General features: G+C 42.0%; 1 protein-coding gene across 1 annotated transcript; it reads left to right on the top strand.

Annotated features, from left to right (window-relative positions):
* Positions 1-123,471: 123,471 nt before the first annotated feature.
* Positions 123,472-269,688, top strand: LOC119660870. The gene is made up of 4 exons (XM_038069824.1): positions 123,472-123,784; positions 267,888-268,029; positions 268,123-268,273; positions 269,227-269,688. The coding sequence occupies exons 1-4, from the start codon at positions 123,472-123,474 to the stop codon at positions 269,686-269,688; spliced, it is 1,068 nt and encodes a 355-aa protein (XP_037925752.1).
* Positions 269,689-288,358: the final 18,670 nt, after the last annotated feature.

The following is a 288,358-nucleotide window of genomic DNA, read 5'->3' as shown; positions in this document are numbered from 1 at the left end:
TCGATGCAGAAGGTGTGGGGAGAAAGACCATATTGCCAGTGAATGCAATAGGGACCCCAAATGCCTATTGTGCAAAAGCAAAAGAAGGACAGGATAACCGCCACATTGCCGGAAGTGGTAAATGTCCGGAATTTAGGAAGGCGCTCACTGCAATGAGAAAATGACGTTTATTCAAATAAACCTCAATCATTGCAGGTTCGCTCAGGATTTACTTGAGCAGACCACGTTCGAATCTAAGATGGAAGTTGCCATCATAAGTGAACCGTACAGAAACCGTCACGGTGGCGTATGGGTCACAGATTCGAGTGGTGGAGCGGCGATATGGGCTTGTGGTCGACAGACCATACAATGTACTGCAAGTCAGGTAGCCAGTGGCTTTGTGTGGGCGAAAATAAGTGGTGTATATGTATACAGCTGCTACGCCCCACCAAATTTGACACTGTCCTGAATTCGAGCAAATGCTTGATAATCTTGTTCTTGACGCAAGGGGACGAAGTCCAAAGGTGATTGCTGGCGATTTCAATGCTTGGGAATTAGAGTGGAGTAGCAGAGAATCAAATGCTAAAGGGCGCAGTTTATTAGAAGCTTTTGCGTAGATGGACATGGCTAACGAAACTAAAACACCTTTCAGAAAGGGGGGTCAGGCTCGGTTGTCGACCTGACATTTATTAGCCCTGCGCTGGCGGTGGTATGTCCTGGTGCGTCAGTGAACGCTACATCCACAGCGATTACCAGGCAATCTTCTTTGAGACATGTGTCGAGCCACAGGGCAAAGAGCTATCATGCCCGAAGCCGAAAAAGATTTCAGGCTGGTCTGCAAAATCTTTGGATGAGCAGACCTTCGTTGGGGTGCGTTAGATCAACCTGATAAAGCAGGCGCCTCTACGGAAAGGGTCGTACATCTGGCTCAATGCATCGCCAAAGCATGTGACGCGTCTATGCCTAGGAGGTGCTCATTCCCCGGTAGAAGACCAAACTACTGGTGGAATGATGAACTGACCGGTCTTCGATCAGCCTGCCACCGAGCCAGAAGAGCGGCTCAGAGGTCGGTAGGTAGAGTTGATCAGGGGCAGAAAGAGTGCGCCTATTACGCAGCCCGCAAAACCCTCAAGCTCGCCATCCAGCGAAGCAAGACGAAATGCTTTAAGGAGCTCTGCTCAGAAGCGGACATAAACCCGGGGGGGAGTGCTTATAGAATAGTGATGGAACGATTCAGAGGCCGCTCCTCTCCGCAGACCACGTGTCCCAACCGCTTGCTGAAAATCATGCAGGGGTTATTCCCACAGCAAGAGGAGTGCACCAACACATTCCAACCACCTCTGGACGTGATGACAATCCCGCCAGTCACCAGAGACGAGCTGCTGGAGATCTGCGGTAGAATAGGAGACAATAAAGCCCCGGGCCTGGACGGAGTACCAAATAAGGCCCTTAAGCTTACCGCGAATTCCAGGTCGGATATCTTCGCTAAGTTGTTCGAAGCGTGCATGTCCGAGGAATATTTCCGGCGGCTTAGAAGCGACAGAAGTTGGTACTTCTGCCTAAGCCTGGTAAACCTCCAGGTGAACCATCGTCATACCGACCCATATGTCTTTTGGATACGGTGGGGAAAATGTTAGAGCGGGTAATCTATAATAGATTACTCCCGGTTGTTGAGAGCCAGGAAGATCTCTCAGATCGACAGTATGGGTTCCGAAAAGCCAGATCAACCATTGATGCCATCAAATTGGTTACTGGCTTGGCCGAAGATGCAATTCACGGAAAGGGTAGCAAATATTGTGTGGTAGTAACCCTGGATGTGAAAAATCCATTCAATTCGGCCAATTGGAATCTAATACGGAAATCCATAGCGAAGGTTGGTATTCCCGCCTATCTCGCTGCCTATCGTCAATAGTTACTTAACTGAAAGGAGGTTCTGGTATGACACTGATGACGGACCGCAGGAGTACGTTGTTCCCGCGGGTGTCCCACAGGGCTCCGTATTGGGCCTACTACTGTGGAACATCATGTACAACGATGTACTTAATCTTCCCCTTCTGGAGGAAGCCACAGTGGTGGGTTACGCTGACGACATAGCACTGGTTGTTGTCGCAAAGCATCTTGAAGATGCTGAGTTATACTCAAGCCAGGCAATCAGTGCTGTCAAATGCCGGTTGGAGAGCTCTGGTTTGACGCTTGCGGAGGAAAAAACAGAAGTGGTCCTCATCACGAAGCGCCGGAAAGAAAATTACGCCTGTGTTAGAATCGGGAATCATATCATCACTTCCAAGCCGACCATCAAATACTTCGGGGTGGTGATAGACAGGAAGCTCAGCTATAAGCAACACGTACAGTATGTTTGTGATAAATCATCCACTGCCAGTATGGCCTTGGCGAGTATGATGCCGAACGTGGGAGGGCCACGGCATACTTCTAGGTTCCTTATAGCCAGAGTGGTGACCTCAATCATACTCTATGCGACCCCAGTTTGGAGCGAGGCGTTGCGGATGCCAGTTAACAGTAGCAAACTGAATGCAGTCTACAGGAGGATAGCTCCGAGGGTATGCTCTGCCTTCAGGACTGTCTCAGATGATGCAGCATTCGTCATTTCTGGAATGATGCCGAATGACATCTTTGCAGATGAGCTGGCGAATATATACCATGCAAAGCCAATCGCAGACGAAGAACGCTGAGAGGGAGCGATCCATAAATAGATGGCAAGAGCGGTGGGAACGCTCCGGAAAGGGTCGGTGCACTCACAGGCTCATTTCTGCCATTAAGGAGTGGTTGGAGAGACGACACCGTGAGATTAATTATAGTCTCACCCAGTTTCTCACGGGACATGGAGGATATCTCCAATATCTGCACAGGTTTAAATTGGAGACCTCACCCGACTGTCCAAATTGTGAGGGAGTCCCAAAGGAAAGGAGAAAAGCGTGGTCATGTGCGCCGCGTATAGAAGAAATGGGATTAAGCTAGAGAGAGCTGGCTCCGCCCCGTGATGTAATACCTTAAGGTGGTTCCGCGGGGCAGGGGTGGTTTGAGTGAGTAAAAATTCCACACGCTGGTGTGTCCAGACCACTGTCTTTTGAAGATTTCCACATCCTCAAAAAAAAAAAAAAGACGGACAGACGGGCAGAGGGACAGACGGAGGGACGGAGGGACGGAGAGATGGAGAGACGGAGAGACGGAGAGACGGAGAGACGGAGAGACGGAGAGACGGACAGACGGACAGACGGACAGACGGACAGACGGACAGATGGACAGACGGACAGACAGACAGACGGACAGACGGACAGACGGACAGACGGACAGACGGACAGACGGACATACGGACAGACGGACAGACGGACAGACGGACAGACGGACAGACTCCTTACGGAGTATGGATTCCGTAAAGCCAGATCAGCCATTGATGCCATCAAATTGGTTACTGGCTTGGCCGAAGATGCAATCCACGGAAAGGGTAGTACCAGCAAATATTGCGTGGTAATAACCCTGGACGTGAAAAATGCATTCAATTCGGCCAATTGGAATCTAATCCGGAAATCCCTAGCGAAGGTTGGTATTCCCGCCTACCTCGCCGCCATTGTCGATAGTTATTTAACTGAAAGGAGGCTCTGGTACGACACTGATGACGGACCGCAGGAGTATGTCGTTTCCGCGAGTGTCCCGCAGGGCTCCGTATTGGGCCCACTACTGTGGAACATCATGTACAACGATGTACTTAATCTTCCCCTTCCGGAGGAAGCCACAGTGGTGGGTTACGCTGACGACATTGCACTGGTTGTTGTCGCAAAGCATCTCGAAGATGCTGAGTTATACTCAAGCGAGGCAATCAGTGCTGTCAAATGCTGGTTGGAGAGCTCTGGTCTGACGCTTGCGGAGGAAAAAAACGGAAGCGGTCCTCATCACGAAGCGCCGGAAGAGAAATTACGCCTGTGTTAGAGTCGGGAATCATATCATCACTTCCAAGCCGGCCATCAAATACTTGGGGGTGGTGATAGACAGGAAGCTCAGCTATAAGCAACACGTGCAGTATATTTGTGATAAATCATCCACTGCCAGTATGGCCCTGGCCAGGATGATGCCGAACGTGGGAGGGCCACGGCATACCTCTAGGTTGCTTATAGCCAGGGTGGTGACCTCAATCATGCTCTATGCGACCCCAGTTTGGAGCGAGGCGTTGCGGATGTCAGTTAACACTAGCAAACTGAATGCAGTCTACAGGAGGACAGCTCTGAGGGTATGCTCTGCCTTCAGGACTGTCTCAGATGATGCAGCATTCGTCATCTCTGGAATGATGCCGATTGACATCTTGGCAGATGAGATGGCGAATATATACCATGCGAAGCCAATCTCTCCCTTATTCGCAGACGAAGAACAGGCTGAGAGGGAGAGATCCATAAATAGATGGCAAGAGCGGTGGGAACGCTCGGGAAAGGGTCGGTGGACTCACAGGCTCATTCCTGTCATCAAGGAGTGGTTGGAGAGACGACACCGGTGAAGTTAAGTATAATCTCACCCAGTTTCTCACGGGACATGGAGGATATCTCCAATACCTTCACAGGTTTAAATTGGAGACCTCAGCCCGACTGTCCAAATTGCGATGGAGTCCCAGAGGACCCAGAGCATGTATTCTTCCACTGTCCGAGATTTGTGGAAGAAAGGAGGCAACCTAGAGGAGACTCTAGGAGAGGTGCTGGTACCAGAAAAGCTGGTGCCGAAAATGCTAGCACATCAAGAGAATTGGAATGCGGTCAACTCCATGATTGCATCGATTCAAGATAAATTGCGAAAGGCAGAGGAAAGGAGAAAAACGCGGGTCACTGTGCGCCGCGTAGTAGAAGAAAGGTGATTAAGCTAGAGTGAGCTGACTCCGCCCCGTGATGTAATACCTTATGGTGGTTCCGCGGGGCAGGGAGTCCAGACCAGTGTCTTTTGAAGATTTCCACCTCCTCAAAAAAAAAAAAAAAAAAAAAAAAAAGACGGACAGACGGACAGACGGACAGACGGACAGACGGACAGACGGACAGACGGACAGACGGACAGACGGACAGACGGATAGACGGACAGACGGACAGACGGACAGACGGACAGACGGACAGACGGAGAGACGGACAGACGGACAGACGGACAGACGGACAGACGGGCAGACGGACAGACGGACCTGTGCGGAGTTTGCCAAATCTCCCATCAGGCGCGTCCCTTCGGGGGGATAAGGGAATGCTCGGGGGCTGCGTAGGAATATGCACATATACGCATTTGAAGGTGTGCGTGTATTGCCATGCTTATGCGCAGGGGGTAGGTGGGAAGTATATGCCCGCCCCTGGATAAAAATTGGCTATGAGAAGGATACCCAAAAATAAAACCAAGCATGGAGGAACAGAAGGAGAATAAAGTTACGGTGCAGGGCTTCGGAAACCCAGTACCGGCGGCTTTTGGGAGTGAGCAAGCAAGCTCCCGGCCGGTATCCTTCGACTGCAGTGCCTCGGTGGTGGATTACTTGGCCACCGTTGCGTCGAATACTACAAGTAGCCCGGAGAAAGAGGCATTTAAAAGGAGTACATCACTCCCGAGAACGCCTGTTCAAAACACAAGAAAAGATGCCCCAAAAACTGGACAAAAACTGGTTTATTAGCCCATAGTAGGGTAACTACACCTGGGCTGGTAACTACACCTGCCGCAGGACTTAATGTTTGATCCATTTAAAAGAAGCTCCACGATCGTGCGATCTCCTCCGAAATCAACCTTGATGAAGGAAGGAAATCAGGGAAGCTCCCGGAAGGCTAATAAATACGTAAGCGCCTAATGGGAAAACCAAGCGGGGGAGCTATATCAGAGTCCGGACGAGTCATTGTTTGCCATACTCGGAGGCAAAATAGTAGAGTTGTCTGAATTTATTAAGGACAAACACAACGTGCACTAGGCCATCAAAAACATGGTCCGTACCATTCGAGTACTATACAATGGTGCTAAGGAAGAAAAAAACGCCTCGAAAAAATCAAGCGTCACCCAGGGAACACAAGTGACACCCTCTCAAATCGAAAGGGCGGTAAGCTTGAAAAGAGGAGTAGAGAGGGCGCGAACGATTCTTTCGGATCCTCACAGGACCCGAAAATGCAAAAAGGCCTCTCACCAGCAATAGGGAAGTCAAACAAAGTTACCAAAATCGTGGAAACTGTGGCGCCGGCTCCAATTGACCCAAGGGCGGCAAAGCCTCAAAAAGGAAACAAGCATGGACCAAGGTTGGCAGAAGGAAAAATACGACGCAGAAAAGAAGATTACGGCCCGAATTAATCATCATCTCTAAAAAAGGGGATATGACTTACGCCGATATCCTTAGGAAGGTCAAATCCGATCCTGAGCTGATGGACCTTGGAGAAAACGTCAGCCGAATCAGACGCTCCCAAAAATGAGATTTGATGCTGGAGTTGAAAATGTCTCCGGGCAAAACGGTGGAAAATTTCCTCGGCAAGGTGGAGGAGGAGAAGAAGTTCAAGTACGGGCCAGAAAGCAGGAGCTTGTCATAGAATGTAAGGACATTGACGAAATCACGACCAAGGAGGATATCCGTAACGCCTTAGAAAAGCAGTTCGGACCACTTGGCTTGCAAGATTCCGCAATCAGGGGACTGAGGAAGGCATACGGAGGCACGCAAACGGCAACCATAAGCTTACCAACTGAAGCAGCGTTCAAACTGCTGGCGACTGGGAAAGTAAAACTAGGTTGGGTCGTTTGCCGACTCAGGGAGCAGGTATCCCTTAAGCGCTGTTTTAGATGCCTGGAATTCGGCCACATAGCGGCGAAATGCACCGGTGACTGTGACAAGTCAAAATGTTGCAGAAAATGTGGGGGAGAAGGCTATATGTTCAGGGAGTGCAAGGCTGAGCCTGAATGCATGCTCTGCAAGGAAAAAAAGGGCGTCGACTGTCGGCACGTTGCAGGCAGCAGCAGATGCCCAGTGTTTAGGCGAGCCTTGAATGCAGTAAAAAAATGAGCCACTGCGAGGCAGCGGAAGACCTTCTCTCGCAGACCATCTATGAGAAGGGAATCGAAGCTGCCATAATCAGCGAGCCTTATCGCAACAATAAGAGCGGTGCCTGGACTGCAAATGAAACTGGCAAGGCGGCAAGATGGGCGTGTGGAAATCAAGCCATTTAAGAAGTGATGGAGTTTCCAGAAGTTGTATTCGTCAGGGCAAAAATAGCTGGTATCTATATATATAGTTGCTATGCTCCACCAAGCGCGACGATAACATAATTCGAAGGAATGCTAGGAATGCTAGTCTCGGATGCAAAAGTCGAAACCCCAAGATCATAGCTGGTGATTTCAACGCGTGGGCCGTGGATTGGGGCAGTCGCACTACGAACATCAGGGGCCATATCCTGCTCGAGGCTTTCGCTGAGCTAGATTTGGTGCTTGCCAACACGGAAAACATTTCCACTTTTCGTGGGACAGGGTCGGGCTCAATAGTCGATCTGACATATGTGAGTACCACATTGGCGAGGAGAATGACATGGCTTGTCAGTAAGCATTATACTCACAGCGACCATGCTATTATGCTATTGGGAGGCCAAAGTCCCGGTGGTGCGGCCACGGAAAAGGTAGAGCAAATGATGGGATGCATAACGAGAACATGCGACGCTGCTATGCCAAGGCGACGAGTTCTCGCAAAAAGGCGCGCAAACTATTGGTGGAATGAAGAGATCGGGGTGTTACGGGATGCATGTTTTCGTGCTAAAAGGATCTGCCAACGATCTAGAGCAAGACTAGACTTCGACGAGAAACGGCTAGCATATGTACCTTCGAGGTAAGCTTAAGCAGGCTATACGGACCAGCAAGCGAGAATGCTTCAAGGAACTTTGCACAGAGGCAGACCAAAGCCCCAGGGGAACAGCGACTATCCTGTACGCTGTTCCCCAGGGGCTATGAAGAAGATGAGAGGCCGAACACCACAATTGACCTGCCCGCACCTCGCAGGCTGCTGTTAAGACCAGACCCGACTGGTTTATCAGCGTGTTTGCAACATGCGTGATAGAATCTGTTTTCCCCGACCGGTGGAAGAGGCAAAAACTAGTTTTGCTCCCGAAGCCGAATAAGCACCCAGGACACCCATCATCATACCGACCGATTTACCTCATCGACACGGCAGGAAAGATACTCGAAAGGGTCATCTACAACAGACTGCTCCCTATCATCGAATGTAAGGATGGACTATCGGAGCGACAATTTGGATTTCGTCAAGCCCACTCAACGATCGACGCCGTAGACGTTGTTTTGAATCTGGCTCGAGACGCGATGTCTAAAAAATGCTGTGCCGTAGCGACGTTGGACATCAAAAATGCGTTCAATTCCGCAAGCTGGGAGTGGATAAAAAGTTCACTGGCTAAAACGGGTGTCCCTAGTTATTTGACTAAGCTCCTCAATAGTTACCTTTCGGAGAGGACTCTTTGGTACGACACGGATGAGGGATTCAAGCAGTACACCGTCACCGCAGGAGAACCACAGGGGTCAGTGTTGGGTCCTCTCCTGTGGAACGTCATGTACAATGGGGTCCTTGTCCTTCCCGTGCCAAAGGAGGCCACGATAATCGGTTTCGTAAATGATCTAGCTGCGGTTGTCGTCGCGAAAGAACTTGAAGACGTTGAAATGTACGCTAACGAAACCATTAGTGCCATAAAAGCGTGGCTGGAGATGGTTCAGCTTGACCTTGCGGAATAAAAGACGGAGGCGGTCTTGTTTGCTAATCGTAGGCAGAGGAATACGGTTAATATTCGTGTTGGTGGTCATGTCATCACTTCGAAACCAGTTATCAAATACCTAGGGGTGGTGATTGACGCTAAAATCAATTTCAAGGGACATCTGGACTATGTCTATGAGATAGCGGCAAATACCAGCGTATCATTAGCGCGGACTGATGCTTAACATTGGAGGTCCAAGGTACAGTCGCAGATTACTTGTGGCCGGAGTGGTTCGCTCCACACTATTATACCCGGCACAAGTTTGGGAGGAAGCACTAGCGTGTGAGAGTAATCGGAGGAGGGTGAATATGACTTACCGTTTAGTGGCGCTAAGGGTGTGCAGCGCCTTCAGAACAATATCAGGCGAGGCAGCAAATGATGTGTTATTGCGGGAATGATCTCGATAGACATTCTGGCAAGTGAGACACGCTGCCTGTACGAGACAAGGAAAATGAACCCTCTTTAAAAGGATGTAGAATACCGAAAGGCGGCAAGGCGAGAGTCGCTGGAGAAGTGGCAGAAACGGTGGGGCGACTCGCAGAGGGGTTGCTGGACCCTACACTTTGATTCTCCGTATTGAGGAGTGGATCCAGCGACGACACGGTGAGATTAACTACCATTTGACGCAACTTCCTGTCAGGACATGGTGGTTACAGGAAGTACCTGCACTCAATTCAGGCTGGATGATTCTCCCTTTTGTCCTGAATGTGGTTGCACACCTGAGGACCCGGAGCATGTCATGTTCCTACTGTCCACGATTTCTTTCAGAAAAGAGGAGTCCGGAAGACTCCCAGAAAGCTATCCCTAAGCCGGCAGAATATCGTCGGGGAAATGTTGAAATCGGAGGGAAACTGGTGTGCGGTGAACTCCGCAATCTAAAGAATGCAAGAGGAACTTGGAAGAGCGGAGCGCGAGTTATGGAACTTGTTCCATAGACATAAAAAAAAATAAATGATTTTATTTTTAGACGTTTATTCACATCAATGCGAATGCAATACAATACAATAACTGAACTTACGTTAATTGAGTGCATCATTTATAATATTACAATAATGCTTACTCAGGTGCATGTGCGTGGAGTGCGTTAACATATTATATTTAGAAAAAAGTAGAGTGCATGGCATGTGTGGCAATCTGATGAGTTGGCATGGCATGTGTTGGTATCGAAGTTCGCATTGGGGTCGTTGGCGTGGATCATGTATTGGCATCGGGAGGTTATGATGGGGTCGTTGACTTAACTCCTCCCCCCTTGGAGTAGAGCGTCGGGGACAGGAACTGTGCTTTAGTGGTTGCTGTTGCTGGAGCGGATTGTTGGATGTTGAAGATGGATCCCCGGGACTTGTAGATAATGTATATTATGACTACACAGATGATGAATGCCTGGGAGCCTAAGAGCACGAAGGTGAGTATATGCTTCTTGTTTGTCGCACTTTGTAGGAGTTCGATGGTTGTCAAATTTGGGAATTTGTATATTAGCAATGATTTGATTGTGAAGTTGTGTCCAACTGATGTAGGTTTCGTTTTACCGAAGGATGTTATATGCACAGTTATATCATCCCAGAACCTCTTTGGTTGACCTTCGTAGGTGACTCCATTTACTCGGATGTTGCAGCCTTCGAAGTGTATAAATATGGTACCTGACGCATTTTTCGGGGCGAATGGACATGAGGATTCGATTGGGATTCCAGGGCTATTGGTGATAAGAATGTAGTCATCTTCAGGTTGAAAAATCTCCGTTCCTCCATTTCCTTCGATGAATTCACAGTTTGAGGGTTTGTTTTGGATTAGGTCACTGATGCATTGAGAAGTTTCCTTATTTCCTTGGTACGGAGGTTTTAGGCGGTAGAAGGTGTTTCCAATTTTGGGACATCTCTCGTCGAAAAGTTGGGTATCGTTAGGGTGTAGGATTACATAGGCCTTTGTTATAATTTTTAGGTGGTTTGGTGTAGGAACAGGTATAACGTGAAACAAGTCGGAATACCGGAAGCTCGCGCTTCGGGTATAAAGGTTTTGTGTTCATCTTATGTGAGAAACTTCAACGCACATTTTTCTGTCCGTATATAGCTACAAATCCAACATAATCCTTCATATTTTTCCAAACTACGAGACATACGTACATATTACAGCCATAGATATCACGCTCACCCTAAACAAACAAACTGCCTATTACCGAATACTGTACACATATATGCACGTATATAAATTGATCGTACCCATATTTCCGATTTACTTCTTATATCTATTTGAATTAGGCACTACCCGCAAACTCCATTAGCACGCATCTATTATATACCTACATACACACATGTCTGGCTGACAAATAACTAAAAAACTAAAACAAAATAATTCTCTGCGACCCCATTCATAAGAACTCATTTCGTTGTGGTATTGACGAATTGATATGTGATGATGACGTCATGCAGTTTGTAGAGTGCACGAAATTCACAAAAAATTGTAAAGTTTCACCCCCTATAACTTTGTTAATAATGGTTGGATTTTCTTAAAACTTGACCAAACTGTGCATTATGTTCTTCATTACGCGCATGCCAAATTTTGTACTTCTGGGATGAACATAAGGGGGGGTACCGGGTAAATTTCTAAAATGTGGGAATATACTATTATTAACTTTATTTGTGCAGATATCGGAACCGGATATATTTTGAGGCCTAGATTTCGTAGAGATGCACCACTGTGATTTTTTTCAGATTTTTCGGTTGGATAGGTTCTGAGAACGAGACCTGTTACACTTTTTGTGGGTCATATTTTGAACCCTCACTCCCCTATGTTTCATCTAATATCAAATATTGAACCAGATTCGAAAAGTACTAATTGAGACCTTTCATTTGATACCCCACATGGCTACATTCTGTGAAAAAAAAATTTGCACCCTCCATTCACATGTATGGGGAGCCCCCCCTTAAACTTAACACAAGATGGCGCCACTTACTGCATGTAAAGGGATCACCAGATTACATACTCTCACCAATTTTCGTGACAATCGGTCCAGTCGTGTCCGAATAAATCGGGTGTGACAGACAGACAGACAGACAGACAGACAGACAGACAGACAGACAGACAGACAGACAGACGGACAGACGGACAGACGGACAGACAGACACCGTCTCGATTCTAATAAGGTTTTGTTTCACACAAAACCTTAAAAAGGAATAATTTTTACTCCGAAAGGTGGGTATTTGTACATTGAATATGATGTTAGTGCCATTTATGTAAGCTTGGAGATCCAAAATTCATATAAAGATTCTACTGATTCTATTGGGATTTTTTGTTTTAATAAAATATCATGAATTTCGGAAAGTTCCTCAGAAGTAAGGATTTGATTTGAAATTATGTTCAATTTTGCAAGTATAATCGCTTCCGCGATAAGTGGTCGTGTAAAATATCGATGTGATAATTTAGTTGGTTTAAAAATTGTATGTTTTGAAGGAGTTCGTGTTCTCTTCTTATTTGGTTATTAATTGTGTTCTCGTTGAGTTTCAAATAGTTCGATATTATTTTCTGTTGAATTTATATGATTGGTTATGTTTTCTTGATGATACAAAGTTTGACGATCAATTGCATTTTTGGATTTCGACTGTGTGGCGATCACATTTTCAATCTGTTCGTTTAACTTAATAGCATCGTTAGCATCCATGTTACCAGTAAGGAATTTTATAGCTGTCCCTAGTCCGTTTATAAGTCCTCGTTTATTCCTTCTTTTCGGTAAGAGGGAGTTCAGTTTTAATTGTAGTTGATTGAGTTTAAGATTTGTCGTAGCTAAAGTATTATCAAGTTCATGTATGCTGCCAAGTTCATTAAGTGAATGTCGTATTTCTTCTACGGTGATTGTGTAAGATTGAAGGTTTATGATGTGTATAAAATTGTTATTTCTCGCGTTCCCCAGTTGTAGTGGTAGAAGTCTCTGGCTGTTCTGTAGGTCGTGAATTTGTAGTTTCTGTCCCAGCGTCATTGTCAGCCTGAAATTTGCGTTTTTCTTCAATTTAGATTTGTGTATTTTCTTATTTTATGGGTGATAATTGTTACTCTATAATTTTTTTTTTGCTATTTGTTTACTGAATCGGGGAGTTAATTTGTTTCTTCTGTTTTCTTTACGGAAAACAATTTCGTATTCATCGAAAGGTGTCGGGGGTTCTCGTTTTTGATTTAGTTTGTCTATATTTTTCTCTACGGCTTGTTGAAGTTTATCCTTGATAGTTGGGTAAATTAGTTGACGGAATTCATTGAGTAGTCATTGTAAGAATTCGTGCTCGTTATTGAATTTGACAGTTTCGAGAAATTTGTGTGTTTGTCCCGTGAATAATTCGTAAGGAGTGTGGTCGGTTGCCGAATGAATGGCGTTATTGTAGGCTGTGGTACCTCATTCAGGATGTCGTCATGGTCTTTGTTTGTTACTTTATTGTAGATAATTCGGTATATTTCCGTGAGGGTTGAATGTGATCTTTCCACAGGGGCATTACTAGTGCTCTGGGCGAATGACGTGAGATGCAGTTGAATATCATATTGGGAACAATCCTTGAAAAGATTAGCTGTAAATTCAACTCCTTGATCTGCTACTAGCGTTTTTGGAATGCCGTGAAGAATTATAAAGTGTCTTATGGACTTGATTATCGTGAGGCTGTTTTGGGCAACTAGTGCGTAGGCTGCGATGAATTTTGAGAATTTGTCAGTTATGGTGAGAATGTTTTTATGGTTTATAGCATAAACGTCGATATGAACTATATCAAAGGGTTTACAAGGTGTCGGGGGTTTTTCAAATCTGATTTTTGGAGGGTTTCTGTCGTATTTTAATATTTGACACACCTGGCAGTTGTTTATTGTTTGGGTTATTTTTGATTTCATGAATGAAAAGTAATAGGTTCTTTCGAGGTGAGCTGTTGTTTCGTTGATTCCCCTATGGTTGTTTTTATTGTGATATTCGTTAATTACTCTGTCTTGTTGGTCGTTTTCTTTACGTCAGTCAGTATTGTCGTACATCGGAGTAGCTTGAAAATCTTGCTTCTCGAAAAGAATTTGGAGTATGCTTCTTGCAGGGTTTTAAATGTTTCGTTATCTGTGAATATGGCATTGATTTTATTGGGTGTTAAGAATTTTTTAAATAATTCTGTTATGTTTTCTAATGTGAAACAATTCATCTTGATGGTGCGTCGTTGTTTATTTTTGAACAAGATTTCGATGGAATTAGAAGGGGGTCCACTGTGGGTTTCCAGGATTAATTGAATATTAAATTCATTCAATGGACGTTCTGAAATGTATATGTGGTCGTCGAGGTTTTCTGGAGCTGAATGAATGGTTGCGCATGTGGAGCTTGCCTCTCCACTATCGGGATTTGCTAGGGTATGGAGGTTAACTTTAGTGCTGGGAGTGGTGTCTTTTGCCAGTTTTATTCGGCTAAGAGCGTCGGCATTGGCGTTTAGCTTCCCTTTTTTATGTATCACTTGGTAGTCGAATTCTTCTAGCTTAAGTCGCCAACGTATAAACTTCGAGTTAGGATCTTTTAGACTCATGAGCCATAGAAGTGGTTGATGATCTGTTACGATTTGAAACTTACGACCAAATATGGGGAATATTTGTTGCCCAAACTATTGCTAGAAGCTCTTTTTCCGACGTAGAATAATTTATTTCTGTATCGGTTGGGGTTCTACTTGCGTAGCATACTGGTCTGTCTGTACCAATAGGTCCCTGTGACAGCACAGCCCCAATAGCAAAATTACTTGCGTCAGTGGTCAATACAAATGGCCTGGAAAATTCGGGGTACTGTAATATAGGTTCGTTGGTGAGAAGCTGTTTGCAAAACTCGAATGTTCTGACATAGTTTTCGTTTAAGTCAATGGTTCTATCCTTTTTCAATCATTCAGTGAGAGGTTTTGTTAATTTAGCGAAATCCTTTATGAACTTTCGAGGTTTTCTGAGGTTTTCAATATGTTCCTGTAACGACGTGGAAAAGACGATAATATCGTCGAGGTAGACAAGACATGAGGTTCCCTGGATATCTTTTAATATATTATCCATGACCCTTTGGAAGGTAGCGGGTAGCCAAGGCATGCGGATGAATTCATAGTATCCACCTTCTACAGTAAACGCGGTTTTAGCTATGTCTCGAGGGTCCATCTGAATCTGGTGGAATCCACTTGCCAGATCGATCGTTGAGAAATGTAGACATATCCCGAGTTTGTCCAGGGTTTCTTAATGTTGGGAATTTGGTATTTATCACTGATGGTCTTTTCATTTAGCTTACGGTAGTCTATTACTAGACGCCATTTTTGCTTGCCACTAGGGTCTTTCTTTTTTGGAACAATCCAAATTGGAGAGCTCCAAGATGAGAAGCTGGACCGTATTATTTTTTGTTCCAACATGTCTTGAATTTGGGATTGGACCTCAGTTTTATGTACGTATGGATATCTGTACGACTTAGTATGTATCCGTACGTCGTCCGTTGTACTAATACGATGTTTGATGGAATTTGTAAAGCTAAGGTGTTCTCCAGGTTTAAAGAAGATGTCTTGGTAATCTCTGCAGATTTTGATAATTTGGTCTTTTTCTTCTTCATTCAGGTGAGACGTTCGGATACAATCAATTATGATACAAGGGTTGATTTGGTTCGAAGGCTTCACATAAATGTTGAAGTTAAATTTTCTTTGACATATTCTTTGGCCTTAAGAGGTTGGTCCAAGTACAAAATTTCATCGAGATCCGATGTGTTGGTTACTTCGACAATGCTAAATCAATTTTGTGTAAGATAAATCCCTTCGGAAATAGTTAGATTTTCGGAGATTTCTGTTTTAGGTAAGTACACTTCTCCTTCCTTTACGTCTACGGGCAATTTGGCTAGAATTTTTGAATTTCCTGGTACTGTATATTTAGCGGATGCAAAGTTGGGTTTATAAAGAATAGGTATGATTGCGTTTTTTGTTATGGGTGTCTTGTTCTCAAGGTCAACTTTGGCTCCGAGTTTAGAAAGTATGTCCAGTCCTAACAGTCCATCGAAATATTTGTGGAATTTAAAAATGAGGAAACTACACTCACCATATTGGTTAAATTCCAAGAAGTTGGGTAGTGTAATTCGTTTGCTTAGTTTATGTTGATTGAAAATTGTCGTTATTGTTACTGGATTGACATCCTCCAAATCTTCTGACCGAACAAATTCTGGATTTAGGAAAGAAGCTGATGCTCCTGTATCGATTAAAAATCTTAAAGGACGACCGAATGGAGATGCTATACTTATATATGGAACGACTGATCCATGTTTATTGACGTCTAAGTAGCCGATTGGCTCGTTGAGGCTATTTGCCAAAAATTTTGATCGTCAATTTCGTAACAAGGATTTTGCTCAGGTGATTGGTTAAAATCTTGTGAAGGGTCCCAGTCTTGGTTTTCGTTTACGAAAAGTTGATCGACTTCTTCGTCGCGATAGTGTGTTGGTTCCTGAACGTTAGAGCTCATATTTGGATTTGAGTTTTCTAAGGAAGAAACATTGAATAGTTCCTTAGAAACGAAATTTGCTGGTCCTGTTGGGTGGAAAAAATTGTTCCGTAGGTATTCATTTTGCCTGGAGTTTTGAGATCGAGTTTGACGTGTATTAGCAGATCCAATTTCCATTGGTTCTGCTTTGGGTAGTTGTGAAATGTTTGTCCTATGAAATTGATAGTTGGGGTTTTGGGGCAGCGATTGTATATTATTATGTTGCGGAAATTTCATTGCCTGGGGTAACTTGTTGGGGTTCGAAATCATTGGTATCCTGTAGTTTAGATTGCTAGCTATCTGTCCAAAGGTTGGATTCAATGCGTTGTTTTGGGCTAAATGTGTTCTATTATTAGGTCTGACGTATTGCGGTATGCGGAGTACAGAATTATCGTACCTTGCGTAAGATATGTTCTGCTCCTTAATGCGATAGGCAAAAGCTGTTGCCAGGTTATCAGGTTTCATTGCTCGTACCGTTGCACCAAGAGGTTCTTTTAGACCTGATAGAAATGCGTTTAGGCACATTTCGGTGTATAAGCTCTGTTTTGCTTTCACTACCTTATTGTCTTGTTCGTGAATTTGAACATAGTTTGTCAAGGTCGCAGATATTTCTATAATTTCGTTATAGAATTTTTCAACAGGTTTGTTACCTTATTTGATACCGTGAAGGTCTCTAATTAACGAAGTTTCATTACGTTTGTCGGCGTAATGATGAATGAGATTTTGTTTAATGGTTGCCCTAGTCGAGTGGGGTTCCATACATATTTAAAATTTCGTTAGCCGATCCCTCAATTTTATTTCTGATAGATCGTAATAGTAGGTTCCCATATGGAGTGCCTTCTGTACACGAAATGAGTGAGCGAATTTCGTCAACATTATTGAGGAATTCAAAAAGTGACTTCGGATTACCACTGAACTGTGGCAGATCTTTGATGGCATCCGGGACGCGTAAAGCCTCACAAATGTCCTTTGCAGTGATAACATGGTTGCTACCGTTATCGTTTGTTGCCATTCTGACTAAACGAATTGAGTATAACAATGTCTAATAAGATGGTTCAAAGATTTCGTTTTAGAGATCTAATTATTAATTCACTTGTCGAGATCACTCAGTGGCGATTGTACTTGCTGAATTGAATTTCACTTAATTATTATTTCCGATTTCACAATTTATATATGTTTTCACACAAAACTATAATGGCATTAAATCTAGGAGAGAGAAGAATGGGTTAGATAAGGAGATATCCACTTACATCAACATCAGCGAGAGAGCTATCATATTCCTTGATAACCGATGACTGCAACTGGTCCTTAATCTTTCTATACGCAACACACACACTGATTCTAAAATTAATTGAGATGTTGTAGGTTGACCGGTTCTCCGGGGACGATATTCTCTCGTTCCACTACGCGAATTGCCGAATAAATTACCGATAATCCTTCGATACTTAGATTGGAAGGATTCGCAAAAAGAAAACCGAACCGTCGACTGCGCCAGTTATGGAACTTGTCCCATAGACATAAAAAAAAAATAAATGATTTTATTTTTAGACGTTTATTCACATCAATGCGAATGCAATACAATACAATAACTGAACTTACGTTAATTGAGTGCATCATTTATAATATTACAATAATGCTTACTCAGGTGCATGTGCGTGGAGTGCGTTAACATATTATATTTAGAAAAAAGTAGAGTGCATGGCATGTGTGGCAATCTGATGAGTTGGCATGGTATGTGTTGGTATCGAAGTTCGCATTGGGGTCGTTGGCGTGGATCATGTATTGGCATCGGGTGGTTATGATGGGGTCGTTGGCGTTACTCGCGCAAAGTGGACGCGAAGAACGGAAGGCGTGGTCGCTTTAAGCGCAGTCCACCCAGCGAAGTAATGCTTTGCGGCGGTCCCGCGGGGATGGAAAAAGGAGAAAGTGGGGGTGGTTTTAGTGTGTGAGAATCCCCCCCCCTCCATCCATAAGTACAAAAAATAAAAAAAAGACGGACAGACGGACAGACCGCCAGACGGACGGATGGACAGACGGACAGACGAACAGACAGACACCGGATCCATTCTAATCTGGTTTTGTGTCCAACACAACCTTAGAAAAGAAATTCCAATTCATATTTTAAGTAGAGTTGCCACAAATGGGGCGCGAAAAAATTGTTTTTCGTTTGGAAGGGAATTTATGATATAGTTTAAAAAATTATAATCAAACTATACAACAAGTAGTTGATATCACAGAGTGCCCCAGAAGTAAGGTATACAACGCTCTTCATAAGATTTCTAAGCTAATATAAAGTAGAGCGGGAAACGATTATAAGATCTGACATATTGATGGGACATGTATTCCAGGAAAATCTTTAGCACTTATGAATTTATTATTGAAAGAATTATCGAAGAAATCAAAGTGTTATTTGAAACAATTTATTATCGTTTTACGTTAGAGACTGGAAATTTCCTATTTTTGTTTGTTGTACGCTACAAGAAAGCGAACACGTTGTCTCTGGCGAAGGTCTTAGGACACAGTGAATTTTCACAGTCCGGTTGCTTTAAATAAACGGATTTTTTTCCCGTTGGTTTTCCTCCCTTGTAGAGAGTTCGAATACGCCACGGAAAGCGCCGGTGGTGGAATCTGTCCGTCGCATTAACAACATTCGAAATAAATTTTGAATGATGTTAACCCTGCTGCTCCACAAGCCTATCTGAAACATCATTTGATTTGAAAGCAGACCCCGGCGTTGAAGTTACCCGTTGTATCATTCCATAACGGCTGCAGAAAGTAGGATTAGTTTGGAAGAGCTGCAAGAAAGCTACCCATTTTAACCAAAGAGAGCCTAAAACAAAGGCTTAAATTCTCCCATAAGCACATTCTCCCATAAAATTGGAAATACGTGCTTGGATTAAACGAAACCAAAATAAATTCGGCATTCTGAAGGTAGTGGGAAGTGATCCAGTCCGTTACCAAGTGGGTGCGGACTCAGGACTTATGGCGGATTTCACTTGAATATAATTCACACCCATTACGTGTTTGCGATTATATTTAAGTGGAGCGATTTCCATGTGTCGTTACTTTCGGTGACGCTGCTCCCAGGGCAGAGGTGCGGCAGCGTCTGATGAGTTGCCTGGGTGAAACCGTCAATCAGCTGTTTCATTCTATTCTGAAGGTAATATTTTTGACCGAGAATGCACCATTAAGATTGTCAGGTACATAGGCGGAGTTGCTGCCTTGAGAACGTAAATCGTACCCTTTCTTGAAGAGGAAATACCAATAGAGTGAGAGTTCATGCATGACTAGGATCTAGAATATTGTGGAAAAAAAGTGAAAACTTAACTAGAGCCTGTAAATGTTTCAACTATGAAAGGCGCCCCCCCCCCAGTTTCTAGACTTTCATCAAATAGAATACTTGCAGAGTCCTTTGGAAAAGCCTGAGGGGACTCATAGGTTCTGGCAAAAATTCGTTTAAGGGGAAAAGTACATATAGTCGGTTGATTGTCAATTCTCGTCAATTGTTGATTCTCATTATTGAAACTTTAAGTGATTAGGGCACTGTAGCGGGATAGTAAATAATATTTTGGGATCTTTGGGAGCCTACTTCAGCTTACAAAGACTGTTCCGCTCGAAACGTCTCACCATAGGGTCAAAGCTCTTACTGTACAAGACTATGATCTTGCCAGTCCTCATGTATTCCTCGGAAACTTGGGTTCTTAGCAAGAAAAATTGCGAACTCTTGGCCGCGTTCGAGAGAAGAATCCTCCGAAGAATTTTTGGCCCCCTACATGAGGATGGACGATTCCGTAGCCTACACAATGACGAAATCTATGATCGATACTATGACCGTCCGGTTGTGGATAAAATCCGGCTCAATAGGTTACGGTGGGCGGGTCATTTAATCCGTATGGATGAAGATGATCCCACCCGGAAAGTCTATAAGGGCAATATCTATGGTAGGAAAAGAAGACGAGGCAGACCCTGCCTAAGATGGAGCGATGGCGTGGGCCAGGACGCCAGACAGCTTTTAGGGATATCGAATTTGTGGACCTCGGCGCAAAACCGGAATGTCTGGAGTTCCTTATTAAGGCAGGCCTAGACCGGATACCGGTTGTTGCGCCGTTGATGATGATGATGATCTTCTTCAGCCGGCCAATGAACTAAATCAAAATTCCGATAAACGTCCCTAATTATGCATATGATAAATGATATGAGATTATCGTTTTTGAAAGAAATGCAAAGGAAAACGGTGACTACACAGCGCAAACCTACCGCAAAGCTTGCTTTTTGAAGGTCAAACATACATCTTAGTGGAGTGAAAATGAGATCCTGAGGACAACATTGCATTTGATGTTGGTCGCGTGACTCGGAAAGGAACTTGGATAGTGCCCGGATAGACATAATTACCGATGCTGTAAAAGATTAGCGTGGAAAGGTGCAAACTGCAAAAGCGTCTGTTTCACTGAGAGAACGCATAATTGTACTTTGTGTGTTCACTAAGGAGACGCGAAATATCTACCAAAATATCAGGGCTCTTATAGGTAGCATTAAGTCGTCCTATATTAGGGCGGTAGAGGAGAAAAACGCCCAAGCGTCATGTGTTAAAATCGCCCGGGGTAACACAGGTGAAGCCTCAATATAAGGTGGATGAGAACGAGGGCAAATGGAGTAGGGTCAGCATAAGTGAACCCCTTGGTGCCCAGCAAGCGGCCAAGAAGAAAAAGCCTCTTCGCCGAAGAAAGCTCCGCCTGCTGAAGTTTCGGGTAGTTTTTCGACTACGGTGCCAACTATGATGAAAGGGGAGAAGAGAGGGAGTGTACAGCTCGTAAACCCGAACAATGGACAGAAGTGGGCGCCAAAAAGCGGCAGAAGGAAAAGAAGCAAAATTCGTCCAGAAACAATCATAATTTCCAAGAAAGAAGGTATGTCTAACACCAATATCCTTTGGAAAATCAAAGTCGATCCGAAAGTAACAAACCTGGGTGGCAGTGTGGGTCGTATCAGGCGTACACAGAAGGGCGATCTGACGAGAGAGCTAAACAAATCAAGCAAGAAGAAAGCGGATAATTTTCGCGGGCCGGTGGAGAAGGTGCTAGCTGAGAAAGCTGAAGTAAAAGCTGGAAAGCAAACTAGGGGAATAGAAGAAAGTACAATGAACAGAATGATGAAGGGATATGGAGGTACACAGGCCGCTATCATTAGGTTGCCTGTTGAATCAAAAAGCAAGTGAACGACCAGCACGGTACTGGTGGTGGCAGGTGCCCGGCGTACAGGAGAGGGCTGAATCGTGGGGCTAAATGAGGTTTATACAAATCAATCTCAACCACTACGCTACGCAAACCATTCGATAGTCGAATGTAAATCTGGCGGTAATCTGTGAACCTTACTTAAATTACGTTAGTGAAAGATGGGTGAAAGACACATCTCGGAACGCGGCGATATGTGCATGCAGACAGCAAGCCATTCAAGAAACTATGGCATTCCCGGATACCGGCTTCATAAGAGCACAAGTTACTGGCGTCCATATCTACAGTTATTATGCTCCCCCTAGTGCGATATTAGCGCAATATGAGGGGATGCTAGATGGCTTGGTTTTCGACGCTACAGACCAAACATATATGTATATATTCCAATAAGCATATTAACCCTCTTCCCGCCCACCCGCACCAAGGGGTGAACAACCTAAGAAAAGGCTGAAGGCAACATTAAAAGGCTTACATCATAGCGTTGATTCGTTTCAACGCAAAGCGTGTGCGAGCATGCGAAAATGTGTCGCTACGTCCCCGATTGTCGCAAACTCTTCAAGCAGTGATGCGACGCTTCTAAACTACAGAGACGTACATGCTAAATGGAAGACAATACGAATCAAAACTGAAGCCCATCAGGCCAGACTGCTACCGGACAGGACTCTTCGGACTATAGCGCAGATTGAAAAGATGACCGCTTTTCGGATCCCTATATATAGTCTGTCCGGATAGCTGAGTGGTTAGAGCGCAAGGCTGTCGTACGGAAGGTCGCGGTTCAAATCTCACTGGTGGCAGTGGAATTTGCATCATGATTTGACGTCGGATACCAGTCGACTCAGCTGTGAATGAGTACCTGAATCAAATCAGGGTAATAATCTCGGGCGAGCGCAATGCTGACCACATTGCCTCCTAGTGTACCGTTACGGTCTTGAATGAAGTGCTCTTAACACTTCAAGGCCCTGATCCAACATGGATTGTTGCGCCAACGATTATTATTATTATTTATAGTCTAGCCCTATGTAGATTTTGAAGGACTTATCCTGTCACTGAAATCAAGACTGGGACTATTTCGATCTTTTGTAGTCTCCAGGTCTGCTTCATATTGTCCGGCGAGGGGCCGTAGTTCCGGATTTCGGACAGCCCGATTGCGAAGTCATTAGAGCAAGTGTGAATATTGGCTTGTTTTTAATAAAGCAAAGTGAAAATTGTGATTTAAATATATCTAATTGAGACCATATTATTATATTTGAACCACTAAGTTTCTCTATGAAAAAAAAAAATCCTGAATTTTTCCCTCATTCGCTTGAAGTGTGCAGTGTGACTACAGCTAGAGTGTGCAGCACCGCTATCTGGAACTCTTCAAACTCCGTTAAGAATTTTTTTTTTGAAAAAATACTTCAACGAAGTTCGCGTCCGGAATGAACAGTATTAGATGAAGATATGATTTAGATTCTAGGATTCTCGGATTTGTATTGAAATTGAACTTAGGGGCGTGAAAGTTCAGATGAATAAGAAAGCAAAAAATGCTCCTTCAACTAATAGAGGACAACAACCATCAATATGTCATACGCTTGAATATCCTTCCTAGGGATCACTGGAAAAAGTTTAATGTTATTTAATGTTATTAATATTGTCTTTGCTCTATAAATAGTAATGAGCTTGGATTTTGTAGAATAGATTATTCCATGGAGATATCCTCGACTGTCGGGAAAATTCCATAAATTTCAGCACAACGGCAGAGACGAGTAAATCTGTACATATCACAATTATGTTTGTGTGCCATCTATAAAACTTTTCAGTACTGATGTCCCATGGCAAAATAACAAGACGGATAAGTTTCACGAATTCTTTGAAACACGCGCTATTATTGCAACTGGGAAATGGAATGTCTATAAGTTTCACACCGATAACTTCTATTATTTAAAGATGGATTCAACTGAAGACAACTTTAGAAGTATTTGCAGCTCCCTGGAGTAGAATTAATAAAACATATATAGAAATGAACCAAACAAGATATTAGAAATGGGTCTATCAGTGATTTATGAAAATTACTCAAATTACATTAATAAACTAAGCAACTACTTTATGTGTGGTCCTATGGATATGCTACGCCATTAGAGATCTATCGCTTTAAGCCCAAGTTTCTTCCTTCGCCTGATATTATATATATTCATAAATAACCTATTAACAAACAGGCCGAGCATTACTATGATAAATAAAGCCCCACCATGTAAACAACTCGCCTAGACCTGACCTTGAAACAATTTTCCCAAGATATTCTGCTAGCTATAACGAAATGTTAGTTTAGTTCTTCATTATATTAATGGTGTATTATAATGAAGGAAAGAAACCTCCATAACCTCCTCCATAGTGTTGTTAGCATGCTGCGTTCCCGTTACTAGTTTTCTGTCGTGGTCTTATCAAAAATATAAATAAATGTCATAAATAGATACTGGCAAACCGAAAGCTGGGGCTTCTCTTATGAAAGGTTTTGCGCTTTCTTATAAGGGAACGTTGAGGGCACAACAGTTCTATTTATACATAGTTAAAAATTTGATGTGCACTATTCTCCAAGAAGCATTTACAAAACCAATTTGTTCAAGAAACTACTGTATCGATAATCGTCCATTTGCGTTAGTATCTGCCTTCACAATGAAAAGTGACTAGTGTTATAGTATGCAGAGATTCATGTAAAGCAAATACAAAACAAGTCGGAATACCGGAAGCTCCCGCTTCGGGTATAAAAGTTTTGTGTTCATCTTATCTAAGAAATTTCAACTAACATTTTTCTATCCGTATATAGCTACAAATCCAAGATAATCCTTCATATTTTTCCAAACTACGAGACATACGTACATATTACAGCCGTAGATATTACGCTCATCCTAAACAAACAAATTGCCTATTTCCGAATACTGTACACATATATTGGATTTACTTCTTATATCTATTTGAATTAGGCACTACCCGCAAAGTACATTAGCACGCATATACTATATACCTACATACACACATGTCCCGTTGGAATAATTGATATTCATATATAAATGATTAAAAAACTAAAACAAAATAATTCTTTTCGACCCAATTCATACGAACTTACTTCGTTGTGGTATTGACGAATTGATATGTGATGATGACGTCATGCAGGTTGTAGAGTGCACGAAATTCACAAAAAATTGTAAAGTTTTACCCCCTATAACTTTGTTAATAATAGTTTGATTTTCTTCAAACTTCACCAAATTATGCATTATGTTCTTCTTTATACGCATGCCGAATTTTGTACTTCTGGGATGACCATAAGGGGGGTGCCGGGTAAATTTCTAAAATGTGGAAATATACTATTATTAACTTTATTTGTGCAGATATCGGAACCGGATATATTTTGAGGCCTAGATTTCATAGAAATGCACTACTGGCTACTAGATTTTTCGGCTGGATAGGTTCTGAGAACGAGACCTGTTACACTTTTTGATGGCCATATTTTGAGCCCTCACTCCCCTACGTTTCACCCAATATCAAATATTAAACCAGTTTCGAAAAGTACTAATTGAGATCTTTTATTTGATACCCCACACGGCTACATTCTGTGAAAAAAAATTTTGCACCCTCCTTTCACATGTATGGGGAGCCCCCCTTAAACTTAACACAAAATGGCGTCAGTTGCTGCATGTAAAGGGAACGGCAGATCACATACTCCTACTAATTTTCGTGACGATCGGTCCAGCCGTTTCTGAATAGATCGGCTGTGACAGACAGACAGACAGACAGACGGACAGACAGACAGACAGACAGACAGACAGACAGACAGACGGACAGACAGACATCGAATCGATTCTAATAAGGTTTTGTTTCACACAAAACCTTAAAAAGTCAAAAACCAGAAGATCCGCACCTCACGGCGCACACCGGTTCAAAAGTGCTGTGAAAATCTTAGCTCCAAATGTATAATATATGCTTATATTATATCAGATTTTTCACTTTTGTGGCATTCAAAGTACAGGGTGCGGCAGTATAACTTCCTTTTTTAAAATGCGCGCCACTCAGTTAGTTGATGTCATAGCGGAGCGCTAGTGGTCTCCTTCAAGAGGGGATACTGTAAAGTTTTGTCCCGACATGGTTCAGTCGCCATCATGCGTTGGAATAGTGAGGAGCGTACCTTTGCCGTTGTGGTTTACTTTTCAAGCGGATGTTCGGTTATTGCAACACAGCGTGCATTTCGGAATCGCTTTAATTTAGCCCCGTTGGCTCCTGTCCCATACCGCAAATCAATTGTTACATGGGTCGCTACATTCAGGACAAACTGCAAGTGCGACAAAAGGAAGAACTGGAGTCCCTCGGTCCGTTAGATCACCTGAGAACATTGAAGCAGTGATAGCGTCAATGTTGCGATCACCACGGCGTTCTGCGCGCAAACACGGCATCTGCCCTTGGACTATCCGATCGTTCTGTGAGAAGAATTCTTCGTGATGATCTTCATTTTCATCCCTATAAGATGGCGATAGTGCAGGAACTTTCAGAACAGTGACTTCAATTCTCGGATGAACGCGTGTGAGCTTCTTCTTGATGTCGTTCCCGAGGGTGCTATTATTTTTTTTAGCGAATGAAGCCCATTTTCATTTGTGTGGGTCGGTTAACAAACAAAACATGCGCTACTGGGCTGACACCAACCCTCGAGAATTGCATCAAAAGCCATTGCATTCACCCAAAGTCACAGTGTGGTGTGCAATTTCCTCAGCTGGAATTATTGGTCCCTGGTTTTTTGAGGAAAATGAGGTTACAGTGACAGTGAATTCGGACCGGTATGTAAACATGCTACAGAATTTTTTTTTCCCCACGTCTAGAAAATTTGGATTTGGGGGACACTTGGTTCCAACAAGACGGTGCAACAGCACACACTTCAAGAGCTATCGATGGCTGTTTTGAGGGAACACGTTTCCAGAGCGCCTTATCCCAATTAGAGGCGATTTGGAATGGTCGGTACGCTCTCCCGATCTGTCCCCTTGTGAGTTTTTTTCTATGGGGTTTTTTGAAATCCCGTGTTTATGTTAACCGTCCAAGAAACTTACAAGATCTGAAGACCAACATCCAAGAAGAGAATTGCCAACATAACGCCTGCTATGCTAATAAGATTATGACAAACGCCAGAAATCGGTTTACGCATTGTATGGAGAATGGCGGACGTCACCTAACAGATTTGATCTTCAAAACAATGTAAATAAAAACTTTAGACATGTACCTACATTATAAAAAATAAATAAATATTTTCCGATGCATACAATAGTTTTTATTGAGTTTTGAAAAAAGGAAGTTATGCCTGCCGCACCCTGTATAAGGTTGCAGTAAATTTGCACAAAAGCTGCAGTTTCGACCTACTATTGCAATTAGTAGTAGCAATATAGTGCGTGCCCCAGCAAATCTAGTAGTATTAGGTTCTATTATTGTAACTGTTGTTATACAAGGTGTTATGCAAGGTGTACCCTCGTATTCGTGGCACACATTAAACCTTACAATGAGATTTTTGATGCCACTTCGACAGGTAAGCCCCATGACTAGCTCCTCTTTCGTAGCAGACTACGCAGATAAGCTGGTTTATTAGGGTAGATCTCAGATTTGAGGAAATTTCACATGAAAACGTCGATAGAAGACAAATCATGATTGTAGTAGGGGCCAATTTCTATCACCTCTTCTGGGGGAATTTCCCTTCACGAACTGTGGCGAAGACACATTGGTCGAATGTGATGTTGCTCTATCATGCTGGAACCATTTTCTTTCGCTCCGCTGCAAAGTAGCAACTTTGTGACCTTTCTTTCGACCTTAAGGGGCGAAAGCATATTAGAAAGCTTATTGTCATACATTTTTACGATTTTTTTTAGTCCAAACAATTAATCGGAATTCAAGTAAATTATGGCATCATATCACTGACATCTCGAACAACTTTTGAGATTTCTTTTAGTGAATTTAACCCAGAAGCACCAAAGCTACGCGACATTAGTCCGCTGAAGGTCGTTATTAGAATTCTGCAATTGCGGGATATGTAGCGACTTTGATTTTTATCTGACACCAAAAGTGTTTTTTTTACATTACTAATTTATTTTGTAAGAATATGAACCTGATTATAAGTGAAAACAATGAAAATAAGTTGGAAAAAAATATTTCAATTTTCACCAATTTTAAGGTTTTGGTGAAACCTGTTTGTGTATCTATAACGCCCGCTTTTCTACAAAACGCTTACATGTCTTAACGCAAAATTCAGTAAGAAGGTTGGATATGTAATGGGGTGAATTACAATGCTTTATGTTAAACTTAAAGAAGGGTGCTAAATTTTTTTACCGAATATATCTACGTGGAGTATTTTCCGAAGTAAGTATTAATTTTGAGGTTAGCTGAAAAGGGGAAGAGTGCTTTGGCCCGAAGAAGGTCAATTACTTCAAGGATCTGCTTTCAGAAAGTACTCAACAGAAAAATCTAAAAAAAAATTATCGTGGCCCATTCAATCAGTGCGGGGGATCAAAAAGGATTTTTACTTCTTTTTCTGAAACCGCCAACCTCACACTTCCGTCTTCCGATCAGAGTGCATACGAGTGGCAGGCCTGTGCGCCGACCAAGTTATTTGCTGGAGATAGTACCAGGCGAGCGTACTCCCATAATACGACAAATAGTTGATGAATGTTGAAGCTTTTGGGTAAAAGCGAAGTTCACCTTCCAATTGCTGTTTCAACACGGCAACATAGAAAAATCACTATCACAGAACAGTCTAAACATGATCTTAGTGTTGAAATTACAACATTTCCAGATTTTAGAGAGGACAGTTTGGTTCCATCCTCGGTAGAAACCACGCTTCCTAGATATAGTTTGAACGGCGACATCGATATACTGCCCATTAACGCAGATAGGGAGAATGAGATGACCCGTTAGACTGGGACCTTGCGTTTTGTTCATGTTTATCTTCAATCTAACTCGCATGACCCAGTAAGAAAGCAAGTAGATGTCATCAGCGTAGTCGAGGAAAGATGCCATCATCCATTGAATTCCTCTGGTAACAAGATGCAACCCTGTCAGACTCCGCTTTGGACCACAAAATCCACAAAAGATTTTACCACGGTACAACACGCGACATTTTGCGCCATCATCTTACGCTTCGGTAATACCTTTTAGTTTGCCTGGAAGGCCCCTCGTCCGTAGAGCATACCCCTCTGTTCACGTCATCGAAAGCTTTCTCAAAATCGAGGAAGAGCAGATGCAGCGAAAATCCACGCGCAGGACAATCTTTGATGAGTTACTGGATTATTTTAGCTATTATCTTTGCCGACCTGGGGCCATTCCCTTCTTCCACTCTCTGGAAAACGTTTTATATTCGAAAGATTTCCGTACGAGTGGAAGCAGCAGATCTACAGTAACTGCAAGTGCACCGATAAATAACTCTTGCGGGGAAACGCTCAAGTCCAACAGCTTTACTCCCTTTGAGTGTATTGATAGCCAAAATAATTTCTCTTCCGCTTGGAGGAACAGTCCGGATCTGCATGTCACGTCGATTAGCCATTTCATCCATTAGAGAAGGAACCTCACTATCGTCGAAAAACCGAAATAAAGACGATGTACACAGTGGGTCGCCCCAAAGGGGCTGTTATCGACGAAAACATCAAGAAAGTCCACAAAATAATTTTGGATGACCTCAAGGTGAAGCTGATCGAGATAGCTAAAGCTCTACAAATATCAAAGGAACGTGTTGGACATATCGTGCATGAATGCTTGGGTTTGCGGAGGCTCTATTCAAAATAGGGTGCCTCATGAGCACACAATCGTCTAAAAACAACAAAGAGTTGACGATTATAAGCATTATTTGAAGCTCTTCCTCCATAAACAACTTGAATTTAAGACATTTATGAATTTAGACATGGTTCCATTACTTTACACTCAACTGAGTGAAGCTGCACGTGGTGAACCAACTCCAAAGCGCGCAAAGACGCAACAGTCGGCTGGCAAGGTTCTAGCATGTCTTTTTTTGGGATGGACATGGTATAATATTCATCGACTATCTTGGGAAAGGAAAACCATCAACAACGACTATTACATAGTGTTATTGAAGCGTTTGGAGGATGAAATCGCAGAAAAACAGCCACATTTGAAGAAAAAGTAAGTACGCTTCATTAAGACAATGCAGCGTGTCACAAATCGATAACAAATCGGGAAACCGGAAGCTGGGCGCTTCGGGTATGAAAGGCTTTGTTTACTTCTTCTGTGAGTACATTTGAGTGCAGAACTATCCAGTTTGGACGTAGCCAGTCATGTATATACATTTAGCATGTCAGACTAACCACTTTAGTGGGATATTGATATATAGTTGCAGTAAATGTACATGGTAAAGTCAACTTTGAGTTACTGTAACATTGTCACTAATAGTACGATTTTGATCAAACTATCCCCAAGTTGTAATGGTTCATATTACATTCTATACTATTATAAATTCTTATAACTCTAGGATAAACCTAAGTTGGGTTTTACTCAATTTCCCAAAAAATATATTAATATACTATTATTAACTTAATTTGAGCAGGTATCGATATGGAGAGTATTTCGAGCCCTGGACAACATATAGATGCCGCTTCTTGATTTTTCTCAGATTTTTCGGTTGTGTAGTTTCTGAGAATGGGTCCGTTAAAGAAATCATCACTTTCTACCTCTCCCACTCCCGCCTTTCTAACAAATCTCAAAGTTAAGACCGACTTCGAAAAGTACTAACCGAGGTCTTTTATTTAATACACAACATGACTATATCTGGTGAAAAAAAAAATTTACATCCCCTTTTGAATATATGGGGACCCCCCTTAATCTCAACGTAGGAGGATATCATTCACTATATGTCTGGGCGTTCACAGTTTCCACCTTCTCACTACATTTCATGTCAATCGGTACACCCATTTCAGAGAAAAGTGCGTGTGACAGACGGACAGGGCAGCAGACGAACAAACCGACAGACATTGAACCGATTTTAACAAGGTATTGTTTAGTGTCCGGGTAGCTGAGCGGTCAGAGCAAAAGGCTGTCGTACGGATGGTCGCGCTTCAAATCTCACTGGTGACAGTGGAATTTGTACCGTGATTTGACCCCGGATGCCAGTGGACTCAGCTGTGAATGAGTACCTGAGTCAAATCAAGGGTAATAATCTCGGGCGAGCAGCATTGCTGACCACATTGCCTCCTACAGTATACTACTGTAGTGTACCGGTACGGTCTTGAATGCTCTAACACACTTCAAGCCCCTGATCCAATAATGATTGTTGCGCCAACGATTATTATTATTCTTATTATAATTGTTTTGCTAACAAAACCTTAACAACGATAAAAACGATCGAATTCGAATTGCATGCATTGCATCTACCGTATTCTCCAGATCTGACCCTCAGCAACCTTCTTCTGTTTTCAGACCACAAGGGAATGCTCGCTGAGAGGAAATTTAGCGCCGATGAGAGGTAATCGCCAAAACTGAAGCTTGTTTTGAGGCTAAATACAAATCGCACTATAAAAAGTTTCGAAAAAGTGTATGGCCACTATAATCGTTGTATCCCTCTCGAATAATAAAATGAAATTCTGTCAATAAAATTTTTTCTTCAGGCTATCTGGTATGTACGCTAACAGCTGTATATAAATGGAACCATCGTGAACTCAAATATTCTTACATGACAAATCAACAAAACCTTTCATAGCTGGGGCGAAGAGGTTCCGGTTTGCGACTTGTTTTTTGTTTTTATTTTAGTTGAATTCCCGCAAATGTGAAAAAAGTAATTTAGCTTAAAATGCACTTAACCCTTAACTGATGTCGATATTTGTAGCTACGCAATTGGTGTCGTGGGTACAAAATGACCCCAAATGGAAAAAGGCAAATAAATAATATTTACATAAAAATTGTGGGGAAAATCTTCATATTAAAAAAAAATAACCCCTATTAAATGAAAATCCAATATTTGTTTACTTTATCATAGATCTTTCATCACATACTTACTTATTTACTTACAGTGATCGATTTTGAGCATCTTTTTAAGTGTGTACAGATAGTTGAAAACAAGTCGGCAAGCTGGGCGCTTCAGGTATGAAAGGTTTTGTTTGCTCCTTGTGTGAGTATATTTGAGTGTAGAACTATCCCATTTGTACGTAGCCCATTAGGAATATGCATTTAGCATGTCAGATTTAGTACTTCGGGTTGTAAATTTACACGGTGAAGACAACTTTAAGCTACTGTAACTTTGTTACTAACAGTATGATTTTGATCAAACTTGGAGATAATATGCTTCATATTTATTTTATACTACTACCAACTTTTACAACTATGAGGCAAACTTTAGGGGGGCTTTCGCACAATTTTCCCAAAAATATGGTAATACACTAATATACTAATAATATTAGTATTGATAGGTCACCATATAGAAGAAAACCTCAACGTGGAAGGTTATCACTCACTGCATATCCGGGGGTCTACAGTTCCTTCTCACCAAGTTTCGTGTCAATCGGTATAGAAGTTTCTGAGAAAGTGCCTGTGACAGACGTCTGTCTGTCTGTGTGTCTACACAGACAGACAGGCGGACAGATAGACAGACAGACAGATCACGTGCCCTACGCTCTTGTTGAAAATAATCCAGGGGTTATTTCGCGAACAAGAGCGGGATACTAACACTTTCCAGCGTGCCCTGAATGTGACGCCGATTCCACCAGCCACCAGGGACGAGCTGCTGGAGATCCGCAGTCGAATAGGCGACAGCAAAGCCGGGTCTTGACGGCATACCGAATAAGGCGCTCAAACTTCCCGTCAAATGCAGACCGGATATGTTCCCGCAGTGGTTCGAAACGTACATGTCCGAGGATATCTTTCCAGCACCTTGGAAGCGGCAAAAGCTGGTGTTGCTGCATAAGGCTGGCAAACCGCCAGGGGAACCGTCCTCCTATAGGCCCATATGTCTTCTAGATCCTATTGGGAAAATGTTGGAGCGGGTTATTTATAATAGACTACCTACCTACCAGTCGTCGAGAGACAAGGAGGCCTTTCAAATAGGCAGTATGGGTTCCGTAAAGCCACATCAGCCATTAATGCCATCAAAATGGTTACTGGTTTGGCCGAAAATGCAATTCACGGAAGGGGTTGTACGAGCAAATATTGTGTGGTGGTGACCGTGGATGTGAGGAATGCATTCAACTCGGCCAATTGGAACCTTATACGAAAGTCTCTGGCAACGATTGGTGCTCCCACCGACCTCGTCGCTATAATAGATAGCTATTTGCATGAGTGAACACTCTGGTATAATGCCGATGATGGACCCAAAGAGTACGTTGTCTCCGCGGGTGTCCCACAGGGCTCTGTACTGGGTCCACTATTGTGGAACATCATGTATAATGATGTGCTTAATCTTCCGGTTCCGGAGGAGGTCACGGTGATGGGTTACGCCGATGAAATAGTACTGGTTGTGGTCGCAAAGCATCTCGAGGATGCTGAGTTGTACTCAAGCGAAGCAATCAGTGTTGTTAAGGCTTGGGTGGAGAGTGCTGGACTGGCACTCGCCCCCCTTCCCTTCCATCGGGGGTGACTGGAGAGAAAGCATTGGGAGATCAATTATAATCTTATCCAGTTTCTCATCGTAGAAGAAAGAAGGAACCTAGAGGAAACTCTAGGTGAAGTGGTATCACCGGAAAATTTTGTCCGGAGAATGGCAGCTTGCAGAAAGACTGGGATGCGGTCAATTCTATGATCGCAATAATCCAGGAGAAACTGCGGAAAGCAGAAGAAATGAGGAAGGCGCGTTTGCGAACCCCGCGGGAAGACGGAAGGAGACCTAGCTAAAGTAATCTAACTCCGCCCCGTGATGTAATACCTAAAGGTGGTTCCACGGGGTAGGGGGGAGTGGGGGTGGTTTTAGTGGGTAAAAATCCGACACTCTGGCGTCCTCAGGCTAGAGTCTTTTGAAGATTTCCACCTCCTTGAAAAAAAAAGACAGACAGGACATTGAACCAATTTCATTAAAAAATGAAAAAATAACGAAAAAACGCAAGCAAACATCTTTAATTAGGTCCTGAACTTAAACAAATCAGAATCTCTTTTGAGACCAATGAAATATAAAAACAAGTCGGAATATCAGAAACTGGATGTTTCGGGTATAAAGGTTGACATTTTCCCATCCCCATACACCCCAATTCAAATTGTTCCTTGATGTACATATGAATTTCCAAAATCCAACTCTACCGTTCATATTAGTTTACTTTGTATGATGATGATGTGATGCACGTTTTATAGTACGATAAATTCACGTGAAATACACAATTTTGAGCTTCTATAACTTTGTTAATAATAGTTAGCATTATGTTATTATTTATAACTCCACTATTTTGTAATTCTAGGATGAACTTAAGGGGAATATTCGAGTAAGTTTCTAAAATATGGTAATATACTATTATTAACTTTATTTAAGCCGATATCGGAATAGAATCTAGATTTGTTACACTATTAGGTCACATATCTTCACTCCCCTACGTTTTACCCAGTATCAAAAATATCATCAGTTTCCAAAGGTGATATCGGACTTTCGCATATATGGGAGAGCCCCCTCAAACTCAACGCAAAATGGCCCTATATGTAAAGGGATCCATGGACTCACATTTTCTAACCAAATTTCGTGACAATTGGTTTAGTCATTTGTTAGTAAATCGGGTGCAACAGACAGACAGTACGGACAGACAGACATCGAATTGAACCTTAAAAATCACAAACAAGCCTAACTTCAAAATATTGACGAAGGCAAAGCGAGTTCTTTAAAATATTCTTCCAACTACTTATATTTAACATTTAACAGTCTTTACTAAATGATTTTTACAAATGCATTTGTAACATTTTGAGCATTGTTAAGATTTATTTTGGTCCTTTTCTCAGTCACATAGTAAGTAAGGTATGTAAGTAAGCAAAGGATCTCTTTTGCGTTCAGATTTTTCCATGACGGTCACACTTAGATTTCCACTGCTGTAAAGGTTTCAACATGTTTCGTGTACTCTAAAAAGTTTTCTATTCGTTCTTTGGAATCAGTAAAACATTACCAAGCATTTAAGCAGCTAATCTATGTATATGTTAATATTGATATATTGATTGCATTTCATACATTTTTATAAATTAGAAACTTTTTACAAAACTATCCATTTGCACCGTTTCTTGCCTCACAAATAACTTAAATCGACGCGAAGGCGCGTGCTTTTTCCCTTTTCCCCAGAGCTAATTGTGCTGTAAAATGTATTCACGCATATACTGCGTGGGGATTTAGATTTCCTGACATTTTTGTTTCAAATTAATGAAAAAAAAAATCAAAAACAATATCTGTAAACTGAAATAAAAAGAAATACATAACTGGTGTCGTGGGTCCATTTGGACCCCAAGCCATTTGTATTTCTGCTTCTAGCAAAGACGAACCGCCCTACGTTCGACAACCACCGAAGCATGTGAACATACAGATGAGCGTTCGCGTAAGTTAAAAGATATAAATACTAGCGCAAAAATAGGAGCGGTGCAGTCCATTTGGATCCCACGACTCCAGTCGGGGGTTAAAAAAATGTTGTTGGCAGCTGATTTTCAACATGCAATTTCGAGGAAAACACATTTAAAAACTAAAATGTGATTATTGACAATAATAAGATTAATAATTAAAACTGTGCTGCAGCCGATCTCAAGCCTGGGTGTGAATGGAGGAGGGATGGATAGCTTTAGTGTGAATTTCTGTACGTCACAGCAGCGATTCAGAGGGCATGCGGGAAAATGTAGAATAGTCTTCTTGATTACTCACTGAGGAAGCTATCACAACACCTGGCAGTTAGATATAAAATGCAAATCCATGTAATGAGAAGAAGGAGAAACTTGAGGTCCGATGTCGATAACCGGCGGTAGGTGAAGGTATTGAGTACTTAGTCACACGTTAATGGAGAGGGGGGGAACCCACCTGGTTGTCGCCAAGGCAGAGTTCAGACCTTCGAAGTTCGCCTTACGAAAGTTAAACTTGGTAGGCTTGCTCGCGATAGGGAAGCGGGAGTCAGTATATCTGAGCATCAAACTCGAGAACTGGATGATGAGCATCAGGGGAAATGCAAGAGAGAGCATGAGGGATATTGGAAAAGGCAACGTACAGGAAGCTTAGAGAGGACAAGGTGAAGAGTGCGATCTAAGTGTTTTCTAGAAAGATTAAATTGCAGGGCAGCACAAGTGTACATGAAAGTGGATAAAGGAAGGGAAGGGTGAGTGGAGTTATCAGGGAAGGTGGGAAGAACAGGAATAGTAAGCCAAGAGAGCATACGAAGATTAAAGTCGCCACAGAGGATGAAAGAAAGTGACGAGAAGAAAACGTTAAGACTTCTGATAATCTGTCAAAGAAATCCTCGTACAGAGGGAGGGGGGTCTGAGGCAGGGGAAATATGTATATACATGATATGATAAAGGGACACACGTTTGGTGGAATGACTCGTATGGTGACAGAATCGTAGGTGGAATAGAGAAGAAGAGGAAAAGATGATTTCGGCACAGAGTGGGCATTTAACAGCTATTAGGGCACCTCCGTAGGTTGTCTTGCCAAACTGCAGCGTAGTCTCTGTCACAAACAAAGACAGGGTAACTTTTAAGGAGCTCGGAATCTAAAATCCTGTCATCCAACCCGGTTTCAGAAATGCAGATGACGTGATGTTGGAAGTGCTAAAGCAGCTGTCCCGATAGCTTGGTTCTTAGATCCCTTACATTTTGGTAAAACAGTCTAAAGTTGCCAAAATTATTTAAGTTCAGCGAGGCAGGAAGGCGTGCCAGCAATTTCCCGAACTTCGACCCACTAGATGAAGCCCATAAATGGTGCTACAAAATTACGTAAATACATAAAGCGTGTCTGAACCCCAGGTGGTTCCACGCTCATAAAATTTAAAAGAGAAGAATTTCGCTTTACTATTTCTGCGGCAGGGTCTTCAAAAGAGTGTCGAAAGAAGAAAAACACGAAAGTACGCAAGACTACCTTAGTAATCTTGGTCATATTGTGAACACAAATTATGCTTAGAATTCTTATCAAACATACCAGTTGTAAGATGCTATCCGCTGCAGTTCGTCAGCAACACAGGTTTAATGTCTGATGCATGCTAAGCGCGCTCGCCTAGAAAGTGTTCCGTGGATCTGTTTTTTTTTTCATTGCAGGATGGACATATATCATCATTGAGAATCCCCACTCTGAACATATGAATTATGAGCAGTAAGAATGACCCTTTATGCTAAAGTCTATGTAATCCTAAGGGCAGCTCTCGCTCCAGAACAGTATTCTGTTTTTGAATCATCGCTGTAGAAGAGTTCCGTATAACCCAAGCACGCATTGTTCTGGAAATACTAGTTTCAGCTTAGTTCGCAAATTAAAGAACTATAGCAGGAAAACGAAATCCCCAGGAACGTAACTCAGCTTGGTTCACTCTCAGCGAAGTGCAGCAGCCCTAGTGTAAATTAACCAAAAGGATACCTTACAGATGAAGAAGAATTGGCCAGAGAAACGGACTGGAGCTTGCAAACAATAAGAGCGTCTAAGCAAAGAAGGGCAGACTCGTCACCGTAAATTATTAGACAAAGTCCCGCGAAAAGTGATAAAGCGAAAAATGTAACGAAATCGAAAGTGACTTAGCACCCATAACTTCAAAAATATTAGGACGAAGACGGCTTTACGGTTTCTTTCCAGGGCAGAGGCAAATCGTCAGACGCTACTCCAATAATGAAAACATATTTTTCGGTCACTGGCCTGTTATGCTGCCAGTCAGCGAAAAAGTGATTAGAAAAAACTATCCTCCCAGGCTGACTAATGGAAAAATAAAGTGGGCAGTATTCAAAGGAAGAAAGCTGCAGATTACAATACACCCCTCGATAATGGAAAGCTAGCTGAAGTTATAACGGACCGTAAACCAGAGAAGAAGCCAAGTAGAGTGGAATTGTATCGACCAATATCGTTACTGTTTGAAAGCTTTGCCTGAAAAGACTCAAGCAAATTATTGTGAATCGAAACCCAATACCATTTCAAGTTTCCACGAAAAGCATTGACGCCGAGCAAAACAATCTGCCATAATCTATATACCAAGGATTAAGAAGGGTTACCTCATGCTTGAGCTGAAAAATCCAGCTGAGGAAAAACTGATGACTTTCAAACCCAAATTAGGAACTCAGATGGAGAGAATGTTACAGTACGAGCCCCAAAACATGAGATCTACCTCGATGAAGTGACATCCAAACGAGAAATTTGCACTGCATTGAGGCAACAGTTCAGATAGGAGGAATTTTCCGAGGAGTCCATTGCGAGTTTGAGAAAAGCCTATGACAATATTCAAACGGCCATATTGTGGAGGCAGCGCAGAAGCCATTGGCAGCCGGAAAACTTCGAATCGAATAGGTCAGCTGCAGTCTGAGAGGATAAACAGATTTCTTTAAAGAGGTGCTTCAAGTTCTTCATGTTTGGTAATTTTGCGAACGCATGCATCAGAAACATTGACCGATCCGATCGAGACAGAAGGTGTGTGGAGAAAGGTCATATCGCCAAAGAATGCAGTATGAACCCCCAATGCTTGTTGTACGAAGGAAAGGAGGGACGGGGTAACCGTCATATTGTCGGAAGTGCTAAATGCTCAGAATTTAGGAAGGCGCTGACTTCTATGAGAAAATGAGGTTTATTCAAGTACAACTCAATCACTGCGAGATCGCTCAGGATTTACCCGAGCAGACTATGTACGAAACTAAGGTGCAATTGTCGTTATTCGGAAACCCTATATAAATCGGTGAGCGAGGATATGAACATGCAGCCAGCAAGGCGTATAATGTACTGCAAATCTGATGGTCAGCGGCTTTGTGTAAAGGAAAACTAACGGGGTATATGTGTAAAGCTGTTACGCCCTACTAAGTGTGACTATATCTTAATTTGAAAAATGCTTGCCAATGTTGTTCTCAATGCAAGGGGACGTAGTCCATGGGTAATTGCTGGTGACTTCAATGCTTGGGCCCTTGAGTGGGGTGGTGCTTTTACGTCAGGAAGAACAAAATCCACAACGATCACCAGGCAATCTTTTCTGAGCTGCAGGTGGGGTTGTAGGACCGAGAATCATCACACCCGGAATAAAGAAAGATGTCAGGCTAGTCAGCAAAAACTTTAGATGAGCAGACCTTCATAGACGTGTGGCTAGATCAACCTAATAAAGTAGGAACCTCTACGGAAAGAGCTGTTCAAGTGGCCCAACGCATCGCCAACACATGTGAGGCGTCCATGCCTAGAAAGAGTTCATTTGCCAATAGAAAACTGCTGGTGGAACTCCACTGGCCAACCTTTCAACAACCTGTCATCGAGCCAGAACAAAGGCTCAGAGGGCGTTAGTCAGGATCGTTCAGGTTCGAAAAGAGCATATATTCAAGAGCTCTGCTCTGAGACGGACATAAACCCGTGGGGGCACCTATCGGGTTGTGCCCCGTGTCCTACTCACTAGCTGAAAACCATCCAGGGATTATTCCCCAGCAAGGTAGGGGCGCTGATGCCATTCAGAAAACTCTGGATATGACGACAGTTTCGACATTGACTATAGACGAGCTGTTGGAGATCTGCAGCAGAATAGGTGGCATCCAAGCTCCGGCCCTGGATGGCATACCGAATGGGGCCCTTAAAATTTTCATCAAATCCAAACCGGACATGTTCATTGAGTTGTTCGAAGCGTGCTGCTACAACATGGAAGTGGCAGAAGCTTATACTACCTCCTAAGACTTTTAAACTTGAGGCGAGCCAACCTTATACAGACTTATATGTTTTTGGACACTGTAGGAACAATACTAGAAAGAGTAATCTACAATAGATTACTAATGGTTGTTGAGAGCCAATTAGTCCTCTCAGATCGACAGAACGGGTTCCTTGAAACCAAATCAACCATTGATGCCGTCAAATTGGTTGCTGGCCTGGCTGAAGATGTAATTCACACAAAGGGTAGTACCAGCAAATATTGCGTGATGATGACCTTGGACGCGAGGAATGCATTCAGTTCGGCCAAATGGAACTTAATACGAGAATCTGTGGCGAATATTGCCATTCCCGCCCATCTCACAGCTATTGTTCAACAGTCATTTACAAGGACGGAGGGTCTGGTATGGACACCAAGGGGGCCCAAGGAGTACATCTTCTCCGCGGGTGTCGCACAGGAGGGCACCCTGTTATGAAACATCATGTACTTGCTAAGCGTCTCGAGGGTGCGGAGTTATCCTCATGCCAAGCGATCAGTTCTGTTAAGGGTTGGCTAGATAGTTCTGGTCTGATGCGTCCGGAGGAAAAAAAGGAAGCGGTCCTCATCGCCAGTCGCCGTAAAATAAATTATACCCTTATTCACATTGGTAAGGTTGTCATCACTTCCAAGGCTGCCATAAAATACGTGGGGATGATGATTGACGCGAAGCTCACGCGCAGTATGCTTGTGACAAAACATCCACTGTAAATGCTGGTCCTGGAAAGGATGATGCCGAACATGTTTCAAGGTTTCTTATAGCTAGGATAGCGAGCTCGATCCTGCTCATATTTAAAACTAACATATTGAATGCAGTTTCCAGAGGACCAGCCGTAAAAGTATGCTCTACCTTCAGGAATGTCTCAGATGATCCTGCGTTCATCATCTCGGAAAAGATACCAACTGATAACCTAGCAGATGAGATGACGAACAAATATAACATCAAATCCATTTCTTCTTCTGTCGCAGACGAAGAACGCCGAAAGGGAGAGATCTGCAAATAGATGGCAAGGGCATTCAAAATGCTCAGAAAAAGGGCGGTGATACAAGGGCTCATTCTTGCCACCAAGGAGAAGTTGGAGAGGCGACACGATGAGGATAATTATAATCTTACCCCAGCCAATTGTTAAAAATTATATTAATCTACTATTATAAACTTTATTTAAATAGATATTAATGGAGGGTATTTCAGAGACTAGGCACCTTAGAGTGGCAGCTTTGATTTTTTCGGTTGCCTAATTTCACTATGTATTAAATTTCAGAACTGATTCCAGCAATGGAAAGTACTAATTAAGACCTTTCATTGGATGCTTCATATGACTATATTTGGCGAAAAAAATGCACGTACCCCTTTTGCATGTGAGAGCCCTGTTAAGTTCGACTCCTCAACAAATTTGGTGTTATTCAGTACGAACGTTTCTGAGAAAAGTCCATGCGGGGCAACCAAAACAAGTCGGGAAACCGGAAGCTGGACGCTTTTGTGTATTTCTTAGTACGTAGCATGTAGTATACCCATATATTATGTGAGAGTATCCACTTTCGGATGATATTGACATTCATAGTCTCCAATTTTCAAAGAAGCAACAAATTTGACGTATTATAACTTTGTTAGTAATAGTGCGATTTCCACCAAACTTGATAAGATCATGCTCTATATTATAGCCTATATTACTGCAAAATTTCATGGTACTAGGATGAACTTAAGGGGGGTTTCTAACCAACTACAAAAAATTGTAGTAATATACTATTATTAACTTTATTTAAACAGATATCAGCATGGAAGGTATTTCCAAGCCCAGGCACTATATAGTGGCAGCTTCCTGATTTTTTTTCAGATTTTTCAGTTTAGGTACTTTCTGAGAATGGCCTCCTTAAAGAAGTGATCCACTTTCAACCCCCCGCGCTCCCCACCCTTCTAGCGAATGTCAAAACTAAGATCGGCTTTGAAAAGTACTAATCGAGACCTTTAATTTGATACCCCACATGACTATATTTGATGAAAAAAAATGTTACACCCCCCTTTTGCATGTATGGGGACCCCCCTTAAATTCGACGTAAACCGATGTAATTACTGTATGCGTGAGCGTTCACAGTTCCCACCTTTCTACCAAATTTGGTGTCAATCGCTATAACCGTCTTCGAGAAAAATGCGTGTGACGGACGGACAGACAGACAGACAGACAGATAGTAAACCGATTTTAATAAGGTTTTGTGTTTATACAAAACCTTAAAAGCGAGCAACATCGAATCGCACTGGTCAAACGAAAACAATGAAAATAGGAGACTACAGCTTTGAGACAGTTGATAATTTCTCCTATCTAGGGTCGAAAATCACAACCGATAACAGATATGATGATGAAATCCGCGCTTACAAAAACTGTTCCGCTCGAAACGTTTCACCATAGGGTCAAAGCTCTTATTGTACCGAACTATGGTCTTGCCAGTCCTTATGTATTCCTCGGAGACTTGGGTTCTGAGCAAAAAAAACTGCGAACTTTTGGCGGTGTTCGAAGAGAAGAATCCTCCGAAGAATTTTCGGCCCCCTACATGAGGATAGGACGATTCCGAAGCTTATATAACGACGAAATCTATGAGCCGTCCGGTTGTGGATAAAATCCGGCTCAATAGGTTACGGTGGGCGGTCACTTAATCCGTATGGATGAGGATGATCTCGCCCGGAATAGTCTATAAGGGCAATATCTATGGAAGAAAAAGAAAACGAGGCAGACCCTGCCTAAGATGGAACGACGGCGCATGTCAGAACGCCAGACAGCTTTTAGGGATATCGAATTGGTGGAACTCGGCGCAAAACCGGGATGTCTGGAGTAACTTATTAAGGCAGACCTAGACCGGATACCGGTTTTTGCGCCGTTGATGATGATGTTGGATATATTGTTTTGGGTGTTTTTTGGGGCTATTCCATAGAGACGACAAGTTGATGATTTATTTGTTCAGATTTATCGGTTGAGAAGTTTCTTAAAATTGGTCCTTGAAATTTCTCCGCTTTAGAACTTTTGCAAAAAACTTCGGAAAGCATTGATAGAAACCTGATATTCTATACCTTTGTGGAGAAACTCCTTTGAAGTGTACAATGAGCGAAATAAAGTATTGTCCAGTTAGCCGACAGTGATCGAATGCATTTCGCATTAGTACACATTAAACGAGTTAATGGTAAGTATTTCGCAGCTCATATCTACTTGTGAGTCAGTGTACACGAAGGTTTGCAGTAGACTGGATACGGTGTGCCGCCGTTCTAACGTATAAACAAGGTTATCGCCTAGTGAACATAATTACACCGCCCTCAACTGGAGGATGCGTTCCAAGTTGTGATGGCGAAAAAACGTTGGAAAAATAACGGTAATCCGACTCCTGAGGAAATGGAGTCGACATGATGATGCCTTCAACGACGAAATCGGACACATTTAAGGACATGGATTCTGCGGCAGGCCATGACAAACTAATTATATTATTTCTTAACAAAACAAACGCCGACCCTCCTTAGCCAGCTTGAGGAAGCTCTTGATAAAATCAAGTCTAGAAGGCTTCATCCGCAGTCTCCAGTGTCATTTAAGCCGCAAAAGCAATGACCGCAGGCACCTCGGGGGAAACAGGTGAGTACTAAAATTCCTTTAATTGTTGCTGTTGAACCAGGCGAAGTTGGTCACTTCCACTCTCCTCGCGCAGTAAACCACATCCTTTGTTATTCGTGGCCTAGACCACAATTATTTCGCACAGGAGATCGCTGAGGACCTGAAGGCGCAACGCATATCTTTCTGTTAAACCCTTCGTTACAAAAGCGAAGGTAGAGGGCCATAATGAGCCTATGGCTAGTCACCTAGTAATTTTAGAGATCGATGATCTCACCCCAATTAAGACGATAAACCACACTTTGAGTCGCTTTGAGCGGATCATGAAAAAACAGATTCTACAATGCAAAACCACTCAACGAGTCGGCCATGCGGCGCCGAACTGGCATCTCCAATATCGCTGTTTCAAATGTGTTAGGGCACACGGGCCAGGTGAGTGTCTCAAGACGTCGGACCAAAGTTCCAAGTGCGTGAACTGAGGGGCAAGTGGCCACCCTGGCAACTACCACAATTGCCCTAACTTCGCCAACATTATGGCGAGGAGGAACGCCCAAAATGTCGGCCCCTCGATCCCAGACAAACCCGACCCAACCGAACAAACCTCGCGTTATCTCAACGCCATCTTTCGTTCGGCCGTCCATCTCATTTGCTGATGTGCTACGACGAAGCAACTCAATTCCTCCAACTACACAAACTTCGCCAAGCAAAATTACACCAGATCTCCGTCAGTTCGCCGGAAAAATTTTAACAGTTCACGATGATGTTCCACATAATGGTCAACCTTCTGGCATCTAAACATGGAATGTTAGAATCATTGATTAGATCATCAATTCTAGACACGAGCTGGAACTTTTCCTCGGTGAACACAATCCTTAAATAGTTCTCCTGTGTGAAACCAGGCTGCACTACCGTCATAAACCCACATTTCTCAATTTTAACCCTTTCTGGACGAACAGTCACCATCCTAACCAATCAATCACACATCCTGCCAGAGGTACTGCTATACTAATCTCGAACAAATTCCTAGCCAGGCAACTCTTTCTGCCCCAGAACGCCCTTGAATCCCTCGAAGTAACTATCGCCTTAATAGTATGTTTACATTATATCCCTATAATGTTCCACTCAGCTCTTTGGACCGAACGATCTCTCCATCATCATATCCAATCTCGCTCAACTGGAAAATCGTGGTCCCTGGTTTGGGAGGCAAATTAAACGCCAGATACACTTCCTGGTTTAGTTCCTATATAAACAAAAATGGTCGTCAGTTTCGCCGTTAGCTGACATTAAATTCTGTTGCACGTAGCATCTTCCATTTTGGACCGACACTCTCTACTTACAACGTTAGGAACTGCCACTCATACTTTGGTGGTAAAAAGCAACATCGGCATAAATCCGAACTCGAATATGTTTTCATTTCTGGAAACCGTACCTGCCATCAGTGGCCACGACGCCATTATTCTTGATATTTAACTTTCCGATGGAGTCATGCGTCTTCCGCCTTTAACAGCACCTGAGTTCAGGAACACTAACTGGCGGCTAACTAATCTCTTAGACACAAGCTACCCCAAATCCAACTTCCTCAAAACAACCCAGTCTCAAATGATATCATTGATAGCACTGTTTGTCAGTATCCTGAGGCTATTCAGGAAGAATGCAGCGAGTTTGTGCCAACGCTCTACCTCAAATACCGAAAGCTTATCTCTCTCTTATCTCTTATATATTAAAAGAAAACCCTACGGCGGAGATTATTCGGGGATAGATATTCTCCGCAGTGTTTCTTTCTGAAAAACGTGATCTACGATCTCGATTCTTCTATCTGTGATAGGATTCTTACCCTGTATACCTGCATACCTGTATACCAACCACCTCCATAACCGCCTGTCCAATATTGAACTCAATCCAAATACATACAGGGAACTCCACAAGGTCTCCCCGCGACTTGGTAGGGCTGCTAGTCGCAATGACATCCTGCCGTAAAATATTACTTCCTCAAACCACACCATTTCATAGTCCACTTGCATAACCTAATGCTTAGAAACGGAATTTAATAATCAAATTTCCTCTCTTAAATCCACATCATCATATTCCCAAACAAGCAACCTAATCCGCTCTATTCCAGCATCCAATTTTCAGCACCCAGACTCACTGGTTTCAACTTTGTTCAATCCAAATCGGTTCGCAATGCCCATTCAGCAGAGTAAAAACAAAAAGTCGAGTGGGCTTGATAAAATTTTAACCATTGCCCTTAAAAAATGCTCTGCAATCATCATTTCCTTCCTGGCTTCTTTATTAACCACTGTTTGCTGGATGCTCAACTTTCCCACGAGCTGGAAGGGTGTTCAAATCACTCCTTTCCCAACGAAAAATTAAAATCCTCTCCTTCTTAATAGCTACAGACCTATTTCCATCTTTTCAACCTGCGCCAGGATCTTCAGACAGGCCATCAAATTAATCATCGATAAGCACTGTGATAAGATTAATTAATTCTCAAGACCAATATATTGCTTGGGGTTAACAGCAAAATACCCGTAATAGCCTCCCTCCTGGATATAAAGAAAGCTTTCGACTCCTTATGGCAATACGGACTTAGTCTATAAGCTCAGAAATATTCTTAATTTCCACCCGCCCCTATGCAATCTAATCTTTAGTTTTCTAGATGGTCGGTAATCGATAGTCAAAGTTCAGTAACAATTGTCTTCAGCCTATACCAGTCCTGCTGGAATCCCGTTCCGTTCTTTCCGCAACCCTCTTCTCACTCTTCACAACGGACATTCCCGAGCCCAGCTGCTTACCACAGTCCTCACATCTCGAGATCCTACAATATGTTGATGACCCCATAATTTATACATGCACGAAGGACATAGTTTGCGGGCAAGCTCGTTCGAATTCATATTTGGACGAGCTTTACCAATACTATACCAAGTGGAAAACTAGCTCTCAATCCTTAAAAGTGTCGAACGGTTGTCTTCCACGGGAATAGAATGAGGATGACTCCGAAAATATCTTCTGCAGCCAAGAACCTGTCTCGCAATATCAATTCAATTCCCATTCATACTGTCGTCTATCTAGGCGTCACCATCACCATCACCATTAACTTATCCAATATCCCGCACTTTAACAAGGTACTAAACCGTGTAAACGGCACCTTCAACTCACTATATTCTATCCTTTGATTTAATAAACCCCCTCCACAAAAGGCTAACATTTTGTGCTATAAACAGTTAAGTAGATCTTTGATCGCTTCCACTGCACTGATATCTCCCCTAGACATACGAAGAGGATACGCCTCAACGAAAAGCAAATCTTCGACATTGTACTGGCATACTTAAAAGGGGACGATATTCCCAAGTACATATCAAACCAAATCCTCTATTATTCCGTGGATCATGGTGAAATTCCTAGAATGATGTCAATCACATCCCAATTCCCTAGTTTTCGAGTGTTTACGGGTCGAGATCGATGAGGAATATTTCCTCTATTAGAATCAGTTCCCACAACTTCAATATTTCCTACAACAGTGTCCGGCAGAGAAGGTAGAGTAGTCCTCTACACCGGTCGCTATTCCCATTCTCAATATGTAACGGCTGTTCCTAATCCAGCTCCGTTCCCACTCCCAAACCCTTCCCACCCCTTGGACCCCACCTCCTCAACCCTCCTCCCAAATAAACCACCTTACAACGATTGGAGGTTCTTTGTAGCCTTTCCTCCAAGTGCAGCGTATTAATCACGGTACGAACTATCCAAGCAGCTCTTATTATAATTTAATTCTATAGCTATAACCTTAGATTAAGTTAGTTGCTAATGTTTCTTAGGTTAAGTATTTTTCTAAATTTGTGACGTCCACTATTTATAAATAAAAATGTTATTTTCAAAAAAATTAATTATTGTTAGTGAATGCTGCATGATTTTATGTAGTTTAGGGGGGAGTCCTAATACAAACGAAAAGAGTAGTAAGTTTTTCTTCCCGGATATGACATGTGGGGTGTCAAATGAAAAGTCGTGATTTGTATTTTACATTAGTTTTTATATCGGCAGCGATATAGAGCAAAATGGGGTCAAAAATTATGAAGCTATCATACGAAATAGAATTGATAATAGTATACCCATAGAACCTATTTCAGGTTACAAAAGCTCTTCCGCTCAAAACGTCTCCCTATAAGGTCAAACCTCTTACTGTACAAAACAGTGATCTTTCCAGCCCTCAAATATTCCTCGGAATCCCGGTGACCGGGTTCGAGAGAAAAATCCTCCGCAGAATTTCTGACCCCTTACAAGAGGATGGATGATTCAGTAGCCTCCCATCATTGAGTGATACCATGACCGTCTGGTTGTGGATATAATCCGGCACAATCGGTCGCGATTGGCAACTCACTTAATCCGTAGTGGATGTGGATTATTCAGACCGGAAAATCTATAAGGGAAATATCTAGGGTAGAAATAGAAGACGAGGCGGGCCCTGTCTGAGATGGAGTGAAGGACGTAGTCAAAAATGCGAGAAAGTTTTTAGGAATATCGAATTGATGGACCTAGGACGCTAAACCGGGATGTCCGGAGTTTCTTATTAGGGCAGGTCTTGACCGGATACCGGTTGTTGAGCCGTTAATGAGGATGTATAATATTTGTAAATTTGATCCGAATTCGATCAACAAAGATATATTTCGCACATATGCATTTTTTAGATGTAACTGAGGACCATTGTTATAAAATAGTCGTAAAAATGGAAGAGTGATGTACACAAATCATCTACGCAAAAAGGAACCTACCATTTTTAAGGTTTTGTGTGAAACTACTTACTTACTTTTTGGAAACTGGTTCCATATTTGATATTGGGTGAAACATAGGGGAATGAGGGAAGTGAACCCCAAAAAGTGCAACATGTCTCGTTCTCAGAACCTATCCAACCTAAAAATCTGAAAAAAGTCACAGTGGTGCATCGCTGCTAGATCTAGGCCTCAAAATATCCGGTTCCGATATCTGCACAAATAAAGTTACTAGTAGTATATTTTCACATTTTAGAAATTTACCCGGCAAACCCCCTTACGTTCATCCGAGGAGTTTAAAATTTCGCATAGGTGTAATGAAGAATATAGTGGTCATAATTTGGTCAAGTTTGAAGAAAATCCAACTATTATTAACAAAGTTATAGGGGGTAAAACTTTGCCATTTTTGTGGATTTCGTGCACTCTACAACCTGGATGACGTCATCTTCACATTTCAATTCATCAATACCACATCGAAATGGGTTCTTATGAATGAAGTTTACGGGTAGTGTCTAATTCAGATAGATATATTTCTACATTAAACCAGTCGTATCTAATGTACGTACTATATGTGTACATATGCTATGCTTTTGTACATGAAGTAAATCGGAAATATGGATACGATTCAATTTATACACGTGCATATATATGCACAGTACTCGGAAATCAGCAGTTTGGTTGTTTAGGGTGAGGATAGTATCTATGGCTGTAATATCTTGTAGTCTGTGAATCTTGTAGTTTGGAAGAGAATGAATAAATGAATGAATGATGAAGGAATATGTTGGATTTGTAGCTATATAGGAATAGAAAAATGTGCGTTGAAGTTTCTTGTATAAGACGAAAACACAAAACCTTTATACCCGAAGCGCGAGCTTCCGGTATTTCGACTTGTTCATACCTAAAGTGTTCAACCTCTGATTGAGGTCCTCTCTTTTATGGAATAAAACTTGTTTAATTCCAATTTGATGCCAGGTGGCCACACCCAATTTACTTTGGAACGGCTGAACTTACTGTCGGGATATCTTGTGAGAAGTGTGGTTCATTAGCCCCTTTATATATGGTGAATGAAGTGGTTTGGTGTCGTGTTTGTGGGAAGGGAGCTCTATATACACGGAATTGCCTTTATCGTTATATGGTCATGTAGGACATCAAATGAAAGCACTCATTTAGTACTTTTCTGAACTAGTTGAACTCATCAGAAAAGGTTGAATTCCATTACTGGAGAAGCTGGGGGGTTTATGGAGACGTCCTCTTTTCAAATCGAATGGAAATTTGATTAAAAAGTTCTGGCCCCTCAAATTAGAGTTTTTCATTATGGTCAGCATTGAATTTTCGACCCTGCCCCATTAAGGAGACACGATATGCAGCCACCCTCTGCCCTCCACTTCTTTCCCGCGAGTACAGTGGCCTATTATAAGTTTCTTAATAATTGCAGGATTTCCCTGGAACTTACCATACTTATACCCCGTATAATTGAGTACGTAAAAAGTAGGATGATAATAATCGTTAACGTGACAATCAGATTGGATCAGAACCTTGAAGTGTGTTACAGCACTTCATTTAGGACCGTAACAGGTTACAGTACCTTGTGGGAAGTAATGTGTGAGTCGACTGGAATCCGACGTCATGTCACTATACAAACCGCACTGCCACCAGTGAGATTTGAACCGCGACCTTCCATATGACTGTTGACTGAACTTTTCAGGGATTTGATATAGATGTGTCTTTATAATTATTTTCATATTTCACGGTTGCATAGTTGCTGAGCACTCCTATCCCAAAGTTTAGGTACCATAAAGTGTACCAAAACTTTGGGTTATAACCCCTTACCCTTCCTGCATTGGGAGTCGTCTCAAATTCAACCTAGAATCACCTGTCTCACTAAAAAATTTAACAAGAATAGGTTAAGTCTATTCGAAGTAAATTGTTGTGACAAACAGACAGACATCTAAACGAAATTAGTAAGGTTTTGCTTAATACAAAACTTTGAAAACTAATTTAAAAAAAAAACAACTTTGTCTTGCCTTGCTTTTTGGCAAGTTGTACAAAAATAAAATAAAACTATTGAAATTTTGAGGATACTTTAACGAAACTTTGTATTTTGTTTACGTATGTAGTTCATGGTCTTCACTTTTTCTTTGAATTTGTCGTGTAACTATAACATTGTAAATGTAATCCCCTTTGGTTACGATATTCATTCTTAACTACAACCAGAGAAGCAATACCTGTTTGAATGCCTCATTACACACGCATATACAAATTCAGCCCAAAAGAGTCGAACTCATGAAACCCGCCTCCAACTAAGCTTATCTTTTGACCCATTCTACTTCTTGCTGTCTAAAGCGCGGAGACATTTGTTTCGTATTCATTTGCTCTTTGTTTTCCTCTATTCGGAGAACACAATAAAAGGAGCAAGAAAAATCCAGCCTGGCGGAAACAGATTAATGTTTTTTCATGATAAAGTCCCCATCGCTATCGCATATTTAGAACAATATCTAGTCCAAAGGCAATATTTTATGTTTGTGACGGGTCTGAAACCGTATGACAACAAATTGGGAGTATTACACTAGGAGTGACACTGGTTTAAGAATTCACAATACGTATCGCTCTCGAAATCAGACCCTTTTCTCGAAGGATTCATTTTCACTCTGAATTTATGGGCGCTACATAGCTGTATTAAACGCCATAGGTACTCGCAACAACAACACAGTTTGGAGTAGGGCCTTGAGTTTGGGGGATGACTGAGAGATGCTGCACTGTAACATTGTCACAAGTGCGGATACGAAATCTGATGAAAATTGTTTTATGTATTTGAATCCTCCATGTAACTACTATCTGTCGCTTTCTGGAAAATCCAACAACGTGCGAACGAGGAAGTATTCCAGCATTAATTTGAATGAACTCAATACACGAAAGTGTTCTGGATTTCGCAATTGGCGTGATAATTATAATAAAATAATATTAATGTATCACAGTCTGCAGTAGATGTTCACTTTGGCTTACGCCTTCACTCCATGAAGACGTGCATATTTCAATTGTGTAATTCATCGAAGTAGAAAAAATCACCCTAATTTTCGGGTAATTTATTGATCAATTAAGAATAGTACTATCTCTCATAAATGCGAAAAAAGGATGTTATTGTTCTTTCAACAACATAACCGTGTAGAGACACGATTTGGAAAGCAAGGAACGAGGTGGTTAAAAATTCCGAAAGTCATTATTTTTAGGAATTGCAAGTTAACGATAATATTCATAAGCTTTAAAAGAGGAGAAGTAAGCGCGATCCAAACAAGCCGACCCTACTACGGTACTTGGTAAAGGAAAACAAAAAACCACAAAAGCAATAGTCAAAGACGAGGCAATATCTTCTGTCTGCCTGAAGAAGGGTGATAGGACATTTAGGGAGAATGAAGGAAGACAGGGATACATCTGCTTCTCACAACTCATTTCTAGGAGTCGTACCCCACGGTAGACGGTAACAGTATTCTGCCTGACACCCCAGTAACAGACAGAACACGGGAAAAGATAAAACAGTATGTGCTGGTAAGGCAATTGTTTTTCACTACCATATTGTACACCTATACAAAATCTGGGCTCAAAATACACCACATACCTGCTCAAATAAAATTAATAATAGCATATTAGCACATTTTATAAATTTTCCCGAAAATCACCCTTAAATTTGTTTTGAAGGTACCATTATATTGGATAATATAGTAAATATAATAATATTGGAAAGTTTATGGGAAACGCAACTATTATTATCAAAGTTATAGAAGGTCAAACTTGTTCATTTGTCGTGAACTTGCCGCCATTTCGTGTTGAGTTTTCACAAATTGTGGTCATGTGGGGTATCAAATGAGAAGGCCTAATTAGTACTTTATTAGATTGTTCACCTATTTGACATCAGATGAGACGTAGGAGAGTGAAGGTTCAAAATATGACCCTCAAAAGCTGTTACAGGACTCGCTCTCCGAATCTATTCAAACGAAAACCCTGGAAAAAATCACATTTTTGTATCTGAACGAAATCTAGGCCTGAAAATACATCCCATTTCGATATCTGCCCAAATAAATTTATTAATTATGTTTTGTGTTGGTATATTTTAAAAAATTACTCATAAACCCTTAAGTTGATGCTAGAGGCAGTGTAGAGAAATACCCTAAGGTATAACTCTGTTGTCAATAATTGTTTGAATGAAATCCAACAATTTTTGACAAAGTTATAGAAGGTGAAACTTTTGCATTTTATGTGAAATTCGTGTATTCTAAAACGTGCATGACGCCATCATAACATATCAATTCGCCAATAGTACAACAAAGTGAGCTCATATGAATGGGGGGTCGCAAGGAAACATTTCGTTTTAGTTTTTTATTCATTTATATATCAATATCAATAACTCGAAACAGACATATGAATTTATCTACTTGTACGTATATGCTAATGAAGCTTTGGAAAGTTCAGATAGATATATTAGATAGATATATTTGTTCATTAAACGCTTTTGTCCACGAAGTAAATCAGAAATCTTTATACAATCAATTTATGTACGTGCATGTATACGGCTGATGAAGCTCATTATTATAACAGTTGATTGCAGGCGTACACACTACAAACAGGTCGACTTGATGCCGAGGAAGATGCCTTCTGGTAGAGGGCAACAGATGCCATGGGAACAAGGGTCTGAAGCATTCAATGACGGTGGCAGACGTGTAATAGATTTGGCGACACTCGTCATCTTGTGCTTGTGAATACATGATTCATATAACGGTTGTCTCATCTTGACATATTTTTCAACGCGAACAGTAAAACGGAAATCGACTATATCCTCATAAGATGGTGAAATTCCAACACCATCGTTGACTGCAAAACCGTTCCCCATGAAACCATCGCACCTCAGTATCGACCGTTGACTACTGTCTTGTGGTCAACATTGCGTGAGGGAGGAACGTACTGGTCCGCCGTGTATTAAATGGTGGCGATTTCATGAGAAAAGAGAAGAGATTATCTTACTTACGTGATTACCACCTATTAAGAATGTGGAAGAATCGTGCAACTAAGTTAAAAGCACGATTTACAAAGCGGTGAGCAGTTTATCGAAACATTTACCTTTGGAATGACAATGTCCAAATGAAGGTCCGTAAAAAATCGCCTCTACCATAAGTTTCTCGACGATAAAATACTGGCCAATTGGAAAATTTACAAGAACGCCCACCGGGGAGCCAGGAAAGTGATCACTGTTATCTGAGTGGTCCATTATAAAGATTTTTGAGGTAAATTGGATATTCCAGATGGCATGAGGGATCTATATCAACTTGCCCGCAAGGATGCACACAGGATATTGAATATTCCTGGTGCGGACAAGAACGGTACTTTGCCTACCAAATGACAAACCGCGACGGATGGATGGCCAGAGTATTTCGAACAGATTTCAACTGAAAAATTTGTTCATCCTCCACTTCCATGAGCACTGCCGACATTTGGAGCAATTAGACCTATTAGCCCGACTGAAGGTAAGAAGGCGTTTGACTGTGTGCCACATGAACTCATCTGGTATGCTCCACAGCAACACCTAGTGCCAGGACAACTCGTGTCCTGGGTAAAATTGCTTTACCACGACCCGAAAAATATAATGCGAAGTGTGGAGGGCATATCAAAACCACTTCATGTCTTTGTTGGTATTCATCAAGCGCCCTCCCACCATTCCTTTTTGTTCTTTTATGGACACTGTCCCTCGGGTCAATCAACGTCCAGCCCCTTATACACTGCTTTATGCAGGAAATCTTTTCCTAGTGTTTTATAAATTGGCACTATCACTGTCATTGGTAATGAACTCTGGGCATTTCCAGTGTGAGCCATTTGAACGAAGTTCTTCAGGCATTAGCGTAACGTAGATGACATAGCGTCTCCTAATAATGAACAACATCTTACGGTAATGAACAGTGTCTGGCGGCAATGACGTATTTTCTCTTCAAATTTTTCAGTTCGAGAGATTCGTCGAGCATTTCCCGCAATTCGCGCAAATTACATCCCCAACATACAATACCACTGAACTACGTCTCCAAAGTAAACCGTCACTGTGTAATCACACAGCTAATGCATGATCATATTTTTACTGTTATGCATTTTTCTATTTTTATGAAATAATATTCCATTTACGTAAATTTTGCTTACATATATTAAAATTTCTGTTAAACCTACTTACCTTTCAATTGCAACCCAGAATGAATCATTGTATGAAAATGAAAACATCAGTTCTCTTCAACATGAAGTAAGAGTTATCAAGATTTCGAAATTGTATGCAGTTGCTGTTAGATTCTCTTGAAATAAAGTTGAATTACACGACAAACTTGCAAGGGCTATTATTCGCACGTGACTGTGCAGCGATTCGCAGACCAGTACCGCTTTAGTTACTCGGAGCGACACAATCCCGGACCATCATCAGGGAACGTGTTCGACTTGAGGTCATCCGGGAAAGTAGTGACCAAGAGCTGCATGGTGTATGTAAGGCCATCCATCAAAACCTTGCATACAAACATGGGCTGATCACGGGAACATTTCCGGTTTACCGATATGAAGCGCAAGCAATACTTAATAGTTCTGTTTGACAGCATGGATTGGGAACGGAAAGTTCTAACTGATCGTCACATTCCACATAACAAGCCTGACGTGCTTTTAGTTGACAAGACGGGTTGCTCAGCGTATATTATTGATGTATTAATAGCAACGTTGAACGAAAATACGTGGAGAATGAAGGCTGAAATATGAGCCACTGGCTTGAGAAATCAAAGAGAATTTGGCGTCTCGGGACGGGTGGTTGTAGTTCTCATAATATTGTCAGCTACAAGTATTGTACCTAAATCTCTCACGGCTTCGCTTGATGTAACCAGTACAGGAAATATACCATTCTGCATACGTGCTCGATGTTGCGGGGAGTCCTCGACGGATTCTCCTATTAACCTACCACCCGTCACTCCCACCAGCGCTCCTTTACAATTTAAGTAGGTAGGATCAGTCCGAGCCTAAATACTTGGCACTTAGTGCTAAAATCCGGCATCTGCCGAGATTGTGGACAACTCGAAAATAGAAATAAATGGAAGAAATAACCACTTTCCAGCCGCCACGCTCCGCCTTTTGCATTGAAAGTACTAATCGAGGCCTTTCATTTGATACTCCACATGAATATATTTTGTGGAAAAACGTTTTGCACGCCCCCGTCTGTTCGCTTGTATGGCGACTCCCCCTTAAGTTCCACATAGAACGAGAGACATCAGAAAGACACAAAAGCTTAAAAATTGCGTCTCAATTCCAACTACCTTGATGGATTATTTTTTATGTTTGTTTTTATATTATTGGAAGTTGAGACAGACATCAATTCCCTTTCCATAAATATCAGATCAGATGTATTGAAATCTGCTAGTCGGTCTAACTTCAACCCCTGCAGTATTTTTCTTCAGGTTGTCTTGAAATTGAGTCTCGGAAAAGGATGACGAGTATGGAATCTGGAACTTGCTCTCTGCTGAAGTGATGCAACCATTAAATAAGAGCAGGTTAACAAGATGTGTTGGCGATCTACGAAATGAAATTGAGTCCAATGATAGTTGCTAGGGACTAAATCTAATGAATATGCCCAACCGGAGAATAATTCGAACTGCAACTCCTTGAATTTATCCATTGTAACAATCGGCATATGGTCATTTTTAAGGTTTTGTATGAAACAAAACCTTATTAGAATCGAGTCGGTGTCTGTCTGTCTGTCACAGCCGATTTATTCGGAAACAGCTAGACCGATTGTGACGAAGATTAGTAATAGTGTGCGATCTATTATTTCTTTACATGCAGCAGTGGTGCCATTTTGTGTTAAATTTATTGGGGGGGGGGGGAATGGAGGGTGCAACATTTTTTTCGTAAAATGTGGCCATGTGGGGTAAATGAAAGGTCTCAATTAGTACTTTTCAGAACGGGCTATATATTTGATATTGGGTAAAACATAGGGGAGTGAGGGCTCAAAATATGACCCACAAAAAGTGTAACAGGTTTCCTTCTAAGAACCTACCCAACCAAAAAACTTGAAAAAAGTTCAATGGTGCGCCTCTACGAAATGTAAGCCTCAAAATACATCCGGTTCCGATATCTTCACAAATAAAGTTAATAATAGTATTTTTACATATTTTGGAAATTTACCCGGCAACCCCGTCTTATATTCATCCTAGAAGTACAAAATTTGGCATGGATGTAATGAAGAACATAGTGCACAATTTGGTCAAGTTTGGAAAAAATCTATTGCACTCTAAGGACGTGTACTGACATCATTAGTATATCAAGTGAACTTATATGAACTGCGGGGTCCAGAGGGCATTTTAGTTTTCGTTTTTCAGCTTTTTTTTAGTTATTTGTTACATCAGTGCTAAGTATTGCAGACAGACATGTGTATATATGCTAATTAAGTTTGCGGGTAGTGTTCAATTGGATAGACATGTTTGTACGTTAGTACGAGTGGCATGTACTTGCAAGTATATAAGTACATATGTAATGCATATGTATGTATGCTTTTGCGCTTCGCGCTTGAAGATGCGTTAGATCAATTTGGATGAATACAAAATCTTTGCATCTAAAGCGCTCCGCTTCCGGTATTCCCGACTTGTTAAGGTTTTGTGCAAAACAAAACACTCGATTTACTCGAAAACAGTTCAAGCCGGTTCTCTGTAAATTGAATGTGGGGGTAGAATTGCATTATTTTGCAAACTTTACCGCTCCAAACAATTCTTTTTGAAAGCAGTTAATATACTGCTGTAAATAGTCTCAGGATTCTTGAGCAACTTCAGCAATATGAGTTAGGGGTGGATCTGACGTAATTAACCTTATGAGTGGAACATGTCAGGCATTTGTTGAGATGTTTCGAAAGTCTGGATAGAACTGGAAACTCAAACTCGCGTGTTGTCAAATTATGCATCGCCCTTTTCCTTTGTAGATCCGATCATAGTTTCGGCCTGGGCCTCATTCTTCTCATGTTGCAGAAGCTTTTAAAACAGCAGCCTTGATTCGTTCTATTTCCAGCCGTGAGTTTCGTTTTTCAGAAATTATAGCAGCTCTACTATTAAATAATTTTCAGAATTTAATGTGTCACCAATCAACAGTAATTATTCGTTATGACGACTGATTAAAGGTTGTACGTTGATCCACTGTACTGTCATATAGGGACAATTTACAAAAACGTAAGCAGCACCAAAGTATTTGCAATGAAAAACTACATATGCATAACGACCTTTATGGTGATCACGTGAACGCGGTAGAAGTTGATTTGTCACAGCACCACTTAACTGCGAGCTGCAAGAATGTGGATGGGATCAAAATATTTTCTATGGAAAAATACATAGCTAAATACTAATTTTCATGACGAACGCGTGAACGGTGTAGAAATTTATCCTTTGCATCCATCTAGTAGCGAATTACAGGAACGTATATACCCTATAAACCTCCTACATTCAAAAATGTATACATGTGCCAATTTTCATAGCGATCGGTTGAACGGTTCTGGAGTCTTTTGTGTAAAACAAAACCTTGTTAAAATCGATTCACTGCCTGTCTGTTTGTCACACGCACTTTTCTCCAAACATTACAGTGACTTAAATGTACGTGCAGTTTAAGGGAGGCCTCCACATACATGTAAAGGGCGGATGTAAAATTCATCGAATATAGTCAGACGAGGTCTAGATTAGTACTTTCCAAATCTGATATAAGTTTTGATGTGAATTGTAAAGTGCGCGAGTAACGACTCAAAATGTACACCCTTAAAGTGAGACAAAACTCATTTTCGGAAATTACCCAACCCAAAAATCCAAAAAAAATCAGGAAGGTGCGCTCCGATATTTGTTCAAATAAACTTACCAACTTGATTGACAAATTGATTGAAAACCACCTTCTACTTCATCCTAACCCATACAGATAAGATGCTGACGTCATAATTAATGAGAATAATTAACATTCGAATGAAATATCAAAATTCTATTCATGAAGAATTTAGTTCTCCCCAGCCCTTTATAGCCCTTTTAAGGTTTTGAGTTGTGTTGTGTTTTTTCATAAAATGTAGCCATGTGCAGTATCAAATGAAAGGGCTCAATTAGTACTTTTTGAAACTGGTTCCATATTTGATATCGGGTGAAACGTTGGGGTCGCAAAGAATTATTTTGTTTTAGGTTTTTAGTCATTTGCGTATGTATATCAATTAATGTAGGTATATAGTATATGCGTGTTAGTGAAGTTTGCGGGTAGTGTCTAATTCAGATAGATATATTTGTATATCAAACCAGCCGTATTTATTATACATACTATATATGTACATATGTATGATATTGTGCACGAAGTAAATCGGGTAAATGGGTACGATCAATTTATATATGTAGGCAGTTTGTTTGTTTAGGCTGAGCATAAGATCTATGGTTGTAATATGTACGTATGTCTTGTAGTTTGGAAAAATATGGAGGAATATGTTGGAATTGTAGCTATATAGGAATAGAAAAATGTCCGTTGAAGTTTCTTACATAAGATGAACAAAAAACTTTTACACCCGAAGCGCGAGCTTTTGGTATTCCGACTCGTTTGTATCTGTTGTAGGTTAAGTTCTTCACATTTGCTAATAACATTAAACTCCAAGTGTGAAGTGCATGACGTTGACTATTATCAATATAGTGCTTTTCATCAAATTATTTATTTAAATGACTTTCTAAGCAATAGACGGTAATGGAATTTTTAACTATGTACACGCCGAACTGTCATGGACTCATCGTTCCTCACATATAGAAACACAAAACCTTTTATATCTTGAAGCGTAAAGCTTCCGGTTTCCCGACTTGCTATAGCTAGCCAAGAAAACCATCTTGGCATCATCGACATATCGTACACATCGCCGCAATAGTACAGGGTGCTGCAGCATAACTTCCTTTTTTCAAAACTCAATAAAAACTATTGTATGCATCAGGAAAATATTTATTTATTTTTAGTAATGTAGGTACATGTCTAAAGTTTTTATTTACATTGTTTTGAAGATTCAAATCTGTTAGGTGACGTCCCCCATTCTCCATAAATTCGCGTAAACCAATTTCTGGCGTTTGTCATGACTCTTGTTAGCATAGCAGGTGTTCATGTTGGCAATTTCTTCTTGGATGTTGGTCTTCAAATCTTGTAGGCTTCTTAGACGGTTCACATAAACACGGGATTTCAAAAAACCCCATAGAAAAAAAATCACAAGGGACAGATCGGGAGAGCAGTGCCGGGCCATTCCCAATCGCCTCTAATTGAGATAAGGCGCTCTGGAAAGTGTTCCCTCAAAACAGCCATCGATGCTCTTGAAGTGTGTGCTAGTTGCACAGTCTTGTTGGAACCAAGTGTCCCCTCAAATCCAAATTTTCTAGACGTGGGAAAAAAAAATTCTGTAGCATGTTTACATACCGGTTCGAATTCATTGTCACTGTAACCTCATTTTCCTCAAAAAACCAGGGACCAATAATTCCAGCTGAGGAAATTGCACACCACACTGTGACTTTGGGTGAATGCAAAGGCTTTTGATGCAATTCTCGAGGGTTGGGGTCAGCCCAGTAGCGCATGTTTTGTTTGTTAACCGACCCACACAAATGAAAATGGGCTTCATCGCTAAAAAAACAATAGCACCCTCGGGAACGACATTAAGAAGAAGCTCACACGCGTTCATCCGAGAATTAAGTCACGTTCTGAAAGTTCCTGCACTATCGCCATCTTATAGGGATGAAAATGAAGATCATCACGAAGAATTCTTCTCACAGAACGATCGGATAGTCCAAGGGCAGATGCGTGTTTGCGCGCAGGACGCCGTGGCGATCGCAACATTGACGCTCTCACTGCTTCAATGTTCTCAGGTGATCTAACGGACCGAGGGACTCCAGTTCTTCCTTTCGTCGCACTTGCAGTTTGTCTGAATGTAGTGATCCCATGTAACAATTGATTTGCGGTCTGGGACGGGAGCCAACGGGCTAAATTAAAGCGATTCCGAAATGCACGCTGTGTTGCAATAACCGAACATCCGCTTGAAAAGTAAACCTCAACGTCAAAGGCACGCTTCCTTACTATTCCAACATGCATGATGGCGACTGAATCAGTGTCGGAACAAAACTTTACAGTATGCCCCTCTTGAACGAGACCACTAGCGCTCCGCTATGACATCAACTAACTGAGTGGCGCGCATTTTAAAAAAGGAAGTTATAGCTGCCGCACCCTGTACATTAACCTAGTGGGTCATACGGGCCTGCTGGTTACCTCGTCCCTACCCGAAAGATACACAACGACATTGCGTGTCCCATCACCACTGGATTTGCTCCTCCTGTATACAGTCTTGTTGATTTCGTTATGTATATTAAAACAAATCTGTATACCGGAAGCTCAATGCTTCGGCTATAAGGGTTTTGTGTTCATCTTAACTGAGAAACTTTCGATGCATGCTTTTCCATTAGTACACAGCTACAAATTCAAAACAACCCCCATATATTTCCAAACTGGAAAATAAGCACATGCACATATTAAAGTCATAAATATAGTACATTCTAAACAAACAAACATATTCACCTACCGCATACTGATGCATACATATGCAGATATGAATGAACTCGGGCACAAATTGAGTTGAATACCGCTGGTGGTACACATACATATGTATATCTATTTGATTTGGGCACTGCCCGGAACTCAAGTAACGTATACACACCTGCCTTGATTAATTGATACTGATATACAAATAACTAAAAAAAATTAAACTAAATAACATATTCACATGTTTCCTGCTGTTCAGATGAGCCTACTTTCTATGAAGATTACGTCATACACGTCGAAAAGTGCAATCAATTCATATAAGACGAAACCAAAAAAAATACAAATAAAAATTATATATGGCTGCTATCAAAATTCAATTTGGCCACCATCAAAATACTACAACTCGAAGAAAGTGGTTAAGCCGACCACGCATTTTGCACACCGAGCCAACTCCCATATGGACGATCCATTTCAGCAGTTGGTAATGCAATAGAATGATTTGTGGTGTAGGGTTCTAGTATGAGTGTTTCCAATTGATAACCGAGAATTAGTAATTCTCTCATGAAATATTGTGTGTATCTAGAATAAACTTGCGGAGGGTTTTCAAGTTAATTTCTAAAATATACCATAACTATGCGACTGTTAACTTTCATCATCAACAGCGCAACAACCGGAATATGGTCTAGGCCTGCTTTAATAAAGAACTCCAGACATCCCAGTTTCGCGCCGAGGTCTACCAATTGGATATCAGTAAAAGCTGTCTAGCGTCCTGACCTACACCATCGCTCCATCTCAGGCAGGGTTCGCCCTTATAGACTTTTCGGGCTAGATCATTCTCATCCATACGGATCAGATGACCCGCCTACCGGAATCTGTTGAGCCGGATTTTATCCACCACTAGACGTGGTATCGCTCATAGATTTCGTCGCTATGTAGGCTACGGAATCGTTCATCCTCATGTAGGGAGGCCAAAAATTAATCGGAGGATTCTTCTCCCGAACGCGGCCAAAGAGAACCCAGATCTCCGATGAATACATAAGGATTAGCAAGATCATTGTCTTGTACAGTAAGAGCTTTGACCCTATGGTGAGACGTTTCGAGCAAAACAGTTTTTGTAAGCTGAAATAGGCTCTGTTGGCTGACAACAACCGTGCGTGGATTTCATTGTCGTAGCTATTATCGGTTGTGATTTTGACCCTAGATAGGAGAAATTTTCAACGGTCTCAAAGTTGTATTCTCCTATCTTTATTCTTCTCGTTTGACCAGTGCAGTTTGATGTTACTGCCATTTTGTCTTGTCTTCAGTAATGCGCAGCCCAAGATCTCGCGCCACCTGCTCGATCTGGGTGAAGGCTGTTTGTACATCTCGGGTCGTTCTTCCCATGATGTCGATATCGTCAGCATAGGCCAGTATAGCTTGGGTGGACTTAAAGAGGAATTACCTCAAGACCCACTGATCACTTTTTCAAGGGACGTGGTGAAAGAGGACGCACCGTTGTTGATGTTGAATGGTCTCGAGAGTGATCCTGGTGCTTCTAGCTGGCCTCGCACACTGGTCAGGCTCAGCCTAGTCCACCCTTATCAATTTCATCGGGATACCGGATGGTCTCATGGCGATGTACAATTTTACCCTGGCTATGTTATCATAGGCGGCTTTAAAGTCAATGAGAAGATGGTGCAACTGATGATGTCCATATTCCAACAGTTTTTCCGTTGCTTGCCGCGAAGAGAAAATCTGATCTGTTGCTGATTTACCTGAAGTGAAGCCTCTTTGGTATGTGCCCAATAGCAAGATAGCTGAGAATATCTTATAGGTGGTACTCAGCAACGTGATACTTCTATAATTACTGCGCTGTGTGATATCTCCCTTTTTATGTATGAGACAGATAATGCCTCGTTACCTAATCGTCAGGCATTGATTCGCTGTCGGATACTTTGAGCATCGGTAATTCGGTAATTCTATACTTTGTGGTGGCAGTATTTGTCCATCGTCTTCAGTTGGCGGGACCTCCAACTCACCGATATTCTGGCTGTTAAGCAGTTCATCAAAATACTCAGCCCATCGCTCCAATATACCCATTCTTTCCGCGCCTGGCGTGCTTGCTCCCTGTACTTTTCAAGTTCACAGACCTACTGGTTCTCTCAGGCTTTCTTGTTCCGTCTATGAAGTCGCCTCTCCGCTTGCCCAAGTTCGTGATAAGTATCCGCGCGTGCCCGCGGCCTTTGAGTATGCAACATTAGTCGGTACGCAGCATTCTTCCGTTCCGTTGCTAGCTTACCTTTATCGTCGATCCAGCCGTTTGGACTCTTTTTGCGGCTGGGGCCAAGTAAGTTTGTGGCCGTATTTATGATAACATAATATAATTTTGCTCTTATGGGTGTTGCGGAGGACTGTGTTGTGGATGACTTCAGTCTTAACTCTCACCTGATTGGCAGATGGAATTCTGGGTGGTGTTTTTATTCGAGCTCAGAGCACCATGCCAACGAGATAGTGATTCGAGTTTATATTGACCCTCATATATTTTCTGATATCCATCAAGGCTGAGAGGTGCCGCCCTTCGAACACGACGTGGTCAATTTGATTGAATTTTCCTTGTAGGGTTGTCAGTCCATCCAACCTCCAAACTGGAGGACAGTTGGTACAATTTGACCCGTTTTTAGGTGAAAGAGACTCGTCTTCTTCCTTCTCCGTCTGCAGCTTTTCGTTAAGAAAAAGTTCCCAGCGGTGACCACGTGGAGGTGGAGGTAGGGGTTTGCACTAGAGCTGTTGGCGTTACCCAGGTTCTATGCTTTATCGTGAGAACCAATCCACGTTTTGCCCTGGGACCTATACCACCCTTTGACCACTAACAAAACTATAGTAGGTCGGAATCCCTGCATCAACTCAACTCTAACATGGTGAAGGCCAACTGATTACATAATGTATGCATATATAGTACGAGCTAGGTACAGATAGAAAAAATGTCCATTCAAATATTTTTTATAAGAAATACACAAAACCTTTCATACGCGAAGCCCACAACTTGCGTTTTCCCAACTTGTTTAATAATAATAATAATCGTTGGCACAACAATCCATATTAGATCAGGGCCTTGAAGTGTGTTAGAGCACTTCATTCAAGACCATAACGGTACACTAGGAGGCAATGTGGTCAGCATTGCGCTCGCCCGAGATTATTACCCTGATTTGACTCAGGTACTCATTCACAGCTGAGTCGACTGGCATCCGACGTCAAATCACGATGCAAATTCCACTGCCACCAATGAGATTTGAACCGCGACCTTCCGTATGACAGCCTAGTGCTCTAACCACTGAGCTATCCGGACACCACAACTTGTTTAACCTTCCGGAAAATCACACACACAAAATCTTGCTTCTGCACTTTTTAAGGTTTTGTGTGAAACAAAACCTTATTAGAGTCGATTCGATGTCTGTCTGTCTGTCTGTCTGTCCGTCTGTCTGTCTGTCTGTCCGTCTGTCTGTCAAGGCCGATCGCCACGAAAATTGGTAGAAGTATGTGATCTGCCGTTCCCTTTACATGCAGCAACTGACGCCATTTTGTGTGAAGTTTAAGGGGGGCTCCTCAGAATGTAGCCATGTGCGGTATCAAATGAAAGACCTTAATTAGTACCTTTCGAAACTGGTTTCATATTTGATATTGGGTGAAACATAGGGGAGTGAGGGACTCAAAATACGACCATCAAAAAGTGTAACTGGTCTCGTTCTCAGAACCTATTCAACCGAAAAATCTGAAAAAAATCCCGGTAGTGCATCTCTACGAAATCTAGGCCTCAAAATATATCCGGTTCCGGTATCTGCACAAATAAAGTTAACAATAGTGTATTTCCACATTTTAGAAATTGACCCGGCACCCCCCTTATGTTCATCCTAAAAGTACAAAATTTGGCATGCGTATAAAGAAGAACATAACGCACAATTTGGTGAAGTTTGAAGAAAATCAAACTATTATTAACAACGTTATAGGGGGTAAAACTTACAATTTTTTTGTGAATTTCGTGCACTCTACAACCTGCATGACATCATCATCACATATCTAATTCGTCAATAGCCACAACGAAGTAAGTTCGTATGAATTCGGGTCGAAAAGAATTATTTTGTTTTAGTTTTTTAATCATTTATATATGAATATCAATTATTCCAACGGGACATGTGTGTATGTCACTATATAGTATATGCGTGCTAATGGACTTTGCGGGTAGTGCCTAATTCAGATAGCTATAAGAAGTAAATCGGAAATATGGGTACGATCAATCTATATACGTGCCTATATGTGTACATGTATTCGAAAATAGGCAGTTTGTTTGTTTAGGGTGAACGTAACATCTACGGCTGTAATATGTACGTATGTGTCGTAGTTTTGTAGCTCTATACGGATAGAAAAATGTTAGTTGAAATTTCTTAGATAAGATGAACACAAAACCTTTATACCCGAAGCGGGAGCTTCCGGTATTCCGACTTGTTTATTTGGTGACATGTTGACGGCACTGTGTGATGTGACTTGGATCGTCAGGTTATAGCTTCTGTTTGGGTCTATGACCTACTACAGAGGATCCTAATTGCTGTGCTTCTTCTTGATAAACTCGGACAGCTCAACATTTTTTGCATGAAGCTGCTTGAAAGACAGTTCCTCGCTGTCAGGGCTCAGTTCTTTATGAACCAGGATCGCTGCCTTTTAAACATTCCTTCAGTCTTAGCAGCCTTGTTGGTTGGCTGCTTTCCTGGTCTTAATTTTTCGCCATCTTTGGCAATAGTGTAGATTGTAGAATTGAAGAGCTTCTCCTAAATTCGTTGATCTTCAGATATATTCCGCGGTCGTCCTTCTTGAAAAAATGTAGGTGGGTTTCAAAACCGTCTTGGTGACACAGAGATTTGTTTTCTGCCTATGATATTTCACCTGCGTTATTGGTGTTCTCGGTACGTTTGCAACACATCCTTCTCCAATTCTATATTACCTGTGGTATTAGATGCCACCGTGGCCAAGTTTCCCACCACCGAAGGTACTGCGGTCGAGGGATATCGATGACCGGGAGCGGGCTTGCTTATTCCAAAAAGCCGCCATTGGAAGTTCCAAGTTCCTACACCTCCGATTTACTTCTTCTGTCTTCTTCCATGCCAGTTTTATTTTCTAGGTGTCTTTTACATAGTCATTTTAGCTCACGTACCAGAGATAAACAAAGACGTGTCTATGAGGTCAGAAAAGAAAGTGTATGAACGCATATTTCCACATCAAGAGATATGCCCCTGTTCACCACCTGGGGATGCACCTGATTGGAGATCTGGAAACTTTTCACAACCGATCTGTCCATCTGTCTGTTACATGCACTTTTCTCTGAAACGATTGCACTGATTAGCACGGAATTTTTTGGAGAGATAGGAAATGTGACCGCACAGATGTACTTCGTTCTAGATTGAGTTTAGTGGGATATGTATGCATATATCCAAAAGCAGGGTGTACATTTTTTTTCCACCGAATATAACCATGTGGCGTGTCAGACGAGAGATCACCAGTGGTGCTTTCCGAATTTTGACGTTTATTGGAAAAGCGGGAAGTATGGATGCTAAAAAGTGATCATTTCTCCCGTGGATCCACTACAGAAATACTCCAATCGAAAAATCTGAGAAACTTACGAAGCTGCCTATGTAGCGGTGTCGACGACATCAAAATACCCTTCATGCAGATATTTCCTCAAAAAATGTTAATAGCAGGATGTTGCTATATTTTTAGAAAATTTATTAGATACCCTCTTTAAGTTTATCCTGGAATCATGTGGTAATATATACTATATGTTATAGAGCATTAGATACCCGTGTTGGGTCAAAATCATATTATATATATTTCAAAAACCCCACGGACCCTCTTCCCGCCCAACCGGACCGAGGGGCGACCAACCTAAGGATGGTCTGAAGGCAACATTCAAAGGCCCGCATCACAGCGATGATGCGTTTTAACGCAAAGTGTGTGCGACCATGCGAAAATATATTGCTACATCCCGATTGTCGCAAACACTTCAGCCAATGACGCAGAGGTCCTACACTGCAGAGACATGGTTTTATATTGAAGACAGTGCGGATCAAGACTGAAACCCATTAGGTCAGATTGTTACCGGACAGGACTCTTCGGACTATAGCACAGGTTGCAAGGATAACTGCTTTTTGCATCTCCATGTATAGTCCAGCCCTAAGATCGAGCGTTTTCAGCGCTTTGTGTAAGTTCTGCGGGACTAATCCCGTCGCTGAAATTATTACTGGGACTACTTGCATCTTTTTTTGTAGTCTCCAAGTCTGCTTCATATCATCTGCCAAGGGGCTGTAGTTCCGGATTTTTTCGTGCTGTTTTTCAACAGTGTTCTGGTCCAACGGTACGGCTACATCGATTATAAAGCACGCTCATTCTTCCTTCAGAAGCAGAACTAGATCGGGTCTGTTATGATTAACACTGTGGTCGGTGGCAATAGTGTGGTCCCACAGTAGTTTGACCCGATCATTTTCCAAGATTCTCTGCGGAGTATACTTATAGTAAGGATGGTAGGTTGCCACTAAGTTATACTTCATCGCAAGGTTATGATGGAGAATCTTGCAGACGGAGTTATGACGATTGGTGTACTCGGTACCGCTCAACATCCTGCACGCAGATGTTATGTGCTGGATGGTCTCCTCTTCACAGTTGCATAACCTACAACTGGAGTTGGTGATTGAGGAGTCGTGAAGAATGTACCGTTTATAATTTTTTGTTGGGAGCGAAGCATCCTGAATTGAAGTTAGGAATGCTTCGGTCTCATAGAAAAGTACACCATTTGTCAACCATTTGTTGGAGGCTTCGATGTCAATGCCTGACAACAACAAATTTTTTATATGACCTCCGTGAATGGGTTTCTCTTTCCACATGTCGATCTTCTGTTGGACTGAAGTAACATTCGACATGGGATCCCATTCTCTGCTTCTCAAGTTCAAAGGAGATAATTTATTATCTGCCATGACGGTAGCCTGATGTATTTGGCTAGAGGATTGTTTCTCATAGAAAAACTCACGAAGAGAATGCACTTGATTGTAGTGCATCGTTTTTAAATCAAGTACCCCCCTTCCTCCCTGATGACGTGGGATAGTGATCCTCAATTTTTCGGCATCTCTATTGTGCATGTTGTTGTTTGCAAGAACTACCCTTATCCGTCTATTGACAGATTCTAAATCAGTATTACTCCACTGTATCACACCGAAAGTGTATAGAAGGACGGGAATGGTGATGGTGTTGATTGCCATCATTTTATTTTTCCCGTACAGCTGAGTTTTAAGGACAAGATCCAGACGCCGCTCAAATTCCCCCAGTAACTTAGATTTAATTATTGCCACAGCAGGTGTTGTTGCTTGCAATATGCCGAGGTATTTATAGACGTCGTCCGAATCCATACCCTCAATTCGGATGTTATTTTGGCTGTATCCTTCGTGGTCGGTGTGTTTTCCCCGAACAATTGTTTTTATGCGACATTTCTCCAAACTCAACTGCATGCCGATATCCCTGCTGAACTGGATGGTGATGTCCAGCAAGGAGCGAAGTTGGTTCTCGTCTTTGGCATACAATTTGATGTCGTCAATGTAAATTAAATGGCTTAATGTACATTTCGACAATATGCCATGCTTGACTTGGAACCCGTATTTGCTTTCATGCAAAAGATGGGATAGCGGATTCAAAACCAAACAAAACCACAGTGGGCTTAGAGAGTCGCCTTGGAAAATGCCACGCCTGATTGGTATCTCTCCTGATGTTTGCGAAGATACCGATAGCTTCATGCTCCAATTCTTCATTACTGTTCTCAGTAGAAGAACAACATTCGGGTTGATTTTATACAAGCGTAACACTTGTAGTAACCACGAATGTGATATGGAGTCAAAGGCTGATTTATAATCGATGTAGGCTGTCGAGATGTTTCGTTTTTGGTGGACAGCCTGCTTTACAGCTACCGTATCGATTATAAGCTGGTCTTTGCAGCCTCGGGAGCCTTTTGCGCATCCTTTTTGCTCCTCAGCTATCAATTTATGAACATCAAGATGTTTTGAGATGTTCGCGCAAAGAACTGAAGTGAAGACCTTGTAGATGGTAGGAAGACAAGTAATTGGTCGACATTTCGAAGGGCAAGAGACACCCTGTTCCTTGGGGATGAGGAAAGTTATCCCCTTGATGAAAAATGGTGGAACTAAATCAGGATCGGCAATCATCTGATTAAATTGATTTGCCAATATCCTCTGAGTGCTCTTGAACCGCTTCAGCCAGAAGTTGTGAATCTTGTCAACTCCTGGCACCTTCCAGTTACCTGCCTTGTCAAGGACTGCTTTAACGTCGACTTCAGTTACGTCAGGCATGGTCATTTCGGGGAGGGCCTCGCATGAACGCATAAGGTGTGGGAGCCACGCTGCTTCTAAATTGCAACGACTGGATTCGCTCCAAACACTTCTCCAGAAGTCTTCTGCCTGATCCAGATTGAGGTTACTTTCCCTACCTGAGTTGATGAGATTTTTGTAGAATCCTCGTTGGTTCTGGAAGAACAAGGTGTTGTCTGTCCTTCGCTGAAAGCTTTTCTGATACCTACGGATGTGATTGGAGCATACCACAAGTTTCTGCTTCAGCACCTCGAGGATTTCTTCGATTGGCATATCATTGGACAGATGGTAGTTTCCAGCTTGCGTCACACGACCAATCTCCTTTCTCAACTTTTCGACTCTTTTGTTGAGTCGAAACACCCAGAACGGTAAAGTCCTTCTACGCATACCTCTGTTATTCGCTCTAAGATGTTGGTTATGGAGACGAATAACCGTGGCAGCTGCAACGTAGATCAGGCTGTGAACCTCTGTAGCAGTAATCTCGCTAGCCAAACGATCAGCCAAAATTCTGTCAACGGCAGCAATGATCTTAGTAGTTGCCGAAGTAAACTTCAGTTTTGGGATCCTTGACCTAGCGTCTGGGAGAATCTTAGCATACTCTGTGAATGCGACCTGGAATGCGGTCAAGGCCTCATTATAAATTGGGTCGACATCCCCAGTTACTAAGCTTCTCCTGACTACTGGATTCATGGAGTGCCTTACAGGTGCAGTACTTGTGTTACTCCTTTGACTAGTCCGGTAATTTGATGACTCCAGCCCGAGCTCAAGTGAAACCTCTTGGAAGATTTGTTGCCTAGTTGGTAAGGCAACTCGGTTGTTATTCACGATCACTCGGTACTGGTTGACGACGTTCTGTTCCGGAACATGACTTAGCTCCGGAAATCAGGTTATGAACGCGTCATGTAGTCGATGTCTGTACCCTGATGGATTCCGTTCCAAATCCGTGACACGGTAATAGGCGCGGACGATAAATTCGTTGAGTTGGTTCGTCCAAACCATACGACGCCTAGGTCTCCCGTCCCTGGTGGTTGACGGCATAACCGCCAAAACATCCAAGGGCGAAGAGCCGCTCTGATGTTGTTGAACGACTCTTAACCGTGTTGGGTACTGTCTTCGTGTCCCTGGGGTCCCATTTAAAGAATTTAAACCAAAGTCCCCAATTTTATTCCCACGAGTAATGGGGAACCAGTCAGCCCTGCAACAGAGCCCCAATGTTGCAATGCCCCATGGTTACCTCCAAAGGTAGGGGAGGTATTTGGAGGGGAGCCGCTGAAATACAGGGTAACGTCACTGCAATTCATCCGATAGGCGCGTCGATCCCTTCACCCCGGATTACGGATTTGTTAAGGAGGTTTACTCCCCCTGAACGGGAAGAATCGGTAAGGGAGGACGAACACAAAGGGAAACGTTCTGCTTGTCCGCGGCTACTTATTTACAAGATTAACTTGCGATATTCGTAGCTGACCCGGTGGGTCATGTCATTATCCGCAACCTATGACACGCGCCTGGTCGCATGCAGCTCTGCGTTTGCAACTCAGGTGAGGGTAAACCTGGTACGCCAGGTGGTGACCCCGACGTGATATAATAATATATATAATCAAATCTTATTATATATATATATATATATCACGTCGGGGTCACCACCTGGCGTACCAAGTTTATCCTCACCTGAGTGGCAAACGCAGAGCTGCATGCGACCAGGCGCATGTCAAGGGTTGCGGATAATGAGATGACCCACCGGGTCAGCTACGAATATCGCAAGTTAATCTTGTAAATAAGTAGCCGCGGACAAGCAGAACTTTTCCCTTTGTGTTTGTCTTCCTTTACCGATTCTTCCCGTTCAGGGGGAGTAAACCTCCTTAATAAATCCGTAATCCGGGGTGAAGGGATCGACGCGCCTATCGGATGAATTGCAGTGACGTTACACTGTATTTCAGCGGCTCCCCTCCAAATACCTTCCCTACCTTTGGAGGTAACCACGGGACATTGCAACATTTGGGCTCTGTTGCAGGGTTGACTGCCTCCCCAATACTCGTGGAAACAAAATTGGGGAAAATAATTCAAATTTTTTTTATGGGACCCCAGGGACACGAAAACAGTACCCAACACGGTTAAGAGTCGTTCAACAACATCAGAGCGGCTCTTCGCCCTTGGATGTTTTGGCGGTTATGCCGTCAACCACCAGGGACGGGAGACCCAGGCGTCGTATGGTTTGGACGAACCAACTTAACGAATTTATCGTCCGCGCCTATTACTGTGTCACGGATTTGGAACGGAATCCATCAGGGTATAGACATCGACTCCATGACGCGTTCCGGAGTTTCCGGAGCTAAGTCATGTTCCGGAACAGAACGTCGTCAACCAGTACCGGGTGATAGTGAATAACAACCGAGTTGCCTTACCAACTAGGCAACAAATCTTCCAAGAGGTTTCACTTGAGCTCGGGCTGGAGTCATCAAATTACCGGACTAGTCAAAGGAGTAACACAAGTACTCCACCTGTAAGGCACTCCATGAATCCAGTAGTCAGGAGAAGCTAAGTAACTGGGGATGTCGACCCAATTTATAATGAGGCTTTGACCGCATTCCAGGTCGCATTCACAGAGTATGCTGAGATTCTCCCAGACGCTAGGCCAAAGATCCCAAAACTGATGTTTACTTCGGCAACTACTAACATTGCCGCCGTTGACAGAATTTTGGCTGACCGTTTGGCCAGCGAGATTACTGCTACAGAGGTTCACAGCCCCCATCCTTAAGAAAGACTCCGCCATCCTCCCTAAAGTGAAACTCTACTGCTATAAGCAGCTAATCCGTCCCTTAATTACATATGGATTCGTCGCATGGTGTGACGTCTCCTCAGCTCAAATGGAGCGCCTTCGGGTACGCGAAAGGAGGTTCTTCCGCCTCTCCCTTTCCCAGTCCAATATCCACTCCAACCAAGCTGTCTACGACGAGGTAAAGTGCTCCCGCATAGACCAGATCCTCCTTACCTCACTAACCAAATCCCTCATCAAATGTCAAGCCCATGAAAACAACCTCATCCAGTTTTACTCCCACATACGAAACCATAACACTAACCCCACATACCGCCACCATCCCCTCCCTTCAGACCTCCTAACCCTTTCCTCCCAAAACAGCAGTTATCGCGGCGGGAAGATGATCATATTCAACCGCCCATACGATCGACATCGCCCTGGCCTCGTCTACTCCACCGCCCAATAACACCACCTTCCCCTATATGTATCCTTCCTCCATCCATTCATGCAACACAATTATCCAACGAACAAACAACAACATAAGAGGGGTTTTTCCTGACTTTCCCCTCTATAACATTAGCCATAGGATAAATTAATACCACCGTAAATTAAGTCTAGTATTAAGCAAAATGTTAATTTCTAGGTAAAGTTAAGCTGTTAGAGATAAGTCTAGTATTAATTTTAGTCATAAACTACCTGTAACAAAATCAAACAAAATAAATTGAATGTGTTAAGAAAAAAAAAAAGGTTCACAGCCTGATCTACGTTGCAGCTGCCACGGTTATTCGTCTCCATAATCAACATCTTAAAGTGAATAACAGAGGTATGCGCAGAAGGACTGGATGGACCGTTCTGGATGTTTCGACTCAACAAAAGAGTCGAAAAGTTAAGAAAGGAGATTGGTCGTGTGACGCAAGCACTCCTTGGAAATCCATCACCAAGAGTGCACAGGTGCGTTGCGAACATCATTGGAAACTACCATCTGTCCAACGAATTGCCAATCGAAGAAATCCTCGAGGTGCTGAAGCAGAAATTGCGGTATGCTCCAATCACATTAGTAGGTATCAGAAAAGCTTTCAGCGAAGGACAGACAACACCTTGTTCTTCCAGAACCAACGAGGATTCTACAAAAATCTCACCAACTCAGATAGGGAAAGTAACCTCGATCTGGATCAGGCAGAAGAGTGTTTGGAGCGAATCCAGCCGTTGCAATTTAGAAGCAGCGTGGCCCCCAGACCTTATGCATTCATGCGAGGCCCTCCCCGAAATGACCATGCCTGACGTAACTGAAGTCGACGTATAAACAGCCCTTGACAAGGCAGGTAACTGGAAGGTGCCAGGAGTTGACAAGATTCACAACTTCTGGCTGAAGCGGTTCAAGAACACTCAGAGGATATTGGCAAATCAATTTAATCAGATGATTGCCGATCCTGATTTAGTTCCACCATTTTTCACCAAGGGGATAACTTTTCCCATCCCCAAGGAACAGGGTGTCTTCAAAATGTCGACCAATTACTTGTCTTCCTGCCATCTACAAAGTCTTCACTTCAATTTTGTGCGCGACCATCTCAAAACGTCTTGATGTTCATAAATTGATAGCTGAGGAGCAAAAAGGATGCGCGAAAGGCTCCCGACGCTGCAAAGAACAGCTTATAATCGATACAGTAGCTGTAAAGCAGGGTATCCTCACAAACATCAGGAGAGATACCAATCAGGCGTGGCATTTTCCAAGGCGAATCTCTAAGCCCACTGTGGTTTTGCTTGGTTTTGAATCCGCTATCCCATCTTTTGCATGAAAGCAAATACGGGTTCCAAATCAAGCATGGCATATTGTCGAAATGCACATTAAGCCATTTGATGTACATTGACGACACCAAATTGTATGCCAAAGACGAGAACCAACTTCGCTCCTTCCTGGACATCACTATCCAGTTCAGCAGGGATATCGGCATGCAGTTGGGTTTGGAGAAATGTCGCGTAAAAGCAATTGTTCGGGGAAAACACACCGATAACGAAGGATACCGCCAAAATAACATCCGAATTGAGGGTATGGATTCGGACGACGTCTACAAATACCTCGGCATATTGCAAGCAACAACACCTGCTGTGGCAATAATCAAATCTAATTGAAAAATTTGAACGGCGTCTGGATCTTGTCCTTAAAACTCAGCTGTACGGGAAAAATAAGATCATGGCAATCAACACCATCGCCATTCCCGTCCTTCTATACACTTTCGGTGTGATACAGTGTAGTAATACTGATTTAGAATCTGTCAATAGACGGATAAGGGTAGTTCTTGCAAACAACAACATGCACAATAGAGATGCCGAAAAATTGAGGATCACTATCCCACGTCATCAGGGAGGAGGGAGGGTACTTGATTTAAAAACGTTGCACTACAATCAAGTGCATTCTCTTCGTGAGTTTTTCTATGAGAAACAATCCTCTAGCCAAACACATCAGGCTACCGTCATGGCAGATAATAAATTATCTCCTTTGAACTTGAGAAGCAGAGAATGGGATCCCATGTCGAATGTTACTTCAGTCCAACAGAAGATCGACATGTGGAAAGAGAAACCTTTTCACGGAGGTCATATAAAAAATTTGTTGTTGTCAGGCATTGACATCGAAGCCTCCAACAAATGGTTGACAAATGGTGTACTTTTCTATGAGACCGAAGCATTCCTAACTTCAATTCAGGATGCTTCGCTCCCAACAAAAAATTATAAACGGTACATGCACGACTCCTCAATCACCAACTCCAGTTGTAGGTTATGCAACTGTGAAGAGGAGACCATTCAGCACATAACATCTGCGTGCAGGATGTTGAGCGGTACCGAGTACACCAATCGTCATAACTCCGTCTGCAAGATTCTCCATCATAACCTTGCGTTGAAGTATAACTTAGTGGAAACCTGCCAGCCTTACTATAAGTATACTCCCCAGAGAATCTTGGAAAATGATCGGGTCAAACTACTGTGGGATCACACTATTGCCATTGCCCACAGTGTTAATCATAACAGACCCGATCTAGTTCTGCTTCTGAAGGAAGAACGAGCGTGTTTATAATCGATGTAGCCGTACCGTTGGACCAGAACACTGTTGAAAAACAGCACGAAAAAATCCGGAACTACAGCCCCTTGCGGACGATATAAGCAGACTTGGAGACTACAAAAAATCCAAGTATTCTCAGTGGTAATTTCAGCGACGGGATTAGTCCCGCAGAACTTACATAAAGCGCTGCAAACGCTCGATCTTAGGGCTGGACTATACATGGAGATGCAAAAAGCTTGCACCCTGTGCTATAGTCCGAAGAGTCCTATCCGGTAACAATCTGACCTAATGGGTTTCAGTCTTGATCCGCACTGTCTTCGATATAAGATCCATGTCTCTGTAGTGTAGAACCTCCGCGTCATTGGCTGAAGTGTTTGCGACAATCGGGATGTAGTAATACATTTTCGCATGGTCGCACACACTTTGCGCTAAAACGCATCATCGCTGTGATGCGGGCCTTTGGATGTTGCCTTCAGCCCATCCTTAGGTTGGTCGCCCCTCGGTCCGGTTGGGCGGGAAGAGGGTCCGTGGGCTTTTTTAATCATATAATCATATTATTGGTGACAAGGTTACAATAGCTTATACTTGTCTTTTCTGTCTAAATTCTTTTCAAACTAAAACAATGAATATCAATATAAAACCCAAGTGGCATACTATATGCCATACTAAATTCCGGCTTATGACGTTTCTCTGTTTCCACTTACAAAACCGTGGCCTCTTTTTAAATAAGCTCTCAAAAGTATGCCAACAGAGCAACCTGCCTAAAAGTTGGTATACAAGCTAGTCAAGGGTAGACTTAAAGTACGATTAAAAAATCATCATTTCTTAATCAGCCTGGGAACACTCTCATATATCTGTCAGCTTTCGTTTACATTCAATATTATTTCCCTCTTCGTTAGTCTACTTTCCCGTTTTGTTCTTTTAGTGCTTTAAGGTTTTGTGTGAAACGTCTATCTGTAGGTATGTTTGTCTGTTACACCCGATTTATTCGGAAACTGCTAGACCGATTGCCACGAAAGTTGATTGGATCGTGAATTCTGTTGATCCCTTTACATAGAGTAAGCAGCGCCATTTTGTATTAAGTTTAAGAAGGATGGGGCGCTCTCATGCGAAACGAAGATGCAGAATTTTTTCACAGAATGTGGCCATGTAGGGGGAAAGGACTTAATTAGTACTTTTCGAAATCCGTCCCATATTTGATATCGGGTGAATCGTAGGGGAGTGAGGGCTTAAAATGTGACTCACAAAAAATGATCACGTTCGCAGCACCTATCCAACCGAAAACCTGAAAAAACCACAGTGGTGTATCTAAACGAAATCTAGGCGTCAAAATACATTCCGTTCCGATATCTGCATAAATAAAGTTAATAATAGTATATTTCCATATTTTAGAAATTTATCTGGAAACACCCTTATATGCATGCTTGAAGTACAATTTGGCAGTGATATAAGGAATAACATAAGGCATTAGTCTGGGAAGTTTAAATGGAAGCCTATTATTATTAACAAAGTTATAGAATGTGAAATTTTTACATTTTGCGTGAATTTCATGCTCACTAGAATGTGTATGAGGTAATCATAATATATCAATTCGTCAATACTACAACAAGATGAATTCAAATGAAATGGAGTTCGCAGGGAAACATTCAAATTCAACTTAAAATCGATTCAATGTGTATTTGCTGAAAAAATTACAATTATGTATCTGCATGAAACCTACGCCTTAAAATACAATCTGTTCCAAGATCTGCTCATACAAAATTAATAATAGCATATTACCATATTTTAAAAATTTATCCGAAAAGCCCCCTTAAATTCATTCAATTGGCGTCAGTAAGGGTTGGTAGAGGATATAAATCTGGAAAGTTTGAAGGAAATCCAACTAATATCAACAACCTTATACAGAGTGAAAGTTTTTTACATTTTATGTAATTTTATTGCATTCTAAGGTGTGCTGCCTTCATCCAGATCGAGCGGCGCGAGCTCTTGGGCTGCACATCAATGAAGGCAAGACAAAATATATGGTGGCAACGTCAGCACCGAAGACGAATCAATCAACAACATCAAACCGCACTGGTCAAACGGGAAGAATAAGGATAGGAGAATACAACTTTGAGACCGTTGATAATTTCTCCTATCTAGGGCCGAAAATCACAACCGATAACAGCTACGATGAAGAGATCCGCGCACGGTTGTTGTCAGCCAACAGAGTCTATTTCAGCTTACAAAAACTGTTCCGCTCGAAACGTCTCACCATAGGGTCAAAGCTCTTACTGTACAAGATTATGATATTGCCAGTCCCCATGTATTCCTCGGAAACTTGGGTTCTTAGCAAGAAAAATTGCGAACTCTTGGCCGTGTTCGAGAGAAGGATCCTCCGAAGAATTTTTGACCCCCTACATGAGGATGAACGATTTCGTCCGGTTGTGGATAAAATCCGACTCAATAGGTTACGGTGGGCGGGTCACTTAATCCGTATGGATGAGGGTGATCCCACCCGGAAAGTCTATAAGGGCAATATCTATGGTAGAAAAAAAAGACGAGGCAAACCCTGCCTAAGATGGAGTGATGGCGTAGGTCAGGACGCCAGACAGCTTTTAGGGATATCGAATTGGTGGACCTCGGCGCAAAACCGGGATGTCTGTAGTTTCTTATTAAGGCAGGTCTAGACCGGATACCGGTTGTTGCGCCGTGGATGATGATGATAAGGTGTGTATAACGTCATCATCTTGTATCGATTCATGAATGCTACAACAAAGTAAGCTCATATGCGTGTGGAGTTGAATGGAAATATTTTTTACCGTTTTCAGCTTGTTTCAGTAATTTCCGTATCAGTACACGTCTAGACGATGGTATGTATATAGGCTATAGGTATATAGGTATATAAGCTAATGAAGTTTGCGAGGAGTGCCTAATTAAGATAGATGTGTTTATATTTGTGCATATGTATTCAATGTATCTGCACATATGTATACTTTTGTGAACGAGATAAATCGAAAATATGCGTACGATCAATTTATGTGCGGACGTAAATATGTACAGTACTCCGTAATAGGTATAGTTTGTTCGTTTATGGTGAGCATGTTATTTATGTCTGCATATGAAGGATAATTTAAAATTTTTAGCTATATACGAATGGGAAAACATGCAAAGAAAGTTTCTTACATAAAGTGAAAACAAAACCTTTATACCCAAAGCGTCCAGATTCAGGTATTCTGACTTGTTGCTTATTTGTGGTGAATAATTACTGTACGCATATATCCGAAATTTGATTCAAATATTATAGCAAATTTCTTATGTTTTTTTGATCAGTTGGTGGAAAACAATCTCTTGGACAGAATCAACGCCTGCGATGCACTGCTGAAACGGAACGAATTCGGCCTATTTTTGAAGCGGATGGTGACTAGTTATGAAAAGTGGATCACGTACGACAACCTCAAGCTGGAAAAGGTTCGTGGTCGAAGCGCGGCGAGCCGGCCCAAACCATCGCCAAGTCCGGATTGACGGCCAGGAAAGCTTTTGCTGTGTGTTTGGTGAGATTGGAAGGGAATCATCCGACTATGAGCTGCTCAACTATGGCCAGACCCTCAATTCGGTCCTCTAATGTGAGCGACTCGACCGTTTGAAGCAGATGATTGACGAGAAGCGGCCAGAATTGGTCAATAGGAATGGTGTTCTATTCCACCAGGACAACGCTGGGCCTCACAGATCTTTGATGATCCGCAAAGAGCTACGGTAGCTCGGATGGGATGTCCTATCGGACCCACCATATAGTCCGGACCTGGTACCAAGTACATGCAAAATGCTCGCTGACGGTTGTGTATGAGTCACAGACTCGCCTGGTGGACTGGCATGTACAGCTGCTACCCGCCCACTCTTCCATTGTCCGAATTTGAAGACATGTTAGACCACCTTGTTCTCGATGCAAGGAGACAATGTCCTCAAGTAGGGAAGCAGGGAGAATAGCCTAAGGGGCCGAAGTCTACTACTGGTCTTTGCCCAGTTCGATTTAGTTCTGATTTTCTCAATCATAGACCTGACTTTTGTCAGCCCTATACTGGTGGTACGTCCTAGCACGTTAGCGAGAACTACACCAACAGCAATCACCAGACAATCGCCTTCGAACTAAGAAAGGAACCACAGGCCAGGGGAACAGAATACAGCCTGGTCTGCAAAAGCATTGGACGAACGAAGCTTCTTGGAAGTGTGGCCAGGCCAACATACTAAGGCGGACGGACCCACAGAGAGAGCTCTTCATATCACGCAATGCATTCCCAAACCATGTAGCGCGCCCGTGCCTAGGAGGTGCTCATTCCCCAGTAGAAGACCCTGCTACTGGTGCAATAAAGAATTGGCCAGCCTTCGATCAGCCTGCCACCGAGCCAGACGAACAGCTCAGAGGTCGGTTGGTAAGAGTGTGTGTGACACAACCTCAAGCTTGCCATCCAGCAGAGCAAGAGGGAATGTTTGAAGGAGCTCGTCCTTCCATTCTTATATGGCTAAAAACCCAAAATATATCTTCATATTTTTTTCAAACTACAAGAAATACGTACATATTGCACACGCAGACGCTCATGCTAAACAAACAAACATTGCCCATTACTGAATACTGTATTCTATATCCATGTATATAAATTAATCGTACACCTTTTTTCGATTTTTTTCAATTCTATTACCCTATTTCAGTCTGACAAGCGTGTTGTTCAATTACGTCCATGATATTTCGGCAGTTTCGAAAGGCCGTTAATTTGCAAATAGGAAGTAAAGGGAAGTAAAGGAAGATTCAGGTTGTATAGAAGCTGCTAAATCTGATTTTTAAGTTGTCCAGAGAAAAAAAAATCACTGTAAACAGCAGAAAAATTCCCTCAACGTGAAGAGCGATTTTGGATTTTAATGAAGTCTAGTCGCGTCAAATTGATATGATTTTAAATTAGAAACTGATAATAATATCTACGATGTGTGAACATTAAATTACTTCAAACCGATTCTAAATGTTCGATGAAAGTTATTTATTTCGCAAGGTTACCTCACCCTTTAACCGAAAAAAACATACTTGATTTATTTACCATTCAGCAAAATACGAACGCCATTTAACCTTTTCCCTTGAATCACTCTGATAACTTTCAGCCATCATAAAGCTGCCAAAATCCAAATTTATTTGCAGATATCTATAAATAACAGCTTTGCAAGGACGAACGAGTGGCATTATTTATCTTGATAGGTTGATTCCTCTACTTTCATATAGCTCATAGCCCTTGTGCAAATCCATAATTCGAGATTCTCAATAGACTGGTCTACAAAGGAAACTTCTTTACTCCGTTTTGTTATCGTGCATGATTATGATAGACTACCTTTGAATCAAAATATACCAACGACAAATTTGTATCATATATAATTTCTGCGTAACGACTTTTGATTCAAATTTTCGTATTTAGTACTGATAACAATATTTAGAAAACAAATCGGGAAACCGGAAGCTGGGTGCTTCAGGTATGAAAGGTTTTGTTTGCTTCTTCTGTAAGTATATTTGAGTGTAGAACTATCCCATTTGTACGTAGCCCGTTATGTATATGCATTTAGCATGTTAGAATTAGTACTTCGGGTTGTAAATTTGCACGGTAAAGATAACTTTGAGCTACTATAACTTTGTTACTAATAGTATCATTTTGATTTTGATGGGGATAATATGCTTCATATTACATTTTATACTACTACCACGTTCTATAACTCTGGGATAAACCTAAAGGGGGTTTAACTCAATTTTCCCAAAAATATTGTAATATGCTATTATTAAATTAATTTGAACCGATATCGATATGGAGAGTATTTTGAGGCCTGGACACTATATAGAATGAACTGAGAATGGGTCCGCTAAAGAAATCATCATTTTCCACCCCTCCCACTCCCCCGCTTTTGTAACAAATCTCAAAACTAAGACCGGCTTCAAAAAGTACTAATCGAGACCTTTCATTTGATACTGCACATGACTACATTTGTTGAAAAAATTTCGTGTCAATCGGTATAGCCGTTTCTGAGAAATGTGCTTGTGACAGACAGACAGATATTGAACCGATTTTAACACATTGAAATCATCAGCATCATACATACTAAGGACTTATACGCGGTTAACAGCAACCGCCTCTGCGGTTGACCACTGCGAAGAACTGCCAGACGGGGTTACACAGCGCGGTTAGCCGCGAGTCGTGGTTGAAATGGCTGGCATTTGTCCAACTGTGTAAATAGGGGAGTTAGATTACCGAACAATGCACATCTGATTCACAAATAAAGTGGGCGTCATCATCATATATCGTCGCAATATCAAAAATTCTTACTGTTAAAGAGCAGGTTGTTTACCCTACTATATTTATAAATGACATACACGGCCGCTGTATCTTACGCAACCCAATTGGAATCCAGCATTTTATTAATGTTAATGTAAAAGATTCGTTTAATAATGAAAATACTATCTTCAATTGTGGTAGAAGATAGAATTTCGTATGAGTGTAGAAAGGGTACAAGAACTTATTGTTTTTTAAACCGTTTATTGTACACTGACTCACTCAGGATGATCGTGATGATACTGCCATGGTGAATTTTTTCTAGAAGGATCTTATTTTTTGTTAATTTAGGTGAACAAAAGTAAATTTCTTCGATGAGTTCGCATGTTTTGATTCCAACTTCATCTAAATCGAAAAAAGTTTCGTGATTATTCGTGACCAGGGATCTCCCCGTTTCCCTTTTATGTGGAACTGCTGTAGCATACAGTAGATCGTAGTTACTGTTTTCCACAAGGAAATGAGAATACTGTGCTGTGGTCCAATTCACGCTGATTATCGCCCCAACAATTCTTTCCATATTCAAGAAGTTGAGTATGTTACCCTGTTCGCAGAGGCATGCACTAAATTTTGAATATTTCTCTGCTAATTCGTCGTAATAGTTTACTCCAGGTAAGTAGGTTGCCAACACCTGCACGTCAATAGTTCAGTGATCCTCGTTAGCAAACCATTTCTTTATAGAGTTCATTGAGCTGATGACTTCTGCTTGCTTTTTCCCGAATTTCTATAATTCTGTGTTGGTGTTTGCAATCTCAGCTCTTGATTACGTTGGAGTGGTTCAATGTCCCTGTATGCTATGTCATTGACTCTAAATATTGCTGTCATCAAATTTCCAAGGGCAACTTTCCTGGTTGGTTTTAACATTTTGGGGACGTTTATGAGCTCTTCTATCTGGCGAGAGAGTTCGTTTAATAATACCAGCCGTGAATTGTTTGAAGCAAGTCTTGAGTCATTTGACACATTTCTTTACTTTTATTCAAAGTATTATATATTCTCTCCTGGTCTTGATTAATAATTTTTGTTGGAAGATTCACTTTCATTCGCAGTTGATAATTCTTGTTGTTCGTAGTTTTGCGATATAATATCCTCCTGGCGGTTTCCAAATTTTATAATGCTCTATTGTGATAAACTCGTTCAATAGTGCCTTCGCTCAATTGCATTCTGGGTTTTTTGCTCGTTGGGGGGCTTAATTTTTTGGTTGATTTATAGGTGCCAATTGTGGTTTCGTATTCAATGATGTACTTTAGATTCCAGCGGATGGTTCTTAAGGCTTCTTGTAGCTTTGCTGCGCAAGAAATATCTGGTGTATGGTCTGCGGGGATGTCATCGGGAAGTGGACAAAGGTTGACGATGCTGACTTGCTTTTTTTTATTTCGGTGATACCGTACGGTAGCTACTCGAACTTTCCCAACTTCTCTTGGGTGCGTTTCGATAATCCGAGCTAGAGGCCATTTCGTGAGAGGGATTAGTGCTGTTCCCGGATTAGTGCCATTTGATCTTTCCTTAAGTTTGGTGGCTCTCCGATCCATTTATTTTGTCTTTGAAGATGGTGTAGGTATTTGGAAACTCATTTTTTGCAGACAACCTTGAAGAAGTTGTTTTAGTTGTTCCCAGCGCTCGTGTAATGTTTCTTTTATCCAGTCAATCTCCGGTAGTTCCATTATTGGTTTATTATGCAAAAAGTGAGCCGGAGTTAAGAACTTTGTTGAAAATCTAGTGCAGTAGACAGTGATTCTAATGAGTCTTTCGAAGTTAGAATAACGCGAAAAATAGTCCTCCTCTATAGTGATACCGGAGAAACTTAATACCCCTGTAGGAATTTGCGTTTCTAATAGCCACGACCTTTTCACCATAGATTATGTGTTTTCAACTCTTGTGTTTTGATGTCCCTTGAAACGCAATCGGCAGGATTTTCTTTTGAACGAATATGCTTCCACTTCCGAGAGTCCTTACTTAGAGCACAAATTTTTTTAACGCGGTTAGTTATGTAGTTTTCGAGCTTTGCTTCCTTCTGTAGCCATGCAAGCATAATCGTTCAATCACACCAGCAATGTAATGGGACACCGTCAAGTTGCATGGTAGGTATCGGCAAGTTCATAAATTCTCCTAGTAATAGTGCGCCGTTAAGTTCCAGTTTCGGCAAAGTGATTTTGAATTTTATAAGTGTTTCTCTCGTTTTTGTCCACATTAGCCTGCTAGAAACTGTCCCATTCACGTTACATGTTCTGCTGTATATGACGGCTACTTATGCGGCTTCTGGACTACCGCAGAAGCCACGTAATTTGATGTTATGTCTTTCTGTATAGTTTATCCAACGTGGAATAGAGATTGTCGATAATATTATTACTTCCTCCTCTAGCTGCTTTCATTCCATAAGAATTTGGTTCGAAGGTATATCATCCCAGGTAATTCCAGTCTGCCATATTTTTTGCATTAATATTTTCGCCTTCATTGTAAAGGAGGCTAGCCACTGGGAACGATCGTAGATTCCGGCGACGTTTGATGGCAGCTGTCTTTTGCTGAGTCCCTTTGATTTATTGAATTTTATTGGCTTAATCTTTGGAATGCCTATTTTCGAGGGCCACGGTATGCCTTGTTTATTTACTGTTGTGTCTTCCATAATCTCATAAAGTTTACATTCTCTCAGTCTCTCAGGAATATTTTCCAGCAGCTCCATATCGTTTGTAGCCATTGTCGTAAATTAAATCCATCTGCCTTTAATAAGTCCACCATTTGGTTTTCTAGATTTTGTTGTGGCACTGGTCATAATACATTGATATAACAGTCCTCCTTGATGGCAGGAATCAGCCTGTGAGTTCACCGACCCTTTCCCGAGCGTTCCCACCGCTCTTGCTATCTATTTATGGATCTCTCGCTATCAGCGTTCTTCGTCTGCGATAAGGGAGAGATTGGCTTCGCATGGTATATATTCGCCACCTCATCTGATAAGATGTCAATCGGCATCATTCCAGAGATGACGAATGCTGCATCATCTGAGACAGTCCTGAAGGCAGAGCATACCCTCAGAGCTGTCCTCCTGTAGACTGCATTCAACTGGCTAGTGGGGGGTCGCATAGAGCATGATCGAGGTCATCACTCTGGCTATAAGCAACCTAGAGTTATACCGTGGCCCTGCCAAGTTCGGCATCATCCTCGCCAGGGCCATACTCGCAGTGGATGATATATCACAAACGTACTGTACGTGTTGCTTATAGCTGAGCTTTCTGTCTATCACCACCCTCAAGTATTTGATGGTCGGCTTGGAAGTGCTGTACAGCTGAGCTTTCTGTCTATCACCACCCCCAAGTATTTGATGGCCGGCTTGGAAGTGATGATATGATTCCCGACTCTAATACAGGCGTAATTTCTCTTCCGGCGCTTCGTGATGAGGACCGCTTCCGTTTGTTCCTCCGCAAGCGTCAGACCAGAGCCCTCTAACCAGCATTTGACAGCGCTGATTGCCTCGCTTGAGTATAACTCAGCATCTTCGAGATGCTTTGCGACAACAACCAATGCAATGTCGTCAGCGTAGCCCACCACTGTGGCTTCCTCCGGGAGGGGAAGATTAAGTACATCGTTGTACATGATGTTCCACAGTAGTGGGCCCAATATGGAGCCCTGCGGGACACCCGCGGAAACGACGTACTCCTGCGGTCCGTCATCAGTGTCGTACCAGAGCCTCCTTTCAGTTAAATAACTATCGACAATTGCGGCGAGATAGGCGGGAATACCAACCTTCGCTAGGGATTTCCGGATTAGATTCCAATTGGCCGAATTGAATGCATTTTTCACGTCGAGGGTTACTACCACGCAATATTTGCTGGTCCCTTTCCGTGGATTGCATCTTCGGCCAAGCCAGTAACCAATTTGATGGCATCAATGGTTATCTGGCTTTACGAAACCCATACTGTCGATCTGAGAGATCTTCCTGGCTCTCAACAACCGGGAGTAATCTATTATAGATTACCCGCTCTAACATTTTCCCACCGTATCCAAAAGACATATGGGTCGGTATGAGGATGGTTCACCTGGAGGTTTACCAGGCTTAGGCAGAAGCACCAACTTCTGCCGCTTCCATACCGCTGGAAATATTCCCTCGGACATGCATGCTTCGAACAACTCAGCGAACATGTCCGGCCTAGATTTCACGTCTGTCCGTCTGTCCGTCTGTCCGTCTGTCCGTCTGTCCGTATGTTCGTCTGTCCGTCTGTCTGTCTGTGTGTCCGTCTGTCACATATAATTTACTTCGAAACCGCTGAACCGATTACCAAGAATTTTTGCGAGAATATGTGATCTGTGTTTCCCTTTAGATTCCCTTATGATTATTACCAATACAGTGCTTTCCAGATCAATTTTTTATACAAATGAATCTATAGAAAATAAGGCACTGTTCAATATTTGGCAGTGAATCGCATGATTTTGCATGTACTTTGAGACACGTTGTTTGAGGGATTAGAGCCAGCTTTTTAATCTCGTTGCCCTGGGTTCGAATCCTACCTGTCATGTTAGTTTATATATCACTGTGGTGCGCTAGCGTGCTAGGATTCAAACACCTGTAAATTGTGCAGAGTTTTTACATCTACTTACTCATAAATGACGTGAATTTGAGATCTCTCCCAATGGGTGTAGACATGTAGGGCATGATCGTTAAAAGGGGTAGACCGTTAAGTGGAGGGGCAAACAACTGTCTCCTTATGATTAGAGGGATATTTCCGTGCTTCCTGCTGCCGTGAAGATATTTGCTGAAATCATGCTGGATCGATAGGTTGCTAGTCTGGCTGGTCACCGCACTTCCCTCTTTTCTTGTTTAATAGGCAGAATATCGAAGGCTTTATATACCTTGTTTATCTAAGAAATGTTGTTATTGCTGAAGTGGCAACGAATTTGATGTGGCTAAATTCGGCTTTTGTCCAAAATTTGGGATGTGAACTAATGGGGCATACTGGTCAGTTATCCTCACACGAGTTACGTTATCAGAAACAAATAACAACAAAGTAAGAATAAAATGCCACTGCAAGAGAAGGAATCTAATTTCACTCAGTCAGATTAGCAGTTGTTTCGTATATTTTTGAATCTGTTCCCAAAAAGTACAAACTATTGAATACCATTTTCATTATAACGAGGAGGGAATGCTGTTCCCTGTTGTCATAATTCAATTCAATTCTGTGATGATTAGTTTTAAGACCAACGCCAAGTGCAACGGAGCCGATCTGTATACTATAATTTCGCACCAGCACAGACGACAACAGTTGCACCATTTACTCATCAACATTAAAGACAACAACAACACTGTACACGGCCGTGAGAGAATTCGGTATCCCGACGAAATTTATAAGACTGACTAGGCTGACCCTGACCAATGTGCGAGGCCAGATAAAAGCAGCAGGATCACTCTCAAGACCATTCGACCATCATGCGTCCTCCTTAACCTGGCCCTCGAGAAAGTGATCCGTGATGTTGAGGTAAATGCAAGAGGTACGATTCTCTTTAAGTCCCCCCAACTACTGGCCTATGCTGACGATATCGACATCCAGATCGAGCAGGCGGCTATCAGGGCGGGATCTCGCAGAATACAACTTTGAGACTGTTGATAATCTCTCTTATCTAGGGTCGAAAATCACAACCGTTAACAGGTAAGATGACGAAATCCGCGTACGGTTGTTGTCAACGAACAGAGCATATTTCAGCTTACAAAAACTGTCCCGCTCGAAACGTCTCATCATAGGGTCAAAGCTCTTGCTGTACAAGACAATGATCTTACCAGTCCTTATGTATTCCTCGGAGACTTGGGTTCTTAGCAAGAAGAATTGCGAACTCTTAGCTGCGAATTTTTGGCCCCTTACATGAGGATGGACGATTCCCTAGCCTACATAACGATGAAATCTATAAGCGATACCATGACCGCCCGGTTGTAGATAAAATCCGGCTCAATAGGTTACGGTCTATAAGGGTAACATCTATGGTAGAAAAACAAGACGAGGCAGACCCTGCCTAAGATGGAGTGATGGCGTGGGTCAGGACGCCAGACAGCTTTTAGCGATATCGAATTGGTATACCTAGGCGCAAAACCGGGATGTCTGGAGTTCCTTATTAATGTAGGCCCAGACCGGATACCGCTTGTTGTGCCGTTGATGATGATCATATACGACCATATTTCGCACACTCACGCTATTATAAATTTCATGAAAATCTGGTAGCAGCAGTTCAAACTTAGCAATTATGAAATTTAAGCCTCCGATATCTGCTCAAATAAATTTACTAATAGTATATTACCAACTTTTAAAAATTGACTGAAAACCCCCCTTAAGTTCATCGTAGGAGTACTAAATTTTCACTGACATAGAGGACAGTATCGTGCAAACGCATGAATGCTTCGAACAACTCAGTTAACATGTCCGGTCTAGCATCACGGCAAGCTTAAGGGCCCTATTCGGAACGCCATCCAGACCCGTAGCTTTGTTATATCCTATCCTAGCGTAGATCTCCTGCAGCTCGTCACTGGTGACTGGCGGTATTGCCGTGTCGTTCAGAGGCCGCTGGGAGCTATCTATGACTTCCTCTTGCGGGGGGAATAATCCCTGAATAATTTTCAGCCTATGAATAGCCCCATCACGATTCTATAAGCGCTCCCCCACAGGTTTACATCCGCTTCCGAACAGAGCTCCTTAAAGCTTTTCCCCTTGCTCCGTTGGATGGCGAGCTTGAGGGGTTTGCGGGCTTCCTCGGTGACAGGCTGATCGACGGCTGACCAGTTCAGTATTCCATCAGAAGTTTGGTCTTCTACTGGGGAATGAGTACATCCTAGGCATGGACGCGTCACACGCTATGGCGATGTATTAGGCCACATGGGCAGCTCTTTCCGTAGAGGCGCCTGCTTTATTAGGTTGGTCTAACCACACCTCTATGAAGGTCTGCTCACCCAGAGTTTTAGCAGACCAATCTGACGTAGGACATATTACGTGCCAGTGCAGGGCTGACAAAAGTTTGGTCGACGATTGAGGCAGACCCTCCTTTTTGAAAGGTGTTTATTTGAATAAACCTCATTTTTTCATTGAAGTTAGCGCCTTCCTAAATTCCGAACATGTACTACTTCCGGCAATATATTGGTAATCCTGTCTCTCACTTCCTTCGCACAATAAGCATTTGGGGTCCACATTGCACGTTTTGGCAATACTGTCTTTCTCCCCACACCTTTTGCATCGATCGGACCGATCAATGCGGCTGGTGCACGCCTTCGCGAAATGGCCAAACGCGAGGCACTTGAAGCACCTCTTTAGAGAAATCTGGTCTCTCAGACGGCAAGCAACCCATCCGATTCGAACCTGCCCGGCCGCCAATAACTTCTGCGCTGCGTCCACTGGTAATCACAATGTGGTTGTTTGAGTACTGCCATAGGCTTTCCGCAAACTCACAATGGACTCTTCGGCAAGTTCCTCCAACTTGAACTGTTCCATCCAGGCAGTGCAAATTTCCCCTTTGGATGTCAATTAATCGAGATCCTTGCGCTGTACATACACCTCATGTTTGTGGGTTCGTACTGTGACAGTCTCCCAAGTGAGTTCTTAACCTGAGTTTAGAAGCCATCAGTTTTCCCCGAGCTGGTTTTTTCAGCTCAAACATGAGATCGCCCTTTTGGGTCCTTCAAATCTTGCTGATATTTCCGCCTAGATCTTCTAGATCGGGATCAGCTTTGAGCTTTTCAGTATCTCCGCCTAGGAAAGACTTCAATTGCTTGGAATTATAATCGCTTCTGGCCGAATTCGCACTTTTGCCTTTCTCTTCCCCTTTTTCTTAACTACCTTGGTCCATCCACCTTTTTCATTCCCTTTGGATTTTGTCAGGTCAATTGCCGGAGCTCGCACTTGGGGGACCTGCTTTCTCTCTTCGGCGCTTTTAGTTCCGTTTTTCGGCTGCTGACTTCCCAGAGGATCCACATCTCTTTCCCGCATTCTCTTGTTTGGTGGCAGGTTGATTACAAAACGATTAGGTGTTACTTTGGTCGCCTGTGACACTGTTTGGGCAATTGTCTGTCTATCCGTCTATCTGTCTGTCTGTCTGTCCCTCACACGCATTTTTCTCGGGGACTGCACCAAATTTGGTGGAAAGTGGGAACTGTGAACACTCATGTGTACTGTGAGTTACATCCTTTTACGTCGAATTTTAAGAGGGGGGGGTCCCGTATATGCAAAAGGGAAGTTCAAATGTTTTCTCATCAAATATAGCCATGTGGGGTATTAAATGAAAGGTCTCGTTTAGTACTTTTCAAAGCTGGTTAGTTTTGACATTTGTTGGAAAGACGGGGAGTGGCAGGCGTCGAAAATGATCGTTTATTTAACGGGGCCATTCCGAAGTACCTTCCATATCGATATCCTATCAAATAAAGTTAATAACAGTATATTGCCATAATTTTCAGTAATTGGCTGCGAAACCCCCTTAGGCAATGTGGGCTATAATGTGTAGCTTGATCCTACCAAGCTTGGGAGAAATCGCACTATTACTAACAAAGTTATAATAGGTCAAAGTTGGCACTTCTTTGAAATTCAAAATTTTGAAAGTCAATATCACCCGAAAAGTGAATATTCTCACATAATATATGCATATATTACGTGTTACGTACTAATGGGACAAATTCACACAAATACACAAAACCTTTCATACCTAAAGCGTCCAGCTTTCGGTTTCTCGGCTTGTTTGTATCTCTTGCTGGTTAAGTTCTTCACATTTGCTAATAATATTAAAGTCCAAATTTTAACCGGGTGAGGTCGACTATTATGAATACAATACTTTCTATCAAATGATTTATTTAAATCGTTTTTTTTTAAAAAATAGAGGGCAATGGAATTTTTAACGGACGGACGGACACGGAAGGGTCATGCACTCGACGCATCTCACATCTTCTTCTTTTTCTTTAGCCGTTGTCCTGTTCACAAGCAGGGTCGGCTCGTGATGATCGGTTTCGCCATTTTATTTTATCAAATGCCTGGTCTGGATATAATCACGGGCTTTTAAATCCCCATCCAGCGTATCAACCCACCTTTGTTTTGACCGGCATTTTGGTCAATTACTTCGATGTTCAGAACAATTTTACCTAATGAATTCTCATTAGCGCGAATTACGTGGCCATACCACCGAAGACGCCTCTCTCGCAGTTTTTCTACGATCGGGGCAACCCCATATCGATCGCGGATATCCTCCTTTCGGATGTGATCAAAACGTGTCACGCCACTAGTCCAACACAACATCTTCGTCTCCACTACCGCAAGACGCCGTTCATTGTCCTTTATATTCGGCCGAAACTCAGAACCATAGAGAGCAACAAGACGGACGACATTGTGGTCAATTTTAGATTTGAGACGTTCGTTGATAAGTCCATCACATAGAACACCTGTTGTGGAACACGACTTCATTCAGGTTGCGTTATTGCCTGAAGAAATTTCACTACGCAGTTCTCCATTGGCTGATTACAATGGAAATTTAAATTCCTCAGTTCTGGGCAGGTTACTACCGCTAACAGAACTGAGCGATTTAAATATCTCAAGTCAATGCTATCAGCCAATGAAGAACTGTGTTATGCTCCTCACATAATGGAACACAAAACCTTTTATACTTGAACCGTTTAGCTTGCATTTTCCCGTCTTATTGAAAACTATCCCGAGCATCCAAAACCTCTCTTTTTTCAACACTCAATGGAATTACCGAAGTTTGCAATAAAATTATAACCCCAACACCCGAAGAATTTCATATTTTAGAACATACATACATACAAACACGAATTTTTCATCATAGATTTAATAGCGTGCGCAGTAATTTTTCCACCTTGATCGCATAGTTGGTTATTGAAATATAGGGCAATTTATGCACCCATCTCTAAAAAAGGTGTTTTTCTGCTGCCACGCTAGAGGGCGCTGTGATTAAGTGATAAAGAAAAAAAGTAAACGGAATTTTAACGTACACACTTAACTACAGTCCGAAAACTAGGATTATTAGAAAATATTAAAAGCAAAATTTTTGGTGCCTTGTTCAACTTTTTTTTGTGAATTTTGGTGTTTTTTCACGGCTTCTATAATGAAAAAAAAACTACTGAATAATTCGCAATTATCCTAGTTTGTCGTAGAAATATGTTCTGAATAAAATTTCAAAGAATTTCGTTTGATAGATTTTGGGCTATGGTGGCAGCCGATTTTCAACATGGAGTTTCGAGAAAAACGCATGTAAAAAGTAGAATGCGATTTTTCGCCATAAAACCTTAACTGACCAGTAATCTACTATAACTAGTTCATAAATCTTAGGTTTCTTGAAGAAGCATATGTGCAGCCTTAGCTTCAATTTTTGTCTTTCTAGCGAAGTCATTCGAACGTCACTCGGACCAATAAATACGAGCTTTATTACGGCGATCGACATAAATCTGGCAAGTGGCTTATCACATGTTTATCAAAAAATCACTTTGCTCATATATTTTACACTATGTCTAGATACAATTGATGTAAAAAAAATTCGATTCCGCGAATCTGACACACGGGATGACCACCTTAAAGTTAAAATTAGCCTCGCAAGTGGTTTTATTGAAGTAGACGTAAGCAAAATATAACAAAATATATTACCTTGATGACATACTAATTAAGGTTTTGTGTAAAACAAAGCCTTATTAAAATCGGTTTACTGTTTGTCTATCTATTTGTCCGTCTGTCTGTCCGCCACACTTCAAATTTAATCCGGGGTCCCCATACATACAAAAGGGGGAGGTGTACATTGATATTGACCATTTCTTTAACAAACCCATTCTGAGAAACTACCTAACCGAATATTCTGAAAAACATCAAGAGTCTGCCACTATACGGTGCCTATAGGCTCTGAAATACCCTCCATACCAATATCTGAACAAGCAAAGTTAATAATAGTATATTACTAAATTGTTAGTAATTGGCAGGAAAATCCCCCTTAAGTTCATCCTAGAATCACGAAATTTTGCAGCAATGTAGGCTACAGCATAGAGCATAATCCTACCAATTTAGTGAAAATCGTACTATTACTAACAATGTTATAATAGGTCAAAGCTGTCGCTTCTATGCAAATTCAAGACTTTGAATGTTAATATCACTTGAAAGTAAATATTTTCATATAATATATGCATCTATTGCGTGCTATGAACTAATGGGGCTGTGCATTTGCCCCTCAAATGTATTTATTAAAGGAATACACAAAACCTGAAGCGTCTAGTTTCCGGTTTTCCGACCTGTTTTTAGTACTTCATTAGAAGAACACCTAAATAACATTAAACAGGTATTTAACAGATTGGGGGAATCACAATTAAAGATTCAAATAGACAAGTGTAGTTTTCTTAAGAAAGACACTGAATACTTGGGACATATTTTACCTCCTCATGGAGTAAACCCAAATCAAACTAAAATAAATCATCAGCAATTTTAAACTTTCTTCTACCAGTAAAGAATTTAGACATTTTTTCAGTACAACGGCGCACTAGCGAAAATTTGCATAGCACTATGTCGAGGTGATTCAACCCATAACCAAGTATTTGAAAAATGGAATGAAATCAGAACGACCCTAATTATATATCGGCTATTGAAAAACTTAAAGAAGTTATCACTGACCACCTTTACTTAGATATCCTGACACCCAGTGTCCTATGCTTCCAGAACTCTAAACGATCATAAATAAAAGTACTCGACGATTGAAAAGGAGATCCCACCATTCGTTTGAGATCGAAATAGGAGGAGTTCGCTCTTCCAACAGATCCCCAACCGATCACATGGCCTCATGCTAACTATACAGGGAAAAACATCAATCCACGTTTACAAAAATGGCTTATACACTAAGGGGATATGATATGAAAATAGATAACATCAAAGGGAAGGGAGGAAGGAAATAACTGTTTTCCTGAGCAGAATCAACTCTAAGAACGAAATCAATTTATTACAAACCGAGGACTTGAATTTTGATCCAAACGAAATCTTTGAATTTCACTTTATAATCGAAGCGTAAAATGAAATCAATGCATTCGATGAATGAGCAGAGATGCAGACCATTTACTGCCAAAAGGAAAATTTCAACTGCTGACAGTTGTGAATCGCTTTAAAACCCAAATTATTTTAACTCACTGCAAAGATAGATCGAATATACCTTTAGAAATAGGAGAATATTCATATATCAAAAGGGGTCAGAGAATGGAAAAGTTGACGGCAGTTTGAGAAAGTCGGAATATATTCACACATAGTCGATCACGAACACAATAAACTCCAATAGATAATAATAAATTTATACAGAAGATTTGAAACGTTAAAGTTTGTTAAATGCAGCCACTTTGCAGTAGATGTTGAAGATGAATAGGAATTGAATAAGCAGATATCCATGGTTCATAGTTCATTCTGGAATAATAGGAACGTATGAAAGTGTTAAAAGTAAAATTGACAACCCTAAATTGAAAATTTCAATTCACACAATTATAAATAACCACGATATTTGCACAGGAGCATATGACAGAAATCCTATTAAAAGAAAATTCCATTTGAATGAAATCCCTTCAGCTATTAACGAAATAATCCAGGTAGACGTTTTCACAATTTATAAGCATCCATTTATAAATTTGATTCAATAAACTTTCAAAGCATGTAGCTTGAAGATTTAAAGCAGTCAAACTCTACTTAAGGTGGTCATCCCGTGTGAAGGCCGTTTTTTTGCCTTTTTTGAAAAATTATTTTGGAGGATTGGATAAAGACAGAAACGTGATTTTTTCACCATATGTTTACTAATATCTCCAGTATATGTGATAAATTTTTTAGCTTAATATCGTAGCTAGTTTTCGGAATACGTGTCAATTTATGCACAATTATGCAATTTATGCAATTTATCTCCAAAAAAAGTGTTTTTCTGCTGCCACGCTGGAGGGCGCTGTGTTCATCTGAGGAAAAAAATTAAACGGCATTTTAATGTGGACAATATTTCACGGTCCGCAAACTAGGATAATTAGAAAATATTAAAAGGTAAATTTTTGGTGGGCTTTTAAACTTATTTTTTTGGATTTTGGTGTTTTCTTATGTTGATTGCAATTATCCTAGTTTGCGGACCGTAGAAATATGTATTAAAGAAGCCGTGAAAATTTCAAAGAATTTGGTTGGATAGATTTTGAGCTATGGTGGCAGCCGATTTTCAAGATGCAGTTTCGAGAAAAACGCATTTGAAAATTTTAATGTGATTATCAATAGTAAAATTTTAACTCACCATTAATCTGCTATACCTGGTCTATAGAGAGCACCCTCCGTTTCTTTAAAAAAGTCTTGTAAGGCCGATTGTTGCTCTCTGGTTTTAATTCGGGCTCTTTTAGCGAGGTCAGTTGACCGTCGTTCGGACCGCCAAATTCGCGCTTCATTACGGCGGTCGACATAAACCTCACATATGTGATCAACTTGACATCCGATTGTCACTAGGATTTTGAGAATACCATTGAATCCTTCATTGAATATAATTACAGTCAGAAAAGTGGCTATTTCTACGACCTTGGTCCCAGAATGAAGGTGTTTAAGAGCGAAAGTCCAGATCAATGCATTTGGTGACTCATTGTTATTCGGGGTCTCTGCTCCTAAACATCTGTTCAAGAGATCATCTCGTGAGAAATCTTCGTAGATTGGTTTGATGACTGTTTGAACTTCTTCTGTCAAAAGGTGCCTTCTTGTGGTGGAAACTATCCAGTTCTCCTCTAGCTTCCGCTTTGCGCCATTTGCACGAACTGTCGTCGCCTGCTGAACAGGAGGATTTTCGTCTGTAGAGCATTTATGGAAGAAAGTTTCTTGTTTCATTCCTTCTATCGATTTTGCGTGTCGACGAATAGCTAGCCCATGTAGTGAGGTCGTTAATAACTTTATCAGTAAGTTTTCCAGCCTCTTTTCCACCAATGCCTTTGTGATTCTTCTTTGCATTTCTAAGCCGCGTTCCCATTCTTTTCTCGGCATGTCCTACGCATTCCTTTTTTACTACCACCTATATTTTATTATTTGCAGAAATTTGTAGAAATACCGGAGAAAACTCCAGCAAAATCCAATATACAATTTACAAAACTTGTCGCAATTGGAACATCCATGTTCATGCTTGCTAAAAGTTTCTTTGCTGATGTTGATGCGAAGTCGTTTTTCTTCTCTGATAAGTATCGATTCCCATGAAATACTCGTTTTCTAGTGCGAGCATAACGTTGAACGTTAAAGCGATCTCCCTTCGTACGATCCATTTAAAAAAGTCACTGAACACACAAACAGCACAATACTTACAACAAAATATAAGTGAGTATAGCTCGAAAGCCTTTCAGTGCTCACTCTAGACTGGATTATCCTTTTTATTCCAAACAGCAAATAAGTTTAAACAATAGATTGGTTTTCCATTTTTTTATATTTATACCTGTGTTCAAATTTATAAGGCTCAGGTAAAAAAACTAACAGGTAAAAAACTAACAGGTAAAAAAAGATTCGATGCTCTTTCTCATCCAGTACTCTAGCCGCGGCTGCAAATTCCTTGCCTGTTTAACACTGTAATTTCTGAAGGACTCGGAATATCCCTTTGCCCACATATTCTCCACTATATATAGATACAATTCATGCAAAAAAAAATCGATTTCTCCAACCCGACACACGGGATGACCCCCTTAAGCAAAATTTGATAATTTATTTTTGATAACGAATTCAACAAAATAATTATAAAAGATTTTCTTAAACGGGAACAAATCGAATATCATTTCACAAACCCAGCGGCAATGCCGATGTAGAGAAATCTCAGAATATAGTTACTCAGTTCCAATACGAGCTCAAATACTACAGGAAATAAAGTATTACAATAAAACCTATCATACTACAATAAAATCAACCACGGTACAGGTTGAAGTTCCCAAATTCGAGGTAATTTTGCATATTATCTAGCCTGCCGAAATATTAAAAAAGTTATCGACATTGAAGCAACAAAAAAATCAGCAAATCGTGGATGAGAGCAAAAAATTTTCCATAGAAAAATACCTATGAACACCAATTTTCATGGCGATCAGGTCAACGGTGTTGATCTGTCGCGGCCTCATCTGGTCGCGAGTCTCGGCAAATTATATAGCGTGAAAACCTTCCCCATTACTAAATATTATACATATATGTATATACCTATTTTCATTGCTATCGGTAGCACGCAGCATCGAAAGCATCGATCCATATGTATATCTAGGAAGCGTGGCCTCCGCCGACGGCAGCACTGAACTGAATGTCGCCGAAGAACTAATGGCGCTAGATCCGCTGTCTCTGCCCTGTCTAAAATCTGGAAATGCACTAAGATCAAGTTGAGATTGTTTTATGCTAGTGTCCTTTGTGTGTTGCTATAAGTAAGGAGTAACATATGGATTGTGAATTCCATTGTCATTGCGCCATGTCATCGAAGTGCGCTGGCCTGACACTATCTCAAAGGAAGAACTTGGTCGGCGCATAGGCCGGATCGGAAGACGGAAGTGGAATCGGATAGGCCACACTTTAGCGGGGTACAATAATTGCATTATTGCGGGCTACGCCATGCAGAACCGACTCTCCCAAGATGGCCGACGAGTGGGTCGCCCCAAGACCACTTGGCGCAAAGCAGTATAGGAGGGGGGCAAGCGTCTCGGGAAGTTGTGACGGAAGGGCATTTCAAGTAACCGCAAGCGATAGCGCGTGGGTGAGGTTGACGCGCCATATCCCACCCAGGGATAAATGGCAACCATATATATATATATATATATACAGTTAAAAAGCCCACGGACCCTCTTCCCGCCCAACCGGACCCAACCTCTTCACCACCAACCAAAGGAGGGGCTGAAGGCAACATCCAAAGGCCCGCATCGCAGTAATGATGCGCTCTAACGCAAAGTGTATGCGACCATGCGAAAATGTATTATTACATCCCGATTGTCGCAAACACTTCAGCAATGACGCGGTGGTTCTGTACTACAGAGCCATAAATCTTAAATGGAAGACAGTACGAATTAAAACTGAAACCCACTAGATCAGATTGTTACGGACAGGACTCCTAGGCACATGGTCTATAGCACAGGTTGCAAGGAGGACCGCTTTTTGCATCTCCATGTATAGTACGAGCGCAATGCTGACCACATTGCCCCCTACAGTGTACTCTAGTGTACCGATACGGTCTTGAATGAAGTGCTCTAACACACTTCAAGGCCCTGATCCAATATGGATTGTTGAGCCAACGATTATTATTATTATTATGCATAGTCCAGCCTTTAGATCGAGCGTTTTCAGCGCTTTATGTAATTTTTCCGGGACTAATCCCGTCGCTGAAGTTACCACTGGGACTATTTTGATCTTTTGTAGTCTCCAAGTCTGCTTCATATCGTCTGCCAAGGGGCTGTAGTTCTGGACCTTTTCGTGCTGTTTTTCAACAGTGTTCCAACCCAACGGTACGGCTACATCGATTATGAAGAACGCTCGTTCTTCCTTAAGAAGCAGAACTAAATCAGGTCTATTGTGATTAACACTGTGGTCGGTTTGATGGAGAATCTTGCGGACGGGGTTATGCCGAGTGGTGTACTCGGTACTGCCCAACATCCTGCACGCAGATGTTACATTCTAGATGGTCTATTCTTCATAGCTCCATAATCTACAACTGGAGTTGGTGACTGAGGAGTCACGAAGGATGTACCGTTTATATTTTTTTATTTTGAGTGAAACATTCGGAATTAAATTTAGGAATGCTTCGATTTCATAGCAAAATATTACAAATCAATTACTTATTGCCAAGAATTTGCATCCCCATATGCACTTGAATTCATACTGAAATGCCAATAACAGGGCTCTTCGAGACCAGTAATGGCCAAAAAACGACCACCTTTACTGGTGGTGGTACAAGAATCATGGTGTGCCATTCCTGCACAGTAATGCCAACGATTTGCGAACCCAATAAGCATTCGGTGTAAGGGCGGCATTGAAAATAAGGGTAATTCAAAGAAATATTATTAACCTTTTCTTTTCATTCGTATATAATAAAATTTATTGATTTTTCTTATGGTTGACAAGGGTGATTTTTTTTAACCAAAAATAAAAGTTGATTTTAATTTGCTTTTTAACATTTTTGTGTGAAATAAAACTGAACTGCTATAACTTCGATACTAATAGCTGGATTTCCATGCGCGGTACTGTCGTCTATACTGCTGCGTTCTCCTAGTATGAACGTAAGTGGAGTAATTCGATCAATTTTATATACTTTTAGTGAGTTTATTTGAGCAGATATTCGAATGAGACATATTTTGAGGTCATATAAGGGCATTACCCTCATTTTTCCAAATTTTTGCGTTAGGTAATTTCCGAAAATGAGGCCCCGTTGCAGGAGGGGAACTCCCATTGAAGATAAGCTTCCTAACTCCTCCTCTTTTTTGAGACGAGTCCACTTTGACGGTAAAAGAAATGCAAACAATCATCTAATTAAGTTATTAGCAATTTTATAATTACACCTCTAGTCCCCAATAATACCATAAACAAGTCGGGAAACCGGACGCTTCGGGTATAAAAGGTTTTGTGTTTTCCTATGTCAAGAGCATTACGCAGTTCTCCATTGGCTAATAGCATTGACTCGAGATATTTAAATCACTAAGTTTTGTCAATGGCCGTAATCTATCCAGAACTGAACGATTTAAAAATCTCGTGTTAATGCTATTAGCTAATGGAGAACTGCGTAATGAAACTGCTTAATGCATTAAAGCAACCTGGATGAAGTGGCATTCTACAACTGCTGGTCTTTGTGATCGATGTATCAGCGAACGTCTCAAATTTAAAATTTACCGCAATGTCGTCCGTCTGGCAATCTCTATAGTTCTGAGTGTTGGGCGACTATAAAAGACAATGAACGACTAAAAAAGACAATCAACTACTGTCCCTAATCTTGTCCGTTGCGCACTAAACTTAAGCCATTCAAATACAACATGCTCGACATTCTCGGCCACGTTATTGCATCTCCGGCAGCAGTCCTAGCTTTCTGCCTTTTATTTTCTTTTCCAGAACAACTGCCCAAACTAGAACTGTGTGGAGTAGCGTGGATTTTGCTACTCTTGAAATAAAAAGTCGTCAACTCTGTCTTGGCCCACCGATGTTCGAGATCGTTACTGCGTTACGCTTTAGCTGCTGCATACTCCATGTGTTTTTGAAGCAAAGTCAACCATTACTGCCAAGTATAAAACAAATGGTTGAAAGTAAGTTGTTTGCATGCAACTTTCATTTTCACGTTGTGTCCTTTCTTCTCTTGCTGATGAGAACTACTTCGGTTTTATGTTTGTCAAGTGACCTCTCATATTGCCGATTTGCGTAGATTTCGATCTCACTTATCTGTTTTACAACCATTGTTTTCCCGATATCATTTGGAAAGCGAGTGGATATCAGGCTGCTAGGAAGGTGTGGCTGCTAGGATAAGTCGACCTAGATGCGTTAAGACGTGTAGTATCCATCATTTCTGACTGATTTCACTTTGAAACATCCTGCTTCAAACGTTTCTAAGATACCTAGATTTAATGTGAGTTAACTAAATAGGTCGTTGTAGACGATTGAAAGTTAAAAAAGTTGGTACAAATTTAAAAAGTTTAATTTTCTTTACAGGATATCTAAAAAATATGGCAACTGATTTGCGGATATGCCTAAAAATATCTACGTTTTATCAGCTATCCAAGGAGGTATAACAATCTAGGGTTGTATTTAAACTCATAGAAAAAAACTTAGTTATGCTACATGGGATTTAAAAATAATGGCCCTTATTTAATTTAATTTATTCTTTGATCTTAGATAACTAAATAAAACAACATTTGTTCAAAAAAAATACCTCTAAATTTCATGTCCACCTCTGTTTTGCACACATTTTCGCACTCTTTTGCGAAATCCACACACTACACACTGGTGTAGTAACCAGTTGTGAAAGTCCATCGTATTTCATTCGCCGCATTAATTTTATTTCTTTCAGAACTTCAGCTAATGAAATTGGGTTGGGCTCACAGCAAACGAGGCTCTTCATCTGCCCCCAATCATAAAAATTCATAGGGGTTAGGTCTGGACTTCTGGCTAGCCAGGGTAAAGTTTTTGTTAAAATAAAATATATTTTTTTTTTTAGTATTTGAATTATCCATTATTTATCTGGCGCAGTCGGTAGGATCCTTGCTAAATGGGCAGGCTTCATTGAGAATGAACGTAGTGAGTACGCGAAAAACGGAAAGCGCGAACACGTAATTAATAAATTCAAATACTTCGAGAGGCAAAACTAAGTCTTAATTCCTGCCTCAAATGAAGCCCTGAGACTGGGGTGGAATCTCGGAAATAAAAAAAAAAATATTGTCAAAACAGTGTGAGTGCATTTCTCAGCGAAAGTAAAACATTTTTCTTACTAAAAATCAGTGAATAGTGTTTTCGACCACACCCAAGTAAAACCCATCTGGAAAAGGAGAAAATCTAAAATCAGTAACAGTATTACAAACCAGTGAAAATTTTATTTGCAAAGTGAACAGTGCATTAGTGTAGTGCAATTGTCTACCGAAAAATTTCAAAATTCGGGCCCATTAGCATTCTAGCACCATACCGATCTTTTAATTCTGATTCTTACATTACACTTCCAAACTTCATCGTGGGGATAGAATTCCATTTTATTGGGGAAACCTCATTAGCAACATCGAAATGGAAGCAGCGTTGATGCAACAATTAATTGCAGCCCTACAGAATTTGGCAAACCTACAGGGACAACAACAACCTCAACTGATTCGGGCCAGTCAAGCCGCCAAGGACATATCATATATTCAGGAGTTTAACGGAGAGCGTCAACGATTAACACAATTCATCAACTTCGTCGATAATCACCTAAACTCCACGAATTCAAAATATCGCAGCGAATTATGGACTCATATTTATAATATTAAAATCACCGGAAAAGCAAAAGAACTTCTTCTTGACGACGATCCAATGACCTGGGAAGCAGCAAGAAGCTTGTTAAAACAACATTTTTGACCATCTTGCAGCCATACAGAAATTTAAAGGAGAATTAGTATTCGAAAAGTAAGTTCAATTGCTGATTTAAATGTTAAGATAGAAAAACTCATTCAAGAAATTAATTGTTTTCCCATATACCAAAACGATATTATAAATGGCCATACCTCTGGGGAAATAAATTCAAATTGATAACAGACCGACCAGAATGCCTATTAAATATTTCCACAAAAAATATACTGAATTCAGCCAAAGAAATCAACGCTAGTTGCTTAAGTTGCAAGAGTACCAGTTTGAAGTAGAGTACCTAAAAGGCAAAGAGAATAAAATGGCTGATTTCTTAAGCGGAATCCGGAATGAAAATCATTCCGTACATGTTCTGTCTGACAATGTCACCATACATTCTCAGGAAGAACAACAGTGAGATCATATTCCCATAAAGGAAACAATAATTAACAAATATAAAACGCAATTGGTACTGAGTTACAATATTGATCGTGAAATAGAAACCCAAATGGTTGAAGAATAATTTACGTAGATATGTCGAGAAACAGAGAGTATTGGATAGGTCTCTTTAGGAGATTTATCACACCAGGTGTCATTGGAATTTACACTGAAACTTTCCTATCACCAGTTCAATATAATACAGCAGGTTTTAATAGAACTCTTTGGAAATCAGAAAGAAATAAAATTCATAAAAGCAACCCATCGTGCAAAAGAAAAAGAAACTTTGGAAGAGATCCACAAGCAAATATCGCTCTACCATACTCAAGAAAGCCTTCATAATGGTATAGTCGAAACCTACTATAGCCTGAAAAACAAAGTATATTACCCTAAGTTAGCGAAAGAAATAGCTAAAATAATAAATAATTGCAAAACTTGCCTCGAAACCAAGTACGAGCGCAGACCAATAAAAATTAAATATAAAATTAGTGCAACACCCACAGACACAAATCAAATACTTCTTCTCTAAACAACTATTTCTGACCTTGATAAATAAATTATCGAAAAAGGCATATGTACATCATTTACCCAATCGTAACTGGACAAAAAGGTTGAAGCTCTAGAGGAACACTTTTCCAAATTCGGAAAACCTCAAAAATTGGTCGCTGAAAATGAATTCAAAGCAGAAAACTTTAAAGAATTTCTTAGAGAACAAAATGTTGATCTTCATTTAACTAAACCCAACACACACACCGGTAATAGTGATATAAATAGATTTCATTCCACTATTCAGGAAAAACTTTTAGCTATGAGAAAATTGTATTTGACAATAGTTCAAAAACTACACAGAGCTGTCCAAAACTATAACAATAGGTTCCATTCAACTATAAAAATGACACCAGAAGAGGCAAAGCTAGCCGACCCGGTAAAATTAAGGGAAAGAATACAAACATTTAAGGAAAAGATTATTGCGAAACTTAATGAAAGTAGGGAAGAATAGAAAGAAATTCGAAATACTATTCCTGTAAAAAACTAAAAACGTAATTACTACAAAAATGAACCCGATATAGGCTTAAGGAAATGCAAGGCGAACATCCAAGCAACATTAAACGTCCACGAAAATTTTCAGATGGTGATATCAGTATTTGCCATACTGACCCTGCTATCGTTAACAATGAATCCTGTTTGGAACATTAGACGACAACGACAGAACTGAAATAAGCAATCACATGGAAATAATTAACTAAAATAACGTCAATATAATCAAAAACCTAAATAGTCAAATTAAAATAAACTCTCACTTCAACGAATCCATAACAACCCTTAAAAATACCATAGAAGCAGATAGAAATCAGATAAATCGAGTATTTGAGCAAATGAGTGAAAACGAAAGGGGAATTATCGTACAACACACAAAATTAAATGAAATCTTTAAATTAGAAACCTTGGAGGACAAATTAAATCAAATAATTGATAAAACATGGTCTAATACGCAACTGAAAGAGACTCGACTAGATTTTTATGAGCTCAAATATATTAAACTAGGACTTCTAAGCTACGACAAGGATAACCTGGTTTTAGCCATTAAAGTACCAAATTCTTACCAGTTGATTGATTATAAATTAATTACTGCAATACCTTCCGCAGAGAACCTAGAAATTATCACTGACGATCAATACTTTGTTGAAATATATAAAAGTAAATACCGTTATACTAACGATTCATTCTATAAAAAGGATATACAAGTATTAAGAAACTGTACAGAGGAGAGAAATTGTCACATCCTGAGAAAATGATGTAACCGAAGTCAAAATAATAGATGATACAACACTTATTTGTAAAAATGTAAAAAATCACAAAATTGTAAGTGAATGTAATGACAGAGAAATTAGTCTAAATTGCAATTACTTAATAACCATTATAATTGTAACATACAAATTCTAAACCAAACATTTGGTTTGGTTGTTGTTTATAATTCTTAATAATTGCACCAGACAGGAAAGTAAACATTCCCAAGACCAAAGCACACACAGGGCAACATACATAGTAATAACAACATAAATAATAAACAATTGAAAGTAATAAAAGGGCCATGTAACTAGAAATTAGTTAGTTCTAGTTCTATGTTCTCTAAGTTCTAAGATCGGGCTTGTCAAGTTTCTGTTAAATAAAATATATTTTTTTTAGTATTTGAATTATCCATTATTTATCTCATACAATGCAGGAAGGCTCGTATAGTTCAAATCTTCTAAGAAGAGATTGTTCAATATATTTTGCAAAAATGCGGGACAGATAATGGATGGGGAGCGTAGCTGCCTAATGTCGACCACATCGACCTCTTTAGCCCACACCATGGATCAGAGTCGTTTTAGTTCACATCCGCTTGAAATGCTCGAATTTACTATATTTTTAAGGTTTTGTGTGAAACAAAACCTCACTAGAATCGAGTTTATGTCTGTCTGTCTGTCTGTCACCACTCGATTTATTTGTCACGAAATTTAATGGGAACATGTGGTCTGTGAATCCCTTTACATGCAGCTAGTGGTGTCATTTTGTGTTAAGTTTAAGAGGGCGCTCCGCATACATGTGAAGGGGGGCGGAATTTTTTTTCGCAGAATATGGTCGTCAGGTACAATAGATATGTGTATATACATATTAAAGCAGCAGTAACTTGTATATGTACATATGTTTGCTTTTGTAAACGAAGTAGATCGGAAATATATGTGCAATCAATTTATATGCTTGCACGTATAAGTAGAGTATTCGCAATAGACAATGTTTGTTTGTTTGGAACAAGCATAATATCCTACGTCCGTAATATCTACGTATATCTTGTAGCTTGAAAAAAATATGAAGGAATATTTTGGGTGTTTAGTCATATTCGACTTTAATTAGAGTATTGTTGAGGAAGGTGGGGCCCGCTACCGATTGTAACTCCCCCCTATAAGCTATAAGTACTACCTTCAAGCGCGAGAATGTCTGAAGTATTCGCCTTCTTGCGTTGTTTCTTCTGCTTCACCATCCTTCTGGCCATGCAATGAAGTACCGGATATAACTTTCGGATTGTAGCGGCTTGCATTGAAGGATGTTATCTGTCAGTCGCAGACAGTTTTCTCAGAAACGGTTGTACCTATTGAGACGAAATTCGGTACGGAGGCTGAAACCATGAACGAGCACGTACTGTACTGAGTTATTATTTATTTGCAAAAAGTCTGGTGTACATTTTTTTTCGCCAGTCTTGTTGAGTCTTGGTTGACTATTAGTAGTTCTAATAGTCAAATATTTAGGACTCCAAGTTAACGTGCAAGCAGCATATCCAGGAACAACACAAGAAGATTGCTCTGGTTCTGCAGGACTACGATAAGTAAGACCTGCAGACTTTCACCTAAAGCGGATTAATTGGATGTTTGCATCCATAATAAAACCCATTTTGATGTATGCATGCATCGTCTGGCGCCCGAGACTGGATTTTCCTAACAGCAGGGAGCACATTACAGTACATTATCTCCAACCCAAAACACTGAATGTCAATATCACACTAAATTACGAGTAATTAGAGTGCACTGGATGTAACTTAATTGCCAACTTGGTTGCCCCGTTTTTACTCGGGATGTGGTATCGTTATCGGAAATTACCGGGAACGCCAATTCTGCTTTAGTCAACAGACAAGGCATGAGAAAAATGGTATAATATAATCCCCTCCGTCGCATACTCCTTTTTTCGCTTTGCTATTGCTGTTTACTACAGACGCTACACAGGGTGTCACACTAGAAAGTTTGTCATTCCAAACAAAAACAGCGAAGCCGAATAAGCCGAGCTACCTAATTGCCACTTTGGACTCCACACTTATTAAAAAATCAATCCAATGTCGCAGTCCACGCAATTCAAATATTAGGGACACTTTAGAAATGAAGTTGAATGCAATTTATGTGATTCGCTTGAATATTGTGCAGTTTATATTTGAACTAATCATGGAATCTGACTTGCCAGAGTCCCCTACACTGAGTCGATACAATAAGTTTCGGAATTCTTCTTCTGCATGTGCAAATAATACCATTCACAAATCCCATTTTATTGAAATAAACACGTTTAGTGTATTCAATTGTAGTATATCACATGACATGCGGATGAATGCAGAGAGTCCTACAAATCCCGCACGCCAATAAAATCACAAGCAAAACTATGCGTGCCATGTTCTCGCTACACTCTTAAGTTTCTAAATCCCTAATTCAGAGATGTAGTCAATAGAATAAATAAATGCCTTTAGGCTTGTCCTCTGTCAAAATGGGAATAAAAGAAAAGAAGGGAAAGGCAGAGACCGGCTCACATTTTTCTTCCTAACAAGATTTGCCCATCTATTATCAAAGAAGGAAGGTTTTGATAAAACCGGAAAGAAACAGAGTTCAAAAAAATGGTGCTGAAATAAAAGCGCACCCCAGGGGCGAATAAAAGAATTATTCAGACTGGCCCAAGATTTATGGCTTTTAAAAGGGTATTTGTCTGTCGTCGGGAATTTCAAGGAAATCATTATAGAGGATGTGTAATAGAAAATATAGAATGGCTTGATTTCTTTCTTCAATGCTCGCTGTCACGGGATTCAATTTGAAGCGATGTAAATGAGAGTCCCTGCTGCCTAGTGTATAACGGGGCAATAAGTAGAAAGAAGTGCTGTTTTTTGTGTTGCTAAGATGCCGGAGTCGGTTGTTTTCTCTTTTCCCTCTTGCGCTTCAATACCATTCGAAAAATAAATTACTACATACAATAACTCAAATTTGAAGGTACACGGGTGTTTCCATAGAGAATTCCATTATTCGGAAATCTTATTAACTTATTCAGTCAGTCAATCCAGAATTTCTTCTGAAAGGAACTGTATCAAATACAACCCAGTTCATAATAAATCATATTTTAAAGGTATTATCGAAGTGCAATTGGGAGGCGGAGGTACTCAAACCAAGTTATCAGTAATTAGTTCAAATGTAGATTAACCTAGTGCACACTAAGTAGAATATGTCGTACATGAATCCTTGATCATTGCTTCATTAATAATTCACCAAATTGTAAATTGTCTTTTATCCTCCGCCTTCACTATATGCAGTATTGCTCTTCGAAAATTATGTGAATGCAGCAGGCTGTGATAGCTAGCGGCGTGAATAGCTTAAGCGGAAATTTCCCTTCGTTGAGACGACTAGTTCAAGGCAGTACGTTTTCGCTAACTGTATACAGTAAAATGCTACGCCTCTCAACAGTTTGTGGAAGGTGCTCGACTAACTTGGAGAGTTACTAAAATGACATAGCTAACGAAGGCCTTTCTCTCGTTTCCTGATCAAGGAAGATTCGGGGCAGCTTGACTTCAGCTCTTTATCCTATAGATTAGGAGGGAGTAAATAGTTAAGAGCAAACTTTTCATGCACGATTGCTTCAACCTGTTTATTTAATTTCAAAGCCGAGGTTACTTTTATAGGGAACTGCATTCCTGGCAGTTAAAACAATGGATTGAGACGAATGTTTACAGTCGCTCACTCGATGCTGGTATAGAAAGTATCTTCTTCTTTTTTTTTTAAATCATTTGTAAGAAATAGGTAACAATAGTATATAGATTGGAAAAATGAACAATAAAACAATCTTTTAAAATAACAAAAATAACTTAAATCTAATGGCCACTGTGGGCTCTCAAAGTTTTCGAATAACAATTTACAGGCAGAGAAGAGAAACAGTAAGAAATAAAAATCTAATTTTACAATAAGTTGTCGGGAAATGGTCAAAAACCCGACAAAAGAAAGTATCTTCAGTTCTTCAGTTTTTTCTTTTAATTTAGTTCTAATTTCTTCTTTTTTGCAGTCGTTAGTTCGTTCATAGGCGGATTGTCTCGTTTTGGTAATTTTCACCATTTTGTTCGGACAAAGACCTGATCTGGATGAAGTCGCGAAGTTCTCAAATCACCATTTAGCATACCAAGCCATCTTTGTTTCGAGCGGCCTTTTGGTCATTTCTCTTCGCCACTTTTATAATTTTATCATGCTCAGTGGAACCCCAGATCGATCGCCGATGTCACACTAGGCCATATGGATAGGCCTGGATGATCCTATCTTCTTAAAAACTTGTAAGATCTTTGATGTTACTAGCCGTTTGTGAGTTGGTGAGAAAGTCCGTTGAGGAACCTCCACTACATCGAACGCATTTCCAATGTTGTGTACTTCTGCATGCTTTGACCTAGACTGTGAGAGTCCCAGGACATCTTGAATTGATTCAGGGTGAAAAACTTCTAGCTGAAAATATTATGGGAGCTCCAACCAAACTCTCAAAATACCAAATTTTCCAGACTTTCCTAATATTTCCGTTCAATGCTGCAATGCACCATCGATAATATTCGCGGAGTCAGGAACCTTATCATCTTACATCACGTCAAATATATTGTGTGAAATATCAAGATCAGTGGCATTTTCCAGTCATAATATATGCCGTAAGCATAACTATCGCGCAGGTAAGCATAATAATTGCGCAGAGTAGGTAGATATCATTGGGCATTCCGGGGAGCCTGTGATGCCAACTCTAACGATCCTGACTGATATGAGGAAGGAAAGTAGAGTCTAGCTTACTTAGATCTCCAGTATCAACCCATTTTAGATAATGTCCGCAACCACAGCCAAACGCAAAGGCAATGGCTAGGGGTTTCTCCCTACTCGCTTGTACGTATTTGCACACGTCCAGCCTGAAAGCGGACCGAATCCTCTTTGACTTGGTTCAGATGATGAGCCTCCGCCAACAGAAGTCAGCAGCTTCTATAGTGTGGGTAGATCCTTGTTTTTACAACCCTGAACATTTTGACGCTGTCTTTCAGTTACTAAAGTTTTCAAATTGCATCTGCGATCTGAGTTCAAGTCATTTTGACCATTCGCATTTTGACTCAAGAATGCTGTTAAGATAGCAATACTGTGTAACGTATGTGCTTGCTTTCCCGATACTCCCCCTCGGCCACCACTTTGTCGTGATGGGGGAGCCTGTGGTAGTTTACTACTGCACTAAATGTGTCCAAGCATGAATATGGAAATTAGGGTTTTGAACTCTCCAAATGTTAAAAGGCCATTGATTTCGAATCCACCCGCGATAATGAGCGATACTGTCGTGGCCGATGCGTGGATTTTAGATGCCTCACCAAATTCGTGTCCCCTATGCATAAATCTGTGGAAGGCATGCTTTTCGATTCAATGAAAATCTTGCATTTAGTGCCTACGGCGAAGCCAGCCACAAGGCAAAATACGAAAACTTTCAACTTGGGAGAAACTGGAAACACCCGTAAACGAAAGGGGAAGGCTCGGCAAAGGGAACTTCAGCTACTAAGGAGGGGGAGCTACATGCTGAATCCTGCCCGTCCGAACCTTCTTCTTCACCCTTACCGGGAGGAGACGAAGAAAGAGAAGCTGGTGACGTGGTTGCTACTGGTTTAACGGTATATGGAACTGGACCCAAGCGGACCGAACATCGTGAACCTGCGAAGGCCCCAAAATGGTGGCAGAAGAAGGCACCGCGAAGGAAGATGAAGCGCCTTGAGAATGAGGACATGGACGCGGCTATACCACTAGATGCGGTAATGTCAAAAAAAATCGGACGCAAGCAAGCGGAATCTTCAGCGGAAGATTTTCTTCTGTGAGTGCTAATGCACCCAAGTAACGTAAGACCAAACTGTGGTGGCCAACACTTTATTATGCTCCGCCCCAGGGTTACATCCACGCACCCCGCGGGGATTAGAATCGGTGTGCCGGATGGTGATCAAATTAGCGAGTGAGTTCTCAATAAAGCTAGTCCCTCCTAACGGAATGCGAACACCAAGGCGGGAAGGAAAACGACGTATGCGATAAATGTAGCCTCGTTTCTGACTGCTGTCGTGGGACTATTTACCATCCTCCGAGAATGCCTGTGGAAAAAAATGCTATAGCCTGGAACGAAGCCAAGATCAAGGTTTTCGCGATGAGCTTCTGTATTTGGAGTACACTGATGAGGCTGCCTTAAAGCGGCTCCAGCAGGCTTTAAGTTCTGACGGTCGGCCCAAGTTCACTATTGCGAACGTTGAGCTGTGCAAGACAGAACATGTCGGATGTTGGTTACCGGGCCCTCGAAGGAAGGCAGAGGGCATCATTCGCATGTTGGGTGAACAGAGCCCGGGCATGGCCTTTGGAGATTGGAGGGCAAAGCTCATGAATGCCCAGAAGGACAAATCTACAAACGAAGAGGCTTTCAGCTTGTTATTCGAATTGAGCCAAAAGAGCCTGAGAGAACGAGAACGAAGAACAACGAAAGTCTTCGACTTACACAATCTAGAGCAAATTGCAGCATCTTCGCTGCGCTCTCCCACAATGGAGCTGCGCGCGGAAGATAGTGTATACAGTGACGGTGAAGGGACAACAGAGTGAATCCTACCTGTTACTAACTTCTCCTACATCATTTATGGAACAGGCAGAAGAAAGGGAAGCCAGAGGCGTAAACGGAATTGACTATTTATGAAAAACAGAACCCGCACGCCAGTGAAGGTGTTAAATGGAGAACAGATGAATGCTCTGCGAATGAGATGAGACTTTTCATAGATGAGGACAATTTGTGGGAAAAAAACGAAAATTACCCCTAAAAACATGTATTCCATTTCACAATGTCGGATAATCCTTAAACATGAATATCACAATACTGAGTTACATCTCGTAATATTAATAATATTACGCAATGTCTGTATTTCACAACTTATCTAATAATGAATTTCACAATACTTTGTAGTCTTATAAAACACAAATGTACCTAGGAGGTAACTTATTTTTCGCTCTGTATTCTAGCCCGTTTGAACCCATATGGGTATGAAAAATTTTCTTCCGTGACAACTCTTTGTGAATGTGAATTGTAAATGTTAGAAAGTCGGATATCGGAAAACTCAAAGGGTTAGTTTTGCTATCTATGAAGATTAAACTGTCTGTGTCGCAGTAGAGAATATTTTTACCGACATTTTTTAGAGCATTATAAAGTTTCATACCCGCAAAAGCTGTTGTATAAACCGTAATAGGTATTTTTACATGGGGTAACACATTTAAATTTTCCTCGAGATATCTCCATGTAACCCAAATAGTCTCCTCATTAATAGGGATTAAAGAACATATCTCTATACCAGGTGATTGTAAAAAGTTACTAAAATCCTCAAAACTGTTGAAGACTTTGGTTTCCGTTCTTCTCATTGTGCAAACTTCCCCCAGAGAGAATTTAAACATATTTTGGCTGTATTTCTCCTACCCGGATTCTTGTGAATATGATCTTTGTCGAGAAAAATATCCTGTCTCGACTGATAAGAATGTATGAAATTCTCGTTTTCATCTTCACTTTCATATTTATCCCCCCATCCACTTGCCGCCTGTTTAATCTTAAGAAAGGTGTTGACATAATCGGCAAATAATCCTCCACTTTTTGTAATGCGGTCATATTGGGTGAAGTCATATTTCCATACCTCATATACCTCTTGAATCTTATAACTATTTTTAATGGCCAGTGAGACCTTAGGTACAACCCGTGTGCCAATTATTTGTCTCTAATTCTGAATATGATCGCAACCAAAAACCATATTTGTTTCAGCACAAACCCGGCATAAGGTAAAATATAATTTAAGGTTGCTTCTGAAAGGTAGCACTCGGTAAAAACAAATCAGTAGGCGGTATGACTGTACATGTAATAAAGCCATGTATCGATACAATTTTCTCAAGCGGGGGTATATTTTCAAAACGGAAAATTTCAGGATGACTAATAGGGTACGGTGTATATTTGTTTATATATGGATATAAACTAGTGAAATCTAGATATCGTATTAGTTCATCGCCTTCAACTTTATGATGTAGTTTAAAAACTTCAGTTCGTCCCCCAAAAACAGCGTCACGTGGATTAAGTGGATAAGTAGAATATTAACAATATTTTCATCCAATTGCCGCCGTATCTCAATATTTTTCTTTAAAAATTGTTTCAAGTTACATTCCCAAGAATATATTTAATTGCAGCCACTGCGCTTTATTAAGTCTATTCTGTTCATTGTACTTTCATACTTTTGCGATAAAGTACCAACTTTTCTAGTTATATTTGTTGACGTTTCTAATATCTTGAAACATTCTCTACATCCATCGTAAAAACACCCAAAAAATATTCCTTTTAGAGTTAAAACCATCCACTAACAGTCCACATCTCTCTAATCTCACCTCACCCTTCTTGTTTTCTGAAGCAATTTCATCACTGGTTTTTTAACTTTCGAAAACAAGCCATTTCCGTACAAGAACAGACTGGCTTTGGGACTTGTAATAACCACATCTAGGCATTATACCTAGGGTATTTTCCTTGAGAAAATTACTTCAAAATACTAGCATACACGCTGATGCAATTGTAAGCGATTCAATTAGGAAATGCTCGTATGAATTTGCTACACCCCAATCGCAAAATATTGACTTTATTTTTACAATACATTAACATCTCTTTCCTATTATCAAAGACTCCATGGGACACTGTATTATACCACTGGATGAAGTCATCTCTTTGCTTTACCTTCATAGTATTATGCCCATATATTTCTACAGAAGGAAATTTGCCAACATAATCAATATTATCTACCATATTAAAATAGTAAGGGTAGTATCAACAAATGCTAGCCGTCCACAAGTCAACCTCATTATTGTAGTACCATTCATTCTAGGATTTACATCTATTTTCCTAGCTAGTAATGTGGAAATTATAAATGTCCGTCATAGTCCTGTAAATTGTGCGCTTTACAATAAATATTGGTGAAAGCCGGACGATGCATTAAACAGTAATCTAGAAAGCTCCCAGCTACATCTGTTTCATTATTACCATATTCAAATACATGCTCCCTGACCCCACACATGTTGCATTGCTGTTTTATATCAGAATTTTCATAACAAGAATAACAAACCTGCTGTGCGACAATTAAGTTTACAACATCCACGAAAGAATTGCTACCGTTACGCGTATCTTGAGCGGCTTTACAATCGAATTTCAGCACTGCCTCTGCACCGCTTTATATAGCATAAATGTTCATTATATTCACTTCATCTCACATTTGTGGGACCTGTGATGCATCGCTCTATCACAGAAAGAGCACAGATATTTCCTGTTAAAAAAGGCGGTCATCGACTTGATGACATAGAAATGCTGCAACAATTTGGAATAATAAGGATATATTCTTGAGAGACTGATTTTCCGCTGAGATTCTGAAGAGAATAGAATTCGAATCCTTGAGGTTGTCGAACGCAATTATTTGAAAACCATCTAAAATTTTTTGAAATTTATAGATATCAGTTGAAGTGCAACCTTGCCCACCAACAATGACGTTAGGCTTTTTGCACAAGTTTCTGGCTAATCCATCCAACACTTTCATCACAGAGAAGTGGCTGAAACCTTCAAGAGTCATCTTCACTACATAACATATGCTGCGTGGAAGACAGTAAAATCATTGCTTTTATCAACATCTACCACGCTTCTCGTCCTTCTTAAAACCACAATCTCATCTTCCGTTCTAGGATCAATGGTTCTATATGGGCTTCCATTTGCACGATCTCATCTGATCTTAAGTCGAGAATATACTTCCCATTTAAATCACTGACAGGAATCACACTAGACCATATTGGTTTTATTTCAGGCGAGTTTGGAAGTGTTATTGTAAAACTGACTTTACTTCCAGCGGCCGCATTTGAGACAACATCCCTAATGATACAATCAGATGCTTTTTCTAATGCCACAATAGATTTTTCGCCAGCATTTCCGAACTCTTTCATGTGGTATTTTAACTTCACACCTTCAACCTTGAATCTTTTAAAAAAGGGTTCCCCCTAGCCAGAATCTCACAGAAAGTAGGTGCACTACCTCCTGCCTGACTGACGACCCCACTGGCACGTTCATTTTCCCAAAAAGGGACATCGATTATTATTATTATCAATAAGGAAGGTGTATGCTTTCTTTAAGGGTTCAGCGGAAAAAGAATTAAAAGCGGAAAATTCAATTAAAATGTTTGGGGGAGATATTGCTCCTCCCGAGAAAGTAATACCTTCTGCGATTGCATCTGGCTAAGTAAAATGAGTAAGGTTGATATAAACAATTCACAACCTTAAGACAGCGCATCTTTTAGGTGATCAATAACGACACCAGGATTCATTTTTACAAAGGGGAATACAATTATGCAATAAAGTAGTATTATATATATATTATGTGTACGCGAACTCTAAAATACAGCATGCGGCAGCATAACTTCCTTTTTTAAAATGCGCGCCACTCAGTTAGTTGATGTCATAGTGGAGCGCTAGTGGCCTCGTTCAAGAGGGGATACTGTAAAGTTTTGTCCCGACACGGTTCAGTCGCCATCATGCGTTGGAATAGTGAGGAGCGTGCCTTTGCCGTTGAGGTTTACTTTTCAAGCGGATGTTCGGTTATTGCAACACAGCGTGCATTTCGGAATCGCTTTAATTCAGCCCCGTTAGCTCCCGTCCCAGACCGCAAATCAATTGTTACATGGGTCACTACATTCAGACAAACTGCGAATGCGACAAAAGGAAGAACTGGAGTCCCTCGACCCGTTAGATCACCTGAGAACATTGAAGCAGTGAGAGCGTCAATGTTGCGATCGCCACGGCGTCCTGCGCGCAAACACGCATCTGCCCTTGGACTATCCGATCGTTCTGTGAGAAGAATTCTTCGTGATGATCTTCATTTTCATCCCTATAAGATGGCAATAGTGCAGGAACTTTCAGAACGTGACTTCAATTCTCGGATGAACGCGTGTGAGCTTCTTCTTGATGTCGTTCCCGAGGGTGCTATTGTTTTTTTAGCGATGAAGCCCATTTTCATTTGTGGGGGTCGGTTAACAAACAAAACATGCGCTACTGGGCTGACACCAACCCTCGAGAATTGCATCAAAAGCCTTTGCATTCACTCAAAGTCACAGTGTGGTGTGCAATTTCCTCAGCTGGAATTATTGGTCCCTGGTTTTTTGAGGAAAATGGGGTTACAGTGACAGTGAATTCGGACTGGTATGTAAACATGCTACAGAATTTTTTTTTCCCACGGGTAGAAAATCTGGACTTGGGGGACACTTGGTTCCAACAAGACGGTGCAACAGCACACACTTCAAGAGCATCGATGGCTGTTTTGAGGGAACACTTTCCAGAGCGCCTTATCTCAATTCCAAGAACCCTACAAGATTTGAAGACCAACATCCAAGAAGAAATTGCCAACATAACATCTGCTATGCTAACAAGAGTCATGACAAACGCCAGAAATCGGTTTACGCAATGTATGGAGAATGGGGGACGTCACCTAACAGATTTGATCTTCAAAACAATGTAAATAAAAACTTTAGACATGTACCTACATTATAAAAAATAAATAAATATTTTCCGATGCATACAATAGTTTTTATTGAGTTTTGAAAAAAGGAAGTTTTGCTGCCGCACCCTGTACGTCAAAATGCACACTGACCTATAAGAAGAAAATCCTTTTCACTATTTTTTAAAAAGTCTACACAATATTCACTTACCTGTTACGACAAGATAACGCGCACGAAAACCCTAGAATAAGGCACAATATTTTCCTCCTCTTCACTATTTTTAAAAATCACCACAATTTTCACTCACCTGCAACTAGGAAAGGACGCGCACGAAAAAGTTAAAAATAGTGGAAAAACATTAATAGAAAAAAATATTATTTTATCGTTTATGTTATAGAAAAAGACAAAAAAAAACTTTAAAAAGGACTTACCTTTATGAAGACGGCTGTCGCAGCAAAACACCCACACACACACACGTACAAACTAGCACTTCACCGCAAGTTTAATTAAAAATGATCACTCCCGTACAATTGCAGTTTTATTGCAACAAATACGTAAAACAACGAATCTTAATTTCCTTTTTAAGGTTTTGTTTGCAAAACAAGAGGAAGGGTCCCCATACATGTAAAAGAGGGGTGTAAAAATTTTCTTCACCGAATATAGTCATGTAGGGTATCAAACGAAAGGTCTCGATTAGTACTTTTTGAAGCCGGTATTAGCTTCGCGATTTGTTGGAAATGCGGGGAATGGAAGGGGTGGAAAGTGATGATTTCTTTATCGGACCCATTCTCAGAAACTACCAAACCGAAAAATCTGAAGCAATTCACGAAGCAGCTTCTATCTGGTGCCCAGGCCTCAAAATACTCTCCATATCGACATCCGTTCAGATTAAGTAAATAACAGTATATAACCATATTTTTGGGGAAATTGAGTAAAACCCCCCCTTAAGTTTATCCTAGATTTATAAAAGTTGGTAGTAGGGTAAAATATAATATGAAGCATATTATCCCCAAGCTTGATCAAAATCATACTATTACTAACAAAGTTACAGTAGCTCAAAGTTGATTTACCGCGTAAATTTACTTCAACTAAACATAAATATCACACTAAAGTGGGTAGTCAGACATGCTAAATGCATATCCATAACGGACTACGTACAAATGGGATAGTTCCACACTCAAATATACTCACAGAATTAGCAAACAAAACCTTTCATACCTGAAGCGCCCAGCTTCCGGTTTCCCGACTTGTTTAAACTTTACGTATATAGCGCGGCTTTCTAATCTCAAAGCTTCGACATCATCAGACTAACATTACAGCTATCAACTAGAGTCCTTTATATGCAATTTAACAATGCGGTGGTATTTTAAAAAAAATACAAAAACCCTTGACGAAGATGAAAAAAAATTTGCAACGTTTAACTGCAGGAGAAATTCCAGTGGATGTATTGATTTAATTGAACAACTGAAGACGAGTTTAGAACTGCACGATCTATAATGTATACGATTTAGTCACACACAGGATAGCTGCCATTAAGAGTACATCTATTCAAAACCTATAATTGTAAAAGGTAATATGAAGTTGCAACAACAAACGTGTTGTATTATACAAGCAATTGTGAAAATATATCTTAAACAAGTAATTAGAAAAAATAATTTATATTAAGATCGTTACTAGGTACCAGCTAGACATCCTACATATCTGCAAATATGGTATAAATTCTCTTTTAGAGGATTGTGCAATTAGTAATTTAGTGATAACATTAGACAATACTACTTATAGCACCAATTTACCATCCTGGCTAGACATCGTCCTAGTGCTAGGATAACTTATATATTAATAAATCGCCTTATAGAAAATTGCGAAACTAGTTTCTTAAGTGTGTAAGCAGAAAATACTATTTATATCATCAATTTATGATCCTTCGAATCGATCGAAATCCATACTAAATAAATTATCTGCATTAATTTTACTACTGGGAAGAGTAAATTACCCCTACCTAAAGTACGCCATAGAATCAAGATTAAAGTACCTCTTACGTGAATATAGCTATCAGACTTTATTTTTTTCTATTTTCCTGAAGCAAATGCTATATAAATCGGGTATAATCTTTAAAGTTCTGCATTATTTCCTTAAACCTGACACAGACAACGCATTTAATGGAAAAAATGGTAAATAACCTTGTTTAAAAATAGATAAGTGTAACTGAAATATTTTATTTTAGGATATAACAGCCCTCAGTGAAATCAGCCAAGGGAGCTTTGATAACCTTCTCACAACTACCATGCTAGTGGAAGGTAAGGAGTATAAAATAAAGAAATTCAAACTACAGGATACTAAGTATGGCACTTGGCTTGCTATTTTTTCGAGGAAGAAGGCTACTACTTTCTACCACAGCGTTTCTCTGAAAATATTAAAAGCTGGAAGCAAGTAAAGGAACTCGACCAGATTGACCATCATTACTTTATTTTCGAAGGGAAGGACGAGGCTAGAGGTGATTTCTTCAAGCTGAAATTTGTCATAAAGATCAATAAATAAATGTTGAATGCAATCAAACTGTTTTAGTTGTAATTCCTAGAAAGAAATACTAAATTATCTCAAACATAAACAGAATTCCGTCCTGACGAAAAACCCCCATTGACAACACTACCGCCACTAGATCGTACCCAGTTCTACCATCCATATGCTCTACGAAAGTAAAGGCGGCACGGTAACATACTATCTGATCCTTCCTCTCAACCTTCATACAAACTTCCACCTAGTTTCTAACCGCTCTACTATCTGATGCTCCGCGAAAATAAAAGCGAGATAACAACGTAATGTTTCTTCCGTCTACTGGGTCTTCACACAATCTTTCACCGAAAATAATCCTGCCCGGCAACACCACAACACCTCATCTCCATAATCCCAGCCAATCAGTAACAGGCAGCCATCACTGTAGGAATCGAACACCTCCCACCACAACACGGCCAATTAGCAGGTAGCAATCATCGTCATCACGATCGGAAACCTGTCTTATCCATATTCCAATTTGAAACCATTTTCTTTATGCTAATCGAAACTTAGGGGGGTCCACTATGAAACAAAATAGATTTGAGAAAATATTTCAACAAGTCTGCCTATATGCCCCCATAAAGTATTAAATGAAAAGCTTTACCATCAGAAAATAGATTTTATAAAACACGGTTTTCACACTGTAACGCCACCCTTACGCGAAATCATCAATCTAGGTGAAACCACAGACCACACGCTAACCCAATTAAACCCTCCAAACCCCCCTCCCCCCTTCCCCAAACCCAAACAGACATATTTCAGCAAACCTACATGAAACCCTCACAATTACCTACCAAACCTAAAATCACACAGAAAACAACTTTCGCGCCGCAATACCACCCTTATACCAATCGTCTTGCACAGCGCCTCCCACATGTACCCGTTTCCCATACAAATCCAACGTGATTTGACATTTCAGGGCGGAGCCTAACACCGCATTCTATCCCTATCCCACATACTAAAATTCAAAGCCTTAATTGGGCCCTTACTACTCCTGTCTTATGCCCATAGGCCGAACACTTGAACTTAATACAGACTTATTACCTGTTTTACACAAAACCTCAAAAAGAACAAAACTGAGTTATCTTTTTTTCCATAAAAGAGAGGTTAGGCTTAGAATCCAACAATCTCGCATTGTGGCATAGTTAAATATGTTGAGGTTACCGATCTGAGTTACCTTAAGAATCTTTTGGCAAGATCTCTGTCAGTACCAGTAACCATAGTCGGTGTCATTTTGATCGATCTTCTATCCTTAGTGGCAAAGGTTCTTTAGATGGTCGACTTGAATGACGGCTCATGGTGTACTATCCTACTCATTAAGGCAATCGGAAAACATAGTGGGTCAGAGAGATCGCTTTCCTGTTTCCCAGGTTTCTGAGCATAGCTGCAATATTGCGAAGCCACGTTTCTCGGCTCCTTCTACTTTCGCCTTCTTGATGGTCCGAGATGTCCCTCAGGTCGATAGTGCGTGTGCATCAGTAGCAGTTAGAAAAGTTGCCCCTTGGTATCTGCATGGAATATATCCAACGCTTGTATGATCGTTTTTCCACTGGTAACCATCGCTATCGTATTCTAGAAACCAACAGTCACTGTACATGCATTTTTCAACGATACAATTTTAGCAAAAAAAAAGAAAATACTCTCCTCTCCTTTCTCTTTCCTCTGTTCGGAGGATCTTCTTTCCTAAAATGATGGTATTGCAATATCTAAGATATGGTAATATGTATATACCTGCGACGGATAACAAATAGAAAGAACAAGCAAATACTTTCTTAATGCATAGTTGGTTCAGCATAAAATGAAGTGTCTGATCGTCTGATCGTTCCAATATTGTAACTTTCTTACTTCATTGAAAGATTTGACCTTGTTGTCATTGTGGTTTATTTATAAACAGAATTCTTGTTGAAGTTATTGCTTACAGAAGCTATACTTGGATGACATCGTTTCTGTGAATTTCTGAAATCTTCCAATTACATAGCATTTGCAACTTCTCTATTTATATACAGACATTTCTTCCTACCAGTATGCAAGTTGATTTGAATAACGCTCCCGAGGAAACTTTATTACGCTAACCGGAAAATCAATCATCATTAACATTTTTTTCGGAGTGACATTCGTAGAAAGCTTTTCCCGTTCTGTGGACAGTATCAACGCAATGTTAAGTTAGTCGGCAGCGTAGTGTCTGCCGGGGACATAGTACTAAAGCAAACCAAGAAAACCCTGATGCTGAGTTTAATTCGAACAGTGCAGCATCCATATATTTGTATTTTAGGAGAATTCTCCAGCATTTTTGCTTTGATATGAGAAGTATCAGAAGCGATCACTTGGATCCCAACTGATTTGTTATGTATGTACATCGTATTATATTGTTCATACATCTATATACGAGTAGATGTAGTCAATATATGTATCTTATCATTAATGCGAAATGGCTTTTCGATGGGTACAGATATTTTAATTTCAGCTCGACAAGCAGCATTCGCTTTGACGATTATACCTGTTCCTGCTGACAACTGAACCGGATTTCACCTGAACGCTACCATTAATATTGCAGAGTGAATGTCAAGGCTTTCAATTATGTGACGGGAATGTCGAGAGGTAAAAAAACTCCTGCCTTTGCTTTAGTTGAAGTGAAAGGATTCACGTTTCTTGGGGGAGTGATTAATGGGTTCTAGGAATCATTCAATATACAGCCAGTGCGGAAATCATACCCTGGGGAACTGGCTGCTTGGTTACCCTTTATGCTTGTTTAGAATGTAAGCAAAAAGTTCTATCTATAGTGAAGTAAAAAGAAGATGATGTCCGACCTAAGTTTGGGAAAAAGGGTTTTATATGGTTTACTTGATTCGAAAGTGAGAAGAATGTTTCATAAAGAGAGAATTTTCCACAATGACAAATGAACACTGACTGGTTCCTCCAAATGCTTTTTTACTCTATATCTTACTATATTTGAGCTTTTCCATTCAAGCGATACACAGGTAGATATTGTGAATCTAATTTCAAATAAGATACGAGATAACGTAGTATCACATCATTTGGTTCCGGTTGAATTGTCAATAATGAGTGGGTGTACAAGGGAATTCTGACTGAATGGATTAGGTTAACAAAAGAAGATATACAACAGTACAAGTAGGTTTCCAGTAGTTGAATGCTGATAAGTGTGAAGATTAGTTACATTTTTCATGTGACTTGTTACCTGACGCAGCAGCCAAAGGTCAATTATGGGGCTATGTTGTGCTCATTACATCCATATTATTAATGAAACTTGTTTCACACTAAATTTGAATTCGGTTGAATGAATTAGATGTTTACTTTTGAATAAAATTTTAGAATTGTGCTCTGTTTTGCTGAAATCGGAATCTGAAGAGGATCTCAATGGAACAGGCACTATCACTGTCAGTTACAACAGCCTGCAGAGAACTGATCGATTTCAATACCTCGGATTAACGCCATCAGCCAACGTTATGTAATTGCGTTACGCATCCGGGCAACTTTAATGAAGTGACGTCCCACAATAACACATACACATACAGATCTCAAATTCATAATCTATAGCAATGTTTTTCACCCTGTGGTTCCGAATGCTGGTCGACTGCAACAAAGAATAAAAATCGTCCATGTGGTAATGGAGAAAAAATGTTGGACCAATAGCATAACACTTCAAGACCAAATCCGAATGATATTGGGGGAGAAACAACCAAAAGGCAGACCTAAACAACGGTGGCTTCATACGCTAGATGGGGATTTGAAAGCCTCGAGATTGCACCCTAGATCAGGCATTCGATAGAGCCAAATGGCGAAGCCGATCACGACGAGCCGACCCCGCTTGTGAACGGGACAAAGGCTGAAGAAAAAGAGAAGATTGAGGGAGAAACATCTTCCGATGGTATGGACATTTAATTCAGCGTTGTCAAGAACTTAATTGCTAAGCTTGGTCTAAGCATCGAAGTCGATGGGTGGGGACCAAAATACGACCAAAACAGCGTTAGCTTGGTAAGCTAGATAATGATTTAAGAGCCTCAGCGAGGCGAACACTCTCTGGAACGGCATCAAGTTTGGAGAAGAAGGGATAGTGGAGGAAAGCTCATAGCACGACTGTGAAGTCCATAACATAATCCTTGCTGTGCTAAGTTTACAAACAAGTCCGAATACCGGAAGCTGAACGCTTCAGATACAAAAATTTTATATTAATTTTATGTAAGGAACTTTCTATAATACGAATTTTTTCCTTTTCGTAGATGGCTGAACATTCAAAATATTTCTGCATATATTTCCAAACTTCCAGATATATGTATGTACATCGCCTACTACCGCATACTAATGTGTACACATATAAGTCCACTTCATATGAAGATGACGCTGTACATATCATTAGAGTGCAATAAATTCGGATGAAAAAGAAAACTTTGATCTTCTATAACTTTGTTGATAATATTTATATTGGCTTAAGCAGTCTCCGAGTAAATTCGGTGTGACAGACGAAGAATACCTTAAAAGCTGTGTATAGTAATGAAAGTTTGTCTTCCCATTTCCCCCTGGACTGGCCTCACGGCCACGACCTGCAGCTATTGAAAGTAGACTATGATTGATTTCTAGAATTTGCACGCTCTCTTCAACACAAACGAGATATAAATTGGTGTTTAAAAGAGGATTTGAAAAGGTGACTTTGTGATCGAAGTGGGTGATCTGATATTACCTTACTAGGACATTGGATGAGAAAACATGGTCTTGGCGATATAACGGTAATGGCCGAGGGTTTGTTGATTTTTGTAGCGTGTAACGCATCGTCATCGATGGCACATTATTCGAGCACAGAGCTTGTCATAAGGGCAGCTGGATTTCACCTGATCGACATCGTAAGAGCAATCAGATTAACCACTTTGCGACCAGCAATAGATTTAGGAGTTGCCTTCTAGATGCCCGGAACAAGAGAGGCGATTGCCATCTGATGGTCACTAACTTTGGCTTACCCGTTAGCTCCGCCACTTCACACAGGACTGAGAAGCTGCTACCTCTTAAGTACAACATTGAAAATTTTTAAGATCCAGCTGTCGCGCGACGATGGGAGAACTATTTTGATTATTGAACGCTCAGCGCAATAAGAGCGCTAGATCAGCTTTCGGTGTTTGATCAGATTTTAGAAATGCAGTTATCGAAAAACCAGTTGAGACGTTTTTGTGCTAATTGAGAGTAATATATAGAAAGCGACTATCACGGTCACCGGAAAGTTCCGCGTCTCCGTAAACAACTGTGTGCGACGTATCATATACATACACTGGACTGATTTCAAAAGAAGGAGTTGGTCGGCGCACAGGCCAATCAACCTTTGGTGATATGATCGGAAGGCAAAGGTGGCAATGGATCCTTGGTAGAGCATGGCTTCGCTATGACTTCCCGAAACGCCCGCACTCCTTCTCTACGGTTCTATGCCAAGTGCGCTTGGGACGGCCCATCTGTTGGCTATCTTGGGAAAGCGGATTCCTCGGCATGTTATAGCCTGCAATGAAATTGTCGCCCATCCTTAATGTGTGACTTATTTGCTGGTATTTCCGCATTCCGATCGAATCTCCGCCAATACGAGGAAGAGGTATTGCGGAAGCTTGGAGCTTTAGGCAACAGTGTAAATTCGCTTTCTATGCGCTATTCTCATATTGCAACACAAAAAGAACACTAGCACAGAACAGTCTCATGTTGAGTTAAGATAACTGCACTTTCAAATTTAGACAGGGCAGCAAAAGCGGATCTAGCAATGTCAATGCGTTGGGCAAGAAACCACGGTTTCTAGATATCCAACTAGGAGATACAAGCGAATCATGGGAAATGGTGGCAAACATCTCTAAGAATGCAGACAGGCTATATGCACAGCTGAATGGAATTGACGCGAGGTGGGGAGTTCCGGCAGCAACCATACATCGCTGGCTGGATGAAGGGGAAAGCGAAAGGAGACAGCTTCTCCACGTGCTAACAGAAACCCTCTGGGCGTGGAAGGCGATCTTTCTTTGATGGTATTGGGAGGCTTAGCAAGACTCTCTTTGGTACTATGGATTCCACAGATGAGAAGCGAATTAATGATGGGCTGGCGGAGTTGGATGCCAAGGAGAATCGGACTTTCCATTTACTGGAGGAACAAATGAGCGCGATGAAGTCCAATTACGAATTATACAACGAGACGAGGGGGCAGGAAGCAAATGAACGAAAGCGAATCGTGTTACTCTATGCATCTTTAGCAGCAGCTTTGAATTCGACAGCGAATGCGGTGAACTTCGAGGAGCGACGGGGTGATGTAATCGAGTTCTGTTTATTAGCGCAGTTGGCAAATTCAGATTTTGCTGGACCGTCAACGAACTCTAAGAGGGATCATTGAGAGCGCGAAATATGGAAGGCTACACCCAGGTCTACTTCATAATCAGGACCTCCTAGCACTCTTGAAACAGCTTCCAAATCGGGATCCTCTGAATCTGGAGACTTTGAGTCTGGATCATCAATTGATGAAGGTTCGAATGGTGCAAAGTGGTCGCGAGCTGCTGCTCCGACTTAATGTGCCGTTGCTAGAGAAGCGATTGTTTCAACTCTTCCAAGCGTATGCTATTCCGGCGGCCCTGGATGGAGGGTTTCCTTACTACCATTTGGAAGCCGACTATTTGGCGGTTAGTACTGCCGCCCACCATTTCGCCCTGATCACTGAAAAGGGAATTAGCAAATGTACCTCGATGTTGTTGGCAGCTGATGAGACACGCTTCGCATGTGAAAAGAAAGTCCCTACCATTGTGTCGGCTGAAAGGATGTGTGTGACCAGCATTTTTGCCAAAATTGGTAATAAGGGCTGCCGTGGCAGTTGGGCTAGCCCTTGGAATGGAATAATTAAAATGAACACACGTAATTACTGCCTCTTTATCCTGAGGAAGGTAGTGGCAGTTACGCTCCTCTGCTCGCATGGGCAAGGAGAGAATAGCACCCTCAGCGAAATGGGAGTGTTGGTACTTGGAGAGCGGTGCGTTTTGCGGGCGGACGGGTTTCACTTGACGTCGCAAGATGTTGTAAAGAAAGAGGTCTTGATTCATACGGGTCAATGCTGTGTGCTGTCAACCGTTGCCGGAAGAGATTCATAAGCTCGTGCGACTTAACGAAACAAGGCCCTTGCACGTACTGAGTGCTGAAAGATTAGGTGAGCGGTGGCGCAGCGAAGGTCGGGCGGTGGAAGAGCTAGCAAGACGAGTTAAGGAGGAGTAATTCGTTCGACAACATCAGGCAGCGGGAAGACTGCATATGTACACATCAGCAGGTACACTAGGCATTATGTTCGTTATTATCATTGCAGTGGCGTTGGTGGCATATGTCAGGTGGAGGAAGACAGCAGGACGAGATCAATTGATTAAGTCAAATGCAGAAAAGGTGGCGTCTTCGGTCGACAGCCAGCAAGCAGATATATTAAGAAAAGGAACACCCTTGTCGAGCAGCAACCTGTCAAGGAGCCGTCCAGTGAAAATTGCGATTCCACCACCTTTGCCGTTGAACACACGCACAGGCACCATACAACAAGAAGGGTTAGCATCATCGAGCCAGGCTTTATCAGGGAAAAATAGTGCCGAATGTGAGCAATATCCATCTCGACGAGAAGTAGCTTCACCCAGCGATATTGGACACTGTCCACAGAAATCATCGGCATTAGAATGCTGAGTGTTTGCATAACAGCACTGACCTCTTAAACATGTTTTGAGGTAATCGTGGGTCGGCAAATGAGAATAGGAAAGTAGGTTAAGGTAGGTCTAGAATAAGCATAAGGAAATGTTAGAGTTAGTCGATTTTTAAAAGTGAACCGGCAAGGTAGGAAAAGTTCAAGGAATGTAAAGTAACGAAAATGTAAGTGTAAAGTGTAAATTAGGTGTAATAAATAATAAAATTTCATTAGAAACGGAAATACAGAGTTTGAGTGTTACAAAGAAGTGGACAGTGAAAGTGGAGGTCACGACATACACGTTGAGAGACGCTTTCGATACTCAGCCTATTAATGCAGATAGGGAGGGTACGTTGACCAATCAGACTGAAAACCCTGGTTTTGTTGCTATTTATCTTTAGCCCAACTCTACTTGCCTCTCTTACCAAATCTAGAGCCATTTGACCCGGTGAGAGAGCAAACGTTAGCGTAGTGGAGGTGTTTGAGGAAAGAAGCCATCTTTCATTGGATTCCTCCACGGCCTCCGGATCAACGTCATCGATAACAAGGAGAAATAATATCAAAATCTTATGAGATTCTACCTAGGTGCAGCACGTGGCATTTGATGCCATCATATATCACTTTAATAATAGCTATTTGTTTCGCCGGAATACTTCTCCTTCGTGGACCACTGGAGATACACTATTTGCTTACGCTAACCAAAGCTCTCTCGAAAAAGATGAAGAGCAGGTGTTCGAGATGTTCGTTGATGCATTCCAGGATTATCGTTTTTGGGATCTTGACCATTCCCCACTCTCTAGGAAAAGTCTTGGATTCCAAGGATTTGCGCATGAGAGGAAGCAGCAGATCTGCAATAACTGCAGGTACAGCAATGAACAACTCTGCAAGGAGATCGTCAAGCCCATCGGCTTTACTCTGTTTGAGCGCATTGATGGCCAATGCAGCTCAATGCTCATCAATGTTCTCAGGCGGGTTACTCAGTATATCTGCCTTCCAATCAGTGACTTTCCTTCTGGCTGGATCATACAAGCGGTCGATGTTGAAATTTAGATTTAGCAACTCCCCAGCCCTTTGAGAAGTGGCGGACGCAACATGCAAGCGAACGTAAGCGACCATCAGATGGTGATCGAAGTCGATGTCAGCCCCTTTCTTGCTATGCACATCCAGAAAACAATTCGTAAATCTAATGCTTGTCGCGAAGTTCTCAACTTGATTGCTCCTACGGCATCGATCAGTTGAAACTCAGCTAAACTTATGATAGGCTTTGTGTTTGAACAATGCGCCACCAAAGACGAGGCGAGAGAAGTTGCGGAAATCTATGAATCTCCCACCATAATAGTTACTGTCGTCAAGACCATGCTTTCCCATCCAATGTCCGAGCTAGGTGTTGTCAGATCCCACCTTGGCTCTCAGGTCACCCATCACGATCAAAATGTAGCTCGTAGGAAGCATCCTTATCCACTATATCGGAAGTGCTATTGTGATGCTTCTTAATCTGGACCGGAATCTTGCAGTTGAAAGTCTGTTAGAAACTTGAAATGCCACTATCTTAATTCGCTTAGACCCGGAATGTCCAAATTATACTGTCGGAATTCCTTCTCACAGTTAGAGAAGCGACCATTCTGAGAATTTTCGTACGCGTGCGCACATTCCAGAAACCAATCATAGTCCGTTTTCGATAGCCAAATGTCGTAGCTTTGAGGTCAGTCTCTATCCGGGAAGTTGTTTATTTTTCGGTAATAGTAAAGTTTCAAAACGTTCAAGTGGCTAGCTTGAAAATTTCGGTGCCTTTTAGTCGCCTCTTAGGATAAGTAGGAAACAATTTGAGTGTATTTGTTAGCCCCAACTCACGGGCTCACATTAGGGAGGGCGACAAATGCACTGGACAAGTTTCCCAAGGAGGCCGACGAGCGGATTACCTCAACAGGACTTGGCGCAGATCAGTAAATGAGGAATTCGAGAGTCTCGGGAAGCTGAAGCGCATTTGAGCAAATCGCGGGCGGTGGCGCGTTGTTGTGGTTGACACGCTGAACCCCACCAAGGGGTGAATGGCAACCATGTATAAGAAGGAGAAACTACACGCGGCTAAAACTAAGTTTTTAAACAAACAGTAAAGTTGAAAAAAATAATAATGAAAGATTTGAAATTGAAATTGAAAATTTGAAATTGGCTTTGGTTAGATACAAAGGATCTGTCACCAAATCTCTTATTATATGAATTTCAACTTAGACCAATTCTTCCTTTGGCTGTCCCTCTGTTCAATATGGAACTGTTTCTCTTGAGTTTACATTTTTAAGGTTTTGTTTGTAAAACAAAACCTTATTAAAATCGGTTTACTGTCTGTCCGTCTGTCTGTCTGTCTGTCTGTCTGTCTGTCCGTCACACGCATTTTTCTCGGAGACGGTTGTAGCGATTGGCACCAAATTTGGTAGAAAGGTGGGAACTGCGAACGCTCACGCATATAGTGAGTTACATCATTTTACGTCGAATTTAAGGGGGGTCCCCATATATGCAAAGGGAGGGTGTAAATTTTTTTTTCATCAAATATAGTCATGTGGGGTATCAAATTAAAGGCCTCGATTAGTACTTTTCGAAGCCAGTTTTAGTTTTGACATTTGTTGAAAAGGTGGGGGGTCCGGGGGGTTGAAAGTGGTCATTTTTTTAACGAACCCATTCTCAGAAACTACCCAACCGAAAAATCTGAAAAAAATCAGGGGGCTGTCACTATATGGTGCCTAGGCTCCGAAATACCCTCCATACCGATACCTGTTCAAATAAAGTTAATAATAGTACATCACTATAATTTTTAGTAATTGATAGGAAACCCCCCCCCCCCTTAAGTTGACCCTAGAATCACAAAACTTGGCAACAATATAGGCTACAGCATAGAACATGATCCTGCCAAATTTGGTGAAAATCGCACCATTACTAACAAAATAATACTAAGTCAAAGCTGTCGCTTCTCTGCAAATTCGAGACTATGAATGTCAATATCACTTGAAAGTGGCTATTTTCACATAATATATGCATATTTTACGTGCTACATGCTAATAGGACAAATGCACACCCAAATCTCTTTATAAAAGAAATAAAGAAAACCTTTCATACCTGAAGCGTCTAGCTTCCGGTTTCCCGACTTGTTTATATTTGATGTTGGTTAAATTGTTGGCATTTGCTAATAATATTAAACTGAGAGTGTGAAGCGTATGAGGTTGACCATTATCAACACAGGGCTTTCCATCAAATGATTTATTTAAATCGCTTTCTAGAAAATAGAGGGCAATGGAATTTTTAGCTATATTATACGGAGCTGTCGTGCACTCGTTGCTCCTCACATCTTTTCCTTTTTCTTCAGCCTTCAGTTCACAAGCGGGGTCGGCTCGTGGTGAGCGGTTTCATCATTTTATTTTATCAAATGCCTGATCAGGATATAATCGCGAGGCCTTTAAATCCCCATCCAGCGTATCAAGCCACCATTGTTTTGGCTGCTTTTTGCTTGCTTACCATTGCCTTCGATGTTCCGAACAATACTGGTTGTTGAATTCTCGCTAGCGTGAATTACGTGCCCACACCATCAAAAACGCCTATCTTACAGTTTTTTCACGATCGGTGCAAACCCATATCGATCGCGGATATTCTCATTTCAGACGTAATCAAAACGTGTCACGCCACCAGTGCATGCAACATCTTCGTCCTCATTACCGCAAGACGCCGTTCATTGTCCTTTATAGTCGGCCAACACTCAAAACTACAGATAGCGGCAGACGGACGACATTACAGTAAAATTTAGATTTGGGACGTGCGCTGATACGTCGATCACAAAGAACACCAGTTGGGGAATGCCACTTCATCCAGGTTGCATTAATACGTGAAGCAATTTCTCCATTGGCTGATAGTATTGACCCGCGATATTTAATTCGCTCAGTTCTGGGCAGGTTACTACTATTGCCAGAACTGAGCGATTTAAATATCTCGAGTGAATGCTATAAAGCCAATGGAGAACTGCGTTATGCTCCTCACATAGAGGAAAACAAAACCTTTTATACCTGAAACGTCAAGCTTCTGGTTTCCCGACTTGTTTTATTTTGTATTATGGGAATTTGAACATTAGATCAATTTACTTTTGCCTTTTACTTTGACATTTGCTGATTATGCGGTAACGAGTGCACGGAATCGAGTTGAAATTGGCGATGTTGTTACCCACGGCATCATCAGCCAACCTAAGAGAGAAGTAAATACAACAAGGTAAAGGAAAACCGAGAGTCAGTAATTTCAGAAACGAGAAAAAAAAGTCCGAAAGAATTTGAAGCTTCATATCGATAATAGGCTATAAGATGCCACATACTCTCTGAGACCGTGCGGCTTCAAATATTAGCAATGCTTGTGGAAGTGGTGGATTAGCAATTTCTTCCATGTCCGTCACGGCCAGCCGATCGATAAGTCAGGGATCGTTCGTATCATGAACATATCTACTGATGTTGGCTTTTTCCGGCGTTTATGGTAAACATCTTTATAGTAGAATGTTTAAGTAACAGTTATCGCTTTCTTTCCTTCATGTTGCTTGGTGATGCCGAGTGTTCAGTATACATTTAGAAATAGTTGGTATATATAGAAATAGAAGTTGGTAAGTTATGTATGTAATATTACATCACTGAGAGAGACACAGTGTAATATTTCATCACTGAACGTCGCTGCATCACCAAATGATGACGTTCTTGTTGCCCTTGTTATAAGTAATGTTTTGTGATGCCCTCACGAAATTATATGCTAGGAAATATCATAGAGTCAGGTCAATTTCACTACGGGTACGCGGTAAACAGTGGTGCCATTTGCTGAACCAATAAGCTTTTCATCAAATAGACGACCCTGTAACTGCATCGCAGAAACTCTCTGAAGTTTGTAGCTAAAAGTAGTTCCAATTCCATTGGATTTTCATTTTCCATTTCTCAATTGAAATTAGTGTATTTCATCTTTAAGAAAAATACTTAATACCTGTGGAAATACACTTTTTTCTTCACATAAGATGGATGAGGACGGTTGAATCATATTTGCCTCATAAACATAATTCCACTGGCATTTATGCGACAATTATTAATTGGAGAGCAAATTAACAAGCCGAAAATTGGAACCCCGGCACTTCAGGTATGAAAGGTTTTGTGTATTTCTTGCCCAAGAATATTTGACTGCAGAACTGCTTCATTTATATGTAACTTGCATTGCATATGCGTTTTGCATGCCAAACTACTTACTTTAATCTGATATTGATATTAAATGTTTTGGGATCTAGTAAATTTACATTGAAAACACAACTTTACTACTTTAACTTTGTGAACGATGATGGGGATTGTAGTATACATGGGTATGTTTTGTATCATAGTCTATACCACTGTGTATATTTACGAATCTAGGATGAACTAACGACGGGTTTCTAGTCAATTTCAAAAAAATGTAGTAATATTTTGAGGCCTGGATACCATCCACTTTTTGGGTTCGGTAGTTTTTGAGAATTGGTCCGTAGAAGAAATGATTACTTTAGATTACTTTAGTGCGGCGGCTCTTCCCAGCTATACACCACATGTCAAAATTTAAGCTGGCTTTGGAAAAATCTAACAGGGGCTCTTCATTTAATATCCACTTTGATTACATTCGATGCTTAAAAAAATGTACACCTAACTTTTGCATATATTGGGGTCCCCTTAAGTTCAATGTAGATCGATGTAACTCACTATAAGCCTGGGTGTTTATAGTTTCTTCTTCCCCACCAAATTTCATGTTAATCAGTACAACCAATTCTAAGACAGACAGGCACACAACAATGTTTGTTTACACAGAATTTTGAAAGTCAAATACGAAAATTAAACTTTTCGGGTTTGGTGTTTTTTTGTGCTGCCGCATCCATATATGTATATATGACACGTTTCGACTGTGACCACTTAGATGAGTTTTCTCGTATTTGACGAAAGCCAATTTCAGGAGTTCTTTTGCCTGCAAGAGCGATTAGTAATGGTGATCGGGTACACCTAGATGCACCTATTTTTGGTTACTTTCTAAACACTTATAAGTCGACTCAGCTGTAACTGAGTACCTGAGTCAAATCAGAGTAATAATTTTGAGCGAGTGCAATGCTGACCACGTTGCCTCCTACGGTATGCATTACGGTCTTGAATGAAGGCACTGATACAATTTGGATTGTTGCGCCAACGATTATTATTATTATAGATGTTTTTAAGGTTTTGTATGAAACAAAACCTTATTAGAATCGAGACGGTGTCTGTCTGTCCGTCTGTCCGTCTGTCTGTCTGTCTTTTTTTTTTTTTTTGTTGAGGAGGTGGAAATCTTCAAAAAGACACTGGTCTAGACACACCAGCGTGTGGGATTTTTACCCACTAAAACCACCCCCGACTCCCTCCCTGCCCCGCGGAACCACCATAAGGTATTACATCACGGGGCGGAGTCAGCTCACTCTAGCTTTGTCACCTTTCTTCTATACGCGGCGCACGTGACCGCGCTTTTCTCCTTTCCTCTGCCTTTCGCAATTTATCTTGAATAGATGCGATCATGGAGTTGACCGCATCCCAATTCTCTTGATGTGCTAGCATTTTCGGTACCAGATTTTCTGGTACCAGCACCTCTCCTAGAGTCTCCTCTAGATTCCTCCTTTCTTCCACAAATCTCGGACAGTGGAAGAATACATGCTCTGGGTCCTCTGGGACTCCATTGCAATTCGGACAATCGGGTGAGGTCTCCAATTTAAACCTGTGAAGGTATTGGAGATATCCTCCGTGTCCCGTGAAAAACTGGGTGAGATTATAATTAATCTCACCGTGTCGTCTCTCCAACCACTCCTTGATGGCAGGAATGAGCCTGTGCGTCCACCGGCCCTTTCCCGAGCGTTCCCACCGCTCTTGCCATCTATTTATGGATCTCTCCCTCTCAGCGTTCTTCGTCCGTGATGAGGAAGAGGTTGGCTTTGCATTGTATATATTCGCCATCTCATCTGCCAAGATGTCAATCGGCATCATTCCAGAGATGACGAATGCTGCATCATCTGAGACAGTCCTGAAGGCAGAGCATACCCTCAGGGCTGTCCTCCTGTAGACTGAACTCAGTTTGGTAGCATTCCCTGACATCCACAACGCCTCCCTCCAAACTGGGGCCGCATAGAGCATGATCGAGGTCACCACCCTGGCTATAAGCAACCTAGAGGTATGCCGTGGCCCTCCCACGTTTGGCATCATCCTCGCCAGGGCCATACTAGCAGTGGATGACTTATCACAAACATACTGTAAGTGTTGCTTATAGCTGAGCTTCCTGTCTATCACCACCCCCAAGTATTTGATGGTCGGCTTGGAAGTGATGATATGATTCCCGATTCTAACACAGGCGTAATTTCTCTTCCGGCGCTTAGTGATGAGGACCGCTTCTGTTTTTTCCTCCGCAAGCGTCAAACCAGAGCTCTCCAACCAGCATTTGACAGCACTGATTGCCTCGCTTGAGTATAACTCAGCATCTTCAAGATGCTTTGCGACAACAACCAGCGCTATGTCGTCAGCGTAACCCACCACTGTGGCTTCCTCCGGAAGGGGAAGATTAAGTACATCGTTGTACATGATGTTCCACAATAGTGGGCCCAATACGGAGCCTTGTGGGACACCGGCGGAAACAACGTACTCCTGCGGTCCGTCATCAGTGTCATACCATAGCCTCCTTTCAGTTAAGTAACTATCGACGATAGCAGCGAGATAGGGGGGAATGCCAATCTTCGCTAGGGATTTGCGTATTAGATTCCAATTGGCCGAATTGAATGCATTTTTCACGTCCAGGGTTACTACCACGCAATATTTGCTGGTACTACCCTTTCCGTGAATTGCATCTTCGGCCAAGCCAGTAACCAATTTGATGGCATCAATGGTTGATCTGGCTTTTCGGAACCCAAACTGCCGATCTGAAAGGCCGCCTTGGCTCTCAACAACCGGGAGTAATCTATTATATTATAGATTACCCGCTCTAAGATTTTCCCCACCGTGTCCAAAAGACATATGGGTCGGTATGATGATGGTTCACCTGGAGGTTTACCAGGCTTAGGCAGAAGTACCAACTTCTGCCGCTTCCAAGCCGCCGGAAATATTCCTTCGGACATGCACGCTTCAAACAGCTCAGCGAACATGTCCGGCCTGGATTTCACGGCAAGCTTAAGGGCCTTATTCGGCACTCCGTCCAAGCCCGGCGCTTTATTGTCTCCTATTCTGCTGCAGATCTCCAGCAGCTCGTCTCTGGTGACTGGAGGAATTGCCGTCACATTCAGAGGTGGTTGGAATATGTCGGTGCTCTCCTCTTGCTGGGGGAATAACCGCTGGATGATTTTCAGCAAGAGGGTGGGACACGTGATCTGCGGAGAGGAGCGGCCTCTGAATCGTGCCATCACTATTCTATAAGCACTCCCCCACGGGTTGATGTCCGCATCTGAGCAGAGCTCCTTAAAGCATTTTGTCTTACTTCGCTGGATGGCGAGCTTGAGGGTTTTGCGGGCTGCCTTATAGGCGCACTCTTTCTGCCCCTGATCGACTCTACCTACCGCCCTCTGAGCCGCTCTTCTGGCTCGGTGGCAGGCTGATCGAAGACCGGTCAGTTCATCATTCCACCAATAGTTTGGTCTTCTACTGGGGAATGAGCACCTCCTAGGCATAGACGCGTCACATGCTTTGGCGATGCATTGAGCCAGATGGACGGCTCTTTCCGTAGAGGCGCCCGCTATGTCAGGTTGATCTAACCACACCTCTAAGAAGCTCTGCTCATCCAAAGATATTGCAGACCAGCCTGAAACCTTTTTCGGTTTCGGGCATGATAGCTCTTTGCCCTGTGGCTCGACACATGTCTCAAAGAAGATTGCCTGGTGATCGCTGTGGGTGTAGCGTTCGCTGACGCACCAGGACATACCACGCGCCAGGGAAGGGCTGATAAAGGTCAGGTCTACAACCGACCCTGACCCCCCTTTCTGAAAGGTGTTTACGGCACCTTCGTTAGCCAAAACCATGTCCAGCTGCGCAAAAGCCTCTAATAGACTGCGCCCCTTAGCATTTGATTCTCTGCTACCCCACTCTAGGGCCCAAGCATTGAAATCACCAGCAATCACCTTTGGACTTCGTCCCCTTGCGTCGAGAACAAGATTATCAAGCATTTGCTCGAATTCAGACAGTGTCAAACTTGGTGGGGCGTAGCAGCTGTATACATATACACCACTTATTTTCGCCCACACAAAACCACTGGCTGCCTGACTTGCAGTACATTGTATGGCTTGTCGACCACAAGCCCATATCGCCGCTCCACCAGTCGAATCTGTGACCCATACGCCACCGTGGCGGTTTCTATACGGTTCACTTATGATGGCAACCTCCATCTTAGATTCGAACGTGGTCTGCTCAAGTAAATCCTGAGCGACCCTGCAATGATTGAGGTTTATTTGAATAAACCTCATTTTCTCATTGCAGTGAGCGCCTTCCTAAATTCCGGACATTTGCTACTTCCGGCAATGTGCCGGTTATCCTGTCCCTCTTTGGCTACGCACAATAGGCATTTGGGGTCCCTATTGCACTCTCTGGCAATATGGCCTTTCTCCCCACACCTTCTGCATCGATCGGACCGATCAATGCTGCTGGTGCATGCCTTCGCGAAGTGCCCAAACATGAGGCATTTAAAGCACCTCTTTAGTGAAGTTTGCTCCCTTAAACGGCAAACAACCCATCCAATCCGAACCCTTCCGGCAGCTAACAACATCTGCGCTGCCTCCGCTGGCACTCGTATGGTGGCCGTTTGAGTGCCACCATAGGCTTTCCGTAGACCGACAACAGACTCCTCGGTGAATTCTTTCAACTTGAATTGCTCCTTGAGAGCAGTACAAATTTCTGCTTTTGATGTTATTTCATCGAGATCCTTACATTGTATGTAGATCTCATGTTTTTGGGCACGCACTGCGGCATTCTCCCCAAGTGAGTTTTTCACTTGAGTGCGAAAGTCATCAGTTTTGCCACCGCTGGATCTTTTCAGCTTCTGTCTGTCTGTCTGTCTGTCTGTCTGTCTGTCTGTCTGTCTGTCTGTCTGTCTGTCACACCCGATTTATTCGGAAACAACTAGACCGATTGTCACGAAAATTGGTGAGAGTATGTAATCTGGTGATCCCTTTACATGCAGTAAGTGGCGCCATCTTGTGTTAAGTTTAAGGGGGGGCTCCCCATACATGTGAATGGAGGGTGCAAATTTTTTTTTCACAGAATGTAGCCATGTAGGGTATCAAATGAAAGGTCTCAATTAGTACTTTTCGAATCTGGTTCAATATTTGATATTAGATGAAACATAGGGGAGTGAGGGTACAAAATATGACCCACAAAAAGTGTAACAGGTCTCGTTCTCCGAACCTATCCAACCGAAAAATATGAAAAAAATCACAGTGGTGCATCTCTACGAAATCTAGGCCTCAAAATATATCCGGTTCCGATATCTGCACAAATAAAGTTAATAATAGTATATTTCCACATTTTAGAAATTTACCCGGCAACCCCCCTTATGTTCATCCCAGAAGTACAAAATTTGGCATGCGTGTAATGAAGAACATGATGCACAGTTTGGTCAAGTTTGAAGAAAATCCAACTATTATTAAGTAAGTTATAGGGGGTGAAACTTTACAATTTTTTGTGAATTTCGTGCACTCGACAACCTGCATGACGTCATCATCACATGTCAATTCGTCAATACCACAACGAAATGAGTTCTTATGAATTGGGTCGCAGAGAATTATTTTCTTTTATTTTTTTAGTTATTTGTCAGCCAGACATGTGTGTATGTAGGTATATAATATATGCGTGCTAATGAACTTTGCGGGTAGTGCCTAATTCAAATAGATATAAGAAGTAAATCGGAAATATGGGTACGATCAATTTATATACGTGCATATATGTGTACAGTATTCAGTAATAGGCAGTTTGTTTGTTTAGGGTGAGTGTGATATCTATGGCTGTAATATGTACGTATGTCTCGTAGTTTGGAAAAATATGAAGGATTATGTTGAATTTGTAGCTATATACGGACGGAAAAATGTGCGTTGAAGTTTCTCACATAAGATGAACACAAAACCTTTATACCCGAAGCGCGAGCTTCCGGTATTCCGACTTGTTTGTTTCTTGGATAAGTTCTCCACCTGGAAAAATGCCATTACATATGACTAACATAAAGCCTATTATTCATTTGTTGTACTTATTTATGATGATCTACGCAGGTAGATAGATGCTCGCCCAGAAATTTACCATGTAAATGATTTTGATATGCACTGCCTTTTGTGATGAACAAAATGCCGACCAAATTTCCGAAAAAAAGGGCTCCATTATATTATTCAATGAAATTCTACGAGAACGTCGTATAAATTAGTGCTTCCCAAGAACTGAAATCAAGGCCTTGGAGCGTAACGCAATATCCAACGCGTCGCGTGTAAAATGCCATGATAGCATAACAAAATAAATTCTCTTGCTCTCAAGGGGGTCGTAAACGTCGCACAGAAATGTCACGAAGTATCTTTACAAAATGGGGAAGCATTGTGCGTGTTGCTATATCAGATAAAGGTGTAGGCTTGTCAATTATTACCGACACAGGTACATTTGCTTTTACCTTGCGAAAACCATAAAATTACTCTAACAACCCTAGAGGATTACATGTGCATAGTATGTATGTTTATGTAAGCCCTCTATTAACGACAATGTTCTTCTTAAATATTCAACTTGAACTCGATGAACACTGAGTATATAAACGAATCTGATTAATTGCAAAAAATGCTGGGTAATCCTTAGAAAGGAGCGGATCTGTGCGGAAAGGAAAATTATGTTTCGAATGCTTTTCAAGAATAATTTTAGAACAGCAATTCAGAAAACTTGAGGGCACGGCTTAGGCCAACTTGCTGTCACCACATATAGAAGGCAATTATTTTAATTTATTCTTTAGTACCTAGTTTTACTAAAACTGATTTTTTTTTTGTGAGGTTTTAGCATCCAGACCTGGTCCACTACAGTACAAGCGTTGCTTCAGGTTTTGGAGTACCTATTTCGAAATTCCTTGTTAAATGAAAGTCATTTGCATTTAAATTTATTGCCGCTTTCCGTGACGTGGAAACAACAGTACTATTTCATTGAAGGAATGTTGAATTAACTCCGGAATAATATTGATGTCATAATCTATATATAAGGTTGACAACTAAATATTGTTATCCCCTTCTTCAATTATATAAGAAGTGAGGATACCGGAAGTGGGAAAGAAGGTTATTCATACTGTTAAACAAATAACTAAAAAAAGCTAAAAAGGAAAACTAATATATATCGATGTCCCCCCGTTCATATAACTTCACTGTATAGTATATGATGATGACGTCTTATGCGTCTTAGAATGCAATAGATTTACGTGGAATGCAAAATCTTGACTTTCTATAACTTTGTTGGCAGTAGTCGGATCATCATTCAAACCTCCCAGAGTTTTACCTTATATTATATCTTACTTCTAGGATGAACTCAAATGGGTTTTCAGGTAAATTTCTTAAATATAGTAACATATTATTATAATTTTTTATTTGAGCAGATGTATTTTAAGGCTTAGATTTCGTAAGGATTCAGATTTGTGGGTTGGATAGGTTCTAAGAACGAACCCTACTTCTTTTTGGGCATCTATTTTGAGCTCTCATTCTCCTATGTTCTACTTAATATCAGAAACTAGATCATTTTCGAAAAAAAACTAATCGAGCTCTTCCATTTGTTACCCCACATCACCATATTCTGTGAAAAAAATGTACACCGCTCATGCCCATGTATGGTGATCTCCCCGCCAACCCCCCCCCCCCCCCTAAAACTCAACACAAAATAGCACCACAAGTTATTTAACAACATTTTGTACGAATTATAAATCTGTGAGCAAAAGCGTCAATGTTCAGAGCTCCTGCAATTCCCAAAGAGCAAAACACACGACGTGAAGTTGAACGCTCACGAGAGGCTCGATCAAGATTGAGAAGAGAATTAAATATTACATTACATATAACCTAATGGTTATATTATGCTTGGATTGCAGAGCTTTGAAGTTTCAATGAGAGATGCCTGGCATGTGCTGTTTCACTAGCAAAGTCAATTTATCACCATTGACCACTGATATTGCTGGAGCTACCCAAGAATCCAAAAACTTTACAGCGTATTGAAAAATGCAGTGTACGCTTTCAAATGGTATCGCCTGAAGCGAAGAATATTGTAAAATATGGTAATTCTCCCCAAACATTTAAGAGGGTCATCCCATGTGAAGTCCGATTTTTTTAGAAATTTTTTGCGAAAAACTGAATGAAGGTATAAATGCGATATCTTGAACATGCATAGTGATTTTCCCAGCCCGATAGCATAGTGCATTATTAAAATACAGAGCAACTTTTGTAAATTTTGGTGTTTTTTTCAAGGCAATGAATAAAAATAATACCGAATAATTCCCAATTATCCTAGAGTATCAAAAAATCACTTTTTCCATATATTCTACACTATATCTAGATACAATTCTTCTTCCTTGTCTTCAGCCTCTGTCCCATTCACAAGCGAGGTCGGCTCGTCGTAATCGGCTTCGCCATTTGGTTCTATCGAATGCCTGATCTGGGTGCAATCTCGAGGCTTTCATATCCCCATCTAGCGTATCAAGTCATTGTTGTTTAGGTCTGTCTTTTGGTCGTTTGCCATCGACTTCGATGTTCAGACCAATCTTGGCAAGTGATTTCTCGTTGGCACGAATTGCGTCACCATACCATCTCTCGCAACTTTTCCACGATCGGTGCAACCCCATAACGATCCGGGATATCCTCATTTTGGAGCAGCGTTTCCATTACCACAAGACGCCGTTTATTGTCTTCTATAGTGGGTCAACACTCAGAACCAATTTCATAACGCGGTTGACTAATAGTTTTGACCCGCTGTTTAAATCGCTCAGTTCTGAGCAGATCACTCCCGCTGACAATGATTGTTCCTGTTTCATGAGGACTATATCTATATCTAGATGCAATTGATGCAAAAAAGTCGATTCCTCGGATGACCCCCTTAAAGCCAAAAAACAGGTGTATCATCAGATTGGTTCACTTCTTCCAGTACCGTAAGGAATGTAGGGTTCTCACAAACATTCGCAGGCAAGAGGTAGTCTGCCGGGTTCAGTTAAGATCATATATAAGTGTAGTCATCAATGAAGTACATAAATTTATTGAAAGTCATTAACTGATTAGTTATACAATTCCAACTTTCGATGTTATAAACAGTAAAATTTGGTACAATTTTTAGTGAAATTTTGCTACTTTATTGCATCATTTTGGTTTTTACCGAAATTTCCTAGAGCTGCATTGTACCAATCGATAGCTCCAGTTTTCAACACGCATCCGGTTCAAATATATAAGAACGGATATGTACGCTAAAAATATTACATTCCCCCCATCTCTCAATAGCGTCCAGTAAAAATGTAAGCTTTTCTTTTAGCGAATTAGAATTTCAAGATGGGGCTACTTATCGCTTGGCCTTGTGATGGAGTGACATGATGCTGCTAGTCGTGACAACAACGGTGAGAGGTTTGTACACTTCCACAATTCACACCGCCTCGTCATCGGCAACAAACTGTTAAAGCGCAGGACCTACCCCAAGTTCGGCTGAGTTTTGACCGACCGACAAAGGACATCCAATCCGATCGACCATATTGCGATCAGCAGTTGATTTATGAGTCGTCTTCTCTTGCGAATAATATGGCAAGTCGCCATGACTTTCGGATAGGGACTGCTTGTATCAAAACCCTCAAACGGAGTAAACTCACGGTCTTGGCGGTCTCCTTTCAGAACTCTTCAAGATAGCTCCTGCAGTTTCTGAAGAGGTGACAGTCCAAATCATTTGTAAATGTTGGGCATTTGCTTTCCAGTGCGTGGAAGAAGGGCAACCACCTCGGGTGCGGCAACTGGAGTGATATTTGCATGGTTTCCTACTGTAGTGAAGATAATAGCTAATATCATCCGGAAGCGTGCCAAGGAACACCTCGAAAGCTTGATGGGCAGTGAGTAAACGGTTCTCCAAACTGGATTCCTCTGTATCAACCACATTAACACTCCGGATCATTGCGGAGTAGAATGTGGAGTTTAGGTGACCGACCACCTGCACCTTGTTGATTTCGAAAAAGCGAAAAAGTATATCTGGAATGCTGCACGCAGGAGGGCGTTTCGGAGAAAATAAATGTTACTTTTCAACAACATATGGCGGCGCAACGGGTCTATGGCGGTGCTATGTCAAAGGGTACCATGTATATGATGTTCTAGCAGTAGTTATGCACTTCCTGTTCATGCTGGTTTGCTACATAAACAATAATGGCTGCCGGCTACACTGCTGATTGAAAGCAAGTTTTACTGCACGTAACGTACTCCATTTTAATTTGCCTGCTTCCTACGTAAAATATCCATTATCCATCCATCATTGGCACTCAACTCACAGATCTTGGATCCCGATTTTCCTAAAATTACTTCCCCAAAGCCGCTGTGTATCAAATGATATTAGTGATAGCACGGTTTGTCAGTTCACAGAAGTAATTCAAGAAGTATGTGATAAAATACTACTAACTCGCACTAACTTCCACTACCTAAACATCATCTCCCTCCCGAACGACATATTTCCAGGTGTTTAGTGCGGAGATTATTTAGACATATGCATGTCGGTGGGCCCCACGCCCTCTATACTTTAATTTATAGGATCCTCACCCTCAACTCAAATTAACACAGGGACATTCGGACAGTCACCTTGCTTCTTGACAAAGTCGGTAGGATTCATGCATCGAGCAGGATCCAGTGATTCGGTACAAGTTACGTGCTTGTAAATCGATAACGAATCGTCGCAATTTTAGAAAACAAAGCGTTACTTCTAGAAATCTTGCCCCGCGATTCGTCTTAACGAAATGTATTAACTAAAGTATTATTTACACTGAGACACAAGCAAACAACCCTGAGGCTGGGGAGAAATCCCTGGATAGAAAAAAAAACACTTAATTTACTGTGTAGTGAACTAGATTCACCAAAATTCGATCGACGAGACCGAATAGGCGATGTACTATCATCACATCCTAGAAGACAAGATGGGCAATGCATTAGCATAGAGGCTTGTTGCGGCCTTGGATAATTTGGTCAGCTTGCAGCAGCAGAATCGAACCTTAACTATTATTAAATAAAGTGCGTACATCAAGCGATTCTCTGGGGACCGGAGGCAGTTGACACAATTTTTAACCACCGTGGGCGGACATTTAGATGCCGTAGACGAAGAATTCCGTGAAGAAGTTATATAAAAACACTATTGATCAGCAATCAACCTGAATCCTAGGAAGCAACATCTAGAAAGATAACACAGTTAAAAGAAAGATTTGAATTATAAAATTGAATTAATTATTGAAGAAATAATTGATTTCGCGACATATCAACCAAATAGCACAGAAACTCGATTAAATTTTTATGCATTAGTAGTGAATATGATTAAGCAGATAACTAGTGGAAATTTCTCTGATGAAATAAAGGGTTTACTCGAAGTACATTAAGTTAAGGAAATTCTATATTCTTATGTGGGCTATGACCAAGATAAGCTAGATAGATAAACATGATTTATGGAATGGAAACCAGCAATGAACAACAAACATGACTATTGACCGGGAAACAGACATAGACAAGTCGACAACACATAAAAGGTCACAAACGAACGTCACCTTTCAAACCAATAATAGCAATAATAATAAAAACCTTAGGCTGATCACGGGAGCATGTCCGGTTTACCGATATGAGCCGCAAGCAGTACTTGATAGTTCTGCTTACAGCATGTATTGGGACCGACAAGTTCCGACTAATCACCATACTCCACATAACAAGCCTGACGTACTGTTAGTTGACAAGGCGGGTCGCTGCGCGTATATAGTTGATGTTGCTATCCCCCATAACAGCACAACATTGAACGGAAATATGTGGAAAAGAAGGTGAACTAAGAGCCACTCGCTCAGGAAATCAAAGAAATTTGGCGTCTCGAACGGGTGGTTGTATTTCCCATAATTTGCCTACAGGTATTGTACCTAAATCCCTCACGGTTTTCCTTGATGTCCTGGGACTTTCGCTCAGTCTGGTTCAAACCATGCAGAAGTACACCATTCTGCATACATCCTCGATGTTTCGGGGAGTCCTCGACGGATTCTCCCATTGACCTACCACCGGCCACTACCACCAGCCGTGTCTGTCTGTCTTTTTAAGGTTTTGGGTGAAACAAAACCTTATTACAATCGAGTCGCTGTCTGCTGTCCGTCTGCCTGTTTGTCGGTCACATTTATTTGAAAATGGCTGGACCGATAGTCACGAAAATTGGTGAGAGTATGCGATCTGCTGTGCCCTTTACATGCAGGAAGTGACACCATTTTCTGTTAAGTTTACGGGGGGCTCCCCATACATGTGAATGGAGGGAGCAACATTCTTTTGACAGAATGTGACCATGTGGAGTATCAAACGAAAGAGCTCAGTTAGTACTTTTCGAAACTGGTTCCATATTTGATATCGGGGGAAGCATAGGGGATCGAGGGGTCAAAATATGACCATCAAAAAGTATAACAGGTCTCGTTCTCAGAACTAATCCAACCGAAAAATCTGAAAAAATCACTGTGGTGCACCTCTACGAAATTTAGGCCTCAATATACATCCGGTTCCGATATCTACACAAACAAAGTTTATCATCATCATCAACTGCGCAACAACCGGTATTCAGTCCAGGCCTGCCTTAATAAGGAACTCCAGACATCACGGTTTTGCTCCAATTCGATATCCCTAAAAGCTCTCTGGCGTCCTGGCCTACGCCGTCGCTCCATGTTAGGCAGGGTCTGCCTCGTCTTCTTTTTCTACCATAGATATTGCCCTTATAGACTTTTCGGGTGGGATCATCCTCATCCATACGGATTAAGTTACCCGCCCACCGTAACCTATTGAGCCGGATTTTATCCACAACCGGACAGTCCTGGTGTCGCTCATAGATTTCGTCGTTGTGTAGGCTACGGAATCGTCCATCCTCATGTAGGAAGCCAAAAATTCTTCGAAAGATTCTTCTTTTGAACGCGGCCAAGAGTTCGCAATTTTTCTTGCTAAGAACCCAAGTTTCCGAGGAATACTTGAGGACTGGTAAGATCATAGTCTTGTACAGTAAGAGCTTTGACCCTATGGTGAGACGTTTCAAGCGGAACAGTCTTTGTAAGCTGAAATAGGCTCTATTGGCTGACAACAACCGTGTGCGGATTTCATCATCGTAGCTGTTATGGGTTGTGATTTTCGACCCTAGATAGGAGAAATTATCAACGGTCTCAAAGTTGTATCGTTATTCGTTATTCCTCCTGTTTGACCAGTGCGGTTTGATGTTGTTGGTTGATTCGGTTCTGACGTTGCCACCATATATTTTGTCTTGCCTTCATTGATGTGCAGCCCAAGATCTCGCGCCGCCTGCTCGATCTGGATGAAGGCAGTTTATACGTCCCGGATGGTTCTTCCCATGGTGTCGATATCGTCAGCATAGGCCAGTAGTTGGGTGGACTTGAAGAGGATCGTACCTCTTGTATTTACGGATCACTTTCTCGAGGGTCAGGTTAAAGAGGACGCATGATAGGGCATCCCCTTGTCGTAGACCGTTGTTGATGTCGAATGGTCTTGAGAGTGATCCTGCTGCTTTTATCAGGTCTCGCACATCGGTCAGGGTCAGCCTAGTTAGTATTATTAATTTCGTCGTCATTTTAAAAATTTACCCGGCAACTCCCTTTTGTTTTTTTGTTTTTGGGAGTAGGGTAGGTGAATGCGTTTACGCACAGAGTGTTGGACTCCCGCAACAGCACGCTGGCGGACTACCAACTAAACACCTCGCTGTCATCAGAGAACTAGCCTGGAACCGTTTGACACATTACTTCAGGCTAGCCCTCCCGCTCTCCCGGCTTTGGGAGCCTTCAAGTCAGGGAATTATTTTCACCAACGGGAGGGGAGGGGAGGAAGGGAGTTGTTAGTTCAGGGAACCCCTTACCGTCCGATCCCTCTGCCGGTCGAGTTCAGTCTTCTTCGTAATAAGAAGAGCCCGAACATAGTGCGCAATACGATTCCCGCTGCCAGCGCTCTTAAGCATCTCTTTCTCGAGAGCTCCCCTGCGTCTGCATAAAGTTGCTGGCGGAGGCCGTCCCACCTCTCTGCAAAGGTGTGTTCAGTATCACTTCGCCACTCCATTGCAGAACACACAATCAGGAGATCGCGCCTTCCCAATCCTGTGCAGGTAGCACTGAAAACCTCCATGCCCACTTACGGCGATCGATAGCTTTGCGCTCCTTGGCAAGGAGACCAACGGGGATCACTCCCGCAATCACCATCACAGCCGATTCGGAGACAGTGCGATAGCAGACGCCATCCGCAAAGCTTCCCGCCACTTCACTCGAGCGAGGCGTTTACGATGCACCTCCTTGTCAAGGGCATCAGCCCATACTTCCGCACCATAGAGAAGGACGGACTGCGTTGCTCCCATGAGGAGACGTCTCCTAGTTGATATAGGGCCCCCGACATTCGCCATTAGCCGACTCAAGGCCGCGACTCCTGCTGCAGCCCTGTCCGCTGCGGCTTTGATTTGCTCGAAGAAGGTCATCTTCGAGTCGAGTATTAAACCAAGGTATTTAATCGGTGGTTTTGACTCTATAGTCAACTCGCCGATCGATATGGGACGCAAGGTCGGGATTCTCCTTCTGGTCAGGATGACTACTTTGGTTTTTTCCAGCGCAAGGTTGAAACTGTGAGCAGTCATCCATCCGCTTATCCGTCGCATCAATATGCCAAGTCTGCTTTGCGCCTGTTCAACAGTGCGTCCGGCAACAAGTGCCGCAACGTCGTCTGCGTAACCGACCAGGCGCGACTCTTCAGGCATATCGAGTCTCAGCAGACTATCGTAGGAAGCCGGCCCTAGGATGGATCCCTGTGCTACTCCCGACGTGATTTCCATCCTCCTCTGGCCCTCTAGCGTCTTATAGAACAGGGAGCGGTCTTTCAGATAATCCCTCAATATCCGCCACAGATAGCTTGGCACGTGAAAGGAGTTCTCTAGTGTGCCTAGCATATCTGTCCATCTTACGGAATTGAAGGCATTTCTGACATCAAGCGTTATGAGGAGCACTATCCGTCGAGATCGGCGGCTGTGTGCCCCGGCTCGATTAAACGCATCTACGACCTCCATAACAGCATCCACTGTAGATTTCCCTGTTCTAAACCCGAACTGCCTTGCGGATAAGTCCCCAGCAGCACGGATCGCTTCAGCGAGTCTACCCCTGATGAGCTTCTCGAGCACTTTTCCGGCCGTGTCAAGCATACACATGCGGTCGGTATGCAGACGGAAGCTCCGGGTCTCCTTTACCCTTACTGATCAACGCGAGTCTAGCCACTTTCCAGCGACAAGGAAAAATGCTCTCGTTCAAGCACGCGTTGAACACTTCAAGCAGCAATTCTGGTCGTTGGCGGAACACAAGTTTGTAAACTTCCGCCGGGATGCCATCAGGACCTGGCGCCTTCTTGTTTTTCATAGTGAGAACCAAGCCTTAAAAACACTGATTGCTTCGCTTGAGTACAACTAAGCATCCTCGAGATACCCCGAGATACCCCCCAGATCGATCAATGCCGCTAGTGCATAACTTTACAAAATGTCCAAATATTAGGTATTGAGCAACTTTTAAGCAGATCTGTCTTCTTAGTGGGTAAACAACCCATCCAATCCGAACCTTTCCCGCGGCCAACAACTTCGTTTGAGTGCTGCCATAAGCTATTCTTAGGCTCACGATAGATTCCTCGCTGCATTCCTCCAACTTGAATTTGTTCAAGGCAAGTGCTAGATCTCTTCTTTGACCTAGACCTCATGCTTTTGGGAACGAACCGCAACATTCTTTCCAAGTGAGTTTATAACTTGGTTACGAAAGCTGTTAGTTTTCCCCACGCTTGACTTTTTCAGCTCAAACATGAGGTCCCCTTTCAGGGTCCTCCGGATTTCGCGGACATTTCCGCCTAGGTCTTTTAGGTCGGGGTCAGAATTTCACTTTCTTCAGTATCTCCGCATACGTTAGATGTCCTCTGCTGGAGATTACAATTGCCTTCTTAGTCTCTTTTTTTGTTCATAACCTTAGTCCAACCACCATCCTGATTTTCCTTCAGTTTCGCTTCACTAGCCGGCACTTTAGGCCCTTCTGAACTTTTAGTGCCATTTTTTGGACTTTTCAAGACCCCTTTTTTCCTTTTTGGGGCCTGTTGATTCCATAAAGCTTCCGCCTCTTGGTCTCGCACTCTCTTAATTGAGCAAAGGTGGATGGCTTTGTGTTTTGGTGTCACTTGGGTCGTCTGTGACACTGTTGGAGCTGGGATGTCCTGGCTTTTTCTGAGGCTTACTTATTACTTCCTGCAACCTATAGCAAAGCACCCTGATCGCGCTCACCATGTTCTTAATGGCTTGGTGCACGTTAATGAATTCGGACTGCTCAACTATTTTAGTCAACTATTTTAGTCGCAAGGTGGTAACTGTGAATGCTCACGCATGCAGTGGTTACATTCTTGTGCGTCGAATTTAAGGGGAGGTCCCATACATGCATGGGGGGGGGGGGGGGGGTACACGGGAATAAATTCGCACTCAAATGTTTTTATAAAAGAAATACACAAAACGTTTCATACCGGTCCTCGGAGGACTAAATTTTCACCAACTTACCATTGATAATGAAAAGTGTAAGTGATAGGTAAGGGTTCAATGAGGTAGTATTGTGAATTCTTATAGAATGGATTGTAGCAGGTTTAAGTTAGTTGACAGAACTAATTTGCGTCCTCAGACTAACAATAAAATAAAAACTATCGAAAGGGTAGCTACTAGTATTCCGAAGTTAGTTATGACCTTAAGGGGTGTATTAAATGGCATAAAAGGGATTTAGTATATAAGTCGTATGAGTTTTTAATCTAGATGGACATTCTATCCAAATTCGTGAAAATTTTCGATTTTGAGAATAAATGCTTTATCTTAACCAATGAAAGTAAAATACTTTTATGTTATTCAGAAAACGAAGAATATTTTAAGTGTTTCGATCTTAATGCCGCACCAGAGGAACTTTGATTTAAACCGTTGAAACATGGAGGAAAAAGTGAAATGGAAAAATTACTGAAAGATTTGAGTGGGAGGCCACCACTGATACTATATGCACGAAATTAGGACAAAGACGCATCAGTCAATTTATTCAAGCCTATATAGACTCCCTCCTAATCAAGGAGAAGAAGTTCATCGTCAAGTTCGAAAATTGGAGAAAAGGGTATAATTCGGAAGTCACACCCCTGATATGCTTTTCCTATTGTAATTGTACCGAAAAAGTTGGGTAAGGCATGTCCCTATGTATGTGCGTACGACGATCAATTCTCTTTACCTAATATCGGAAGTCTCTTAAATAAGCTTAGAAGAGCTCAATATTTTTCGTCTATAGACTTGGGAAACAGATATCACCTAATTAAAGTACGTTAGAATGACACCTCTGAAACCGCTTTTGTTACACTGGATGGGCTCTATGAATTCTTCGGACTAAAATAAATGCAGGACATTTCAACGGTTGGTGAACCATATATTGCGTGAGTTTGCGGATAAGTCTTATGTCGTCTATTTGAACGATATCCTTATCTTCTCCACTGGGCTGAAAGCTATTTAAGGAAAAACAAGGATATTAACGTGAATGATCCAAAATATATACAGGCGTTTCAGACATTGAATTGAATTCTGATTAAACATCCCATACTAAAATTTCCACAATTTGATAACCCGTTTGCTCTTACAACGGAGGCAAGCAATTATGCAGTTGAAGCCGTATTGACCCAGGGCAACCAGTTGGTTTCTTATGCGGAACGTTGCCTAAATGATCACGAAAAGAATAACACTTTCTTCCCTATCTATGGGGCAACCGTTTCAAGCTCATTATGGACCGTTGGCCTGTGAAGGACATGATGAAAAAATACAATGGGAGACATTAGCTACATAAAAGGTCAGGGGAACAAGATAGTTGATTTATTGAGTTGAATTGCGAAAGTAATTAGCCAAGAATCCGGCAGAAATTAAATTAACAAAACCTTTCAACAATTAACTGATAACGAGAAACGATTAACGAAACACCAGTTGAAAGCCGACCAAATTCTTAAACTAAAAATTTTGGAGAAAAAAATCAATCGAATTATTGACAATAGTGCATTGACTAAGTATGGCTTAATTCATCCTAGTATGTTAACTGCAACAGAGATTTTTATGGCAAAACCGGATTTTTACAAATTGTAACATTTTCGGACTGGAATTTTGAAACTTGAGGGGAATACAATAATCATAGCTCTTAAAGTTCCTAATTCACATAAACTTAGAGTATAAATTAATCATGGATCTGTTCTGCCCTGGACGAAACCGTCAGTCAAAATTTTTGATTTTTTCAATTCTTAATGGATGTTCCAATTGCGACAAGTTTTGCATATTGTATATTGGATTTTGCTGCAGTTTTCTCCGGTATTTCAACAAATTTCTGCAAATAATAAAATATACGTAGTAGTAAACAAGCAATGCGTAGGATATGCCGAGAAAAGACTGGGAACGGCGGCTTAGAAATGCAAAGAAGAATCACAAAGGCATTGGTGGAAAAGGGGCTGGAAAACTTACTGATAAGGTTATTAACGACCTCACTACATTTTTTGGGCTAGCCATTTGTCGACACGAAAATTCGATAGAAGGAATGAAGCAAGAAATTTGGGCAAGTTTCTTCCATAAATGTTCTACAGACGAAAATCCTCAGCATCAAAATTGTCCAGCAGGCGAGAACAGTTGGTGCAAATGGCGCAAAGCAAAGGAGAACTGGATAGTTTCCACCACAAGAAGGCACCTTTGACAGAAGAAGTTCAAACAGTCATCAAACCAATCTACGAAGATTTCTCACGAGATGATCTCTTGAACAGATGTTTAGGAGCAGAGACCCAGAATAACAATGAGTCGGTTAAATGCATTGATCTGGACTTTCGCTCCTAAACACCTTCATTCTGGGACCAAGGTCGTAGAAATAGCCACTTTTCTGGCTTGTAATTATTTTCAGTGAAGGATTCAATGGTATTCTCAAAATCCTAGTGACAATCGGATGTCAAGTTGGTCACATATGTCAGGTTTATGTCGACCGCCATAATGAAGCGCGAATTTGGCGGTCCGAACGACGATCGACTGACCTCGCTAAAAGGGCCAGAATTGAAACCAGAGAGCAACAATCGGCCTTACAAGACTTTTTTGAAGAAACGGAGGGTGCTGTCTATGGACCAGGTATAGCAGATTAATGGTGAGTGAAAATTTTACTGTTAATAATCACATTTAAATTTTCAAATGCGTTTTTCTCGAAACTGCAGTCTTGAAAATCGGCTGCCACCACAGTTCAAAATCTATTCAACCAAATTCTTTGAAATTTTCACGACTTCTTTAATACATATTTCTACGGTCCGCAAACTAGGATAATTGCAATCGGACAGGCCGTTTTTTTTTATTCATAAAAAAAGCCGTAAAAAAACACGAAAAGCCCACCAAAAATTTACCTTTTAATATTTTCTAATTATCCTAGTTTGCGGACCGTGAAATATTGTCCACATTAAAATGCCGTTTAGTTTTTTTTCCTCAGATGAACACAGCGCCCTCCAGCGTGGCAGCAGAAAAATACCTTTTTTTGAAGATGGGTGCATAAATTGACACGTATTCCGAAAACTAGCTACGATATGAAGCTGACATTTACCACATATACTAGAGATATCAATAAACATATGGTGAAAAAATCATCGTTCCTATCTTCATCCAATCCTCCAAAATAATTTTTCAAAAAAAGGCAAAAAAACGGCCTTCACACGAGATGACCCCCTTAAGGTTTTATCTAAAACAAAACTTAATTGAAATCGACTCGTCATCTGTCTGCCCGCCACACTCCAAAATGGCTATACCGATTCAAACCAAATTTGGTGAACATATGGGAACTATTAAATCCCACGTACACAGTGAGTGATATAAATTTACGTACACGAGTGCAACCAAAATATGCATACTTAAAGTGCGTGAGTAAGCAACCAAAATATGCACATTTTAAGTGAGGCAGGATTTATTTTCGGAAACTTCCCAACCCAGAAATTTGAAAAAATCAGGGTGTTGCCCTTATACGAAATCTAGGCCACAAAATATGTCCCATTCCGATATCTACTCAAGTAAAATCAAATTCATTCTCGGCGTATCAAATCGTAACAACATAGAGGACAGCATTTCACATAATACTGCCAAGTTTCATGAAAATACGTAATAACCGAAAGTTAAGACAATTCAAACACGCGAATTTACTGCATCTTAAGCCATGCAAATAAGATGCTGGCGTTATAATTTACGAGAATAATTAATATTCGCGTGAAATATTAAAATCCCATTTATGAAGAACCTACTTCTCCGCAGCCCTTTTTAAGGTTTTGTCTGCAAAACAAAACCTTATTAAAATGGGTTCAATGTCTGTCTGTCTGTCTATCTGTCTGTCTGTCACAAGCACTTTTCTCAGAAATGGCTATACCGATTGACACGAAATTTGCTGAGAAGGTGGGAACTGTGGACCCCCAGATGTAGTGAGTGATATCCTTCTAGGATTGAATTTACATGTAAAAGGGGGTGTAAACATTTTTTGCACCTAATGTAGTCATGTGGGGTATCAAATGAAAGGTCTCGATTAGTACCGGCCGGTCTTCATTTTGAGATTAGTTGGAGAGGCGGGGAGTGGGAGGGGTGGAGAGTGGTGACTTCTTTAGCGGACCCATTTCGAGAAACTACTCAACTGAAAAATCTGAAAAAAATCATGAAGTTGCCTCTGTATGGTGCCCAGGCCTCAAAATACTCTTCATATCGATATCTATTCAAATTAAGTTAATAATAGTATACTTCCATATTTTTGGGGAATTTGAGTAAAGCCCCCCTTAAGTTTATCCCAGAGTTATAAAAGTTGGTAGTAGTATGAAGCATATTATCTCCAAGTTTGATCAAAATCATACTATTACTAACAAAGTTACAGTAGCTCAAAGTTGACTCTCCCCTGTAAATTTACTGCAACTAAATATCAATATCACATTGAACTGGGTAATCAGACATGCTATATGCAAATACGTAACGTGATACGTACAAATGGAATAGCTCTACACTAAAATATTCTCATAGAAGAAGCAAACAGAACCTTTCATACCTGAAGAGCCCAGCTTCCGGTTTCCCCACTTGTTAAGATTTTGTGTGAAACAAAGCCTAATCAGAATAGACTCGATGTTTGTCTGTCCGTCTGTTTGTCTATCACAACTGATTTATTCGGAAACGAAACGAAATTTGGTGAGAGCGTGTGGTCTGCAAATTCCTTAACATGTAGCAATTGGCGCCATTTTCCGTTGAGTTTAAGCAGGCTTTCCATACTTGGATCAGATGGGTGCAATTTTTTTACAGAATGTAGCCATGTGGGGTATCAAATGGAATGGCTTGATCAGTAATTTACGAAACTCCCGTATTTGATACCGTATGAAACGTAAGGGAGTGAGGGCTCAAAATATGAGCACAAAAAAGTGTAACAGGTCTCGCTCTCAGCACCTATCCAGCCTTAGAAATTTAGCCTGAAACTCCCCTTAAGTTCATGCCAGAAGTACAAAATTTGGCAGTGGCATAAGGTATAATATAAGTTATAACTCTGGAAGGGAAATCTAACTATTGTTAACAAAGTTATGGAGGGTGAAACTTTTACATTTCATCTTAATTTCGTGCATTCTAAAACGTGGAAAACGTCATCATAATATATCAATTCGTCAATACCACAACAAATAGGGGGGGGGGGGGGGGTCGCAGTGAAACATTTCGTTTTTAAGTTTTTAATCATTTGTATATCAATATCAATTACTCGAGATAGATATACGTATGTGTTTATATGCACATATATTCTAATGAAGCTTTGGGGTAGTGCTAATTCAGATAGATATATTAAGGGGATCATCCCGTGTGTCGGATCCGCGGAACCGATTTTTGTTTGGCATCAATAGTATCTAGATACAGTGTAAAATATACGGGCAAAGTGATTTGTTGATATTCGGAGCCATTCGGAAATTATAGTGTTAAACACGCGATAAGTCACATGGTAGATTTATGTCGATCGCCGTAATCGGACCAAAAATTTAGTTTTTAATATTTGTTAATAATCCTAGTTTGCGGTCTGTAGTTAAGTCTGTACGCTAAAATGCCGTTTAGTTTTTCCTTTAAGCTGATCTCAGCGCCCTCTAGCGTGACACAGCAGAAAAACACCTTTTTTGGAGATGGGTGTATAAATTGCTCTGTATTTCAATAACGAACTATGTGATCAGGCTAGAAAAATTACTATGCACGCTCAAGATATTATAGTCTTTCTCCAGTTCTTCATAAAAAATTTCTAAAAAAGGCCAAAAAAACAGCCTACGCACGGGACGACCCCCTTAAGCTAGCCGTATTCAATATACGTATTGTGTATGTCGTATGTAAGCTTTTGTACACGAAGTAAACCGGGAATATGGGTACGATCAATTTATATACGTGCATGTATAAGTATAGTATTCGGTAACAGGCAATGTTTGTTTATTTAGGGTGAGCATAATGTTTACGTCTGTAATATATACGTATGTTTTGTAGTTTGAATATGAAGGAATAGTTCGTGTTTTTAGCGAAATACGAATGTAAAAATGTGCGTCGAAAGTTTCTTACAAAGAAAACACAAAACCTTTATTCCTGAAGTACCAGCTTCCGGTATTCCGATTTGTTTGTATCAGTTGTAGGTTAACTTCTTCTCATTTGCTAATAATATTGAACTGCGAGTGTGAATCGTATAAGGTTGACTATTATCAATAGAGTGCTTTCCATCACATTATTTTTGTAAATGGCATTTTAAAAAATAGGAGGCAATATAATTTCTGACTTAGTGTACACGGGATTGCCATGCAGTTATCGGTCCCCACATAGGAAACACAAAATCTTTTTTTTTTGTTGGTAGCTTCAAGAGTTCCCGCTGTCTCCTGTCACACGATTATGTGGGAGTCTTACCCACTAAAACCACCTCCTTCTCCTTCCACTTGCCGCCGACGGGCAGGAGATACTCTGGTGAGATACACTCGATCGTAAAGCTGTTTTCCTTCTCTGGCCCGAATCTTAATGGAGAACATTCCTATTATCACCCAGGCTGCTTCATTGGATATTTTTCTGTAAGTGCAACATATTCGGAGTGCACTTACGCCATACGCAGCTCTTTTTCTTATTTGCTGTACTTTTCAATGCAACTGCCCACACAGGGACTGCATACAGTAGGATCGAACTGATCACCGCCGAAATAAAGAGCCGAACGTGGTACGGCATACCATCTATATTTGATTGCATTCTCGAAATCAGTGCTCCAAAGATATACGCCTTGGTTTTTGCTCACTCCATATGTGATTTCAAGTTTAGCCTCTGGTCCACCATTATGCCTAGGTACTTTACCATTGCATGCATTCTGTAATCAGGGCTTTATATCATAGACTGCTCCATTAGCATAAAGCTCGACTTCTTCGAGAAAGCGTGTAATGACCGTCACACCAATGTCGCCCTCGAAACCAATGAAGGCGTCTGTGTCAGTACTCTGTAATAATAATAATCGACAAGTGTGGACCTAGGACAGACCCTTGTAGAACTCCACATGTCGTTTGATATAATTTCATTCCTTCATTTGATTCATAGCACAGAACCCTATCGAATTGGAAGTTGCAACGATATGCACCAGGTAGGGCCCACCTATATTTGATTAGAGACACAAGTATTTAGCTCATCTCGCGGAATTGAAGGCGTTCTTTACATCTAAGTGTGATCACTGCACAGTGTTTGGCCTCACCAGACTAACTGCATCCATCGTAGACCTCCCCTTTCTAAAACCGAACGAATTCTCAGTGAGAATGTCTTTCTTTTAGGCATTGGAAGTAATCTGTTGCAGATTATACGTTCAAATAATTGCCAGCATTATTTAGAGACATATCGATCTGTATGATGAAGATTCACCCAGCGGTTTATTGAGCTTGGGTATGAGAATCAGCCTCTGTTTTTTTTTCCAATGCTCCTTCCTTAAGACACGCGGTGAATACCTCGGCAAACATTTCTGGCGCGACATCCATTGCTGCCTTAGGGGCTTTGTTATAGATACTGTCCAAGCTAGGAGTCGTATTTTCTGCTATTTTTGTTTGCGGCTTGTAGGACCTCTTCCTCCTATAACTGTTGCGATTTCGAACTAGATTTAGATGGACAATAGAAAGGCTGGCGGTCTTCATAATTTGAGGGAAGAGGTTTATAACAATGTTGTCTAGCAAGTTAGGATACTTATATTTTACTTAATCAATCGAGAGTGTTTACCTTTGCCTTGTGGCAGGTCTTGAGGCATTCTTCAATTTCATGGTTCCACCAGAAATTCGGTGTTCGTTTCTGGGAAATAGTACACCTTAGCGTGGACGCGTCGTATGCTCTTCGTAACTTTTCACTAATCTAGGAAGGCTTATCATTTGCGTTTCCTTCTAGTGTTGTGTTTTGCAGAAGGACCTCATTGAAAGTTTCCTCGTCAAACCTATTGACTGCCCATTTTGCAGCTGGCTTTCGGAACAAATTTATTTCTGTATGGCCTCATGGTCGCAGTGTGTGTAACTTTCAGTGGAGGTCTTTCGCTAAAACGTCGCTAACAAATGGGCTTTAATGTCTGAGTTGACTGTGTTATGCAGCCTTTTTCTCTCATCCACGAAACTCAAGCAATAGAACTTAATGTAACCCGTCTCCTTGGGTGTAAAAGAATCCTATATTTCCTATAGCTACCGTCTTCCGTAAGAGACTGTATTATTTGGTAATTCCATTCCCCGTGGTTTCACTCGAGAAATGGATCAGTTTATGGATCCAGCGATGCGTTTTGGAATTATTCCACCCTTGTTGCTATCTATTATGCAGTTCCTTCCTAGTGGCTCACCCGAAATCCGTGGTCATCTCGAATAAACTTACGCTCCGTCTCTGATAGACATAGTGCGTTTCATTCACTAAAAGATCTGAGTGGATCATTCTCTCAATTTCAAATACTACCGTAACCTGATGCCCTCCCGTGCACACTACACATCTTCAGAGCGATTGGTCGGTATGTCCCGCGGATGCTCCCCATTAGTTCCAGTCCGACATCAAGTGGATGGGGACTTAGTATCTCTCAATCCTCAAACAAAATAGGAATCAACAGTTTGTTACTTTTAAGTATGAAGGAGTTCCAAAAACGAATAAGAAAGGACAACATTTTATGTGATTGATTGACTTTAATTATAGGTCCCAAAAAGTCTTCCATAAATTGAAATAAATCACATATGAAGCAAACCCTGAAAAGCTATATCTTTAGACATTACCCATATATACATACGTACATATAAGGATGTGGACAAATTGTAAATAAATTGAGATTTAAGGTTCCATGCATTTTGGGAAAAATGCGAGAAGATACAATTAAAAAGCCATAAATTCTGTTGACATTTGTTTCAAGTGTGGACAGATACACTGAAAATGGAATAAACTTATCCACACATCAGTAAAGGATTTTAGAGAGAACTTATTTCATGGAATGTTTGTGCGGCCCACACCGGTTACAACATCCTCCGCCTCACAGTAGCTTGATTCCTCGCTTTAAATATCTACATATTATCGTAACGCAAACATTTGGAATAGGGAGATTCCTCGCAACCACATTTTGCGGTATGTCTGCTATCTGCGTTCAGGGAACAGCAAGGAACATATGTTCCGTACATATATGGCTGTATGTTTATTTGCTGACATCCAATAACTTTGACTCCCTTTGGAATCCACTTAATTAACTTGCCAAGAGATACATACAAAAATATAATATTAGATACTTAGATATGTACGCATTGGTATTGTACTCAAATGCTTATGTAACTGAAGGTATATGTACATGTCTGACAAGGACTGCAGCTACAAAGCAATTTGCCTTCACTACGATTTACGTTTGAACTGCGGAAAGCACGATGAATGTATGAAATAAAATGGAAGCAACTTACGAATTTCATTTAAACATCATCGAGGATGTTTACTTTGGCTTTATTTTAACATGGGACCAGATATTTTCCCTGCTACAATGTGTGTTTGGTTAAAGATTGCTCTGATGGTAAGATAATGAGTGCTTTTATGGAATGACATGATAACAACTCATTAAGGATTCAAAATACAAATGTAATGGTGAACAATGATTATCACGCAAACAATTTCCCCATAGAAATTAGGTGTACCACCATAGGCAACGCGGCCGATACTTTTCCAGGAGAGTGGAAATCTGATCTCAAATTGAATATATAATACTTCTTCTATTTTCAAAAATACATGGCGTGGATCTCTAAATGCAATTCCCGATTCATTAAACTATTTGACTATTTGTATCCCAATTTCAAATGAGTCAGGCGTGATTCTTGTTATTGAGATGAGACCGAAGTAATAAAGCATTGGGATCCTTATAAACTTGCTAGTTAAAAAAACGATGAATTTGCCTTTGTGTAAAGAATCAGGTGTATAACCTGTAATTGCATTTGAGCCGTGCGAAAATTTTACATAACGAACTAACCAGAATTTCGCACAATTCGTTGGTGTTGATGCATCTTTCATGTTGGCTCTGCCTGTGTGTATTCGAGGTTTCAATCTAGCATTTCAATGATCCATGTTACCGAGGAGTAAAACTAGAACATCAGAGTCCGAGCACTTTGCAACAATTTCAGCTTCGATATCAACTTAGCAAATATAATACAGAATCCTGGTTTTAGCACCTTCATAATTTTCTTCTTCTTTTTCTTTGGGCTTGATCTCGTTCATAAGTGGGGTCTCCTCGTCGTAATCGGTTGCGCTATTTTGCTCTATCAGAGGCCTGCTCTGGATGCAGTTGTGATGTTTTCAAATTCCCACCAAACGTAACAAGGGATCATTGTTTGACCGGCGTTTTGACTTTCGATGTTCAGACAGATATTTGTAAGTGTACTCTCGTTAATGCGACTTACATGACCATACCATCGAAGATGCTTGTTTCGCAATTTTTCCACGATCGGTGTCAAACCATTAGTCCAACGCAACATCTTCGCCTCCATTGCCGCAAGACGCCGTTCATGTTTTTTTTATAGTCAACCAACACTCAGAACCATAGAAGGTGACTGATGGTGATAAATTTTAGATTTGAGACGTGTTCCACTTCATTCAGGTGGTCCGAATGCGTTAAGCAATTTCATAATTCATTGGCTGATAGGTATTGACCAGAGATATTTAAATCCCTCAGTTGTGGGCGGGTGACAACCACTGATATCCATAGTGTCTGTTTGTTAGGGATCGGTAGTCAAAAATTCAGTTTATTCAGATTCAATCTACAATTACTGTTGGATGAGGCTATCATTCCATTTAGACAAGTTTGTCTAGATCATCTATTAGACGCTAGGAAAGCATCATCTGTATAAAGTAGTGTATTGGGCACAGGGCGTTGGATGTTCCATGTAACCGTGTTCGTAACAAGAACAAGAGGCGTTGTGAGAGGAGACTGCCTTGATGAGCACCAACAGAAACGGATTCTGGTAGAGCAATTTAATCCAGCGCACGATTTCTTTTGGCGCTAGGTGTTGTCACAGAGCATGCCATATGAGTTTCGGTGGGACATGGTCAAACGCTTTCTACAGATCCACAAATGTGGGTAGCACCTTTTAAATCTTAGAATGTTCTTTTTTTCGGGTCGATTAGTAAGGCATATACATACTCGGATAGTAGAACCGTTTTCATCGGTGGTACAACTATTTTACGCTGTCACTTTTTAAGCCGGCCCCGCTTCTGAACCGGAAAAAGGCTGAAGAATAATTTTTATAAAACTTTAAAACACGTCACGTTACGAAAAGCTCTGGCAAAATGTGTATTATGTGAATTTATATTGTTGAAAGTATATAGATTGTAATGAGAAGTAGGTTTTGTGTGCACAGCTAAACAAAAGTAAATTTCAGCTATTCTGAAATTTTCTAGAGGTAAATTTTCCCTTGAATATGAAATACTATCCATTCTATTATATTATTCCCATTCATCCCTTTATTGAGCACGTCAAAGACACCAACGTTCCATCATACACACTCCACTGAAATGCATTTCCACTTACCCCAAGACATGGCGAGACGCTCGCACACATCCAGTACTGTTCTGCGCCAAGTGCACTTGGCGGGCATTTTGGGAAAGTAGGTTCCAGCGCATGTTATGGCCAGCAATACACTTGTCGCCAATCCGTAATGTGAAACCTATCCACTGCCACTTCATCCTTTCGATCACATTATGTACGAGCACCCGGTCTGTGCACGGATCCAGTTCTTTGTTTGAAACAGTGTCGGACCAGCGCACTACGATGATACGTCGTACACAGACGATGGAGAACGCTGGGAGATTTCGAGTGCCAGTGAGAATCACTTTACATGTGATATTCCCATATACGAACATAGTAAAAACACTTGCACCTTGGAAAACTTTAAATTTTTACCGTCGTGGTGAAATAGGACCCTAAATTCCTCTCCGATTTCCCTTCGATACAACACGCGACATTTTGCGCCATCATGTGTTTATTCGAAATGCCCCCCGAGGTCCACCAATTCGATATCCTTAAAAGCTGTCTGGCGTCCTGACCTACGCCATCGCTCCATCTCAGACAAGATCTGCCTCTTCTTTTTCTACCATAGATATTGCCCTTATAGACTTTCCGGGCTGGATTATCTTCATCCAAACGGATTAAGTGAGCCGCCCACCGTAACCTATTGAGCCGGATTTTATCCACAACCGGACGGTCATGGTATTGCTTATAGATTTCGTCGTTATGTATGCTATGGAATCGTCCATTTCTATGTAGCGGGCCAACAATTTTTCGGAGGATTCTTGTCACGAACACGGCCAAGAGTTCGCAATTTTTCTTCCTAAGAACCCAACTCTCTGAGGAAGACATGAGAACTAGCGAGATCATTGTCTTGTACAGTAAGAGCTTTGACTCCTATGGTGAGACGTTTCGAGCGGAACCGTTTTTGTAGGCTAAAATAGGCTCTGTTGGCTGACAACAACCGTGCGCGGATTTCATCATCATAACTGTTATCGGTTGTGCTCTTCGACCCTAGATAGGGGAAATTATCAACGGTCTCAAAGTTGTAGTCTCCTGTCTTTATTCTTCTCGTTTGACCAGTGCGGTTTGATGTTGTCGGTAAATTGGTTTTTGGTGCTGACTTTGAAACCATATACTTTGTCTTGCCTTCATTTATGTGCAACCCAAGATCTCGCGCTGCCTGGTCGATCTGGATGAAGGCAGTTTGTACGTCGTGGGTCCATTCTACCCATGACGTCGATATCGCCAGCGGAGGCCAATAGTTGGGTGGACCTCTTGCATTTACCTTAGCATCACGGATCACTTTCTCCAGGGCCAGGTTAAAGTGGACGCATCCCCTTGTTTTAGACCGTTGATGGTGTCGAATGGTTTTAAGAGTGATCCTGTTACTTTTATCTGGCCTCCGACATTGGTCAGGGTCAGACTGGTCAGCCTTATCAATTTCGTCGGTATACCGAATCGCCTCATTGCCGTATACAGTTTTACCCTGGCTATACTATCATAGGCGGCTTTAAAGTCGATGAAAAGATGGTGCAGCTGATGTCCATATTCCAACAATTTTTCCATCGCTTTCCGCAGAGACAAAATCTGGTCTGTTCCTGAGTTGCTTGGAATGAAGCCCCTTTGGAATGGGCCCATGATGTTCTGAGCGTATGATTCATAAGTTTGTGTTATGGTTCGGGGTCACCTATGCTCTCATGGGTGACGCCATTCTTCCTCCCAGCTGGGCGGAGACACGAAGTTAATATTCTCGTGTAGAGCTCTTCTTCCAGGTAAGTCATCAGCTCGCATACATCTCTAACATGCCTGAGGGTAGCGAAAATCTTTCAAAGGATTCTAGGAAACCAATGATCGAACGCAACATTCTCATCAGCCGAATGGATTGCTCCATGACATGGTCCGGGAGATAGTTTGCTATGGACCCTGGCTACATTCTCAAGGGTGGGGCACCATGTGTATATTATATATTGAGATGGGAGGCATGGTGTTGGTTTGTGAGAGGTTTATCTTGATTGTTTTAATAAGACTCTGCTTGGACAGAGTTGAAGATGGTGGAGAGGGGTGTGGGTATTGCGCCTTGTGTCTGTTGTTTAGAGGTGGATTTTCTGAAGTTCAGAGTGGTGTTTGGGGAGGCAAGACGAATGTTTAGGGAGGTCTTCAGTATCGATCTATGAGTATGAATCTCCTCCGGTGGAAGCCGTTTAGGCTGGTGTGGGGATCCACGGGATTCAGTTTTCAACCTTGCCGTCTTCGACAGCGGTCAATCTTTTCAAGACCATTTCCACCATTGAGTGGTCAGTGAGGACTTCGTCATGTGTTCCTAAAACAGGAGATTGTGAAGATTGGTTTTGGGGCCATTTAGTGCACGCGTAGTGTCTGTTTTGATCTGGTTTGCTGCATGACCCTTCATGGGGTGTTCATTGTTATGGGTGGGTGGTGGGTGGGTCCTCTGAAAATGCAACATTGCTCGGTATACAGCATTCATTCATTGGCCAGCTTACATTGATAGTCAAACCACCACTTCCGATTTTTTTTGCGGCTGGGGCCAAGTGTGTTTCCGATGATAACGTTTTTCAAGTGATTTTGAAGATCATTTGTTGATGCTTCATCCCCAGGATCTCTGTTAACTGCGGTTATTGCGGCGTCCATTTCCCTTTTATAGGTGTTGCGGAGGACTGTGTTGTGGATGGCTTCAGTGTTAACTCTCACCTGCTTGTCAGAGGGGATTCTAGGTGCTGGGCAGGTTTCGAGGGTTCGTTCTACTGCCTCGTAGAAGGTATTCTTCTCCGACTCTGCGGTCTCTTCTGTAGGGGCGTGAACATTAATGAGGCTTATGTTTGCCTTGCAAGCGCAGAGTGCATAGCTTTTCGCTTATGTTTCCAAAGCCGATAAGAGCAGGTGTTATTTTTTGGCTGGCTAAGAAACCTACTCCGAGCACATGGTTTACTGGATGGCCACTATAATATATGATGTAGCGACTCTTCTCTAGAATACCGGTTTTTATCCAACGTATCTCCAGCTGCTTGCCAGCTCCATCTCTATACAGGGAGCGCACGTTCTATAAGAAAATGCAAGGCTCTTGTTGCGGCTTCGGTTTTGCCTGTAGGGTTGTCAGCCTTACCCACTCCCCAACCTGGAAGATCAGTTGGTACAATTTATCCCGTTTTTGGGCGCGGAAGACTCGCTTTCATTCCTCTACGTCTGCAGCTTTTCGTTAAGAAAGAGCTCCCAACATTCATCACGTGGAGGTGGAGATAGTGTTTGGTTGTAGAGCTTTTGGTGCTGGTTTAGATCTATAAATACTGTAGGTGCAACGATAAATAACTATGCTAGGAGGCCATTGATGCTCGAAATGATTCGTCTTGTATTTGAATGAGCATCCACACGTTGTTACGGTTATTATCCATTTCATCCACAAGAAAAAGAACTTCAGCATATGTAAAAGGTTTGAGTGGTCTTTCCACCTATTTAGCTGTTCATTGTCATGGGTAAACATTAAGGTCCTCCACACGACCATCGAACTATTTACGACTAAAAAGGAGTTCCATTGTAATCTGCATTCAGTCGCATCACGGTCGAAGTCACCCGCAGCCGCCTATAAAGCCTTCATTATCTTCCTAGCATCAGCTTGCTTCCACTATTTCACAGTGAGTCATATCTTGTGATGCCCCTTCGGAACGTGGCCGACGGCCTATGGAGAACCCGAAAACAAATCATTTTTGATGGTTGTCTAATGGTCATCGATATTCTCATTGAGTTACTCAGTATATCTGGCGTGCGATCAGTAAGATAGTTCTCCCACTGTCGAGCGACAATTGGATCATACAGGAGGTTAATGTTGAACTAGGGCGGTCGTACTTCTCCAACCCTGTGAAAAGTCTCGTAAGCAACAGGTAAGCGATCGTAAGCAAAATGTCACTCCCACCAAGCCTCTCCTGAACTACGTATAATTGCTAGTAGAAATTACCCAACTTCATTAGATCGGAAATCTTCGTCAGTGCATAGTACAGATGAGATAGTCCTTAACCTCCACCAGAATCGGAAGAGAGCGAACCTTGCAGTAGCCGTCACAAGCAACCAGGAGCCTAAATCGCGGCTGCTTCCACTTGGCTTTGGAGAGTACAAAAGTGCATTGTCGCAAGAGGGAGAGGGCTATGTATTACTCAGCTTACTTCGCCTAAGCCCGTAATACACACCTTGTACCGCTGGAATTCTCGAGTTGGAGGAAGCGAACATTTTGGGGACCATCGATACCGTAGATCTAGCCGTGAGGTCGATCCCTATCTGAAGTGTTTGTGGCGTTTCGGTAGCAGCAAAGTTAGTAGATTGACGGCACACAAATCGCTGTGTGGAATAGAATACACAATATACCTTCAAGTTCCCGGGGCAGGATCTGAAGGATTTTGAGATTTGCACGCAGTTTGTAGTGTTTATTGGTCGAGTATGAACACTATTGTTTTTTACGCTTCAGGTATGATGTACGTTATTCCATTCATATATAACTAAACATTCAAAATATTTATTTGGATTGTTCCATCACTTTTTAACGGTAATGTTTTAGATTTACTGATTCCTTGTTTGCAAATAGGCTTAATAATTTCCAAATTGCGTATTCTGAATATGTTTTAAAATGATTAGGCAGGCTACTGGCGATAAATTCACCAGAGATCGTTTGGAAACGAGAATTCATCTTTTTAAGGCTTTGTGTGAACCAAACCTTATGTGTATAGATAGTAACTCATATAAGACAAACATAAAATGTTTATACCCGAAGCGTAGTGTGTCCGGTATTCCGACTTATTTATTTCGGCCTTCATCATATCTCCACCTAATAGTAAATTTCTTTATCGTTGTTTGAAAAACTATTTTATTAACGCATTTTGGATTCATGGTTACTCAGACTTCCTTAAAAATGTTTACTTGAAAGGTGCCTATCACACCACTGACGCTAGTTAAAATGTTCGTTCTTCAACTTTTTGCCGGTTTCGACAAATCCTTTGCTAAGTCACTTCATATTTGTCCTCTCACTTCAAGGGTTAACAAGTCGGGAGGTCGGAAACTGGACGCTTCAGGGATGAAAGGTTTTGTGTATTTATTTTATAAAGACATTTGAGTGTGCATTTGTCCTATTAGTACGTAGCACGTAATATATGCACATATTTAATGAGAATACCCACTTGCACGTGATATTAACATTCAAATTCTTGGATTTACATAGAAGCGACAATTTTGATCTATTATAATTTCGTTGTTAATAGTGCGATTTCCACCAACTTTGCTAGGATTGTGCTATCATAGCGTATATTGCTGCAATTAAGTGATTCTGGGATGAACTTAAGGAGGGTTCCTCAGCCAATGACTAAAAATTATAGTAACATACTATTATTAACTTTATTTAAACAGATATCGGTATGAAGGGTATTTTGGAGACTAGGCACCACATAGTAAAAGCCCCCTGATCTTTTTCAGATTCTTAGGTTGGGAAATTTCTGAGAATGGGTGCGTTACAATAATGATCACTTTCCGCCCTCGGCACTCTCCACCCTTCCAATAGATGTCAAAACTAAGACCTGCAGAGAGACCGACAGACGGACAGACGGATAGACAGATAGACGCCTTTCCCCAAACTGGGAATGCTGTATGCAGTCCCAGTTTGGGGAAACGCGCTGCAGGTTTTAGGCAATGCATATAAACGGAGTATGCTTTACAGAAGAACAGCCTTAAGGGTGCGTTCTGCCTCCAGGACCGTCTCAGACGACGCAGCGTTTGCCATATTGGGAATGATGCCAATTGACATCCTGGCAACCGAAATGATGAACATTTATAACACCAGGTCCATCTCTCCTTTATCACAGGTGAGAAAAGCCGAAAGAGAGAGATCCATAAGCAAATAGCAACAGTGATGGGACCAATCAGAAAAAGGGTCGTTGGACTTACAGGTTGATCCCTTCCATCAAGGAGTGGCTGGAGAGAAAGCATGGGGAGATCATTGTAATCTCACCCAGTTTCCCACCGGCCATGGAGGATACCATCAATACCTGTACAGGTTTAAATATTGGACACCTCACCTAATTGTCCAAACTGGGACGGGGTCCCAGAGGACCCAGCGCTCGTATTCTTCCAATGTCCTAGGTTCGTGGAAGAAAGAAGGAACCTAGAGGAAACTCTAGGTGAAGTGCTATCACCGGAAAATTTTGTGCAGAGAATAGTAGCTTGCCAGGAAGACTGGGATGCGATCAATTCCATGATCGCGGTAATCCAGGATAAACTGCGAATAGCGGAAGAAGTGAGGAATGGCACGGCTACTGAACTCTACGGGTAGACGGAAGGAGATTTAGCCAAATTAAGCGAACTCCGCCCAGTGATGGAATATCTAAAGGTGGTTCCACCGGGTAGGGGGGAGTCGGGGTGGCTTTAATGGGTAAAAATCCAACACTCTGGCGTGCCCAGTTGGATGTCGTTCTGGCCAACGAAGGGTATGTAAACACCTTTCAGAAAGAGGGGTCTGCCTCAATCGTAGACCTAACTATTGTCAGCCCTGCATTAGCACGTGATATGCCTTGGTGCGTCAGCAAGCACTACAACCACGACGATCACCAGGCAATCTTCTTTGGGTTATGGGTGGAGTCACCGGGCATAAGACCATCATGCCAACCGAGAAAGATCTCAGGCTGATGCGCTAAAGCTCTGGATGAGCAGACCTTCATGGTGTGGTTAGACCAACCTAATAAGGCAGGCGCCTCTACGGAAAGAGCTGCCCATATGGCCCAATACATCGCCAAAGCGTGTCACAGCGTCCTTGCCCAGGAGGTGCTCGGTTCCCCAGTAGAGGACCAAACTACTGGTGGAATACTGAACTGGCCAGCCTTCGATCAACCTGTCAGTCAGAAGAGCGGCTCAAAGAACAGTAGGCAGAATCGACCAAGGGGAAAAAGAGGCGCGCCTACTAAGGAAGCCCGCAAAACCCTCAAGCTCGCATATAGAATCGTGATGGGGCGTTTGAGAGTCCGATCATCTCCGCAGATCACGTGCCCTTCACTCTTGTTTAAAATTATCCAGGAGTTATTCCCTCAGCAAGAGGAGGGCATAGACAGCTTTCAGCTGACCACTGAACGACACGGCAATACCGCCAGTCACCAGTGACGAGCATGCTGGAAATCTGCGCTAGGATAGGAGATAACAGAGCTCCGGGTCTGGATGGTGTGCCGAATAAGGCCCTTAAGCTTGCCGTGCAATCTAGACCGGACATGTTCGCTGAGTTGTTCGAAGCATGCATGCCCGAGGGTATATTTCCTGCATCATAGAAACGACAGAAGTTGGTGCTACTGGCAAACTTCAAGGTAAGTCAACCTCCTACAGACCTAGTCTTTTGGACACTGGGGGCAAAATGCTAGAGCGAGTCATCTACAATAGATTATTCCCTGGTGTTGAGAGCCACGGAGGTCTCTCAGATCGGCAGTATGGGTTCCGTAAACCCAGATAAACCATTGATGCCATCGAAATGGTTACTGGCTTGGCCGAAAATGCAACCCACGGAAAGGGCAGTACTAACAAATATTGGAACCTAACACGGAAATCTCTGACGAAGATTGGTATTCCTGCTTATCTTCCAGCTATTATCAACAGCTATTTACAAGAACGGAGGCTTTGGTATGACACCGATGACAGACCCCAGGAGTACGTTACGTGTACACCGACGATATAGCGCTGATTGTGGTCGCAAAGCACCTCGAAGATGCTGAGTTATACTCATGCGAGGCAATCAGTGCTGTTAAGGGTTGGCTAGAGAGTTCTGGTCTGACATTTGCGGAGACAAAAATGGAAGCGGTCCTCATCACCAAACGCGGTAAAAGAAATTTTGCCCGTAGTTCAAATTGGGAATCATATCATCACTTCTAATCCTGCCATCAAATACTTGGGAGTGATGATAGATGGGAAGCTTAGCTATAAGCCACACGTGCAGTGTGCCTATGACAAAGCATCCACTACGAGTGTGGCTCTGGCAAGAATGAAACCGAATGTGGGAGGGCCACGGCATGCTTCCAGGTTGCTTATAGCTAGGGCAGCGAGTTCGATCCTGCTCTATGCAGCTCCAGTTTGGGGAAAGGCATTGCAGGTTACATTTATCGCTAACAAACTGAGTTCAATCTACGGAAGAACAGTCTTAAAGGTGTGTTCGGCATTAAGGACTGTCTCAGATGATGTAGCATTCGTCATTTCTGGAATGATGCCCATTGACATCTTGGCAGATAAGATGACGAATATATATAATGCGAAGTCTATCTCTCCTTTATCGCAGACGAAGAACGCCGAAAGGTTTAAACTAGATACCTCACCCGATTGTCCAAACTGCGATGGAGTCCCAGATGACCCAGAGCATGTATTCTTCCATTGCCCAAGGTTTGTGGAGGAAAGGAAAAACCTAGAGGAGACTCTAGGAGAGGTGCTCCTACCAGAGAATCTGTGCGAAGTTTGCTAGCATGTCAGGAAGACTGAGATGCGATCAGCTCCATGGTCGTATCTATCCAGAGCAAACTGCGAAAGGCAGAGGAAACCAGAAAAGCGCGGATACGTACGCCGCGTAGAGACGAAAGGGGACCAAGCTAAAATGAGATGACTCCGCCCCGTGATGTAATACCTAAGACTGACAACTAAGACCGGCTTCGAAAAGTACTAATTAAGACCTTCCATTTGATACCCCACATGGCTACATTCGGTAAATAAAAATGTACACCCCCCTTTTACATGTATGGGACCGCCCCGTAAATTCAGCCTAGAAGGATATCAGTCACTGCTCGTCTGGGGGTCTACAGTTCCCAGCTTCTCATCAAATTTCGTGTCAATCGGTATAGCCGTTTCTGAGAAAAGTGCTTGTGACAGACAGACTAGACAGACAAAAATAAGCACAACGCGCACCAAGCCATAAAGAATATGGGGAGGGCTATTATAGTCCTTTATAATAGATCGAGGACAAGATGGAAGAAAAGAATACTAAGGATACGCCGAACCCCGCTGCACCAATAGTGTCACAAGTGACCCAAGTGAAACCTAACCGTACTACCATCGAAACACGGCGAAATAAACGAGTACGGGAAAAAGAGGGGGATCCTTTAAACAATCAGCAGGCATCTAAAAGAAAAAAGGGCGGACAGCAAACTCCGAAAACCGGCACCAATAGCTCTGAAGGAGGAAAACCTACAGCGAATGTAGGAAAGTCGACCAGCGTTGCGAAGACCAAGACGAACCGAAACAATGGATGGACTAAGGTTGCGAGCAAAAAAGCGAAAGGAAAAGCAAAAGTGCGAACCCGTCCAGATGCGATTGTTATCTCCAGTAAGGGCAATCTGTCCTACGCGGAGATACTCAGAAAGGTCAAAGCGGATCCCGACCTAAAAGATCTGAGCGGAAATGTGAATCGAATCCGAAGAACCTGGAAAGGAGATCTCATGTTCGAGCTGAAAAGATCCAGCGTGGGTAAGGCTGATGAGTTTCGCACTCGGGTGAAGGACTCACTTGGGGAGAATGCCGCAGTGCGTGCCCAAAAACATCTACATACAATATAAGGATCTCGATGAAATAACATCGAAACATCGAAAGAAATTTGTTGTCCGCCGTTTAAAAGAACGGATCCGTTCGATGCAGGAAGGTGTGGGGAGAAGAGCCATATTGCCAGGAAGTGCAATAGGGACCCCAAATGCCTATTGTGCGAGATAAAAGAGGGACAAGATAACCGGCATATTGCCTGAAGTAGTAAATGTCCGCAATTTGGTAAGGCGCTCACTGCAATAAGAAAATGAGGTTTATTCAAATAAACCTCAGTCATTGCAAGGGTTGCTCAGGATTTACTTGAGCAGACCACGTTCGAATCTGAGATAGAAATCGCCATTATAAGTGAGCCGTACAGAAACCGTCACGGTAGCGTATGGGTCACAAATTCGACTGGTGGAGCGGCGATATGTGCTTGCGGTCGATAGGCCTATACAATGTACGGCAATTCAGGCAGCCACTGGCTTTGTGTGGGCAAAAATAAGTAGTGTATATGTGTACAGCTGCTACGTCCCACCAAGTCTGACACTGCCTGAATTCGAGGAAATGCTTGATAATCCTGTTCTCGACGCTAGGGGACGATATCCAAAGGTGATTGCTGGTGATTTCAATGCTTGGGCGTTTGAGTGGGGTAGCAGAGAATCAAATGCCAGGGGGCGCAGTTTATTAAAAGCTTTTGCGCAGATGGACATAGTTGTGGCTAACGGAGGTGATGTAAACACCTTTCAGAAAAGTGAGTCAGGTTCGGTTGTAGACCTGACTTTTGTCAGCCCTGCGCTGGCGCGTGGTATGTTCTGGTGCGTCAGCGAACGCTAGACCCACAGCGATCACTAGGCAATCTTCTTTGAAACATGTATCGAGCCACAGGGCAAAGACCCATCATGCTCAGAACCGAGAAAGACTTCTGGGTGGTCTGCAAAAACTTTGGGTGAACAGACCTTCATAGAGGTGTGGTTGGATCTACCTGATAAAGCAAGCGCCTCTATGGAAAGATAACGTGTCCTACCCTCTGCTGAAAATTATCCAGGGGTTGTCAAGCGATGACGGCTTTACGGTTTCTTACCAAGGCAGCATGCACCATGCTCAAAATATTTTCAGCTCTGGCCAGCTCTGGTCACAGAAACGGTAACCTTGAACTACTATAGGAGCTTTAGGAGCCTAGGTGAGATTTTTCGGTAAATGGGGTTTCTCAGAATGGGCTCGTAAAAAAAGTGATCATTTTCGACCCCCGCACCTTTGTACAAATGTCAAAACTAACACTGGCTTCTCGTACAGTACTAACCACGACCTTTTACTACACGACTATATTTGGGGAAAAAACTATTTACACCCTCCTTTTGCATGTATGGGGACCACTCGCCTCCCTTAAATTCGACGGATAGTCATGTGACTCACTGTATACGTGAGCGTTTACAATTCCCACCTTTCCACCAAATTTGGTTTCAATCACTACAACCGAGAAAAATAGGTGCGACCGACAGACTGACAGACAGACAGACAGTAAAACGATTTTAATAGGGTTTTGTTTTATAAAGTTCCCTAAGAGCTGTCTGGCGTCCTGACCTACGCCATCGCTCCATCTCAGGCAGGGTGCCTCGTCTTCTTTTTCTACCATAGATATTGCCCTTATAGACTTTCTGGGTGGGATCGTCCTCATCCATACGGATTAAGTGACCCGGCCACCGCAACCTGTTGAGCCGGATTTTATCCACAACTTGAAGGTCATGTTATCGCTCATAAAATTCGTCATTATGTAGGCTACAGAATCGTCCATCCTCATGTAGGAGGCCAAAAGCTCTTCGGAGGATTCTTCTCTTGAACGCAGGCCAAGAGTTCGCAATTTTTCTTCCTAAGAACCCAAGTTTCCGAGGAATACGGACGAGGACGACTGGCAAGATCATTGTCTTGTACAGTAAGAGCTTTGCCCCTATGGTGAGACGTTTCGAGCGGAACAGTTTTTGCAAAATGAAATAGGCTCTATTGGCCACCAACAACCGTGCGCGGATTTCATCATCGTAGCTGCTATCGGTTGATTTTCGGTCCTGGATAGGAGAAATTGTCAACGGTCTCAAAGTTGTAGTCTCCTATCTTTATTCTTCCCGTTTGACCAGTGTGGTTTGATGTTAGTTGGTTAGTTGGATTTTGGTGCTATCGTTGCCACCATATACTTTGTCTTGCCTTCATTGATGTGCAGCCCGAAGATCTCGCGCCGCCTGCCCGATCTCTTGTTCTCGTTCCTCTTGCATTTACCTCAGCATCACCGATCACTTTCTCCAGGGCCAGCTTAAAGAGGACGCATGATAGGGCATCCCCTTGTCGTAGACCGTGTTGATGTCGAATGGTCTTGAGAGTTATCCTACGCACATCGGTCAGGGTCAGCGTAGTCAGTCTTATCAAGTTCATCGGCATACCGAATTCTCTATTGGCCGTGCACAGTTTTACCCTGACCATGCTATCTTAGGCGGCTTTAAAGTCGATAAAAAGATGATGCAACTGATGTCCATATTCCAACAGAGAGTAAATCTGATCTGTCGCTGATTTGCCTGAAGTGAAGTGTCTTTGGTATGGGCCAATGATGTTCTGGGCGTATGGGGCTATCCGGCCTAGCAAGATAGCGGAGATATTCATCATTTTATTCATCTTATAGATGGTACTCAGCAACGTGATACCTCTATAATTGCTGCACTATGTGATATCCCCCTTTTTATATATGAGACAGCTAATGCCTCTTTGCCAGTCGTCAGGCATTAATTCGCTGTCCCACACTTTGAGCACAAGTTGATGCACCACTTGGTGTAACTGGTCGCCTCCATATTTAACCAATTCGGCTGTAATTCCATCGGCTCCTGGCAACTTATGATTTTTATGCCGATGAATTGCGCGAAGCCTAGCCTACACAATGACGAAATCTATGAGCGATACCATGACCGTCCGGTTGTGGATAAAATCCGGCTCAATAGGTTACGGTGGGCGGGTCACTTAATCCGTATGGATGAAGATGATCCCACCCGGAAAGTCTATAAGGGCAATATCTATGGTAGGAAAAGAAGACGAGGCAGACCCTGCCTAAGATGGAGCGATGGCGTGGGCCAGGACGCCAGACGGCTTTTGGGGATATCGAATTGGTGGACCTCGGCGCAAAACCGGGATGTCTGGAGTTCCTTATTGGGGCGGGCCTAGACCGGATGCCGGTTGTTGCGCCGTTGATGATGATGAATTGCGCGAACTGATTCTTCTATACTTGGTGGTGGCATTATTTGTCCGTCATCTTGAGTTGGCGGGACGTCCAACTCGCCGATGTTTTACTTGTTCATCAAGACACTCAACCCATTGCTCCAATATACCCATTCTGTCGGAACTTATATTTCCCTCTTTGTCTTGGCAGGATGAGCATCGAGGTGTGTAAGGCTTCATTCTGCTGACTTGTTGGTAAAACGTGGTGCGCTTGCTCCGTGTACTTTTCGAGTTGACAGACCTGTTGGTTTTCCCACGCTTCCTTCTTCCGTCCGTGAAGTCGCTTTTCCGCTCGCCGGAGTTCGTGATAAGTCTCCGTGTGTGCCCGCATTGTTTATGAATGCGACATTACTCGGTATGCAGCATTCTTCCGTTCCGTTGCTAGCTTACATTCATCGTCAGACCAGCCGTTCCGACTCCTTTTGCGGCTGAGGCCAAGTGTGTTTGTGGCCGTATTTATGATAACGTTCTTTAGGTGATGTTGATGCTTCGTCTCCAGGATCTCCGTTGACTGCAGTTATTGCGGCACCCATTTCGTTCTTATAGGTGTTACGGAGAGCTGTGTTGTGGATGGCTTCAGTGTTAACCCTCACTTGATTGTCAGAGGGGATTGTGGGTGGTGTTGTTATTCGAGCTCGGAACACCATGCCAACAAGATAGGGATCCGAGTCTATATTGGCCCTATATGTTCTAACATTCATCAAGGCTGAGAAGTGGCGGCGTTCGATCAACAACGTGGTCAATTTGGTTGAAAGTGGTCCCGTCTGGAGAGGTCCTACGTACGTTTGTGGACCGCTTTCCGCGCAAACCAGGTACTTCCAACAACCATTTCGTGTGACCCTGTTAATTGAGTAATCCGCAGTCCCGTTATCATTTGTATTTCGTGTAAGCTATGGGAGCCAACGTATCGTCTGAATACGGGCTCCTTCCCTACTTGGCTGTTAAAATCCCCAAGTATGATTTTGATATCATATCTGGGGCAGGGTTCGTTCAACTGCCCCGTAGTAGATATCCTTCCCCGACTCTGCAATCTCCTCTGTACGGGCGTGAACGTTAATGAGGCTTATATTTCTAAACTTGCCTCGTAAACGCGGAGTGCATACCCGCTCGCTTATGTTTTCAAAGCCGATAACAGCAGGTTTCATTTTTTGGCTGGCTAAGAAACCTACTCCGAGCACACGGTTTACTGGATTTACACTATAATATATGGTGTAGTGACTCTTCTCCAGGAAACCGGTCCCTGTCCAACGCATCTCCTGTAACGCTGTTACATCAGCCCTATATTGGGACAGGTTATCGGCTAGCTGCTCGTCAGCTTCATCTCTGTACAAGGAGCGCACGTTCCATGAGAAAATGCGCAAATCGTTTTTCCCCTGTCGTTGCCGGGTTCGTCGTTGTGTTATCCGACCAGTCCGAGGCTCCTGTTGTGGCTTCGTAACTTTGGTTTTCCATGTAGGGTTGTCAGCCCTACCCAGCTCCCAACTTGGGAGACCAACTGGTACAATTGGTCCCAGTTTTTATGTGCGGGAGGCTTATCTTCGTCCTTCTCCGTCTGCAGCTTTTCGTTAAGAAAGAGCTCCCAGCAGGTCACCACGTGGAGGTGGAGATAGGGTTCGGTAGTAGAGCTGTTGGTGTTGGTTCAGCGGGCGTTTCCCAGGTTTTATGCTCCATCGTGTGTACAAATCCATGTTTCGCCCTGGGACCTATACTACACTTTGACCACCTACACTAAAGTCCCAATGATAGAGGAATGTGGACTATCCAACTAGCAGTGTTGCATGGAACGGCTGTTGGAAGTACCTGGTTTGTGCGGAAAGTGGTCCGTTAACATACGTGAGCTTCTCCAGAGAGGACCAATTCCATCCCAAATGACCACGTGCTTGTTGAATGCCGGCACCTCTCTATCTTGAAGAATCTCAGAACGTATACGGGGGGGGGGGGGGGGAATCGTTGGCGCCTCCGCTTTCTCAACAGGCCTAGGAACCCCTCTAATAAGAAGGCGAATACTGAAGCCAATCACAGCAAACCCTTCGTGGTACATATAAGGGGGAAATGGATCTCGCATTAACCACAGCTAAAAGAGGCCCAGGAGCTGAGGCATTGACGAATGATCTTCACAACCACCTGAAAAATATTATCATCGATAGAGCCAGAAACTAGTCACGAAAAAAATCAGAACGGCTGGTTCGATGATAAATGCAAGTTTGTGTCCGGATGGCTCAATTGGTTAGAACGCTGGGCTATCGTAGCGGAAGGTCGCGGTTCAAATCTCACTGGTGGCAGAGAGATTCGTTATCGAGACTAGATGTCGGATACAAGTCGACTCAGCTGTGAATGAGTACCTGGGTCAAATTAGGGTAATAATCTCGGGCGAGCTCAATACTGACCACATTGCCTCCTACAGGGTACTGCTTTCCTGTAGTGTACCGTTACGGTCTTGAATGAAGTGCTCTAGCACACTTCAATAAAGAAATAACAAAGTCCCGTCCAATTTTATTTCCGAGTTGTTACAATCTCGGGCAGGATGCCGGATTTTACCTAATAATAGCGCTAAGTGTCAAGCGTTTAGGCTCGGACGATCCTACCTACTTAAAAACTAAAGCGGTGCTGGTGGAAGTGGCCGGTGGTCGATCAATAGGAGAATCCGTCGAGAACTCTCAGCATGCTTTGCGCCAGACTATGCGAGAGTCCCAGGACATCAAGGCAAGCCGTGAGGGATTGAAGTGCAATACCTATAGCTGAAAATATTATGGGAACTACAACCGATCGTTCGAGAAGATTGAAAGTTAATTGTGGTCAGCCCACACTCTTCCTTACAGACAGCCGCATGCAAGGGACTCGCCTGCTCTTTGCTGCAAAAATAAGCACCGAAGCAAGTCGACTTGGCGATGATGTTTTGCCACCATGTCAACCACGCCCCTAACTCCGATGTCATGGGAGAAGTTCTACACGGCAGAGTTTGGATGGTGCATTAGCGCACCACCAGCTTCACGCGTCCCAGAAATTCGGACAGCAGAGCATACTTCAGATCATCAACTCGAGCATGGGTACCTTGCAGAATTGCTCAAACCAGCAGCACTTTCCGAACAGTGGTGTATCTGAACGAAATCCAGTTGTTATTAACAAAGTTAAAGAGGGTGAAACTTTTACATTTTCTGTGAATTTCATGCATTCTGAAACGTGTCATAACACATGAATTCGTCTAATACCACAACAAAATGAGCTCACATGAGAGAGGTGGCAGTAAAACATTTCGTTTTAGTTTTTTAATCATTTAGACAGACATCTGAATGTTCCGGTTTTGTGAATTGTTTGTAGAAGTTGTAGGTTAAGCGCTTCACATTTGCTAATACTATTTGACTCAGAGTGAGAAGCATATGAAGTTCACTGTTATCAACACAGCGCTTCCCATCAAATTATTTATTATAATGGCTTTCTAAAAACTAGAGATAATGCAATTTTTAACTATGTACAAGCGGGGCTGTGATGCACTCATCGCGCGTCGCATAGGGAAACACAAAACCTGAAGCGTTCAGCTTCCGGTTTTCTGACTTGTTTCATTTGTTGGTGGTTTAAACGTTCCTTCTGATCAAACTGCATTAGTTTTGAAGAATACTGCTGGTTCCCATTTTTCTGTCTTTCATAGATATTTTAAAGTAGTCAGATCATTGTTTCAAACAGCTTCAAATATCTGGGATATCACAATAATAGGACGGCAAGCAGTTTCCTAGATATTCGAATTTTTCTCCAAAATTAGGTAAGTCTTGCGCCAACATTCGGTCGTAAGGATATCTACGAATCATTATTGTTTAACCCTGACGGAACCAAGTTATCAAAAAGTAATAAAAATCCTACTTTACTGTGTTTGATGCAAAATTCGATTATTTCTTCTTTTGTGACCTTGTTCACAAAAAAACATAACTTTGCAGCAGCTAACCGGCAGGTAAGTTTTCCTGTAGCTTAAGATGAGATCTATATAGAACAGCAAGAAAGGGAGAAAGCAGAGGCGATAATATAACACTTTTGAATATGAAAATCAAACTTTATTACAAAACGGAAATTCTAGGAATAATATTAAAAAACCTTAAGCCTTATTCAAATATATCAAGAATGGATTCTTACCTAAATTATCACAATCCATCCCAATCACCTTAAAATATCAATACTTTGTAAGGAGGTCAGTTTTCAACTAACGCCATACGCGTATGTTAACAAATTAGGGAATGTGGATGGTGAATTTTTATTGCTGAGATTATCCTTTAATTCGGAAAATTTTCATTGCATGGCTACGGTCAATTTGACATTTTACCAGCTAAATCCTTACAAATCGACCTAGGTGCGGCGGTGGAAGTTTCAGTTCAATTTTCTGAGTTTCTCCTTGAGTTTCCTCACTTATTTTGAAGGCACTTTACCTAATTTGATTTTTGAAGGCACTTCACCTATAACTTCCGGTGAGTATGCCTTTCTTTTGTGTCTTCAGGTTCTTCTTTCTTTGTGTGGTATGCTATTGATTAAATTCAAGATTAAAGATTATTGAACAGAATACAATATTTGTTATTCGTCGTTCCTCCTTCACAATTGAGCCACTTGAAACAAAGAAATCAAGTAATTATCATTTGGTGGACTATAATTTCCAAAAGACCCTTTGGTTCCATTCTAGATCGATGCATCGATTCAAGGTTTCCTCGAAATAGAGTTTCAAAGCACCGGTGATTGATCGTTAATATTCCATCATATCACTTATATGACCGCCAATTAAGATATTACCTAAATATGAACTTTCCAGGAAAAGTAGTGAAAACTGCTTTTTCCCCCAGATACCCATCAGCTACTTCAAGCTTTTCCAGTACTATTTAGAATATTATACAAGCTAAGGTAAGAATAAGGATCCTCCTCCTTTTCACTTGTGCGCATGCTGGGAGTACTCCTCCTTCAAATAATGCGAAATTATGTTCCCTTTTCCATGTAAAGGATTTCACAGTCTAACTCTCTTTTTGCCTTTTTTCCGCCCGGAGGGTCGACTCGTCTGGATAAAATTAGCCACTTTGCTCAGCCATAAGCTTGATATGGAAGGAGACAAGAGGCTCTCAATTCGCCATAGGGCGACTTCTCGTGGATTCCCGCCAGCGCGAAGATACCTACTCTCGCAGTTCTTCCACAATCGGTGTAACTCCAAATTAATTTCAAATGTCCTTCAGATGCCATAATCATGTGTTATATACTATAACTGTTCCAATGCGACATTCGACATTTTTTTTCTCCATTACCCGACACTCAAAAACATAGAGGACGATAGGGTAGAAAATACTTCGGTAAATTTTAGAACTGAGACGATCGTTCATGCGTCGATCACACAACGCGCCAGTTGTGGAACGTCACTTCATCCAAGTTCAAGCTGTCGCAGCTCACAATTGCCTGATAGCAATGATCCGAAGTACCTAAAGCGATTACTCTTGAGTTAGTCACTATCAGTGACGGTAATCGCGCCTGCTTCGTTCATGTCCTTTGTCAAAAATTCTGTTTTGTTCACAATTAGTCTCAGACACACAGTATAGGATATTTGAACGATGTCGCGAATAAAGCCGTCAAGAATGCATTAAGAAGTCCGCATGGTATGGGATAGTAACCGGATCGGGGGGACGATTGAAGAACAGATTCATATGGTATTTTTTGTTAATAAGGTATTGTCATAGACAGCATTGAACTCCCTAATGCCAAGAAGGTGCGATTGTTTTCTCGATTTCTATTTGATGATTATTGTCTCCACTTCTTACATAATACCCTGTACTTCAAATAGGCTCCCAGGCAAATCGTCGTATTTTGGATCCATATCATCTGCTGTGCTACTAAAATTCGGGCATCATATATAAATATTATCCCATTCTTCAAAAATCGATTGCACTACAAAATCATTGAAGCCCAGATCATGATTTGTCTGTCCTTTATCCTAGTTCTCGTATCCTTTATAAGGTAATCAACTGCACTCGGGTTACCTATCTGATTAAAATCCGTCAGTCGAGTGCCTGGCATGTCCCCTCTAGGTATTAAGCACTTCAAACTTTCACAACATTAATGGAGGTCGCTAACCTAGCTCTTATGCTTACATGGTGCTCCAGTTTGTTAGTCTTCAACTTACAGTCTGCTGCCCCAGTTTCAGGAGCCCTTACAATTTGCACGTATGTATATTCTAATATGTGCACAGCAAAAAGAAGCATCAAATACACCGGGGATACTTGCATTTTACTTTCCTGAAAAAACCTAGCGGAAATGCTGTTGTTTCCCTAGCAATGAACGAAGTGCTTTTACCACATTGTACATCAAGGAAATGGCAGCTCTGAACAGCTAAATTAATGCCATTGTTCCAAGGGATGAAAACAGGCACAAGCAATTTGTTTGCAATCTGAATGGCTAAGTTGATGGCAACAACTTTTGAGTGGGAAGAAATTTAATTATCTGGACATTGTAGATATCATCGTGAATACGAATTGATCACAAACATCTTTAAAACAGTGATCTATCGCAAATGAGTTTGATATTGGATCATTTTTAGTTTACCGGATTTTAATTAACTGCTCCCTTTGTGGCGCATATTTAATCAAGCCCGCCAGCTCCATGCCGCATTAGGGTGGTACCGCACAGAGCCATTCCTCCCATCGCAATTACGAGTACGTCATGCTTTTGCAGTGGATGTCACACGCACCGCCAAGGTGAATTTGCAAACAGTGCTTTAATCCAATACTTTGTTGTTTGCCTTGTTTTATGGATTTTCTTTCTGAAAACATTTGGGCACACGCTGATTCCATTTCTACATACATAGCTTATAGTATATGTGTTGACTATACCCGATATTCAATTCGATATGATAGTCATATTTGATCTCTTAGGGAGCAATAATTTGCAGGCGAAAGATGTAACTTCTACTATCTATCTACACTATACTGCTACTGTAGCTTCAGCTACAGCAGGATTTCTAATTGTGATGAATCCTACTAAAACCTATCTTACTGCAAAGTTTTGCGGATCTAAAATAATATTAAGCAGGGTTCGCAGTACATTTTCAAAATATAATAATATACAATTATTAACTTTATTTGAGCAGATATCGTATTTCGGCACCTAGATACCATGTGCACGGATTCAGGTTTTTCGGCTGGATAGTTTCCGAGAATGGATCTTTGAAATAATCGACCATTTTCGAACCCCCGGACTTCCCCTTTTTGCCTCCAATGTCAAAGCTGTTTGGAAAAGTACTAATCGAGACCTTTTCATTCATGACACATGACCATATTTGGTGAACAAAAATTCTCCACGTATCTCTTACTTGTATGTAAGTTCGTCGTAGAGCAAGGTAATTCACCGCATGTGGGGGGGGGGGGCTCACAGTTCTCACCTTCACACCAAAGTTCGTGTCAATCCTTCCAGTTTTTTCTGAGAGACGAGAGACATTGAATCGATTTTAATAATATTATGTTTCGTACAAAACTTTAAAAATGAAGTGGTTTCGCCTCCATACTTTGTAATTTAGTACTGAAATCTGGTGTTAGAAAAGTAACCCCAGTGGATGCAAGATATCGCTTGTAGCCTACGTTGATGACGTTAATCTCGTGACTAGGTCACTACTTTGAAATGTTGCGGAAAATTGAGCTGCTAGTGAGGCTGGGATAAAAGTCAACGCATCGAAAACAAAGTGTAGGTTCTGAATACGAGATATGACAATGGGCGATCATAACTTTGAACGAGTAGATTAATTTGTCTATTTAGGGCCTTTTAGGTAATCTTACCGATATTTTAATCAAAGCTAGCTACGATCGGTGTTACTATGCTGTTGCGAATCAGATGAAAGATCCAGGAATGGTGCACTAATATATTTGGAAGGAAATTTAGGGCCAATTAGGTACAACCATGGGTTCTATGAAGTATTAGGTGAACCATGAGCATCAATAATTGTAACGTTGGATAATTTTAAATGAGCATATTAATCATACATTAGAGAACCGAATTGCAAAACGAGCCCTTCAAGGCAGCCTTAGAAGGAAAGCGACTACTTCGTGCTCAATGGCAGAACTAAATCAGCTCAGAGTGCGGGTCACTTCTTCTTCAGTTTTCTACTACTAATACTGGAAGCTACCTATCGAAGAGTGGGGCATTATGCGTAATCAATATGGAAGAAAGTTGCGTCCGGAAATATTTATTTGGCATCTATTTCATAGAAGGCTCTTCCTACGGAAACCTCAGCAACACCTAATATGGGGACTTGCCTCATGAGTACCGGCCTTCGTCTGTCTAAAATGGCTTATTATTGGTTTTTGGAATAGACGCTCTTTTGCAACGGTACCGATCGCAGGTTTCCGATTAGATCTTGGCTGAAAAAGTCCCGGTGCAGGTCGAAGTATATCACATTTGTCCAGTGCTATGTACCAATGGAAGCTACCGATGTGGAAGGGAAGGATGCCTTATTTGAACAATTACACGCAATTCGAGGGAAGAAAAATGATTGCTAAGGTTTCGAGGAAGGGTACCCGTCTTTCGTACAATAACATTATTGGTATTTATGTGCTTCTTACTGTCCGAATATGTTACCTGGAATCATCCTGAAACATCTCGAAAACTTGAACGATAGAAGACAAGTTGATTCGCCGCTTCGGGTCATTGCGCAACATTGTGCGAGTTTAGATTAGTACTCCACCCGCTCCTCATTGATTTTGAGAAAGCTTTCCATGTCGTCAATGTTACACGCCACATATAAGGAAATAATAAAGTGCCAGGTGCTGGAACGAAATAATAAATACTACCGGCAGTTCCATTTTGTCACACTATTGACGGAGACGTACCTACATGTCGTCATGACCATGCCTTCTATCCCCAAACACCTCAACTACGCTCACGATATCTGTTTAGTCACTTATCGACAAGAAGACAAGCATACTCTCATCAGAGATAAACAGGAGGTTCTTGGTTTTCAACCGTTTGTACACCTTCAGAAGCTGCCAGTTTGTTCTGTCTGATCTGAATGCCTTTTGGTTTTTTTCCCAAGATGTTCTGACCAGTCTTGGCAACTGAAGTTTCGATAACTAATTATGTGACCATACCATTGAATACCCTTCTCTCATAATTTTCTCACGATCGGTGCAATCTCTTATCGATCGGGAGTACCCACATTTCAGACGGAAAGCCATTTCATCCTGGTTGCGTTAATGCGGGAAGCAATTTCATAGCGCAGGTCACCACTGACTGATAACATTAACCTAGGAAAGTTCAAATCGTTTGGTTCTGTGTTGGCTACTGCCACTGACAGGTCGTAGTGCCTGTTTCATTAGAATTGGTCGTCAAAAATTCAGTTTTAGATTAACTATTTACTTTGCTTTGAAAAAGAGGAACCGTAAGAGGGCGTTTATTTGAGGAATACCGACGGAGACACAACGGGGTTTCGATATGCCCGCCACTCATCGTACTTTACTTTACGATCATGGTAAAGAGGTTGACCCAGCGCACGAGTTCTTCTCGAACTATGTGTTGCCTCAGAGATACCAGATGATTTGCACACGGTTAAACGGCTTCTCTAGATCCAGAAATGCAATGTGAAAAGGGCGATGCTTTTCATAGTTTTTTTCCATGAATAACCGCGTCAGTAGCTCCGCAGTTCTTGACAAACCCGTCTGGACTCACGGTTATTTGAACTGATGTCGCGAAAATGGTTGCCAAGAATGCGTACAAAAACCTTCATGGTATGGATCGGATGATAATTTGGACATTCTGTAGGACTACCCTTCTTTTTCCATATTGGAACGGTCGTGCTTTCATTGCCATTCAGATGGGGTTCCACCCTCCTCAATAACCTGACTGAAGAACTTACTGTGTTGCGTGAAAACTCTTCGCTTTCCAGTGCTCAGATGCGATGTCATCTGGTATTTTTGCCTTTTTCCCGTTTACATTCGTTCTTTTGCTTCAAATAACGACCTGTGCCTGTGGCAGTGGAAGATGAACAAATACTTCCGTTAAAATCTGCTTGAAATTGTCTCACCAGCTCTCCGTCTCTGCTCGTCGAAAGGTAAGCAAAGTACCATTCTTGTCATTAACGCAACAGAAGTGTCCGATATCCCGTGTCCGCTGGTGTCGGTTATTGAAAAGTCGATACAGATCTCTCTTACCATCTCAAGTGTCCAATTTATCATAAAGATTTTTATAATGGACCGCTCGGATAACAGCGATCGCAATTTGTTGGTTGGCCAGCGTCTTACCATGAAGAGACGTATTAATTTTCACTATTCGTGATTTGAACATCGTCCTTCCAAATGACACTTTGCTGCAAGCACAATTAAGCTACAGTCAAATTCAAAGTGCAACCAATCATATTGAGAGGAATGTAACATTGCTGTCGTTTATCGTCAAGGCTGTACAAGGCTCCTGGGTTCTTTTCTATTTTTTTTTACTGTTTCTTGAAAAACAGGGGGTGTCTTATCATATTTAGCAGCACTGTTAGCGCTGGCGTTAAAATACACCTCATGCCGGTATCTGTCCAAATAAATTTAATAACGCTATGTTACTATATTTCATTTTAGACGCACTAAATTTGGACTTGTGTGAATTTACTGCATGTTAAAACATCATCATCAACATCGAATATATATATATATTCCTGGCGTACCAGGTTTATCCTCACCTGAGTTGCAAACGCAGAGCTGCATGCGATCAGGCGCGTGTCATGGGTTGCGGATAATGACAGTGACCCTACCGGGTCAGCTACGAATATCGCAAGTTAATCTTGTAAATAAGTAGCCGCGGACAAGCAGAACGTTTCCCTTTGTGTTCGTCCTCGCTTACCGATTCTTCCCTTCAGGGGGAGTAAACCTCCTTAACAAATCCGTAATCCGGGGTGAAGGGATCGACGCGCCTATCGGATGAATTGCAGTGACGTTACACTGTATTTCAGCGGTTCCCCTCCAAATACCTTCCCTACCTTTGGAGGTAACCACGGGACATTGCAACATTGGGGCTCTGTTGCAGGGTTGATTGCCTCCTAACACTCGTGGGAACAAAATTAGGGAAAATAATTCAAATTCTTTCGATGGGATCCCAGGGACACGAAGACAGTACCTAACACGGTTAAGGATCGTTCAATAACACCAGAGCGGCTCTTCGCCCTTGTAGGTTTTGGCAGTTATGCCGTCAACCACCAGGGACGGGAGACCTAGACGTCGTATGGTTTGGACGAACCAACTTAACGAATTTATCGTCCGCGCCTATTACCATGTCACGGATTTGGAACGGAATCCATCAGGGTATAGATATCGACTCCATGACGCGTTCATAACCCGCTTCCCGGAACTAAGTCATGTTGCGGAGCAGAACGTTGTCAATCAATGCCGGGTGATAGTGAAAAATAATCGAGTTGCTCTACCAACTAGGCAACAAATCTTCCAAGAGGTTTCACTTGAACTCGGTCTGGAGTCACCAACTTACCGGACTAAACAAAGGAGCAACACGAATACTCCACTTATAAGGCACTCCATGAACCCAGTAGTCAGGAGAAGCTTAGTAACTGGGGATGTCGACCCAATTTATAATGAGGCTTTGACCGCATTCCAGGTCGCATTCACAGAGTATGCTGAGATTCTCCCAGACGCTAGGCCAAAGATCCCAAAACTAAAGTTTACTTCGGCAACTACTAACATCATTGCTGCCTGTTGACAGAAGTTTTGACTGATCGTTTGGCTAGCGAGATTACTGCTACAGAGGTTCACAGCCTTGATCTACGTTGCAGCTGCCACGGTTATTCGTCTCCATAATCAACATCTTAGAGCGAATAGCGGAGGTATGCGCAGAAGCAATTTACCATTCCGGAGTGTTTCGACTCAACAAAAGAGTCGAAAATTTGAGAAAGGAGATTGGTCGTGTCACGCAAGCACTCCTTGGGAATCCATCACCAAGAGTGCACAGGTGCGTTGCGAACATCATTGGAAACTACCATCTGTGCAATAATATGCCAATCGAAGAATCCTCGAGATGCTGAAGCAGAAACTTGCGGTACGCTCCAATTACATCCGTAGGTATCAGAAAAGCTTTCAGCGAAGGACAGACAACACTTTGTTCTTCCAGTACTAACTCAGGTAGGGAAAGTAACTTCGATCTGGATCAGGCAGAAAACTTCTGGAGAAGTGTTTGGAGCGAATCTAGCCGTTGCAATTTAGAAGCAGCTTGGCTCCTACACCTTATGCGTTCATGCTAGGCCCTCCCCGAAATTAACATGTCTGACATAACTGAAGTCGAAGTAGAAGCAGCCCTTGACAAGGCACGTAACTGGAAGGCGCCAGGATTTGACAAGATTCACAACTTCTGGCTGAAGCGGTTCAAGAGCCCTCACAGGATATTGGCAAATCAATTTAATCAGATGATTACCGATCCTGATTTAGTTCCACCATTTTTCACCAGGGGGATAACTGCCCCCTCATCCCCAAGGAACACGGTGCTTCTTGTCCTTCAAAATGTCGACCAATTACTTGTCTTCCTACCATCTACAAGGTCTTCACTTCAGTTCTGTGCCGCGAACATCTCAAAACATCTTCATGTTCATAAATTGATAGCTGAGGAGCAAAAAGGATGCGCAAAAGGCTCCCGAGGCTGCAAAGAACAGCTTATAATCGATACGGTAGCTCTAAAGCAGGCTGCCCATCAGAAACGAAATATCTCGACAGCCTACATCGATTATAAATCAGCCTTTGACTCCATATCACATTCGTGGTTACTACAAGTATTACGCTTGTATAAAATAAACCCGAATGTTGTTGTTCTTCCGAGAACAGTAATGAAGTATCCTCACAAACATTAGAAGAGGTACCATTCAGGCGTGGCATTTTCCAAGTCGACTCTCTAAGCCCACTGTGGTTTTGTTTGGCTTTGAATCCACTATCCCATCCTTTGCAGGAAAGCAAATATGGGTTCCAAGTCAAACATGGCATATTGTCGAAATATACATTAAGCCATTTAATGTACATTGACGACATCGAACTTGTATACCAAAGACGAGAACCAACTTCGCTCCTTACTGGACATCACCCTCCAGTTCAAGCAGCGATATCAGCATGCAGTTGGGTTTGGAGATATGTCGCATAAAAATGTCATCAGGGAGGGAGGAGGGTACTTGATTTAAAAACAGTTGCACTATAATCAAGTGCATTCTCTTCGTGAGTTTTTCCTATGAGAAACAATCCTCTAGCCAAATACATCAGGCTACTGTCATGGCAGATAATAAATTATTTCCTTTGAACTTGAGAATCGGAGAATGGGATGCCGTGTCGAATGTTACTTCAGTCCAACAGAAGATCGACATGTGGACAATCGAAGCCTCCAACAAATGGTTGACTAATGGTGTACTGTTCTATGAGACCGAAGCATTCCTAACTTCAATTTCAGGATGCTTCGCTCCCAACAAAAAATTATAAACGGTACATCCTTATTATAAGTATACTCAGCAGAGAATCTTGGAATGATGATCGGGTCAAACTACTGTGTGATCACACTATTGCCACCGACCAGAGTATTAATTATAACAGACCCGATCTAGCTCTGCTTCTGAAGGAAGAACGAGCGTGCTTCGTAATCGATGCAGCCGCCCCGTTGGAGTGGAACACTATTGAAAAACAGCACGAAAAAATCCGGACTACAGCCCCTTACAGACGATATAAGCAGACTTGGAGACTACAAAAGATCGAAGGGGTCCCAGTAGTAATTCCAGCGACGGGATTAGTCCCGCAGAACTTACAGAAAGCGCTGAAAACGCTCGATCTTAGGGCTGGACTATACATGGAGATGCAAAAAGCGGTTATCCTTGCAACCTGTGCTATACTCCGAAGAGTCCTGTACGGTAACAATGTGACCTAATGGGTTTTAGTCTTGATCCGCACTGTCTTCGATTAAAAGATTCGGATATGCTGAACTGGATGGTGATGTCCAGCAAGAAGCGAAGTTAGTTATCGCCTTTGGCATACAATTTGATGTCGTCAATGTCCATTAAATGGCTTAATGTATATTTCGACAATATGCCATGTTTGCTTTCATACCATATTCAACAGAAAACAAGCCGGAAACTGGTAACTGGACGCTTCAGGTATGAAAGGTTTTAATGATAGTAATAATAATCGTTGGCACAACAACCCATATTGGATCAAGGTCTTGAAGTGTGTTAGACCACTTCATTCAAGACCGTAACAGCACACTGCAGTGCAATGTAGGAGACAATGTGGTCAGCATTGCGCTCGCCCGAGATTATTACCCTGATTTGACTGAGGTATTCTCATTTACAGCTGAGTCGACTGGTATCCCACGTCAAATCACGAAACAAATTCCACTGTCACCAGTGAGATTTGAATCTCGACTTTCCGTTTGACAACCTCGTTCTCTAACCACTCAGCCATCCGGACAAGGAAAGGCTTTGTGTATTTCTTATATAAAGACAGTTGAGTGTGCATTTACCCCATTCCTATGTAGCACGTAATAGATGTATATATTATATGAGAGTATGAACTTTCGGGTGATATTGACTTTTATAGTCTTGATTTTGCAACGAAACGGCAACCTTGACTTATGATAACTTTGTTAGAAATAGTGCGACTTCCACCAAACTTGGTAGAATCATGCTTCATATTATCATCATCATCATCATCATCATCAACGGCGCAACAACCGGTATCCGGTCTAGGCCTGCCTTAATAAGGAACTCCAGACATCCCGGTTTTGCGCCGAGGTCCACCAATTCGATATCCCTAAAAGCTGTCTGGCGTCCTGGCCCACGCCATCGCTCCATCTTAGGCAGGGTCTGCCTCGTCTTCTTTTCCTACCATAGATATTGCCCTTATAGACTTTCCGGGTGGGATCATCTTCATCCATACGGATTAAGTGACCCGCCCACCGTAACCTATTGAGCCGGATTTTATCCACAACCGTACGGTCATGGTATCGCTCATAGATTTCGTCATTGTGTAGGCTACGGAATCGTCCATCCTCATGTAGGGGGCCAAAAATTCTTCGGAGGATTCTTCTCTCGAACGCGGCCAAGAGTTCGCAATTTTTCTTGCTAAGAACCCAAGTTTCCGAGGAATACATGAGGACTGGCAAGATCATAGTCTTGTACAGTAAGAGCTTTGACCCTATGGTGAGACGTTTCGAGCGGAACAGTCTTTGTAAGCTGAAGTAGGCTCTGTTGGCTGACAACAACCGTGCGCGAATTTCCTCATCGTAGTTGTTATCGGTTGTGATTTTCGACCCTAGATAGGAGAAATTGTCAACGGTCTCAAAGTTGTATTCCCCTATCCTTATTCTTGTTCGTGCTTGTGTTTGACCAGTGCGGTTTGATGTTGTTGGTTGATTCGTCTTCGGTGCTGACGTTGCCACCATGTATTTTGTCTTGCCTTCATTGATGTGCAGCCCAAGATCTCGCGCCGCCTGCTCGATCTGGATGAAGGCAGTTTGAACGTCTCGGGTGGTTCTTCCCATGATGTCGATATCGTCAGCATAGGCCAGTAGTTGGGTGGACTTGAAGAGGATCGTACCTCTTGCATTCACCTCAGCATCACGGATCACCTTCTCGAGGGCCAGGTTAAAGAGGACGCATGATAGCGCATCCCCTTGTCGTAGACCGTTGTTGATGTCGAATGGTCTTGAGAGTGATCCTGCTGCTTTTATCTGGCCTCGCACATTGGTCAGGGTCAGCCTAGTCAGTCTTATTAATTTCGTCGGGATACCGAATTCTCTCATGGCCGTGTACAGTTTTACCCTGGCTATGCTATCATAGGCGGCTTTAAAGTCGATGAACAGATGGTGCAACTGTTGTCCATATTCCAACAGTTTTTCCATCGCCTGCCGCATATTATAACCTACATTATTGTAATAAATAAATATTTTACTTTCCCCAAGAAATAACGGCAATCACCTAAACTTTTATGAGAAGGTGCGGAGCTCTGATTTCATCATCATCAATGGCGCAACAACCGGTATCCGGTCTAGGCCTACCTTAATAAGGAACTCCAAATATCCCGGTTTTGCACCGAGGTTCACCAATTCGACAACCCTAAAAGTTGTCTGTTGTCCTGACCTACGCCATCGTTCCATCTCAGGCAGGGCCTACCTTGTCTTGTTTTTCTATCATAGATATTGCCCTTATAGACTTTTCGGGTGGGATCATCCTCATCCAAACATATGAAGTGACCCGCCCACCGTAACCTATTGAGCCGGACTTTATCCAGAAGCTGACGGTCATGATATAGCTCATAGATTTCGTCATTATGTAGGCTACGGAATCGTCCATCCTCATCTAGGGGGCCAAACATTCTTCGAGGATTCTTCTCTCGAACGCGGTTAAGAGTTCGCGATTTTTCTCGCTAAGAACCCAAGTCTCCGAGGAACACAAGAAGACTGGCAAGATCACTGTCTTTTACAGTAAGAGTTTTGACCATATGGTGAGACGTTTTGAGCGGAACAGTCTTTTTAAAATGAAATAGGCTCTATTGGCTGCCAACAACCGTGCGCTGATTTCATCGTCCTAGCTGTTATCGGTTGTGACCTTCGACCCGTAGATAGGAGAAATTATCAACTTCTCAGAGTTGTAGTCTCCAATCTTTATTCTTCCCCTTTGACCGATGTGGTTTGATGTTGTTAGTTGGTTGGTTTTCGGGGCTGACGTTGCCACCAAATATTTTATCTTGCCTGCATTAATGTGCAGCCCAAGATTCTCGCCCCGCTTACACGATCTGGATGAAAGCAGTTTGTACGTCTCGAGTTGTTTGTCATCATAGGCCAGTAGTTGGGTAGACTTAAAGAGGAATCATACCTCTCGTATCTACGTCAACATCACGGCATCACTTTCTCCAGGGCCACCTTAAAGACGACTCATGATAGGGCATCCCCTTGTCGTAAACCGTTAGTGTAATTGGTCGCCTCCATATTTAACCAATTCGACTGTAACTCCATCGGCTCCTGCGACTTATGATTTTTAAGCCGATGAATTGCACGGACCGTTTCTTCTATACTTAGTGGTGACATTATTTATGCGTCGTCTTAAGTTGGCGGGACCTCCAATTCGCTGATGTTCTGGTTGTTCAGTAGTTTACCAAAGTACTCAACCTATCACTCCAATATGGCCATTCTGTCGGAAATCAGATTTCCCTCTTTGCCTCGGCAGGATGAACATTGTGGTGTGTAAGGCTTCATCCCGACTAGTTGGTAAAACTTTCCCGTCTGGTGCAGTTGTTCCCTGTACTTTTCGAGTTCGCAGACCTGCTGGTTCTCCCAGGCTTCCTTTTCTCGTTTGTGAAGTCGCTTCTCCGGTCGCCGGGGTTCATGACAAGTCTCTGCGCGTGCCCGCGTCTGTTGAGAATGTAACATTACTCGGTATGCATCATACTTCCGTTCTATTGCTAGCTTACATTCATCGTCAAACCACCAGTTCCGACTCTTTTTAGCGGCTGGGGCCAACCGTTCTTCAGGTGATTGTGAAGATCATTTGTCGATTCTTCATCTCCAGGAATCTCTGTCGACTTGCGGTTATTGCGGCACCGATTTCCCCCCTTGTAGGTGTTGCGGAGGGCTGTGTTCTGGATGGCTTCAGTGTTAACTCTCACCTGATTGTCAGGGGGGATTCTGGGTGGTGATGTTATTCGAGCTCGGAACACGATGCCAACGAGCTAGTAATCCAAGTTTATGTTGGCCACATTTTTTTGTGGACCGCTTTCCGCGCAAGCCAGGTGCTTCCAACAACTATTTCGTGTGGCACTTCTAATTGAATAATCCGCAGTCCGTTATCGCCTGAATAAGGGGTTCATCCCTACTTGGCTATCGATATTATATCTGGAACAGAGGGTTCGTTCTACTGTCTCGTAGAAGGTATCCTTCGCCGACTCTGCAGTCTCCTCTATAGGGACGTGAACGTTAATGAGGCTTATAATTCTAAATTTACCTCGCAAGCGCAGAGTGCATAACCGTTCACTTGTGTTTTCAAAACTAATAACAGCGGGTTTCATTTTTTGGTTGACTAAGAAATGAACTCTGAGCACATGGTTTACTGGATAGCCACTATAATATATGGTGTATCAACTCTTCTCCAGGAAACCGATCCCTGTCTAACGCATCTCCTGCAAAGTTGTTACGTCAGGACTATATTGGGGCAAGGTATCGGTTAGCTGCTCCATCTCTCTACAGGGAGTGAACATGTAGTGTTGTCAGCCCTACTCAACCACCAACCTGGAGGACCAGTTGGTAAAATTTGTCCCGTTTTTAGGCGCGGGAGGCTCGTCTTCATCCTTCTCCGTCTGCAGCTTTTCGTTAAAAAAGAGCTCCTAGCGGTCCCCAGGTGAGGTGCAGATAGGGTTTGATAGTAGTGCTGTTGGTTTAGGAGGCATTTCCCAAGTTTTAGGGTTCACCGTGAGTACCAATCCACCTTTCGCCCTTTGACCACCTAGAGTTCTGATTTGACTGGTAATATAAACCGTAATCAAGCGCGACGCGCGAGCATGCTGTTTATGGTAGAGTTATGAACACAACTACATCTGACGTCCAATCGACAGAACAACACAGTTAGAACGGGCGGTCTCGAGTGTATTACCACAATTTAGTACCCCATATTCGACATAAAAGTCACAATAGCTGGCGGAGTGAGCAGCCACGGAAAACCGACTGCCGTTTTTTTCAGAAAGGAGCGTCCGTTAGTGGGGAGTACTATACGCAACAACTTTGCAAATATTTAGACATATTGGGTTAGCAATACTCCCCAGTTTAACACTGTAATTTCTGAACGACTCGGAATATCGGAAAATTCCTTTGCCCACATATTCTCCACTTATATAGATACAATCCATGCAAAAAAAAATCGATTTTTCCAACCCGACACACGGGATGACCCCCTTAAGTTCATGCTATATAATAATCATAATTTAGCACTTCCATAAGGGATAACATAAGGCATAACTTTGGGAGGTTTGAAGGACATACAACGATTGTTAACAAAGTTATAGAAAGTGAAACTTTGTCATTTTATCTGAATTTCATGTATTCTGCAACATGCACACCACAACAACGTGAGCTTACATGAATAGGAAACATTTCATTTCAATTTTGTAATCATTTATATGTCAATATCAATTACTCCAGGCAGACATGCATGTATTTATATGTATATGTAAATGAAGCTTTTCTGGTAGTGCCTAATTCAGATAGATATATTTGAACAAGCGGTATTCAATATACGTACTTTATGTGTATATATATAATTTTTTACGAAGTAAGTCGAATACAATCAATTTATATGCATGCATATCAGGGTGCGGCAGCATAACTTCCTTTTTTAAAATGCGCGCCACTCAGTTAGTTGATGTCATAGCGGAGCGCTAGTGGTTTCGTTCAAGAGGGGATACTGTAAAGTTTTGTCCCGACACGGTTCAGTCGCCGTCATGCGTTGGAATAGTGAGGAGCGTGCCTTTGCCGTTGAGGTTTACTTTTCAAGCGGATGTTCGGTTACTACAACACAGCGTGCATTTCGGAATCGCAAATCGATTGTTGCATGGGTCACTACAGTCAGACAAACTGCAAGTGCGACAAAAGGAAGAACTGGAGTCCCTCGGCCCGTTAGATCACCTGAGAACATTGAAGCAGTGAGAGCGTCAATGTTGCTAACAAGAGTCATAACAAACGCCAGAAATCGGTTTACGCAATGTATGGAGAATGGGGGACGTCACCTAACAGATTTGATCTTCAAAACAATGTAAATAAAAACTTTAGACATGTACCTACATTATAAAAAATAAATAAATATTTTCCGATGCATACAATAGTTTTTATTGAGTTTTGAAAAAAGGAAGTTATGCTGCCGCACCCTGTAGAATGCAGTATTTAGTAATAGGTAATGTTTGTTTGTTTAGTGGGAGCATGATATCTACGTTTGTATTATGTACGTATATCTTGCAGTTTGACAAAATATGAAGGAATATTTTGGGCTTTTAGGCATATACGAATGGAAAAATGTAATTAGAAAGTTTCTCACATAAGACAACAATTTTTCATTGGGAATTTCCTATTAAAATTATTGGAGGTCATTTTTGAAGACAGGAAGAAACGAAATTAGTAGGAAAGTAAAAACTGGTTTGTTGAAAATTTTGAAACAGTCAAGAAATCAGACGCTACCCGCTTCAGGTTGCTGAGTGCGCTGAGTACAGGACAGTTTCGTGTCTACATAGTTAAAAATTCAATTCTCCCTATTTCTTGAAAAATCATTGTAGTTTGGGATTTCATAGATCCCATATGTCCACCAAACTTCGTTTGAATCGGTAGAGCCATCTTGGAGAAAAGTGCATGTGACATACAGACAGACGGACGGTTTTGTTTCACACTGAAACCTTAAAAAGGACTGGGGAGAAGTAGATTCTTCGTAAATGTAATTTAAATAGTTGACAGAAACGCGAATTATTCTCGGAAATTATCATGTCAGCATCTTATTTGCATGGCTTAGGATGCAGTAAATTTGCACGAAATTGACAAGTTTGAGCTGCTATAACTTCGACACTAATAGCCGCGTTTTCATGAAATTTGACATGCGTTTGCGCCATAATATCCTCTATGCCGATACTCCTGGGACGAATTTAAGGGGATTTTTCAATCAATTTATAAAAGTTGGTAATATAGTATGAGTAAGTTTGACCAGATATTGGAATGGGACATATTTGAGGCCCAAATTTCGTATAATCACATCATCCTGATTTTTTTCAGATTAGATTTTTGGGTTGGGTAGTTTCCGAAAATGATTCCAATCTCACTTTAAGTGTGCACATTTGGATGCCTTTCTCGCACGTAAATGTATGTCACTCACTGTATGCGTGGGATTTCATAGTGCTCATATGTCCACCAAATTTCGTTCGGATTGGTGTAGCCGTTTTATAAAAAAGTACGTGTGACAGACAGACAGGCATTGAATGTTTTGTTTTTTTTTTAGACAGAACCTTGAAACTGAAATAAAAGAATAAAATACGAAAAAAGAACAAAATGTCCTACTCTTCCAAAGCTGACAAAGAATTGATGTACAAAAATATTACTGATTTTTTTGTTCCTAAATTCAGCTTGCTCCATCACACTGAATAGAGACGTAAACCCTATGTAGCGCAAATGTATGTTATATAGAAAAGTTCAAATAATCAATAAAATATGCAACCTCTTCTTTCAATTTCGAGTACTATATCGCAGTTCGTTTAAACATGAATGAATGTAAATATTTTTTCTGTATTTAGGTTGCAAGCTTCCTCTTAAACTTGTCATTTGTTTCAAAAGTAAGCTCATCGAAATTTCAATTTCATGGCTTACAAACTTAACTAGGAACATCTCAGCTAAATCCGGTATGACACGGGCTTCCCGGTAAGTAGTCCGAGGTAGCTAACTGGCCCGAGACCCCTATGGTTCATATATTGGTGTGGCTCTCGTACGTGTGTTTCCTAATCGTATCTGGCAAGTCGTATACACCTACGCTCGCAACCATGTGGCCGCACACCAATCCACTGCATCACATACACACCCCTGAAACCAGAGCTAATGCACAGAATTTTCGCGCACGTACTGAAGAAGGTGGAATATGCGCAATAATTTTTTTCCATCATTCAGTTTCAAGCAATGCGGAAGACGAATCTCCAGCATGTAGTAGCCTTCTTTCACTAAACTCTTTCGGCTCTGCCTCGGCTGGGCAGAATTATGTGTGAACAATAACAACAAAAATAAACGAACGTTTTTTTTCAAAATGATACTTTTTTTTATATCAACCTTAAGATGTTTAAATGAATTTTGGGGTTTTGTAGGAAGTTAAAAGGGTGATAAGGTTCTATAGATAAAGTTGTGAAAATGAGAAATGAATATGATCATTTCCGAATTATTATTTGAAACAAGAGCTAATGTTGGGATGTCAAACAAGGAATTTTATGGAGCGAAATGGAAGTTCTTTTGGTGTTTTGTGTTCGTCTCATTATATTAATGATATCAGCCAATTTTCGGACTTCATTATTTTCATGTGATTGTAGTAGGCGGCTATGCTTAATTGCTTGGGCTTTGATGACTTAATTAACCAGCTGTACTTTCAGGTCACTATGTAGATCCTCATTACGAAAGAACGAGGGAGCCTCTACTATGCTACTATTTTATTTTGGGTCGCTTGCATGACCTTCAGGTTTGATTCTTTGGCACAGCCCCAGGGAAGCAGAAATAAAGATACAAACAGCCATTGAAAACATCGTAGAATAGACCACGAAATGGAAAATAAAATTAAAGCAAATTAGCGTTCATTAACTTCACAAACAAAGAGGATAATCCAGCTAAACTGGTCATAAACAAACAAACAAAATGTACCACAGGCACTCGCTGTTAAGTTCAGCTGGGAAAGACACATCCTAAGAAAGAAAGAAACTAAATGCCAGATAAAGACAGATGCCTTTTGATGAAGAATTCCCAGCCGCCCCTGGATAACGAGCTGCTAATTTATGTTTTTTCTTTTGTCTTTTAAAATATTTTTTTATTTTTAAGAAATAGGTAACAATAATATATAGATTCGAAAACTGAACAAAAAACAAAAAACAGAAAAAAACAAAAAAACATCTTTTAAACTAACAAAAATAACTAATGGCCACTGTGGGCTCTCAACTATTTATAGATAGATAAAATGGATAAAATATAGATAAAATCCGGCTCAATAGGTTACGGTGGGGGGGTCATTTGATCCGTATGGATGAGGATGATCCGGAAAGTCTATAAGGGCAATAGGAGAAGAAGATGAGGCAGACCCTGCCTGAGATGGAGCGATGGCGCAGGTGAGGACGTCAGACAGCTTTTAGCGATATCGAATGGGTCGACCTCAGCGCAAAACCGGGATGTCTGGAGTTCCTTATTAAGGCAGGCCTAGACCGGATACCGGTTGATGCGCCGCTGATGATGATGATCATTTATAGACAGAGAAGAGAAACAGTAAAAAACAAAAATCTAATTTTACAATAACTTGTCGGGAAATTGTCAAAAACCCGACAGAATTCACTTGGCCTTAGTGGTAAATAAAGAAATATAAAAGTAATAATAAATATTTAATCGCTTCAAATTATACTTCTAACTTAAATTATTTTTCTTAAAACTATCATAATTAAAACTATTTACTTTTGGCTTTATATATTTTTCCGTTTTATTTACAATAACATCCATAGTAAGAAAAGAGATAATAATAGTTTAATAGTTCTAATATTAAAAAACAGAAAAAGAATAATAACGTTTAATGTGTACATATTTACAAAGCCCCACCAACAAACAAATGGCAGCATTGAACGCGGGCGTCACTAACCGGCATCCCGCAGCCACCAGTATCAAGATTTCTCCTTTCCATTTTCTTTTTCTTCAGCCTTTGTCCTGTTCACAAGTGGGGTCGGCTCGTCGTGATCGGTTTCTCCATTTGGCTCTATTGAATGTCTGATCTGGGTGCAATCTCGACGCTTTCAAGTCCCATCCAGCGTATCAAGCCACCGTTATTTAGGTCTGCCTTTTGGTCATTTACCATCGGTTCCGATCTTCAGGCCAATCTTGGTAAGTGAATTCTCGTTGGAACGAATTGTGTGACCATACCATCGAAGACGCCTCTCTCGCAACTTTTCCACAATCGGTGCAACCCCATAACGATCGCGAATATCCTCATTTCGGATGTGATTTAAAAGTGTGACGCCACTAGTCCAACGTAACATTTTCGTCTCCATTACCGCAAGACGCCGTTCAATGTCTTTTATAGCCGGCCAACACTCAGAACCATAGAGAGCAACTGGACCGACGACATTGGCGTGCATTTTAGATTTGAGACGTTCGTTTATACGTCGATCACAAAGAACACCAGTTGCGGAACGCAACTTCATCCAGGTTGCGTTAATGCGTGAAGCAATTTCATAACGCAGTTCTCCATTGGCTGATAGCGTTGACCCGAGGTATTTCATTCGCTCAGTTCTGGGCAGATCACTGCCGCTGACAGTGATTGTGCCTGTTTCGTGGGGATCGGTAGTCAAAAATTCAGTTTTGTTTAAATTCAATCTGAGACCGTGTTGCATGAGGCTATATTCCAGTTGCTCGAGATCATTTTTGCTATCAGATGCTATGAAAAGATCATCTGCATAAAGCAGTGTGGACGTTGGATACCCCGTCTGACAGTGTCCATAACAAGAACAAAGAGGAGTTGTGAGAGGGCACTTCCTTGATGAACACCAACAAAGACACGAAGTGGTTTTTATACACCCGCCATACTTCGAATTTTACTTTTCGAATCGTGGTAGAGCAATTGAAACCAGCGCACGAGTTCTTCTGGCACTAAGTGTCGTCGTAAAGCTTACCAGATGAGTTCGTGTGGTACACCGTCAAACGCTTTCTCTAGATCCAGAAAGGTAATGTAAAGAGGACGATGCTTCTCATGGTGTTTCTGCATGGGTAACCGCGCAGCGTGTATTGCGTCAGTAGTTCCGCAGTTCTTGACAAATCCGGCTTGATTCACTGTTATTTCAACGATTTCGCGAATACGGTTGTCAAGAATGCGTTCAAAAATCTTCATGGTATGGGAAAGTAACCGGATCAGACGGTAATTTGAATCAGATGGTGTTCTTCCTTCTTGAATAACCCGGTTAAAGAATTCACTGAACCACAGCTCTTCGCTTTCCAGAACTCAGATGCGATGTCGTCAGGTCCTGTTGCTTTCCCCGATATCATTTGTTTTACTGCCTCCTCGACTTCAGTTGCGCTGACAGGTGGAACTGCTCCAAATGTCGGCAACGATTGTGGAAGTGGATTTCTCTTTTCCATCCCGCTTAATATCAACTGTTCTCGCTCTGGAATATCTCCAGTCGAATTCCGGAGCCCCCACAGTCAAGTTCGGGAGATATTCTCTCCTTTTGTCCGTGGGCCGCCTATGTATATGATACATAGCCGGATCACCGGCGGAATCAAGAATTAGACCATTCCTCTCAACACACACGAACGCTTCGGGAAGAATGAAGCCTGTCGTGAGAGTTTTCTTGAAATTCAAATCATTTGTGTAGAACTGCTGCGAAACCTAAATGTTCTCGACATGCGAAACAGATAGCACTATATGATTCCGAATCAATCTGATGATAACTGTGTCAATTCTCGGCACAGCAGCAGCGGCATACATCACCTCATTAGTTACATAGTGCTCATAGTTTGACGAAGCAGTCCTATTAAGTCCCGTGCAAGCACGCAGACATTTCATTTCAAAGATTGTTATTTTCTCCATTTGACTAGCACCCGAATTAAAAACGTGGGTGAGCACCGGTCTAACCGAAGTAAAATAGTAAATAATCTTAACCTTCCGGCTAAGATGTGGAGCATAAAAGAGCCTTCAAAGAGATATGAATGCCTCGCGAGCGCTTGGAGACGCTCCGCAAGACGCACACCCAGGTATCTAACGCACTTCTTATGAGGAACGCGCGCAGAACTATCCTCGTTCGCGACAATGTGGAAATCTCTCCAATTCCTTTTCAAGTTCATACTGGCGTACGCTAAGGAATTTCGAAACAGAATCGTTTCACACTTTTGCGCAGTAATTTTCATCCGTCATCCGCTGTTCGTGAAGAACTTTATATCATCGAATATCTCCTGAAGCTCAACTTCCACATCAGTTAGTTTCTTATGTGCCGTGTAGACTATCAGATCGTCAGCAAAGGCAACTAACGCCCTTTTAGGAGATTTATTAAACTCGAACAAGCTGAGTAATTCACCGGCAAATACTGCGAAAAGTGAAGTCGCTGTAATCCAGAACATGAAATTCTCCACTAATAGTGAGATTTCCGTCCGCAAAGACAAAGCACTTGCCACACAGCATACTACACATCATTGCTACGAGGTGGCATCGTTCCTCAGGAGCCTGAAAATCAGTCCAAACAACCAGACGGTATCAAAGGCCTTCTCCATGTCTATAAAGCAACCGCCTACGCACTCACCATTGTTAATCCGCCGGCAAATTTAAGACGTTATCTTCATGTATTGTCGAATGTTCAGATCGAAATCCGAATTGCGCATTCGGCAATGATTCTCTCCTCTTGATATGCCCATTTAAGGCTTTCAATACCAAAACCTCAAACACCTTGCTGATATTAGGCAGCAAACTGATTAGGCGGTAGCTCTTAGTACTGGATGAATTATTTCCTCTTTTTAAGATCGGGAACACTTTCTTCCATTGTCCTGGAACGAAGAAACTTTTCAATAAATTACACAAGAGGCAATAATTACAAATGGAAATGTCTGGTAAATGCCTGAGAACCACGTTGGGAATGCTATCTATACCGGACGATCTCTTATTATTTCATCATCATCAACGGCGCAACAACCGGATACCTAAGCCTGCCTTAATGAGGAACTCGAGACATCCCCGTTTTCCGCCGAGGTCCACCAATTCGATATCCCTAAAAGCTGTCTGGATTCCTGACCTACGCCATCACTCCATCTTAGGCAGGGTCTGCTCCTTTTCTTTTTCTACCATAGATATTGCCCTTATAGACTTTCCGGGTGGGATCACCCTCATCCATACAGATTAAGTGACCCGCCCGCCGTAACATGAGCTGGATTTTATCCACAACCGGACGGTCATAGTATCGCTCATAGATTTCGTCGGTGTGTAGGCTACGGAATCGTCCATCCTCATGTAGGGGGCCAAAAATTCTTCAGACGAGTTTCCTCTCGAACGCGGCCAAGAGTTCGCAATTTTTCTTGCTAAGAACCGAAGTCTCCCAGGAATACATGAGGACTGGCAAGATCATTGTCTTGTACAGTAAGAGCTTTGACCCTATGGTGAGACGTTTCGAGCGGAATAGTTTTTGTAAGCTGAAATAAGCTCTGTTGGCTGCCAACAACCGTGCGCGGATTTCCTCATCGTAACTATTATCGGTTGTGACTTTCGACTGCGTTCAGGTTATATTTGAAATTACGGATAGCTCGTTCTACAATTCTGGCTCTAAGTCTATTCTGGGTCGATGCACCAATTCAAAGTAATCCCTTATAAGTTCGAGTTTCAGAGCATCATCCATCATGATGTAATTGCCTTGCACATCAGCAGTTACACTATTGGTGTCTATACCTGAGTCAATAAGGTGTTGTATCTCGCTACCACCGACTTTAATTCTGGGTACCGTTACTCGTGCCTTCTTTCGGAATAATATTTAAATTTATCTTTGTAAACATGGAATCTGTATCGCCTGGCAAAATGCCCTTTAAGTTCTCCCGCCATTGGGAGTTCACTTCATTTATAATATTGGCGGATAAAATCCCACGCGATCTTAAAAAGTGATTTGAACTCAACAAATATGGGATGATGACAGTCTCCATATCTCAGATAGATTTTTTTGACGCGAGTGGAAGAAGGGCTTTTCACTTTTTTCAGTCGTTTTATGGCTGCAGTTTCATATCCTTCCATATTATTCCGAGGTTTAATCTTAGGGACGACTTGTTCAATTGTTTCCAAGGTCAAGTTCTCCACCTTGAGAAGATACTGAAGTATTTCCTCGTTGCTCAAGTTCCTGTCACCTGGTGCAATTGTACTATCGTTTTCCCCATCAAGCGGTGGGCATTCCTCTCGATATCCCCGAATAAACCTCTCTTGAAATTGCTTCCAATCTGTTTGTTTAAAATTCAGTCTGTGGACGCCACTGTCCATCAGCAGAAGGCGAACTCTTCGCCCATCAAACAGAACTTCAATAAGAATAGCATTATGGTCGCTATCGTAAGGAAGAGTCTGTAGTTTGCGTTGAGGATTCTACAGGCAAATCCAGATAGGAATTTATCCTGGGCCAGGCTGGCCTTTCTAACCGATATAATTCGCATTTATACTCTATCTGGTATTGCTCCATCTAAGATTTGAGGAATACCCCCCTGGGATTGTTTGTGGTGTTTAGCCACGAAATATACTTAGCATTCGAGTTATCGGCTATAATATAATAATTATGCAGCCTGTTCAGTTTCGGTTATACCGTATCGTAAACAGAGAATGCAATTCCTCCTTGAACTTGGCTCGATTGTTTCCCACTGCATAAACATACAGAATGTATTAATTCCCTCCTCTAGGCAGCGAATACAGAATATAAGAGACTTCCATACTTTCAAAGGTGTCAAATTCAGGCCTATTAATATGCCTGAAACGATAATGGCGACCCACAGTTCCGGTACCACCTCCCCCATCACAATTTCGTCTATCGTTCCTCAAAAGCCTTGAATGTTATCGAATGCCTCGGAATGAGGTGGGTTTCTGAAATCAAGACAATCTCAGGCTGTTGCCTGGCAGCTAAATCGAGGAGCTCCGCTCTTCAGTGGATTCCTACGATGGAATTCACATTAATCGCGATGATCCGTAGACTATCCAGTAGTACCGCTGTGACTGCAGATCTAGCAGTGGGCGTGCTGTTTGTGTAAATATTCTGTTATACTGTTTATTTTTGTATTGTGTACGTATAGCGTATGTTGCATGTTTTCACACGTGGTTAATATTTTATTGAGGATGGTGTTCATCCCGCCACTTTTATCTTATTGAGGCTTCTTACCTCCCTCTTATGGGACTACTTCTGTAAACGGGATCCCCGGGACGATGATGCCGAAGAGTTCAACGCCGCTGAAACCTTCGTTCTTTGTGCCGATCTTGACGCCTGCTGCCTTGTAACCTTAACATTGCGGTATGCCGGACATCCACAGTACAAAGCCGGATGCCCTCCGCTTTCGCAGTTAACGCAGAAGGTTTCTTCCTTGCCCTCTGCTTCAGTCGGCGAATATTCGACTGCGGTATGGCCTTTCCTGCACTTTCCACATCGCAAGGTCATTTGGCAGTTCACTGCCGGGTGACCGTAGGGTTGGCATCTTCGGCACTGGACCATTTCGCTCCTGAGCAGGCGCCTGATGCCGATCGGACCGCTTCCCCGGCTCTCCGGGTTTATCTGCACGAGGAAGGGCAGCAAGATTGGTTTTTCCAAAACGGATCTTCTCTTACTAAAGCGTGACACTGAGAGGAAATTGACCTCAGTTCCCGTCTGCCGGAGAATTTTGAGCACCTCTTCGGGCCCTTCCTCCGCATTCAAGCCTCTCCGAAGAAAGGTTTGCACCTTCTCTTCCTTTGGAATGTAGGTGAAGTGAGGAGCCTTCACTCACTCGAAGACCTCTCTTGCTTTCTTGTAATCCGCTATTTTTTAAGGTTTTGTTTGTAAAACAAAACCTTATTAAAATCGGTTCAATGTCTGTCTGTCTGTTCGTCTGTCTGGCTGCCCGTTTGTCTGTTTGTCTGTCTGTCTGTCTGTCACAGGCACTTTTCTCAGAAACAGTTATACCGATTGACACGAAATTTGGTGAGAAGGTGGGAACTGTAAACCCCCAGACATGGAGTGAGTAATATCCTCCTACGTTGAGATATAGGGGGGTCCCCATACATGCAAAAGGGGAGTGTATTTTTTTTCACCGAATATAGTCATGTGGGATATCAAATGAAAGATCTCGATTAATACTTTTCGAAGCCGGTATTAGTTTTGTGATTAGTTGGAAAGGCGGGGAGTAGGAGGCGTGGAAAGTAATGATTTCTTTAACGGACCCATTCTCAGAAACTACCCAACCGAAAAATCTGAAAAAAATCATGAAGCTGCCTCTGTACGGTACCCAGATCTTAAAATACTCTCCATATCGATACCTGTTCAAATTAAGATAATAATAGTATATTACCATATTTTTGGGAAAATTGAGTAAAACCCGCCTTAAGTTTATGTCAGAGTTATAAAAGTTGGTAGTAGTATAAAATATAATATGGAGCATATTATCTCGAAGTTTGATCAAAATTATACTATTATTAACAAAGTGACAGTAGCTCAAAATTGCTTTACCATGTAAATTTACAACCCGAAGTACTAAATCTGACATGCTAAATGCATATTCTTAACGGGCTACGTACAAATCGGATAGTTCTACATTCAAATATACTCACACAAGAAAGAAACAAAACCTTTCATACCTAAAGCGCTCAGCTTCCGGTTTCCCGACTTATTTACATGTGATTTGACCTCTCTCTCGGCCCTCGTCTTTTTGATAATAAAATTCGATTGCCCCGCGCTCCCGTTAAGTAGAGTGGCTAAATCTGTATCACCTAATTCATATACATTAATGGGAGGCACCCTTTCCTCCTTTTCTTTATTTCGGGCTACTTGTGACCCCGCTTGGACCATTTTTAAGGTTTTGTTTGCAAAACAAAACCTTATTAAAATCGGTTCAATGTCTGTCTGTCTGTCTGTCACAAGCACTTTTCTCAGGAACGGTTATACCGATTGGCACGAAATTTGCTAGGAAGTGGGAACTATAGACCCCCAGACATGGAGTGACTAATATCTTCCTACGTTGAGATTTAGGAGGGGTCCCCATACATGCAAGAGGGGAGTGTATTTTTTATCACCGAATATAGTCATGTGGGGTATCAAATGAAAGATCTCAATTAGTACTTTTCGAAGCCGCTATTAGTTTTGAGATTAGTTGGAAAGGCGGGGAGTGGGAGGCGTGGAAAGTGATGATTTCTTTATCGGATCCATTCTCAGAAGCTACCCAACCGAAAAATCTGAAAAAAATCATGAAGCTGCCTATATATGGCGTCCAGGCCTCAAAATACCCTTCACATCGATATCTGCTCAAATTAAGTTAATAATAGTATATATCAATATTTTTGGGGAAATTGAGTAAAACCCCCCTTAAATTTATCCCAGAGTTATAGTTGTTAGTAGCATAGAGTCTAAAATGAGTCATATTATCCCAGAGTTTGATCAAAATCGTACTATTATTTACGAAGTTACAGTAGCTCAAATTTGACTTTACCGTGTAAATTTACTACCACTAAATATCAATATCACAGTAAGGTGAGTAGTCTAACCATGACTATGACTCTTTACATTAGTTGACATTTTTTCTTCAAATTTGTTTTTCTTTTTTAATTTTTTTGAAACATAGGGTTAAAACTCACCCTCAGTTTTCCCTCTTCACTACTACCTCTTCTGGGACATTTCCACCGCCTCCGTTGTCACTGTCTCTCGTATCGTCAGCTTGATTGTTTCCTATGTGCTCCATACGGACAGATTCGCTGCCGAGAACATGTTCGCCCTCAAGGCAGCCCAGCTGCAGAAATATTCAACGCAACCTTCACTTTTTTCCTGGCTACCTTTGGAGACGGGCGGGGGGCAGTCTAGCCCGCCACTCGCCGGCGGCTCGCCGCTCATTCCTGCCAACAACACACACGCCAAAAAACGATTTTTTCTCAAAATTTTTCGAGGAGAAAGTTACTTAGATAACAAATTAAAAGTAAATCAGTTCCAATTAAGTTTTAAATTTTATTAATTAAGTAATATAAATGTCTTTTTATATTATTGATAAAAGTTAATTTAATTTAAATTTTAAATTCTTTTTATTAATAATATTAATTTGTTGACAGATCCGTTCTCTGCAAATGTCAGCCTACCCAATTTGTAAGCGGATCCTATATGGGTGTACGAAATCGAGATGTTAGAGAAAATTAGGTAAGCAAAGCCAAAAACCACATCGTTTTTCCAAAATTTCCTCCTTTCCCCGAGAATGGAAAGAGTGGATTTATATACATACATGTACCTTTCCATTTAAATATATCTATATATGTTTACATATCGATAAACGGAAAACAGTTAAGATTTTACCCTTAACATTCTGCTGATTTAGCGAAACTTCAGGATGGAGAAATGACTTTGCATAATTCGCCGCAGTAGGATTCTACCTAATAAACACGCTTCCCTAAAAATTATTCTTCAATTAGCAGAATCGGCAGCCATATTACAGGCATTCAAATAAATCCTGCCATCACACACCCATTTCATGAACCACATCGCATTCACTTGCAGATATTGCCGGAATCCTGCTGATCTTTCCGTAAGTTACTATAACTGGGCCTATCGTAGCAGTTATTACCGCTTTTAGGACTCTCATTACTTTGACGATATTTTTATTAAAGCTTCAATGCGCGTCCTCGTAACTTTTCGGTACTTTGCCGACGACAGCACCACTTGAGGTTGATGTTAAGCTTCATATCACTCTCATTGAAATTGATTACCACCGAGTGTTTTGCAGCACACACACATTACCCGTATTTATGTATTCCAGCTCAAGTAGGCTCCAATGGGTTACGGTCATGAATTTCTTTCAGAAATTGGGACAATGGGAAGAACTCGTACAAAGCATGAAAATATATGTGCGCCCCCCACTTCGCATCATGCGGTAGAATGTGTGCAGAACGATGGCGTTTTGTTAAAACATGCATTAAACAAAGCTTGCTAGCGTAAAGAAGTGAGTATTTAACTAACCCCCAAACTACTGGAAATATATGATGTATGATATAACCAAAGTATCAGATATATACGGACGTACCAAGGTAAATAAGGATACACTACCTCGATTAGTATAGGAACGTTAACCCCAAACATGTATGATATCGGAGACTCGCAATATCTAAAACTGAAATGAAAATATATCCCGAAACGGAAGTTGAATTCTTTTCTTATTGGTGAACATGTAGTACATGATTGCTATCATATAGGCAGCAGTAAACAGCTTTTTTCAGTCGGTGCAATGGCCGGGATAGTTGGGGCGTTAGTTTTACGACATCGGGATCGGTCCCCGGGTTCGAATCCCGCCATGGCCATGGATGTTTGTGATTGTCTAACGGAGTTAGTAGTTCCCTCTCCTTTCTTTAACTATCACTCATTATACACAAATATATATAATTCCCTGCTATTGGTTAGTGAGACAAAATCCTCTTCTTATTTTAGGTTTTGTGATGTCGATTCCTTACTGGTTCAGCCTACACATAGGAGCGCAATACAGCGATTCAGGTGTTTACATTGGATAATACTTTTTAGTATTTAAACCCTCGTGTTAGCACTTAGATGTACGGGTACCCATCGGCGAACAATTTATTAAATTATTTTTGTTCTTGAAAAAAATTGCTAAAAACACGGAATCTTCAAGTTCAAATTCTCTATTAAGGAAGCCTAGCTTAGGCTCAAACTATTGGCGATTTCAATTGGAGATAATTCGCATATTTGGCTTGTTTTTCCGAATATATAAAAGGAGCGTTTTCCATCTGATGTCACTCACGGTCACGCTGCTCCCAGGGCACAAGTGAGGCAGCATCTGACGAGATGCCTCTGCCCTGGACGAAACCGTTTGCCCTATGCTTTTTGAATGTTTGGGTGGCATGCCCCAAACGAGCGATCCGTGGACCAAAAAGACGTAAGAGTAAGTTGCTCTCCATTTGGTCCGGTCCAACAGCAAGTGGTTGTGGACTTAAGATTCCCTCACTTATCCTAAACAATAATTTAGCTTTGAGCTCAAACTATTGGCGGTTTCATTCATATATTCATATTCGATATTGGATATAATTCGCACCCTTGGCGTGTTTGGGCTGGGCTGTTCCCAGGGCAGAGGCGAGGCAGCGTCCGACTGAGTTGCCTCTGCCCTGAACGAAACCGTTTGTCCTAGATTTTTTCTATTAAGAAGATTATTCTAGCTTTAAATGCGTAAAACAGAGTATCATTGAAAACTGTTATGAAAAAGAAACTATAAAAGCTGTGGACGTAAAATTTTACATGCTTATTTACCTAGTACTTAAAATTAAAACTGGTTGGTTCATTGGTTGAGCAACAAATAAAATAAACAAAAAGCAAAATGGCCGCTTCAATATCCGGAATTTGCAGTATGAGAACGCGAACAGAGCGAATCGGACTGGTTAGTACACAGGTTTTCCAAGTGACCTTGTAACCAATCCAACAAAAACGTTTCTTCAGTTTTGATGCAATTATACTGCACACATCCAAACCTGCCCTAAATTTTGAATTTTGGCAGTTTGGCAAACTGGTATTTTCAACAACATATGGATTTTTGCCCCATTTTTTATTGGGAACGTGTTTCAAAATTTCTAAAATATAATATATTTTTTAAATGTATTTGCCTGCAATCCCTTATTACGCCATAAGTTTGTAAAAAAGATTAGTTTTGCTTCTGTGCTACCCCGCGCACAAACAAAACGCGTTTTGAGACGAGGCTTGTATTGCTGATTTTAACTGTATGGGAATCCTATGATGGTCCATACAGACGTCTGCTCAAATAATGTTAATGATAGTAAATTATTATATTTTCAAAATTTGCTGCGGACCACCATTAGCTTTACACAAGACACATAAAATTTTGCAGTAATATAGGTGCAGTCACACTGGTGGTTTGCTGAAAACAACCGGTATCCGCTCTAGGCCTGACTTAATAAGGAACTCCAGACTTTGACGCAAAACTGGGAGGTCCACGAAGGTCCACCAATTCGATATCCCTAAAATCTGTCCTGCTCCATCATTCCATCTCAGGCAGCGTCTGCTTCAGTCTTCTTTTTCTACCATAGATAGCCCTTATAGACTTATCGAGTGGGATTATCCTCATTCATTCGGATTAAGTACCCGCAGACGCACCGCAACCTATTGAGCTGGATTTTATCCACAACCGGACGGTCATGGTATCGCTCATAGATTTCCTCATTATGTAGGCCACGGAATCGTCCATTCTCATATAGGGGGCCAAAAATTCACTCATAGCCGTGATCAGTTTTACCATGGCTATGTTGTCATAGACGGCTATGAATTCGATGAAGGGATATTCCATATTCCAACAGTTTTTCCACCGCTTGCCGCAGGAGAGAAAATCAGATCGGATTGCTGATTTGCCGTGAATGAAGTCTCTTTGGTATGGGCCAATGATGTTCTGGACGTATGGGGCTATCCGACCTAGCAAGATAGCGGTGAATATAATATAGATAGAAGTCAGCAACGTTATACCTCTATAATTGCTGTACTGTGTGATACCTCCCTTTAATATATGGGACAGATAATGCTTCTTGCTAGTCGCAAATCATAGATTCGCTGTCCCACACCTTTAGCACAAGTTGATGAACCACTTGGTGTAATTGGTCGCCTGCATATTTAACGAATTCGACTATAATCCCATCGGCTCCTGGCGACTTATGGTTTTTAAGCCGGTGAATTGCACGGATTGTTTCTTCTATACTTGGTGGTGACAGTATTTGTCCGTCGTCTTCAATTGGCGGGACCTCCAACTCGCCGATGTTCTGGTTGTTTAGTAGTTTATCAAAGTACTCAACCCATCACTCCAATATGCCTATTCTGTCGGAAATTAGATTTCCCTCTTTGTCTCGGGAGGATGAACACTGAGGGGTGTAAGGCTTCATCCTGCTGACTTGTTGGTAAAACTTTCACGCCTTGTGCGGTTGCTTCTCCCAGCCTTCCTTCTTCCATCTGTGAAGTCGCTTCTCTGCTCGCCGGAGTTCGTGATACGTCTCTGCGCGTGCCGTCGTCTTTTGAGAATGTAACATTACTCGGTATGTAGCATTCTTCCGTTCCATTGCTAGCTTACATTCATCGTCAAACCACCAGTTCCGACTCTTTTTGCGGCTGCGCCAAGTATGTCTATGGCCGTATTTATTATAACGTTATTCAGGTAAATGTCAAAATCATTTGTTGATGCTTCATCTCCAAGATCTCTGTTGACTGCGGTTATCGCGGCATCCATTTTCCCCTTATAAGTGTTGCGGAGGGCTGTATTGTGGATGGCTTCTGTGTTAACTCTGCCAACAAGATAATGATCCGAGTCTATGTTTTCCCCATATATGTTTGAACATTCATCAAAGCTGAGAGGTGACGGCGATTGATCAGCACGTGGTCAATTTGGTTGAAGGTCATCCCGTCTGGAGAGGCCCACGTGTGTTTGTGGACCACTTTCCGCGCAAACCAGGTAATAACAATTTCGTATGATCCTGCTAATTAAGTAATTCGCAGTCCGTTATCATTTCAATTTTGATGTAAGCTATGAGAGAGAACGTATCGCCTGAATACCGGCTCTTCACTACTTGGCTGCTAAAATCTCCAAGTATGATTTTGATATCCTATCACGGACAGACTTTGAGGGTTCGTTCTACTGTCTCGTAGAATGTGTCCTTCTCTGACTGTGCAGTCTCCTCTGAAGAAGCGTGATCGTCAATGAGGCTTTATTTCTAAATTTGCCTCGCACGCGCAGAGTGCATAGCCTTTTGCTTATGTTCTCGATGGCGATCATAGCACGTTTCATTTTCTGGCTAACTAAGAAACCTACCCCGAACACATGATTTACTGGATGGCCGGTATGATATATGGTGTAGTGACTCTTCTCCAGGAAACCGGTTTCTGTCCAACGCATCTCTTGCAACGCTGTTACATCAGCTCTATAATGGGGCAGGGTACCGGCTAGCTGCTTGGCAGCTCCATTTCTGTACAGGGAGCGTACGTCCCATGAGAAAATGTGCAAATCTTTATGCCGTTTCCTTTGTCCGAGGCTCCTTCGATGGCTTCGTAACGAGTTGTTTTCCATATAGGGTTGTCAGCTCCCAGCGATCTTTCGTTAAGAAAGAGCTACTAGCGGTCACCACGTGGAAATGCAGGATTACAGTAGTTTAAATTTCTCTCATTCGGGTCGAATACATTGAATATCAGGTATATTCAGGTATAGTCTATACAATAGAAGTTATTAAAAGAGGGAGGATGACACCTACGGCTTCGTACCAGTGCAGGGGCAACTCATCAGACGCTGCCTCATCCCCCCCCCCCCCCCTGGTAGCAGCGTGACCGAAGCGGCCAGCAGGCGTTGTACGCTCCCTTGTATAATTCGCAAAACACAATAAGATTGCGAATTATGTCCAATGTAGGATTAGTCCGTGGACCTTAAATAGTCGAAGCAAGCTGCTCTGCATTTGGTCCGGTCCAAAATCAAATGGATGCTGAACTTAGGACTGCTCAATCCCTAAACAGAAAAACTACAAGCTACGTTTAAATGGAACCATCGTGTACCAAAAAGTTCAATAAAACCCAAAAAATTTATGAATTATAAAAATGTAATGATCATAATGGTTATTATTAGATTTCACAATATTTTCGTTAAGGAAATAAATATCAAATTTTCGAGTTGAACGTGATCATTTCCTTAACGGGCCCATTCTCAGAAACTACTCAATCGAAAAATCTGGAAAAAATCAAGAGGCTGCCACTATATAGTACCTGGGCTATCCTATTCCTTTCAAGTAAAGTTAATAATAGTATATTACTATATTTTTTTGTAATTGGCTGCAACCACCCCCCCCCTTAAGTTCATTCTACTACCACAAAAGAAGGCTGCAATACAGGCTATAACATAGAGCATGACTCTATCAAGTTTGGTGGAAATCGCACTATTACTAACAAAGTTATAATAGGAAAAAAAGTCAATATCACCTCAAATGCACACACAAATGTTATTATATAAGAAATACCCAGACCTTTCATACCCGAAGTGTTCAGCTTCCGGTTTCCCGACTTGTTCTTTGGTACATATGAGCAAATTATAATTAATCACGAAAGCTAAATAGTGGCTGGCCTCCTGATTTTGATGCATTCATTTTTAGAGGAATTACGGTTTCTTTTCAAAGCACCGGCGATAGTGAGGTTCCAAGAAGAAATATTTTTCAGAATTGTAAAAAATCTGCCGATATTCATCTAATCACTATGCGACACTAAGATTTTATTTCTTGAAATAAACTAAACTGCCTCTCGAATGAACTTATTCACTCTGATGTTTCTTAGCTACAATGAGTATATAGAGACCCTTCCTTTATCTCACCTGTATGGATTATATGATATAGAAGCAATAAAAAGCGGTCTTCTCTTGGTTTTTGTGTAGTCCATAATTTGCAGCCTTAAACTTTCGTACCTTTTCCGGCTATTTATTTTAGCACTCAGCTAGCTAAGACATTTTCCTTTAACTTAGACCATACATTTGTTATGAAATTCAACTGGGGAGCATTGCCAACCCAATCTGTCTAAATATTTGCGAAGTTGTTGTGTATAGTACTCCCCACGAACGGACGCTAATTTCTGAAGAAAACGGCAGCCGGTTTTTCCGCGAATGCTCAATCCGCCAGCTATTGTGACTCATATGTCGAATATGGGGCGCTAAATTGTGGTAATACACTCGAGACGAGGACCGTTCTAACTGTCCTGTTCTCTCAATTGGGATGTCAAATGTAGTTGTATTCATAATTCATCCCACGTGTTATATTACCAGCCAAATCAGAGCTTCCGCACCTTCTGATAAAAATTCAAGTGATTGCCGACATTTCTTGCGGAAAGTAAAATATTTATACATTGTTTCTAGGGATTTTGCCCCTATTTCATACAGTGCAATAGGAGGTGGACATATTTAAGGTTTAGTGTGAAACGAAACCTTATTAGAATATTAATGTCTGTCTGTCATACCCGATTTATTCGGAAACGATTACACCGATTATCACGAAAGTTGGTTAGAGCGTGTTGTCTGAGGATCCCTTTATATAAAGCAAGTTGCGCTATTTTGTGTTAAATTTAAGGAGGGTGCAACATTTTTTTTTGACAGAATGTGGCCCCGTGGGATATCAAGGAAAGGGCTCAAGTACTTAACTGGTCCCATATTTTATATTGGGTTAAACTTAGGGGGCTTTAAATATAACTCTCAAAAAGTGTTACAGGTCTCGTTCTCAGAACCAATCCAACCCAAAGATTTGAAAAAAATACATCACTGTAGTAGCTAAAGGAAATATAGGCCTCAAAATACATCCGGTTCCGATATCTGTGCAAATAAATTTAATAATAGTATATTAGCATATTTGAAAAATTTAGCCGGAAACCCTTAAAGGGGATTCTTACAAAATCTGGCACTTGTATAAGAGATAGCATAAGGCATAACTTTAGGAGGTTTGAAGGGAGTCCAACTATCATTAACAAAGCTGTAGAAAGTTAAATATTCTAAATCGTGTATGAAATCATCATCAATATATGAACACCACACCAAATTGAGCTCACATAAACGGGGTCGCAGGGAAACACTTCGTTTTACTTTTTTAATTATTATCAATATCTTTTACTCGAGACAAACATATGTATGTATTTATATGTATATGCAAATGAAGCTTTGGGGTAGTGCCTATTTCAGATAGATATATTTTTGAACAATAATAATAATAATAACTCCGCCGAAGCCGGTCCCAAGCCCGGTTGTGAAAGGAGGAGGGATGGATAGCTTCAGTCTGAATGGCTGTACGCCACCGCAGCGTCTCCGGGGGTAGGTGAGGAAAGTGCAGGAACTTTGCAGTCTTGCAGATCACTAAGGAAGCTATCTCAACACCTGGCAGCTAGGGATAAAATGCACCACCAACAATGAGAAGAAGGAGAAATTTCAAGTCCGGTACGGATAACCGGCGGGAGTCGTCTGACTGCGTCAGGCTCTCGTAATGGACAGCACGGCGTCGAAACCGCGAGTCGTGGGGCGGTTCGACGTCTAGGCGCCACGACGACCAGGAGCACAGCTCCGCCTGCTGCAGCTGTTTCGCCACAATCTGTAGCGATCACTTTAGCAGGTTCGCGTAGGAATCGGATGAAATGGACTGAAGAAATGAACCTCTTCATCATCCGCTCCTACTACGAAATAACGGCGGGGGCGGGTACAACATCTTACCGCCCCTTGTTGCACCAGAGATTCGTCGAGCGTTTCCCGCAATTCGCGCACGTGACTGTGCAGCGAGTCGCAGACCAGTACCGCTTTATTACTCGCAGCGACACAATCCCGGCCACCATCAGGGAACGTGTTCCACTTGAGGTCATCGGGGAAACTGGTGACCGAGAGTCGATGGGGGCAGAGGCAGCGCATTAATAACACCACGCCGCACTGCAGGTAACAGTTTCAGTACTCGCCGAAGCACTCTTCTCCACCGTCCAGCTGAGGTTTCCGCTGAGGTTCGGGACGAATTCCAAAGAGCGTGTATAGAATTCTCGGATATGGATCCTTTGCATAGACCAGGTATTCCCAGGCTCTATGCATCTACAGCAACTCCGGGAATTCTATCTCAAATCAATGATGAGGTTGCATCTCGACTGTGTGCTGATATGTCGCTGCTGCAACTACAATCACTTGTGTATTGTGGTGCAGTTGCGGCTATTAGATTGCACGGTCAGAAGATTTGCTTTGGCGTTATTGGTTTGAGTTATAAAAGAGATCCACCATGGAAAATTCGTCTGGAACGTCGGCGGGACTCACTAAGGCAGGACATTGCTAGACTGATTCAGATCAGCACTGGCAGTGCCAGCCGACGGGTGAGAAATAAAGTGCAGAGGGTTTACCGGAACTATGCCATCCCCTGTGAGACACCCGTTGTTGAAATTCTGGACACACTAAAACAGAAACTTTCCGTCATATGCAGTCGGTTACGACGGTATGGCGAAAGTTATTCCAGACGTGTCCAGAATGCAACATACGCGAGGAACCAGCGGAGCTTTTTCAGATCTCTCAACGAATCCCAACAGAGCGCCCAGACAATACAGTTCTCGGTGACGGAAGCGAAAGGGTATTGAGGTGGACTTTGGGGGTTACCTGCCCAGCATGCTGAGCATGCTGAGTGGATCACCGCCGAAGGCACCCGCTATGCCAATACACCTGGCATGAATTTCGCGGATGTTACCGAAGAGGAAGTTCGACGAGCCATAAACAGCTCGAAGAACTGGAGGGGCCCAGGTCTGAATCGGGTGCAGAATTTCTGGTATATGAAATTTACCAGCGTACACAGTCGGTTGGCACGCAGTATAAATGAGGTCATGAGTCGGCCGGAGGAATTTCCACCTTTCCTCACTGCGGGGATTACCTACCTTATCCCTAAGAAGGACACGGTGCAGGACCCCGCAGACACAAGACCGATCACTTGCTTACCAACCCTCTACAAATTCATCACGTCCATTATTAGTGGAAGGATCAATGTGCACCTCGAGACCAACAACATTCTGTCCGAGGAGCAGAAGGGCTGCCGAGTTGGGTCAAGGGGTTGCAAAGAGCAACTCATTATCGACTGGGTAGTTGTAGGACAAGCACCTAGAGGCCAAAGAAACCTCTTTAGTTGCTATATCGATTATGCCAAGGCTTTTGATAGCGTTCCGCACACCTGGCTAATCGACATCCTACATATGTATCGCATTGATCCGAAACTAATAAAGTTTTTGGCGACAGTCATGGAAGGGTGGCATACCACCTTATCAGTCCGTACATCTGAGGGTGCTAATACCTCAGAGCAGAGGGCATGGTTTTGCAATAAAGTATGGCCTACGTGCTAAGTGCGAACTGACACACTTGATGTACTTAGATGACATCAAGCTGTATGCTGGTACTGACGACCATCTTAGAAGTCTGTTGCGAATAATAGACATGTTCAGCCGTGATATTCGGATGGAGTTTGGATTAGACAAATGTCGAATCCAAGCCATTCGCAAAGGTCATCACGAGCCACATGCCGGACATAGCGTTGGTGACCTCCACATCGAAGCTATGACCGAGACAGACTTCTACAAGTACCTAGGAATTCTGCAAGGAACCCATGCTCGAGTTGGTGATCTGAAGGAAGCTCTGTTGTCCGAATTCCTGCGACGTGTAAAGCTGGTGCTGAAATCGCATCTCTCGGGGAAGAATAAAATAAGCGCGTTGAATGTATTCGCTATCTCTTCACTGGTTTATGCATTCGGAATATTGCCGTGGACGAAAACCGATCTGGAAAACGTCCAGCGGCGGATACTGACAACTATGTCCAAATTCCGAATGCATCTTCCGTGGAGCGGATGAACCTGCCTCGTGACATCGGAGGTAGAGGCGTGGTTGACGTGGCAGCACAACATCATCGCCAAGTCGACTCGCTGCGCACTTATTTTTACAGCAAAGAGCAGGCGAGTCCCTTGCATGCGGCTGTCTGTAAGGCAGACTGTGGACTGACTCCACTTAACTTGAAGCATCGATCTTTCAATCCTCTGAGTGGGGTGAAGTCGTACCAAGAGCGGATCGATAAATGGAAGTCGAAGGCAATGCACGGTAAACACGTGAATTGTCTTTGGCAGCCATTTGTCGATTTGCATCTGTCGAACGGAGAGGTTCATGTGTGCATTCAGGATGGCGTGGTCGCCACCCGAGCTTATAAAAAGCTCATCATGAAAGAACGGGTGGAGAATGACCAGTGCAGAATGTGTGGTTCGGCGTTAGAGACGTTGGACCATCTCATTTCTGGCTGTACTGTTATGGCACCGGTGCAATACATCACCAGGCATAATGCTGTATGTAAGGTTATCCATCAAAACCTTGCATATAAGTATGGGCTGATCACGAGAACATGTCCGGTTTACCGATATGAGCCGCAAGCAGTACTTGATAGTTCTGCTTACAGCATGTATTCGGACCGGCAACTATGAGCCATTGCCTCGTGAAATCAAAGAAATTTGGCGTCTCGAGCGGGTGGTCGTAGCTCCCATAATATTGTCAGCTACAGGTATTGTACCTAAATCCCTGACGGCTTCCCTTGATGTCCTGGGACTTTCGCACAGTCTGGTTCAAACCATGCAGAAGTACACCATTCTGCATACGTGTTCGATGTTGCGGGGAGTATTCGACGGATTCTCCCACTGACCTACCACCGGCCACCACCACCAGTGCCCCTTTTAGTTTTTCAGTAGGTAGGATCGTCCGAGCCTAAATGCTTGGCACTTAGTGCTAGTATTAGGTAAAATCCGGCATCTGCCGAGATTGTGATAACTCGGAAATAATAATAATCGTTGGCGCAACAATCCATATTGGATCAGGGCCTTGAAGTGTGTTAGAGCACTTCATTTAACACCCTAACGGTACACTAGGAGGCAATGTGGTCACTATTGCGCTCGCCCGAGATGATTACCCTAATTTGACTCAGGTACTCATTCACAGCTGAGTCGACTGGTATCCGACGTCAAATCACGATGCAAATTCCACTGCCACCAGCGAGATTTGAACCGCGACCTTCGGTATGACAGCCCTAGTGCTCTAACCACTGAGCTATCCGCACACTTTGAACAAGCCGTATTCAAAGGGCGTACTTTATATGTACATATGTATACTTTCATGCACGAAGTAAATCGAAAATAAGTGTAGGATCAATTTGTATACATACATATATTAGTATAACCACCGAGAACAGCTATGGTACGAGAGACAGTGACAACAGTGGCGGTGGAAATGTCCCACAAGGGAACGTTAACCAGCCTGGGTATGGCGGTGACAAGTGTGGCAATGATAGCCCGGAAGTGGGAAAACCGGGCTGAGTTTTAACCGTATGTTTGAAAAAATTGAATTGAAAAAAAAATGTCAGCTGATGTAAAGAATAACTGAAGTAGGATTGAAAATTTAAAAAAATGGTCCGACCGGGCTCACAAGTAGGCCCGAAATAAAGAAAAGGGGGAAAGGGTGCCGCCCATTAATGTATATGAACTAGGTGGTAGAGATTTAGCCACTCTACTTAACGGGAGCGCGGGGCTATCGAATTTTATTATCAAAAAGACGGGGGTCGAGAAAGTTCAAATCACATGTAAAAAAAATAGCGGATTACAAGAAATCACGAGAGGTTTCGAGCGAATGAAGGCTCCTCACTTCACCTACACTCCAAAGGAAGAGAAGTTACAAACCTTTCCTCTGAAAGGCTTGGATGTGGAGGAAGGGCCCGACGCTTAAAATGCTCCGGGAAATGGGAACCGAGGTCAATTTCCTCTCAGTGTCACGCTTTAGTAAGAGAAAATCCGTTTTGGAAAAACAAATCCTGTTGCACTTTCTCGTGCAGGCAAGCCCGGAGAGCAAGGGAAGTGATGCGATCGGTATTAGGTTGCTTAATTACTAGGGCGATTCGTTTTGAGCGCCTGCCCAGGAGCGAAATGGTCCAGTGCCGAAGATGCCAGCCCTATGGTCACCCAGTAGTGAACTGCCAAATGATCTTGCGATAGTGGAAAGTGCGGGAAAGGCCATACCGCAGCCGAATGTTCGCTGGCTGAAGCAGACGGCAAGGAAAAAAGCCTTCTGCGTCAACTGCGAAAGCGGAGGGCATCCGACTTCGTACCGTGGATGTCCGGCATACCGCAATGTTAAGGTGCACAAGGCAGCAGACGTCAAGATCGTCCCGGCGATCCCGTTTGCAGAAGTAGTTCCACAACGGGAAGCTAAGAAGCCTCAACAAGATGCAAAGTGGCGGGATTAACACCATCCTCAATAAAATATTAACCACGTGTGAAAACATGCAACATACGCTACACGTACACAATACAAAAATAAACAGTATAACAGAATATTTACACAAACAGCACACCCGCTGCTAGGTCTGCAGTCACAGCGGTACCACTGGATGGTGATCGGGGAGGTGGTACCGGAACTGTGGGTCGGCCATTACCGTTCAGGCATATTAATAGGCCTGAGTTTGAAACCCCTGAATGTATGGAAGTCTCTTGTATTCTGTTTTCACTGCTTAGAGGAGGAAAATTATACATTCTGTATGTTTATGCAGTGGGAAACAATCGAGCCAAGTTCAAGGAGGAATTGCATTCTCTGTTTACGATACTCAAACTGAACAGGCTGCATAATTATTATGTTATAGCCGGCGACGTGAATGCTAAGGAAACCTTGTGGCTAAACACCACAACCAATCCCAGGGGGATATTCCTCAAATCTTGGATAAAGCAATACCAGATAGAGTATATATGCGAATTATATGGGTCAGAAAGTCCAAACAGCCCAAGGCAAATTCCTATCTGGATTTGTGCATTGCTGACGCGCGCCTGAAGAATCCTCAACGGAAACTACAGACTCTTCCTTACGATAGCGAACATAACACTATTCTTATTGAAGTTCCATTTGATGGGCGAAGAGTTCGCCTTCTACCGATGGACAGTGGCGTCCACAGGCTGAACAAATAGATTGGAAGAAATTTTAGGAGAGGCTTATTTGGGGATATCAAGAGGAATGCCCACCTCTTGATGGGGAAACGATAGTACAATGCGCCTGGTGACAGGAACTTGAGAAACGAGGAAATACTTCAGTATCTTCTCAAGCTGGAGAACTTAACGCTGGATGCAATTGAACAAGTCGTCCCTAAGATTGAACGTCGCAATAATATGGAAGGATATGAAACTGCAGCCATAAAACGACTGAAAAAAGTGAAAAGCCTTCTTCCCACTCGCGTCAACAAAATCTATCGGAGACATGGAGACTGCCATCATCCCGTCTTGGTTGAGTGCAAATCCGCCAATATTACATAAATTAAGTGAACTTCCAATGGCGGGAGAAGTTAGAGGGTATTTCGCTAAGCGCTTCAGATTCCATGGTTACAAGGATAAATATAAATATTATTCCAGAAGAAGTCACGAGTAAGTGTACCGAGAATTCAAGTCGGTGGTAGCGAGATACAACACCTTATTGACTCAGGTATGGACACCAATAGTGCACTGCTAATGTGCAGGGCAATTACATCGTGATGGATGATGCTCTAAAACTCGAACTTATAGGTGCATCGACCCAGAAGGGACTTATCGCCAACGCGACTTTCGGAAATTGTAGAACGACATGTCCATGATTTTAAATATAGCCTTGAACAGCACACTACGAGTGATAATCTGCATGATTACGAGTACTTTGTCTCATGCGGGGAACTAACCACCATATTTAGAAGGGTAAACAATAAGAGATCATCCGGTATGGATAGCATTCCCAACGTGATCCTCAAGCATTTACCAGATATTGCCATTCGTAATTATTGCATCTTCTTCGATAATTTATTGAACAATTCCTTCTTTCCAGGACAATGGAAGAAAGCCCGAGTGTTCCCAATCTTAAAGAGAGGGAAGGATTGATCTAGTACTAATAGTTACCGACTAATCAGTTTGCTGCCTAACATCAGCAAGGTGTTTGAAGTTTTGGTATTGAAAGCCTTGAACGGGTATATCAAGAGGAAGGAATTATTGTCGAATGCGCAATTCGGATTTCGACCTGGACATTCGACAATACATGCAGTAACGAAGGTAACGTCTGATATTTGCTGGCGGATTAATAATGGTGAGTGCGTACGCACTTGCCTTATAGGCATGGAGAAGGCCTTTAATACCGTCTGGTTGGATGGAACTGATTTTCCGGCTCCTAAAGAACGAACCACCTCGTAGCGATGATGTGTAGTACGCTGTATGGCAAGTGCTTTGCCATTATGGACGGAAATCTCACTACTAGTAGAGAATTTCATGTTCTGAATGGATTACAGCAAGGGACAGTGACTGCGCCTACACTTTTCGCAGTATTTGCCGGATGAATTACTCAGCTCGTTCGAGTTTAATAAATTTCCTAAAAGGTCGTTGGTTGCCTTTGCTGACGATCTGATAGTCTACACGTACACAAAACTGTAATTAAGGTGCAAGTTGAACTTCAGGCGATGCTCAATGATATTAAGTTCTTCACGAGTAGCTGGCGGATGAAAATCAATGCGCAAAAGTGTGAAACGATTCTGTTTCGAAATTCCTTGGCGTACAGTAGGAACATGAAAAGGAATTGGACTCTTAGGTTTCACAGCCGTTCTACACAAATGATGGGTATTTCGAGAAAACTCTTACAACAGGCTTCATTCCTCCCGAAGCGTTCGTGTACCTTGACAGGAATGGTCTAATTCCTGATTCCGCCGGTGATCCGGCTATGTATCATATACATAGGCGGACCACGGGCAAAAGGAGAGAATCTCCCCAGAACTTGACTTTGGGGGGGCTTGAGAATTCGACTGGAGATACTCCAGAAAGAGAGCAATTGATATTGATCGGGGTTAAAAAGAGAAATCTTGGTACTGGTGACTGCGGGATGCCGGTTAGCGGCTTCCGCGCTCAGTGCTGCCATTTGTCTCAATTATCACGGGGCGTCATTCATTGTCTCTTATAGTCGGCTAACATTAAGAACCGCAGAGAGGGGACAATGCGGCCAATACTGGGGTAAATTTTGAATCTGAGATGTTTGTTGATATATGGATCACAAAAAATTGAAATGAGACTTCTTCCAGGCAAATTGAGCTATGAGGCCATGTACTATGCTTAGCAAAATAAAAAGAAAATGAAGAGAAGGAGGAACAAAGTATAATTTGAATTATCTACGTGATCTTTCCTGGTCTCGCGACAGGTCGACAAAGAAAATGTATTGAACACAAACTATACATAAAGATCACACCAATTGACAGGCCGCGGAAAACTACTGAACTACTTAAATCCTCTAGAACCACGGAGTATAGATAAAATTTTGAGAGAATACGAAGATTTATTTTAGAAGGAAGGAGATAAATTGACATCTACTAACGAAGTCCAACATGAAATAGTTACAACTACCAGTAACGCTATTCATTCAAAGAAATTGAAGGACAAATAAAGGAGATGCTTAATCAAGGTATAATTATCCATAGCAGCTCTCCTTATAATAGTCCCCTGTGGATTGTCCCCAAAAAGACTGCATAATTCGGGCGAGCAAAAGTAGCGAATTGTAATTGATTACAAACTGCTTGAACGAGGTCACAGTAAGTAATAAGTTCCCTATACCAAATATGTTGATGGTATCTTAGACAAACTGAGCCGTGACCAATACTTGACGACTTTGGATTTGGCGAAAGGTTTTCACCAAATCCTCGTGAAACCTGAAGGATAGAAAGAAAACAGCCTTCTCTACAGCATTCGGACACTTCGAATATTTTCTAATATCCTTCGGGCTAAAAAATGGCCCAACCACCTTCCAGCAGCTAATGAATAGTGTTTTGAAGGATTTAATAAACAAAATTTGCGTGGTTTATCTCGAGGATGTACTGATTTTTAGTATGTTGTTAGAAGAACAGTTAGACAAGGAATCGCGTTTGAAGATTCAAATAAATGAATGCAACGTTTCTTAAGAAAGAAATTAATCCTTAGGCCATATTTTAACTCCTGAAGGAGTAAAACCTAACCCAATTAAAATAGAATCCATTAAGGATCTAAAACTTCCTTCCACTACCAGCACAGATAAAACAGTTTCTCGGCGTTACAGGCTTTGACCGGAAATTCATAAAAGACTATGCAAAGTGGCACATCCTATAACGAGGTGTTTGAAAAAGGGCATGAAAATAAACCAAAATGACCCAAATTACATATCTGTCTTTGAAAAGCTTAAGGAAATTATCACCAACCCTCCTAAACTTAGGTATCCAAATTTCAATAAACGATTTAAACTAATAACAGATGCCAGCAACTTCGCTCTGGGAGCTGTCTTAACTCAGGACGGACATCCAATTTGTTATGCATCGAGAATCTTAAAGGATCCCGAAAAGAACTATTCAACAATTGAGAGGGACATTTTAACGATCGTTTGGGGAACAAAATATTTGAAGTCATATTTGTTCGCAAAAGAATTTGATCTTCAAACTGATCACCAACCGATCAAATGGCTTCATGCAATATATTCTGGAAAAGACATCAATCCACGTTTGCAGAGATAGCTTATGTCAATAGGAGAATATGATATGAAGATAGACTATATCAAAGGGAAGGATAATAAAATAGCCGACTTTTTGAGCAGAATTAGTTTTTGCAATGAAATTAACCTATTAGACTTAAATTCCGACTTCAGTAGAATGGTTAGAGCAAACCTTGAAACGGGTGATAAAAAGACAGTAAATGTTTTGAACGAATCAATAGAAATGCAGACTATTCTATATTATTCTATACTCTCCGGAAGAGAACTTCAACGACCATATTCCAATCTTGCAAACTGTTGTTAATCGCTTCAAAACCCAAATTATTTTAAAGGATTGTAAGGATTGTGAAGTCGAAAACCATTTAAACACAGGATAATATTCATAGATAAGCAAGACTTGGTAAATGGAAACGTTAACAATATATTGAGAAGATATATTAGCAAAGGAAAAGTTGGCATTTGCTCATACCTCGATGATCACTAATACAATAAACTACAGCAAATCATTATTAATTTATTCAGAGGTTCTGAAACCCTCAAATTCGTTAAGTGCAGTTTCCTGCCAACAGATGTAGAAAACGAAGAAGAACTAAACAAACAAATATCCTTGTTCCATAAAAATGAACTAGATTATTCGGGAATAATAGTAACCCATGAAAGAATCAAAAGTAAAGTTTACAATCCCAAACTAAAAATTTCACTTCACACAATTATAAACAATTGCGATATTTGCACAGGAGAGAAATACGACCGAAACCCTATTCAAAACAAACTTCATCTAACGGAAACCCCTTCAACTACCAATGAAACAATTCATGTAGACGTTTTCTTTCTTTGCAAACACTCATTCATACATTTTATCGACAAGTTTTCTAAACATGTGATCAGCTTTTGCTTGGAAGACAAAAATTACCTAACTCTTTTGGAGAAAATGAGACTATTTTGATCAATCGAAGGAAAAGTAGGTAAATTCGTCTTTGGAAATGTATTCAACACAATAAATATAAAAGACTTCCTTAAGCAAGAACAAGTAGAGTATCATTTTACAGCCCCACCGCTAATTCGGATATAGAAAGATTCCACAGGACAGTCGCTGAAACCTTGAACAAAAACTTCCGTTTCGAGTTCAGGTGTTACAAGCGGTGAAACACTATAATAACACTTACAATTAAAGCAACTCCTCTACAAGTCCAAGAACATAAAATCGACCACCAAATCATTAGGGATCGTATAAAAACGTCAAAATAAACAGTAATAAACAAAAGGAAGGAGAATAGAGAAGGATACAGAGAAGATCAAGAAGAAGGAATTATAAAGAACTACAAATCTGTTAGGCACAAGGAAAGAGCCAAAATTCCGGAAACATAAACTCAAAAGTGTTCACGAGTGCAACATTAAACGACTCTTACTATATGAAAAACCTGAACCATTCAGAAGAAAGAAAGATAATCCCAGAAGAAGAAAAAACCCTGGAATTTACAGATGAGCAAAAGAATCCTTATCAAGAAAGCACTACATCAAGGTCCATTAAACGAGATTTTGATATCTAAGTTCAAGATGAATATTAGTAGAAAAGACATTAAAACATTAGCCCCCAATACATAGATAAATGACAACATTATAAACTTTCACCTGAATCTTCTCATGAAGTAATCAGGAAAAATCCTTAGCTAAAATATATACAATGAATACATTTTCCCTATCAAATCTTTTAGAATCGGGTTACGAGAAAGTCACGAGATGGACAGGGAAAGTGTTTGACATAATTTTGATCCCCGTGCATATCACATTGGTGGTATGGCTATTATACGCCTTAAGGAGAAGAGAATTCAATACTATGATTCAATGGGTAGACCGAATCTAAAGGTATTAAAAGTCCTAGTCCTAGTCCTAGTCAGATATTGTAAAAGAATGTGTTGAAGGTATACCTCAACAATCAAACGGAAACGATTGTGGTATATTCAGCCGCATGTTCGCCGAATGTATATCAAGAAACAAAAAAATTACCTTTTCACAGGAAAATATGCAGTTTTTCCCACAAAAGATTATCTTAGAAATCATCCAAAGGAAACTACTTGAGTAAACACTTTATCATTATTGAACAGCACACCTAACAGTCTTCAACTTTCAAGTATTCTTCTCATTAGGATTATTGATCCTGATGATTCCCTTTACGCAGCAAACGTTAATAATCGAGAAAACCAATTCAACAGGATACGCAAAAGAAAAAGACAGACGAAGTAGACGAAATACTACATAGTTTTACATATTATATATCCCACAGAAATATTAGGAGTCGTTGATAGTGTGGAATCGGTAATAAAATCAGTAGAACCCAATATTAATAAGAACTTAGCACTTCACCAGATCGAAAATATTAGAAATTCCGTTAGAACGTTAATCCCTCGTAAAGTGAAAAGAGGTTTAATTAATCTTGGTGGTAATATGATGAATTGGGTATTTGGAATAATGGACAATGACGATCGAAAGGACATACAAAATCACTTACTAATTATTGACAAAAAGAATCATGACATTATTCAAACAAACAAACCAACAAATTAAGATAAACGATAAGTTTAATAAAACCTTTAATCGCATAAAAAAAGCAATAAAGTCAGACCGTCTACAAATTTCCGAAAGCTTAACCAGATTAGTGAACTAAATGAAGAAATCAGACCGAAAACCTCTTCTTAGATCAAAGAGATCTTTTGAAAAACCCAAATCGAAAGCATTCAGGATAATATTGTTCCGCCCTAGCATACTTTCAGAAGAAGGAAATAAAGCCTACGAATAGACTTCCATAAACTTTCATATATAAATTGAAGTCGCAAAATATGTATATGTAATAATTCAATTATTATAGCAATCAAAATTCCAGTTGAAATGAAAGCTATAGAAAAAATTATTTATACCAATGTAATCTCAAACGGAAAGCAATCGATCAGGATTAGAATTTGTAATCGAATCAATAATCAACGTACACTTACCAAGAAAGGAGGTCATTTAACGAACTTTTACTTAGTAAAAACTGTATATTGAAAAACAGTTGTAGATTTAGAAGAAATTGAAGAAGATATTATAATACTTACGAATATAAGAAATGTAACATTAAATAGTTCATGTTATAACAGAAAATTCACTTTATGGAAATTACTTTCTAAATTTTCAGAATTGCACAATCCAAAATGGAAGTAAAATATATAGTAATAAAGTAACAAAATTTATTCGCGTTTACAGAAAACAGAGAACTTGTTTTCAATCAAGAAGACAACCTTAAGGAGATAAAAGAATTAAGGTATCATAAAATTTCAGTTTCAACTTTTGGGTCATTCACAACATTATACTGATAACTATCTGTCTTTTGTTTTATGAAAATCGATCTTTCAAATCAAAGTTCATTGACAGGTCTCAGGAGAATCCAAACTCAAATGGGTGAGAAGTTACGTTAACAGAAAATATATTTTCAATGCATGAGAAAATATCGGATTGCCAACAACCAGACTGGCATTTGTTTCGTCTGGAATTATAAGTTTCCATAATGTGGGAAATTTAGTTCGCATAATAATATTAAATTTCGTGAAAATCGGACTATTAATATTAAAGTTATAGCAGTTAAAATTTATCAATTTCGCCCAACTTTACTGCACTTGAAGCCATTCAAATAAGTTGCCTGGATGAAGTGGCATTCCACAACTGGTGTTTTTTGTGATCGGCATATCAGTGAACGTCTCAAATCTAAAATTTACCGCAATGTCGTCCGTCTATCGGTCTTTATAGTTCTGAGTGTTGCCCGACTATAAAAGACAATGAACGGCATCCTTCAGAAATGGATACGAAGATGGTGCTTTGGACTAGTGGCGTGACACGTTTTGAATACATCCAAAATGAGGATATTCGTAGCCGACATGGAGTTGCATCGATCATGGAGAAACTCCGGGGAAGGCCTCTTCGATGGTATTGTGAACTAATTCGCGTTAACGAGAATTCACTTACTAAGATTGGTCTGAACATCGAAGTCAATGGTAAGCGACCAAAGCGCCGGCCGAAACAATCGTGTCTTGATACCCTGCATGGGCATTTAAAAGTCTCCAAATTGCATCCCGATCAGGAATTTGATAAAGTAACATGGCGCAACCGATCACGACGAGTTGACCCCGCTTGTGAACGGGTCAAAGGCCGTAGAAAATCAAGAATATGTGAAGAACGCGGAGCGCATGACAGCACCTTTTTTCTTTTTCGGAGTAGGGTAGGTTAATGCGTTTACGCACAGAGTGTTGGACTCCCGCAACAGCACGCTGGCGAACTACCAACTAAACACCTCCCTGTCATCAGAGAACTAGCCTGGAACCGTTTGACACATTACTTCGGGCTAGCCCTCCCGCTCTCCCGGCTTTGGGAGCCTTCAAGTCAGGGAATTCCTTGATGGAATTAATAATATATGTATTAATAATAGTCAACCTAATATGCTTCAGACTCTGAGTCTAATATTATTAGCAAATGCGAAGAATTTAACCTACCAACCAAGAAACCAAAAAGGTCCTGAGAGAAGTAGTAGTATTTCATTCGAATGTCAATTATTTCCGTTAATTATGACGTCAGCATCTTATTTGTATGGCTTAGGATCCGGTAAATTCGCAGGAAATTGATAAGTTTGAACTGCTATAACTTTGACGCTAATACCGGGATTTCCACAAGATGTATGCAGGAGACAGTCCTCTATGTCGGCGCAAAATTTAGTGCTCTAGGTTGAACCTAAGAGAGGTTTTTCAGTCAATTTCTAAAAGTTGGTAATATCCTATTCGTCGTCATCAACGGCGCAACAACCGGTATCCGGTCTAGGCCTACCTTAATAAGGAACTCCAGACATCCCCGTTTTGCGCCGAGGTCCACCAATTCGATATCCCTAAAAGCTCTCTGGCGTCCTGGCCTACGCCGTCGCTCCATGTTAGGCAGGGTCTGCCTCGTCTTCTTTTTCTACCATAGATATTGCCCTTATAGACTTTCCGGGTGGGATCATCCTCATCCATATGGATTAAGTGACCCGCCCATCGTAACCTATTGAGCCGGATTTTATCCACAACCTGACGTCATGGTATCGCGCATAGATTTCATCGTTATGTAGGCTACGGAATCGTCGATCCTCAAGTAAAAGGCCAAAAATTCCTCAGAGGATTCTTCTCTCCAACGCGGTTAAGAGTTGGCAATTTTTCTTGCTAAGATGTCGATATCCTCAACATAGGCCAGTAGCTGGGTGGACTTAAAGAGGATCGTACACCTTGCATTTACCTCAGCATCACGGACCAGTTTCTCTAGGGCCAGCTGAAAGAGGACGCATGATATGGCATCCCCTTGTCGTAGCCCCCGGTTGATGTCGAATGGTCTTAAGAGTGATCCTGCTGCTTTTATCTGACCTCGCACATTGAATTACCGAAAATGGGCGTATCGGGCTATCCGGCTTAGCAAGGTGACGGAGAATATCTTATAGATGACACTCAGCAACGTGATACCTCTATAATTGCTGCACTTTGTGATATCTCCCATTTTATGTATGAGACAGATAATGCGTCATTGCCAATCATCAGGCATTGATTCGCTGTTCCATACCTTGAGCATCAGCAGATGAACCACTTGGTGTAATTGGTCGCCTCCATATTCAGCCAATTCGGCTGTAATTCCATCGGCTCCTGGCGACTTATGATTTGTCAGCCGATGAATTGCACAGACTGTTTCTCTATGCTTAGTGGTGCCAGTATTTGTCGGTCGTCTTATGTTGGCGGTATCTCCAACTCGCCGATGTTCTTGTTGTTCAGTAGCTCATCAAAGTACTCAACCCATCGCTCCAATATGCCCATTCTGTCGGAAATCAGATTTCCCTCTTTGTCTCGCCAGGATGAGCATCGAGGTGTATAAGACTTCATCCTGCTGACTTGTTGGTAAAACTTCCGCCTTCTATGCCTGGTGCGGTTGCTCCCTGTACTTTTCTAGTTCACAGACTTGTTGGCTCCCCCAAGCCTCCTTTTCCCGTCTGTGAAGTCGCTTTTCCGCTCGACGTAGTTCGTGATAAGTCTCAGCGCGTGCCCGCGTCCTTTCAGAATGTAACATTACTCGGTATGCGGCATTCTTCCGTTCCGCTACTGGCTTACATTCATCATCAAACCAGCCATTCCGACTTCTTTTGCGGCTGGGGCCAAGTGTGTTTGTGGCCGGTATCAATGATAACATTCTCCAGGTGATCGTGAAGATCATTTGTTGATGCTTCATCTCCAGGTCCTCTGTTGACTGCGGTTATTCCGGCATCCAATTCCCTCTTATAGATGATGCGGAGGGCTGTGTTGTTGATAGCTTCAGTGTTAACTCTCAGCTGATTGCCAGAGGGGATTCTGGGTGGTGTTATTCGAGCTCGGAGCACCATGCCAACAATATAGTGATCCGAGTATACATTGGCCCCCCTATATGTTCTGACATTCATCAAGGCTAAGAGGTGGCGGCGTTCGATCAACACGTGGTCAATTTGGTTCAAAGTGGCCCCGTCTGGAGAGGTCCATGTATGTTTGTGGACCGTTTTCCGCTCAAACCAGGTACTTCCAACAACATTTCGTGTGACCCTGCTAATTGAATAATCCGCAGTCCGTTATTATTTGTATTTTTGTGTAAGCTATGGGAGCCAGCGTATCACCTGAATATGGGCTCCTTCCCTACTTTCCAAGCGAGGGTTCGCTCTATTGCCTCGTAGAAAGTATCCTTTCCCGACTCTGCAGTCTCCTCTGTAGGGGTGTGAACGTTAATGAGGCTTATATTAATAAACTTGCGCAAAGTGCATAGCCGTTCGCTTATATTTTTAAAGTTGATAACAGCAGGTTTCAATTTTTGGTTGACTTAGAAAGCTACTCCGAGCACATGGCTTACTAGGATGACCGCTATAATATATGGTATTCTCGAGGAAACCGGTCTCTGTCCAACGCATCTCCTGTGACGCCTTATATTGGGACAGGGTATCGGCTAGCTGCTGAGCAGCTTTTTCTCTGTACAGGGAAAGCACGTTCTATGAGAAATTGCGCAAATTGTTAATCTTTTGTCGTTGCCGGATTGGTCGTTGTGTAATCCGTCCAGTCCGAGGCTCCTGTTCTGGCTTCATAACAAGTTGTTTTCCGTGTAGGGTTGTCAGCCCTACCCAATCCCCAATCTGGAGGACCAGTTGGTACAATTTATCCCGTTTTTAGGCGCAGGGAGACTCGCCTTCATACTTCTCCTTCTGCAGCTTTTCATTAAGAATGAGCTCCTAGCGGTCACCACGTAGAGGTGGAGATAGGGTTTGGTAGTAGAGCTATTGGTTTTGGTTGAGCAGGCATTTCCCAGGTTTTATGCTCCTTGGTGTGTACCAATCCACGTTTTGCCCTGGAACCGATACTACCCTTTGACCACCCATATCCTATTAGTAAGTTTATTTGAGCAGATATCAGAATTGGACATATTTTGGGTTGGGTAGTTTCCGAAAATGAGTCCTATCTCCTGTCCTGTCCTGTTTGCAATTCACGCCAGAACTAATAGATATCTTTCATTTGCTACCATACAGGACTATATCCGGTAACAATTTTTTTTCAATCGCCCCTTTCTACGTATGGGGAGCCTGCCTTTAAACTCCACCTAAATTTATGTCACTCTCCGTATGCCTGGGGTTTCATAGCTCCCATCAATCCGCCAAATTTCGTTCGGATTAGCCGTTTTGAAGAAAAGTGCGTGTGACAGACAGACAGGCAGACAGTGAATGGATTTTAATAAGGTTTTGTTTTACACAAAACCTTGAAAAGGACCAAATAATTTGATCTAAAAAGCACTTTATTGATAATAGTCAATCTCATACGCTTTACACCAATAAGTCAACCTTATTAGCACATGTTGAGTTCATCATCTATAGGAGGTTCAAACAATTTGAAAACCGGCAGCTCGGCGCTTCCAGTATGAAAGCTTTCGTTTGTTTCTTATGGAAGTATACTTAAGTGCAAAACTATCCCATATGTACTATATGTAGCCCGTAATATATATGCATATTTAGTGTGTTAAAGTGTTCACTTTAGTGTGATATTGGTATTTAGTATTTCGGATTGCAGTAAATTTGCACAGAAAAGACAATTTTGAGCAACTGTAACTTTATCAGTAATAACACGATTTTGATCAAACGTGGGTATATCATGCTTTAGGACTATAATCTAGATTACTGAAAATTATGTGACTCTAGGAAATTAAACTTAAGCCGGGTCTCTAGTCAATTTCCCGTTATGCACAGTATTTGAAAGTTTAGGCGCCGCACAGAGGCAGTTTCATGAACCCCGGACTGCGCGGCTCTCCAGCAAATGTCAAAACAAAGAGTCAAAAAGTTATCATCGAGTCCCTGCTTTTGATACCCAATATAACTATATTCGGTGAAAGAAAATTTAGCACGCTCAATTGGATGTATGACGATTCCTTTAAATTTAATGTAGAAAGAAGTCGCATACTGCATGCGTGGGGGTTCACAGTGTCCTCTTTCTCGCCAAATTTTGTGCAATCGGGGTAGCCTGTTTCTGAGAAAAGTGCGTAGGACAGGCAGACAGACAGACATTGAATCAGATTTGTTGTTACCTTAAAACGGTTTCGTAAATTGAATTTTAATATTTCACTGGAATGTCAATTATTTTCGTTAATTATGATCTCAGCTTCTTATTTGTATGGCTTAAGATGCAGTAAATTCATGCGGGAGCGAATGTCTAGTCAATTTTTTTATATACTTGTAAGTTTAAACGCTAGTTACTTCTCAGCGGAGAAGGCAGTACAGGAGATGATTTCGAGCTGTAAACGTCGTAAAAGCCCTTACTCATAAGATTGATTTGATTGTTAATAAATTTGGAAAACGTAACGACAATTGTATTGATTTAGGTAGGTGATAAATTGTTTTGTTTGTAAAGTAAGATTCTGTAAATAATCGTAAATATAGTTTTCACCAACTACATCTTACGTTATTTGATTTTATAACCTCAATCAATCTCCTGGTTAAGTTTCTGATCTCAAAACTTACAAATCAATACAATGAGTATAAGAGCAACATTGCAGTTTATCTCTGAACCCGGGGCCGGTTTAAAGAGTACTCAGATTGAAGTGAAAATAATTCAACTGGCGGGCTAGAGGAAGTTTTACTATTCCCGCAAGAAAAAGAACCAGTGCCTACCATACCGAAACCCTTTAACACAACTGTAGTTAAAAAGGTAGTCAAAGAGTTTGAAAACCAGAAACAAGTTTAGAAATGTGTAGTGCCCTTGGCGGACGAACTTCAAAATATTTACTTAGATGTCTTGGAGAAAAGCACTCGTAGTTTAGCTGAGGATCACCGTTTCAGATACCTTCTCAGTGCAATCCTGGACTGACGTCGCATATGCATACGATTATCAATATTTGAATGTTTCGTTATTGGAATATGCGTTAAAAAGAGAAATTTATTATTAGAAGTTAGTGAAAGCATGACTCTTAATACTCAAATTGATTTAATAGTAATCAAATTACTTAAATTTTTACAAAATAGACTAGAAGGAAAGTCTATCTTAACCACGGAAGATTTAATGTCAAAATTGAAACATTTTGGAAATTGAATATTAAGAAAAACGATAATGACAAGTGATAAAATATCAAAACAAAGCATGTGTAATTTGTGAAAAGTTAGGTTATAAAGATATGTTTCCCCCAGAACAGGTGTAGATTAAGAGAAGATATTGAACCCAAAGAATGATAAAATTAAAATTATCAATAATGTTAATAAAATTATGAGTGGGGGAGACTATTTAAAAGGAATAACTGGAATAACAAAACTTGAGAGCATAGTATGTTTAAAGACTTCAATTAATAATATAATGAAATTTTTCCATTTTTTAAAGTAAAAAATAATTATTTCGAAGAAGATATATTGATGAGTTTAGATTTAATTCAACTTTGCCAAGATGAACACTTAAACATAACTCAGAACGGTAGTTATGAAAAGTGAAGGGTATGGTAGGTAGGTAGGTAAAAGACAACAATGATATTTTTGCAAAATCAATGTTTGATATCGAGTAATTAAAGGATATGAGACTAAATGAGACAAAATTCTTATGTTTGTAAAGTAAGAATCCGTAAATAATCGTAAATATAGTTTTCAGAAACTACATTTTACGTTGTTTGGTTTTATAACCTCAATCAATCGCCTGGTTAAGTTTCTGACCTCGAAACTTACATACTTAATACACAAAACCTTTTATACCTAAAGCGTTCAGCTTCCGTTTTCCCGACTTATTTTGCCTATTTGATATTTCTTTGGTTATTTGTATGTCAGCATGAATTACTCGAGATGAACTTATGTATATGTATGTGCTAATGAAGTTGGCGCGTAGTGTCCAATTAACAGGGATGTATGTTAATACTAGCGGTGTGAACACAAAACCTTTATACCTCAAGCTCCCCCCGTTTAGTATTCCGCCTTGTTAAGTTATTTTTGTATCATTCCCAGTTACTCAAGATGAGAAATGCTTATATATGCATACACATGGATCTATATAGGAAACTTGCGCGTAGTGTCCAATCTGATGTATATTTTCATGGCGAGAATGTCCGTACGACAAAAGTAGATACGTACATAGGCACCAGCAAGCGCTAATTATCAATATTTGTTTGTGTAGGTTGATCATAACAGAGTCTTCAATGTGTATACACGCATGTTTATTTTGAAGTTTAGGAATAATAATAATAATAATCGTTGGTACAACAATCCATATTGGATCAAGACCTTGAAGTGTGTTAGAGCACTTCATTCAAGACCGTAACGGTACACTACAGTACACTGTAGAAGGCAATGTGGTCAGCATTATACTTCCCGGGATTATTACCCTGATTTGCCTCACTCATTCACAGCTGAGTCGACTGGTATCCGACGTCAAATCACAATACAAATCCCATTGCCGCCAGCTAGATTTGAACCACGGACCTTCAGTACGACAGCCCTGTGCTCTAACCACTCAGCTATCCGGACACAATACATAAAGCAATGTTTTGAATTTTTAGGCACACACGTACGAATGGGAAAACGTTTGTTGAAAATTCTTCACATAACGAAAACACAAACCTTCGATACCTGAAGCGTCCTGTTTCTGGCTTCCAAGCTTTTGTTTAGAAGATGTACTCATTTTTGGTAGCGTTCCACAATTTTCTATGATTCAAATTGGCAAAGGCATCTCGTCAATTCAGTTGTCAATAATCTCTAATGTGTTTCTAATTGAATACATGTGTTTCAGTTTTTGCCTGAATTGGTTAAAAAAAAAAATACAACTAGCAACTTCTGACTGCGAAAAGCGCCTTTAACAACGCTTTTCAATCAAACATTTACGGTTTACATTGATGCATTGTTCGAAAAAAATAGATTTGGTCTCCGTTTCATATTTTATGGTTTTGGTGGAAACTTGGCTCTAATTCCCAATTTGTTTGGGCAAATTAGAAGCAAACCATTTGCAAATATGGTGTCTCTAAACTCAGGATATGTTTCAGCTATTAACCAAAGAGCGTTTGGGTAATATTAATCTATTTTCATAAAGGCATCTGTGGAATTATCGCGTAGAAAGCACCTTCAGTCGCTCCTCTTTTTCGAATACAAATTCTTTGGTATATCTTATGTGATGCTGTTTACCGGGGGACATTTCAGACAACATTCCACTCATTTTGCCTAAATTCTCGTGAAATTGCGAATGATTGTGTCTGCATCCATATCTAACTATATTTGCAACATTGTGTAGAATGTTCATTGACCGTCCACGGGGCAAAAATGCCGCAAGCATTTTTCAAAACAAAGCTAACAACACGTTTGCCCAAAAGCACTGCAGTATCCTTTCATCGGCGCTGTGCATACACAACAGGATAACACCTCCCCTATTATGAAACGCGTCTAACCTACTTCCCGGTTTTGTTTCAGATTTTTGTGAAGTATGGCAAGGAGCAGCCACAATTGCTCGGGTCAAATATTCTCGAGATGAATTGGATAAGAGGTGCTCGTAACACTTCGATTGGCGTCATTGAAAGTGGGAGGAAAGTTGCCCCGTATTGATTTTTTTCTGCAATTTAATGGCCAAGCGCACCGACTGCACTGTAATAAAACTACAATTTAGCAGCAATAACGGATTGTAAGATACTCGTCCACGTGTGGGAATACATATGAAAAAAATACATATCAAATATAATATAGCAGTTACCATGTATACAGTTCGCCCCACTTTTCAACTGCAACTGTGGAAAATGCTGCCGGTCTTTGGAGTTCGGACACATTTCGATCATTAAGCACGTATAGCTGCAGCTGAATGAAAAGCGAGGCCTTTATACGAAATTTCTTTACTCACAAGGATATTTGTTGCATGACGTGATATGTTATAGCTTATTATAATTAAATCATTTCATCCTTCCTGCAAAATCCAGGTTGATTTGACGTTAAGCTTCCATATAAAGTTCAACAATGGGTTGAGGCGTACGGAAGGCGACGAAATAAACTGTTCACATTTCAAATGGAATGCGCTGTCCTTCCCAGAAGCCACGGAAATAATTAATGCACAAACTTGAACTGGAAGCTTCAAGTATTTGAGGTTTTGTGTTTCTCTTATATAAAAACATTTGCGTGGACATTTGCTCCATTAGTACCTAGCACGTAATGTGCATATATACAATGTCAGAATATCAACTTACGCATGCTACTAGCATTCAAAGTCTTAGAATTTGTACTGAAACTACAACTTCGATCTATTATAACTTTGATAGGAATAGTGCTAATAAACTTGGTATGATCGTGCTCTATCCTACAGGTATTATTTCTGCAAAATTTCCTGATTCTAGGAAGAACTTAGGGTGTTTTCACAGTCAGTTTCTAAGAATCAGAAATATACTATTATTAGTTTATTTGAATAGATACTAGTGTGAAGAGTATTTCGGAGCCTAAACGTCTTATAGTGGTAGCTTCGTGATTACTTCAGATTTTTAGAGTGAGTAAGTCCTGAGAGTAGGTTCGTAAAAGAAATTACCACTTTTTAGTTCCCGCCCTCCCCTCTTCTGCATTAAATATCAAACAAGTCAGGACACCGGAAGCTGGGCGCTTCAGGTATGGAAGGTTTTGTTTGCTTTTTCTGTGAGTATATTTGAGTGCGTCCGGATAGCTGAGTGGTTAGAGCACAAGGCTGTCGTACGGAAGGTCGCGGTTCAAATCTCGCTGGTGGCAGTGGGATTTGTATCGTGATTTGACGTCGGCAGCAGTCGACTCAGCTGTGAAAATCAGCTGGGACCACATTGGCTCCTACAGTGTTGTGTAGTGTACCGTTCCGGTCTTGAATGAAGTGCTCTAACACACTTCAAGGCCGTGATACAATATGGATTGTTGTGCCAACGATTATTATTTCCGAGTTATCACAATCTCGGCAGATGCCGGATTTTATCTAATACTAGCACTAAGTGCCAAGCATTATGCATGTATGTATTGTAACGTCCTCTTCTTCATTACGAAGAACTTGTGAATCTGAATAGGAATTAGTGCGATTGTCGCCGTGTGAAGCATTTTCACGTTCTGCTACGTGATTTTCCTTTCCCTTTATATATTCAATTTCATATTGATATTCACCTAACTTTAATAACCAGCGTTGATGCCGAGGTGAGAGGTCTTTGCCTTTATACTTAGCATTCAGATATTTGATTGCTCGGTGGTCAGTGTAAATTTTGAATTTATTTCCATAGAAGTGTGATCGGAAATAATTTACTGACCACCTAATGGCGAGAAATTTCCTTATCGGTTGCTGAATAATTTCTCTCGTGAGCATTTAATATCTTTGAGGCAAATGAAATTGGATGGCCGTTTCGGAATAAAACAGCACCCATCGCATGATTAGATGCATCGGTAGTCAGTTGAAAAGACTTAGTTTAGTCTGCAAATCCTAAGATGGGATGAGAACTAATAAAGGTCTTAAGTTTTTCAAATGAATCTATGAAGTTTGGATCATTGGAATTGGCTTTCATGCCTTTTTGCATGTATTTCGTCATTGGTTTGGGCTACTTTCGCATAGTCTTTAATAAACTTTCCATAATAGCCCGTTCTCGGGCGAGCGCAATGCTGACCACATTGCCTCCTAGTGTACCGTTGCGGTCTTGAATGAAGTGCTCTAACACACTTCAAGGCCCTGATCCAATATGGATTGTTGCGCCAACGATTATTATTATAATAGCCCGTTAAACCCAAAAATTGTTTGCATTCTTAGGGATGTTTATGTTTTCGATTACGCTTATTTTTTCTGGATTAGATTTTAATCCTTTCTTAGTGATTACATGTCCCAAAAAATTTGTCTCTTTTTGCATGAAATTGCACTTATCGATTTGCACTTTTAATTGGTGTGTATTCAAAACTTTAAATATATCAGATAAAGACTTCATGTGCTCTTGCAATGAAATACTTAAAATGAGGATGTCATCAAGGTAAACAAGGCATGTCTTATTAATGTAGTCTCTAAGAATGTCATTCATCAGTCTTAGTGATGTCGATGGGGCATTTTTAAGACCGAACGGCATCCTTATAAACTCATAAAGACCATGCGGGGTTACAAAGGCTGTTTTTGGCCTATCCTCTTTCTTAACGAGGATTTGATGATATCCTTTAGCCAGGTCAATAGTGGAAAAATATTGAGACCTTTAAAGTTTATCTAAAATTGAATCTATATTTGTTAAGGAGTACTTATCGTACACCGTTACATCATTAAGTTTCCTGTAGTCGATTACTATCCGGAACTTTTTCGTCCTGAATTGTCAGCCTTTCTCAGTGCAATAATCAGTGGACTCGAATATTTCGAATTGCTTTTCGGATGATTCCTTGTTCTTCCATTTGAGCTATTTGTTTTCTCACTCCCTGCTCATGGAAAGGTGGGAAACGATACAACTTGGAATTATCATAATTTGTTGGTCCGTGGTAGTTTTTATTTCATGAACTATACTTGTAGTACTGGTCAATTTGACCAGTTTCATTCTCCTTCCCTTCTTTCTTCTTATTCAAGTGATCTAAATTCAGATGTTTTCTGTAATCATCTTGGGTTTATTCTAATACGCAAACTTGTTTGATTGGGCATAGATTATTGATAAAAGGAATCATGCCGTTAAATGTTACTCTTTTTGGCTCTATATCTATCAGAGTATTCAGATTATCTAGGAGATCGATGCCTATTATGAACTGATACTTTCTATTTGAAAGGTCACGAACTTTCTTCTCTTATCAGTCCCTGTAGGGGGGATTCAAATTCTTCTGGAGTTGGAGTGTGAATTTCGAAATATATTGTGTCTTTACGGATAATGGTAGTGAAATGAATAGGTTTGATTTTGATTTTCTGAAAACTATTTATTCGTTCACCTAATATACTGAACGAGGATCTAGTATATATTAGAGCTAAATATTTCGTGTTTTTTATTGTGATTTGAATCATAGGTAGTTCATCCGAGGCTAATTCTAAAAAAAATTTCTCTTCTTTGAAGTAACTTGATTTGACTCAGGTTGTTCTTGGGTCCGTTATTATCGATTTCCATTGGAGTTACCTCCTGGTTTTGCCAACTACGGCTTGAGTTCATCCTACGATTCCCTGAACTCCGTCTGAATTGTCTTGACTTATTAGGGTACTCTTCACGATTATGATTGTTATCATTGGGATTACTATTATTTCCGAGTTGTCACAATCTCGGCAGATGCCAGATTTTACCTAATACTAGTGCTAAGTGCCAAGCATTTAGACTTGGACGATCATACCTACATAAAAACTAAAAACTGGTGGTGATGACCGGTGGTAGGTTAACGGGAGAATCCGTCGAGAACTCCCCACAAGACCGAGCACGTATGTAGAATGGTGTACTTCTGCATGGTTTGAACCAGAGGGTGCGAAAGTCCCAGGACATCAAGGGAAGCCGTCAGGGATTTAGGTACAATACCTGTAGCTGACAATATTATGGGAACTACAACCACCCTTTGATTTCCCGACCCAGTGGCTCATAATTCACCTTCTTCTCCACGTATTTCCGTTCAATGTCGCTATTTTGGGGGATAGCAACATCAATAATATACGCGGAGCGACCCGTCTTGTCAACTAACAGTACGTCAGGCTTGTTGTGTGCGGTATGGCGATCAGTCAGAACTTGCCGGTCCGAATACATGCTGTAAGCAGAACTATCAAGTACTGCTTGCGGTTCATATCGGTAAACCGAACATGTTTCCGTGATCACCCCATGCTTATATGCAAGGTTTTGATGAATAACCTCACATACAGCATTATGCCTGGTGATGTATTGCACCGGTGCCATAACAGTACAGCCAGAAATGAGATGGTCCAACGTCTCTAACGCCGAACCACACATTCTGCATTGATCGTTCTCCACCCGTTCTTTCATGATGAGCTTTTTATAAGCTCGGGTGGCGACCACGCCATCCTGAATGGCACACATGAACCTCTCCGTTCGACAGATGCAAATCGACATATGGCTGCCAAAGACAATTCACGTGTTTACCGTGCATTACCTTCGACTTCCATTCATCGATCCGCTCTTGGTCCGACTTCACCCCACTCAGAGGATTGAAAGATCGATGCTTCAAGTTAAGTGGAGTCAGTCCACAGTCTGCCTTACAGACAGCCGCATGCAAGGGATTCGCTTGCTCTTTGCTGTAAAAATAAACGCTCAGCGAGTCGACTTGGCAATGATGTTGTGCCGCCACGTCAACCACGCCTCTACCTCCGATGTCACGAGGCAGGTTCATCCGCTCCACGGCAGACTTTGGAAGATGCATTCGGAATTTGGACATAGTTGTCCGTATCCGCCGCTCGACGTTTTCCAGATCGGTCTTCGTCCACGGCAATATTCCGAATGCATAAGCCAGTGAAGGGATGGTGAATACATTCAACGCGCTTATTTTATTCTTCCCCGAGAGATGCGATTTCAGCACCAGCTTTACACGTCGCAGGAATTCGGACAGCAGAGCTTCCTTCAGATCACCAACTCGAGCATGGGTTCCTTGCAGAATTCCTAGGTACTCGGTCATAGCTTCGATGTGGAGGTCACCAACGCTATGTCCGGCATGTGGCTCGTGATGACCTTTGCGGATGGCTTGGATTCGACACTTGTCTAATCCAAACTCCATCCGAATATCACGGCTGAACATGTCTATTATTCGCAACAGACTTCTAAGATGGGCGTCAGTACCAGCATACAGCTTGATGTCATCTAAGTACATCAAGTGTGTCAGTTCGCACTTAGCACGTAGGCCATACTATATTGCAAAACCATGCCCTCTGCTCTGAGGTATTAGCACCCTCAGATGTAGGGACTGATAAGGTGGTATGCCACCCTTCCATGACTGTCGCCAAAAACTTTATTAGTTTTGGATCAATACGATACATATGTAGGATGTCGATTAGCCAGGTGTGCGGAACGCTATCAAAAGCCTTGGCATAATCGATATAGCAACTGAAGAGGTTTCTTTGGCCTCTAGTTGCTTGTCCTACAACTACCGAGTCGATAATGAGTTGCTCTTTGCAACCCCTTGACCCAACTCGCAGTCCATCTGCTCCTCGGACAGAATGTTGTTAGTCTCGAGGTGCGCATTGATCCTTCCACTAATAATGGACGTGATGAATTTGTAGAGGGTTGGTAAGCAAGTGATCGGTCTTGCGACTGCGGGGTCCCGCACCGTGTCCTTCTTAGGGATAAGGTAGGTAGTCTCCGCAGTGAGGAAAGGTGGAAATTCCTCCGGCTGACTCATGACCTCATTTATACTGCGTGCCAACCGACTGTGTACGCTGGAAAATTTCTTATACCAGAAATTCTGCACCCGATCCAGACCTGGGACCCTCCAGTTCGTCGAGATGTTTATGGCTCGTCGCAAAATGCATGCCAGGTGTATTGGCATGGCGGGTGCCTTCGGCGGTGATCCACTCAGCATGCTCAGCATGTTGGGCAGGTAACCCCCAAAGTCCACCCCAATACTCTTTCGCTTCCGTCACCGAAAACTGTATTGTCTGGACGCCCTGCTGGGATTCGTTGAGAGATCTGAAAAAGCTCCGCTGGTTCCTCGCGTATGTTGCCTTCTGGACACGTTTAGAATGCCCTTCGCATACCGTCATAGCCGACTGCATATGACGGAAAGTTTCTGCTTTAGTGTGCCCAGAACTTCAACAACGGGTGTCTCACAGGGGATGGCATAGTTCCGGTAAACCCTCTGCACTTTATTTCTCACCCGTCGGCTGGCATTGCCAGTGCTGATTTGACTCAGTCTAGCAATGTCCTGCCTTAGTGAGTCCCGCCGACATTCCAGACGAATTTTCCATGGTGGATCTCTTTTGTCACTCAAACCAATAACCCGAAAGCGAATCTTCTGACCGTGCAATCTGATAGCCGCAAATGCACCGCAATACACAAGTGATTGTAGTTGCAGCAGCGACATATCAGCACACAGTCGAGATGCAATCTCATCATTGATTTGAGATAGAATTCCCGGAGTTGCTGGAGATGCATGGAGCCTGGGAATACCTGGTCTATGCAAAGGATCCATATCCGGGAATTCCATACACGCTCTTTGGAATTCGTCCTGAACCTCAGCGGAAACCTCAGCTGGACGGTGGAGAAGAGTGCTTCGGCGAATACTGAAACTGTTGCCTGCAGTGCGGCGTGGTGTTATTGATGCGCCGCCTCTGCCCCCGTCGACTCTCGGTCACCAGTTTCCCCGATGACCTCAAGTGGAACACGTTCCCTGATGGTGGCCGGGATTGTGTCGCTGCGAGTAATAAAGCGGTACTGGTCTGCGACTCGCTGCACAGTCACGTGCGCGAATTGTGGGAAACGCTCGACGAATCTCTGGTGCAAGAAGGAGCGGTAAGATGTTGTACCCGCCCCCGCCGTTATTTCGTAGTAGGAGCGGATGATGAAGAGGTTCATTTCTTCAGTCCATTTCATCCGCTTCCTACGCGAACCTGCTGAAGTGATCGCCACAGATTGTGGCGAAACAGCTACAGCAGGCGGAGCTGTGCTCCTGGTCGTCGCGGCGCCTAGACGTCAAACCGCCCCACGACTCGCGGTTTCGACGCCGTGCTGTCCATTACGAGAGCCCGACCCAGTCACCAAGTCAGACGACTCCCGCCGGTTTATCCGTACCGGACCTTAAATTTCTCCTTCTTCTCATTTTTGGTGGTGCATTTTATCCCTAGCTGCCAGATGTTGAGATAGCTTCCTTAGTGAGTAATCTGCATGACTGCAAAGTTCCTGCACTTTTCTCACCTGCCCCCTGAGACGCTGCGGTGGCGTACAGCCATTCAGACTGAAGCTATCTATCCCTCCTCCTTTCACAACCGGGCTTGGGACCGGCTTCGGCGGAGTTATTATTATTATTATCATATTTGAGTGTGGAACTATCCCATTTGTACGTAGCCCGTTATGTATATGAATTTAGCATACCTGACTACCCACTTTAGTATGATATTGATATTGAGTTACAGTAAATTTACACGGTAAAGTCAATTTCGAGCTACTGTAACTTTGTCACTAATAGTATGATTTTGATAAAACTTGGGGATAATATGCCTCGCATTATATTTTATACTACTGCCGACCTTTATAACTCTGGGATAAGCTTGAGCGGTTTTTATTCGAAAATATGGTAATATACTATTATTAACTTAATTTGAACGGATATCGACATGGCGAGTATTTTGAGGCCTGGGCACCGTATCGATGCAGCTTCATGATTTTTTTCAGATGTTTCGGTTGAGTAGTTTCTGAGAATGGGTCCGTCAGAGAAGTCATCACTTTCCACTCCTCGCCTTTCTAACACATCTCAAAACTAGGAGCGGCTTAGAAAAATACTACCTTTCATTTGATACCTAACATGTCTATATTCGATGAAAAACATTTTTACACCCCCCTTTTACATGTATGGAGTCCTCTCCTAAACCTCAACCTAGAAGGATATCACTCACTGCATGTCTGGGCGTTCACGGTTCCCACCTTCTCACCAAATTTCGTGTCAAACCGTATACCGATTTCTAAGAAAAGTGCGTGTGACAGACAGACAGACAGACAGACGAGTAATCTATAACAGATACTTTGAATTACCGTCTCTCTGAAAATCAGTTTGGTTTTCGTAAGAGGAGATCTACAACGGATGCAGTTGTCCTAGTAGCTAACACAGCTAAGAACGCACTTGACGAGGGCAAATGTTGTGGAGTGATTACACTTGATGTGAAGAACGCGTTCAATTCCGCTAGATGGAGCAAGATACTTGAGTGCCTAATCAACTTAGGCGTGGTGAAGTACCTGGTGCGTATCGTTGCCGACTTCCTAATCGATGAACGAATGAAATTATACCAAACGACATGCGGAGTCACTAAGAGACCGTTGACAATTTCTATCTAGGGTCGAAAATCACAACCAATAACAGCTATGATGATGAAATCCGCGCACGGTTGTTGTTAGCCAGCGGAGCCTATTTCATCTAACAAAGACTGTTCCGCTCGAAACGTCTCACCACAGGGTCAAAGCTTTTACTGTACAAGACCATGATCTTGCCAGTCCTCATGTATTCCTCGGTTCTTAGCAAGAAAAATTGTGAACTCTTGTCCCGCGATCGAGAGAAAAATCCTCCGAAAAATTTTTGGCCCCCTATATGAGGATGGAAGATTCCGTAGCCTACATAACATAACATACATGACCGATACCATGACCGTCAAGTTGTGGATAAAATCCGGCTCAATATATTACGGTGGGCGGGTCACTTAATCCGTATGGATGAGGATGATCCGGAAAGTCCATAAGGGCAATATTTATGGTAGAAAAAGAAGACGAGGGACACCCTGCCTGAGATGGAGCGATGGCATAGATTAGGACGCCAGACAGCTTGTAGGGATATCAAATTGATGGACCTCGGCGGAAAACCGGGATGTCTGCAGTTCCTTATTAAGGCAGGCCTAGACCGGATACCGGTTGTTGCGCCGTTGATGATGATGATGACATGCGAAGTACCACAAGGATCTGTCTTAGGGTCACATTGTGGATTATTATGTATAACGGAGTACTGACGTTAGACCTTCCGACTGGTGTGGCCTCCATTGGTTTCGTGGACGATATTGGTGTGACGGTTGTTGCACGCCTTCTCGAAGAATTGGAGCTTTATGCAAATGAAGCAGTCTATGAGATTAAATCCTGGTTGGAGAATGCTGGTCTACAGCTCGCAGAGCATAAGATGGAAGCAGTACTTTACTAAGCGGAGAAAGTGCACTTACATGAAGATCAAAGTTGGAACGCAAACAATTCATTCCAAGCATGCACTTAAGTACTTAGGCGTAATGATTGATCATAGGTTCAATTTCATATTGCATGTGGAGGTTGCAGCAACCAAGGCAGATAACATCGGAGCGCTGGTTATGGAAATACTACCAAATATAGGTGGCCCAAGGTCGGGTCGTCGACTCGTTATTTCGAAGATGGACAGTTCGATCCTACTGTATGTAGCCCCAGTATGGGCAGACGCACTAAAAAATATAGGAAATAAAAGAAAGATTGGAGCTGCGTATCACATAAGTGTACTCCGAACATGTTGCGCTTACAGAACAATATCCAATGAAGCAGCTTGTGTGATAGCAGGGATAGTCCCGATTAAGATTCTGGCGAAAAAAATATAACGACTTTATGATCGAACGTATCTCGCCAGAGAATCTCCTGCCCGTCGGCGAGAGTTCGCACAAACTGAAACTGTCACGGAATGGCAGGAGAAGTGGGACAGTCATAAAAAGGCATCCGGTTCCGGATATCCGGAAATGGATCGAGCGACCCCACGGCGAAGTAGGTTTCGACCTAACTCAATTCTTGAACGGACACGGAGGCTATCGAGCATCTCTCTGTATCGATTTGGACGTGATGATTCACCATATTGCCAAAGTGCCCAAATATTGCAGAGAACGCAGAACACGTCTTTTTTCGTTACCCCAGATTCGAAGCCCAAAGAGCTACATTAGAAGTTACAATCGGGGAGTACTTTACACCCGAAAATATAACGGAACTTATGGTGAAAGCAAAGAGGATATGGACCGAAGTCGACAAGGTGATTGCAGCCATCGGAATGAAGCTTAGCCAGGAAGAAGTCATCCGAAGAATGAACGCGAGAGAAACACGAATGTTAACATGAGCGCAGAATAAAATTCTGATCCAGCCCCGCGACATAATACCAAATGGGAGTCCCGCGGGGAGAGTGGAAGGAGAAGAAGGTGGTTTTATTCGGTAAGAGTCCCACATAACCGTGTGGAAGGAGCCTACGAGCTTTTGAAGCTTTCCACCTTCCATCGGCAAGAAAAAAAAGACAAACAGACATTGAATCGATTTTAATAAGGTTTTGTTTTGCAAAAGGTTTTGTTTTGCGTTTATTCTTCCCGTTTGGCCAGTGCAATTTGATGTTATTGGTTGGTTGGTTTTTGGTATTGACATTGTCATCATATATTTGTTCTTCCTTTCATTTATGTGCAGCTCGAAATCTCACGTCGCCTGCTCGATCAGCATGAAGGCAGTTTGTATGTTTCGGGTTGTTCTTCCTATGATGTCGATATCGTCAGCATAGGTCAGTAGTTGGGTGGACTTAAAGAAAATCGTACCTCTCTCATTTACCTCAGCATCACGGATCACTTCTCCAGGGCCAGCTTAAAGAGGACGCATAACAGGGCATCCCTTATCTTAAACGGTTGTTGGTGTCGAATGGTCTCGATAGTGATTCTGCTGCTTTTGTCTGGGCTCGTACATTGGTAAGTGTCGCCTTGTTCCTCTTATTAAATTCGTCCAGATACCCAATTCTCTCATGACCGTGTTCAGTTTTACCCTGGCTATGCTATCATAGACGGCTTTAAATTTGATGACAAGACGGTGAAACTGATGTTCATATTCCAATAGTTTTTCCATCGCTTGGTGCAGAGAGAAAATCTGATCTGTTGCTGATTTGTCTGGAGTGAATCCCTTTGGTATGGGCCAATGATTTTCTGAGCGCATGGGGCAAGATAGCGGAGAATTTCTTATAGATGGTACTCACCAACGTGATATCTCTACTGTTGCACTGTGTGATATCTCCCTTTTTATGATTGGAACAGATAATGCCTCATTTTCAGTCGTCAGACGTTGATTCGCTATCCCACCGCTTTGAGTATAAGTTGATGAACCGCTTGGTGTAATTGATCACCATCATATTTAACTAGTTAGGCTGTAATTCCATTGGCTCCTGGTGGTCGTCTTCAGTTGGCGGTACTTCCAACTCGCCAAAGTTCTGGTTGTTGAGCAGTTCATCAAAGTACTCAACCCTGGCTCCAATATGCCCATTCTGTGGGAAATCAGATTTCCCTCTTTGTCTCGGCAAGATGAGCATCGAGGGGTGCAACTCTTGGTCCTGCTGATTTGTTGGTAAAACTTCCGTTCCTGGTGCGGTTGCTTCCTATACTCTTCGAGTTCGCAGACCCTGTTGGTTCTCCCTGGCTTCTTTTTTCCGTCTGTGAAGTCACTTCTTCGCCCGTCGGAGTTCGTGATAAGTCTCCGCGCGTGCCCGCGTTCTTTGAGTATGCAGCATTCGTCCGGCTATGATTTCACCAACCTAAATAGGGAGGATTGTTTGCATCTTCCCTAGGCCGAACACTTGGTTTTCCCAAGAGCAAGGGAGTATCTATCTCCACTCATCCGTCTACTGAAACGACACATCGTCATTCCCGGTATGCGCTGAGCTCCTTCGATGACTAGTGTCGCGACATCTTCCGCGTATCCGACCAGTAAATCCCTGAACCACTCTTGATGTACCCGTCATTCTACGCTGTCCTTTCTAAATCTCACTAACGAGGGCACGGTCGTTTAAATGATTCGCAATATCCGCAAAAGTTAGCTGAATTGAAGGTCTATCTTACATCTAGCATCGCAGTGAGCACCACTGCGGTTTCTCATACATGCAAAAGGGGGCAGTGCAATTTTTTTTGTACTGAATGTAGTCATGCTTGGTCTCGATATGTACTTTTCGAAGCCTGTCTTAATTTTAACATCTGCTGGAGGGGGTGGAGTACCGGGAGGCGAATATGATGATTTCTTTAACGGACCCATTCTCAGAAATTATCCAACCGAAAAATCTGAAAAGAATCATTAAACTGCCTCTATACGGTCTCCAGATCTCTGAATACTCTCCTTGTCGATATCTACCACAATTAAGTTAATAATAGTGTATTATAGTCGTCCATAAGCTTATTCTAGAGTTGCAGTAATATAGTCTATAGTATGGTATCCCCGAGTTTGATCAAGTTCGCACTATTACTGATAAAGTTAGTAGTTAGTTAGTAGAGTAAATTAACTGCAACCCAAAGTACCAAATTTCAATATCACACTAAAGTCAGTAGTTTGACGAAGGTGCAGATAGGTTGTAGGCTGGAAACTAGTTTCGTACCCAAAATGCCAGCATATTATAGAATTAATTCAAGAAGTATACTGCCTTTCAAGTCCGCCGCGGATAAATGTGGTGGAACTTCCTCGTAAGATTTCACGAGACTGTGGTTTGTCCTTTCTGAGAACTTATCTCGAACTGTTTTCAACATCCAAAGGTCATGTCATAATAATAATAATAATCGTTGGCTCAATAATCCATATTGGATCAGGGCCTTGAAATGTGTTAGAGCACTTCATTTAAGACCGTAACGGTACACTACAGTACACTGTAGCAGGCAATGTGGTCACCATTGCGCTCATCCGAGATTATTACCCTGATTTCACAGCTGAGTCGATTTGCATCCGACGTCAAATCACGATACAAATCCCACTGCCACCAGTGAGATTTGAAACGCGACCTCCTGTACGGCACTTTTTGCTCTAACCTCTGAGCTATCCGGACATGTCATGGCGGATCCTAATTCACACCAGACTAGGACACTGTGAGTCAACTTTTATAGGAAATAAATAAAAGTATCTGTTCGAGCCTATTTAGCCCTTATATAAGGTTAACCTAGTCCATTTTTAAGGTTTTGTGTAAACACACACACACGTTGAACCTGCGGCAATCAAATATGACATACTCCGCATTCTCAGCCCCGTTACCACATCTTGGGCAGCATGGTGATTCGTCGTGACCAAATCGATGTAAATAAGCACGATAACCTCCATGTCCACTTAAGAATTGTGTTAACTCGTAGCTTAATTGCCTATGGTTTCGTTCAAACCATCTCCGAATATCCGGAACGATGCGGTATGTCCAACGACCAGTTTGTGAATCGTTCCATCGCTTTTGCCACCCTTCGATGGATTCCCACCGTGCCAGCTACCGTCGAAATGCGCTAGACTCTCCAGCTGCATATGTTTTGTCGTAGAGCCGCCGGCCTTCATTCGTCAAGATGTCTATGGGGATCATCCCTGCCAGTCATATGCTGCTTGTTCTGATGTTGTCCGATACGCACTGCATACCCGGAGTGCACTTAGCCGATACGCCATTCCCAATTTTCGGCAGTTCACTTTTATTCAGAACAGTTGCCCAAACTGGAGCTGCGTAGATTAGCACGGAGCTAACTACCCTGGAGAGCAGAAGACGTCGACTCTGCCTTGGCCCACCAATTGTTTTTTCGCCAACTTTGATTTTCACAGTTGTGTTCTTGCTTCTCCTGCTAATGAGAACTACTTCTGTTTTATGTTCAGCAAGTGAAAGGCCAGAATTTCTCAACCAGGAATTGATCTCCCACGTCGCTTCATTTGCATAGATTTCGATCTCGTCTTGGTGCTTTGCAACCACTGTTATTCCGATATCATCGGCGAAGCCAATAGTTGTCACGTTGTCCGGTAGGCGTAGCGTCAACACTCCATCATACATAACTAACCACAACAAGGGACCCAGGACAGAACCCTGTGTCACTCCGCAAGTTGCCGGGAATATTTTTAGCCCATCGTCCGATTCGCAGGAAAGTCTTCTCCCAAGGAGAAACTCAACCACTATGCGTATAATGTACTTCGCCTCGATGATTTTTTTCCATTCTGCACTATTGAACGCATTTTTTACGTCGAGGGTTATTACTGCGCAGCATTTTCCTTCTTTTGTTGCAGCCTGAGCCAGCCAGTCAGCATGCTGATTGCGTCGACAGTTGATTTCGTCTTACGAAATCCGAATTGTGTGTCGGAAAGGCCTCCTTCCTTTTCGAGCAGTCTGTTATATATTACTCGTTCAAATAGTTTGCCAATGGTATTGACCAGACATATCGGTCTATATGAGAAGGGGGAATTCGGGGAATTCTCTTTCCCTAAGGCATGCCGTGAAAACTTGGGCAAACATACCTGGTGCTGTCCTGGCGGCTACTTTCAGAACAATATTAGGCATTCCATCCGGTCCTCGAGTCTTTTTTTCAATCAATCTTTTTGCTGCGTCTAGAACCTCCTCACTTACCACTATCGGAACTTCTTCGAGATTTAAATGTACTGCAAGCAAACTTGTACACTTCACATCTACTGGGAATAGAGTGTTCCCTATATTCTGCAACAACTCTGGACAAGTAATTGGTGGGCAGCGCTCCCCTTTTAGGGGTGACATCACCGGCCTATATGCGCCACCCCATGGGTCAGAGTCAACGTCAGTACACATCCGCTTGAAATGTTCGGATTTGCTCTTTCCAATAGCTACTTGCAATTTTTTTCTCGCATTTTTATATTACACCTGTAGCTCCTCGAACTCAGGTTGGTTTTTTCTGCGCTGGGGGCGTCTCCTAGCTTTGAGACACTTTTTCCGGCATTCGTCAATTTCAGAATTCCACCAAAAATTAGGATTTCATCTTCGGAAAGTGCTACGTCGAGGCATAGCGGCGTCGCATGCCCGCTGCAATTTTTCACGACCTGTGAAACTTTGTTTTGTGCGCTTCGCGATAGCCAAGTATCTTCCAGAAGTACCTCCTTGAACATTTCTGCGTCGAATTTCTTAGTTACCCAGCTCATCGTTATGCGTTTTAATGGCTTCATATTATTCCTTTGCGAGGTTTGAAAGATTATAGCCTGATGATCGCTGTGTGTGTATTCCTCGCTGACACGCCACTGCGAGTCTGTAATGAGGTGAGGTCTACCACCGATTGCAATTCTCCCGTCCAGAATGTGTTGGCTCCCCCAGAGTTGGCAAGTACCACGTTCAAGCGCGAGAATGTCTCCAGCAATATTCGTCCTCTTGCGTTGGTTTCTCTGCTACCCCATTCTTCTACCCATGCATTGAAGTCAGCCGGCTATTACTTTGGGATTTATAGCGACCTGCATTGAAGGATAGTTTCTCCAGCAATGACGTGAATTCTCTAATGTGAGGCTCGGTGCTGCGTAACAGCTATAGATATATATCCCTCCAATCTTGGCATGGGTGAACCCGTCCTCTCGATATTTGTTCGCATCTACTACAGCTTGGCTTCCGCAGCTTCATATCGTGCCTTACAGGTTTTTGCAGATATGCAGATTTTTGTATTGTTCGGATACAATGGCAACGTCGACGTTGTTTTCGACTACGCTTTGGGAAGTAGGTCTTGGGCCGCTCGACAGTGATTCAGATTGAGCTGCATAAACTTCATTTCACCTTATTTATGAACGCCTTTCTGAACACTGGGCATTTACTGCTTCCTGCAATGTGGGGGCTGTCACTGTTTTCTGCTTCCACGCAGAATACGCACTTGGGCATTCTGCTGCAATCCTTTGCCAAATGGCGTTGTTCTCTACATTTGCCCACTGCAATCACCTCTTTCGCTGCTTCCATAGGAAAACTTTTCGACGCTATCTGCGTGTCACCGCACGCTTTTCTAAGTCGTTTTGTTTGCAAATCAAAACCTTATTAAAATCAGTTCAATGTCTGTCTGTCCGGCTGTCTTTTTTTTAAGGAGGTGGAAATCTTCAAAAGACTCTAGCCTGGGCACGCCATAGTGTGGGATTTTTTGTTTACCTTAAGTGACGAACTCCTATGTAGGTATTCCCTTTCGTACATAGCTACAAATTCAAAATATTTCTTCGTATATTTTTTCGAACTCCAAAATATACGTACATACTAAAAGGAGAAATGTGTTGCTCATTCCAAACAAGCAAATATTACCTATTACCGAATACAGATGCGTACAAATGTGGATATATAAACATTCAAATTGATCGCACCATCTGAATATAGCCTATCTTTTCCGTGGACAAAAACATATTTACATATGTATGTTTGTGAAATTGGGTAACGCTGATACTACCTACATACGTCATTATCATATTCATGTACATATGTCTTTTTTCGAATATTTGAAGCTGATACACAAATACATAACTAAACAAGTCCGAATACCGGAAGCTGGTGCTTTGGGTATAAAGGTCTTGCGAAAAACTTTCTACGCACATTTTTCCATTCGTATATGCCTAAAGCCCCAAAGTATTCCTTAATATTTTTTTCAAACTACAAGATATACATAGATATTATGCTCACCCTAAATAAACAAACATTACCTATTACCGAATACATTACTTTCCTATGCCGTATGTAAATTTTAATTTAATTCGTGCATAAAAGCATAGATATGTACATATGTAGTATGTATATTGACTACCGCTTATTCAATGTACAAATAAATCTATCTGAATTACCCGAAAGCTTCATTAGCATACTACATATATACTAAACATATAAATACATAAACTCTGCCATGCTATTAACATAGTACACTGACCCCAAGTCCAGGTAAAGGAGGAGGGTTTGAGGCAACGTACTTTGTACTATCCTCAGTAAAACTACTCCCCTATGCTAAATCCTATCTGATCTCTCTTAGTGACAGGTCCTGCAACAGGCTGACCAAGAAAATGTATACAATGTCGATACAAACAAGACTGTCGCATTGGGTCACAAGCCTCGGAGAAATGCTAGGGACGTCCACCTCAGTCTACGAGGCAGGACGGGCCCCCGTCCTGTCGAGAAATGGGAAAGGTTTCTTGACGCATGAGCAGCGTCAGGACGTAAGCAAGTTAGTCCTAACAAAACGAACAAAACAAACACGTGTTCCAACGCTAAATATTGGCACCCTAACTGGAAGGACGGAGGAACTCTCTATAGCTCTTCGGAAAAGGCACATTGGTATCTGCGCTCTGCAAGAAACCTGATGGTCTGGTCCAAAAGCTGCGACATTGAACGCAAACGCGGTAAAAGTGGCTATAAACTTCTAAATTTTGGTAACCCACACACCCACTATGGTGTTAGGCATTGCCATCTCAGAGGGATTACGTGACGCCATTAAAGAAGTGAAACGATTGATGGCTGATATCAGCTGACCGCACTATTCACTTCTCCACAGCGTACGCACCACAGACAAGTCGACCTGATGCCGAGAAAGATGCCTTCTGGCAACTCCTCGATGAAAAGCTTCTCATGTAGGTAGAACACTATCTGACTGGCGAGAAAGTACCACTGTTCCAATATGGAAAAGAAAGGTAGTCCAACAGAATGTTCAAATTACCGTCTGATCCAGTTACTTTCCCATACCATAAAGTTTTTTGTACGCATTCCTTGACAACCATATTTGCGAAATCGTTGAAATAACAGTGAACCAAGCCAGGTTTGGTCAAAAACTACGGAACTACTGACGCAATACACGCTGCGCGGTTACCCATGCAGAAACAACGTGAGAAGCATCGCCTTCTTTACATTGCATTTGTGGATCTAGAGAAAGCGTTCGATCGCGTGCTACACGAACTTGTCTGGTATGCTTTACGACTACAATTAGTGCCAGAAGAACTCGTGCGCTGGGTCCTGCTCCACCACGATCCGAAAAGTAAAATTCGAAGTATGACAGGTGTATCAAAACCGCTTCGTGTCTTTGTTGGTGTTCATCAAGGAAGCGTCCTATCACCACTCCACTTCATTCTTGTTATGAACACAGTCACACGGAACATCCAACATCCGAACGCCCTATACACTGCTTTATGCAGCTGATATTTTCCTAGTATCTGATAACAAGAATGATCTCGAGCAACTTGTCCAAAAATGGAATGATCGCCTCATGGAACAGGATCTCAGATTGAATCTAAACAAAACTGAACTTTTGACGGCCGATCCCCATGAAATAGACACAATCACTGTCAGCGACACTGATCTGCCCATAACTGAGCGATTTAAATGCCTCGGGTCAAAGCTATCCACCAATGGAGAACTGGACTATGAAATTGCTTCACGCATTAACGCAAGCTGGATGAAGTTGCGTTCCACAACTGGTGTTCTTTGTGATCGACGTATCAACGAACGTCTCAAATCTAAAATTTATCGCAATGTCGTTCGTCCTGTCGCCCTCTATGGTTCTGAGTGTTGGCTGACTATAAAAGGCAATGAAAGGCGTCTTGCGATAATGGAGACCAAGATGTTGCGTTGGACTGGTGGCGTGACACGTTTTGATCACATCCGAAATGAGGATATCCGCGATCATTATGGGGTTGCACCGTTCATGAATAAATTGAAGCGTCTTCGATGGTATGGTCACGCAATTCGCGCTAATAAGAATCCACTTTCCAAAATTAGTCTGAACAGCGAATTGGATGGTAAACGACCAAAAGGCACCCGAAACCACGCTGGCTTGAGACGCTGGATGGGGATTTAAAAGCCCCGAGAATGCATCCAGATCAGGCATTTGATAGAGTCAAATAGCGAAACCGATCACGACGAGCCGACCCCACTTGTGAACAGGGCAAAGGCTGAAGAAAAAAAAAGATACATATAAACACATGCATATGTCTATCTCGAGTGATAGATATTGACCTTATAAATGATTAAGAAACTAAAACGAAATATTACCACCTAATCATATGACCTCACTTTGTGGTGCTACACGTTTCAGAATGCACAAAATTCACGCGAAAAGGTTGAAACTTTTACATAACTTTGTAAATAATAGTTGAATTTGCTTAAAATTTTCAAAAGTCATGCCTTGTGTTATCCTTTGTACCACTGCCTTCCAGCGCGGGGGGTTTCTGGCAAAATTTATAAGATATGGTAGTATATTATCATTAAATTTATTGAGGATGTACTTGGAGGCCTAGAGGGCATTTAGATACACCTATGATTTTTTCAGATTTTTATTTTGAATAGGTTCTTAGAACGAGACCTGTAACACTTTTTGAGGGTCATATTTAAAGCCCTCACTCTACCACTTTTTAATCAACCTCAAATATTGGACCAATTTCGAAAAGTACTACTCGATTATTGATATTTGATACCAAACATGGCCATATTCTGTGAAAAGAAATTTTGCACCCTCCTTTCGCATGTATGTATGTAAATTCAGATGAAATACAGAATGTTCACTGTATACATATGATAATTTTGCTAATAAAAGATGAACTTCATTCAAAGTTCAAAAACTGTAATACACAATTGATTATACATTATTATTTATTCTGATGCGGTGGAACTTAAGGGGGTCTACGGACAAATTTCCAAAATAACGTATAAACTATTGTCCTGATTTTGTGACAATAGCTTTAGCCTTTTCCAAGTAAATCGGGTGTAACCGACAGACGGACGGACAGATATTCAGTCGAATGGAATGTGTGCACGCTCCACAACGACAATATTGAAGGTCCCCAAAGAGCTCGCTATTATCAACTCTAGCGACAATGAGATGGTGGAACTGTCCCTAGCGCTGCCCTTCTATACCCTGTAAAACAGAGTGACCGAGGACGTGAAATCGATATCGCATTGTCACTGAAGGGTAGAACGATGAGCGCTCTCTGACCTGGGAGCCGGTTTCTAATAAAATCTTGACTACGAAATTCCGATCCAGGTTAAGCATTATCATAATTGTGCCATGCTAAGCACAAATGGAGGTTCCGCTATATAGAGAAGGAAGATGTTTTTAATAAGCAATAACACGTAGTTCAGAGAGGCTACCTAAAGGTTAGATTGTGAATGCCCAGATGGATTTTAACCACACCTTGCTCGGACGTGTGATGGCAAAATACGGTCTTAGTGACTGTAACGAAGCTCGTGGATTTCTGCCGCTTCCACCGCCTCGTCATGTGATGGCAAATTGTTCGAGCGCAGAGCTTGTCATACGGATAAATGGGTTCTAACTGAACGATTCTGTACAAACAACCAGATTGAGTATTTTCCTATCAGTAGAAAATTTATTAATTAGCTTCTGGATATGTATAACAAGAGAGGTGCCGATATTAGCATCGAAAAGAATCGTCGTCAAAGGCTCACTTGCGTATTTAGTTTGACACACCCGCAGAACGCATCGAAACGCATCGACCGCTTATATGATGTAGCTACCGTTCGACCGTGGGGGAGCCATTTTGCCAAGCTGACGCGCCTTAGAATATCGATGGGCATTGAACCGCTATCAAAAATTCTTTTTTCTCGCGAACTGCACTCGTTATCGGCTGCGTCTTGAAGGGGCGTTACAAGATTTACCTGACTGCGGAATCACGAAAGGCGATCGATGAATGGAAAGAAATGAACGCTTTACTGATCACTGCAAGTCAAAGCGAGCGGTACGGGAAGTCTAACCTAGTGTGCAACGTGACAAAGGTGAATTTATTATTGTGTTGATCAGTGGAATGGTAATTGGGGAATAATAATAGTAATAATTTCGCAACTATGTACCCCATCACCAAGAAACTTGCGTATAGTCGCAAATCTTCTGAAGGCTCTCTAAGGTTTTGTGTGAAACAACACTTTATTAAAATCAGTTCAATGTCTGTCCGTCCGTCAGTCCGTCTGTCCGTTTGTCCGTCTGCTCGTCTGTCCGTGTGTCCGTCTTTTTTTTTGAGGACACATCAGCGTATGGGATTCTGACTCACTAAAACCACCCCCGATTCCCCCCAAAGCCCCGTGGAACCACCATACGGTATTCCATCACGGAGTGGAGTCAGCTCACGTAATCCCGCTTTTCTAGTCTCCTCTGCCTTTCGCAGTTTCCTCCGTATAGATGCGATCATGGGGTTGATCGTGTCCCAGTCTTCCTGACATGCTAACATTCTTCACACCAGATATTCTGGTACGAGCGCCTCTCTTGGAGTCTCCTCTAGGTTCTTTTTTCCTCCACAAACCCTGGACAGTGGAAGAATACCTGCTCTGGGTCTTCTGGGACTCCGTTGCAGTTTGGATAATCGGGTGCGTTATCCAGTTTTTACCTGAAGAGGTGCTGGCGATATCCTCCTTGCCCCGTAAGAAACTGGGTAAGATTATAATTAATCTCACCGTGCCGTCTCTCAAACTACTCCTTGACGGCATGGATGAGCCCGTATGTTCACCGACCTTTTTCCGAGCGTTCCCAACGCCATTTATTTAGTGATCTCTCCTTGCGATGAGGAGAGATAGACTTCGCATTGTATATATTCGTCATCTCATCTGCAAAGATGTCAATGGGCATGTTTCCAGAGATGACGAATGCTGCATCATCTGAGACAGTCATGAATGCCGAGCACAGTTTAATAGTGTTAAATGTTACCTGCAATGGCTTTCTCCAAACTGGAGCTGCATAAGTCAGAATCAAACTCGCTACCCCAGCTATGAAAAACCTGGAACCATGCCGTGGACCTCCCACGTTCGGCATCATCCTTGTCAGGGCCACACCTCCGTTGCATGATTTATCATAAGCATACGGTACATGTCGCTTATAGCTGAGCCTCTTGTCTATCATCACTCCCAAGTATTTGATGGGAGGCTTAGAAGTGATGATATGATTGCCAATTTGAATACGGGCAAAATTTCTTTTACGGCGCTTGGTGATGAGGACCGCTTCCATTTTTTTCTCCGCAAATGTCAGAGCAGAACTCTCTAGCCAACCCTTAACAGCACTGATTGCCTCGCTTGAGTATAACTCAGCATCCTTAAGTAGCTTTGCGACCACAATCGCGCTATATCGTCGGCGTAGCCCACCAACGTCACTTCCTCCGGAAGAGGAAATGTAAGTACATCGTTGTACATGATGTTTCACAGCAGTGGGCCCAGTACGGAGCACTAAGGGATACCCGCAAAGACAACGTACTCCTGGGGTCCGTCATCAGTGTAATAAGCGGAAATGCTAAAATTCGCCAGAGATTCCGTGTTAAGTTCCAACTGGCCGAATTGAATGCACTTCTCACATCCAAGGTGACCACCACGCAATATTTGCTAGTACTACCGTTTCCGTGGATTGCATCTTCGGCTAAGCCAGTAACTGTTTTGATGGTATCAATGGTTGATCTGGTTTTAGGGAACCCACGCTGCCGATCTGAGAGGCCCCCCTGGCCCTCAACATCCGGAGTAATCTATTGTAGATTATTCGCTCTAGCATTTTGCCCACAGTGAAAAGACAAATAGGTCTGTAGGAGGTTGGCTCAACTGAAGGTTTGCCAGCATTAGGCAGTAGTACTAACTTTTGTCGCTTCTATGACGCAGGAAATATCCCCACGGACATGCACGCTTCGAACAACTCTCCGGACATGTTCGGTGTTGATTTCACGACAAGCTTAAGGGTCCTATTTGGCATGACATCCAGACCCGGAGCTTTGCAATCTCCTATCCTAGCGCAGCTAGTCAATGCTGACTGGCGGTATTGCTATCACATTCAGAGGACCCTGGAAGCTGTGCCCCCCTCTCAAGAAGAGCGAGGGGCATGTGATTTGCCCCGGATCGCCTCTACCTATTGCCCTCGGTGGCAAGCTGATCGAAGACTAGCCAGTTCAGTACTTCACCAGTAGTTTGCTTTTCTGCTGGGGAATGCGCACATCCTAGGAATGGACGCGTCACACGCTTTGGCGATGCATTGGGCCACATGGACAGCCATTCCGTAGGGGCGCCTGCTTTATGGGGTTGGTCTAACCACACCTCTATGAAGGCCTGCTCATCTAGAGCTTTAGTAGACCAGCCTGATATCTGTCTCGGTTTCGGGTATGATGGCTTTCTGCCCAGTGAGTCCACCCATAGCCCAAAGAAGATGCCATATGATCGCTGTGGGCATAGTCCTTGCTGACGCACGAGGGTATACCACGCGCCAGTACAGGGCTGACAAAAGTTAGGTCTACGATTGAGGCAGACCCCCCTTTCTGAAAGGTGTTTACATATCCTTCGTTGGCCAGAATGATATCCGACTGTGCAATAGCGTACAATGGACTGCGATCCCTGCCACTTATCTCTCCGCCACCCCACTTACGGGCCCAAGGATTGAAGTCACCAGCAATCACCCTTGCATCGTGAACAAGACTGTCAAGCATTTCTTCGAATTTCGACAGTGTCAGACTTGGTGGGGTATAACAGCTGTACACATGTACCCCCATTTATTTTCGCCCACACATTCCCAGTGCACTGTATGGCTTGTCGACCACATGCCCATATCGGCGCTCCAGCAGTCAAACCTGTAACCTATACACCACCATGACGGATCCCTGACTATCCTAAACAATAATTTAGCTTTAGTCTAGCTTAGGTTCAAACTATTGCCGGTTTCACATGGATATAATTCGCACCCTTGGCGTGTTGTTGCGAATATATAAAGGAGCGTTTTCCATCTGTTCACTTACGGTCACGTTGTTCCCAGGGTAGAGGTGAGGCAGCGTGATGAGTTGCCTCTGCCCTGGACGAAACGGTTACTCCTTATTTTTTTCACCGTGGCCGTTTCTATAGGGCTCGCTAACGATAATGATGGGAAACAGGAGGTCACTCTTCTGGGTTCTTCGAATCTTGCGGACATTTCCGCCTAGATCTTTTAGGTCTAGGTCAGCTTTGAGTATCTCCGCGTAGGATAAACTTCCATTGGTGTAGATCACAATTGCTTCTGGGCGAATTCGCACTTTTTTTTCTTCGCCGTTTTATTAACTAACTTGGTCTATCCACCGTTTGCATTCCCCTTGGATTTTGCCGATTCGATTGCCGGAGCTCGCACTTTTGGGACCTGCTTTCTCTCTGCGGTGCAACTATTTATATGGTCTTTTCCAAATTTCCCGGAGAATTTACATATTTTTCCGCACTCTCTTATTTGGTGGCAGGTTGATTGCAATACGATTAGATGTCACTTGGCCTATCGCCTGTGATACCCTAGGGGCAACTTATTTATTATTGCTCTTGGAATTTCGTTCCTCCTGCTGCGATTTGTTGTAGAGCACTCTAACAGTTCTCACCACATTTTTTATGGCTTGGTGCGCATTGTGCTTGTCCTTCCTTCATGAACTTTGACAGCTCCAATATCTGTGAAGGGTAGTTCATCTGCTTCAGGGCTCTGCTCTCAATGAGTCCTAACCGGATTACCACCTTTAAATAGTCCTTCACATTTGGCATTCATTCACCTTTCCTCCGTTTTATCTCTTTTGATGTTTGTTATTGGCGGAGATCTTAAAGTTGACGAACTTTTTCTGAATGGGCCCTTTCCCTGATCCAGGAGATAATCCTGCTGCTCCTCCTCTTGAATATCTGCGGTCGGTGTTGTTGCTGTTTTTGTTGTAGAGCGATCTGCTTTCAATTCATGCTTCTTCGATTTTGTTACTGGTGTTTTTGGTAGAGTGAACATTTCCTTCGCTTGAACACTTCATTTTCCAAATCTAAAACACTTGTGGCATTAGATGCAACAATGGCCAAGTTGTCCACCACCGAGGCACTGCGGTCGAGGGATATCAACGACCGGGAGCCCGCTTGCTCACTCCCAAAAGCCGGCGGTACGAGATCTCCGAGCCCCTGCACCATAAGTTTCCTCTTTGTCACCTGTTCCATAGTGGTTTTATGTTGTGAGTATCCTTCGCATCCGTCTGTCCGTCTATCCGTCGATCCATCTGTCCGTCTGTCCGTCTGTCCATCTGTCCATCTGTCCATCTGTCCGTCTGTCCGTCTGTCCGTCTTTTTTTCTTTTTTTCTTTTTTTGAGAAGGTGGAAATCTTCAAAAGACACTGGCCTGGACACGCCAGCGTGTGGGGTTCTTACCCACTAAAACCACCCCCAACTCCCTCCAAGCTCCGTGGAACCACCGTACGGTATTACATCACAGGGCAATGAAAAGGAAAGCTGCGTCCTATGCAGGGACCGTGGCGCGACTGATGAGAGCATTGCGCACACTGCGGGATCAGGGCGGTGTCCAGTTTTCAGAGCAGAACTGGAAAGAGCTAGGATACGGTCAACATGATTCGCATCCTACAAATCAATATGCACCGGAATGCAACCGCTCACGAGTTGCTAGCGCAGTTTGCTGTGGAGACCAAAGCTGATTTAGTACTCATCAGTGAGCAGTACAGAAACAAGGGCCCAGTTTCATGGCACCCAGACATATCAGGTACTGCTGCCATCTGGGTTCGGGACGGCACCCTCCTGGGGGTTCTTGCCCAATGCCGAGAGGACGGCTTTGTCTGGATTCGGTGTTCAGGGATAACGTTTTTTAGTGTCTATCTCACTGCCGAATGAGACGATGGCGCACTTTCGTCGGAGGCTTGAGGCTTTGGAGGACGCTATCTTAAGCAGGACTGGTAGTTCTAAACACCGGATCCACCCCAACGTTCCGGCACCCGGGCTGCGAAGGAAGCATTCCAGACGTAACCTTCGCATCGGAATCACTGGTGTCGCTGGTGGACGAGGTGGCGAGTTCTGGAAGACTTTTCGGCAAGTGACCACCAATATATTGCTTTTGAAGTGGTGGACACAAACTCTCGGTGTGCGCCACCCCAGCGATCTTTCTGTGTATGGAACGTCGCGAAAGTGAACACCGGGAAGTTTGTCGAAACTCTGGGAACAGGTGGGGCCACGCTGAAGGGTACTCCTGGGGGCGGTGGCGCCGCGGCTGACACTGTCGTAAATTCAGTTATGAACCTGATAACGACGATCTGCGGAGCCTCCATGCCCAGGAAGACATCGAGGCGCGGCAAACCTTCCATGTATTGGTGGACAGTGGAAGTCGCAGAGCTCCGGAAGGAGTGTCATAGGCTCCGCTGCTTAACACAACATCTAGGCGACCGGGGGGAGTCATGTACCATAATGATGGAGTACAAATCAGCCAAAAGGAGACTCCGTAGCGCAATAAACAAGAGCAAAGCTCGCTGCTGGCAAGATCTGATCGACGAGGTGAATAGGGGATCCGTGGGGACTCGGTTACAAACTTGTAACCCGAAAAATCGGGGCTGCGCGGAAACCCTGCTCACTTAAGGCCGAGCAGATGGACCGCATTGTGAGGGCACTCTTCCCTGCACACCCCGTATGGGATGGTGACGTCGGCGCGGAGAGGCGCAGAGGACTGTCCACTTTTCTCTATAAAAGAGTTGGAACAGGCAGTCCTCTCTATGAAAAACAAGAAGGCGCCAGGACCCGATGGTATTCCAGCAGAGGTATACAAACTGGTATTCCAACACCGGCCAGACCTACTGCTCGGTGCATTCAACGCTTGCCTGAAAGAGGGCATTTTCCCTGCTCGTTGGAAGTTGCGAGGGGGTAGCACAGGAATCCATCCTAGGGTCGGACCTCTGGAACGCTACCTATGACAGTCTGCTTAAACTTGACATGCCAGCGGAGTCGCGCCTGGTCGGCTACACAGATGATGTCACAGCGCTTGTTGCTGGACGCACTGTCGAACAGGCGCAAAGCAGACTCGGCATATTGATGCGACGGGTAACCGGATGGATGACTACTCATAGTTTCAACCTTGCACTGGAAAAAACCGAAGTAGTCATCCTGACTAAAAAGAGAATTCCGACCATGCGTCCCATATCGTTCGGCGAGTTGATAATCGAGTCAAAATCAGCGGTAAAATACCTCGGGTTGACTCTTGACTCAAAGAGGAGCTTTTCTGAGCAAATCCAAGCAGCAGCAAACAAGGCTGCGGCTGGTGTTTCGGCGTTAAGTAGGCTAATGGCAAACATTGGGGGTCTTACGTCTAATAGGCGATGTCTCCTGATGAGCTCAACGCAGTCTGCCCTGCTCTATGGCGCAGAGGTATGGGTTGGCGCTCTTAACAAGGAGGTATATCGTAGACGCCTCGCGCAAGTACAGAGACGAGGAGCTTTACGGGTGGCGTCTGCGTACCGCACAGTCTCTGAACCGGCCGTGATGGTGATCGCGGGAGTTATCCCCGTTGCCCTTCTTGCTAGGGAACGTCAGGCCATATACAAGCGCAAGGGAGATGAGCCAAGGGAGGTGGTTGCTCGCGAAGAACGGCAACACACTCTAGACGAGTGGCAGCGCTCTTGGCAAAATGAAACTAGAGGCAGATGGACTGCGCGGCTCATCGGCAACTTAGGTGCGTGGCTGAATCGGAAGCATGGTGAGACTGACTATTTCCTTACCCAATTTTTAAGATGGGCATGGAGGTTTTCAGTCTTACCTGCACAAGATTGGAAAGGCGCGTTCTCCGCATTGTGCGTTTTGCAATGGAGTTGTGGACGACGCCCACCACACTTTTTTTTCTTGTCGGAAGCTGGCATGGGGTTCGGCAGCAGCTCTATTTAAACACAGGGGATTTCTCTCCAGACAACATTGTGGAAGAGATGCTGCGGACTGCTCACAGGTGGAACCGTGTTGCCCATTACGTTCGGGCCCTTCTCGTTGCTAAGAAGATGGAACTCGACCTGGTGGGCCGAATGGCAGGGGGCTCCTTGAACTGACAGTTCCCTTCCTCCTCTCCCGCCCGTTGGTGAAAGGAATTCCCTAATTTGAAGGCTCCGCAAGGCGGGAGAGTTCAGGGGCTGGCCCGAAGTAATGTGACAAACGGTTCCACGCTAACTCTTTGACGATGGGGAGGTGTTTAGTATGTAGTCCGACGACGTACCGAGTCGGGAGTCCAACACTGTGTGCGTAAATGCATTCACCTACCCTACCCAAAAAAAAAAAAAAAACAGGGCGGAGTCAGTTCATTTTAGCTTCGTCCCCTTTCGTCTACACGTGGCGTACGTAACCGCGCTTTTCTGATCTCCTCTGCCTTTCGCAGTTTCCTCTGGATAGATACGACCATGGAGTTGATCGCATCCCAGTCTTCCTGACATGTTAGCATTCGTCGCACCAGATTCTCTGGCGCAAGCACCTCTCTTAGAGTCTCCTCTTCCTTTCCTCCATAAACCTTGGACAGTGGAAGAATACATGCTCTGGGTCCTCTGGAACTCCATCGCAGTTTGGACAATGGGGTGAGGTATCCAGTTTAAACCTGAACAAGGTACTGGCGATATCCTCCATGCCCCGTGAGAAACTGAGTAAGATTATAATTAATCTCACCGTGCCGTCTCTCCAACCACTCCTTGATGGTAGCGATGAGCCTGTGTGTCCACCGACCCTTTCCCGAGCGTTCCCAACGCTCTTGCCATTTATTTAACTGATCTCTCCCTTTCGGCGTTCTTCGTCTGCTTTAAAGGAGAGATAGACTTCGCATTATATATATTCGTCATCTCGTCTGCCAAGATGTCAGTGGGCATCATTCCAGAAATGACGAATGCTGCATCATCTGGGACAGTCCTGAATGCCGAGCACAGTCTTAGGGCTGTTCTTCTGTAGACTGAACTCAGCTTGTTACCGTTAAATGTAACCTGCAATGCCTTTCCCCAAACTGGAGCTGCATAGAGCAGGATCGAACTCACTACCCTAGCTATAAGCAACCTGGAAGCATGCCGTGGCCCTCCCGCGTTCGGCATCATTCTTGCCAGGGCCACACTCACAGTGGATGCTTTGTCATAGACATACTGCACATGTTCTTAATAGCTCGCAGAATAGTCGAGATCAAATGTCAACTCCTGCGATTTCTCGCAACCAGGTGTAGTCACCCCATTATGGGCTAATGATTGAGCAGTTTGGGAAGCATCTTTCCGTGTTTTTGGAACATATGTTCTAGGGTGTGATGTACTGCTTCTCCACGCTACTTCTAATATTCGATGCAACGGTGGCCAAGTAATCCACCACCGAGGCACTGTAGCCGAGGGATATCGACGGCCGGGAGGCTGCCTTCTCCCAAAAGCCGCCGATACTGGGGTTTCTAGTCACTGCACCGTACATTTTTTCCTCCTTTCTTCTTCCATATTGGTTTCTTATTATGGGTGTTCTCCCCAAAGTCATTTTTATACACGGGTGGATGTTTTTCTCCCACCTACCTGACCTGCGGATAAAATAATATGCTCATGCACAACTCCAAATGCGTACAAGGGCATATTCATATGCATCCGCCGAGCATTCCCTTATCCGCACGAAGGGACGCGCCTGGTGGGAGATCTAGCAACCTCGCATATGACCAGTCCGTCTGTTTGTCTATCTGTCCCTCCGAAACGGCTGGAGCTATAGTCATGAAATTTGCCGAGAGTATGTGGCCTGTAAACCACTACACGTGCAACGATATATGCGAAAAGGGGAGTAACATTTGTTTCACAGTATATTGATACCCCAATGGATATTTCTGACATTAGCTGAAATCATCACAAGATGGTGCCACCTGTTATGTGTAGGGGTATTCGCAGACCACACTTTCTCAGTGAAATTTCGAGAGAATTGGTTCAGCCATTTCCGAGTAAATCTGGTGTAACAGACAGACAGACTGATAAGCCGACAGGTATACATTGAAACGATTTTAATAAAGTGTTCTGTCGCAAAAAAACCTTAAAAACGACATTAAATGTGTGTCTGTATGTGTTCAGAAACCCCTCAACCGAAAAATTTGAATTTGGGATTAATAATAATATCTTTCAACATTTAAACAATTTACTAGCAAATTCTCTAAGTAATTACTCTACTCGAATCTAATTGGAACTCTATTCCACTGTCCCGCTATTTTGTGTTTCCATTTCGGTTGTTGGAACACTTCCTTCTCTGGGTTGATTGCATAGAGGTAAATGTTTTCGCATCGATAATGCGATCAAAATGTTATGTGGAAACGGGTATGAGCAATGCTTCTCTAAAAACGACCAAATTATTAGATAGTATATTCATATATTCCCAGCTCAGAAGAAACAATTGCGGAAACTGCGTGATTAACCATACAACATGCCAAAAAAAAAGCTTTCTGATTTTCGAAATGAGAAGCTGAAGCAGTTCCCGATGAGAGAGCAATAATCCATGCAGCCCAGATTAATTGTGCCTCGAAGTATGTCAGAAACTAATTTACGGTTGAATACTGACATACTAATCATACCCTGACATTGATTGACAGCTTAGAGTACGTTGGTTATATTTAGAATATCGACCTGAAAGGATAACGAGTGGTATCTGCGTTGCCATGTGCTTTGGAAGTGCATGCACTTGTATTTTCAGCTACACATTCGTTGACGCTTGGATCGATTTCATAATAGCTTGTTATCTTGACGTTTCAAGGAATTAGAGTTGTAATGCATTTATCTGCCATGAACGTTTCTAATTTTGTTCTTAAGAACGACTATTCAGCACTAGTTTCTCTCTGCCTTGAAAACTCCGAAACGAAAACCTTGTCAAAACTTGTCATTTAACCAATTTATTTTTATTTTAACAAATGTTGCAGCAAACTTGAGGATAGGCCCGTTTGAAAACATCTAGGCCTGCTTGTTAAGAGGAAGGAAAACCTTATTAAAATCGATTCGATGTCTGTCTGTCTGTCTGTTCGTTTATGGGCCCGTCTCTCACACCCGATTTACCCGAAAACGGTTGAACCGATTGTCACGAAATTTGGTGAGAATATGTCCACTGCAAATCCCTTTAAATGCAGCCAATTGCTCCATTTTCTGCTGAGTTTAAGGAAGTGGTTAGAGCACAAGGTTGCCGTACGAAAGGTCGCGCAGACACAGAGCCGCTGGAAGTGCAAAACTCAGCAGCTTCCTTAATGAGAGGAATTGGAAACTTGACTACGACCGGCCCTTTGATGACACTGTTGTCAAATTCTTGCAGATAACCGGAGAACAAATCTCGGCAGAGTGAAACTGTAGCCGTAAAGCAAGCTAAATACTGCCTGTCAAAACCTTCTCCCCCTCCGCCAGGAAAAGGGGGAAACAGGTCGGGAACCCGGAAGATAGACGCTTCAGGTAGTGAAAGTTTTTGTGTATTTCTTTTATGAAATGATTTGTGCATTTACCCCATTAGTACGTAAGACGTAATATGTACAAATATGTGAAAATGCACTTTTAAGTGATATTGAATTGATTTCGCAAAGAAGCAACAGCTTTGACCTATACATATAACTTTGTTAGCAATAGTGCGATTTTCACCAAATTTAGGATCACGCTCCTTGCTGTAGCCAACTTATTATTATTACCCTTCGCCCCACCAAGCTGCAAAAATAGTAGAGCTGTCCCAGTTTATCAAGGACAAGCACAATGTGCACCAACCCATAAAGAATATGGTGAGAGTTATTAGAGTCCTCTATATAAGATCGGAGATGGAGAAAAATAATAATAAGGACGATGAACCCGGCTATGCCAACAGTGTCACAAGCGACCCAAGGCACGCGTAACCGTACTACCATCGAACCACGGTTAAATAAAAGAGTACTTGAAAAAGAGGGGGATCCTCTAAATAACCAGCAGGCGCCTAAGAGAAAAATGCGGACATTCTGAAAACCAGCACTAATATTTCAGAAAGAGGGAAGTATGCAGCGAAAGTATGAAACTCGACCAGCGTTGCGAAGCCCAAGACGAACGAAAACGATGGGTAGCCTAAAGTTACCAGTAATAAAGCGAAAGGAAAAGCAAAAGTGAGAACTCGTCCAGATGCAATTGTTATCTCCAGTAAGGTAAGGTCCTCCGCAGAGATACTTAGAAAGGTCAAAGCTGATCCCGACCTAAAGGATCTGAGTGGAAATGTGAACAGAATCCCAAGAACCCAGAAAGGGGATCTCATGTTCGAGCTGAAAAGATCCAGCGTAGGCAAAACTGATGACTTCCGCAATCAAGTGAAAAACTCACTTGGGGAGAATACCGCAGAATGTGCCCAAAAATATGAGATCTATATGCAATTTAAGGATCTCGATAAAATGACATCGAAAGGAGAAATTGGTACTGCTCTGAAGGAGCAATTCAAGTTGGAAGAACTTACCAAAGAGTCTGCTGCGGGTTTACGGAAAGCTTATGGCGGTACTCAAACGGCCACAGTACGAGCACCAGCGGAGGCAGCGCAGATATTGTTGCCGGCTGGAAAAGTCCGGATTGGATGGGTTGTCTACCGTTTACGAGAACAATCTTCACTAAAGGGGTGCTTTAAATGCGTAATGTTTCGGTACTTTGCGAAGGTATGCGCCTACTGTGCGAGGTAAAAGAGGGACAAGATAACCCGCATATTGCCGGAAGTAGTAAATATCCCGAATTTAGGAAGGCGCTCACTGCAATAAGAAAATGATGTTTATTCAAATAAACCTCAATTATTGCAGGGTCGTTCAGAATTTACTTGAGCAGACTACATACGAATCTGAGATGGAAATTGCCAGTATAAGTGAACCGTATAGAAACTGTCAAGGTGACTAAGAGGTCACAAATTCTACTAGTGAACCGGCAATATGGGTTTGCGGTCGACAGGCCATACAATGTATTGCAGGTCAGTGGCTTTGGGTGGGCAAAAATAAGTGGTGTACACGTATACGATGGCACATACCACTGTCTCAATTCGAGGAAATGCCTGATAATCTTGTCCTCAACGCAAAGGGACGAAGTCAAAAGGTGATTGCTGGTGATTTCAACACTTGGGTCCTTGAGTGGGGTAGCAAAGAATCAAATGCTAGGGGGGTGCAGTTTATTAAAAGCTTTTGCGCAGATGGACATAGTTTTGGCCCACGAAGGTGCTTTGACTTTTCGGAAAGAGTGGTCAGGTTTGATTGTATATCCAACCTTTGTCAGCCCTGTTCTGGCGCGTGGTATATCCTGGTGCGTCAGCGAACGTTACACCCACAGCGATCACGAACCAATTTTCTTTGAGACTTGCTTCCAGCTTAAGTGCAAAGGCCCATCATACCCGAAATCAGGAAATATTTCAGGCTGGTCAGCAAAAGCTTTGGATGAGCAGGCCTTCATATAGGTGTGCCTAAGTCAACCTGATAAAGCAGGCACCTCTACGGAAAGAGGCGTCCATACGGCCCAATGCCTCGCCAATGCATGTGACGCATGCATGCCTAGGAGGTGCTCATTCCCCAGTAGAAGACCAAACTACTAGTGGAATGGTGAACTGGCCAGCCTTCGATCAGCCTGCCACCAAGCCAGAAGAGCGGCTCAGAGGGCGTTCCTCTTCGCAGAACACATGTCCCACCCTCTTGCTGAAAATCATCCAGGGGGTATTCTCCCAGCAAGAGGAGGGCACCAGCACATTCCAACCACCTCTGAATGTGACGGCAATTCGCTGAGTTGTTCGCAGCGTGCATGTCCGAGGGAATATTTCCAGCGACAGAAGTTGGTACTTTTGCCTAAGCCTGGTAAACCTCCAGGTGAACCATCTTCATAGAGACCTATGGGGAAAATGTTAGAGCGGGTTACCAATAACAGATTACTCCGAATGTTGAGAGCCAAGGTGGCCTTTCAGATCGGCATTATGGATCCCGTAAAGCCAGATCAACCATTGATGCCATCAATTGGTTACATTATCCCCCTCCGAGGGAAGCCACAGTGGTGGATTACGCTGACGACATAGCGCTGATTGTGGTCGCAAAGCACCTTAAGGATGCTGAGTTATACTCAAACGAGGCAATCAGTGCTATCAAAAGTTGACTAGAGAGTTCTGATCTGACACTTGTGGAGGAAAAAACAGAAGCGGTCCTCGTCACTAAGCGCCCGAAGAGAATATAAGAATCGGGAATCAGATCACTTCCTAGCCGACCATCAAATACTTGGGGGTGGTGATAGACAGAAAGCTCAGCTATAAGCAACACGTGCGGTATGTTTGCGACAACTGGCCCTGGCGAGGATGATGCCGAACGTAGGAGGGCCACGGCATACCCTCTAGAGAGAGATTAATTGTAATATCACTCAGTTTCTCACGGGGCACGGAAGATATCGCCAAATAGTTTTAAATTGGAGAAAGAAAACGAAATTTTCGACGGAAGGTGAGGACCCTGAATGCATTTTGTGTAAGATGCAGGCTTCGTTAAAAAAGCCACCTCCCACCAAGCGGAAACTGCCTGCTGTCTAAGAGGGAACAAAAAAAAAGAGTAAATGAGATTTATTCAGATAAATTTCAACCATTGTGAGGACACACACGATCTTTTGAGCCAGTCAGTCCTGGATCTCGATGTGGACGTGGCGATTATTAGCGAGCCATACAGAGGAAAAATAGCGCGGTATGAGCTGTCGACAAAAGTGAAAAGTGCACAATCTGGAAGACAGTTTGCTAATGGGTTCGTTAGAACTAAAATTAACGGTATTCATGTCTATAGTTGCTACGCCCCATCAAGTGCAACAAGCGTGGAATATATGCGAATGTTACATGAATGATAATTGTCATCGCGGGAAATTTCAACGCATGGTCTACTCAGTGGAGAAGCAAGGTTTCTGATAACAGGGGCTCATATTGCTGGAAGCTTTTTTCTTCGATGGACATTATTTTTGCTAATATCGAAAGGACCTATACCTTCCGGAAAGGGAGAATAGTTTCAGTGGTGGATATTACCTTCGTAAGCAGTGCGTTGATGAGGGACATTACCTAGCGAGTTAGTAAATACTACACACATAGCAACCATCAAGCTATACTGTTTAGGTTAATGAAGAATGGGAGAATGAAGGACATGAAGTCATGCCGGACGAAGCAGTGGAGTTCAAGTTGTCAGAAACTTGACCGCCGTCAGTGATGCCTCTATGTCAAGGCACAGAAATGACGCTCACAGATTACCGAAACCGGGGTGGAATGACGAAATCAGACGACTACGTGCCATATGCCTGCAAGCGAGAAGAAATTACCAGCGCGCGAATGATGAACAGGAAATTTTATAGAGGAAGGCGAGGAACAAAACTAGTCGAAGAGAACTGCGGAAGGCGATCCGTGAAAGTAAACGGAATTCCTTTAAAGAGCTCTGCGAAGGGGCCGACATCAACCCATGGGGAGGAGCTTATAGAGCAGTAATGGCTAAGTTGAAAGGAAGCAGGGCCTCGCCAATAAAATGCCCAGTTTTGTTGCGAAGAATAGTGACCACTCTAATTCCCTCAGCAAAACAAATGCACTATTGCAGTCGAAAGATAGCATCCCACAAAGGATATCCCAAGTATAACAGAGGATGAGCTTACCATTGTCAGCGAACAGATAGGGAACTAAAAAAGCAGCTGTATTCCGACGGAATACCAAACGTGGCTTTGAAGGTGGTGATAAAAGCAAGACCGGAGTAGTTCATTTCCACTTTTAATACGTGCTTGGAAGAGGGCACTCTCCCAACTCAGTAGCAAAGGCCAATGCTGGTGCTGCTACCAAAGAGTGGTAAACCACCTGGAGGGCCATCATAGTATCGCCGCATCTGCTTGCTGGACAGTATGGGAAAGTTGTTGGAGCGCGTTATATGCAACAGGCTGCTCCCAGTTTTAGAGGAAGCAGGAGGCATGTCCACACAGCAATACGGTTTTCGCAACGGCCGATCAATGGTGAATGCTATCAATGCAGTAGTCAATCTGGCAGAGGAAGCAATTGCAGGGCAGTACTAACAAGTAATGTGCCATCATCACCCTCGACGTGAGGAACGCTTTCAAACCAAACCACCGAGGAGGCTGCTGTTAGGCAGAGTGTGTTTATCCATTTTACTGTATAAAGCTCTAGTTTAGACAAAAGCCCTGAGCGTTTGGGGGTATAGGAGAAAAATATCTTCAGTATATCACCTGTGTGCGTTAAGAGTCGCTAGCACATTCCGAACAACGTCAGATGAAGCAGCCTTCGTAGTCGCGGGAATAGTGTCCATGGATGCTTCAGGAGATGCTAACACTATACAGTTTGAAAGCAGTCACCAAAGTGCCGGAGATCGACGACGAGAAGAGAGAGCGCGCACAATCAGAGTGTGGCAGGAATGTTAGGATAATACTCACAAGAGAAGGTGAACGCACAGGCTGATTCTAAATGTTCAGTTTTGGAATTATAGCGCAGCGATGGAGATGTTCACTATCACTTGACCCACTTTCTAACTGGGCATGGCGGATACTTAAGGTATTTACAGTCGTTTTGGACAAGACGATTCTCACTTCAGTCCTGAGTGTATCTTTTCCACACTGTGGTCGAAATCGACCAGCCACAAACACTTTTTGTGCGCAGTGTTCCATTCTGATGGATACATAACTACGTTAGTACCAGCAATATGCAACTTTTGTACTTATATCTGTATGCTTTCAAGCATGCATATGGAAATATTTAGATACGAGATAACAATTTAGATGTGTGTGTGTATATGTACATATGTACACATCATACATGCGGTAATATGAAATAGCAGTTCTCACCATGAAAAACAAGAGGACCCAAGGCCTGATGGTATCCCGGCGGAAGTTTAGAAACTGGTGCTTGCCAATGGCCAGACTTCCTGACCGGGGCATTCAATGCTTGCCTGAAGCAGGGTATTTTTCCTTGTTACCCTCTCTTCAGACAACATTGTTAAGGTGCCTCTAAACGAGTCGATTTTCCAGGCAATTTTGCGCATGCGCACAGCGCATGCCATATTGCATATAGCGCATGCGTGAGCCGCATGCGTTTTTTGACAAATATTGTAGCGCATGCCGCAACGCAAGCACTCCCATCACAGATGGGAGTCTTGTGCGCTTTTTCCATTGAATAAGTAAAGAGACATCGACTGCTTTCTATTGTGCATTCGTATTTATATTATACAGTGAAAATATCGCTCGACAGCAAAGAAACGACGTTAAATTTCATAGAAGATTATAAATTAAGTGAAGTGCTATGGAAATGTGACCAGAAAGGATATTCTAATAAACAATTAAGAAGTGATGCACTTCATAAATTACGTGAAAAGTATGGTGCCGACGTTAAAGCAATAAAATGTAAAATAAAAAATTTAAGGTCATATTTTTGTAAAGAATTTCAAAAAACTCAAACAAAAAAAAGCGGCAGTGGTACAAACGAAGTATACGAATCAAATTGGTTCGCGTATAAACATTTACTCTTTTTGAAAGATGTAAATGTACCATTGCCAACAAAAGACAGCATAGTGGAGAAGAATGCCCAACAGGGGAGCAATACACATGACATTGAAGAAGTAAGTAGTATATTTTAATCAAAAAAATATAATTTGGATAAGAGAAATTTACATGTATTTATCCTGCCATTGAACTGACCCTTCCTCGGATAGAAAATATTGTTGAAATTCGTTTCTTATTTCCTTGGCATCATTTGAAGGTTTCCTAGGAATTGAAGAAAGTGGTTGCAAACCTCTGTCTGATTGTGTCGTTTTTCTCCATGAACCGGGTATAATTTCGCCACAACTGGCATCTTCCGAATCAAAAGTACCAAAGGGTGCGTGTATATTTCTGGAGGAAGATTGCTTTCGTAGAAAGTTATGCAAGTAAATGCAGCATAATACGACATCTATAGCAGTTTCGAGTTCTGTTAATTCTAGTGGCTTACGAAATATTCTAAAAACGGCTGCCAGTAATCCAAAAGCATTTTCAACAATTCTACGGGCTCTCGACAGCCTGTAATTAAATATTCTATTTGGCGAGTTTCTTGTTATTTCCCCTGGGAAAGGTTTCATTATATTTGTGGTTAACGGGAATGCATCGTCAGCTACTAAGACATACGGGACTGGCAGCGTTCTTCCAGGGAGGGCTTCTTCTTTGGGTAATTTTAGTTGATTCTTTTCAAGTCTCTTTCCGAATTCCGTATTTTTGAACACACCTCCATCTGAGATCCTCCCCTGGCAACCGACATTAACGTAGGTAAAACAATAATCTGCATCAACGACACCAAACAACACAATGCTAAAGGTGCCCTTGTAATTAAAAAATGTACTTCCACTATTCTGGGGGCATCGAATGAGCACATGTTTTCCGTCCATTGCTCCACAACAATGTGGGAAATTCCAGTTTTTATCAAAGTTGTTTGCAACTACCCTCCAATCTCCTGTGTCCTGAGGAAGCTGAAAATTAAATTTAAATTGTTAGACATAATTACCTAAAATAGATTGTTTTAATAGAATCAACATTTTTTCAGACAATCGCTGATGAAGGATTAGAAGAAATGGATACTTCAAATTCTTTTCGGAAACCAGCGGCAGATGGAAAAATCACAAAAAAAAGAAGGCGGAACGTCACAACTAATGTGAGTGATGAGAGAGAAGAAGAAACTTATAATTTTATGAAGGCTGTTAGTGAAATGAAAACTATGGATGAATATTCAGCTTTTGGGGATTACATAGCGCATAAAATTCGAAAACTTAAAAGCGCTACATTGCGCAGTATCGCCCAAAACCGCATCAATAATATCATTTTTGAATTGGAAATAAGTCATGAAAATGACCAAGGTTTAATCTTAATTTCTTCGCCATCTACCGCAAGTTCATCGGAGCAATATTCAGCGACTCCTACTCCTGAACCAGAACCTCATCCATCATCACCGATCGCTACAATGCAACACGTCAACAATTCTGTAATAACAGAACTTTTGAACATATAATTGAGGTTATTTTTATACGTTATTTCAATTTCAATAAAGAAATGTCAGTATTAACTCTAGAATTTAATATATAATTCGGTTTATGAAGGCATATATACATACTCGTATGTACCAATTCATCAATAAACTCACCTTTATGTAATCTTTCAGTGCTGAACAAATACTTTTCGCTACTTCAGGAACAATTTTCGAAATGCTTTGTGTTGAAACTTTGAATAGGAAGCTTAGGCTTGCGTATGAGTCGCCTGTTGCCAGATAACGGAGTGTGATTGCGAGTCTGATTTCAGCAGGTATAGCCTCACGCATAACCGTATCCCTTTTTGTTATTAGCGGCCTTATCATATCCAATAGAATATTGTAATCTATTTGAGACATCCGTGTAAAATTTTTGAAAAGATAGTCGCCATTATCTATCTCTTTTAAAAACTTATTTTTATTGTCTTTAAAATAGTCACGCATCCATATCCTTTTTGACTTTGCTGTCCTTTTATCGCAGTTCCTTTTAATTATTATATACGCTGCACATACTCCTGCTTTCATTAAACAATTCACTGACATGTTGAAAGAAACCACGAGAAAGCGAAAACAACTAATTGCAACGTGTGGACGCTGGAGTTGCATGCGCTATGACGCACGTGCGTTATTCAATTTCAGGCATGCGTTTTTACGGCGCAAGCATGCGCTTCGCGCACCAAAAAGAGGCATCGTTTGGAGGCACCTTTAGAGAGATGCTGAGAAGCGCTGGCAGATGGAGTCGTATTGTGTATTATGTTCGGACTCTCCTTGTTGCGAAGAATATTGAGTTCGACAGGCACAGGAACCGGATAGCAAGAGGTTTCCTGAACTAACAACTCTTTTCCTCCTTTCCCCTCCCGTTGGTGAAAATAATTGCGAGACTTGAAGGTTTCCTAAGCTAAAAAAACCAAATCGGAAAACCAGAAGCTTGACGCTTCAGATATAAAAACGGTTGGTTTTTGCATAAAGATATACATATATACATAAAAAGTACGTATATTGAATACCAATATAAACACGTACAAAATATACCCCAAATATTCACTTGCATATACATATAAATACATACATATGTCTGGCTGGAGTAATTGATATTCATATATAAATGAATTAAAAACGAAAATGAAAAGTTTCCCTGCGACCTCTCATTAACGTGAGCTCACTTTGTTGTAATATTGACGAGTGATATGTTATGATGACGTCATACACGTTTTAGAATGCACGAAATTTACACAAAATATAAAAGTTTCACCTTCTATAACTTTGTTCATAATAGTTGTAAAGGGGTTTATGGCTAAATTTCTAAAATATGCTAATATATTATTATTAACTTTATTTGTGCAGATATCGGAACGGGATATATTTTGGGGCTTATATTGCGTTTAGATTAATGACTGTGATTTTTTTCGGATTTTTCGGTTGGATAGCTGCTGAGAACGAGAGCAGTTACACTTTTTGGGGGCCAAATTTTGAGCCCTATATTTCACCCGATATCAAATATGGCACCAGTTTCGAAAAGTACTAATTACTAATTGAGCCCTTTCATTTGATATCACCATTCTGTGAAAAACAGTTTTGCACCCTCCGTTCACATGTACGGGAGAGCCCCCCCCCCCCCTTAAGTTTCACACAAAATGACGGCACTTGCTATATGTAAAGGGAATACCAGATGACATCCAGCCGTTTCTGAATAAATCGGGTGTATCCGGCAAGTAGACGGACAGAGAGATATCGACTCGATTCTAATAAGACTTTTTTTCACACAAAAACTTAAAAAGGGCTGGGAAGATAGATAGATTCTACATGAATGGAATTTTAATATTTTACTCGAATGTTAATTATTCTCGTTAATTATAGCAGCAGCATCTTATTTGCATGACTTTGGATGCAGTAAATTTCCAAGAAATTGATAAATTTGAACTGGTATAATTCTGACACTAATGGCCAGATTTCCATTGAACTTGGCATGCTTATGCTCCACATACTACCCTCTATGACGGTGCAATTTAGTAAGTCAATTTCTAAAACCCGCTAATATACTATTAGTAAGTTTATTTCAGCAGATATCGGAGTTTGACATATTTTGATGCTTACATTTCATATAAGTGGTGTTTTACATGAAACCTTAAAGAGGGCTGGAGAGAAGTAGATTCTTCATAAACGGGCCTATAATATTTCATATAAACACATCATCCTAATTATTGTCGGATTTTTGCACTTTAAGTGCGCAGATTTTGATTCCTTACTCGCGTACTTTATTATTCATGTCAAAACTAATACCAAATTCGGAAAGTGATAATCGAGACCTTTCATTTGATTCCCCATATGACCATATTCGATGAAAAAAATCCCCTTTTTCCATGTATGTGGAGCCCCCCTCTAAACCTCACGTAAATTTATGGCACTCACTGTACACGTGAGATTCCATGGTTTCCATATGACCGCCAAATCCCCTTCGGATCACTGTAGCTGTTTTAGAGAAAAATGTATGAGACAGGCAGACAGACAATCAATTGATTTTAATAAGGTTTTGTTTTATATGGCTTAGTATGTTTTTAATATGTACATTTATGTGACGGTTTGGAAATACATACATAGAGGAATATTTTGAATTTACAGCTATCTGTGAAAAGAAAAACGTGGATAGAAAGCTCCTCACATAAGGTGAGCACAAAACCCTTATTTCTCAAGCGCTTTCCGGTTTTCTGGATTGTTTCTGTTAAGAACATTCATATACAGATGCACACGATCAATGTAGACGCGAAAATATGGACGGATAAGTGATCATAATTTTAACTACGATAAGCGATCATAAGTTTTACTGCAGTTTATGGAATTCAAGACATCGCGCAAATTCAAGATATTGAAAAGTGGAAATGAACTACTCCGGCTTTGCTTTTATCGCCACCTTCAAAGCCACGTTTGGTATTCCGTCCAGCTCGGCTGCTTTTTTAGTCCCTATCTCTTCGCTGGCAATGGTAAGCTCATCCTCTATTATACTTGGGATATCCTTGCTGTCTTCCGACTGCAATAGTGCATTTGGTCACTATTCTTCGCAACAAAACTGGGTATTTTATCTGCGGGGCCCTGCAAATTCAAGATCTTGAATGTCAATATCACCCGAAAGGGGATATTCTCATATAACATATGCATATATTACCTGTTACGTACTAGTAGGACAACTGCACACTCAAATGCCTTTATAAAAGAAATACACAAAACCTTTTATACCTGAAGCGTCCAGCTTCCGGTTGCCCGACTTGTTGTTCTTATTTGACAAGTGCGATCTGATGCTGTTGTGGCGGCACAGTGGGGACGTGAACCACCCACTGCATCGCAAGCAATGTGAACGGCTCCGCCAAAGCCCTGAACTGCCACTTCCCCATCTGCTGGCCTGGCAGAAGGGGGGGCGCGTTACGGTCCTTCTTTCTTGCCATGACCGCCGCTAAAAATACTGATGCACGAACCAATTTAAAATACAAGTAAAAAAAGCCATTGGTGGTTCAACGCTAGATTTAGGATCCAGTACAGGATATATTCACAAAAAAAAAATATAATAGTGATAGTAGTTATAGTTTAAAATCCCCGCACTCAATATTGAGGAGCATTAACCGTGAGAGTGGACTTGAAAAGGATGGTGTCTCTTTGAGTTATAACAGCATCGGATATCACCTTTTCCAGGGCCAGGTTAGTCGTGGTAGTACATCTTCTAGTTTATGATGGTGAAATGTCTTGAAGGTGATCCTGCTGCTTTTATCTGGCGCGCATATTGATCAGGGTCAGCCTAGTCAGTCTTATCAATTTGATTGGGGTAGCGAATTCTTTCAAGGCGTTGCACAGTTTTGTCATGGATATGCTATCATCAGTGGATGAAAAAATAGTCCATCTGATGGCCATATTCAGGCCATCGCTTGCTGCAGAGAGAAAATTTCGTCTTTGATTTTCCGGGAACGAAGCCTGTTTTGTATGGGCCCACAATGGTCTAAACGTATGGAACTCTCTGGCAGTGCAGTGTAGAATACCTTATGCTCGTATATTGTCCTCACTAACGTGATATCGCAATAACTGCCGCACTGTATGATATTCCGCTTTTTATGCATTTAACAGATAATGACTTATGGCCAGTCGTCAGTAATTGATTCGTTTTCCCACACCTTTAACATCAGTTGATGAACGGCTTGATGTAGTTGGTCGCCTCCAATCACTTCCACTTATGTTCAATGGACCCAACGATATTTTGGTTGTTGAGCAGTTCATCAAAGTCGTTCCAATATGCCCATATGTTTGGAATTCAAATTTTCCTCCTTACCTCCGCAGGATGAACATCGCCCTATACAGCCTTATCCTGCTAACTTGTTTGTAAAATTTAATAGTTGTGAACTTTAATCAGACTTGTATTTCGAAATTTTCCTCACAAACATAGAGTTCATAACCTTTCGCTAATGTTTTTATGAGACCATCTTACTACGAGCATATGGTTTACCAGGCGGCCGTTTCCAATTTAGTGCATCTCATATAACCATATAACGGACGTTACATCAGCTTTATATTGGCACAGGGTATCGCCTATTTAGCCATTCGATCTACACAGAGACCGCACATACCATGGGAAAATGCCCGAAATGGTAATCCGTTTTTGTTAACGTTAATATCTATCCAGTCCAAGCTCCTTTTGTGACTCTCCGTCAATCCAGTCTATGGTTCCATTCCTGGCTCCGTAACTTCGGTTTTCTATATAGAGATGTCCCAACCTGGACTCTTTCGACTATAGCAAAGATGACAGCTTTTTGCATCTCCATGTAAATTTTGCGCTCAAATCCCGACTAAGCCTACTTGTATCTTTTATAGTTTCCATGTCTGCTTGACATCGTCTCCCTAGGGGCGTAGTTCCATATTTCTTCTTCGTATTATTCAACAGTATTCCGTTCCAACGGCATACCAACCTCTACCACCTTCAGGAGCAAAACTAGATCGGTTTTATTATGATCAACGCTGTAATCGGCGGTAATAGTGTGATCCCAGATTCTCTACTTTCCAAGTTAAAAGAATAAAATCTGTTATCTCCCAGGGCAGTAGTCTGATGTAATTAGCTAGAGGATTGTTTCTACCGGAAAAACCCAAGAAGAGAATATAGTGTAAAGTTTTCGACTCGGGTACCCGCCTCCAAATTTTGGGCAGTTTTATTGTGCGTGCTGTACTTTGTAAGAACTATTTAGCAGAATCAATATCACTTCGCCACAAGAAGACTATACACATTGTATTGTATAGTGGAAAAAAATCATTGCGCTTGTTCGATCTTTTTCGATACATGCGCTAAAAAAAGCTCTGGTGTTAGTACCGTGTATGCTATGGAGTGCATTGGTGTGCAACGTGTGGCTCATTGCACAACTGTTTATGGCTTGTCATTTGGGATTGGAAAACACACAAAAGAGAACCATTTGGGCGCCGTTTTTTTCACCGAATATACTCATGTTAGGTGTCAAATTAAAGGCCTCGATTAGCACTTTTCGATGCCGGTTTATTTGTTGGAAAGGTGGGGAGTGGGAGGGTTTAAAGTGATGGTTTCTCTAGCGGACCTCTTCTCACAAACTACCCAACCGAAAAATCCTGCGGTGTCCAGCGCTGAAAATACTCTCCATATCGAAATCTGCTCAAATTAAGTTAATAATAGTATATTACTGTAGTAATATAGATTATAGTATGAAGCATGTTATCCCCACGCTTGATCAAAATCGTACTATTACCAACAAACTTACAAAGATTGTTCTGCACTCAAACATACTCCCAGAGAAAAAAAACAAAACCTTTCATACCCGAAGCTTCCGGTTTCCCGACTTGTTTTGCCTTTGTCCCGTTCACAAGCTAGGCGGTTCGTCATGATCACACCATTTTGTTTTATCAAAGGGATCTAGATACATTCTATAGGCTAAAAAATCCCCATCCAGCGTACCAAACCCACCGTTGTTTCGGTCTGCCTTTTGGTCGCTTATCATCAACTTTGATGTTCAGACCAATCTGTGTATTTTGTGTATTCTCCTTGGGGGAAATTACATTTCCACAGCATAGAAGACACCTCCCTCGCAATATCGATTGCTGATATCCTTATTTCGGATGTGATCAAGGCATATTATGCACTAGTCCAACGAAACATGTTCCCTCCATTACCACCAGACACTGTTCACTGACTTTTTTTAATCGGCCATCACTCAAAACCATAGAGGGCGACTGGACGGTAAATTTTAGATTTGAGACGCTCGTTAGTACGTCGATCACAATTCCATCCCATTCCAGTTCGCCAGAGACATTTAAATCCCTCAGATCTGAACAGCTCACTTGCACTGACAGTTATAGTAAATATTTTATGAGGATCGGTGGAGAAAAATTGAATTCTATTCAGATCCAATCTGAGACCACGTTGCATGAGCGATCATTCTATTTGTGGACGAGTTGCTTGTGGTAATTTTTGCTATTAGACGCTTGGAGAATATCATCCGCAAAGAAGTATTATATAGGGCACGGGACGTTGGATGTCCTGTGTGACAGTACCTATAAAAAGAACAGTGAGGAGTGGTGAGTGGGCGCTTCCTTAACGAACAGCCAACAGAGACACGAAGCGGTTTTGATACACCTGCCACACTTCGAACTTTACTCTCCGAATCGTGATAGAGCAATTAAACCCAGTGCACTAGTTCTTCTGGCACTAAGTGTTGTCATAGAGCATACCAGATTAGTTCGTGTGACATACGGTCAAACGCTTTCTCCAGATCTAAAATGCAATGTAAAGGGAGCGATGCTTTTCACGGTGTTTCTCCATGAGTAACCACTTCGCGTAAATTGGGTCAATAGTTCTGCAGTTCTTGGCAAACCCGGCTAGATTCACAGTTATTCAACGATGTCGCGAGTACGGTTGCCAAGAATGCGTTCAAACCGTCTTCATGGAATGGGACAGTAACCGGTGCAAATGATATTTTGAACATTGTCCTGGACTACTTTACTTTTTCCATTTGCGAACTGCTACTTTCTAGCCAGTCAGATTGTGTTCTACTTTCCTCATTAACCCAACTGAAGAATTCACTGAACCACAGTGCTGGGTTTAGCTCTTCAGCTTTCTAGAGCTCAAATGCGATGTCGTCAGGTCCTGTTGCTTTCCCCAATTTCATTCGTTTTATTGTTTCCTCAACTTCAGTTGCGTTGACAGAGTGGAATTGCGCCAAATGTCGGCAATGCTTGTGGAAGTGAATGAACAGATTCTTCCAATGAAATCTGCTCCTAAATATTCGCGCTATCTATCCCTCGCGGCGCGTCGGTCAATAACCAAAGTACTGTTCTTATAATTAACGTAACAGAAGTGATCCATATCCTGTGCATTCGTGTCGGCTTTTTGGCGATACAGCTCTCTTCGCCATCCCGAGTAACCAGTTTATCGAGTACATAGATCTTTGTAATAGGGCCGCTCGGGTCATCATCATCGAGTTGAAGTTTGGAGACATATTAAGCAATATTTTGAATTTTTAGCTGTGTACGAGTAGAAAAACTTGCATAAAAACTTTCTCTCATAAGACGAACACAAAACCTTTATTACCCAACTGCTGGTATTCCGGCTTGTTTTATTAGGTAATGCAGTTAATGCTTGTCAAATAACTGTAGCACCGATCAGAGTATCAGGTCAGCATTTATCTTCATTTCCTGGTAATTTTAAAAACCGTTCGCTTGCTATCATTTCCCAGTTTGCAATTCTGGGTGGTCTTCTCATATGCCTGTCCGCAACGCCCTGAATTTTAGAAAGTGATGTTTAGTGGATTAAATACTGGTGATAATGATAGTTTTGAATAAATTTTCGGTCCACTATTCCTTTAAACTCAAACCACTATGGCATCACCGGAAACTATGTTTGTATTAACTAGCGTTTATATATTCTTTCTTTTGTAATTCTTAATTTTACTGCTTATGCGTCTACATTTCAGTTCCCGTGCAATTAAAACTGTATAGGTGATACGCCCAAAACAGTGGGTCACATAGAACTACCCACATCAGAATCAGAAATTAAATCTGGTGTACGTAATCGATAGATTAATGTTCAGCTAACTCGACAAAGTCGCATTCCTAACTACCCTTCGTATCATACAGCGTTTATGCATATGAAAAAATTTCGTTTCCTTTGTAATTAATCTGATTTCAATTTTATCCACTGAGATAAAACGAGTTAATTAAATTCCTCTGGGAATAAAGCTTAATTTTCCGTAAAATGTAGCTTGATTATTCACATTTCAATTACATGTTCTGCCGAAGCCATTTGCCTGAAGGCAGCTCGTTAGGAGCGGTTCCATCGAAACCATGAATCCCATCAACAACAGTTTCTCCTTCAAATTTATTAGCAATCTTTTGGGGAAGAAATAGGATTTCAAAATAATTTTGCTACGCTACACGAGAAAAAGCCTTGCTCCGAATTGATTTATTGACTTCAAAGTTATTGGAATTCTTTTTCTTATCATAGTAGACCCTATGGAACGTGGGCGTCGACCTAGTGTGCAGTGTTTGGTACCTGGAAATATTGTGATATAGCGTGAAGTATACCCGAACAGGTATGGTATGTTTTTGGCATGAAAAGTGAAAAACGTGATTTATTTCCAATTGGGGGTGCCGAACTCCATAATTGGATTCCCTCACATCATTAAAAGGTGATTGTGAAAGTTGTTGAGGGTCAAGTAAGAGTTCTTCTTTATATTTGTGCAGGAATCGAGAACGATGGCCATTCTGATCCTCAATTTTTCGTGTATGTTAGCATACTTGAAGATACGTGCAAACTTTTAATATTTGTCTTGCGGGCTACGATAGGATCAAAACATCGGCATCTTGCCTCATTGGCGTATATAAGACTTATCAAATCAGCAATTCAAAATTGGGATACCGGAAGCTGGGCGCTTCGTGTATGAAGGTTTCGTGTTCATCTTTTGTAAGGAACTCCTTATGCACGGTTTTCCATTCACAAATAGCTAAAAATGCAAAATAATAATAATCGTTGGCGCAACAATCCATATTGGATCAGGACTTCAAGTATTAGAGCATTTCATTCAAGACCGTAACGGCACACTCCAGTACACTGCAAGAGGCAATGTGGTCAGCATTGCGCTCGTCCGAGATTACTACCCTGATTTGACTCAGATACTCATTCACAACTTCAATTCCACTGCCACCAGTGAGAATTGAAGACACGCAAAATATTTCTTCATTAATTGCTGAACTCTAGATGTATGTATGTACATACATATATATGAGAGACATAAATATTGCCCTACGTTAATCCTAAATAAGCAAACGCCGCCCATCCATGTTGATCTGACGCATCTTCTCGTATTTCCACTTTCCTCCGTGCACAAAAGCATACATATACATATGTACTGAAACTAAATACTACCCGCAAATTTAATTAGTGCATACATATCAATAACGTGCCTGTTACGATACTGATATACAAATAACTAAAACAAGTCGGGAAACCGGAAGCTGGACGCTTCAGGTACGAAAGGTTTTGTGTATTTCTTTGCATGTAGCAGGTAATATATGCATATATTATGTGAGAATATCCACTTTCGGATGACATTGACATTCATAGTCTTGAATTTACAAGGAAGTGACAACTTTGACGTATTATAACTTTGTTAGTAATAGTGGTATTTCGACCAAACTTGGTGAGATCATGCTCTATGTTATACCCTATATTATTGCGAAATTTCATGTTGCTAACATGAACTTAAGGGGGGTTTTGTAGCCAATTACTAAAAATTATGGTAATATACTATTATTAACTTTATTTGTACAGATATCAGTATGGAAGGTATTTCGGAGCCTAGGCACCATATAGTGGCAGCCTCCTGATTTTTTTCAGATTTTTCGGTTTGTTAGTTTCTGAGAATGGCCCCCTTAAAGGAATGGTCACTTTCAACCCCCCGCACTCCCCACCTCTATAACTTTGTTAATTGTAGTTGGATTTCGTTCAAACTTCCCAAAGTTATACCCTCTGTAATACCTTCTACTAATGTATTGTACTTTTAGGATGAAATTAAGAACGAGTTTTCGGGTTTATTTCTAAAATATAAAAATATGCTACTATTAACTTTATTTGAGTGTCAAATGGGATATATTTTCAGGCCTAGATTTCGTATAGGTGCATCATTGTGATTTTTTCCGATTGGATAGGTCCTAAGAACAAGACCTGTTTCACTTTCTGGGGCACGCATTATGAGCTCTCCCTATGCTTCACGCAATATCCGAAATAATATCAGTGCCGTGTATATGATGTAGTGTATTGGTGTGCGCCCACGTGGTTGCGTTTTTTCGTTTCATTTTAAAACCATTTATTGAAGACCAGTGTCTTAAATTTAATACGTAGCATTTGTTTCTTATTTCTAGCCTAAATGTAGCTTATCTATCTTAATTATATATTAAAAACGGGTGGCTACTACAGTGTTTGGCCTGCCTGACCTTCTCTGACTTTACTTTTTACGGTGTACTTACTTTACACATTAACCTTGAATTTGAAAATGGACATATATTCGGATAAACACTGCGCCTGCACCTAGAGCGTTATCTATTATTTATCTATCACTTATTCTAACTTAATCTAATTTAATAATAATACTTAAATCTCATACTTATATCTAATATTTGAAACAGCGCTTCCAATTCTGCGCTTAACCTCTATGCACCCCTACCAGGCAAGGAGTGTCGAAAAGGGAGACAATGGCGGGTTTTAATTCAGTGCTCATAATTTGGCAAGGCCTTAAGAATGTGGCCAATAGGGTGGAGTTACCCTCCAAATAAAGTTGCCTCATGATTGGATTGGGATGATTCTCCGTTCTTTCAAAGAATCTTTCTAACGAGTTGAGAGTGGACTCTCGAAGAAGTTTAAATTTTGCTCGCCTGTACACTTCGACGTTGCGACCGCACTTCTTGGTTTTCCAATTGTATGACAAGCCGACGCAGTGTCTCAAAATTCGAAGGACTCACAATTCTTCATAGTTTTGCTCGAGGAAGTGATCCATATAGGGGCTCCATAACAAAGAATCGGTCTTATCAGAATTTTACATAAAGTCAGCCTAGATTTAATGCAAAGTCCTACTCTTTTACAAGCAAGATTGAAGTGGGGATCGAATCGTAGGTGTTCATGAAAAAGCATTCCCAAGTCTTTCATTTTTTGTGAACTGTTCACTACGGTATTCCCGATGCGTATTTTTAAGCGTATAGCTTTTCTGTGGATAGATCTAGATCCCAAGTACCTGGATCTTCTCCGAAGAGTAATGACCTCCATTTTGGCCTGGTTGATTTTTATCCCCAGGTCTGGTATTACATGCAGAGATCTGATAAGTATTCCTCAATAGTATTAGCTGCCTTACCGGGTCGGAGGCTACTTTCCAAGTAGTGGGAAAGTAACCATTATTGATGCCGTTGTTGAAGACCTGGGGAGGTTTTGATGACTGGTCACCTGGTCATCTGGTCTGGTTAATTTTTTGCTGGTAAGGCTTTTTGTGATGGCTGCGAGCTGTGAAAAGCTCAAAAAGGTTTTTGGATCATTTGGTTTGCAGGAGAAGGTAGTTAATTTGAGTGAATGCTCATGAAGAAAGCCTTTGATTGTCGTCTCTACAATCGACCTGACGGCCTGGTTGTTTCTAGGCGAAGGAGAGTTCAGTTGATTTAGGAAAAACTGCGCGAATTAGGCACTACCCGCAAAGGTCATTAACACGCATATATTATATACCTACATACACAGATGTCTGGCTGACAAATAACTAAAAAACTAAAACAAAATAATTCTCTGCGACCCAATTCATAAGAACTCATTTCGTTGTGGTATTGACGAATTGATATGTGATGATGACATCATGCAGGTTGCACGAAATTCACAAAAAATTGTAAAGTTTCACCCCCTATAACTTTGTTAATAATTGTTGGATTTCCTTCAAACTTGACCAAACTATGCATTATGTTCTTCAGTACACGCATGCCATTTTGTACTTCTGGGATGGGTAATTTCTAAAATGTAGCAAATATACTATTATTAACTTTGTTTGTGTAGATATCGGAACCGGACGTATTTTGAGGCCTAAATTTCGTAGAGATGCACCACTGTGATTTTTTTCAGATTTTTCGGTTGGATAGGTTCTGAGAACGAGACCTGTTACCCTTTTTGTGGGTCATATTTTGAACCCTCACTCCTCTATGTTTTATCTAATATCAAATACTGAACCAGATTCGAAAAGTACTAATTGTGGACCTTTCATTTGATACCCTGCATGGCTACACTCAGTGAAAAAAAAATTTGCACCCTCCATTCACATGTACGGGGAGTCCCCCCCTTAAACTTAACACAAGATGGCGCCACTTACAGCATGTAAAGGGAATACCAGATTACATACTCTCACCAATTTTCGTGACAATCGGTCCAGCCGTTTCCGAATAAATCGGGTGTGACAGACAGACAGTTTTGTTTCACACTAAACCTTAATAAGAAGTAAATCGGAAATATGGGTACGATCAATTTATATATGTGCATATGTTTGTACAGCATTCTGTAATAGGCAGTTTGTTTGTTTAGGGTGAGCGTAATATCTATGGCTGTAACATGTACGTATCTCTCGTAGTTTGGAAAAATATGAAGAATTATGTTGGATTTGTAGCTATATACGGACAGAAAAATGTGCGTTGAAGTTTCTTACATAAGATGAACACAAAACCTTTATACCCGAAGCGCGAGCTTCCGGTATTCCGACTTGTTCTTTTCAGGTTTAGCTGTGGTGCTAATTCTGTCCTGAACTTTACCCAGTTAGTATGGGCGAATGATCTAATTGTTTTGGGTACTCGCTTCTGCAGTTTAGAGGTTAACCTCCTTTCCTTACGGAAACTTCGAGTTCAGCTGTAAAGTGATCGGACATTCCTGGTAAGGTTTTGCACGTGAGCGCGACTTCTCCGGGCATTAGAAAATAGTCAAGTATGGACTGACTTTGAGGCCTTGCGGGTGTGTCTGGCAAGATCATCTCAAGCTGGTTTAATGGGCTTTGATTGTGGATCCATTTTTCGAGGGTAACCCCATTTCGGTTTTTTTCCAAATCGCCTCAGAAAGGGTGATGTGAGTTAAAGTCGCCACCAAAAATTAGGTACTTAGATTTTGACTGGAGACAAGATTTGTAAGTCTTGGCCCAGTTGTTCAGAGGTTGAGTTACATTTAATGTAACTGTAGCTATTAAGATGCGTCTACTGTCATTAGTTTTAACTAAAGCCGCTGCCGCGGAACAGGTTTGCAGGTTTTTGATAGAGACTTCCTCAAATTCATTGCCTTTTCTGACTAAAAGGGCAGTGTCGTATTTGGTTTCAGATAATGTTATAACCGGTAAAATTAATGTTGTGCCTGCTTTTTAATCGTGTCTCCGAAACACACTTCTGCTGTGTTTCAGAGAATCTACCAACTCTTACCCGGTGGCACGTCGGGCTTGTGAGATCAAGGGCGCGGAGTTAAATGTGACAATTTTTAACTCCATAAACTCATTAAAAGTTGGATAGCGGCGAATTGTCGCTGTTCATTTGTTTGGGCCGAAGCGAGCGTTTCGACCAAGTTTCTGTTGCTTTGAGAAACTTGAGGGGCTGCAGTTCTAGGAACAGTATTCCTAGCCGCTTGGGTAAGAAGAGTTTGGGGGTTGCAGCTCTAGGAAAGGTTTTCCTAGCTGCTTGGGAGGTAAGAAACGCCTGGTTGAGCCAAGCTTTATGGCATCTGAGTCACCGCGTGTTTGGATCTGATGGCCTAAACATTATTTGTTGCCCTGCCAGTTTCCCTTCTCGCAACCATGTCCTTTTATACCGGGCATTCGCGATAGTTGGCGGGAATGTCCGGTCTGGCAGCAATTGCAGCAGGTTGGTGTGTCTACCATGGGACTTGGGCATTTAATGCACCTCACACACCTGTATACCTGTAATATCTTTCATCTTAAATGCTTCATTGAGCTCTTTAGAGGGCTCGTAAGTAGCCATGAACAACAGCCCTGGTTGCGACTTCAACGGAGCGTCGGGTTGTGGCTATACAGAAGCTTGTCGGCTCGCATGACTAGATTCGACACGCTTTTCATCTTTAAGTGTGGATACTCTCCACTGATCGTCGCATGATCTTCAAGGCTTTGAACGGAAATGAAGATCCTATCGGCCCTCTTCAGGGTTGCTTTCAACCCTTTGTCTTTGAAGATCCTCAAGAATTGAGGAACATTGATTTTGTGCCCAGTGATGGGCGGAATTTTAGCCTTTTTTGGGCATGTAGCTGGGAGGGGAGTTTGCCGGAGGGGCAATCACTCTACTAACATTAACCTTATCTTTACTTTTCTTCTTCCTCCGCTGGACGAAGTTGAATTCATCGTCTTCCTCTTCTTGGATGACGACTTCGAGGCACACCTCTCCTCCATCTTGGTGATGTTGGTCTTGTTGTTGCTCCTTTTGCTGTTGGAGTTTTGTTCCATATGTTGCTCACGTTGTTGCCATTGTTCACACTGATGTTGTTGATATTGCCGTTGTTCACGTTCTTGATGTTGCCGTTGCTGCTGCTCCGACATTGCAATTGGTATTCTCCCTTAGAGGGATGCTCAGCGTTCCTCCAGCTGCTTAAGAATGTTTTGCTGACAGTCCAGTTGCTGGACCATGGCAGCCTTCTCCTGCTTCACCTCCTCGATTTTTCGAGGAGGTTCTAATTCATTACCTCCAGCTTTGAAGAGTTGCCTTCTTCTTCAGATGACATCTCCTCCGGGAGTATCATTTTACATCTCTTGGCAGACATCCTGTCCCTAAGTCAGTACCTGCTGTTCCACGCAGCAACTCTGGAATGTAAACAAAATTTTTTAATTTAAATGTTCGTTTATTAATTTACCTTTTGGGATGTGAATGACACCACTGTCCAGAACAGATACTTCCTTGTAGTTCCCTATCGGTTCCTCGATGAACTTCAGCTCTTGATGGCTTCGAAGACTCGGAGCGAAATGCACGTGGTTGCGAGCACATGGCAGCGAATTACTGCGAGCACGTGGCAGTATCTGTCGTAAAAATGGATGTTGCACAGGTTGTTTATGGTTATTCTATGGGAAGCTGTGTGGAAGCAAACACGCGCAACATTCTCGGCAATAGATTCATGTTCGCTCTCTGAACAAGTGAGGTAGAAATAAGGAGATGCATCAAAGATCAATATTTCGGATGCATCCATTTCCTCCTGGGATAAAATGAAGAAACACACACAACGAAACCATCTAGACAACATCGCCACACCAATACCACTTACCTACCTCAGTTCCGACCCGAAAGGTGCCCATTGAGATTCCGTGCCCCTTTGAGGCTGAAGGTGTTACAGACACACAGAAAACCTTAAAAAAAATTATCTAATTTACATCGCAATAGTCACACGGCCAGAAGACGAACCTCAAATGAGTATAATGTATCGTTTCGGAGTAGTCAACAGATAACACATAAGCTTAAATTCTATCCGAAGAAAACACCCTACTATTCATTGAAGAGTCCCTTTCAACCAGATTTGATATAGAAAGATTAGATATGTCATATACATTCAGAAAGAAACTGGACTAATTTTCTGAGGGGAGAAAATTTTCGCAATACGGCGTTGGGTTGGTTGCAGCCTCCAACTTAATTGAAAGTATTTTGAGGCCATATAGAGGCAGCTTCATGATTTTTTTCAGATTTTTCGTTTGGGTAGTTTCTGAGAATGGGTCATCACTTTCCACCCCTTCCACTTCCCGCCTTTTAACAAATCTCAAAACTAATACCGGCTTCGAAAAGTACTAATTAAGACCTTTCATTTGATACTCCACATGACTATATTCGATGAAAAAAAATTGCACACCCCCCTTTTACATGTGTAGGGACCCCCCCTAAATCTCATCGTAGAAGGATATCACCCATTGCATGTCTGGGGGTCCACAGGTCCCATGTTCTCACCAAATTTCGTGTCAATCGGTATAACCGTTTCTGAGAAAAGTGCCTGTGACAGACAGACAGACCGACAGACAGACATTGAACCGGTTTAAATAAGGTTTTTTTTTGCAAAGAAAACCTTAAAACAATGTTTTTTTCTTTTTTGCTGATGTAAATATATTTATTTTTGCAAATACCGATATTTCGGGAACGACTTGTTCCCTTCATCAGTCCTAACAAGTCTCTCAGCATGTTGGCTGTTTTGACGTCAGGATTTCCAGATTAGAGACAAAACAGCAAAGGTGTTATTAATATTGTATGTTGAATAACATTAATCTCAGCACCACTGTCATTAGAAGCAACACAAAATAAGCAAAGTGATCAACGCCTTCGACGCCAACTGCATCAGAAGAAGGAAAAGTGTAATGACCAATCAAACGGAGAACCTTGATTTCATTCCGACTCTCGAATTCGATGAGAGACCAAACAGATGTGGTTAGCGTAGTTAAAGTGTTGGAAAAATATATCATAGTTACTTGAAGCACTTTGGACGTCAATTGTTCTTGGAATTTTACCGCGACAGAGCCCGCAAACGATGTTCTCTGTAAATATTGCGGCCGTATGGGTGCCGTCGTTTTGGCGTGGGAGTCCGGCAGCACAGTTCCTCCAACTCGAGACCCTAATTTACTTTGGCCGGCGTCACAGCGGATTCCATTTCGTTTTAGTTTCCCGCTGGTCCGGCTGGATGACCAGACATTTGAGCATGTCTCCGACGTCCCTCGAAGACTGCTCTTATAGTCAATTAAAAGAGCAGCTCATAAAACGGCTGTCAGTAAGTGAAACGGCTAATTTGCTTGCTTTTCGACAGAGCTAACGTTAGATAACCGTGCGCCAAGCCAACTGCTGCGTGAAATGAAGCAGTTGGATGGTGACAAAGTCGACACCAAGCTGCTGCAGACTTTGTTGCTGTAGAGGCGTTCGGAGGGCATACAGGCCATCCCGACATGTGTGGGTTTGGGGTCTCTGGATACGTTAACCTTCATCGGGGACAAAATCCATGAAGTTCACTTGCGACGACACAGTTTGATGAGATGTCCCACGACAACTTAAACCAGGTGGCTCAGCTGCAGCGAAGGTGGCGGCATTAATAGCTCTGAGTCTCTGAGTTGACAGAGGCGGTGCGTTGTGTTCGGGGAGTATGACTGGATCAAGTCCTAGATCCGCCTCCCGAATAGTAGGTCGTCGGGACGTTCGGTAAATACCAGGGGAATGCTGGTAGCATCGTAGGTTCGCTGAAAAAACTAAGAAATGTACCAGCCCCTGTAATTTCTCACCAAACAAATTAGGCTTGCTTCTGGGGACTGCATCACGTCAACACGTCGCCTCACAATCCACACCCCCCGAACCGGGGCAATCACCTGGTCGATACAGGTGCTCAAGTTTCAAATCTTCCCGTATACGGGTATCATAAGTTAACACCGCAATCACTGAATCTCGCGACAATAAAATTCTTCGCCGATCCACAGGTATGGCTATAGGCAGGTAGACTTGAGTTTATGACTTCGACGAAAGTTTTCTTGGCACTTCATAATCGCGAACATCAGTATACCCATCTTAGGCGCGGATTTCCTGTGCCACTATGTTTTGCCCGTGGATATACATAATAGGTCCCTCATTGAACACACAACTTTCCTAAGGTCATCAGGAAAACTCTCATCCTGCTCACGCAGCACTCATTCCATCGTTTTGAAGAGGTTGTGGACTCACGTATTCGCGCACTTCTTTAAAAATACCGCGACGTCACTACCGAGCGTAGCCTCTCTGAGCCCATTAAGCATGATGTTTAGCACCACATCAACATTACTGGTTTCTCATTTTCTCTCAAGTGCATTCATTATCACTGCAGAAGCTAGCAGTTGCATGGAAATAGATAGATCCTTCCGAAAACAGCAATATGCACAATGTTCGGACTCTGCGAGTTCACTAGGATGACTGTGCAACGTGACGCAAACCTTGTAGAGATTAATCCACTCTGTGTTGCGCAACCTCAACTTCTGTTTCGTATATTTGGATGATGTTCTCTTTCCCTAAGTCCGAGCATTTAAAACACCTCGAGTGTGGTTTTCAGCGTCTCCTTCAGCCGGTCTAGTACTGAATGCAGTAAAGTGCAAAGGCATCCACCGGACCCAGTCAAGGTGCAAGCGGTTCCGAGCTTTGCGCTTCCATAAACTGTTAAGGATATTAGCAAGTTATCGTGAATGTCGTGTCTTGCACAAGGTCGCCCACCATCAATCGATCCTTAAAGCCTACATGTCTGGAAAAGATAACGTGGTTGCTGAGGCTTCCCCATATACTCCGGCTCAATTTCTGAAAGGAAGTATTCCACGACGTTCACGATATGGCGCACCCAGGGCACCCGGACAAAAAATCGGCTAGTCGCTGCAAAGTAAATCTGACCTGTCCATGAACAAGGCCATTAATTCATGGGACAAACGGGGCGTCGCATGCAGAAAATGCAAAACTACAGAGCCTGTGAGGAAAAAGGTGGAAGTGTTCCCTCGGTCCGACAAGCGTTCCCATACGTTCCACTTCGACATCATTGTGGATGCTCGATTACCCAAGATAACCCATCTTGTTCGCAGTATCTGCCACTCGTTTTTCTTGGCCCCTGAAAGGCCAATCGCGAAGAATTTGCTGTAAGTCC

The sequence above is a fragment of the Hermetia illucens genome, chromosome 1 (genome assembly GCF_905115235.1).
Source record: "Hermetia illucens chromosome 1, iHerIll2.2.curated.20191125, whole genome shotgun sequence".
Classification (NCBI taxonomy): Eukaryota; Metazoa; Arthropoda; class Insecta; order Diptera; family Stratiomyidae; genus Hermetia; species Hermetia illucens.
This window is presented reverse-complemented; position numbering and strand designations above follow the sequence as displayed.

Bases quoted from the DNA above. Each gene is read 5' to 3' on its own strand.
- LOC119660870 (XM_038069824.1), top strand. From the start codon at position 123,472: ATGGTGCAAAGTGGTCGCGAGCTGCTGCTCCGACTTAATGTGCCGTTG. The intron at 268,030-268,122 runs GTATGGTGCCGA...AACAAAAAAAAG, and splicing joins CTTCATAAATTACGTGAAAA to CGGCAGTGGTACAAACGAAG. The intron at 268,274-269,226 runs GTAAGTAGTATA...ACATTTTTTCAG, and splicing joins ATACACATGACATTGAAGAA to ACAATCGCTGATGAAGGATT.